Here is a 288,358-nt window from a genome sequence, read left to right as displayed (position 1 = left end):
TCTTCATGATGACACATAAATTAGGAGATATTTCTTCTCAGAAAGAGTAGTCAGGCATTGGAACGGGTTGCCCAAGGAAGTGGTGGAGTCACTGTCCCTGGGGGTGTTCAAGGAAAGGTTGTACCTGGTGCTTAGGGACATGGTTTAGTAGGTGACATTGGTAGGAGGGTGATGGTTGGACCAGATGATCTTGAAGGTCTTTTCCAACCTTAATGATTCTATGTTTCTATGAAATTGCTCACTGATCCTTCTTCAGCCAAATTAATTGTACCACAGTGCTTTGAAGATACCCCATCTGTCCTGAGAGAGGGTTGTTTATAAAATCTATGCTCCAAATTTTGGGTTTCGCACTGTGAATCTGAAGGGAACTACTTGCTATCACAGTGTGATCTTTTCATACAAAGGTACGGCTACTGGATACTTATGTGAAGGAGAACGCACAATAACATCAGCTAAGGATTATCATTTGGGTCAAAATGGGTGGGATTCATTTGACCAAATGTCAGCTAAATATAAGCTAGCTCTATATACCCTAGCTAATAACAAGAAAGAGTTATGTCTAAGACATTACACATCTCATCCTAAAGCAGGAATCTTAGCTATGGGAACCATTGATATGACCAACCAGGGAGGAATATTGGGAAACTGAAATTGCATACATGCTGCACAGAGGCAGGACAGAAGAGAATGTTTCCTTCACAAATTATTAAACACTAAGAGGAAGCCATTTCACACATTTTACGTGTCACAAAAAGGTAGGTCTCCAAAGGAAAATGCTTTTTTAATAAAATATATATAATCAAGGCCTTAAACTTCAAAATGACACTTTTGCACGTGCTTCCCCCCCTCTCCTTCACAGAAGACATGATGACTCATATAAGTACTGAAAGATTTCTCAAGCTACTGTTTCCAGAGGCAAGGAAAAAGGAATGCGCTACATTTCTTTTCAAGCTGATGTTTATTATGGTGAACAGTAAAGTCCTCAGGAGTGTGAGGCATGTGGGCTTGGGCTTTCAGAACAGCTGATCTGCATGGTAATGAATCAATAAAAGACACCACAGTGGATCTCAAGAGAAAGTGCCTCAGCACATTCTGTGCACACTGAACATTGAACTAGCTTTTGAGATGTATGCATACCACAGTCTGAAGTATTTTTTTTTTCTGTAACAATAAAAAAAATGTCAAAATCATAGGTTACTGTGCCAGATCTACCTCATGAATAGATATTCATATTCATTACCTATAAATCGTGACAATTGTTTTTGTGTGGTTAACCAGATCTCTTCCCAGCCTCTACTCAAACAGCAGTGGAGACTCAAACCCTCAAACCTTCTACTTGGAATCCTTACTCTAAGGTCTCCCAGTCCTAAAAGGAGCTAAATGAGTATCACAACTCATAGATCCTGAGGTGGTTTTTTTTTTTTTTTTTTTTTTTTTGTTTTTTTTGAATGGAAAGTACTTGCACATTTTGAAATTGTGGTTACTGTACTTTGGTTAGCTGGTATCAATAACTTAGACCTCCGCTTTCTGCTCTGAACTATGATTTAGTGAGTATGAGCACTGGCTGAACACTGACTTGTGTGAACAGAGATGCAATTCTGATTCTTGTCCCAGCAGTCTGCACAAGAAGAATTATTGGTCGCTGCTTGTAATGCAGAAAATTATTTTCATACTAGCTTGTACTGTAATTTAAATGGACAACCATTCCCTTATATGTTGGCTTCAAAAGAGGCAAAAGAGCAAAAGGAAAGTGAGAGAAGAGATGACAGCAAAGTGTTTAAAGTATTAGGATACCTATTTCAGTGTGTGAGTTGGAACTTTAATGTCAAAAGCTCCTCCCATTTAACGTCTGTAAGTGTATACCTGTCATTTGCACAGGGTGTTGAAAGTAACCAGAGCTGTTGCTAGCTGTGCAGTCAGACACAGAAAGCTGGAGATGGATCAAGATGTATATGGTTCTCCCTCAAAAGAGCCAGGCTGTGTATCCAGAGCCAAATCCTGAATATTGCTGATGCATCCAAATTTGCTACTTTTCAGAATGACCAAGAGTATCATCAGAAGACTTGGGATCCTGAAAACTATGTGTGGCCAAGCAGTATCTATTTCATCTGAATTCAGGACTTTCTGAGGGCTGAGTTTATTCCAGAATGGCACCTGATCCTCTCAGAAATTTAAAAAAGGCTTCCCTGTCTTATCAAGAACTGGCTGTGCTTAAAATATAACAAATTCATGTACATCACAGTACTACCTTCAGACATGCAATTGTCTATTCTGAGTACATGTTGCACTATGCTCTCCTGTCACAGTTTTGTGGAGGGGTGGATGGTAACAGTGATTACTACACAGGTTTGAACAATATTTTCTTGGTTTATTGGTAGCGTTTTGTTGTAGGGCCATCCAAGGTAAATTAACAAAAAATACATGGTGTCAGTAGTGGTTAAAAGGTAACTTAAAGAATTCACAGCAGGAAAAGAAAATGTTGTACACAAACTAGCTTATAAATTTCAGACATTCTTCTTAAAAAGAAGCAGGTGGTAGCGTCCCCATTGTGAATCCAATGATTTCTTATTGGAAATCAATCGTTCTTTCCATGGGAATCCAATAGACCATGTTAATCATAGCAATCTATTGCACTTCACTGATTGATTTTGCAGCAGACTGTGTTTTCCTGGACTTGTATTTACCAACGATTTAGGATGGTTGGCATCTCTAAAAGACATTAATTAGCTGTTCTCCTACTGTGTTTAAATTCTTCCATAAAGACGTTGTATATTAATCATAGTTTGTCTCTGGGATTACAGGGAACAAACTTGGTATGTTTCAAAGCTATCTTGCTTTCATTCTAGAGGACTAAGCACAACATTATTAATAAATAAAAATACAACTGCGAATATAAGGACAGGAAGAATTTATAAAAACAGTGCAGCTTCAGATGATTTTCATAGAAGAATACTGTAGTGTTCTTCCTTTGAGAGGGTTTGCATTGTGTTCCCCATCTCCCATGGTGTTATAATTGTCCTCTTCAGTTCATGCCTCAATGTATGATCTCTCCAAAAAGGGTTCAGGAGAAGAGCAGGCTATAAACCAAGCCTTCAGCTTGGACAGCATGGAGCTCCTTGAAGAACTGAGAAGCAGGAGAAGACAAGGCCTTCTCTGGGTAGAGAAAGCTGATCCTGCTCTATAAGAAGTCTGAGTATGTGCTTTAGTGCAAGGCACGTGTGCCTGCTCTTACACATGAGCTCATCAGGAGTCAGATTATTATTTTCTGATGTGGGGATGGCCTGAAGTGATCTTTCTGCCAAATACAAGGGAAGAAATTTGTGCTGACTGCATTCTGATATTTGTCAATATTTGACATTTAATATTTAGGAAGATATTTACTAAGATTATTTTAAACAGTAAGTGTACAAGCAGAAAGCAGGTATACTTTTGTAAGTACTTAAAAGTTTTTAAGCCAGAGTATTTGGATTTTGAGCATATGGGAGACTTAAATATGCATTTTAATTTAGTGGGAGAAAAGGACATTTTTCCTGTTAGAGTAACAAAAAATAGTTTATTGTGTGATATATTTCTGTATGAGACTGAAATGCTTGTCTGAGCAGTCTAGTTAATTGAGAAGTTTTAGCACCAAAAGACCTTATAAGACATTCCTGCATTTTCTAAGAGGTTAAAAAGGTTAATCTCCAGCAGTACTGTGACTCCAAAAACATTAAACTGTAGATGTATATTTAATAATGTGTAATATTCTTAATCAACAATCATAGTCTATGCATGCTTATTTCAGTTAGGTAGTCTGAGGAAAATAGCGTATTAAAGGAGGGGAACTTTTCCTTGTAGCAAAAACCTGTAACATCTGTCATTTATGTTGTTAGTAGCAGCCAAACAGAAAACTCATGTGTATCATCTTCTCTTTGATAGAAAGCTTATTTGAAGATTTACAATAAACTTTTATATTACTAGTTTACTAGATTAACATAAGTATTTATTATAAGAAAAAATCAATAATTTGGTGTGTTTTAAAAGATCTATTAACTGAAAAAAAAAAGTGTATTTAACTAGTTTATGTCTATCCAACAGCCCAGAAATATGCAGCCATACATCAGGCCCCATTTTACAAGGAAAATGCATGCAGGTATTTGGATTAGAAATAAAAATGCCTTTCCAGTAGTCATGTAATCAGCAAGTTGAGTCTTGTTGACAAAATGCAGTGTATTTTTGGCCTGACTGTACAGCCAAGAAAGGGTTGGAAGATTGAGCACATCCCCATGAAAGGCTCTTAAATCCTACTCAGGATCCACAGCTTGTCTGTTAATGGGAATGTTCTACACCCTTTCATGAGAGTGAGAAAGAGGGAGAGAAAGGGAGAAAGAGAGAGAGAGAGAAGTTCTTAGCCCTTAAAAACACAGTTTTCCTTGCTCAGTCTTTGAATAACAGGGTACTTGCAACAACTGCTCTTAATAGAGAGGAGACTAAAGTTTGGCCTGAGGTGAAATGTCCTACGTGCTAGATCAGGCTGTGGGGAAACAGATTTGGGGACACTGGGGCACTTGCCACCCACCACACCATTGGGGCACTGAGCAGCAGTGATACCAAAGATGAAGGTGAAGGGAAGAGGGAAAGGAGTTGTGAGTGTGGTAATGCTGTGCTGCCTTCTGGTTATTATGTATGGCACTCCCCTGCTCCGGAAATAACTCATACTCTTTAACTAATGGGTATTACACAAACGCAAAATAGAAATAGATATGATGAACAATGGGCAGTGAGCAAGGTACCTGATTGTGTGTGAAGGCAATGACAATTCTGGGAAGTTTCTCCTATAGCATTCCAGTGTTGGCCTCACCTGTGTCTCCTACAGAGATAAACCCTTCTCCCCAAATTCTCTCCCATTATTTGCATACTTGCAGTAACATCATTAGACCCCTCTCATGGCATCATCGTACTGGAAGCTCCTGCTCAGTTGCTCATTCAATGTGATTCTCACAGAGCTCCTGTTCCATATGCAGTATTTAATTTGAGAGGCACAGTCCAGACGCTTTCATCTAGAACTACTTGGCATTTAAAAAGATTATTTGTTTGAGTGTGCCCAGACTGACAAGTTGAATGTCTTTATCATTATTATCTGCTACTCTGGCAATCTTTGTGTCATCCACAAATGCTACCAGCAGTGATATTGGGTATTATTCCAGAGCTTTAATAAAACATTATTGAATTAATCTCTGCAAAGGGATCATCCTGTTAGAATATTCCTCACTGGATGATGACTTGCCATTGACAGCTGCATTTGGGCATCTGCCAGTTAGTGAATTCTTAAACCATTTATTATGTTCTTTACTGGTTTATAAAAGACTAATTTTATAATAGAACTCACATGTGGTACTAAATCCAACACCTTACAAATAGCAAAATTTACCAATTACTTTTGTCAAATGAGTTAGAAATCTCATCAAGGAAAACCATAAGTAGAGTCATCTTGCGGACCGAGTTAGAGAATTTGAAACAAAACATCTTCAAAAGAGAAAAGTAGTTAAATATTTGTTTATGGCTAATTTTTCCAAGGAAATTAAGAACTGGAAGCTAGAAGTGTAACCCAGGTGCAGCCTCCTTTCAACTAAGTTCCCGATCCACCTACATAAGTGAAATAAGTGAAATAATATCAGGTGCAGCATCTTCAGTGGGAAGAAGTGAAGATACCTACTCTTGCTTCTCTCTCAGTGGCAGTTTCCTTTCTGAATATTTTTGCTACTCAACCTATTTACCACAAGTTATGGGAGAGGCTTTAGTACACTGTGCTTTGGACAAAAGTGTTGGGGGACCCGGGGTTGCAGTGCAAGCACTCATTTAAACTAATATTACGTTAAACATATTTTTTCATTTTTAATTTTTCTTCAGCAGTTACTTATAAACTGAGGACAGTAGTCACACTGATCTTATAAATATTAGTAGGTCATAAACAACTCTTAGGATCTTCCATACCAATAGTAATATATTTTAAAATAACAGCATGCAAGGAAAATCATGTAGACTTCTGTCTTTCCAAATCTATGCAGACATCTATATCACAGTGTTAAAATACCAAAATTCCCTTGCATATGGCATCAGTCAGTTTTATGAGCTTCTGGATAATTTAACTGTGCAGATGTTGAAAGATTTAGAGTTACTGTCACTAGCCATTCTTTCAGGTACTCATTGTTACTAGACAAGGTGGGAGGAAAATGATTTAAATATAATAATTTTGACAAATTTTAAACAAAATAAAACAACAAAAACCAAAAACAACCATGTTGCAGACCAATAAGAATAAGAACAAAGACTATACTTGGAAATAAGACGGAAATAAGAGAAGCATGCCAGATGGGAAAATGGCAACAAGGTAGAAGTTCTCAAGAAAAGGATCAAGAGTTGTATTATAAATACAAAAAAGACCACATGAGGTTAGGACTAAGGTCTACCTAGCTTAGCATCTGTTTATGACAATGAACAACATTTTATGCTTAGGAGAAGACTACAAGAAATAAGAGAGGCAGAGTGACATCACCCCTGAGCACTCTTTGCCCTGCTGGCACTCTGCCTTAGGAGTTCCCTGAAGCAGAGTTATATCTCCAACATTTTTTAAAATATACCTTAATGGATCTTCCATGATTTTTTCCAAATCTCTCTGGACATATTTGTATTTATGGTACCCAAATCATCCTGTGGCAAAGTGTTCCATAATTTGAGTACCACATAAATCTTTATTTCCATTTGTTTATGTTAAGCCTATTACTTGCAGTTACTTTGTAAACCCCTTAGCTTATATATCATGAAAAATGGTATATCAGTGTTTTCTACTGACGTTTTTCCATAACATATATAATTTCATAAATTTTGATTATATCTTTCAATATTTTAAAAGAGTTCTACTCTAAGTAATTTGTTCTACAGAGGTCACTATATTATCCTGATTATCCTTGTAACATTTCTTTGTGTCTCTTCTGATTCTTCTTTATCATTTTCTGATATCTGTTGTATGATTTCTGATATGGAGTAGCCAGAACCACACACAGCATTTTAAAACCTAAATTCACAAGGGTTTTATTCAGTGACATTATGTAGCTCTCTTTTCTTTTTCCCTTTCAGCTTCTTTCCTAATCATTCCACATATTCTAGTTGTTTTGTGACTGCTGGTGACCTTCAAGATCTTCAAGTCCAACTGTCAGCCTGACCTACCAAGTCCCTTCACTAAACCATGTGCCTTAGTGCCACATTCATGTCTTAAATACCTTCAGGGATAGGGACTCCACTACTGCCTTGGGCAGCCCATTCCAATGCTTGACAACCTTCTCCATGAATCAATTCTTCCTAATATCCAATCTAAACTCCCCCGGCATAACCTGAGACAATTTCCTCATGTCCTATCATTTGTCACCTGAGAAAAGAGCCTGACACCCTCTTCACTACCATTGCTTTTCAGGTAGCTGAGAGTGATGAGGTCTACCCTTCAGCCTCCTCTTTTTTCAGACTAAACAACCCCAACTCCCTCAATTCCTCCTCATACCTCTTATTTTCTATTCCCTTCACCAGCTTCATTGCTTTTCTCTGCACACATCTGAGGAACTCAACATCCTTTTTGTAGTGAGGGGGCAAAGCTGAACACAGTATTTGAGGTGTGGTCCCACCAGTGCTACATACAAGCAGACAATCACTTCCCTAGTCCTACTGGTCACACTATCTGATAGAAGCCAGGTTGCCATTGGACTTTTTAGTCACCTGGGCACACTGATGGCTCATGCTCAGCCAGCTCTTAACCAGCACCCCTAGGTTCTTTTCCCCTGGACAACTTTTCAGCCACTCCTCAAGCCTGTACCACAGCACGGGGTTGTTATGACCAAAATACATTTACCCTTGTTGAATGTCATGTGATTAGACTTGACCTATTGATCTAGCCTATCCAGACCCCCCTGCAAAGCCTTTCTACCTTCAAGATCTACAGTCCTACCTAACTTGGTATCACCTGCAAGCTTACTGAGGGTGTGTTTGATCCTCTCATCCAGATCGCTGACAAAAATGTTAAATAAATCTGGCCCCAGAACCGAGCCCTGAAGAACACCACTGGTGACTGGCCACCAACCGGATTGAATTCTATTCATGACTTTTTTGAGTCTAGCCATTCAGTATGTTCTTCACTCAGCAAACTGTACTCCTGTCTGAGCCAGTTTCTCCAGGAGAATACAGTGGAAAACAGTATCAAATACTTTACTAGAATTCAGGTAAACAACGTTCACAGCCTTTCCCTTGTCTTCTGACTGCATTGTCTTGTCATAGAAACAGATCATGTTAATCAGGCAGGATCTGCCCTTCATAAACCCATGCTGGCTACATCTGATCACTTGATTGTCCTGCATGTGCTGTGTGATGGCACTTAAGATTATCTGTTCCATAACCTTCACTGGTATGGAAATTGGACTGACAGGCCTGTAAATTTCCTGGATCCTCCTTCCCGTCCACATTTGCTAACCTCCAGTTAACTGTGACCTCCCTGATTAACTAGGACTACTGGTAAATTATTGAAAGTAGCTTGGTGATTACTTCCACCAGCTCCTTCAGTACCCTTCAATGACTCCTGTCTTGCCCCATAGACTTATGAACATTCAAATGAAATGTTCAAACGTCTTTTCATGTTGCATCATTATATCTTTCAGCTACTTTCAGCCACTGTACCTCTGACTAACATCAATGTAGGAGCTAGTACTGCACCCCAAATATTAGCCCACTTCTGATTTAGAAGTGGATCTGTATACTTACATGTGTTTGCTTATATGCACAGCCACTCAAAATGTAAGTATGTGTGTGTGCAGATACCTGATTTGTGATTATCCAGGTAGCATTTATGCACATAGATCAGACATCCATAAACATCTGTGTTTGCCTGTCACAGAAAATCTGGTCCTCAGTGAATTAAATGCCATCCTCGTTAAAAACAGAGCTTCATGCCATAGAAGTGGTATTTGCACATAGTACAATCAATGAGTCCCAAGACTGAAAGAAAACCCAGTCTTACAGTCTGCATGTTAGTGCTGTTGGTGCTGAGTTATTCTCATAAGTTTAATAGATTGCTGTGGAATGGAGTCTGTAAACTGGTTAACGACAGTGTTGCAGCCTGGTAAGGCCTTGTATAATTTTCTGACAAAGCTGAACTGAAAAAAAATATAGCTTATAGCCAATGCTACTGTGTATGCTGCTCGTGGGCTAATGTGATTCCATTTTGTTTGATTTTTAACTATGAAAGAATCATTGTAGAGCCTTCATTCAAAATGATAAAGGTAAGCAGAACATTAGAAAAATAATTTTCAAAATGAGATGTGCCCAATTAGGTGTGAGTTAGCTGAATGCCTGATCGCACATCCAATTTGCACATTAAATTTATCACGTTTGCTCATTCAGTTTGGGTAATTGTGCATGCAAATGAACAGGTAGTCATGTAACCCATCATTTAAGTAAGTAATTGACATATTTACATTTGTAATTACTTTCTTTGTAATCAAAACCTAAATTTTGACTACTTTAAATTTCAAGAACAGGTCCTTTCAACAGGAAATGAAGTTCAATGACCACTGAAAAAGGGAAGTTCACCTCACAAAAAATGAGGTATTATCTTGTCAATCTAAATTATCTTAGAATATTTTCTTGACAACCTAGAGTAAGGGATTCCACCCTGTATCAGCTATTATAGGTAACAAGGTCTTTGTTAGATGTAAACAACAAGGACCTAGAAACAAAAAGATTATTTTTAGTGGCCACTAAATCATTAATATTATTTTCAGGAGGAATAAAAATGGAAAAAACTGTTCAGCACATCAAATATTTCTATACTACGTAGCATAGACACCTCTACATTAACGCAAGAAACCTAGTCTCATCTCTATGGCGATGTAACAAGCATAACAAAGATGCGGTAATTCATATGACTGGAAGATGAACTTAAATTGGTATAGCATAGTATTCTCAAGATGGACGAGCAAGAGAGAAGGGGAAATATGTTACTACGTATATACAAATAACACTCTTGGTGGCTGAAAGTGTAAAGTCTCTGCCAAAATTCTCTGGTTAACAGTTAAAGAGAAGAGGGAAGAAGGACTGCAGGTATGTTGACAGATCTTGACAATTTTGTCTGAAAAAAAAGAAGATGAAACTTAATGGGAACACAGATAGGAATAATTGGCAAAACAAAATGGGATGAAATACCATTTATTTGAGAAAAGATCTAGGATTTATTTTGGACCACAAGCAGAATATGAGTTAGTAAGGTTGTACAGATGTTGACATCATGATTGAGGTGTAGACTCAGAAGAGCAGCTCAGAGGATATTTACTTCTCTCAGACCTGTATGGCTAAACTGTATTGCTGTGGTCATTGCACTTTGACAAAGGTGAAGCAAGTGGAGGGAGTCCAGGAGAACTCTCTAGAAAAGATGTCCTTTCTGGAAATACTGAAAAACAGGACCCGCATAACACACAGAATAGGAAATGACTGGGGAAAGTAACAGACCTTAGGTGTATAAAGGTCTGCTAAAAAAGAATGAGAGGATAAGCTCTTTTCCAAGTCTTTGTTAGACAGAGAAACAGTTATTTTCAGCAAGAAAAGATCAAGTTAGGTATTAGGAAACACTTTCTAATTATAAGGGAAAGTGATAGTATTTGTCAAAAATACAGCTTTGTGCTGTATGAGCAGGCATCTGCAGAGGTTGTAAAAATCTTAATTGCTAGAGATATTAAAAACAGTTTAGCCATGCATCTGTTATGAATGACATAGGAATAATTGATCCTGCCCGGGTAGGGCTAACTGATATTTTCAGGGTTGCTCCAAGATGTTCTTTATATAGTTCCATTATTTTATAGTTACATTTAACATAATGCATTTGCAGTAATTGCTTAGGATTTTACAAAACCAGAACTGAAAAATTTTAATAACTCAACAGTGTATAGTTTCACAGCTACCATCAATTTCTGATCTTCTCCTGGACTCTTTATTTAGTGTTTCTTTCTAGAAAAACAGTGGTTTAGTGGCTTAACGTGCTAGTCCCTAAGGAGGGACCCTAAGGGGAGGCTGGAGGTAGTATCAGTATCCAGGAGAGAAACAATCATGAAGGCTTTATTCCTCAGATTGTTGGCTAATCCAAGCAGTCAGGGCTGTCTGGGTTGAGGATTTGCAAGGTCTCTCAAGAACAAAATGACACTTTCAGTCTATTATTAGTCATTTCCTAACCTGACTTTGTCCTCTAAGTATCTGGAAATGTAGCAAAACCCCCACATTCATATGCTCCACTTCTGAGGGGAGCTCTTTTTGAATCTTTGAGCCATAAACCGAAGAGGTGGAAAAAGGTATTGAGGAGGGAAGACAGGTGGCCACATATGTAGTCAGTCTTCCATCTTTTCTGAAATCTGTATCTATAATAGTCACATATAATAGCTGAGAAAACATGAAAAGTCATAGTTTTAATAAAACAGAGATATCTTAATTTTAATGAAGATTATTGGGTTGAATTATTTTTAACAATTTTGATTATTTTAATGAAGATTTATTAAAGAATGTTAATAGAGATTAATTGTAAAAATTGTGTAGAACTGAAAACATCTAGCAATACATACTAGCTAGTATAAATTTACAGTGGGGATCAAGAGACCTTTATTACCTTCCTCAGTCCTTCCCCACCCTTCCCACACTGGTAGTGGCTGGGCTATGCGGGCTCCGTAGTTGCACTGCTTGGAGCTGTGCTATGCCTGCACCTGGGATGCAGCTTAGACAGGGATGGCACAGTGTGGAAAATCTAAACCGCAATAAAAATGCAAAATGTGAGGCAGTGAGATGAACGTTCATTCCGAATTGAAGCTGGAAGCCAGCTTAACATATCTGGGGAAAAGAGAGAAATCCTTCATAACTTGGTGAAATGCCTTGACTGTCATTATTTCATGAAAGAGGAACATCAGTTTCTCAGGTCAGCATACAGCACAATGGCTTAGTGTGAAATACCCATTACTGTTAAGAATAAAAATTTGTATCACCTGTACTTGCAGTCTTGTAAGTATAATTCTGAATTTGATACCTTCAACTCTGATAAATAAACCTCTGCATTGTGTTGTATCAGGCAATGTAATTAATCTGAGTGAAAGCAGCAAACTGAGAGGGCCTGCTCTGACAGAGGCAGTCAATGAGCCCAGTCAGAACAAGGAGGCAGCTTGGAGTTGCCCACCTCCTGGGGTCTTGCTCAAGGAGCACTCTAGGGAACAGACTGCCAGACATGGGAAGGAGTGGAGAGGGAGGTTTTCTTAGCAGCCACTAAGTCTGCAGCATGACGAGTGCCTAGAAGTCACAACTAGGAGCTCTGCAGGAGTCAGGTAAAAGTGGGTGTCTGTCAGCCTTGGACCTCAGCTGAGCTTCCAGAGCCATAAAACACCAAGGCCAGAGCCTACTGGCCACCGCACTGCAGGAAATGGGCTGCGAGGAGCAAGTTTTGAGGAGGTTATGAGTCAGTGAGAACTCGTGAAGTTATGCAGGGGTTTGCCTTGCCAAAGACTATTGTGAAGACTAGTCAAGCAAGTGTTAGTAGAACTGGTGGTCTCTGAGGGACTGTTGAGCAGTAAAGCCCAGCACAAGCGAGACTCCTGTACAAGGAGCTCTGCTGGGTCTATGACTTCCTGTGTGAGTCAGCAAGACAAATGTATTTGCCATTTGTTTTCGTAATAAGAAAAACACTGATCTTTGCAAATTCAGACTCAAAGTTGTAGCCATGTTATTCTAGCTGCTCTTTTAAACTCTCAAGGATCTCTACACTATTAAATAATAAGGCATGCATTCACACAAGCTCTCTCTTCAAAATATGAAGCAAAACACACTGATGCTGGAAACTCAGTTGCATAATCTCTGTGTGAGAGAATTTTATGTGGTATGTGAATGGTACTTTAAGACTCTTTTACAGCTATCAGGATTCCTCTTAACAAGTGTATGTCTTTCCTGGGCTAAAGTAATTAGATTTAAATGATGGTTTTGTTTTCAGAGTGTTGCAGAAGGAAAAATATTCAGATCTCAGAGCTTTCTCAGTGAATTTTGTCATGGCAGATGCATTTCAGTTCCATTTGCAACATTGTGATTGTTTAAGGAAGATCTACAGAACAAAACTATTCTATAGGTTATGAAAACACAGGCAGATCCTGCTTTTCTTCTAAGATTTTAGTAAGGATTTTATTCCACATTCAAATATTATTGCTATGAATTAAATTTTTGTCATTTTGTCTCAAAATATATGTGTATATGCACATGGCCAAATCTTGGGTGGTATTTCAGCTGAAGAAAACTTCTTGCCAGTCTGGAAGAAGTGGCACAACATAAGAACGCTAAAATTCCTCTGTCGTAGGCAGTGAACAGAACTGGGCTGGGAAGTTATAGGTAGGTCTTTTCTTTAAGGTGTCTCTGAAAGAGCCTTTATGTTTTCTACAGAAAGAGGTCAGCTAGCATCTGTCCAGAATATAAAGCAATAAATATGATGGACTTCAATTTTAAATCTTTTTCATTGAGGGTTCTTCGTGAATCAAAAGTGAATCAAAACAGATCATCCCCTTAAGTAAATATTTTACTTAAGAGTATCTAATAAGAATTTTTGTGCATCATATTTGTATTGTATGTGTAGCTGTAGAAGTAATGGTAAGAGCTTAATGACCATCTCTCTTCTACATTACTTTTGCTGGGCCCTTGTTTCTGTAAAATTTTTCATTGATAGGATGGCTTAGTGTGTTCATTTCCTCCCAGTGTAATCAAAAGTTAGGGTAAATGAATTGTTCCTGTTATTGTGGGTAAAAAACATAGACCTTCTCTTTCTCTAAATTGTTCTTAAAAGGTTTCCTGTTTTTCTCAAGCAGTGCATTAACACTGACAGTGCCAACTAATGGTGCAGTAAGAACAGGAGAACTTCATGTAAAAATAGGGATACTTTGGAACAGAGAATCCTGGAAAGTTTTTGTAGCTTTATCATTGGAGGGTTGTAAAAATATGGTAGGCAAGAATCTGATGGGAATGGTTTAGACATAGGTTATCTAGCATACTAAAGATTTCTCCAAGCACTGTTTTCTATCATTTATTAATTTTTATCACCTCTCTCTCTTTTTTTTTTTTTTTTTTTTTTTTTTTTAATCTCCATCTTCTGGCACTGTGAGAATCTAAACTGTCAATACAAAAAAAAAATGAAGTAAGTTCTTACTGTTCATACCTGCAGAGAAAGGCTGAAATAATTGATTCTAAGGTAGCCTGAGGACACAACACAAGCAGGCTTTAACAATAAAAGCCTGTTCTTAAAACAAATTGCTCTGTGAAGAGCAGAACCAAGGAAGTCTAGTTTCCTGTGGATTCTAGCACTGCATTTCTTGTCTCTCTATCATAATAATCCCAATTCCCTGAAACTACTCCATATCCCCTATCATTAAACCTCAAATTTTCCTTCAAGCCCTCTTCAGTCTGTCAGGACAAGACCTTCAGTTTATTCATAACAGAAAGAGATACTAATCTTTTCCAACAACCTAATTTGCTTTATCTGTCAGCAAAATGCTGCTTGAGCAAGCAACAACATTCAGTGACTGATCCAAAGTTGTGGAAATGTTGACTGGCAGCTCCTGCTGTTGGGCAAGATAAGCAAGAGTGGTGATGTGCCCGTGTCTCCACCAGCAGGCACGCTACTGGTGCACCATCTAACTGACAGTTTGCAATTGCAGAACTTAATATTTTTGAGACCTCAATACCTCTGTCAAATTTGGTTAATATTAACACCCAAAAGTGATTCTGAATGTCTGGCAGACATACAGCATGATCACTGGAGTCTCAATTAAATTAGCTAAAATAAACTTTAAGTATAATGACATTTTTGGGAACCTGGCTCATGGTTTTTGAACTGCTGGCAGTGGAAGGTCTGAACTAAATATTCTTTAAAATAAATAACTCTATAATCTGGTATCTTATAAGTACTCTCACTGGCTGCTTTAAATCAGCTTCTTTCTTTGCCAAGAGTGTAACTCCATTCTTTCATTTTACTCTCAGTGGTGTGAATTGTTCTGAAAAACTAATATTTCTTTCTCTGAAATTTAGTAAACTATCACTGGTTCCAAGTGACTTAAAAGAAAAGATCTAAAAGCTGATAAAGGATGTCCTGCTGGTCTGACTAAGAATAAAAACACTGGAGAGTTGTGCGTTCTGTTATCAGAAGGTGTTTCAGAAATACAGGTGTATTCCTTTACACCACCTGCTCTTGCAAAAGCACAAAACATATTGACACTGGTTCTTGTTACTATTCCTTGTTTCCTTGTTTTGTCAGAGACTATATATTTTCTTAAAAAAAAGTTTAAATTCTTTTCCCATTGATCATAATTATTATAAACCCAAAGATCAATAGAATCTCATAACGTGACAGTAGTTTATTAAATGTTGCAACTTTTAAAAGATTTTGTGTGTAGAATTTTGGTTTTGATAACTAAAAAGGAAAAATATATAACTTGAAATATATATATTGACATTCATATACATGAAATATTAATTTGCAGCAAGATCCAAACTAATATCTATGAAACGATAACTTCGAAGACTCAGAAATAATACTCAGAAAATTATACAAAAGAAATGTTGTTGGAGAACTTTCATTCACATATTTGTTAAAGTTTCCTGCCATGATTTAATATGTCAGGAAAGAGACCCCAGAGACTGTACAGCAGCAGGAGTTTGTGACTTTGTTCTAGTCATCTAACATAAGCCATTTAGAAGGCCAGATCTAGAATTAGTAGTTCTAAGATTTAAAATGAGATGATTTTTATATGTTTACTGGTGATCATTTCAGATTCATTTCAGGTTACAGTTATAAAGCAGGAAATGGACATGGAACAGACCTATTGTCCAAGACCAGCCTGCAAGTCACACCTGAAGACTGTGTGTACTGAAAATAATATTTCTTCTGTGCTATGCTTGTTCTGTAGTTAAAACAGCAGTAAATTATAGTGGATTTGGCTTCTGTACACTTATCCCTTATCTCGTGTTGGCATTGTATTCTCAGTGAGATTTGGTGTTCCTCAAGCCAGAAAAAAAGCTTACATTCTTACACACAGTGAAGTTGGTACTTACTGTCATCACATTCTCTGACATTTCCTTATGGGCTGGAGTAGTAGAGTGAGGAACATATCAGACTGAAGCTTTGGATTTCATAGAATATTTTTCTGAAAGTTGAAATGTGATATAGAATTGCTTCATATGTCTCAAAACCAGTCTTGAGAAAGAAATATCTCTTTCCCCAGACAGTGATAACTACTTTCTGTCCTTATTTTTGATATTTAGACATTGCATTTTGGAAAAAAAAATAATAATTATTTTCCAAAAGACTGTAGATATATATTTTATAATCTGCTTATTCAAACAAGAATTCTCCTTAATGGTTTTTATTTCTTCACCATTAGTTATTTCCCCTACAGTCACATGTTGTGTAGAATAACACTGGTGTACAGGCATCTAAGCAGATGTTCTAGGAAACTAGATGATGTGGAAAGGCAGGGTCAGCTGCTGCTTTGCTTTGTTTCCTTACAGTTCTACATCAGCCAAAACCATATTTCTCCCCCTGGGGCCTTGGCGCCATGGAGCTGGCTGCCCAGGAAGGCCACGCTGGCACTGTACTTGGGGTTTCCAGCCCCAGCCCCGCACAGCCCTGAGCAGCTGGGCCTGGCCTCAGTGCTGGGCCTGCAGCCCTGGGGCTGGGACGGGGATATCCCGAGTGCCCAGCCAGGCACAGCAGTCCTGCAATCCTATTATGTTAGTGATCTTTACCTTCATTTACTGTAGTATTCCCACATTCTTATGATCTCTGATAACACTTCTCTGGGTAAAGATTAATTTAGGGACAAGACTGAATGTGACATTGCTAGAATTGTCTAAATGACATAGGAAAAATCAGTCTGAAACACACAGAGACAATAAATCCAATAGTTGTGTGATTCCAGCTTCTGTTATGTTCCTCTCCATGTAAAAAGCAAAATATCTGTCCTTTCTGCAGTGACCAAATGTAAGTTTTGTTATCAGAAGACAGATGGGATCTGTTTCTTTTCATCAAAAGATTCAGTCACTTGTGTGGGGAAAAATCACTTAGGGTTTTAAATTTAATAAAATCTCTCTGATTTAGGAGATGTGAGAAATTAAGAAACTCCAGATATTTTTCTGGTAATAAAATGACCACTCAGTATTTCAATCAGTGGAAGAGGATGTCTCTGTAGACAGCAGCTCATAGACATTGTCAGTGGACTGTAAAGAGGTTGATTCTGAAAAGGTCATAGAGGCCTTTGCTTGGTGTAGTAGGATGCCTTTTTTCCTCTAAGTTTTAGGCCTTTTTATGACTTCTTTTCATTGTGGACTACTACTCATTCAACCACCTTTCCAGTGTTTTCTTTGCCTTACATAAAAATAAAAACGGTGGGTAATTGGCAGCAAAAATAGCACATTAGATAGCTAACAATCACTTAAATACCTCATCTGGTTTTAAGCAACTGTATGTGAGCTATAGGAAATATACAACTAACATCATTTTCCTCAGGCACCGAACTGAGATGAAAACAATATTCACACAGAAAAGCTTGAATTACAGTACTTACCAGAATTGCTTTTGTACTAGCACTATCAATAGTGGAAGTGCTAGCATGGACATAGCCACACAGAGGGGATGTGTGTCTTGTCTCATCAGTGCAGGCCTGCTCAGCAGACAATGGAGAAAACTACAATTCACCTATTCTTTTTCAGATGCATGTTTTATAAATTGTACCTGTTCTCTCTGACATTGCTGACAAGTTCTCCACTGATGAGGAAGGGTGATTTGCAGTAAAGATTAACATTTAGTTAGGTGAATCCCCGCCTCCACCTTCCTAGTCTAGGAAGTTCGTGGGTGACTATATAGTCTAACCCCCTGCACAGACCACAAGTTATCTTTAAACCCTAACTACTACTGCAGGTGATAGAACTGTTCTCTGAAATATGTTAGCATGCCCTGCCAGTAGTGATTTTCTCCACTGCAGAAAAGCCTGGGCAGATTAAGGAATTTTCTTTCACAAAGAGCCTTCAGAAAAAAATTCTGGCATTTTATTTGTAATGAAATGGGTCAGAGAACACATATATATTTGAAAGAGAGTCGTGTTTTTAGGAACTGCTTGCACATATTGCTATTTGTGCATTCAGTATTTTACATTTGAACTGGCAAAGGGAGAAATGAAATGACAGGCATGGCTAACCTGGTCTAAATGCAGAGTTGTTAATGGCAAGGCTGCTCTGATCTCTTGCCTTATTTTCCTCTGCAGCTATAAAATGATGAGCACGTCTTAACTATTTTTGACATGGGCCTTGTGATTTTTCTTCACAACATCAACATGTCATATAGGAACTATACAAGTGTGTGAATGTTTTGAGGAACATATTTCATTACAGAAGAAGATACTTCTATAAATATGTTTTGTTACTTTTTCATCACAATAACATAGGATTGTTATATCAGATCAAACTACTGGCTTATCATGTCTTAGAGTCTGCCTCCAGTGATAATATCTGACAGTTTAAAAAATAAGGTTAAAAAAAAGTATAATGCACCTGGACTGTTACACAGTACTCTGAATCAGAGCTGCGTATAGACAAGATTTCTTTCTGATCTTTTTTACAAGGTATGTCTGTATGTCAAATATTTGAATATCTTTTGCTTCACACGAATCATTGCTGCAGTTACACAATTCATTCTTAAAATAAGTCCATAATATGAGATGCAATATAAAGGGGTTAAAAAATATCTACAAATCAATGTAAATGTACAAGTGACAATTAAGTACTAATAAGGTAGAACAGGAAGGATGACACTTTACAAACAGAGAAAAACAGAAATACATATATATATATATTGCTCCTTCCTTTCACAAACAACCTATCATTTTTATCCCTGTTTCTTTATTTGGTCAGAGCTTTTTGTCTACTGCTCATATCATTTTGATTTGCTGAACCAAAATAACTGATATGTGCTGAAGGGGATATGAATGAATTATTGTTATGCTGCTAACTTTTGTCAAAAACATAAATATATACCCAAAAACAAAGAAGAACTGGGCAACCTAAGCCTACCGTGGTGCAACTTGAGGATATTTCCTCTTGTCCTGTTGCTTGTTCCTTGAGAGAACTGACAGACACCCACCCTGCTACTACCTGCTTTGAGGTAGTTGTAAAGCATGATAAGGTTCCCCCCGAGCTTCCTTTTCCCTAGGCTAAACAAACCCAGTTCCCTCAACTGGTCCTCACAAGATTTGTTCTCTAGACCCTTCACCAGCTTCACCAGCTTCTTTGCCTCCCCACCCCCGCCTTTTTTTTTTTTTTTGACACTGTCCAGCACCTCCATGTCTTTCTAGAAGTAAGAGGCCCAAAATTCAACACAGTATTTGAGGTGTGGCCTCACCAGAGCCGAGGAAGGGGGAACAATCTCTTCCTTGGTCCTGCTGACCACACTATTTCTGATACAAACCAGGATGCTGTTGGTCTTCCTGGCCACCTGAGCACACTGCTGGCTCATATTTAGCCAGCTGTTGACCAATACCCCCAACAAGGTGGTCTGTTCCATAACCTTCCCTGACACTGAAATCAGATTGACAGGGCTGTAGTTTCCCCCAGGTCCAAGAGGCTTCAATACTAAGCATAGCAGGGTTAGAGATAGAATTTAGGCTGAAGGAATCAGGGCAGTTCTGGTTACTCATCATCAATCTTACAGAGATTCATCATTATTATTGTCATCATTATTATTATTGTTATTATTTTTATTGTTATTATTGTTATTATTATTCCTAGTCGCATTGTTATAACTTAAAATTTTGCTCACTGAGTGTGTGACAGTAAAAACACACCGGGGAAAGAAGGTTTCCCTTTTCATTTAGCAATAAAGAGGATTGATGTCAGTGTTTCAGTAGGCTACCAAACAGAATCCATTCTGGGCAATGTTTGCAGCTGAAATATTGCAATTTTATTGAAGGAAGAGAGGAATTCCGAGTCAGGCTGATGAGGGAATAAATAGTGCCACCTCAGCTGGTGTCAGGGGACACCACCAAGGATGGGCTATGACAGTTCTGGCTGAGAGGACGACAGTGGAGTGCTTAGTATCTGAACAGGAGGTCTAATTAAGGTGACTCTAGATATGAACATTTTGACGTATCTTAAATGCAGCAGGATAATTACTCCACAAGCTATAAGTGGATGCCAAAGATTAATTGTCACAGCCATCTCATTTACTCTTTGCTTGCTGCCCTCCCTCCCAGTAGGTCGGTTATCATTTTGTGCAGCTTACTTGTTGGGCAGTAAACTCCCAGAGGGAGATGATGTTAGCAGGAGTTAGCACATTCAATTTTCCTGAAGCAGGAATGTTGAAACATATACATGCAGTTCATTAAATTTTGTTCTCATTAGAGTTCTATTAAGCATATTTATTTGACTCCTATGGCTATTTATGCTGCCGTCACTGGAGTCATGTATTTACAATAAAGTATTAATGTTATTGATCAAATCCCCAGAAAAATATTGTTAATTTTTCAGTGCTATTCCTACTATATATTTAATTCATTAAAAGGTCTAACCTCAAGAATAAGTCAGACAAATTTAAGAGCAATGACCTGTTCATGTTAAATGAAATTAAATATTTGTTGTAAATGAGGAATTTCAGCACTTAATGTTCAAGTCTTTGAGCATATATCTATTTCTCATAATGGAGAAAGACTATGTTTAGAGAGCACAGTGAAGTAATTTTCCTTTTTGAAAGAAAGAACTCTATAAAACATGTTAGGAATGGGAAGCAGAACATGTAAAAGCACAGCTGCCTGAAGGAAGAGGCAAAAGGAGACAACAGACAACCATTAAGTAATTGGATTAACCTTTATTTGGCCTTTTTCAGCTGAGTGAGATTTATTTTGATAGCATGCTGTTAGTTTTCTTCCAGGTTTGCACACAATACAGGAACCTTTCTCAAAGGCTGAAAAAGAAGTTGAAGTATGCATCTTAGTAAAAGTCCCTGCCTGGGTAATAAAATAGTACATCTTTCAGTATCTTGGAATCTGAAACAAGGTTGTCCTGATAGCCATATTCTGAATAATACACCAGTGGAGATATTGTCTTATATACAGCTTCTTTCCAAATTGCAGCTACAAGGATGACCTACAGGAAGTGGGAATGAAATGAGGGAGAAAACTTGTCTCATTTTACTTGAAAATGGATTTATGGGGGAAAAAATATTAAATTAGAATAAAACAACAAAATCTAAGGCTTTGCAGCACGGAAGTCCAAACTATCTGTGATTCAAACAAAATATTGTTTTCCATTAATTTTTATTTTTCACTGCTTAAATTGGCTATATTTAGCTTAATTTAGAAACCACGTTAATTCAAAGCAGAAAAGTGTAAGATTTTTATTATAAAAGATCAATACTGTTTTGACAATTTTAAAAGTACGGTAAAAACCACATATTTTCTTCTTAGCCTATTATACAGAACCATTATTGAAAAAATCTCTAACAAGCATACATTCTGTAGCACCTGTAGGAGGTGTTTATTTTTCTCAGAACCACCATTTTCATTTACCTAGGCTATGCATATTTTACTTGAGAAGAACTTCAGCAGGGACATATCACATTTTCCATTTATGTGGATGAGTTATATTAAGGTTTTCTTTGTCTGTGCTGGATGTGGATCTGGTGTGAAAGTGGCCAAGCTCATGACCTTGAGCTGTATCCATCCAAAACACCCAAATCAGCCATAGCAACTGCATGTATTATAGAGATGAGGATGGATTTGCAGCCAAGGGCTGGCTGGCTGATGTCTGATTTGAGAGACCAAAGTGCTGGCTATGGGAAACAGCATGAACAGATGGCAAAGATAATATTGCTAGTTTTGACTTAGAAAAGGCAGGTAGGAACAAAGTTAGTTACTGCCAGCATTAAAAAAAAAAAAAAAAAAAAAAAATCAAAGAACTACTATAGAGAAAGGGATCTGGTTTCCCTCCTTAGTTTTCACTTTTTTTTTTTTTTTTTTCCTGTAGGTCATGCATTTGGTTCTATTACTTTCAGCTTAGATTTTGCAATGTATTTTACTCAGGGCTATGCTTTTCAACCATCTGGAGACTGAAAGTGTAGCAGAATTTAAGTCTCTGCTCATTAACAGCATATCTTTCTGGAGCATACACACTAATGTTTTTGTATTTGTACCATCTACTCAGTAGGAACTAAATAGGATTTTGCTTAATTTGCTGGCCTGGGACCAGCTTTGCTGTAGTATCTCCTCTCTCCTCAGGCTAATTTGTTATTGCTGTAGCTGGAAGGAGACACAGTTTAACCCTTGCCTCTGAACAGCCCAGTATCCTGCAGAGGACATTGCAGTAACCTGCCTGCCTGGCAGGGTCCTGCCTTCCAGTGGCAAGTGGGGAGATAACTTAAATGAAGTACAACCCTGCTTGCATGCTGAATCCTTACCCAGTGCACTTTCGTATGCCTCTCAAAACTCCAGAAGGATAGCTACTGCAATCAGAAGCTTTGAAGTACAGTCAAAACAAACAAAGGGGCTGCATGAATACCTTGTGTGAACATTGGAAGGATCAAAATTTAAATGAAACTGGGTCAGAAAAGATCATTACGATTACTGAGTCTTGTATCCCAATACCATGGGGATAACTACAGCATAACATTGTATTCACAGACATATTAAACTCATTTTTTTTTTTTCCTCACAGAATGTCACCTCTGGAAGGGCTGTTTCAGATCCTTATTCTACTGGCAATTTAACTTCTTTCAATTTTGTTTACCTATGTACAGTCGCTACCTGTAGTCCTCCTCAATTGTAGGGCCAGTCCTGTTCAATATTTTTGTCAATGACCTGGATGCAGGAGTTGAATGCATCCTTAACAAGTTTGCTGCTGACACTAAACTGGGAAGTGCTGTTGACTCTGTGGACGGACAAGAGGCCTTGCAGAGGGATCAAAATACATTGGAGAATTGGACAATTTTCAATGGCATGAAATTCAACAAAGGGAAATGGTGGGTGCTGCACCTGGGATGGATGAATACCAGATGAAAACACAGGCTGGGAGAAGTCAGTCGGTTGGACTGGGTGATCTTTGTAGGTCCCTTCCAACTGAACTATTCTATTTCAGTGTCTTCAGAAGTTTGAGTGTTTAACATTGAAAGATTTTTTTTTTTTGCATGTCTTCTTTGAGTCTTTTACAGTCCCATGCTTTTCATTGAGAAAAGGCTCATTTCATTATATAAAATGGTTTGAATCAAACTGGTATATTTTGCTTAGCTAAAAGATTCATGCTTGAGTTGCCTGGAACGGGATATTATTTTGAATCCAAAATATTATAAAATAGCTAGAGGTTCATGCCTCCTTTGTGACCTCACAGATTTAGGTATAACACTGAGCAAAGCTAATGAATCTGCTTATGTTTTATGAATATTTTTCCACTGCATTTTTTCTGATGACACTGTATCACTAGAAAATGTCACACTCCCTGGTTTTATGCTGAAGATTGAGTTCTGGACTAACATCTGAGACTTTGAAGAATACAGAATGTAAATGGTTCCTAGAGAAAAATCACTGCTAGGAGTAGAGTTTAAGATTTACAACTTATTTCCCTCAAATTTTGTGTAGAATTTCAGCTCAGAAGAAACAAGAGAGTAGCAATGTAATTAGAATGTCAGAAACATTATAAATAGAACAATACAGTCTTCTATTGCAAAATCTCTGATAAGCCCAAAGGAAATTGTTTGGAGTTACATGATCTCTTCCTCTTGATAGCAAAGTGAAACAGATTCTGGGCTTATATTGCACAATAATTTCTTTATCCTTGTGATTGTGTTATGAAAAAAAATCAGATGTAACCACCCATGCATACAAAGATAGACACTAAACAACCTGTCCAGTACTGTCCTTATGCTCTTCATGGAAGTTCTTTGATGTAGGGATAACAATGGAGAGACGTCTCTGTGTCTCCCTTGGATTCTTGTCCTGGGTCTGATAGATTAAATATATCCAGTAAATAGCAAAAGGAAATGCAGTTTTAGATAAATGTGATAATGCAGGATTTTACCAGAACCTTTGCCCAAAAGGACCTTAGTAATAAGCACTTTATTTAATTTTCACACAGCAGAACCAGAAATTGGAGGTTCTTGTTTAAAGCTCTGTGTGTCATATATAACCCGGATGGAAATGCTAACATTCCATTCATGTTTTGGTCTAGAGAAGGAATCACTGATGCACAAAGTGGGAGAACTGTCCTCTTGGCAGGAAACAAGCATCATTCTTCTTTTTACTCTCGCCTAGCCTGTGCCTTCATTTTTCTGTTTCAGAATACTGCTACTGACATACATTTATGCTTTTCTCTAGTGCTAAAGATATCTCGTCCACCTAAATACTAAATAGCTTGAAGATGCAGAATAATCTACTATCCTGAGCCTTTTCAGTAGAGGCAATTGGTCATTTCACATACTTTTGCTATAGCTGTGAATAAGGTTGCAGAAAGAGACTTCACGAGAACGTAAGGAGCCGGAGGTTAAGAGCTGATAGTCTGACGTCAGGAAGCAGCACCAAATTATTTGAATGTTGAATGATTTATAAAGAATTTAATGGTTTTCTTGAGGCAAGAGGGAAAAGTTTTCAGGGAACATCATGTGTTTCACATATTTTGGGAGAGAATAAAACAGAGGGAGATCCTTACTAGATCCCTGAGAGGGTCCCAGGGCACTTGACTTGTTTGTTTAATTTTCTTCTCTTATCAGAAAAGAAAAAAGATTCTGTACCTTGTCTCCATTTCTCCATTTTTCTCCACTGTTTGAAGGAGTATTTCTTACAATGTTCTCTCTCTCTCTCTCTCTCTCCTCTCTCTCTCTCTCTCTCTCTCCTCTCTCTCTCTCTCTCTGAATTATTTATTTTTCACCAGAGGACACCAAGACACTGACCCCAGTTTTTCAAATGTGAAAGACTTCACAAGTAACTACTTTGAAAGCTAGCATCGTGCATAGGTGAGATGCCCTAGGTATGTTTAATTATGTAAGTTAACTTTCATCCTCTTTTCTCAGCATATTTAATAATTTTAATGGGCATTATTAAGAGAGATTGTAACAAATATAGTATCTTTTTGTGCTCTCATTAAGGCACTGTGTTTCCTCATTTTGAAAATATTTTGTCCAGTTTTGAGAAGTGGAAAGGGATAGGTTCATTTCTCAGAGAACTTGGATTGGATTTGGATTCTGTTTTAGCTAATAACTGGACACTACATATTAGGAAAGATATTCTGAAAATCCGCTAACAGAAAAATGGCTTGAATGACGGGACCTGAGTGAAATAAAGGCTTTTCTAACAACTTATTTCAATGGTCAGATTGGTCCATTGTAATCACACACACAAATTTGGATGACTTCCTGGCAAACGATAGGTTCTAATAGCACAGACAGTGTGTTATGGGACAAAAATTATGTACTGTCATAATTTTAAATCTGAGGCAAAGAAGTATTCCAGCCAGGTCACTTAATATTTCAGACAAACAACAGATTTTGCAGTTAGGAGAAACAACGGTGTCAAAATATGAATCCAGAGGCTTCACCCTTTTCTTTCCTGAGAGGAGTAGACAAAAATGCATAATATTTGCTTTATAACTTGATATTTCATCTACAGAAAGAGATACAATCTACAATCTCTCTATAGAGATTATCTATGATTTTAGTGTTATTTACAACAGTTGCCCTGTAAATGAATTATTTTATTGCCTTTTTTATCATTATTAATATATATATTTTTTAAATTTTAAGTCCATGAGAGACTGTCTTTTTTATTTCCAGAGGCTGTAGAAAATGGAAAGGCAAAAAGAAACAGAATAATCTTTTAAACATTACAAATTGTTGTAAGTTTCCTACTATAAAGCATATAATCAAAATTGTTCTGATATCATTTCTTTTTTCATTCTTAAGAAAAGAACAGGCTTCTGTTCTAGTGATTTTTGTGTTACAAATAATACCAGTTCTGTTGGCATTGTAGAAAAGTATTGCTTGTTTTGGGCAAATACTATTTCTCTGATGTTGGTTACACGGTGCCAATATATTTCACCATTTGTAGATATTCGATCTGAGTTAACTTTTATATGGAGTAATAAAAGTATTAAGTAACTTGACTAAAGTCAGTGGAATTTTGTTAAACTGAGTAAAAATATTGTATGTTTCAAAAAAATGGTTCTTGTATTAAAAATTAGTTATAGAAACCTTGTTTCTCCAGTTCTTTCAGTGGGGTTATGCCACTTCCATGCTAGCAAAACTCCAACAAGCCAGTCTGCAAGAGTCACGCCTAACATTTGTCTTTATTATAATAATAGGTGATCTTAGTATGGACTTCTGAATCTAGTTTTCATGTGTTCCTATATGAAAGAAGACTTGTGTATTTTTGTAAGAATCAAATTGTACTACTTTTAGGTACTGTATATTGCTTGATTTTTAGTATGATAACTGATATCAAAATGATAATGCCTGTTTCTTGAGTCCAGATCTGCCTATGCTATAATGTAAAATATTGTCATTTCAGAATATTTTTCTCAAATAACTTAACAAATCCTCATATGCTTTCAGTTTAACTTTTCTATTTTGTTGACAGATCCCACAACAGAATCCAAAAACATTTATTTGAACTGGATTTAATTTCCACCTTGGAGTAAATTCAAAATCAAAACTTATGGAAGAAAAAAAGGACATAAAGTCCCTTCTCCGTAGAAGCAATTCAGGTCAGAACTCTGAGCATTAAGGTAAATTAGGAAAGACCATCAGAGTTGTTTCTTCATAAGCCTGGGACACATCTGTCATTAGTATTCTAAAAAAGAAGGAACTGCTCTGTTTATCAGTAAAGTACACACCATCGGTTTCTCTATAGATGCAGTATTTCTTTCTCCACTATTGGTTTTGTCTGTTACAGTCTTAGAATGGCAGACTTTTCAAAATCTAATAGTTCATTGGAGAAAAATCCCCACTAGGCTCTCTGCTTTTATTGAGAAAACATACTATACAGGAAATAAAGACTGTTTCATGTCTCAGGATGAGAGCAGCCCTTTCAGAATGATTCATGAAGCTTCTGAAAATGAAGGTGGCCTCAATTAAATTTTTGGTCTGATTTTTTTTTTTCCAAGTCAGATCAACAGCTATAGTGATATTGTTAACCTCTGCATGTCTCTGCAAACTGCCAGTTTGCCCCTCTCTGCTCTCACTAGGCAGCTGAATAAGGGGAATACGATGTCAAAAATCACCAGTCAGTGGGAATTATCTTAAGAAATTTTCTGAGGTGAAAGGCTTCTTTAAAAACTATCAGAGTTGGCTTTGTTGTCCTGAGTTAGAGGAGGATTGTAATTTATTTGTCATTAATTTATTAAAGAAAGAGAATGTAGAGGTGATATGAATTAATACAATTGGAAAGTGGAAACTTACCAAATGCACCACATAAGTGGCAACACATCAAAGGATAAGACATTTCCACTTCAATAGCACATGGGAAAGTAGAGGTCAGCCTCTTTAAAGAATTAGAAGTTTAAACCATTCTGATAGGAAACATATCCCATGTCACAGCTCAAGCCAAGTCAGATCTGAACTTTATGTACTCATACATTACAGTTTTTGAGAAATTTCTAATCCAAAGAGAGACATTCATAGAAGATGGACTACGTGAATGCAGACATAACAGGAACAATAATATATTATGTCAGCAAAACTTTCCAGTTTGGTGCAGCATCATTACTGAACCAGAGGTCTAAAGTTCTGATAGACAGAGATTAGCAACTTCAAAGCTGTATGTAGAAACAAGCAGAGCCTTGTGAGCACTTTTTGAGACCAGTTTCTTAAAGAAGCTGATCAGACTTTATGTCTATTCATGTCTGTTTTCTTCATCCAGTTGAATTGTTGGGCAAATTTCAACCAAGTTTGGTGGAGAAGATAGTACTTAAATTGACTTTGTTCCAGCAAATGTCATACAAAGAGGTGCCTAGGCAGAGGAGATATGCCCACATTGGTGCCTCCCTCAGTTGAAATGCAGATGAAATCAAAAACAGAGGTAAGCCGTACAAGTGGTGGTGCAAATCAGTATGTTTTCAAGAGGTAGAATCTACACCTGCCTCTTGCTCTGCAGAAAAAATTAAAAGTGTGCCATATAGTCATAAGTGACCAAGGGAAAGTTGATGGCATCATGGGAGTAGGCTATAACGGGTTCAGCAGGATGTCCTGAGACAGAAAGTTACAGGAGTGTGGAAGGGAGGTACTGTTGTGGAGAGATATGGGAGATTCATTAGTTTGACTGCTGCAGAACAATGCTTGGTTTTGTTTCTTTGCTTTATTGGTTCATTCCAATAATTCATTAATGATGTTGTTCTCCTTTATTATCTCAAAGAAATATCTTCACCTTCTTTGTCCTTAGTTTCCCATATGTGCAAAGACATTGATTTTCTTCGCCTATCTTGGAAACTTACAGATAATTTTTAAAAATTGATGTTGTTATTAATCTTCTGGGAAACATCAGTCCAGGTAAGTCTAATTAAATAAATAGGACAGTGTTCAAAGATTATTTGGACAAGAATGTGGCATGAAAATTTTATATAGAGAGAACTAATTAAGTTAATGTGTTGCTGGACTAGTAAAAATGAATGTCTGATGACAAAAGTGTGTTGGAAAGAATCTTCTTGGCAACTGTGGAGAGATCTAAAACTTTCATGTTTGGAAGCAATAATATGCAGTTTGACTTGCTGAAGAATACAGAATAGTATGATTAGCACTTGAATAAATGAATGAACAAATTGCATGGGGTGTATATGAAACATCAAATGTCAATGTGAAAGTTAGAAAGGCATCTAGGTTCAAAACTGTGCAAATAACCACAATGATGAATCATTAACATTATTTTTTGAAAGGACTGGGTTAGGTTTGCCTAGCACTTTTTGGTTGCGATCCCTCTCTACTTCTGTCCTGTAAATCAAAACACAGGTTATACAGGCTAAAAAGAAATCATATGTGTTTCAGACACTTCTTTGCCACAATTGTGTTGATAATTCATTGGGGATGTTTCAGGAACCTAATGGATTAGCTAAATTAGCTAAGTAGCCTGTGTTGGCTACCTCCCTAATCCATAAAGAGGGTTAAACAATTTCAGAAAGTGATTCAGAGCAATCAGAATCAGCTCCTATCTTAACTGGATATGTTAAATAGTTATTCATGAAGGGAGTGGATATAGCCCAGTCTGGGTATGTTTGGTGGGAGGTGACCTCCGTATATCTTTCGTGCTGGTGCACTAGAAAATATCAAGGAAAAAAAATGATGCATCTCTCTTACCACTTCTTAATATATCTGATTCCTTATGGAATAAAGGTGGTCATGTTGTATTCAGGTTAAAAAGGAACAAAAGTATTCCCTTAGAGTAGTATGGGAAAAAATGATGACTCATGACATCATTTCTTCTTCAGATTCTGTTGGACCTTCTCAGCTATATAGCGTCCCATTAGCAAAGCTTGTTGAAATACACAGGTCTTGTTGAGAGGTAAGAGATGGAGAAGACAGTTAATCTCTTCTACAATGCAAGACTCAATACAGGAGCATAATCTACATATTTATATATTCAAGTGATGTATCTTTCTCTGCTTCTTGTGGATCTGTTATCATATGATAAATTTACCATTAGGCAGCTTTCCCTGAGACTAATTTTTAATTCCTACCAGATTTTAAGGGAGAGTCAACAAAAATACTTGATACGAATAAGCACAGCTCAGCACTGGGAGTCAGTTAAAAACTGGGAGCTTTGAAACAAGATTTCCCCAAAGAACTGTTAAATGCAGACAGTCTTAGCACTGCTCCAGGAGACTAAATGTGAAGACATTTTATCTAAGAACATCAAGATGAATCAGAAGCCAAAATCATTGTGCCTTCGAGTCTGTGGTAGAATGACAATGTTATCAGTCTTATAAAGAACACTGTTTATTATTATTATTATTATTAATAATAATTTATTATTTTATTTTATTTTTAAATTTAATTTTTTTTTTTTTCCTGACATGTTTTAGTACCAGGAAGAAAAGCTATTACTGGTGGCATTGCTTTGGTAATTGTATCGTAGAATCATAGAATCATTAAGGTTGGAAAAGACCTCCAAGATCATCGGGTCACTGGATGCATCACATCTGTTGCAAGTACCTAATGAAGACAAATAAATGGCAACAAAGGTGGCCACATTTGCTCTATTTCATGATTGCTTGCATTATGTGGATTACATGCAACAAAACCTCAGCAAAAGTCATTACACAGAATGGGTAAAAGGGAATACACTATAATCATACAAATGTCCTCTCTAGCAGGAAATGTTTTGCTCATAAATATCCTGAGAGAGGTGAAAGTACACACTGATGGATCAGAAATTGCCCTGGCCAAGCCATGATCAAGACCCAGTCAACTTTAAACATTAGGGGAAGATGAAATTGTATGCAGAGCCAGCATCCACAGAAACAACTTGTAATTGCAGGACACCCTCTATTAATAGGATAAATCATTTAATAATAAAACAGATATTAATAGATCAGTCTAAATCCAGATATGTAGCTTTTGAATTAAGTCAGTCCCTAATCTGGCAGTATGCTTTCCAGGGCTGAAAGGGGTGGTCTGCTATATTTGGTCTAACATAGTGCCTGCTCCATGACCCATGGTAGGTATCAAACTGTAAAACGAATGTGTTTATCAGTGAAACAGTGGCGCTGGTGTCATTACTTTCAGGATGTCCACTAGGAGCTAGGAATTTGGTTCTGCATAAGACACTTGCTAGTGGTCTTAGCATATGTGAAAGTCTTACTAGTGGTAATCAACATGGTTATGTCATAGTTATATGCCACAATGATTTCCTTATTCCAGTGTAAATTGTCAGTTTTAGTTTAGACTTAATCCCTTTCTGAGAAGCATGAGTTTATACCAGATAAGAAAGGCTACACTAAGAAAAGGATAGTGAAGACAGTAAAAGAGAAGGGCATAATCTATCAGTGTACTGGATGAATTTTAATTTATTCTGAGGTGTCTCCTGTGTAGATAAAAATGTTTAAGATCATGGTGAAGGAATAGTTATCATAAGAAACAATGGAAAAAAAATCCAAACATATACACACTTATTAGATATTATTAGTAACAAATTATACTTCATGAACATAGCTTTTACAGAATTTTTGTTTTCTTTGAAATATTTCAACAAAATATTATAGCTTTTTTTCCTTTATTTGGGTGGAGGGAAAGTCAAGAATACAATCCACCCTATCTGCCTCTTTAAAAAAGAAATGCTTCCCTGCCTGAGAGAGAAAAAAAAAAAAAAAAAAAGAGAGAGAGAGAGAGAGAGAATAAAGAGAGAAAGTAAAGAGAGAAACTAAATCAATCCTGAATGCTTAAGAACACTGAAGGAATGTGTTAATGTAAAACTGAAGCACAGGTGAAAACCATTTCAGAGCTCATAACCATCACCAAAAGATATAAATGGGTAGCTGTAGAACAAAAGGAGGTTTCCATTGTTAGTGAAAGGATGATAGAACAGAAACGTATTTGTGAGGGTAAGTATGAGAAAATTTTCACAGTGTTTTCATTTTGTTTAGACTTTTGTCTCAGTAAAACTATTATCATTTTCATAGATGAAAGTAAAGAAGAATATGCTGATGCTAGTTTCCCACTGAAGAGCACAGTGATCTCTGAATTCTCTGGATGTATAAAATGTAAGCTATTTGGTTTGCTATTCTGTTCTCACAACTGCTTTTCCAAACGGCATTTATCCCCATGTATGGTGTATTTAGGGGAGGTTTAGATTAGAAATTAGGAGACATTGGTCTTGGGTTGCCCAGGGAGGTGGTGGTGTCACCGTCCCTGGGGTGTTCAAGGAAAGGTTGGACGTGGTGCTTAGGGATGTGGTTTAGTGGGTGACATTTTTAGTAGGGTGGTGGTTGGACCAGATGATCTTGAAGGTCTTTTCCAACCTTAATGATTCTATGATTCTCAAATGCACATTTAATTGCCTTTATTATGATTAAAATGCTTATTTTACAAACAAAATTATAAATTCAAAACTCCTCTGGGAAATTCAATCTTAGATTTAAATGTAAGTTATGAGGGTGGTATTGGCAGTGTGTGGTGTCTGTTAGGTGTGACTGGAGATGCTGCAGAGCTGTTGCAGCACAGGTATTGGTTGACATAGTAAAGCTCTCCCACTGGCTCACCAGAGCAATCCATTCCTTATTTCATTCAGTTAAAGGATTGAGATGGTCTTAATCTACAAGGAGATTGAAACTTCAGGAACTGCTGATGAATGGACCAAGAACAGCCAGCAGTGGCACTGACTTTTTAAAATGTGGGCTTCTTTTTCTTCAGGTGAAGTGATGTGAACTGGTAAAATGGTTAGTTTCATAGGTGGCTGCACTGTCATGTGGAAATAATGCTCAGGCAATAGCAGGTAGGTCTGGCTTGAAACCAGCTGCCCGTACTGAGTCTTGGTATCCCATTACTGTTTCACAGATCTCTACAGCTGTTTGACTATAAAATTTAGTCAACTACAAACATGTTTTCTGAGCATCATAGTGTGAAAAATGAATAGTTAAGTTTTCAATAGTTGTGTGATGACAGGTTATTTTTGCCTGTCTCCTTAGCAGGTGTTGAATTGTTTCATTGTGTGGTTCTGTGCTGCTGTACTCTAAGGTCTTATCTCATGACTCAGACCCAGACTATTTATTTTGACACAGACAGATTTAAAAAATTGATATACTAATGTCAACTGCATCCCATCATTACATATAAATACTTTTAATGACTGATTGTACCTGATTTGCCACATGGACACAACAGCTACTGGGTTCCTCCCTCCTGGCTAAGGGATTTGACCTCTGACTGTAATGTAGCTTCTGTTGACACTGTATGTTGGCTGTACTCCTGCTCCCCTCAGCTTTTCCAGGCCTGATGTACACAGCAAGGCTGCTGGATTCCAGCATAACGGCCTTACTAAAATTAAGCATCCTGGGCACAGCTGAATTCTTGCAAAGAATTCTATTCTTGCACTAGTCAAAGTTTGGAATGGTTAGAAAATGCCTAGTTTATTTTTTTGTGGAACAGAGAAAAGCCCATAAATTTTAACAACATGGAAATACACCATGGACATCACTTCATAGATGCTGCAAGGGAAAACGAATTTATAGTAGTTGAAATGATATTGTTGGCTAGCTTTTTTCCTCCATCACAGAAATTTGAAAATGATGGCTTTCAATTTAATTCTTTAAATTGCCTCTTCTTTTTCTGTTGCCCTTAGAGCAATTATGTATTTGAACATGTCCCTTGAGTCACTGACTAGTTCTAAAAACACACATAAAAAGAAACAATGGAAAGTCAAATAGGAGAGAAAGGACAATGAGAAGTCCTGAACTTCAGCCAAAGATGCAAAAACTTATGATGTCAGCCCTTTCAGTGGTGCTTTGAGTGAATTGAAACAGTTTGCCTTTACCTCTTCACATATAAACTCCACTGAACTCATACACTCCATATGTAAAGTAGGTATTGAAAGCCTTAGCATGACTCTATATTATCACAAGAATGAATAAGTATATTAATGTCTACACATTAAAATTTTGCATAATATTCTTCAATTTATCCTATGATAAATGAAAGACACAAAGTATTCAGAAATTGTCACTTACCTGCTTTTTATTAATCAATGTGTTTCATTGGATTACCTATAGCATAAAAAATGTTGTTTGAATTATTAAAGAGGTCCTATAAAGCTGATTCTATTTATAGACTCTCATTTAAGTGATCACTTCATTCAGTTTATCAAGTTCAAGCACTAAAGATAATAATAGAAATCCTTTAACAGCGTTTTTACACTATAACTTTATTACATCTTAATTAGTTGGAAAAGTTACCTGCAAGAGAAACAGACACATGCATTTATTGTGAATAACTGGAGTTACATTGTTTGTATTCTGTATTTTCATTGTGATCTTTTCCTATGACAAAAATAGTAAACACATGAGATCTTAGTAGAGAATCTGACAGCTGGCTGACTAAGAGTCAGCAATGTGCCCTTGTGGCCAAGAAGGCCAATGGTATCCTGGGGTGCATTCGGAATAGTGTTGCCAACAGGTCAAGGGAGGCGATCCGCCCCCTCTGCTCAGCCCTGGTGAAGCCACACCTGGAGTATTGCGTCCAGTTCTGGGCTCCCCAGTACAAAAGGAACACAAAATTACTGGAGTGAGTCCAGAGGAGGGCTCCTGAGATGGTGAGGGGACTGGAGCACCTGTCATACGACGACAGGCTGAGAGAATTGGGCCTGTTTAGCCTGGAAAAGAGAAGACTGAGAAGAAATCTCATCAATGTGTATAAATATCTGAGGGGAGAGTGTCAAGAGGATGGAGCCAGTCTCTTTTCAGTTGTGCCCAATGACAGGATGAGAGGCAATGGGCACAAACTGAAGCACAGGAGGTTCCAGCTGAATATGAGAGGGCACATCCTTACTGTGAGGGTGACAGAGCACTGGCACAGGTTGCTCAGAGAGGTTGTGGAGTCTCCTTTTCTGGAGACATTCAAACCCCACCTGGATGCCACCCTGCACAATGTGCTCTAGGTGATCCTGCTTGGCAGGGGATTGGACTAGAGGATCTTCAGAGGTCCCTTCCAACCTCGGTGATTCTGTGATAAATTTAGGTTTACCTAAAAAGTGTGAAGGAAAAATCTCTTAAAAAGTAAGATAAAATAAAAATGGAAATGAAGAGGAAAAATAAAACTTTTCTATTTTTATTCTCCTCTTATCTGTTCATCAGTGGGTTTTCAGTCTTTCCTTTGCCACTCTTTCTTCTCAGATGCTTTAAAGTTTGTAACTCATACCAGAAATTATATTTCTCATACCAAAATATTTTTAAAATGAAGATTTTTTTGGAATCTGATAGGATAGCATATTTGAATGACTTTTAAACACAAAATTCAGTAACATACTTAGTATGTAATTGTATTCCACATGAAAAATCATGTAGTTATGGTCTACATGAATTCATACGGGCATGGTTCTGTAATTCTGTGATTCTGTGGTACAGGGTTTTGATGGGGGGTGATTATTCAATTTCATAGCCCCATTTAGAGTACACATACACATAGTAAATGATCTTGCAGATAAAAGTTGCTTCAAGGAAGATGATTCCTTCAGGCCTCATGCAAACATGCTTAAGAGGCTGATGAAAATTGAGAAGTATAACAGCTTATTCAGTACAACAATATAAAACGTTATTACTTTAGTGCAATTTCTTATACATTAAGCATGTTCTCAGTAAGCTGGGTTGGGTCCTGAGAGGACCTTCAGTGCTGCTCTGTCTTCTGTAATTTGATTTAGCCATAGTGAGCACCAGACACCTTGCACAGGTTTTGGCAGTTTCATGCTTTGTCAAAAGTAAACTTGTAGGCATGTGAAGATATCAGATCAAACAGCAAGGTGTTTATTGAAAATATCAGTTACAGTTATATGGACCTAAATTTTTCTTAAACCCTTTTTCATGTATCTAGGTCCTTCTTCGTTGTTCAACAACCAGAATAATTATCTTCAGAGAATGTTGCAGAAAGAAATACATAGTTTCTCTCTTCTGGACACACTTGGTATCAACTGAAATACTTCTGCTTGATCAGGACATTGGTTTTGAAGGACAGTCAGACAGCTGACAAAGACTATATGGAGGTACTGGGACCCAGACTCCAGGCTTCCTTTCCTCTTACAACAGTTTGTCTAGAATCTTGATGCCTGCCTACTTCAAATTGACATATCTATGAAAGCAGGTGTATTTTCTGAAGTTCAAGAGAAGATTTAGACTCTTCTCCAGTGGGCACAGTGCTGGTGAAAAAGTGGAGTTAGACAAAAATATTTTAAAAAAATTACAGTGCTGATGTTGACAATGGTTAATAAACAACAACAAAAACGAACAAGCAACAAAAAATCAACAGACTGATATTTTACTAACTCTAGATGTTACTATAGGCTAAGGTAGGAGTAAAATATGCTCACTTTAATTAAAAATGTAGGAAGCATAACAGAGCCATGCACTCTGAGCTCTAAATCTGTCATGACTGGTACATAGCTGAAATGTCTTACACTGGACAACCAAGGAGTAAGTATAGCGTAGCATGGGATTGCTGTCCCCAGTGTTGTCCTTGAGGAACTCACCACTGAGGGAGAAGATGTTCAGAGAGAAATATTCTGCATCCAAACAGTAGGAGGCACATTGTCTTTTGCATTGCACCTGACTGGCAGCTATGCTTTAAGGACCTGACCTTCCAGCTTCTGAAGAGCGGAAATGTTCCAGCTGAATTCAGTGGTGTAAATTCAGGCTTTGAAGTTGAGAGGAAAGCCTTTGACAAAGATTCATTCCTGAACAAGCTTTGGCTGTCATGGTTTCATCAGTGCCTCTTCAGAGGAACGAATCACTGATTAGGAAATGAGTGATTTACACCTCTGTAAATTTGAAGCAATTTAATAAGTCAATTAAAAAAAAAAAAAACATAAACAAAAACAACACAAAAAACACCACCATCAAAAAAACAAATAAAAAACACCTACATAAACAGTACAAGTAGAAAAGAGAACTGCTTTAGGCATTTGTAATGTGTCCAACAATTGAAACAATTCTTATATTCTGTGTAGTTCTGAGGGAGTGAAAGGAGAGTAGGGGGCTGTTGAGGGGGTACTGTAAAAGTATTTTAAAGTTTGAGCTGATTTATGCAGTGCCAAATTATTCTTGTTCATTTTTCATTCATTAGATATAGATATGTAGATGGTGATAGCCTCTGTGAAACATCACCTCTTCATTTGTTGAGAAAAAAATTCCAGTTAGAAAGTTGAGTGAAAACTTATTCTTGTGACATCTAGATGATATGGTATTAAAAGAGGAGAGGGAAAAATAAGAGAAAAATGACTTTAATGTACCAACTCTAATGTGAATGCTTTTGTTTTTGGCAACTAAAAATTGTCTGAAATGCAGAAAATGCTGCATTGCACCTTTTCCATACATCAAGTTTATGGTCATATACTGAAACATGCCCATTTTTAGCTTTAGTACTAGGCACATAACGTCATAGATGAATCTCATACAGCTTCAATCCCATGAAAACTAGAGAGATCTGCTCTTAGCTGGTTAAAAATACTACAAATGAAGAAAGATGTGTTGCTCTCACAGCTGATTCATATCAGCTCTCAGATATTTATTGCAGAATAGGTGAACTGTCATCAGGGGTTACTAGTCTCCCTTCATTGACCACAGACTTAACATTGACTGAACTACTGACTTAGACTGGACACCTGAAAAACCAGAGATAAGGTTAAGTAAGATAAATCACATCCAAACAAAGTGTCCTTTGAATGATACAGTTTTGTATTCGCTCTGAACTTTAACTGTTCTTTTGTATAGCAGCTCATCTTCACTATGACCTACTGGGAAAGAAGAAATACAGCCTCAGAACTTAAGAAGGTTCACAGTATTTTTAGATTTATTCTCATAATGTCTAGAGTAAAAGAAATCCGTAATACAGTTTTTGTTATTGTTTTTTGCTGGCTTGTTTTTCATTCCTATATAGCTCTAAAAATTAGAATAGCTGCAGGTACAAAAGTTATTCCATTTACAGGAATCTTAAATAAGAGAACTTCACTTCTAGGTGTTGCTGCTGCTCAACGTTCCTGAATGTTGTTTCACCGGGATTCATGAAAGTTTTACTATCAAAGTGAGATCTGGATTATCAAAAGTAAATTTAATGTAGCCCTCCATTTTCGAAGAGATTTGAAAATATGCCATAGTAGTGAATATCAGAATGCAACAGTTTTGACAAAAGCACCTCAAATATGGTTTGAAAGCTGGTTAACTTCAAAGGAACATGTAGTTTCTTGGCATTTCAGAATTTATTGATATACAAAGAAAAATATTAAGGATATACATTAACATGGAACCATAGCACACAGGGAATGAACATTGCCTCAATCAAGATCAGTGACAGTGGTGTTACTCCTGACAGGTGTTTATCTAACATTTCTTTTAAAATTCTGAAAATTCTCTGGAGTCTATTACTTTTGCAATGATTAATTATATTTACAACCACAAAGTTCTTCCTAATGTTAAATCAAAACTCTTAAGTATTCTTATTTTTTTTCCAGTGGTTGGACTGTAGAAAGAGAATCTAATCCAATCTTTAATTCTGCAGTGAGAGGAGTATGTATATTTTCTTCTTTTTAGCCTCTCACATTGGAATTTTAGTCAGCAACCAGAATTACAGTTGTCAAAGTATTATAAAATATAGACCAGAAGAGATGGTGGCTACTTCTCAGGAAAAAAAAAAAAAAAAAGACTCATTCTATATGACTATTTGTTTCATGAGGAGAATACCTAGCATTGTTACATATGAGGTTATGCATTTGTACAACACAAAGGCAAAAGTGTTAATCCCAGGGCTGTGGTTTGCAAGAAAATTTAATGGTAAAAGGATGATGAGCAGTTTTCTATTCTGTCATGAGTGATTGACAGGAGCAGGCAATGGAACGAATGTTTCATACATTCTTACAGCAAGCTAAGGCAGGAGCTGTGGGAATAGAAAAAGTTTTACTGGTGTGATATCAGGCTGCACACATCTCTTCCTATAGCTTAGAAAGAAGCTGCTTCATTGTCTCATGGGATATTAACAATCTTTATTTTTCTTTAACAATGAAAGAACAGAAGTGTTATCTAATATTTGTTCCCGTGGGGGAAAAAAAAAATCATTTTAAACATCTGAAGATGCCTTTGGACATATTAAAGGAGCAGAAAAGAGCAAAATTAATTAACTTTGGTATGAACAGTTGGTTTTCTGCCAGGCACAGTGATGAGATCTGGGGCTTTCTGTTTTCCTTTCTTGTACCTGAGAGAGTATAATAGAAATTATTGTCCATTGAAATTGGACAAGGGTATAGAACTCATTACACTATTTGCGCAATCCCACATCCTTTTTATTTTTTAAATTAAACAATCTTAGCAGTGACAGCTTTGCTTTTGTCAAGTTTCAGTTTAAGACAAGCATTAACACAGTAATATATAGTGGACTTTTGATAGTTAAAGACAAGATGCTTTTTTACATGAATGATAATTGTCATATTATGAGCCCTGAATCAACATATAGCAAATGACGTTTACTAATAAAGATAAGGAATAGAGGACCCAGCCTAGAAGAGCTTGTGAGCACACTGCCTGGGTGCCCTGCTTGTCACAAGCTGTGGGTAGCTATCCTGAGTCTGACAAACTAATGTAGCAAATGACTCCCAGTCTCCATATATATGATGAGCCCTGCCTTTATAATTATTTTAAATCCTTATCTTGCGGGTGATGAATTACTTGCCTGTGAGCAGTTCAGTCCCCAGGAAGAGTCAAGATTTCCAGCACACCACAGAAGCAAGCCTTCCTTGTCCAGTAGTTATCTAGCACTTGATCATAATTTTTCCAAAAAAGCACCAGGAAAAAAAAATCACTCTGCAGAGAGGCAATTTTTGCTTCCCCAGAAGAATTAACAGTCAAAGTGATTGGTGATGACGTTTGTCCATCAACAGAGGATCGTGGAGACAGCTTGATGTATTTGGGTGCTTGCCAGACATGGAGAGGTAAGGAAGAGAGAATGCTAATTTTTCAGAGGGTCAGCAGCTTCAGTTGTATAGCTGTAGGTTAATGATGGCTAGGACAATTGATTTGATCAGGGACTGATAGCCATCAAAGCTATTTAAAAAATATGTATATATAACAAAATGAAATACAGCCTGTTTGTGTTTTTTTAAGGGAAACAAATTGAATACCCTGTTCATAAAACTGAACAGGAACATGGTACATCCAAAGATATTTCCTCAAAAATACTTGCAAAATTGAATGGTACTGTCCCAAGGATGAATAGAAAGTGCTGAAGGTTACCAAAACTTAATTTTGTAGCAGTGGCTTGGAGTCATTTCTTGGGTGATTCCTTGAGTTCCATAACATCCAAGGAGCACAGGGCCTAATGTTCCTCCAGCCTTGTCTTTGCTCTCATCTACTTTCACTGTCCTCTTGCCTTCCATTGCTTCCTAGGGTGGTGTATGCCTTCCCTCATTTCTTCTAGAGTAAGGAGAGATCCCATTAGCTCATTTGCAGTCATGAGTGTGCCATCAAGCTCTCATTTTCATGTATGTGATATTACACCTCACAGTTTATCTCCAGACCTCTTTCTCACAGGTCTAAAATTGGCTTCATAAACAGACATTAGTTTGGATACTTTGGAAGGCTTTCATCAAAAAAAAGTCTGTTTAAAAACTTTAAAATAAGGTAATTCAGCTATTTTAATAGCTGGAGGTGCACATCTATTATCAGCTTAGCTTTTGTCCTAGGTAAACATCACATTACACCAAAATTAAAAGCTTTATAGCTTTCCCATTATTTCCTCTGCTAAAGAACTTCACTGAAGGGGTTTATGCAGATCTGTGCCACTTGCAGGTCTGCCTGGTAGGCAAAATATGATTTTCAGGGTCACATACAACAATAAATGGGCATAGCTTCATTGATATCCACGGGAAAACACTGATGTAAAATAAAACACTAAAATAATGTACTAAAATAATTTTAGTTGTTTTGGAGAAAAGGGGAGACTGAAGACTGGGACCTCCTATAAATACAGACAGCATGGGAGAAAGAGAGCACTTAATCTAGAAATTTCTCTTCAATTTGTCCAAAGTGTTGCACTTTAAACTGTAGTGCTTCATTCCAGCTTGAGTTATTGGACTTGATATAAAAGGCTACAGCATTAAATATAGGGGATTTTTCTGGCTTTACATTCCAAGAATTTACATATGTGTGCTGAGGGAAAGCACTTAGTGTTCTGCATGTGCATGCCAACAGGAATACATGTGCCTTGCTGCATCCACACACACACAGACATTTCTTCTCATCAGTCTTTGCGTGTTATTTTCACAATGGCCATGAAAGTTATGTCCTCAGATTGTACTTTTCAAGTGATTGGTATTTGAGCCATCAAAAGGTTAGATGCCATCCCTAGTGCGTAAAACAATCATTTCTGACATCTCAGAAGACAACATTTATGTTACATGATTCTGGATTTAAGTATCCACTGTTATTATTTACAAACAACCTTGAAATTTTACGGAAATACTGGAGAAGGTCTTCCAGTCTATTACTCAGTGATCTTACTAAAAGTATCAAAGAGCCCCCCAATTTAATTTTAATCATATTTTTAAAATTAAAAGTTTTGGTTAAGATCAGCATATAACAAATAAAAGAAGAAAAAAAATGAACAGAAGTGGCTGATTTAAAATCAAATGCAAAACTTGCTCATAGTGATAGTTCTGTAAGCCTAAAACACTCAGCTCCATTCTATAACTAGGCTTTTGCATCTTAGCCAATGATTTAATTTTTATAGCACATTGGTATTAGAGAATGAATGTTAAATAATGGCTTTAACACTCCAAAAAATATGCATGTACCTAAACAGAAGTAGAGAATAGTACATTCCTGGAAGCAAAAGACTTGTAATGGTTGCACAGTGTATAAACTCTCATAGCATTCTCAATATAAAGGATGAAAGATGTCAAGTGGGGTCATACTCAGACCTTGATAACTGCTCTGTTGTTAAAATTTCTTTTCACAGAATTTATGATGTCAACTAAATTGCAGAAACCCTTTTCAGTGGAGTGTGCCAGTCACTACTGTCCATGATACAGCTATTTACAAACTAATATATTTGTAAAACACCCCTGCGACGAAAGTGAATAGGACTCTCATACTTCATCTGACAATATTTCTGCCTTTGGTTACATTGATTTATAAATCACACTGATTCTAACCCAATGAAACTATACGACATGAACAGCACTGCTATAAACTGAAAGTGGCTAGACATTTTTTTTTCCTTAAATCATTAGGTTACAGGCAAATTATAAGCATGCTGTTGATTTTATTTTTTGGAAGCTGAAGCACCCAGATGTTTCATTTTCATTGTCATTTAGCATTTAATAACCTCACTGTCATTGGTATTAATCTTACAAGTACATTTTCTGCTTTGGGTTAGAAAATGTGAAAGTGTTCTGGTACATCAGGTTTCTCTTCTATTTTTTGGAGAAGTTTCCAAAATGAGTAGTTAAACGACCAGTCAGTTAAAAAAGTGGATTCAGGGTTGGATCCAAATATCCTTAAAGTCTACAGAATTCTAGTAATATCAATAGCCACACTACTTATGCCCAGAGATGATGCATAAGTTGGCAAGGCACTCATGGGAAAACACACTTGACAATTAACTAAAAAGGAAAATTTATCTGATTTAAATAGTTATATAGGATCCTAAAATATTTTTAGAAAAAAACAGGTATTTTTATTAGCTTTTATCTTAATTTCTACTTTTTTTTTTTTGTTATTATATTTCTTTGTGAATTTGAAAAGGTTGGTGGTATTTGACTGACCACTCCAGCTTCCTTGTTCTAGTTTATTAATGATCTGTCAGAGAACATGTTGTCATTTTAACTGAAATATCAGTGGCAGGTATGCAAGGATTGTATATCTAGGTTTTCACTCACATATGCACGTATATTACAGCAGAACACTGTATTGACTTCCACATTCTAAAAAACCTCCAAGCAGTAGTGATTTACACAGGTTTTCGCAAACCAGACTTACACCCATTCACATCAAGGTCAAGGAGAGAACAAAGAGAATCAGTTTTGAGAAAGGGTGGCCGTATCTCTTTGACAGGAAGATACGATACTTAGGCATATGGAACATTCTCATCAAGTTGTCTTCATGTTGCCTTTTTATTCACTGAAATGCTATAGCTAAGCTGTAATTTAACAGCATGATACCGAAGGCTACCTCTTTGCATTGTTCAACTTCTGAAAGAAAGAAAAGCATGGAAAGTGGGTTGCACAATAAATGTGCATTTATATCTTTGTCATTCAGCTGGAAAGTGTGTTGGAATATTAATGTCAGCAGCTTTATGTTTCCATTTCCTTAACAGGGCCAAAAATGAGAAGACATTCATTTTGTAGTTCCCCTCAGTTTATAGAGAAGTTGTTTAAGTGTTTCTGTTTACCCTTTGCAATAATTACATTTTTTCTCTTTGGTGATTTCGTTTCAAAGAATGTTTGCTTTTTCTGCTAGCAGGATCTTAGCATGGGGTAGATGGAAGAATAATTATATTTGTGAGCAAAATTAAGCACAAAAATGAGGAAAGTTAAAATTACAAAAGCAAATATCACAGCTTTTGATCAGGCAAAATAAAATTGTGTTCTACAAATTTTACTCATTTCTGTCATAAAAAGAGACAAGACAATAAAGAAAATTTCTAAGACATATTTACAGCAATAACTAATACAGTCCCTAAGGCATGAGTACTGCAGAACAGATTGTTGTTGTGTGAATTTTTGTATTACAAACAAGGAGCACACACAAAATCCATAAACCAAGAAAATAAGCTCAAATGGTCATGTTCATTCACTGCTTAAATGAAAGGCTAAGACTTCTGCTTTGAGAGGTATACTCTATAGAGTGAGGTTTTACCCCTAGGTGAATATGATTCCTTATCTGTTCTGCAATTTGGGAATTTTGGAGAATTTCACTCAGGATAAATAGACGATATGAAAGCTGGATATCTGTTGACATTTACAGGTGTAAAAAGTCAAATGTACTTCAAATTTTTATTTGCCTTTGTGTTTCTTCTTTCTGGAAAACTGTAAAGCAGCAGAAATATCACTGTCTTCAGCAGATTTTTTTTTTTTTTAAATGCATATTCATAGTCATAGGTAGTTCCTTCCTGGGAACCCTTATATTTCCTCTTTTTTTGTTAGTTATCAACTGTACCATACCATTCTCCTCCCGACAGAGTTCACATTATCCTTTTTTTTTTTTCCTTCCAAAATCTTGAGTCCTTGGTAAGAAGTGCTAGGAGTGGTATGTAACTGTGAACAGTCAGTGGCTGACTCTATCTTAAGTCCAAAGCTGCTTAAGCAACCAGTGCTCCCCCTAAGGGAGTAAGTCTTTTACTTGTTTCTCATTGTACTGAGTGGATTATATAGTGGCATGCTGGAGTGGAAATAAAGCATTAGGTAAAACAGGAAAGGGAAGATACTCAGGTACTATTCTGAGTGCTTATGCCCTGGCAGATAAAGACATCCCGCTGAAACTGGGCTTGCTGCACTTCTGTTCTGTTGTATTAAAGCAAAGTTATTCATATATATATACACTATATATATATTATATATATTATATATATATTACTTTGCTTTAATCCAAAAGATTATTTTATATATATATATATATAATTTATATATATATATATATATTTTTTTTTTTTCCTGCAGGGAATTTTGCATCTAAACTGGGCTACACAAGTAGTAAATGACAGTGCAGAAAAAAAAGCTAGTGGTGTATTTCTAGGGTTTGGGATTGACAGGATAAAACTTTGCAGTGATTTACAAATGTACACTTATGTATGTTCTATCTTACGTTCTAAGCGGAGATCCTGAATGTGGGACAAATAGCAATTTGTTGCCATTCTGCAATGATTAGTAGGAGTACGAGGTGTATAGATCTGTGTAATAACTAGCTGTGGTGGGCCACCCTTGTCTAACAGCCAATCTCATACTCACCTTCACTGTCAACCTCAGAAAGGTGGGTGAAGAAAACTGGAAATATACTGTTCCTTTTTACTTCAGCAGGATTTTTGCATCTCAGAGAAAGGTGCGCATTTTTGACAAGTGCAGATTAGAACTGGGAGAGGAGTTTCATCTCATAAAACATTGATCCACCTATACAACTCTCTTGCTGAGCAATAAACCTACCATTTGTGAAGAATCACCAAACTCCATGGAGCACAGGGCCCTCATACCTGAATACAAAGCTCCGCAATTGCAGCCATGCTCTCTTCAGGCCATAGTCTGGTTCGTGTATCAGCTCATATATCTTAGACAAGCTATAGTTCCTGTAAGGTGTGAAAGAAATCTCGTAATTTTTGCTCTCACAGTTTCTTGTTAGTCAAAATCATCTTGAACACAGATTAGTTATAGGAGAATGCAGTTTTGCTTTCATTGGTTTTATAGTAATATTTGAAGTAAACACCTTGATGAACATATGTGATTTTGGTACACCTGAAGCTCTGTCTTGAATGACTGCAACTAACTTGCCTTTTGTCTGTCAGAGTATAATCCACAAACAAAGTATGTAGAAAGTCTAGCTAATTATTGCAAAAAGCCCATTAGGAATGAATAAAATGCAGAATGATTCATTTTCCAGACTAACTGTAACTACTGCTATCATCATATTCAGAAGATTTGTAAAAACTTAGTAGGAATAAAAAAATTACATATATAAACCCTTACCATCCATATTTGGATTAACAGAAAAACATCCTACAGTCACTGAAACATGGTTTATAGTCTTTATTTTCCAGAACAGATAACAATCATCATATGATTTTGCAATACTCCAGCCTAATTTGAGTAAAGCCATGCAATTCAAGTAATTCTTTTTAAGGTCACGTGAATTTAAATGCTTGCCACTTCAAGAGCAGAACTGTTTTCCCTGTTCTTTAAGGCAGTTAGACTGAGATTAGGAAACAAAAATAATTGTGTAATTTTTTACTACTTATTCAATGATGTTCAATTTATACTTCCAAACCATTCTGATACATAACTGAAACATTACAGGAGTGATAAATGAAACATATTCTTGTCATCTCTCAACTCAAATGAGAAAGAAGGATAAAGCTAACTATAATGCACAGAAATTATTTAGGTAAAAGAAGTTGAAAAGAATAACAGCTTATAGTATATTAAAATCTTGTCTTGATTATTGAAATTGGATAAAGTCCTGAATTAAATTAACTGATTTTCACAAAGTTATAATCTCATTTTAAGACAGCTTTCACTGTAAAAACCTAAGGCAATAACATCCTTAATATATAAAAAATCACAAATTAGGAAGGAAAAAAAGCCACTAGAAATACAAAAAGGCCTACTGAAAGAAAAGATTGACATTTTATCATGAAGTATTCTCTGCTGGCAGCTCTATATCCCTGTACTTGTCTCCAGAACAGATTTCACAGGTGACAGTGGAGGCATTCACCATGAACATTTTTACCTGCAATGTGTTCCAATGTGGGAAAATCTACTCCTAGGGCAAGATCTGTTCCTACCTTTTTCCAGAAGCTGCTTGTTGTAAATACAGATTTTGCAGCAAAGGACCTGTACAATATGAGACTGCATTTCAGTTCACAGAAGGCCATGATCAGGAATCAGAGAGTACCAGCCTGACCGAGCAGTGTAAGAGCACAGCTTTCTGAATTGCATTAGCCTGTCAAGGACTCAATTGTTTGAAACACACGTGAGTCAATTATTTGATTAAGATAAGAATGGGTCAGCAAGGAGAGAGGATGTGGAAAAGCATTGTTTATTGGAACAATGCTAAAACTAAAAGAGCAATATATAGTTACTGTTGTGATCAGAATCTACAAGCAACCAGGTTGTACAAAGAGCATCATGCTGTTTCACCTGGTAACTATGAGACTAAAATCACCACTGTACCTTTCACAGATTAAATGCAAAAGTATAGCAAAGGAATACAAACTAATAACAGCTCTCAAAAATGCACGATTATTTACAGTGCCAGACAACTGAGATGCTAATTTTCAGTTACATGTCATCACGTCTTTAATGTCATCCCATCTCCTTCTTAAGGTAACTAATCCATTATTTCTACAGAAATGAACAAAGGTTGAAGATTGGCATTTCTACTTCCAGTTCTCATCCTTCTAATAGCTCAGAAACCCTTTCTAGGTGGAAGGGTTTCATCTAGTAATATCAGCTACCCACATTATTGCATATGCTTCTGCTTTTATTTATTGTTCTTTTCTCTCACTTATTGGAGAGTGTATCAAATTGGCATGTTTGTTTATTGGAAATTTGGATTGGTTTAGTTTTATGAGTGACACTTCACATCATAGTTTTTCATATGACATTATAAGAGCAAATAGTTGGCTGGTATATTCTCCATTCTAATGGTCTGCTGCAAATCAAAGTCAATCTGATTTACCCGCAGGAAAAAAAAATAGTTACTAAAATTGATTTTTGTTGTTTCATGGGACCTTCGTAAAATGCTGTTTTTCCTTATCTTTGTCATGTTGTTTCACTTTCTTTGCTGAGTTTGGGCTTTAGAAAGTGACCTGCTTGTACTTCACCAGCAGACAGGACAAATACACCATGCTTTTAACTGCTTCAGGTTAAATAGAAATATTCATCATTAATATGACTTGATGAGTCAACTTACTGATAGTATATTGAGCTGCTGAGAGCATGTGTGAGCTTCAGACTACACTGGTCAATGAGACATAAAAATAGCACCAATTGCAGAGCACATTTTCGTGACTTAGTGAGGCTTTTTCCTCTCAGCAATTTGACTGAACATTAAGAAGAAGTGATTTAAGATTGCAGGTAGTCTTGCAATCTTGCTGATATAAGAGCTACATTCAACCTCTCACTCCCTAGATAAGATTAAATGGAAAACAGACTCACTTTAATGCTGAGCAGGTAAAGAAAAACAAGAGCAAAAGAGGCAGGAAATCACACACACACACTTGCTCACACGCAATCAGGCCAACTCATTGCTAGCATTGCAGGCTTTCCACGAGAAACAGGGCACTTTTACATTTCTACCTTTGTCTACACAGCCCATTACTGTTTCTTTTGCCTCTGCCCCATGGAAACTTTTCCAGGTGCATGTATCCAAGTGGATCACATTCATGCAATGACAAGTACCACCCTAAGTACTGTGGACCTCAGCAGAAAAGATAAAGTGCAAATGTGAGTGATCCAGTAACTCAGTCTCTCTACTGTCCTGGTTTTCTCGTCTTTCTCTTGGAAGTCTTTGAGTGAATCTTTTCTTCTTTGTCTGAAGGGGGATTAGTGGGAAACTGCAGTCCAAATCCATTAGGTCCATTTATGAAGACACATTGAAAGTAGCGGACAGGAGCTAAGAACAGAACAAAGAAAAGATGTTTAATATTTATGGCTTCCAGACTAGGACCATGAGTCACTCTTGTGTTCTTCCAGAGAACAACAGTGTAATTTCATTCCCATTAGATGAGTTTACAACAGCACAAATCCATAGTGTATCACAAGGCAGGTTCCACGTGTCAACAAGATTTTAGCTAAAAGGCTCAATGTGACATCTTTGTAGCACAAGATTAGAAGCTGTTGACAATTTAGCACTTAAATACATTATTCCACTCCACAGATATAGGCTTACTTTTCCCAGAATATTTGCATTCTGGGATAGCTGAGTGTAAACACCTGAAAGCCACACATATATCTTCTGATTTTGTATTTCACAGCCTCTTTCAGATACACTGAGGTGTTCCAGTAGTACTCACATGTAATAGTGATAATGACATATTTTATTAGGGTTCAAATGAATAACGTTTTGTTCTGAAAGGGAGGATCATAAGTGGCACTGCCTATTTCCTAGTCGTTCACAATCAGGCAGATTTTATCCGATTTGTAACCTAATTTGTTACAGAAGCTGAGTTCACTCTGAGATTAATGCTGACAAGATTTTAAGAGGTAACTATTAGTCCAGTACATGTTTGAGAAAATGATTGGAGGTATGCTGGCATCTGAAAAAAAGTAGTTGTAATGCAGTTGATTTTCTGATGCCTATTTCTTTCCTCTGTTGTTCATTCCACATAAAATAAATAAATAAAATAAAATAAAAATTAACTGTTCGTTGTGACAGGTCTAATCTGAGATGGACTCCAAGGTTCCTCTGTTTTATGAACTCAGGAGCAGCATTTGTTTGTTGACTGCCAAGTCACAATAAATGGTGGAACATGGAGCAGTGTGTCAGAAATGTTGGTATATTCATATACGGGCAGTTATATTTGCCTCTGTGGTTTTCTTGCCTGACTCGTGCAAAGGTTAAACCCTTGTTATTTAAAAGGCACACTTGAAAATAGTGTTGGAAATCAGATCTTTCTGAAAATGACTTACTGCATTGCTACTAAATCTAAGAATGGAAACAATTTTTTCCCTCAGATTTTCAGTGGTCTTCTGTGAGGTGAATGTGGGGTTTCTCTTAAAAAGAGATGAAACAAATATGAAACAGATCCCATGATTAACGCTCTCAGCCAAAATATAACTACCAAGGTTCAAATGTAAGGTCTGACAAGCCAAGGACCAGGCACTTGGTGTGGATCAGCTACATCCTTTACCTTTGGTCACTTTATGGTATCACTGGGGCAATAGCAGGAAGTTTCTGGGATACATAATAGTTAAAACAAAAGGGTTTATTCCATCCTTGAGCTAAGGTATTTTTCCTAAATAAAATTAATTAAAAACAGTATATTGCCACAAAAAAGCTATGATTAAAACCAATCTTTTCCTACTAAAATGCTCTGCCAGAGATTTCTCAATGAGGTTCATTAAGAAAAAAGAAAAAGCTAGACTAAAATTGACTACCAGGGGGTGCCAATTTGATAAAGAGAAATACCTTATAGGAAGAAAGTTGCCAACTTAAAACTCACCTTTCTCTTTTTAAATGGAAAGTATTTCTGCATATTCCTTTAATGGATATAAAAGTAAAAATAAAAAAATATATACATAAGTCAAAAACCAGTTCTCTCTTTTTTTGTGAAGAAGGCAAGTTGGGCATCATGCACTTGCTAGCCCCATTAAATGCCAATAAATACTTTATTCAAGGACAGTAGAAATAATTTTAAAAATACCTGTATTTTGCATGCAGTCAGAATACAAAACGTTAGCTCTCTTTCCTTCATATATTCATAAAGTCCTGATACATATTAGGTCTCTTACAAGGAGCATTTTAAACATGGTTATACATCTCATAATTATAACATGTCTGGTGCCACAACATATTCTAAAGATGTTATCTGATCATTATTCAAATTTGCCAGTAGTACTGGCTGCTGCAACCATTTCACTTGGAAAACTGGCTTACAGTCTACTGTTAAAAGGTGTTACATTCATGGAGGGAAAGGGCAAATTTTCAGATTTTTGCAACTTGGTCTACAGCCACAGAGTAAATAGGCCATAATACTAAATTTGAAAAATAGGAATAGAAACATACTTTATTTTTTTTGAAAAACAACAAAAAAACCTTTTTCTTTTTTTAAACTTATTTGGAATGTGTAATTCTAAAGATCACCTCTGATTGTGTTATTCCTGAGATACCTGTAGTGTTTGTAAAACAAGCCATTTTGTTTGGTTAAAATATACTCATGTCGAGTGCAACATTTTGAAGTGACATTCAAATGTTAATATAAATGTTTATATAAACCGTTACTTATCACATCTTCAGGAAATATTTCAGGAAATATTAAGATAATATATGCTAAAGGAGAAACTAAAGAGAGATAGGGACAGTAGTCATGCCTTTTATTCTTTGCCTGATACTTCCTTTCATAAAACTATAATTTCATTTACTTAATTTGTTGTCATATTTAAATACCTGTGATGAAATTTTCAGTGTTGAAATTAGTTTCAGACTTTTTTTTTTTTTTTTGGTAGAAAACTCATAAGAACAATTTAGATATCTGAAGGGAAAAAAAAAACTAGGAAAAAAACACAGTTGTTTTCTTTGTAATAAAATTATTTTATTTAAAAAGTATCACTGTCATATGATATTACAGGGGAAAAGTTGACGGCAGAATCATATGATATTACAATTACAGGGGAAAAGTTGATGGCAGAAGACATCTAACTTTTGTGTCAAAATTGACACAACTGAAATGGAAAGCTGTGACTTGTCAAGCAAAAACTTGGCCTGACTGTCATGGTCAGAGACTAACACTAGTCTAGCAAAATGCCTGGGCCAAATCATTCCTGGGCTGACTGGAAGCCAAAATAGAGGATGTATAATATGGCCAAAGAGCATGAGGAGAAAAAATAGACTTAGCTGGATCAAGAGATTCTGGACAAAGGGATGGAAAGCAATAGGGGAAACGTGTGACAAGAAGGGAGGGACGAGCTGGAGATTGTGATAGATGGAAAACAAAACAACAACAACAGTAAGAGTTTGTGGACAAACTGAGACTGGGGAAGCCTGAAGAGAGGAAATAAAACTACATAAGCACTGCAAATTGAACTGGAATTAAAACAAGTGGGCTAGAAAAGGCAGAGTGGTATAAGACTTTTTTTTAGGATAAGGAGGAAGAAAAAAATCACACTTTTTCCAGGAAAAAAGAGAGTAAGGAGTACAAGCTTTTAAAACCTATAAATACTACAGTATACTTCCTTCCAAAACCAGTCTTTTAGACAATAGCTCTGCTGTCAGATAACAGTCAAAACCACTGACAACATACTTTGTCCCTCTTCATGACTGCACATTTTAAGGATGACAATGTTTTAACTTTGAATTTTTTTTTTCCTTTAATGCAAATGACAGGAGCCCTTCGGTTCTGCATAGGCTGTGATACTGGCTTCAACTCTAAGACAGACAGAGTTCTCTTCACTATGGAATGAGCGAAGCAGTGAGAGTAATTAACCTCTAGGAGGTTTCTCTTAGTTTCTAAGGAATAGGCAAGGGTACACCCAATGAGAAATTTAGCTGTAACAACTTTTCACTGGAGAAATTTTTTTTTGATAGAAAGGAGAGATATAGGTTCTTAAGTTCTGGTTTAACAACAAAAACAATTAAAAAATCAAACTCCACAAATGAATTAATTAAAACTCTTTTAAAAACTCGTTTTTGACTGTTTCATTTTGAGGAGGTATATGTCAAAATAAGCAATTTTTTTTTTCATCAGTACTAAGCAGACCATAGAAGAGGATTTAAATATCCAAATATCCAAAAGAAACATTATAAGTAACAAGTGATAGCTGAAACAAAAATTTCAAAACTCTAACTTTTGACTTTAAAAACATTTAAAAGAAACTTTTCTATTTCGTTGTTGTTTTTATGTTTTGTTTTAAATCTACAGGTATTCCTGAAAATTATTGTTTTAATTTTTAGCTGAAATGTCATTGTAATTCATCTGAAATTTATTTCACTCTAAAACGAAAAGCGCTTTTTTTTTTTTTTTTTGTTTCTGAGTTAGACAAACTAAGGCATGATGCTTTATGGATTTATCCTAAGACAATGTTTATACATGAGTAAACGAAGTAGATTGATTTGCTAAAAGAGCTATCTATTTTGCTAAATCATATACTATGTGAGATTTAGGAGATACCAGGAGATACCGTTATGTGAGATTTAGGAGATACCAGGTATTGGAAGAAACATTTTCAGTTTTTGGATGCTAAAAAACTGTTAAGAAAGTCTGTTTTTCAAACTGACTTTATCAGATTGCTTATTGATTCTCCCAGTACAAAACAACTCATTTATAAAAGTAAATTTCATCAGCATGCTTTCTGTATCTTTTAAATTTTACCTAATCAAGCAACAAGTGTTGAAGAAGACATACTGTAAGTGTTGTATTTTTTTTTTTAAGTTTTCTGGTATTTTTTTTTTTTTTGGCTGATGAGGTTCACACTCTGCAAACTGAATAGTCTGTGGCATATTAACATATGTGGCAATTTAGCATATTGTTAAGCATGTAAATCAAAGTCAATCAACTGCATAGTAATCTATACAGGAGGAAATGGTTTCAGAATGATGTTTTTTGCTATGTGATTTTCCACTATTTCTATTTAATGTTTTCCTTCTTAGGCTGCTTTATCATGCCAACCAGAGCTGCAAAACATGCAGATAAAAACTTCATTCAAACAAATACCAACATTTTTGGAACTGTGTCTGTATCAAAATCTGTGACATTGTTATGATACAAACCATAGCCAGGAGAACAAATTGAATTTTGGCATGCAAATAAGACTACAAATGAATCCCATTCTGCTTTTGTAATTCTCACATTCAATGTGAATGCAAAATGTGTCTTTTAAGCTGAAAAGGGTTCTCACTTCTCATATCTTCAGGGCAAATGTTACCAAAAAAAGATGAAGAGTAGGAACAAAACGTGGTTTAACACTAGAAGTCTTTTCTCAGTTTAGTACAGGAAAAAAAAAAAAAAAAAAGTCTTATATATAGCCTTATGTTTTTGTTTAGGATGTAATTTATGAGAATTCATATAATTACTGAAATTTCCTTTATGAGCATTACTGAGGAAATAAAACAAACAAACAAAAAGTAAATGCTGCCTGGAAAAGTCTAGAAATGTTTATTTGACAAATTATAGCTAATTCTGTTATATAAAGACACCTGATACCTAAAAATAATTTGTTTTTGGAAGGTTGGAGAAGTGAGAAGTGTGTATTTTGCTTCTTTGCTTTTACTTTAGTGGAAAGAAAATACTTTTTTTTTTTTTTTTTTTTTCCCTCATGAAAAGAGAGAAAACTTTTAAAATAATTTTTGCCTAGTTGGAAGTCAGTTGGAAATGAGAACAGCCAAGATGAGTTCTAGAAAGCCTAGAAACAACCAAACAAATTAAAAAATGTACCCAGGGTTTGTGTGAAGCTGTTCAGGGCCGGTCAAGAGAAAATGTAAAGTACATCATATAGATATTCAATAAATTATACAAATATTCCATGGAACTTATGTGTGTTCTTACTTTCTAAGTGTCTATATCTCACACTGAAAGATGGTTTCAAGAAATGTGAGGAATCTTGCCATGAGCACTGTCCTGGTGCTTTCAGTTCTTCAGCAAAAAGGGGAAAATGACCTGGGTGTCATGGTCGAGGCCTTTCCTCATTCAAGAGATGCTCCAGTCCTTTTATCATTTCCATGATCCTTTGCTAGACTCTATCCAGTGGAGCCACTTTTCTCTTGTATTGGGGAACCCAGAACTGGGCCCAGCACTCTAGATGTGCCCTTGCTAGCACTGAGTATGGAGGGGAAGGGTCATAGAATCATAGAATCAATAAGGTTGGAAAAGACCTCCAAGATCATCTGGTCTAACTGTCCCCCTAACACCAATATTGCCCACCAAACCATGCCCCTAAGTACCACATCCAACCTCACCTTAGACACTCCCAGGTGATTCCGCCCTGGGCAGCCTGTTCCAATGCCTAACCACTCTTTCTGGGAAGAAATTTCTCCTAATTTCAAACCTGAACCTCCCCTAGCACAACTTGAGGCATTTCCTCTTGTCCTATCACTAGTTACCTGCAAGAAGAGACTGACCCCCAGCTCCCCACATCTTCTTTTCAGGTAGTTGTAGAGAGTAATAAGTCTCCCCTGAGCCTCCTCTTCTCCAGACTAAACAAACCCAGTGTCCTCAGCCGCTTCTCACATGACTTGTGTTCCAGGACATTCACCGGCTTTGTAGCCCTTCTTTGGACATGCTCCAGGGCCTCAATGACTTTTCTGTAGTGAGGGGCCCAAAGCTGAACACAGTACTCGAGGTGCAGCCTCACCAGAGCAGAGTACAGGGAGGCGATCACCCCTGTGGTCCTGCTGGCTATACTATTCCTGATACAGGAATTCTATACGATTCTATACTAATTCTATATTCTATTCTATTCTGTACTATATATACTATTCTATATTCTATTCTATTCTGTACTATTCTATATTAATTCTATACTACTCCTGGGGCACAGTGCTGGCTCATGTTCAGTCAAGCATTGACCAGCACCCCCAGATCCTTTTCCTCTGCACAGCTTTTGAGCCACTCTGCTCCAAGCCTGTAGCGCTGCATAGGGTTGTTGTGGCCAAAGTGCAGCACCCAGCACTTAGCCATATTGAACTTCATCCCTTGGGCCTCTGCCCATCAATCCAACGTGTCCAGGTCCCTTTGCAGGGCCTTCCTACCCTCCAGCAGATCAAAAGTACTCCCCAACTTGGTGTCATCCACAAAGTTACAGAGGGTGCACTCAATTCCCTCATCCAAGTCATCAATAAAGATATAAAAGAGGATAGGCCCCAACTCTGACTCCTGGGGAACACCACTCATGAGATCCCCTCCCTTGAAAAGCTAGCAAGCCCCCCTCCTAATGCAAACCAGGATACCAGGAGCCCTCCTCGCAGCAAAGGCACATTGCTCACCCACGTTCAGCTTTTCTACCAGGACTCCCAGGTCTACTCTGCAAAGCTGCTTTCCAGCCAGGTTGCCCACAGCCAAAACTGGTGCCTTGGGTTATTCCTCCCCAGGTGCAAGACCTTGCACTTTCACTTGTTGAACTTCAAGAGGTTCCTGTCAGTTTATTTCTCAGGTCTGTCAAGGTTCCTCTGGATGACAGCAGGACTCTGGTGTATTCACCACTCCTCCCAGTTTTGTATCATCAAGATTGCTGGCAGTACAATCTGCCCAATCATCAAGATCATTAACGAAGACATTAAATAAGATTGGATCCTGTACTCACCCTCTGACACCTGCATAAAACCCAGAAAATCAGCAGGATTGTGAGGCCCCACCCTCATGGTCAGTATTCATACTAAAAATCAAGATTAATTGATTTTTTTTTGCTTCTGCCCCATGAGAGGTCTCTGTCTTTCCTGAGCTCACCTTAGGACACCTGCATTATGCTTTCACAGGTGTACCACCCCTGTCAAACTGCCCACCTGATGCTGTCCCCTGAGTGGGGTACACTGCTAGCTAGTCTCCAACTGGACTTTGAGCCACTGATCACCACCCCCTGGGCCTGGCCACTGAGCCAGTTTTCATTCCACGTCACTGTTTGCTTATTCAGCCCATACTTCTCTATGAGGATTCTATGGGAAAGAATGCTAAAAGCCTTACTGAAATCAGAGTAGACAATATCTATGGCTCATAGCTCAGCTCTTCTACCAGGCCAGACATTTCATTATAGAAGGTTATCAGTCTGATTAAGCATTACTTTTGCTTTGTGAATCCATGTTGACTATTTCTGATATCGTTCTTGTCCTTCATGTGCCTGGAAATATTTTTCAGGATTAGTTGTTTTCCATCAACTTCCCAGGGATGGAGATGAGGATGACTAGCCTGTAGTTCCCTGGGTTATCCGTGTCCTTTTTGAAGGTAAGAGAAACGTTTGCTTTCTGCAAGTCCTCAGGCACCTCTCCCAAATGCCATGATTGTTCAAAGATTATGAATTTGTCTTTGAGGATTTAGTTTAACAATTAAAGAGCTAGAATGCAAATTACATAATATTTGTTGTTAATTGTTCTAGTTAAGCCAGTTGAATGGAGAATGTAACAGGTAAAAGGCAATTAACTGATACAAGTCCCCATGTCAAAGAGAGCAAAGACTCCCAAAGCCATACAATTGTTGGAATAGTTAAACAGTGATTTTAGAAACTGTTCTATTTTCAACTATTCAGAAAAGGCAAAGAAACCATCAGAGTTGACTTGGCTGAGAACCAGCAGACAGGCATGCAAAAGTCCAAATACATACCAGAATCAGATTTATCTTTCAAAATATACATACCTAACATATCCCCTACAGATACAATTGTGGTGTATTCTTATTCTTTTCTTTCTTTCTTTTTTTTTTTTTTTAATACCTTTACCTTCCAAATAGATTAATTACACTGTATCTTATCTCTGGCAAAGGTAGTGAAGAGTTAAATCCAGTTTTATATGGTGTAAATAATCAAGTTATGTGAATTTATATAGGATATTAGAATCAATGTACGAGAAAGCTTTGCTCTCAAGTTTTAATATTGCTTAACAGGTGGTAACAGTTTTTTAACTTGTATTGGTTAACAGACTTTTATTTACTCTCTAGGCAAAAAAAACATTAAAATTTCAGCCATTTAAATTTCCAAAGCACGAGAAAGCAGACATTGATGAAGTGACAGTAAGATCCAAGATCTTTCTCAGATGAGAGGAGAATTAAGATATTGCTGGGAAAGTGAGGAGTTTTAAATAGATCACCAGAAGGATCTCCTATACAAAGGGAGTAGTGATCCCCAACCTGGGGTCCTCTTCTTTGACAAATCTGGATGGGGAAAGATTTTCATGAGTAGCCCAGTCACCGGTACAAAGTCTATGAAGCATCTGCCAGCTAATTAAATGAGTAGAAAAGATGCAATAAAAAGTTAGTGTTATGTAGGCACTGGCTTACTCCTTTTCATTCTGCATATTTACGCCTTTTTAGATCCTTGTATCCTAAGCAGTCTATTTTGGAATTGTTTTTGTGATGATTTAGCTGAAATAGTTTTTTATGAAAACTGATGAACATGAGGGCAGTCAATCCTTAGATATATGATGGACCTTAAAAGTCAAGGTGCTATGTACAATCTAGTGCAGTCCAATTCGGAACATATTTAAACTACAAGGATGTCCAGGGAGATTATGATAACTTTGATGAAAGCTTCTCCTGAGCTAGCATAAGGACATAGTTCTAATTCAGTATCATGTTAAAGAAAACCACTTAGGCATAGCTTTATATCCACAAAACTACCAAAGTGCCCATTCAAGCAATTAATGGGAGTTTCATGTAAGGAATTATAGTACAATCAAATAAATGAATGTATTATTTACAGTCTTTTTAAAAATTAATCTTAAAAGGAAAAAAGGGAGAAATTCAGAAAGGAATAAAATTTTCTAATCTGAAACTAAACACGAATGTGTTCCTGTTTACATTTTACAATGGTTAAAGTCCCATTTCAACAAGGCTCAAATAGCTGTTTTTAAGGCATGCCACCAAATAAAATATTCATTAAAAAGCAATAGCTTTAAGCAATAGCAGCTTGGTTATTAGCGGAAAATTACAGAGAATGTGTGAGGAAAATTTTTATTACTAGTGTTTTCTAGTTTGAATCAAATTTCTTCACTTAGAGGTTTTCCTAATAGAATTCAACAAATCACAAAATTTCAGGCAATCATAGCATTAAAAGCAACTAATCAACAAGCAATACTAAATAAGAGGAAAGCATTAACAATTGTATTTATTTCTTTCTGATTGTTTCTGAGGAATGCACATACTGTGTGTTGGTTCAGCAATCAAAACTGAACCGTACATGAGCAATAAAAACTTGCTCCAATGACTGGAGAGCTGAACTTTTTTTCACTTAATAAAATGTAAGGAAGAGAAGCTTGTATTTTGCGCCTTGCTCTGCTGTGTTCTCTGACAAACAATTTGGGCTCTTTCCCTCAACATTTCAGTAAAATTGCACTCTGGCAAACTGACCAGAGAAAGCATGGGGGCAGATGAAGAAGGGAAGTGGTGTGGAATCCTTGCTAAATATCACAATTTTTTGCCTTCACACTTTCTAAAACAAGTATGTAAGTCTTTGTGCTTAGCTGCACTGTGTAAATGCCATTTAATTAAATCCCATATTCACATTTCTCTGAATAGCAAAGCTGAATGCTAAGGGCCTATGCAAAAAAGCAAATACTCTTTCTTAAATTGAAAATATGGTTCGTGTTTAGATAGCAGGTGTTCCAAACAACACGGATTACTTCAAAAATTGGACTTGTCTTTTTGGATGAATCTTTTCAACTACTTTCTTATTATAAAGAAATAACTAATTATAATAATTATTAATATTTGTTATTATTAAGAAGGCTTTACAGTCATGCTATTTCTGTTTGCAGAAATTAGAGTGCTTAATGGGAAGGTGGAGAGAGGAAAAAAAAAGAAAAACTTTCTTATGTACCTTATATATCTGCAAGAAATACTAACACTCTAAATCAAATGATATTTTTCTAACATTGTAAAGGGAAAATTGTCCCATGAAGGTAATTCTTTCACATCTTATTTTGTATCTTGAATAACAAAAGAAAATGAATGGTCAGAAAGTAGCTCTCAAAGCTACTTTCAAAAGTGTCTGTCTGAAATATAACGCAAATAATTGCTCATCTTTGCAAACACCAATCAACTATTCTTATCCATTTTAGTAGGTGGTCTGTCAAATAATATGTTATTTAATAAAAATAAATATTAATGGTATCTGAGTAGCAGAGTTAAATGCTAGTAACAACGGTGTTATTACAGCCATGATTACTCAGATTGCATGTTCTCCTCAACAGCTCTTTTTCAAGCATTCTGGGACTGCAGTACCAGCACGGCAGCCCAGTCACACTTCTGTGGAAAGAAATGCCCTGGTCTCTTGGAAACATCCTCATTCAGACAAAATTTGAAAGCAGCAGGGGAGTAATAGACGACAAGTAGAGAAAATTCAGCAAGAAACATTTTACTCATTACTCATTAGCATGAGCGGATAAGAACAAAATGAATTTTAACACTTGCTGATGCTCTAAGTATTTGTGGAACATTACTCTGACTATGGGAGGTGGTTGCATGATTCTCTTGTACTGCAAATAGTATGAGCATACAGAATATGAGCTTAACAGTCATGCCATATACACTTCTTTAAACTACTGTGAACAACATTACAAAAAAAAAAAAAAAAAAGTAGCAATACCCTGAAAGACTAATTAATGAAGGGAAAAGTGAAATACGAAACCCCATTCAACTCTGGAATCTCCATCCATGGCATAACAAGGTAATGTGCTTTGATGGCCAGGGTTTGCTGAGCATCAAGATTGCTAACAAGCAGCTGTTCCATGTTGCTAGTAAATGGAGGAGTTAAAATAGTTATACGCTGAAAGACTAAAGGCACTTCCTCTAAAACTGAGCACTCAACAGTGAGCAAAAAGACACAGAATGTTGTTCCATTCCTTATGAGTCTCTGTGGTCCCAACTCACTCAGGAAAATTGTTAATTACATAAAAGAAAATAGCCTTTATCAATATTTCAGTCAATGGGACAAAAATAATATCAGCACAAAGTCAATAATGTGTCTTTAATACCACTTTCTTGATGTCAAACGTTGTAATTGTATGAAATCAATAGCACTGGAAGGTCACTTCTTGTAATATTTTACTTAATTAGAGGGAAAAAAAAAAAGAAAAAAAGGAAACAGTATGAAATATATAAGATCCTAAGACCAGAGCTGCTTAAAAACTGTTATCATTAGCTCCTTATCAAAGTCACTGCTCTTTTGTAAGCATGATAACAAAGCTCAATGAATTAGGTCTTTATTATATCAAAACTGAGGTCCAGAATAAAAGGTGAAACTTAATATTTGTACTTTGAAGTCGAATATAACAGGTGACAACTGACGTCCATTTAAGGATGCAAAAAATTCTTTATTTTGCCAATTGGCTCTTGCATTGTCTAGTAAGAAGGATTTATGGAGAAATAAGTATCGTGGATTTGGTTGGCACAGAGTTAATTTTCTTTGTAGAGGTTCACATAATGCTGTGTTTTGGAGTTTTGATGAAAATAGTGGTGATAACACACCAGTGTTTTTAGTTGTTGTAGAGCAGTGTTTATACAGAGCCAAGGACTTTTTGCTTCTTGTGCTGCCCAGCCAACAAGAAAGCTGGGGGCACAGCAAAAGCTGGGAGGGGACACAGCCAGAACAGCTGGCCCAGCCTGACCAGAGATATTCCGTATCATATGGTATCATACTCAGCAATAAACAATGGGGTAAAGAAGGAGGAGGGGGCGGATATTCACAAAGATGGCATTTGTCTTCCCAAGAAACTGTTAAATGTGATAAACCCTCCTTTTCTGGAAGTGGCTGAACACTTGCGTTCTGATGAGAAGTAGTGAATAGATTCCTTGTTTTGCTTTGCTTGCACACAAAGCTTTTGCTTGACCTAGTAAACTGTCTTTATCTCAATCCATGAGTTCTCACCTTTTAACCTTTCTGATTCTTTCCTCCATCCCACCTGGGAAGAGTGAGTGAGCAGCCATTTGGGGCTGAGTTGCCTGTTGGGGCTAAGCCATAATAATAAGCTATGTGTTTACAGAAAAGTGGTGTGTTCCATGTTATGGTCACTGCTCACAAACCATGTAGTTCTCACATAAATGGGTGAATATCCCCAAAGTGTGGAATTCCCCCAAAATTTAGTAAAAATTCTTTTTGTTATAATAAACACATGCAAGATGTAAGAGTGCAACATGTTGTAACACAGACTCTTCCAACAAAATGTAGCAATGATCAGATTGCACAGTGAAAATAATGTTCTTTACAATTTTGTTAGCATTAAGCTTTCAAGGGAGTCTGGTACTGCCATTATTTCTTTTATTAGCAAAAGATAGGAGCAGACTAATGAAACCATTCACAGAACGATATTTAAGAATGTCCCAAAATTCATGGAGGCCTGGATCAAAGTCTATTAAAATCGGTTGGATTTTTTCATAGTCTGCTGTGTTGTTTACATAAGACAACAGTAGTATTTGGTAGGCAGCAATATAGGATTGGATTTTATCAGTATCGTTACTGTGGTAACGATAAACTTCCAGCTAATCCCATACTTGTGTGGGACTTGCTGCTCCAGCTGGATGTTTACAAGTCTATAGGACCTGACTGGATTCATCCCAATGTACTCAGAGACTTGGTTGATGTCATTGCAAGACCTCTATCAAAAAATAAAAATAATAATAAATAAATAAATAAAATAAAAAAATGGCTGGCATACATCTAGATAAATGCATAATATAAAGGGTGAACAATTGGCAGATGAGTTGGGCTTGAAGGGTTATAGTAAAAGTGGTTACATCAGGTTGGTGGCCCTACTGGGGTTTCGCAGAGCTCCTTTTTAGGTCCAGTTCTCTTTAAAGTTTTCATAAATGACTTGGATGTAGGACTTGAAGAAATACTAAGTCTGCAACGACACTAAACTGAGAGGAGTGGTTGACTGCCTCAAGGGTAGAGAGGCCCTACAGAGAGATGCAAATTAGAGAGCTGGACAGTCACCAACAATATGAAGTTTAACAAGAGCAAGTGCCAGATTCTGCACCTGGGAAGGGATGAAACTGGATATATATACAAACTAGGGAATGAGAGGCTGGAAAGCAGCCCTGTGAAAAGGGATCTGGGGGTTTTGGTCAACAAAAAGTTCTTATTCATGAGTCAGCAGTGTTCCCTGACAGCCAAAAGGGCCAACTGGACCTCTGCATATCCTGGGGTTCATCAGTCACTGCATTACTAGCCAGTAGAGGGAGGGGATTGTTTCACTCTGCTCTGCACTGTTGCAGCATCACCTCAAGCGCTGTGTGCAGCTTTGGGCACCACAGTATAAGAAGGACATAAAACTATTAAAATGTGTCCAAAGGAGGGCTACAAAGATGGTGAAGGGTATAGAGGGCAAGACACGTGAGGAGTGGCTGAAGTCAATTGGTTTGTTCTGTCTAAAGAGCAGGCTGAGGGGAGGCCTCATGGCAGACTGCGAGCTTCCTCACAAGCGGAGAGGCAGGCACTGAGCTCTGCTCTCTGGGGACAGCGACAGTTCCCGAGGGAACAGCATGGAGCTGGGACAGGGGAGGGTCAGGTTGGGTGTTAGGAAAAGGTTCTTCACCGAGAGGGTGGTTGGGCACTGGGACAGGCTCCCCAGGTAAGTGGTCACAGCACCAAGCCTACTGGAGTTCAAGAAGCATCTGGACAATGCTGTCAGAAATATTGCCTGATTTTTTAGGTGGTCCTGTGCAGAGGCAGGAGTTGGACTCAATGATACTTCTTGGCCCCTTACAACTCAGGATATTCTATGGTTCTGTGATTTTTATGCCACTAAAAATATAGGAAAGAGACAGTGACAAACTGCTACAGACATACAGCCCTGATAGGCCCAACATAAGACACTTGAGGCGCTGTCTTCTGGATTTAGCTCTAGCCACATGAAGTAATGCTAGGAGTCAATTCAGATTTTGGAGGGGTGAGTAACACATTGGAGAAGTTTCCCTCTCATTGACCATGGAACTTGTGTGAATATGCACGTATTTCAGTGCTGCAAGTGAGGATGCATACCTGTGTGCTCCTTATAATGAAAGATGAAGCTATATTAGAATGTCTTCCTCACCATGAATTCACACAGTTCCATGAAAAGGGAAAAAACAGAAAGAAAGAAACTGTATGAGCTCAATAGTCTGGCTTCTTTAAGATATTTCACAGTGTCTGCTGTCAGTTTTGTTCTCACTAATTAAGAATTGCACCAAATAATTATGATTTGTCCACTGGAGTTGACTATACTGATGGTAGCCTGGAAACACAAACTTACACTCAACATCAGGATGCACATTTTTCAGTTAATAATTCAGGAATATTAATTCAAATTAACTTTTAAAATGGATTACTTAGTCTATACAAAAAGTGTTGTGTGGGCACTCATTCAGAATTAAAGCAACCCCAGTGAAATTTTCCTCAATTTGATTTCAAAATAGGTTCAACCAGATTAAATCAAGGTCACCTAAGTTGTTGTAAATGTTGTAAATGACCACTCAATCATTTAGCATTAATAGCTAATTAACCTTATACCTCTTATTACACCGTGTCTCTGGTTAGACAAGCCTGCTGAGAATTAGTCTCCAACCATTTATTTAAAAGTCAGCTTCAGAATTGTGAAATAACTAACACCAGGTTATTGGAAAGCTTGGATATGCAGCCTCGTCCTCATAATCTTAACAAACCTGAAACATTGAGTCATTCATGGCTTGTCTGTGAAAGGTGTATGCCTGCAGCACAGAGACTGTTCTATACAGACTCTTGAAAGCAGCATTAGTGCACAGCTTGTCCTGCTCTCATGTCGTGTGATTACACTGCAGAGTGGTGAGCACCCTGCAAAATTTTATTGCATGAGAGGACATTCATAGACACAGTTCTTGTAAATGAATGAGCACTGAAATTATACAAAAAAAATTTGAAACCCCTCAAGTTGCTGGTCCCTTCTATTATCTTCCAGCCAATGGTACACAATCTTATGTCCAGGAAACATAATATTAATATTAGTGATTTGTGACTGAATTCTGGTAAGAAAAAAAAAAAAAAAAAGATTAATCTGTAATGTCATTTCAAGGATGTTAGTACTGTTTTCATTATTACCCTCAGAGATACAGCTGTTATCGTTAATGGTTCCTTTATTGGTCTATGTTTCTATTTTGAGAGAGAACTTAGTTAATATATTTTCAAAATTTTTGTTCAACTTCTCTGATAAAGTTGTATTCAGATGGTTAACTTCAGGACTCTGAGTTTGTGCAGCTGGAGTTCTGGAAGAAGCTACTGACAGAATACCAGAACCAACGTACCTCTGAGATATACAGACTATCTGGATGACAAGCAGAGTAGAAAATACATTATTTGCAGTTAACCAAAATGATGAGTTTCTCACCTATCTATTGATGAAAGGTACCTATCTTGCAGTGATGAAGTCCTTCCCTTCTCTTTTGATTATTGTGTGTTACGTTAATAGTAGTTCAGTGCTTGTATTCTATAGAACAGGGCCAATATATTTGTGCTTAATGATATTAACAGAGACTGCAACTTCAGAATGGTGAAATAAAATATACTCCAAATACACAAATTCTTCAAATTATTCATAATGAAGGGAAAAAAAAATTAAAGTAGTCTCATTCTCTGTCAAAAAATAATGAGTGAAAAAAAATCTTATATATGGCACAGCTGTTTATTTCCCCTCAACATTGAGGAAACATCCTTGAAGGTCTCATAAATGGCTCTCACATTAAATAGTTCAGATTCTGTTTTTTCAAATTTGCTAATCATCTTTGCATTGGAAAATATATTACAGGGAGACAGAAAGTGCAACTAAATTAAACAATTTTATGGTAACAAACCAATTACCACATGCTAGTACAGACATATAATGACTTCATCCATTGCAGTTGCTGAGGTTTTCATGTGGTGATGATTATGTGCAATCTTTTGCTGATAATGTGATGAAATTATTCCAATTATTCCTTTTTTTTTTTTTTTTTCTTTCTGGAAAACGTGTTGCTCTCTATCACTGCAGAAGCAGAGGATAAATCTAGTCAAGAAATGCTTTCTTCATAGATATGGTAATATAGTATATTCAAATAAAGGATGTTCCGACTCCCTTTAACAATAATTTTACTTTTCAATGAGGTACAACTTCTTTAACTAGAGACTAAGTATAGAAGTTCTCATGTCTAAGAAATTGTAAACCTCTTAACAATTTGACAGTAGATGCATGAATTATCTAAGACTATATATGACACAGGATGCCAGGGAAGTTATCATGACTAATTTGATTTTTATTTACCTTGAAAAGCATCCACACATTTATGTAATTCAACCAGTTTATATGGGATCAGTATCAATCTCATTATTTCTTATTTTTCAAACTCTTCCATCACTGCCTCTCTTATTTTTGCCACACTTGCACATCTGTGGGCTAAGATAACAGCACAGAAAAATGTCAATGTCATTAGCTAACAATATGACAAATGCAAGACACAGTGTTTCCTGAGCTTTCAGCCACAAGGACAGTTGCATGGAATAGCAATAAATGTAATCAACTTTTGGTTACTTAAAATTTTCATACTCTGGTGTGAGCATTTAAAAAAAAGTGGGACTTATTGAAAACTATATAATTGTTCATGTAAAATGTATGGAAGACAACTCTCACCAAAAAGCTGAAATTGGACACTCCTCAAATTTTACTTCCAGAGTCTGCTTGTGAATATATTTGATATAAGGCAGAAGAAAAAAACAAACAAACAAACAAAAAAAAAAACCACTAGTCCTAACAATTCCTGTTTCTTGTGTGCATAAGTTTCTGCCTGAACACAGGTGTCAATTTTGACATTTAGGACAGGAGAAAGAAGGGGAAAGGATTTTAGGTAATTGCTTGCATCTCTACATGGGAGTGAAATTTAGTGTCTACTGAACACACCACCATATACCTGCTTAAAATTCTGTCTAAATGTGGAACTTTCTGAAGTCAAAATAGCTTTTAAAATTGCTTATTTCTCATTATGTGATTGCTTTTTAATACCAGGAAAAGGTTGAAGGATTTGTGATCAAAATCTAAGTCTATGTGAATCTAATCTATTCAGCTTTTGAAAGTCAAAAGAAGATTTACTATTTAAATTCTTAGATTAGCTCAGAATGTGTAAATCCTTTTCTACTTCTATTTATCAACAGAAAGTATTACTATTCACTGCAATGGAATGCACTGACTTCACCTTCAAATAACACAGGAAAAAGAAATCAAGTTCCAACACAAGTGTACATAACCTAGGATTTGGTCTCAACTTGTAAATTTTCAAATTGAGTAGATACCAAAGAATAACATTCACAAGGAAAAATTACTTTGATGTTCTTCTGGAAACTTTTCATCCACTTACAGAAAACTAACTCATTCTATTTAGTGGACAAAGAATAGATTGAAAATACATAAAATTCTGTTTGCAAAGGCTCTGCACAGAGCTGTTTATGATCTAGGAAACATCTAGTCAAGAGTAATTGCACAATGATAATGTGCAATTAAATTAACCAATCACAGCAATTACTGTAAATGAAACACAAACACAGGCAACACAGTTTTTGAATGATACAAGATTTACAGGAGTACAGGAGACAGTACAGGGTGCAGGAGACAGTGCAGTGGCCAACACGTTTTAGTACATTCCTATTTTACATTGAATTTGGAATTTTGCTGTATAAGAAAATTCATTTTTTTAAATATTTTATTTTTCCTCCCGGCAAAATCTTTGCTTCTATTTACTTGTTATTTATTATGAGTAGTAGTATATATCACTCCTCAAGAAGGAAATTTTAAAGGCACAGGAGCAGGCCGTTCCTGTGTCCCGTAAGGTGGGCTGGAGAGGAAGAAGACTGGCATGGATGAACCGGGAACATTTATTGAGACTCCGGGAGAAAAAGAGAGTCTACATCTGCTGGAAGAAAGACAGGCTACTTGGGGCGACTACAAGGAAGTTGCTAAGATATGCAGAGAGGAAGTTAGAAAGGCAAAAGCCCATTTTGGAATCAGATTGGCAACTGCAGTAGAAGAGAACAAGACATCCTTTTACAAATTTATTAACAGCAAGAGAAGAACCAAGGAAATTTTCCATCCTTTACTTGATGCAACAGGAAATGTGATCACTGAGGATAACAATAAGGCTGAGGTTCTCAATGCCTTCTTTGCATCTGTCTTTATTAGTTGGATCAGTTATTGTCAGGGTACTTTACACCCTGACCTGGACATCCCCTATGATTCAGGTAGAGAATCCCACCCTGTGATCCACGAAGAGACAGTTAGAGACCTGCTCCTCTATCTGGAATGTCACATGTCCATGGGAGCAGACGAGCTCCACCCTAGGGTGCTGAGGGAGCTGGCAGAGTAAAGTGCCAAACCACTTTCCACCATCTATCAGCGTTCCTGGTTATCTGGAGAGGTCCCAGAGGACTGGAGGCTTGCCGATGTGATTCCCATCTACAAGAAGGGCTATAAGGAGGACCTGGGGAACTACAGGCCTGTCAGCCTGACCTTGGTTCCAGGGGAAGTTATGGAGCAAATCATCTTGGGTGAGATCACACGGCACTTGTGTGGAACTCAGGGGATCAGGCCCAGCCCACACGGGTTCATGAAAGGCAGGTTGTGCTTGTCCAACCTCATCTCCTTCTATGATCGTGTGACCAGACTGGTAGATTGGGGAATGATGTAGTTTGATGTAGTCTACTTCGACTTCAGCAAAACCTTTGGCACGGTCTCCCACAGTATTCTCCTGGGGAAACTGGCTGCCCGTGGCCTGGACAGGTATACTTTTCTCTGGATAAAGAACTGGCTGTAGGGCCATGCCCAGCGGGTTGTGGTTAATAGAGTTAAGTCCAGCTTGTGTCCCATTACAAGATGTGTTCCCCAGGGGTTGGTACTGGGGCTTATCTTGTTTAATATGTTTATTGATGACCTAGATGAAGCGACTGAGTGTACCCTCAGTATGTTTGCAGATGGTAGGGTGGCCCTTCAGGGGGATCTGGATAGGCTGGACTGCTGGGCTGAGGCGAATGGGATGAGGTTTAATAAGGCCAAGTGCTGGATCCTGCACTTTGGCCACAATAACCCCATGCAACGCTATAGGCTTGGGGCAGAGTGGCTAGAAGACTGTGAAGAGGAAAGGGACCTGGGAGTGTTGATCGATGCTTGGCTGAACATGGGCCGACAGTGTGGCCAGGTGGCCAAGAAGGCCAATGGGATCTTGGCCTGTATTAGAAATAGTGTAGCCAGTGGGAGCAGGGAGATGATCGTCCCTCTGTACTCAGCTTTGGTGAGGCTGCACCTCGAGTACTGTGTTCAGCTTTGGGCCCCTCTCTACAAGAAGAACATCGAGGTCCTGGGGCATGTCCAGAGAAGGGCAACAAAACTGGTAAGGTAGCTGGAACACAAGTCCTGTGAGGAGCGGCTGAGGGAGCTGGGATTGTTTAGTCTGGAGAAGAGGAGGCTCAGGGGAGACCTCAGTGCACTCTACAACTTCCTGAGGGGAGGTTGTGATGAGGAGGGGGTCGGCCTCTTCTCTCAGATAGCTAATGATAGGACTCGAGGAAATGGCCACAAGTTGCACCTGGAGAGATTTAGATTAGATATCAGGAAAAACTTTCTCTCTCAAAGAGTGGTCAGGTGCTAGAACGGACTGCCCAGTGAGGTGGTGGAGTCACCATCCCTCACGGTGTTCAGGAAGCGCCTGGACAAGGTGCTACAAGATATGATTTAGTAGCTTAGTGGGTAGTATTGGTGATAGGAAGATGGTTGGACTAGATGATCTTGTAGGTCCTTTCCAACCTTGTGTTTCTATGATTCTACGATTCTATATTATTAAAATAGCTAAGACTTATGCTAATATAGATTCTACATTTTGTATCTATCTGTTAACCACAGAATTCTTAAAAGGATTTTTTTTTTAAAAAAGGTATATATTATTATTACTAAAGGTATATATTATATACTATTACTCATTTAAAAAAAAAAAAAAAAGCTAAGCCATTCTTGTATATAAATTTAGTGACCCTCAGACAATAAAGTCCCATGAGCTATATGTGCAAGGTACAAGTATTTTCATAAAGTACACATGCTAACTGCTAACATTTGGGTGCTTGATCTTAATATTTCATTCACAATTTCATTTCCTTGATGTCTGATTGTTCTGTACATGGTTTTCATTTAACTACCATTTTTTAATGATTATTTAAATATTTTAAGCTCATGCACTTATACATAAAGTGCAGATATATACATATCTGCATACATAGATACTTATATCTACAGATACATCACATATTTTACATCATGTATATAGGATCCTGAAACATTTTACCTATAATAAACAAGATCAAAAAAACAACACAGCACACAAAAAAAACAACACCCATACAACAAAGCAGTCTGAATGATTTGAGGTAAAATGTTTTCCTCAGTTAAGACAACAAAGTTGTATTTTGTTGTATATATTAATATTTAGTTCATATTTTGTTGGTAAACCAGTTACACCTCACAGGTGAGATTAAAGACTTACATCCTTGTCTAGCATGAATCATACAAGGAATATTAATTTTTTCATAAATTAGGAAAAACATTGAGCTAATGGATAATGCAATGTGGGGAGATGTACTCCTCAGACTCCCTACACTTATTCATCTTTTTCAGAGAGAATGAGGACCTGAGTGAGGTGAGACAATATTTATTTTTGTGAGAGAAAATAAACTGAATATATTCTTCCTTATGTGGTTTTGTTATGGAACAGATTTTCTATGAGGAGCATATGCTTATTTTAAATAATTCACTGTCAGATTAATTATATGCTACTTGGATTATAACATAATGAACTGAGTTTAGGAAGGTGATAAAGCAATACCATCTGAGCACAACATTCTCCACAAGAATAATATTTATGGGTTTGATTTTCTTGGCTTGCCTCACATCATGTCCCCTTGACTTGAATGAGAGATATTAAAGGACTGTAAGAGTGACAACCCTAACAACAACAGCAACAGCAACAGCAACAACAACAATAATAAAATGAAGATATTGGAAAGGAAAACAAAATTCCTTTTGGGAAAAAAAAAAAAAAAAAGGAAAATTGTTTACCTGATGTCAGGTTGTGATGTCGTGGAACTTCTTTTACTGGTGGAACACCTAAAGAACAAAACATTGATAAATTAATCTTCTCTTTCAGAAACTTTATGTCTAGTAACCCCATAGAAGAAAACTGCTTCTAGAGACTAGTTTAGTAAGCGTGAACCAGTCCACAACTGTAGTCCTTTGAAGTTCCAGGACTTCAGTATACAATATTTATATACAAGTGGTATAAGCAAGTGGCATACACAAGTATCAACATTTATAGCATGTAGTTGCTTTTGAGAACTTACTTGTGCAGGTCTGGCTTCAAATCTGCACTTCTGTGAGAAACTCACTGTCTTTAACCAATGTAGAGAGGACATTTTTGTCTTAGACCATTAACATACTAGTCTGATATTACTACTGATTATCTTCAGAGGTGTAGCAGAAACCATTTCTCTGCATATTACTGTACAATCAAGGCAGTGCTTTGTCCAACAGGTTAGTAGGAATATAGGTGACCCTGAAGTATATCCCACATATACAAAGTGTCTCTTATTATCAGTGTAGTTATTCTACAATATGAAGCTCATGATCTAAAGCAACACACAAGCCATGGAAATGAACTTTGTACTGCCTCACCAAGGAGCATTGTGGCAGACCAGGTGGGGACTCGTAACCCATTCAACAGTGGACATTGTGCTGGAGGATCCTGCAGTTGGGCTAACGATGTGCCAGATTTGGGGTCATAGGTGGGGTACCACTGCAGCTAGATTGGATGTGCAGCTGTAATCCTTGACAGCGACACTTGGAGCCATCAGGCATTCAATTACTAGGGATTTATGCACAATTTCACCATTTTGTTGTACTTGTATATATTTAGAAATGCTAACAAAGCCTCTCTTTCCAATCCCATAAAAAGGCTAATGTTTGCAGAGATTTTCATCATTGTATTACCTTTGTGTTTTTCATCTTTCAGATGTTTCTTCTCAGTTGTTTTGTCTATCAAGAAAAAAAAAGCGTAATATGGGTCAAGGTTGGTAAATTGACTGAATTCTTAATAGATTATTACCTAGACTTTTCAAGTAAAATACTTTGAAAATTAACACAGATCTTTTAGGAGTTATTTCACATAGAAATACATATAAAATTGTAATCTGAAACTATTTTTATTGTGATCTTCTACATATATATGTACACACACAGTAACTGCCTACCTTCTTTTTCCTTAGAAGTCTTTGTTTTTTTCAGGGCTAGAAAGATTTGCAAGGAAACAACATTAAGTGACAGTTATCAGAAATATGAGTTTCTGACAATAAGCATATTGCACAAAGCTGATCTTCCTAGTAATTTTCCTGGAATAATAACTGAGCTAAATGTGTCTCATGGCATGTATACAATATATCTTTATTACAATAGTGGCTGCTACCCCAGTGGCAGTAGCAGTTCTGGGCTTTCTGTTCAGTCTTTGGAAATAGATCGAATATTGCTGTTTGTAGAGAAGTTTGGAAACTCCTGATAGAGACTTTGGAATTCTGAAATTCCTTAACTTGTGCAAGAATTGTCAAACTATTCATTGCCAAAATGCATCACAGTAGGATCCCATTGCCTACTGCCTGCTTTTTACTCTATTTCCCTCAGTAAACTCAATTGTCTGAAACAAACAACAGGATGTGGAGGTAGATGGACCAGAACTACTAGATATGACCATTCTGAAGCCCTGCAGAAGTAGATTCTGTTTTGTGTGATTTATTTAATTTTTCTCAAACTGTACATTCACTTAGAACATGTTTTTTTTTTCTTTTTTTTTTTTTTCTTTTTGTCATCCTTATCCTCAGCCCCCAAACACAGATGTTTGGTCTGTGACTCCATTCAACGAGGCAGATTGAAATTAAGTAAGGTGTATTGCTGCAGGTGCCTGAGCCTATTTCAATGTTCCCTGTTGACCATAGCAGAAAACTGGCAGGCTGCCTTCAAAACGTTCATTTTCACTTCATATGATCCAAGCAGTTATAACAATGCTTTGCTCAATGTCTGCTGGTGCCTGTATTATCTGATTAACGCTAGCTTCCTCAGTGCTAATCACTTGTGTCTAGCTCACCAAAAACATGCTACAGAAGATGAACAGTGAAAATAAGATAAAATGATCAGCTGATAAAAGCAGTCTTTGACTGGCAGAGAGCTGAGCAGCTGCAATGCTCTTAGTTTACCTGCTTTGGTTTACATCGGCGTAGTTCATTGCTGATGAATGTTATGTGTTCTTCAGTACTGGTATGTTCATTAAATATTTCCACAAGACATAGCAGAGAATTTTGATATTTACCTGTTATTGGTATATTCATTAAATATTTCCACAAGACATAGCAGAGAATTTTGATATTTACCTGTTATTGGAATTTCACCTGTTGGCTCTTCATGAAAATAATCAAAAATGAAGATGAAGAGGGAAGGAAAAGAATATGAGGATTAGTACCATGATTTTTTTTTTTTTTTTAAAGAAAAGTAACCATTTAAATAGATCTCCTCTTTCATCTGCAACTTTTCTGCAGGATATTAATTTGCACAGAAATATGCCTTAACAATGGGCGTGTACACAAGATTTCACAGTGAAAGCTGAGTCCTACTCTTTGAAGTACTATAATCCAGCATGTGATGGTTCCTGCAAATGCAAACACTTTGCCAATCAAAGCTTTTAGGCAAGTGAATATTTAAATAGAGTTCTTTTTAAACGTGCATTCAAGGTTATAGCTATCTGTACTCTTTTCCAAAAAATATATTTAGTTTAACTGTTACCTTTCTTTTCTTATCATCCACACTTCTCAACCAAAGACTGACACTGACCTTGAATGGATGGCATTCACCTCTATATTACTTTCTCCTGTATCATCAGTCTGCCCTGCCTTTTTAGAGTAAAAGCTCTTAAGAACTGGAAAACATGGATTACACGTTTGCACAGTACCTAGTATAAAAGAAGCATATATTCCTGTGCCATTATAATACCCATAATAATTAATGACAATTGATCAACACAATGGTATAGAAATTCCCTGGGATAAACTATCCTTACTTTTTTTGAAATCAAAGGAATAAATTATACTGTGATATGGAATCCAAGAATTTTTTACCCCTCAGTACTTTGTTAGTCCTAGTTTTATTTTAGAATGTTATAGTAAGGAAATACTGGCCTCACTAGCCAGGCAGAACATACAGCTGGATAATAACTGAATATATTCACAAAATAATTCAGGGTCTCCTTTGATTGAATTATCTTGGTGTTACTTCATTGCTGAGTTTTGGCTTCAGATAAATGTGAGGTTCTACAGCTGATGAGAACCCACACCAAGGCAAAAATCTTTCAGTTAGGGCTTTTTCAACAGAAAGACTGAGCAATTAAGTATAGTTTTCACTAACAAACCCCAGGAAACATTTACTAGGGCTTGGTTCATAAGGAGACTCATAAATGTCAAGTGCTCAAGAAAAGCACCACAGGAATTCAGCAAAGGCTAGTTTTGCTGCTATTAAATGCTAACATGCTTAAGTCCTTCAATATTTACAGTTCTCCTTATGGTCACGCCCACTACTGCTAAAAACTAATACGTTGCAGCATCCTGAGTAGTGGATTAATACCTCTTCTCATTTTCAAAAGAAAAAATATTTTGCCTGAGTCACCAAAACTGAGAAAGGCGTTCATGCTCTGACTCCTTAACTGAGTGGTTGCCTAACTCTGAGGGACCTGGAGAGGCTAAGTTTTCTCGGTATCTTCTAATGCTTATATTCAAATTATTACTGTCTACCTCCTGTAGATCCTATTTTAAGCATTGGTCACTGTCTTTACATGGCCCGGCCATGCATGTATCCTAATTTGGGATTAATGATTCCCTTAGACAGCAAAGTACTAGAGGACTGGTCACCTAAAACGTTAGTTTGACCCTCTGGTGTCAGTATAGAGGACATTTTCTCCTCCCATCACTTACTCTCATGTCTTTGGGAAACATCAGCCCCAATCATGAAACTCGTTACAGAACTAAATACGAACAGAGTTTGGCCAATGCAGAGACTTTTATTAAAATATCAGCTTGCATGGTTTTCCTGTTGATTGCGCTGTGGTATAAAGTTTTGTATTCTTGCATAAGTAAGAAATGCCACCAGTTTTGTCCTCTGATCAAGGTAACCTCTCAGAATTTGAGAGTCTTTAGTGAGTGTACAGGGATTATATTATAAGTTTCATTAAAAATTCAAATCTGATATAGAATCAATTGCTGTCAAAGACTCTCATGTGTGTTAAAACAGAAATAATGGAAATATGATCATTTACTAATTGTTTTTATAATTGCATGATAATTCACAAACTACTATAAAAGTGTATTTGGCATTGATGTGGGGACTATTCAGACTAAACCTTGTATTTCTGTTTATAGCTTTTCTCTCATTTAATGATACAAACTCTACCAATTTAAATCCATTTACTTCTACAATAAGATTTCACGGGGTATAATGAGTGAATAAATTTGGCCCAGGGTGAAAGTATGAATTTATTTTACAGTCCTACTAGACCCAAACTACAAAGTCAGTGAGTATTTTGTGTCCATGACTATAGTTCATGCTGAATTACATAATAACTATCTTTACGTTATTGTAAGCATACTGTACACTTGGCTGAGAAACATATGAAGCAAAGCTAAACAACTTTAGAAATAAAGAAAGCAGTGGTCCAACTCTTCTTTAAGTGGAAAGAAAGTAGTTTAAAATAGATAGCACTGATGCTTTAAATCTTGAACTAGATCTGTTCAAGGATGGTTAGTTCAGAATGGGTGGTATAAGCAGAATTACTTTTGTATATGATTATGGATCTGCTTGAAACCATTTTTTTCTCTTTCTTTCTCTCTCTCTCACTTTATTTTTTTTTTTTTCCTAAGGGATAAAGGGTTTCCTAAGGGATAAAGAGGAAAGATAAAGGGTTAACCTTTATAATCATTTCAAGCATCAGGATATAAGACTGTGGTACAAATATCCCTCTGCAAAGGTCAGGAGAAAATATCTTGGCTGTCCCTTATATTGACAATATGTCAGGGCTCTTGATATAAAATAGCTCTTGATATAAAAACATTGTAGACAGTGATTTTGGGTAAAATGACTCTTATTGCAAAAAGAATGAGGTATTAGCCACTTAAATCTTTGAAGATTCTCTAATAGAAAAGAGGGCCATCAGGGGGTTTCTCAGATAAAGCAGTGCAGAAGACATAATGTCAGTGAACAGATCCAGTGAACAAAAGACTGAACAAATATTAATAATGGAATCAAATAGAGGAAAAAATTACCTAACATATTGGCAAAAATGAAAACAAAACAAAACAAAACCCACAACACCAGTAGCTTCATGGGAAATAATAGTTTTGCAATGATGACTTGAAAACTCAACACTACAGTTCAGGATTGCAGAAGATCCTTCAGTGGAGGCACATTTCAGATGCTTCATGTTCTCCCTTTCCTCTTGGAGCTGGGATTCAGAACAGCACTGTGTCTTCTGACAGGTGTTTAAGAGCAGGTATTCATCTTGTCTAACCTACAGCACCTAACCTGGGAGATTAATTTAGGAAGCTTAATGGAAGTAGCTTGCCTTGCCATGCTGTCAGCTTCTGACATGAAGCAGGAAGAGGTTTGTGCCTCATGGGGCTTGATCTTAGTTTTGGGTACTCTGCAGCAGGATAACACATGATTTGGTCTTGATGTGCCAGGCACAAATCAGGAAATAAATCAAAGTTCCTCTCCTAAAGAGACTCCAACTAATTGATCTATGAAGATCTATACTTCAAAATGTTAACAAATCAGAGTTCAGTGTAAACACTGCCCTTCTGATTGTTGTCTGATCATAATTACTTGCTAAAATAAACATTGATCTTGGTCTTTAGCCATTCAGAAGTCTTACTGATCTTTACAAGGACATTATCCAATGACTTTATTATGCAAGAAATTCCTCCGAATACTCCTTTCTCCTCTTTCATTTTTAAAAATTAAATACAAAGTGTATTAAAACAAGGCCAAAAAAAAAAATCATTAAATAAGTCATTTCCAAATAGTAAAATAAGTCCTGAAAAGGTTGTCTAATTCAGTTCCACTGCATGCCATTCTGATATTTTTTAATAAATGAAATATTTATATAAAGATAAATGATATGTCTACACTCATCTAAAATCAACAGAGCATAAATTATGCTACTAGCAGAATTTCCTTTACTTTTATAAATAGTAAATTTTTCAGAATTTGAGTTGCAGTTTCACAGCACTAAATTACAAATGTGCTTAGCTTTGATGTGTTCAGCTGTTATTTAGCAGACTGAGTACAATATAAGAGTACCTGTAGTATAAGCAAGGAAATACCATTATCTAACATGACGAAATTACAAAAATGTGAATTGAGACGACATACATATGAAAAGCAGGTTTATGTTCCATAGGAAACAAGATATGACACATACTTGCAGTTGTTTTCAGTTTGACTGGGAAGTAAAAAGAGGAAAGAAAAATAGTAAGAACAGTGTAATATAGCTGAATGCTTCTATGGTGAAGAATGGCTTTATTTGTTTATTTGGCTTTATTTGTTTATTTACCATATATCAAAACATTTTTAGTAATCTTAATGTAATTAATAACAATCTAATGACATAATAACAGTAGGGATGTTTTTCTCAACACATAATAATGGCTGTACTAGAGTTAAGGATGAATAATAACAATAAGAATTTTAATTCTTTACTTATTTTCTTTCACTGAGAAGAGTGGAGATTTGTTAAACCCATGGTAACTGATTCACAGTGAAACTGAACTGTGCTTCTTCCTATAACTGCAGCAATTTTGCTCTATCTTATACAAGAGACACTGCGTAGGAATTATGACATGCAGAGACATTTATCATAAACTGTAGCTATTGCTGGGTCATGATCTGAATAGAGTATCATATAACACCTTGCTATGGAGGAGAATTAAACTGCTGCTGATCCTGAGAAATTGACTCATGCGGGAAGGTTGTGAAGTCCATGTAAATACAGATACCAACAAAAAAATCGGAAAATGATACCATTTAAAATAAACACCTTACGATAATAGTTCCGATTCTTTGCTGGCATAATTTATTTAATGTCAGTGGAATTACAGGAACAGAAACTTAACCTTTGATATATATATATATTCAGAAAATGACAAAGGGCATTGTAAATATGCACTGTGCTACCTTAGCTATGGTATGACACGTCAAGGCAGTTTGATTCTGCAAAATACCTCACAAGACCATGATTTTGTTCATTCTGACATTTGTCATATGCAATAGAATTTTACTGTTTGTTTAAATAACACTTTCAAAAGTAATGAATGCATAAAATGCAGGAGTGCCTACCTGGTTTTGTAGTTGGAACATCTTTTTCATGCCTGATTGCTTCATGCTCTAGACAAAGGAAACATCATAACAAAATTACCATGTTTCTAAGCTTTGTTTTGCATGTCTCTCTCTCTCTCTCTCTCTCTCTCTCTCTCTCTCTTCTTTTTTTTTTTTTTTTTTTAACTAAGAAGGATTGCATGTATATTTTTCAGGAATAAACATTAATTTTCTATTGCTTCATGCTGTTATTTCAAAAAAAAAAAAAAGGACAAATGTTTAGTTACTAACAGATTATCCTCTAAGGGATCTGCATCAAAACTATGAAGCTCAGTAGTATTGCACAAAGCTTTACATATATGGCTGCAATTAATGCTAGTAAGAGTTATATGCATATATTAAAGAAGTCAGTTAATAGAGATTCCCCTCAATTTCTGAAATGTAATTTATAACCACTCTCCATTTATGTTATTGGAAAGGAGAGTACAGAGCAAACTGAGCAACCATTCATTTGACCTTTATGTTGAGTCAGACATACTTGAGCTGAATTCCCAAAGCCTTGAAGACATCCTATTCTGTATGGATAAATTTTATCTCACTGTGGAAAATAAGAGAACTAGCACAGCTTTGCAGGCCATGCACTACTCCCTCCTCCTGACCCCCTCCCATGCTTTTCAATTTCTTAATTATTACAGGAAATTATGAGACTTTATTTCAGGTTATTGGGGTTATTGGAAATAGAAAGGATGAAAATCTTTGTTAAAAAAAAAAAAAGAAAAATAAAAAGGTCTATCTAGCACTAGCACTATATAATTTATACCAAAGACACACTTACTTAAAAGGAATTGAAAATAATAATACATTAAGCAAACAAACAAACAACAACAAAAAAATCATCAGAACAGCAAGTAGCAGCTATGCCAAATGCATGCAAATAGGGACCACAATACATTTTTAGAGCTGAACAATCAGTGGACAGCTATGCCAGCCTTGTTTACAGGCGATGTCCCCCACAGCTAAAAGTCTGTGTATCAGTTATTTTTTGAGCAATGAGAAAGATGCAAAGGGAGTTGTAACATGGAAAATGTTTAACATGTAAGTAGCCTCTGAAAAAAGGGCAATATGCCTCAACCCTTCTGCCATTTGATGAATAATTGAACATCTAGCAACAGCGATTTCAGGTGAAGATATATTCCAAGTAATGCTGAGATGAAGACATGACGGTGAATTTCAAATAAGAAACAGTTTTATGAGGTGTGAATTAAAACTTACATCTTCAGAGAGTCATATTTTTTCCCACATCTGTTTTTTTCTTGGGGGTGGAACTATATGGGGACTTAACTGAGTTGTTTTTTTTTATTATTATTATTGTTATTTTTCAGTTTATCTTTGTATGCTGAAGGTAGGAAAGATACATAAAATTAACATGCAGACTGCATGGTATTTTAATGTACGGACTCTTCAGTTCTTCTTGACTGAGAAAAATGCTAGATGCAGCTACATTAAAAATATTAATATGATTAGGAAAACATAGATTTTTTTTTTTTAAACTCAGCTTGAGTATTCATTCAACACAACTAATTCTTAACAGTGATATTTTGAAAGCTTGTTACTCCTGTATTAAAACTTTGTTGAATCTTGTGATAGGGGAACTGTAGAGTAAGTTGACCCCTGTACTGAAGCAATTGGTTATGTTAAATAGGCTATTAAACAGCAATGACAAGACAGTATGTTAAATAAAAATAATGTAAGGCATGGGGATACATACACCATAGTTTTAAGCAAATATATTAAGTTCATAATTAAGTTCATATTAAGTCCATATATTAAGTTCAAAAAAAGCCACACAGTTATATTACAGGAATTTTTCTGATCAAGGTAGGTACCACATACTTGCTGGTTTTGCCTGGGCTACAGAAGACAAAGGAAGGTAAATTATAATATTTAGATACAACGAGGATTTTTTTTCATATTAAAATATTTTATTTTAGTTCAGTTCTTATTTGTTCTTAGCTTTCATCACTCATATAAACATGTACAACATTCAGGACCCCCAAAGCAGATATTTTTTAACATGTTTAGATCTTTGCATGTCCTCCTAATTATCTGTTCCTGCTGAAATAATGTAGTATCCTGGCATTTAACGTAGTTACGCATTTGTGTGCTCCAGAACCATTTCTCTCAAAAACTAAAAGTAAAACCTAGCTGGCCCTAAAAATAATTGTGAATGTAGGTGTGAAAATCTAATAGATTCAAAGATGCCATTTCATTATTCTCCCAACTTGTTTGCCTATCACTAATTTCTAACTTGTTAAAAACTCAAAAAATAATTTTACAGCAATTTCTCTGACTCTATTAACAGAAACATAACTTACATGGTTTTGAACAAGTCACAGTAGTTTATGATTAGAAAAAAACTGTCAAAACTATTTTTACTGGTTAAACAGTGCTGTAAAACATTACTTTATAGTAAAATGATAGATTATCATGTGAGTATCATGTGCTTATAGAAAGCAGTATAACCAACAAATTATATAAATATTCACAATTAGAGACAGAATCATACTATTCTGTACAACATCTATTCTGATACTGAAGAGAAGGAAAACAGGAAAATCACATACCAAATAAGAATGGAAATGAGACAGCAAATGGCTCTATTCAGTTTAATACAAAACTGCATTTTATTTTATTTTATTGAAAATATTCATAATCACCACCACCACCACCACCATCATCATATCAAATAAAAATCTGTTGATTTGGCATAATTGTCTAAGATTTGGCAATCTTTCATTCTTTGTTTGGATAAATGCTACTCCAAGTAGAAATCAAGAGGCTGATATCTAGAAAAAGCCTTCAAAAAAGCTTTGTGCAACCTGTTGGTGATGATGAGACTGTTCTAATTCCTTGATGACTCTTCAGGGCTTTTATAACAGTCAACATTATTTGAACCATTATTATCACAAAATGTACAAGGTCCCAAAGACCTTGGGTTAGTTCCAAAAACACTTTCCCCATGAGAAAGCCAGTTTAAGACCCATCCAAGTCCCTAATCAAACTGGTGCTTCATCCTCCTCCACCACTCCCTACTTGTGCATTGTTCTCTGTGTTGTAAATTCAGTCACTGGAAAGTTCTGAGCTTAAACAAAACAAAACAAAATAACCAACCAAACAAAACCCAGCAATGCCTTATACTGGGGATCATTTCAGATATCTGAGTTACAGCTCCACTCCATTTCATTGCCCCACCTCTGGCACAGAGGCTGGAACAAGCAGCCCAGGGCTCAAACACCTTGACCTGGCTTTGTCATTGGAAAGACTGTTCTTAAAACTGCATCTGCAGTTGCCAGTCTGCTGGATTTTCTCTAAGAACGTGTTCTCAGTCACATATTTCAGAATACCATAACAACTGATTGTAATGCAAATACACTACATTAGAAAAATTCTGAACAGTGTTTAACACCCCCTCCCCCCACCATAAATCACGAAAGAATGACTTGTTCCTACCTGACTTCTCAGTGGGAGCTGTCTTTGGTTGTTTAATTTTCTCCTCTGTATTGTGAAAGCCGCATTAAAATTAGAAATTCATGCTGTGTTAGAATAGGTAGATATAACTGGAAAAATATTTCTAAACATGATATTGTACATATGATTCATAGTGACAAAATAAATGCACGCCATTAGCATCACTACTCCATTGTAGCACTGTAAAACAGCATGTATACATTATGAGTTCTGGCTGCATGGTGAGATCATACACCATGGAAAAATAAATTACTGTGCCTAATGTCTCAGCTACCCGAAAACAGCCACATACCTGGTTGTGTCTTTCAGATAGGCACTCAGGTGGAAACTGTATTTCTGATAATACAAGTATTATAACTTTGTGGACCTCACCCTGCTAATGTGTCTAAATTCAACAATTTAGTATTATATGACCCTGAAAGCTCAGATATTGCCTAGCTACAAATATCTATGAATTTATACATTTATACAGTCTGAACACAAGAAAGGTATGGAGACCGCCCCCCCCCCCCCCCCCCCCCCCCAAGCACATGCTGACTTGCACAGGCACATCCACACAGGGCAGCATCAGTTTAAATGCCAGACCATGACACATGCTACTGGGCTATCTTACCTAGATAGACCCAGCTGGATATCTGTCACAAAACCTTAGAGAAGCCTTGAGCTTCTGCTAATATCATGAGAAAGGCTGTCCACGTCCACATGCTGGTGAGCTGCCCCTGGCTGTGCTCAGCACAGTTCACATGGTCCAGAGGACATGGACCATGTCAGCCTCAGCTACCAGACCTGAGCTGCCTCTCCTCCAGGGATCTCCAGCCGGGGGGATGAAACTTCACACAGAGGCACAGGCAGGGCTGCACTACCTGATGAGGCAGGGCCTTGTCTAAAGCCCAATAGCCCAGTCAGATGGGAATTGCAACATTTTTTTTTTTTTTTTTTTTTCGGATCTCTACTCTGCCAGTTCGGTTGACTTGAACTTTCCCCTTTTCCCAATCTTTTCATAGCTCTGCTCCCATTTTCTCTTTTCCCATACCTGAATTCAAACTTATCTCCTAACCCCTACCTTTCCACATTCACATATATCACTGCTTTTCATTTTAAATACTGTTCATACATATTCAGAATGTGTTTCCTTTTCCTCGCACTGATGGAAACAGTTTACAGCCACATGCCTCTGACACATTCCTTTCCCTCAAGACCTCTGCCAGGCATCAGATGACACAAACTGAGTGACGGTCAGGTTTGGTAGGGATATCTTGTCCCTTGAAGCCATTCAACTAATCTGAGTGCTAGCTGACTAGAAATACTCCTGGGTAATCTGCCTGTGCATGCACAGAACTACTTGGCTACTGAAGAGGAGCTATGTTTCCAGCCTGTCAGCCAGATGTTCTTAAATGAGATAACAGAGGGGAGACACAGGGGAGGGGATGGTGGTTGGAAATATGTTGAGTGGTCTCAACATACATGACATTTCCTTTGAATTTAGCATGTAACTTCCAGAGATTTTTTTTTTTTTCCCCTGAGGGCAGAGAGTAGGTTCATCTCTTTGTCTGCGCCCATTTCTTTTTAACTTAGCTCTCAGATTCCCAGAGGTATACACTTGCCAAACAGAATAAAAAGACATTTATCATGAGGCAATAGACAGAGAAACAGTCTTGCTGCACGGTCTGTGTTTTTCATCCATAACATTGCAGCATGAAGCAAAGCAACAGTGCACATGTGAACTGGAAAACATACAGCAATAGTTTTATTTATTTATATATTTATTTATTTGCTTTGTTTCTGGTAGGAAATCAGTACTGATGGGGGAAAAATGCAGGGAGGGATAAAGCTCCATTTATATCGATCTTTTCTATTCTTTGGAAACAAAATATAGCTCTGCATTGCTATGCTTTACAGTTGTCATCTGGTAGGTGGTGATTTAATTTCTCTTCACTCATATTAAGTTAAGGGCTTTTTTTCTCCTTACTCAGCTATCGTTATTGTCAACTTCTTATGAAAACAGTGAATTAAAAAATCTCATCTCCGTTTCATGGCTGTCTGTGAAAGTAGAAATGTTGTTATAGCACAACCAGCAGCTTGAAAATGCAACTTGTTGAGATAAAGTATTCTCTTTCTGCTCTTAGATGAGCTTTAACATATTAGCAATGCATTTCACTAATTTAGATTGGGATATTAAGATTTCCATATACCAATAAACAACAACAACAACAAACTCCCAAGGACTGCTGACTTAAACATAGGCCCTGTAATATCTGCTGGATTAATGACAAGTAAAACTCAACAAGTTCGTGTCTTCTCTTTCTTTGGGTATTATTCCTGCTCTTTTCAACACCAAATAGGATATTCTTGCTTTTTCTAATTCTGGTGAGAATTTACATCAATGCTTACCCTGTACCTCTAGGAATCAACCAAACAAGTCATTGAGTGGATGGTAAGTCTGATCCATTTAAAAGTAAGAGAGGGAGTTTCTTTTCAAAACAAATTCATTTCTGAAAACAGAGTATCTTGAACAGACCTGAGGACTTGCATTCATCTGGAAATAAACACAATAATTCTTCAGTATTCTCTCACCTACCTATTCTGCAACTTAACTGTACAGTAACCATTGATCTACTGATTCCCCTGGAGAACACCCTGAAGGCTGCAGCTTGTCTTCTCCTGGCAGATCTACAGGAGGTGACTGTATAGCTTTTTGTCTGAGTGCCTAGCAATTAGTTGTAACCAGAAGAAAGACTGAAGGATCACATCAGCAAAACTTAAGAACACTCTACAAGGGAACACACTTCAAGAAATCAGGAGGTTTCACAGAATCATTTCAGTTCACTGAAATTTCTGTATGGAGAAAAGCAGTGAAAACAACAACAACAACAAAACATCTGATGTGAATGATACATAGCATTTTGACAAGAAAAGAAGAAATACTTCATGTTTTCATTTTATAATATGGTTTTACATCTCTTACTTTTTATATTTAATATATTATGAGGAATACAGCAAATAAATAAACAAATAAATAAACTGATGACCTCATAAAGCTACAGAAAATCCTCTATCTTTTTTTGTGAATATTTCTGAAAAATTCAGATTTTGTTCTGATTTTAAATATGACCAAAGTTCACAGCCCTGAAATATTTCGTTGGAGAGAATTTCTTTCTTCTGCAGAGCTCTAGTTTTGCAGCACTACTGGCATTAATATTCATTTTTGTTTTGATGTATCTAATTTAAATAGAAAAATTATAAAGCTGTAAACATTTCTCTGTGTATTTCAGGCAGTTTCAGAAGAATTACAGCAGGAAAGAATCCTCCTGCTTTACTTGCTCCCCTCCACCTCCAAATCCCTTTTTAATTTCCCTACAGGATCAATATATTTTCTGAGATTCTTAGTTTCTCAGTCACATGATACTCCTAAATCTGATGGCAGGATGCATAGAAATGAAAGTTTGAAGCTGCTTTGATTCAAGGTGAAAAAGAAGGCCACTGCTTTGTGCGGAATGAGGCTTTTGTAATTCAGTCTGCTAACTCAAGAGCACTCATTGGCACACAGCAGGCAGAAGCATTATTACCACCTGTGCCTGCAGATTAATACTTCCAGTCATCAAACTCAAAACAGCCACTGCTCCCCAAAGCAACCGTTAATCACCTGAGAAGAGATCTTTTACACTAAAGGAAATTTAGCAAATTTTTTTTAATTATATTTTTATTTTTATTTTTTTCTTCAAGCATTTAAATTCCAAGGGCTTTAATCTGGAATATACTGTACTAGAGCAAACTCCTAATCAGCCTGAGGTACAGGCTTTGGGACAAGATGCTCTGATGTTTGCAAGTGCCTTGCAATGGAAATTTATTTTCATGCTAGTATCTGGATCAAAACAGGCTAATTGTGCAGCTAGACGTGGTTTCATTGTGCTGGGAGGGTGAGTAGTCATGCCACCTGCCTAGGTGACCCACAGATAGGCTGTTGCTGACCCCTGTCATCATGCACAGAGCTGGACAGGGTGGCTTCCTCAGTTGGGCATTCCTGCCTCAGCCAGACCCCCTTGCACCTACCTCCTGGCTGAAGCACTCTGCTAGATCTAAATATATATAAAGCTGAGGAATATTGCTTTTTTTTTTTTTTTTTTTTTTTTTTCGCGTTGACTCCCAAACAGCAATACAACTTCACAAAATCAGCTTTTCAAGGCTTTCAGGAAACCTCAAATTGTCTATGAAATATTTAACTTGCAAGTAGTTTGTTTTCATGTTATAATAACAAATGAGAAAAACGGTAAATGTGTAGAAGAAATTGATATTAAAAAAAAAAAATCAGGAAAAAGGAATGATGCAAAACGATTCTGTCTGCTTAACATTGAACATTGCTGTCAGTGCTGACAGCATTCAGTAAGACTGCTCAGGAGCCGTGTAAGCAGAGCATCAATAGATGAGGATTTCTATGAGGATATCCTCTTAGCCTTGTTTCTTTAAACCAGACCAAACTTCAGATCCCCTTCTTCCTCCTCAAGAAGTATGAAGAGTCACAAAGCCCTGGTTTGAAGGGGGACCCCGTCCATATCACTGCGGCCAATTATAGTTGGTTATTTACAGTTACCTGAATGCATACTCAACCCAAGATTTTTTGAATTGTCCAGCTCTTGTTCTTCTGAGACCCATAATCTAGAGGCTGCCTTTGATCTGGCTATCATATACCCTTGGGGGATAGTAGTTCCAACTTTATGATGAGACTCACTTCATGTTACATCTAGTTTACAGAAAAAGTTGAGATGGGATAATTTCAAATAATCTTCTTGATGTACTAAAAGGCAGCACTGACCCCCCTTTCCAAGCACTGAAAAATGGGAGAATTGTTTCTGACAATGTTTTATAAGTCATACTGCACTAATGAGAGAGAGTCACAGAAGCTATGAAAAACTGTCAAAGTCTAATCCTTTTACATAAATTTCACACTTATTTTTGTTCCTTTCCCAATCCAATTTTGAAAAAGCCAACGACACAAAGCACAAAGCTCAAGGAAGTCTCCCAGTTTTGCACACCACACAAATCCTTTTTGAATGGAGCCAGGAATAACTGGAAATTATATTACCAAACATACCTGGCTTCATCTGAGAGATAGGTTTTTCATGTGTGATATGTGCAGGTTCTGCAAATGAGAAGAACCACCATGTTAGAGGGCTTCTTAATTCTTAGATTTTAAAAATAATAATAATAAAAAATCTTTATGCTTTTAAAAGATGACTTTGCATTCTGTATTAACATTAGACTTGATTTTTGATAAATACATTTCTTGGGAAAAGGTTTTAGTTTTTTAAGAAAATCTTTCTCAAAATGAAAGTAATGCCAAATAAAAAGTGATTTTTGACTTTTTGTGTTGCCTAAGAAATTGAAAAATTCCTTTTTAAAAAATGAATAAAATATAAATTTAAAAAAATTGAAATGCTGCTACTACTAGTTTTGATTGATACCACCTCTCTACTATATAAAACATTTCTCCTTAATGCTTAATACAGGAATTATGGAAGCATTATTATTATTATTATTATTATTATTATTATTTAGAAGTGTGGTAGTCTCATATAGAATGGAAAACAAAAATTTAGTATATTGTTTAAATAAAAAATAGCTTTTCATATTCCTCTGTTAGCCTGGAACCAATTTTTCTGGATTCCATTGATATGTTGTAAAGCAATAAAAATTATAAATATTATATTGTATTACAATATAAACTGCATGTAATTTTGTGCTATCTAAAAATAGTGATATCCAAAAAACAAAACAAAACAAAACAAAACAAAAAAAAACCAACATTATGGCATAGACAAGCTCTGGAATTTCGGAGGAAATATTAAAAACACATTTCATGATGTTTCATTCTGATTTACAGCAGCTACGTGTAAATTGTGTAGCAGGTCAGAGCGGCAGCAGACCAAGAGGTAAATTCCTCCATTGTATGGATCAGAGCCCAGGCCAAGGAATAGCACAGGCCCTTCCTGCTCCGTGTCCCCCACAATTTTTTTCCAGTGAGATGCTTTCATGGAGGCAGAAGGCACAGGTTGGTCTTACCCAAACCTGAACTGGAAAGGGGTTTCCGCACACTTTGGGACCTGTGAAACACACGTAGTCCTGCATTACAGTCACTGAAAGCCAGTTTCACAGATCAAAATCTCATCTTCAGCTGCTAAAACGATGAAAATGTAAAAAAGTACCTTCCTCCTAAATGTTGAAGTAACAGTATTCTTAAATAACTTTTACTTACTGTGTTCATGAGTTTTCTCTGAAGTGCCTAGAAACAAATGAAAAAAGAGTACTTTAATACTTGCATGACTAAAACGTAAGATTTAATGCATTTATTCATTACATTTGTAGAGAGATTAAAAAAAAAAAAACCTTCAGTGAACTCTGTATTAAAATCTTTAACAGTTAACATATTCTTGTTTATACTACCCACCCCAGCCACTTAACAGGACACTTCAGGAACACAAACACCTCAAATTCCTCATTGAGCTGGCATTTGATACAACTACTTCTGACAAACCTCTACGTCTCCTCGGTGACCTGAGTTGCCGTCCCTAAATGGTGACCTAGTATATACCTGACCTTGGGCAATGATACTGCTAAGTGAGGTGCCTGTTATGAGATGGTGCAAGTTCAGATGAATGAAGAAGTAACACCTAAGTTAAACTAAACCAGACCTCATAAGAGGCCCTGACAAGTGCGCTTGCCCCAGTAAGGTCATTGAGCTTCAGATAGATAAGTTACATTCTAAGGAGCAGAAAGAAATATCTGAAAACATTATTAGGGAACATCTGAACAAAAAGAATCAGCACCTCAGAACTATAGTTTTAAACTTTGTGTAATTTCATATATATTTTTGTTTTCCATGGACTATAAGAGAACATTTGTCAGTTAAAGAGAGAGCTCAGGGAGCCATGCCCAGTGCTATTACTGGTGCTCCAGAAGGAAACCCAATGCCCAGGCCCAGTTCACCAGCTGGATTTTTCTTTTTAACTTTTGCAAGGAAGGTATTTTTCAGGACATGAAGACTCTGACACCCATATATAACAGCCTGCCATGTGTGTAAGAGCAGTCCCCCAGGAGATGCAGCAGTGCAGGGGATGAGCTACCTTTGCAGGCCCAGACACGAGAGCCACACGTCTGCACTGAGCTGCTGGGCAGCGATGCACTGAGCTCCTCAGCTCCCACGCAGGACAGAAAGTAAAGAGCTGCTGTGCAGATGGCTTTATGTTTTGTTTGCTTCTCCCGCAGGGGAAAGCTGCTCTTATTTTATATGCAGTCTCTGTTTAATCCCAGTTGTCACTGTGACGTAAGGAGACAATAGCTGGGGATGGCATGCAGAACAAAGTAAAAATAATGGAACAGTTTTTGGGGTAGTAGAGAATAAAGATACAAATTAGCTGGATATGCTGGCTCATAAGCTTAGATAAATTCTGTTGTAGCGGAGCATCTGTGAAATATCTCTGAAATTTGGAGAGGTGATTCTCTGTATCATGTCAAAAGACTTTGTGAGATATGCTCACCTAGCTACAGGTTCCAATTTACTAAAAGAAATTCATAGCAAATATATATATAAAAAATAAAATAAATCTGAACTTCAGGAACTGGTATAATGACTTATATCACAGTATCATGTTACACTTTCAAAAACTACCTACAATGACAGAGGTAAGCCAGAGGTAGGCCCAGCCTTCTTTTCCTGGTATAACAGCAAATACAGATAAAAACAAATCAGAGAATTTTCTACTACATGTTTTGATGAAAAATTATGATCTAGAATTAAAAGTTTTTGCAGGATAAGCCAGCTATGCTAAAACATAGCATATGTATAAACATTTGTTTTGCTAAATATGCTATGATTTCAGTCAGTTCAACATGAATCCTATCCTTCTGCCGTGTCATATTATCTCATCAAAGATGTCATTTAAACAACTTATGAAGGAAACAAAAACCCCAAAATGGAATCCCAAGAACCTTAGCTCCTTTTTTTTGCAGTATCACAATTGTCTGTAACACAGATACTCTGATTATTAACTGACAATGAAAATGGGAAGAAGATAAATGCTAAATGTCAATGACCTAGTCAGATTTCTAGAATGTTTATTTACATTTTATGTGGTATTTAACTTAAAGAATGAGAAATGAAAGGCTGTGTTCTGCTGCTCTCACTCATCTCATGTATTATCTTGCACTGAAAGTGAAGCAGTTCTATTCAAATGTTGTGCTTAAATGTTTCTTTATACAGTGCCTAGATAAGCTGTGAAATGCCATGCTACAAAATGTGCGGATGTTGAAAATTTCCATAATTTCAGAAAGTGAATATGCAAATTGAAGAAACAACTACCAAGCACTGTTAAACATGAAGATGCCATTTCTGGCTTAGGAAGTGTCTGAGCTGAGATCATGGGAGGTCATGAGGCTCTGCTATGTGACTGTTTTTGTCCTGTACTCTTCCCTAGGTGTTCAGTGTTTTGGGTTTTGGATTAGATGAACTCTTGTTATCACTTCAAATAATTGTTTTGATGTCACTACTTGTTGCCTTGATAACTCCTTGGTTTTCATAATGTTAGAAAAATCGGTCCTAAGTAAGTACTGTATCTTCATTTGTTTAACACTTAAGCCATATTAGAGGAGGAAAATATTCAGATATGAACCTAATGAAAACAGATGAAGTTTTGATGAAATACTTGAAGCTCTATGAGATCTGAACTTGATCAATGGAATTATCAGAAAACTCAGAAAAACATTTCTGAAATTCCTCTTGTGTCATTCTAAATTAATCGTGGTGACTTGGGCTCGGTGGTTATCTTGCTGTTTTTCACATTTGCTTCAAGTTTTCTTTGACTCTTGCCTGCTATTCTGAATGCCAGAAGGGTATTAATTATGTACGGCATGTTTTTGTAAATTAGCTTCAGATATGGGTTCAGAATAGAAATCCTCTGTTTTATTGAACCACAAATCAGTGAGGCTAAAGGCAGAAGATGCTTTTTGGTTTTTGGTTATAACTTGTCTATTTTCCATCTGGATAACAGTCATTTGATGTTTAGACAACAAATATATTTATAAGTGTGCATGGTCTGTAAGGAAAGAATATGTTGTGCAGGAAGTGAAAGCAACATCAGAACTATTTCTTTTAGTGAAAAATAACAAAATAATAATACATTATGTAGCTGACGAAATTATATTTTATCATGTAGTTATACTATAAATAAGAAATTTATTCTCCATTAGACTAAATTAGAGCTTGGTTCCCCAAAGATGGAAGAGAGCACAAGGACACTTCAATGGGATACGTACTGGGTGTTAGATGAATACAGATGTGATATTAATCTATAAAAAAATTACAGGCCAAATGAGCAATCAAGATCAACACGAGTCTTTCAATGGAATTCTCAAGATTTGTGCCTATATCTTCACTGTTATACATTGTGACAAAGATGAGATTTTGGTTCTCTTACACAGGCTAGATAAAACTATTCTTCCTTAAAATCAGCTATAGACAACATAACAAATGGGCTCTTAGACAATCTAACAGATATTCTTCTTTCAAAGTTCATTGGGAATGCTGTGGTCTTCAAGAACTTAAGATGCTACCTCATTCTGCCAATCACGAATGCACTTTTAATTTGAGGTTGAAGGAAATAGTTTTATTCTAGTCAAGTGCAAGGATTTTCAGACTGTGGAACAACTGTATTATCAAAATGACAAGCAGAATAAAATATATTCTTTACATTTGGCAAGTTCAGAAGGTCTCAGATGATAAAAATTTTGGAAAACAATAAAAATATCATGCAAAGGGATTCATCAGGGCATATCACCATTCAAGAGCAGTAGGGGCCTTTGTAAAGTACTTGCCTCCCTACTCTTTGTCACTTATGGGAGCAATCTAAAGTTCACGCAAGATTTCTAGATCAGCAGGCCTGATCCGCCATATCTCCACACGTCTCCTTCTCAAGTCCTGCTGGTTGGTTAAGCAGCTGGCATACTGTGCGGAAAAAATAGCCCAATGAATATATGTTTAAAAAAATGACTCTTCACAGAACAGGTTAGTTGCAGTAAGGTTCCTGTAAAGAACCTTGTGCTAGATTAGGACATTGCCTTGACAGTGTACGGCCAATAGTTACCTTAAGGAAGGGTCAAAGTAAAGAAAGTATGAAGTGCCTTTTTAGTGATGGTGGTGGCATAAACAGAGGGAGCTGGTGTGTGATTATTCTAAACTGAAAGCTATGTAAGCCACAAGGCTTACAGAATCTCTTAATTTCATACCGAGTCCATTTGACATTTTTGCTTTATTTTAAACCTAGCATTCTCCAGGGTATCCGTCCAAGTTTCTACACATTATGGAACTACCATCCCACATTAACAAGAGTTACGAAATATTAAGTGATTCGTTAATTTTATCTGTAAGTATTGCAAGAAAGCAGAGAAATTGGACTTCCAGCAAGTGCTCTGTACTAGTGGGAGTGTTTGTCTTGGTCTGTGCAGCACCACAGACTTCCTTGGACCACTGTTTCAGCATGACTTATGAGGATAGTGGTGACAATAAGGTAAATGGTTAAGGTACGCCCTCCTAAAATGCCATGGTTTGCCAGTATAATTAATAATTAACCCCTACTATTAGAGCTTGTAGGGTATTCATCTGAAACAGACTGGTTTTTTTTTTTTTTTTTTTTTTTTTTTATTGCTGCCTTCCACCAAAAGCTGGCAGTCTGTTCTCCCAGTCCCTTCTGCCTTATTTCTTTTACCAGAGTAGTCTGTTGCAGGATATATGCCTTCATGCAGTTGGCATGTTTGTGTCCTCACTGTTTGATTTGTCATTGACCTTGGGGCTGCATAGTGAAGAATGAGCTGACTCTTGGTTTTGGGGGATTTTGCTGCTGTTGTCTAGAACAACTTGTTTTGTTTTGTTTTTAAGATTTATTTTTAACTGGCAATTCAAGACTACTTTATATAACTGCGAAAAACAAAAAGTAGTTCACAGAGAGGAAAACTTTAGCATGGGGTAAATATAATAGAAGTAGCAAAGAAATACAGACATTTGCAACATTTTAAAATGATTTTTAATGAGAGGAATTGCTTCAACTTGAATCTGAGATGCATGCCTATAGGGAGCATCACTAATGATCCCAATCTTTCTCTGTTTCCCAGTTTGTCAGTTAAACAATAGAAATGCACTGGGAAATGTAAGTCTTGTTGAAACAGCAATCTCGTTTGATAGCACTAAAAGTTAATGCCTTTAAAGTACTATAAGTCTTAAAATCCCAGGAGGTCAAATCTTCCATCGACGGAGCTGGAAAGAATAAAATTTCAGTCAAATGTAGATGAGGTACATATGCTGTATTAATGCATTTCATCTTTAGGCACGTGGGGTGAAAGGCCTGAAGAGCTTCCTCTCAATATCATCCTCAGCTTCTGACGTTTTCATGTGCTCTTCCCTGAAATTATGGGATGGGAACATACAGATCAGGGAGAATATGCTTAACAAGCCTTTATTCTTAGTAATATCTGTTTCATGTTTGCATATAGTTAAGGCAAAACATAGCAAAGCTCAGGCCATACAAGTTATTCCAACACAAATTATTGGCATATAAATGGTAATTGAATGAAATCGGGCAGATTGAAGTATGTAGGATGTTAGAATGATGTCATTTTTTTTTCTCAATATTAACACTAATTTGTGCAAAAATAGTGTTGTTCACCATTCTAGATAAACAACTGGAGCCAAAAAAAACCACCTCTTGATATTATTAATACTAATTAATATTTGAATATCTGTTTCATAATGGCTGTTATTTGTGAAAGGAGCCAAGCTAATTCCCTGGGTCTAGACTCCATGCAAATATCTTGAATATGATCTTATTTGTTAAGCTTCTTAACAATGATTGTAAAAGTATCTATGTAAAGTATAAGAATGGCTGACCATTCTTATATATGAATTCATATATGTTATTAAATAAATGTATAATAATGTTCATGAAGACAACAATAAAATGGCCTCATTGAAATCTAGAAAAGAAGGATATTGGAGAAGAGATTAATTGATATTAGAAGTAGAAAATAATAAAAAAGCAATTAGCTTTTGAAAAGATGGACTTTTTCTGGTGTGTTATACATATTAATATGGTGATTAAAGCAGAGGACTAATGGCTAGCTTCTACAGGCAGAATATCCTGAGCCATCTTCTTTTCTTGTGAAATGCTGCTGATCACTGTTTTTCTTTAATTACAACTTTGCAAGAGCAAAATACCTCTAAGTATTCATTTGCAGCTATCTTTGCACAGGGCAATAAAGGAGTATTTTATCCTGTGGAGAAATCTGTAGCCAATTAACCATGTGTTATATGGATATCCAGGTGTTTCAGCATATTATGCTGATCAACAAATGAAAGAGTTGCTGACGATGCCAATATCCATGTTACACCTAACTTATAGTAACAACACAGGTCACCCATTACACAGAGCACTCTTTCTTCAGAAATCACAGCTGTTGCATAATCATTAAAATACTATTTTAAGTATCTCCACTTATTGGAAGCAGGGGCTGAATAAATTACTCTTGTACTTTAACACAAGTTACAATCATAACTGTAATTGAAATGCTATGCAAGATCTATCAATGTGAATTGTTTTGCGGGTTTGCCATTAAATAAGACACACACAAAAAAAGTGTAATCTCAATTTTACCTTGAAGGGATTACAAAGGTGTAACCAATGGCAGGGTTTAGATTAAATTCTGCTGTATTTTTGTGGGTATTTTAAATATAAATAAATAAATGTAAGTTAGCATCATTAATTTTATGTGCTTTATCTTAATAATGAATACAATAAAAATGAAGTGTTAGGATGCTAACCATGGATTTTGCAGCTTAATGCTAAATATAATTATTTGCATTAAGCCTTTGTCTAAGTACAATAACCGTAGATATTCAATCTACTATTAAGACCAATAAATGACTGCCTTCTTTTGCTCACCTTTCTTCTCTTTTGATGTTAGGTTCTTAAAAAAGAAAAATTAAAGTTTTGAAGAAGGTTGTTGAAGTCACAAACAACAAACTATAACAAACTATCATGATGTTTATTGCAGTATGTTTTTTTATTTTTATTTTTTATTTTTTTTACTAGACCTAAACTCTATGCTTTGTTTTGGCCAAGTCAGAAATATGGGTATCTCCAAGGGGCAATTCTTTGCATCCTGACAGACATCTAAGACAGACAGATGAATGACTCTCTGAAGATGCTTACTTTTCTCCTATAACTTTAAAATGAGAGTTAATAGCTTCAACTTATATGACTAACTTTAGATATCTAAATTTGTATGAGGTAAAACCTCTTAATTGTTACCTCATCTGAGGATCTAAAAAGTGCTTTAAATTTATGAATTCAGGGAAAATGCAGCATATGGATTGGTCTTGAGCCCAGTGCACTCATCATTCTTTTGACTACTTCCTACTTTCATTGAATGGGTACTCCGAAAAGTGTGTCCTAGTCATGTTTTATTCTAACTGAAATATCTGCAACATGGAAAGTACAGGAACCCAATCCATTAAGATTTGGCCATCACTTAACAGAAGTTGTGTATTTGAGCATTAAGTCTCACATAACCATGCAAAAATGTACATTACTTATTTATATCCTCTAACATAGCTGAGGCAAGGTAAACAGAGGTCAACCAAATTTCAGCTAATTGATGTAGATTTTCCAGACCATTTTCTATATTTCATGAATATTCCACATTCATTAATATTCCTTGAAAATGCCTAGGTTTTGCTGTTTCAGCAGGGGAAGTCAAAGCCTACGAATGTATAACCATGGTTGTTTAATAAATAAAAAATATCTTTAGGCAGGAGTGGATTTACAATTAAGAGTACATTGCCTGTAGCTTAAGGATCCTGTAAAGTGTTCTTCAATATAATAAAGACACTGCTATTTTGTTCATGATTCCAGAGGGCAATGCTAACTACTGGCTCACAGGTCCTTTGGGCTCCATCTCGTGGCTAATTCAATGACTGTTAACTTTTGAGGGAGATTCCTACCTCGAAGGAGTCAAAATAGCACTGAGAAGTTAAACAACATAGTTGTTTGTTTTATCTTCCCATATATAATAACTTCTATTTTTTTTCCTCTGTTTAGGAATATACTGTTAGGGGTCTGTGTAATACATTTTGCAGTTATAGAATTAGGTAGTCTAATTTCTTACCATTGAGGCACTGTAGAAAACTACATACTGTAGATGTGGTTCGTATTGCACTAGTGGCATTTGCAGCTGGACAGAAATCCCAAGCTGCCATGGAGATTTGTTTTGTTAATAAGGAGGCTACCTTTTTTTTTTTTTTTCTTTTTTTTTTCTTTTCTGGTCATAACCAAAGCTAAGCAATTCTGAAAGACAGTACTGCTCAGTTCTTTTTCAGTTTGACAAACATTTTGATTTTTCTGTATATTGCAAAGAGATACTTATGTGCCTTGGTCAGTTTATAGCACACTGTATAGAGGGCAGCAGTTTCCAAGTGATGGATAGTGTCCCATTACTAGGAGTAATTGAAAGAAGTTGTCCTTTACTGGATTGGCAAAAATCTGTAGTTTGGAGCTAAAATGTATATGCTTTACCTTTTTTCTAGATTTGTTTGGTATTAGCTGCACTTAGACTATATGTATTTTTTTACATCATGATGTGTTTATTGGGAAAAAGTCAAAATGTGATCATGCATACTTTCTTGTCAATTTTCTGTTGATGAATATTGTCAACTGAATGTAGGTTTGGCTTTCTAAAAGCTGTTAAATGAATTTAAGAGCAAGCTGCCAGAGCAATAATGTTGAAAATCAGAACTGGAGTCATGGTATTGTCTACTGGCAAATAGCTTCAGCATCTCACTAACTTACAAGTGCTCATAACATCTAACTAGACAGTCTGTAGGAAATGAGACTCCCAGCAGACAACTAGCCTAACTGCCTCAGAAGCAATATGGAACTCTTTCATTCATTAGCTGTAGGGATCCTATGGAAATGGACTTCCTGGCAGCTCATGTTCCTGATCCATGTTATACAGTGACATGGCTCTTACATTTATGCATGTGGATGTGTAATCCACTGGAATTATGTGATGGTTAAATCCTGTTTGGCTTCTCCAGACATTTTTCACTAGAATCACAGAAGTAATGAATCTTCAGGCAAGCTTTCCTAACTTTCCAGACTGACCCAGAGAGAGAATTTACTACACTTGTTAAGGTTGCTTGCTTGACATCCCCATCTCAGTCCATGAACTCTTCAGTCAGAAATCAATAAGGTATGGGAACTATGAACTGAAATGAGAAAGTCCATTTCAAGAAGAATTAGGAAACCTTAAAATTGACTTTAAATTGGCTCCATTTTTCACAAAGCACTTTTGGAACACTGTAATTAGGAAACATTTTTTGAAATATAAAAGTTCTGTTTTGGTTTACTATATTAACATATATATATATATTTTTTTCCATAAAAAGGGCACTTAAAACTGAAAACTGATGAAATATTTTGGTTTGAAAGTTCTGTTTATCATTTTCTTGAGGTGTTCTGGAGCTGATGGGCTTTATATCACCTCGCTGGTATCTGCTTCTATTCTAATTCATTTGAATCCTGGCTTGTAGTTGTGTCTGTCTGTGTGTGTCTGTGTGTGTGTGTGTACTAGCAGCAAAATTTGCTCTTGGGGATTTTAGGAAATGCTTTCCTCACACAAAGGGTTGCTGCCTCTTGCCCTTTAGAAACTGACAACTCTTTACACATTCCTATGACAGTTCCTGTATCCCACACATGTTTAAATAAAGCATAACATGACGCTGGGAGCTGAAGCTGACTGTTTTCTAGGACTTCAGTCTCAAAGTCTTAGAAACCTAACCTTTCTAATAGAAGTGATTAATACATAAGTTTCATGCATAAATTGTGCCTCACTGTTCCTTGTTAGAATCACTCACATTTGGAGAAATCAATGAAATATGTAAGCTTTCTCCATCTTAATTCTGTTCTTTTCTGTTGCTATCAAACCCCTTTATGTCTGATTTATGCTATATGCAGAATGTACCGTTGATAGAAAGTGTCATTCCATCTTCATCTCTTCTCTTTTTATGATGGCTTGTCACTCTGTATTGCTCATTAGTCTTGCTTTGCTAGATAAGGGGTGTGGATTTGAATAAGATGGAATAATTGGAGAAAGCTTCATAGACAGTACAGTGTCTGTGTGCTGCATGATTCACATAAGAAATGAAAAAGTGGTATTTGAACTGTGCGTGCTACTAGAACAACGTATTTTGGATAATGAGCCAGTCAATTTAGAGCACTGCCTGGCTACTTCTATTATTTTTTTGCAGCTGGGCAAAAAATATTGTATCCTTAAGCAAAACCAGCAAACTTTGCCTCCTTTTATTGCAAGTCAGAGGAATACACATGCAACATGGAGCAATTTTTGATAACAGAAAAAGCAAAAATAAATAAAAACTGACAATATTGGGAGTTATGCAATATTTTCTGTGTGGGGGCCACAGAGGGTGTGAAGCTACTTGTAAAAGTCAAAGCACAGTATGTTTACTTTTGGGAAGAGGCCTGGTTACTTCTCTCCCTTTGTCCAGTTTAGAACCTATCTATTGAAAACAGGAACCTTAATGAATGGACAGTTTTCCTTAGTTACTAGAAAATATCGGACTGGCATGTTTTCCACTAAAATCACAATCTTCCTTGCTGAAAATGTTGGTCTTGGAAAACCGGTGGGAGGTTTAACCAAAATAAAATAAAAATAAAATAAAATAAAATAAAATAAAATAAAATAAAATAAAATAAAATAAAATAAAATAAAATAAAATAAAATAAAACAAAATAAAATATTAATAAATTATTAAATTATGGTATGATTAGAAGAATGACCAAAGCTGACTTTTTATTCCCTTCACACCTCTATGTTTCTGTGAAGAAGGTTCATGGTAACTAGCAGTGCTTGAAAGTATCCTACTGTACTTGCTGGCAAAATCCTCTCAACAAATTAAGAAATTAGAAGAAGTATTTAATTTTTTTTTTTTTAGTGGAAAATTTATTTAAAAAAATGGAAAAATTCATCCAAATTCAAAGAATATTCATTAGAAATGTAATTTTAAATCTTTTTTTGGGGGGGGAGTTTATGATTAAGGAGGAAAAAAGTCTTAACCAAGAGCAAGCAGTAGGTATTTCAAACAAATCCTCTTCATGTTCTTCTAAGTCAGTGGTCAAGTCTAACCAGTGATAAGGCTCACTGACATAGCACCCTTCCACAGTTAGTAGTTTCCTCACTACTTTCTTTTCATTAAGGATGTAACAGTCCATGTACTAAGTTCAAGACTGTGAACACAGAAAGCATTTTGATGTCTGAAAACCAATGACTGTTAAGTGTAGCTGCCAGTTTTCTGATTCTTTTTGCTTCGTGAGCTACCTTTCATGCCTCAGTTGCTACAAATTAATCTTTGGACAAGATATACTGCTTGATATCTGTTAAGCACAGTTGTTTTTGATAACCAAAATGAATTTTATTACTCTGTTAAACACATGAGGTGAAATTTTGGCTCCAATGGAGTGGATGGGAATTTTGCCGCTAACATCAACACAGCCAAGATTTCACTCATGAGCTGTTAAAAGAGTTGAGACTATTTTTTTTTTCCAGTTCAGTTAATGACTCTGTATAGAAATAAAAGAAAAAAAAAAAAAAAAAAGGATTTAAAATGTCTTTATGAATAGACAGCTAATCTTGGCCTCATTGTTGAACTCTGTGAGTCACAAGATTTTCAAGCCCTTTTGAAACGACAAAAGAACCCAAAATAAAAAAAAAATCAAAAAAAAAAATCAGGAAACTTCAGAAATACTCAATGCTAAATCCCAAATAATTATCTGAAATCTATGGAGAAGTTCTGGGATTGTTGCCAGTTTAATGTGCAACACGAAGCTCATTAAACAAATAATCAATAAAGTCAAATATTAAAGAAAATATCACCTTAATGCTAGTATTTCATTATTTTTTTCAATTGAAATTAAATAAATTGTAAAAAATGTTTCAACTTAGTCAATCTTATTCTGAAAGACAATGCTATAAAAATTGATATTTACGGTCCGATAAATACAGTATATTTATCTTTACACATTTTAATTACTGTTCTAGGTTCTGTTTCAGGATTAAATTTTCTAACACTCTGCTAAAATACCAAAGAGTGACTTCAGCAAAGCTTACATTCATGTTACATGCATATCTGAAAAGAGGAAATTAAATGCAGTAAAGAAAGCACATTCTGCAAAGAGCAAGTTGTCAGGTCAGCATGCATGGTGCACTGGAAGTTTTGTTCTCTTTCACAAATCTTAACATCATAACAAAAGCCTTTCATTTTCTTCCCAATCAGAACGATGAAGTGTTTGATACTGGGCTGTGTTGGCCTGTGGTAAAAAGGAGCTAACAATACTGGAAATGACAACTGTGTTATCACAGTCGGAGTAGATAAAGCTGGCTGATGGTAGCACATGAGGTGGTGTATGTCATTGCAATTGTATCACTGAATGAAAGAAACATTTCTCACAGCAGTCAGAGCCTGAAAGACACTTCAGACAAGGGAAAATAATTGATTTACCTTTCTTCTCCCCTTCCTTTTTCACCGCAGCTGAAATGGAAACAAAAATACTATATTTTCACAACTGAAGTTAATAACATGTAGTATTGGTAAAAATAAATACCTATGTATGAGACTTGCTTGTAGGTATCTTAAAACCTACATATATTATGAAATATAGGAATAGATTTCTTTGGCAGATGAATAAACTGATGATTAGAAATTTGAAGTGTTTCCTCACAGACACACAGCACTGTTATTAATGAGAGCAAAATCTAGCTTTCTAGATTCTCACACTTAAGTCACAAAATCATTGACCCTTCCAGACACTAATAATGGGACATAAGAGGCACAGCACAAATAAACAAGAAGGATAGTCTGGGCTGGGAAGGCATGAATTGGTAAGGGGAGACTAGAAGAAAGTTATGAAGCATCTGTTTTAAAGAATATTATTATTATTATTTTAAATTAAAGCTTGTTGTTGCAAACAAATACATAAAATAAGTAAAACCAAACCAAACCAAACCAAACAACAACAACAAACACCTGAAGTCATGTTTGTTTTTCTAAGTTTCTGCCTAAGATGAGGAATTACAAGATCTGGGAAGGAAGATTGGACACAGACTGGAAGCAAACTGCTGCATACCTCCCAGGATAAGCAACTGGGAATCAGTTCCCCAGAGCAAGCTGTGCTGTGTGAGCACTATTCAATTTCTAGGCACAAAATCAAAGTCCCCCAAAATCTCAACATGGGATTCCAATTGTGCATGGCATGTGTCTGCAGGGGATATTGTAAAAATGTATCATTTTATTAACAGGACTGAGATGCCTGAAATGGGAGACAGTTACTTGCGTTTGCAGATGATTGCTGCAATCCTGTTGGAACCAAGCCAAGCTCATATCTAAGTCTTCTTGAAATCCATGTATTACCCATTCCCCAGTCTACACTTATAGGACTGAACCTTCTAAAAATGTAGCTACAGATGTCAATTTATTTTGAAATTTATGTGCTAGGAGTAATGGTAATGAACCTCTGCCTTAGGCTAGCATTTGCTGACTAAAGAAGACAGAGGAATTCAAATTTAGAGCTCTTAACCCCCTGAAAAGAGTACCCAGGACTGGTCTGTCAGTATGAATGGACCTGCTGTGGCACTCAAGCTGGAAAGCAAATGAGCAGAAGCAGAACTCTACCTTTCCTTTGGAGAACATGTCTAAGAAACCAAAGATCTTGAGGTCAAAGTAGGGAGTAGGTACACTCTTAGGGGTTAGGATTTTGTGTTTGGGTACGCAAAAGAAAAGAAAAGGCTAAACCTGAAATTACTGCAATGCTAATTTTACCTGAGGCAAAAATAAGGTAGATTTAAAAGATTTTTTCTAGGTCTCTCCCTCTGAGTCTCCTTCGAGGATAAAATTAATTTTTGCTATCTCAAGAATGTGCCCAGCAGTGGCAGAAAAAAAGGTTTCATGTCTAGAATGAGTAAAAACAGGCACAAGGTTTCCAGGATCTGGTCGTCTTTGTAATCAAAGCATAGGATAACAACAACCTTAATTCACAGTGAATCCAGTTAGTCACTTTCTCAAACCTATTCAATTTGAATCATATATTTCCAGTTAATATAGATATCATACAAAAAAATATGTTTATCAGTGGTAAACATCTCATTTTCAGGGATCATGAATTCATAATAACAGATATCCCAGAAACGAAAAATCATTTCATGTTCAGGATGGATGTATTGCATTTAACTTGCATGAGAAATGTGAATCCGAATCACCAGCAGTCCTTTAATCTCACAGACACTGATGATTCAGAGGGGCTTTTTTCTGAGCTGTTCAGCAAAGAGAAACACTTTTTGAACTCTTGAAAACACCATTTCCTACTAAACAGTAGTCTGGTCCTTGTACCTTGATAACCCAGCAGTAGCCAGGAACAGATATTTAGCCTGAACACTGTCAAGTAAGTGATTTCTTAAATTCTCCTGTAATTTTCTATTGAAAGAAATTGGTTTCCATCCTGAGGCATGAAATTTAACTCCCATTCTAAATTTACAATAATTAATTATGAAAAACTAAGCTATGAAAACTACATTTCCATATAACTATCTAGTTCCTCTGAGGTGTTTTTGAAGAGCCCTTGACTTAGATTTGTGATTTACAGTCTTCTTATCATGATCATACTAATTAATCTTGAAGGTACTCTGAATCTTCCCTATTTCTCTTTCTATGAGACTTTTGTTTCTTTTTCTTAGCTCACTCCAGTGTCACATTATCATGTCAGAGTTTTGCATATGACACTCCAGACAAGATACATCTTTTATGTTTTATAACTAAATTTCCTAATTCCTCTGCATATGGAGGAATGTTCTTCGCTGATTTGTCTGCAGTAAAACTTAGGGTCTTTTCCAGAATTAAAAGTGTCCTGGTTTTGGCTAGAATAAAGTTAATTTTCCTCATAGTAACTGGTATGGTGCTGTGTTTTGGATGAGAATAATGTTGATAACACACTTATTTAATTGTTGCAGAGCAGTGCTTACACTAAATTAAGGACTTTTCAGTTTATCATACTAACCACCCTGCCAGTGAGGAGGCTGGGGGTGCACAAGAAGCTGAGAGGGGACAGAACCAGCACAGCTGACCCAAGCTGGCCAAAGGGATGTCCCACACCATGTGGTATCATGCTGAACATTTAATACAGGGTGGCTGGCTGGCTGGGATGGGGGGCAGGGACCACTGATCAGGGATGGGTTGGGCACCGGTCAGCAGGCGGTGAGCAATTACATTGTGCATCACTTGTTTTGTACACATTATTATTATTACTATTATCATTATTATTATTATTTCTCTTCCTTTTCTGTCCTATTAAACTGTTTTTTTTTTCTCAACCCACAAGTGTTTACTTTTTTTTCCTCCCTGATTCTCTCCCCCATGCCACTGGAGGTGAGGAGTGATGTGTGAACAAACAGCTGTGTGGTGCTGAGCTGCCTGCTGGGTTAAACCACAACACATAGTTAATCTGGAGACATACTCTTCTTTATTGTTTTCCTTCTAGTCTATATTACATATTATTAGTGACACTATTTCCCCTCCCCCCCATCACACTGTCCATTCACCTGCTAAATTCAATGTATCACAGCCCCTTCTGATCATGAACTCTTTAGCTAATCTTATGCTATCTGAAAATTTCACTACATTATTATTTCTATCTTCTCCTGTTAATTAAGTAATATAACGTGTCCAGGCATGTGATCATATGCAATTATTTTACAAATAGGCTGTAAGATGAAAATGAATCAATTGCTTTCTGTTTCTTAATCAGATATTGATTTTTTTTTTTCCAGTAATGTCCTGGTTAGGCAGCAACTATTAAGTTTCTGCAATAATTCCTATACTGGCACTTTCCAAAGGCTTATTTAAACCACCCAATAAAGGCCGTGCTTATTACTTTATTAGGGTGTTTGAAACATTTACTGCTAAGACATCATTCACTTTGCAGAAACCATGCAGTAGAATCTGTGACATGATTTTCCTGATATTTATTTTTGTTCTAACTTTAATTATGATTTCACCATTTTTCTAACTGATTTTTATATCTCTGAATAACCCTAGAGTACTTCAAAATATCTTATTTAGCTCGATCCACCTTGAGACAGTACTTGATTTATCTGAAACTGGCAGAAGTTCTGACTAAGTTCTTACTTTTTTTGGTTATAGACACATGAGACAGCGTAGACGGTAAGACAAGATAAAATGCAGATTCATTCCCTGTGTCAGTTACTCTGCGATAACTGTTCATTGCATGCTGTTATGCTGAAGTGAAAACACCCTCACGTAGGCAGCTTCTGCAAAGCAGCTTGCATTCACTAGTTGATATTGTCTTTGCCCATCTCACCATAAATTGTCCATCTGGTCATAGCTTGAGAAGAAAGTACTGTTTTAAAATATTTAAGAACCACATAAAGCAATCTTTCTCTCTCAGGTCTTCCTAACAGATATTTTATCTCTCTCTGCCTGTCTTTCTGAGTTCAGAATTGCTTTTATTCGTGTCAAGAGAAATTTTATTCATGTTAAGAAACCATAGTTAAAAGAACCAGTATAATGAGTGACGAAAAGGACAATTTAGCCTTTAAATTGTCCGGAGCATCTGTGTTTAGAATGATAACACCTTTCCTGCCCTTTTCCTCCTCTGGTCTAGGTTTTTTATGAACAGGTTTGGTGAAATAACTTATTTAATGTATCTTCATACATTTTATTACTAGTGGGCAAGGAAGATGTTGTGGTTGAAGTCCCCTGCGTAACCTGATTATCCCTTTTGTCCTGATTTGCAAAACCTTGCTGTCAGACCTAAAAAGAAAAAATTCATTCACTAAATAACCTCCAAAAAAAGTTAACGGTATTTTTTTCTTCATTATCCGCAATACCTTAATGACAATATACAAGCACATTGCCTAGACTGAAAGCAACACAAGTGTGCAAGTTCTGCTTCAGCTTGGACCACTTTTCTCCAAAAATTGTTCTTATTCCAGGGAGCTGGCACATCAGTGTAAAATGAACAGATCTCATGGACATTTTTAGTTTTGGATCACTTGGATCTTGTTGCTTTGGGGCTTACAGTGGACAGCTTTAGTGGTCTACAGAGCATTTAGAGGTCTCATGAGCATTTGTGGCAGTGTTTGTGCCCCAGGCAGGGAGGGGCACAGGCAATAGCAGGGGTTAAGCCCCATCTCAGGATTCATTTTGAGCATAGAGAAACTGCATGGCAGTGATAGAGGTCTTGGTGGTGCAATTTTGTCATTGGGAAAAGCCTGGGCTACCCAGCTACCCATGAGAATTCTTCAGCCTTAGGGCTCATAGGTTCTTTGGTTAAAACTCATTCCACCTTGGGGGGAAACATGGAGTTTTTTTTTAACGTGTAGAAAATATTGCTCAAAAGGTAAAACCACCCTGGTTAGTGATTCAGAGTATTTTTATGGACTATCAGCACTCTTCCTCCCTCTCCCCCCTGTTGAGTCACTGGGTAGAAGCAGTAAAAGTGACTGCATTCCTAAGTGAGTCCCTTGGACTGTATGTGGAGTCTGGTCCCACCTCTCATTGACAGCTAACAAAAGGAAAATACCAACTACCAGCAGGAGCTTGGCTTCTTGCATGCCTGTCTGGGTCTATGACGCTTGATACCTTTTAGGTTCAAGCACGCTTCACAAATCTCCCTTCAGAAGCATAGTAAAAGGGCAAGGAGTGGGGGATCTTGTCTTCCTGCAGCATAAGGGGATGCAAATTTCTTGCTTCTTTTCTCACCTTTCAGAGGGAGCACCTGGAGTAAAAAGCATTTTTGGAGAGGGGCAGTTTTTCTCTGGATCGGTGCAGAAAAGAACACAATGCTTTTGGGCCCAGAGATGGGCAGAAGGATCCTGACTCTGTAACCTGTTGAGAAGTATACAGTTCTGGGCAGAGAGAATCCTCATTTTTTTATTTCAAATGTTATGTGTAATTAATAATGTTACGCAACAAGAATTGTGTTTTATTGTATAACCATGTATGAATAAAAAGTTATACATATGCATTCAAAGGACTTTTAAGAGTATTATGGAGAATTGTGTGTTCCAGTGTGTCAAAATCTCTATCTCCAGGAAATACCCTAAGTATCAGTAGGCACATTTTCATTTATGAAGCTGTTTTGACTACTATACTATACATATATATACATGAAAAGTATATTTCTGCACATCCTACTTCTTTTTCAGTTTGAATATTTGCCTATAAACAAACAAAAAAAAAGTATCAAACCATAGTGAGAAAGTTACATTAATAGTTTTTAATAAAACTTGCCTCATCTTTAATTTACATGAACTGGTTTTGGAATTAAAATTTTAGCTCCTTCTTTTTACAAAATGGCATATATTCATATAATGCCATTAAATTGATGTTCTTTTTCTCTTTTATAATGTCTATTGAAGATATTTTTTTTTTTTTCAGAAAAGTGCTAACTCACAATAAGAATTTTCAACCTCCGAGCATGTCTCAGCCTTGGTATTTATAAATCTGTTGTTATCTTAGTGTCTGATGTTTTCTTAAGAATTTCTAATCAGCAATGCTCAGCAATGAGGCCCCGTAATGGATGGGCCACTTGAGCAGGCTCTTATTTCAATTTTTGTACACCTAATATATATACCTTATATTTAGGTTTTCTATTATTCAGGATTTTCTACTCTAATTCTATCTTCAGTTTGTGTGAATTCAGGTTTCACTTTTCAGTAATGTATTTATCTTAACAAGGAGGGTAATGCTGTGGCCACTGCTGCTAACGTAGTTTGCACTGGGTTTAACAGCTCGCTGTAAGTGGGAAGTCCTATGCAACCATTGCTGCTTCTCAAGGTGTGTTTTGGTTGGCGAGTTTAAACTGAGATGTCCATTGAAGAAGCTTCTTGTGTACTCTCAGATGTCTAAAAAACCTACTGGTGCTCATAAAGGTGACTTGTTTGAACTTCTTTACAGTGCAATGGACACACATTTTCTGGAGCATTTTTCCCTGCAAAGGCTTTCCTCAAACTGTCTGTCTGATCTATGTGACATGTCACTTAGCATTGTTAAGAAAGAGAGATTTAATGAGTCACAGCACCCCATATGGATGCTTAAAGCCACTTTGTGCATTGGGGTTACACTCTTCTGACAAAATGTCAATATATTGTCATACATATTCAGTGTCACTGAGTTGGTTGTATTTGCTTTTGGAAGTGCTGCACTCATGTGAATCCCAGAAGCTAAGAAAAGGCTTGTGAAGATCTGTCACATGTAACAGAAAAGACAGAAGCAGCTTTTAAGAACCTGGAGCCACTGAGCTGAACACTCTTCAAACTGAGTGTGTATAAGATTTGCTGTGTCATGAATTTTGGTGACTGGAAAATGACAGAATCCTATTATAGACAGCAAGGTTGCTTCACTATACACATGTATACAACCTGAGTTTCTCCCAGTCAGGTTAAATTTTTCTGTGGAACTCTTGCTCTGAGGGACTGAAGGGTCTGCACTCCTGCTCAGATCAGCCACTTTACAGACCTGACACACAAGACTTAAAAAGAGGGCAGTTGTCCTGATGTGTCTGGCAGTATCTAATTCAAATATGTTATGTTCTTACAGAGCAAGTTAAAGTCAAAGGGGAATTCAGACTGCTGTGAGATATCAGTTATTCTCAGTGAGCTGTGCAAGGCATCAAGGACACCTGCATGCAAGGACCCATGCTAGCTGATAGAGAAAACTAAAGCCTGTAGTGCTCATCTCACTTGAGAAGCTGACAAAGTCTGTGTAGAATCAATGCTTTTAATCCACACTGAACTGAACTGGCTTCACTCATATAAATATTCTGCTGCTATTTTATATACATATATATATATATATAAAAGACTTCTATTTCAGACTTAATCTAAACCATTGTTCTTTATCAGAATAACCACAGGTGTCTCTAATGTGACTTTGTACTGCAGTGGAATTCAAATCAGAGTATTCTGCACAAAACATTTATATCTTGGCTATTCTGTCTAGACATGTAGTAAACTATAAGACTCTAAGATGACATTACCATGTGAGATTTTTTTTTTAAATGTCCTTTACAGTGTTTCAATCTAATAAAAATAAAAATAAATAAATAAAAAAGTTAACCCACATGGAAAAATCCTGTTTGATATGCAAGTTCACTGGAAATGTTACTCCTATTTTCTACTGTTACTGTACAAAGAAAATTTTCTGTGTCCTATGAACTACTATGTGAAGAGGAGTTATATTAAAAAAAAAAAGGTAATGGAGTTAATCAATTCTTGGTAATGAGTTTCATTCTCAAAGATACTGAGCATAAACCACTTCAAATGCAGTCAGTGAAGTTCAACGATGTTTGAATAAACATTCTCTTTCTTGAAAGAACTCAGTTTTGGAACTTTGAAAGAGCTGTTACTCACCAGTTGTTTTAATGGCTGATCAAACTGAGTTAATTAGGTCCTTTTTGAATGCTTTTTTTTTTTTTTTGTACAGTTGGGTGGGTTTTTGGCACTTCACTGAAGCTAATTTGTTAGCAGCACAGCTAGAAAACTCTTACAGATATGCATTACTTCTTTATATTACTAGTTCTTTTTAAATAAATAATATTTTACTTTTCTTATCACTTATCCAGTCTTTAAACTGGAAATATTTTTGGAGAGTTGGAGACAAAAATTAGATGAGAAACTCAATAAGAAGCTCAGTATTCAAACACTTTAGGGTCTAATCAAAGTTTAACTCTTCATTAACCTACCTATGTTTCCCAGATATGTTTGCAAGAACGTAATAGGAAGCCTACAGGCCTTGCTTTCCTGAAGCTCAAAATATAAAAGCCAAGCTGTATTAAAACAATAATACACCAAATAAAAACATGCTTCAGTACTCACTGTTGAATATAGTAAGCTAAAGGAAATGGTAAAATAATACATCCTTATTTTAATTTGACCTTGGACTGACAATCCAGGTTCATCCACTTTGTGTGCTTCAAAGAGTTCCAGAATATTTAAGCACTTTTGTAGCACTTAAGCCTTTATGTTGCTTTAGAATGATAATACTGCACAAAGTAATAGCTGATTTCTGCTGTGCTGCTATATATTACCTACGTGCACAATGTGAAATAGCTGTACTTGCAAGTGATGTCTTTCATAACTTTCATAACTTTTTCAGAGAAAATATTGCCTCATATATATTTCTAGTGATTGTTAGGTAAAATCTAAAGATAGGAAATAATATTAAATTAACTGAAGTAGCTTTCAAAACCAAATGAATGTTTTTTAAGACTGACTTTTATTCCTATGGTTCAATTGGGTGTTATTAGTTAGCACATTATTACATGCTCTTATCCATGTTAAACTATTTTCACATTTAAACTGGAAAACTGCTTTTTAATAAGCAAGTGATATTTAATCAATATTCAAATAGTGTAAAGTAAAACTAGATCTGGTTTGAATTTAGTTGATATGAATAAATAAACCTGAAAATATTTGTTTAATTGTAATTACATTTTTATCACTGTCTAAAAATGCCTAGTACTTAGGTCACATACTTTATATTGTAATTGATCTTTATTTGATGGCTAGTGCTGATATTTCAGTGTAAGAGAGAGCAAACCACAATAAAATAATGTGTTGTAGAAGAAAAGTGAAATACAGTCTGAAACGATAAATTCAAATAAAAAGAATAAGGGAAAAAAGTAAGAAAGAGGAAAATAAGCCCATATAACATTGGGGGCCTAACAGTACTGTTGTTAGGACTTACATAGCCTTGAACGTATCTCTCATTTATCACACTAATAAAAAAAAATCACAGTAGCAAATGATGCCATTTAAAAATCATTTTAGAATGACATAGATAAATGAAAAAAAAAAAACAAACACCAAAAAACAACTACAAGATTTCATTTGGGAATATTTGCACAATTTTGTCAAATAAGTCTTATGCTAAGGCCCAGCTCAACTTGTGATTGTTACCTTTCTCCTTAGTTGTAGTTGAAAGCTTCATTTCTTTTCCCTTTGAGGAGTCTGAAAAAGATATCAAACACAAAAATTGAAGCAGAAAGTTAGTATTAGGAATATACACTATGCCCATCTATACTATAACAAACATGCAAAACACCTCATCAAGCAAAAAGTGTGAAAGAGATAGATGTTAGGAACTGGAACTTGTTTACTTCAATAAAAGACTCAAATTAAGATTTGAAAGCAAACCTGAAATAATTCCCACAGAATTAGCGGCAAAGACTGCATTTCAAACCATTCCTGTGAAGCCTATCATTTAAGTCTATCATGAATTTAATGAACAGCTCTGTTACTAATTCACTCAGAATAGACTAGAATTCCTGTCGCAATATTGGCTATGCATGTCAGACAATAGTTAAAGAACACAATAGTAAATGGTATTATTTTATTTCTGAATTGTGTAAGACGCTGCTCATTTTGATATGTGATTTACTAAATGTGAGCAAGATAGGTTTAGTTCCTTTTCACCAAAAACCTGTAATTCAAAATATACTGAAACTGCGAAATATATTAATATCAACAGACTCCTTCATGAACACAACTGGTTAGTTCTTAACCATATAATGATAAGAAGTTACCCTTTTCCTTTAAGACTGCCGGAGGCCTCACATCTTTTCTTTTACCAGTCTCTAGAAAGAAGCATTTAACATTTATCACAAGTCAGGTTAGAGAAATAAGATGACACTTGAAAAGAAAGCAAGTCAGACAATTTGATATGTAGAAAGTAAAAAAGATGAGATAATTAAATGGATTTAACAGCATGGAAATAAAGAACAGGACAAAACAACAAGGTCATTCATTCATGCTTGTAGACTTGGATATGTAAAATAATAAGCCTTCAATATGTCATTAGTTTATTTGCATTTGGAGGAAACTATTTAGCTGTCTTTTAAGTAGGCAATGAAGAATAGTTAACTTACAAAGCGGAAAGAAATTCTATAGGGCAGTTGGCATCAATGGATTTTTCTTTTGCTGAACTCAAAAATTCAATCTACAATGATATAATTAAAATATTAGGAATGCTGGACTTGAATGCCAGAGGCTGCTGATAAAGGTAAGTGGGAGCTTTCTTTATTCAGGAATGACAAAAGGACCAGTTACTCATTCAGAACTCTGTTATTCTTTTAATATAAAAGAGGCCATAATGGGTACTGTTTGTGAACAGAATTTCAGTTCCTGCATATATATAGCCTTTTACGATCACAGGCAAGCTGGGTGTAAAATAAGAGCAGTGCGTGTCCTCAGAATGTACAGTCACATATATCACAATGCATAGTCCAAGAACTTAACTGTATTTTTAGTTCTTTTCTGCAGCATATGCCAAAGGATTAAAGGAGATGAGAAAAATATTGAAATTCTCATTCTCATTTTCCTGCATGTGACAAGGGAAAACCAAGGACAAAAGAAAATCCAGTAGTTGGCTAAACAACAAATAAAGAAAAAACTATGTTCTTTGTGTGGTGTCCAGGTGAGACCCAGGGACTGACAAGTGTGACACAGAGGAGAATTCCTTAATCTCCACATGGTGCCTTGACTTCGTTACACTGAAGAATTCAGAAGAAATACTAAATTCTTCCCAGATGTGCATTATTTTGTGTATCTCTATTCAATACTACACACTTTGCCAGACATTAACTGCATGGAATACGTCCAACTTCCAAGAAAATGGATCTTTGACACTATCTGAACCTCTGCTAGGTTTTGCTGCTTGCTTGAAATGTTTGAGCTGTTTATGTACTCTCCAGAAAGTAGACAGTGCCCACAAATCCTAGAACTGTTTTTTTAGTGTTCAATACATGTCACTATGCAACAATTACGGTTTTCTCCAAACAGACACTGTCAAACAGTGTCAAACAGTGTCAAACAATCTGTGAACTCTGTGTACACAGCTAGAAAGCCAACCTCCTGCATCTGGAAAGATTAGAGATGTAGGTGTCTGTTTTGTTATTAAGTGAGGTTGCCAATAAATTCCCCAGGAAGCAAATTCAAATATGTCAATTTAAAAGAAGCCCAGGTAGTTACTATCAACCTGATTGGGGGTTTATACAGCACAAATGTCAAAAACAATAACAAGGATAAAGCAAGTCAAACATGAACCTGAACCTGAATGGGTCTGGTGTTCCATCTTTGCATATCCTTGCTACTTAAGACCTTTTTCGAGCATTGAATAGCCATTCCGATATTCAGTTCTGAAATTCTTAACTTCACTTACCTTTTTCCTTTGACCCCTCTGGATTCTTGGGATTTTTTCCTTTCAGAGACTCTGTAGGGAAGTAATTAAGTTTTTGAGATTTAGAAGATAGGACTGGAGGAAAAAAAGAAAAGAAAAGAAAAAAAGTTACAAGTATTTAAAAATTAAGACTATAATTGTGAACATAAATAGGTTCAAACTTTACTTTCCTTACATTCTCTCTGGTGACCACCTTATATTTTTTAAGGTGCAATAGTTATTACTAGCAAATACAATAATATAAAGAATATATATCACTCTCTCTGTGGAGACCTCACAGAAGAGAGAAACCAGGAGGAATAAAGGAAAATGCAAGCAGTGCCACAGGATTAGAAATTCTTAGGGCCTTATCCAACACTTCATGAAGACAAAAGTTTTTTTCTGTTTTCTCTGATGGGCCTAATATTTTGCTTCAGTCCTCTATGAAACATGCTTTTAAGATCAGCAAGTACAGGAAAAACATAGATTATGATGTATAAACCATTTATATTATATATATAATTTTTTCTTTCTTCTTATTCTTTATTTTATTTATTTATTTATTTATTTTGAAAACAACAGCCTCTTGAGTTCTGTTTATGTATTAGAGAATATTAGAAGTATTTAAATTTTTTTTTTTCCAAAGTAAGAAAGAACATTAGAGCCTTCAGGATGCTGAGTAGACCCAATTACACTACATCTGACAAGATATAACACCTAAGGATCTATGAAAACAACAACAACAACAAAAAAAACAACCAACCAAAAAACCTCATGCCATTTATTCCAAATGAAAACTAACCAAATTTTCTTTGAAAATAGATATCGCTAAAAGAAGACCTTTCCCAAAATAAGTTTAAAAGTGATCATCTTCCTGGCTGCCATGGTATCAGGATGTGATCCCACTTATCCATCTGGTTTTAAGTGTGAGTTGTTACAGAAAACACTGACTTCCAGTGTGGCAGAAGCCTTTGGAGAAATAACACCATTCAGGGATAAGTACTTAAATTAGGAGTTTGGTCTTCACAGCAGCAGGTGGTCTCCTTCAGGGGACTGAAAAAAAAAACACCTTCAGCATGAAGACTTTGAAATCTTTTGAAGGAGCTATAAAAGGGAGCCTTGAGGCAACAGCTCCCCAGCTGGACCATTTTACCTTGTGTGAACACCTGCAATCTCAAACATCAGCTGTCACTATTACAGCCACAGGCATAAACAATTTGCCTTTGGCCTGGTGGCTTTGGTGGCACCAAATACTTTTTTTTTTTGTTTGTCTTGTTGTCATGCATGTAGCCCACCTACCCGAGCTTTCCTACAATCTGTAGAGCCTAAAACAGGTTTGGCACTTTTGACTCTTACAACTTTTGGATGCAGCCATCAGTGCAGGACACTTTCCACAGTGCATCAGATACCCCAACCTATGAGCCAAGGCTACTGAGATCAGTGGTCCTGCTTCCCTTCCAGGGAGCAGGACTTCATCTTCAGGGGTTTAAACAGGGACTCCCTAAAGGTTGCTCAAACATCTCCTTTCTACTGACCGCTTCACTGCTGGTCCCGGAAGGGGAAAAACAAAGTTATCTTAAAGCCAACACTCACCCTGCTGCTTTCTCCATGCATACTGCTTTAGGGGTGAAGCTGGGAAGCTAGGAAAATCATATCGGAAGATGCAGCAGCAGTATGTGAACTACAGGATAAAGTTGTAGTTTTCATGCAAGCAACAGCAACAAATATATTGATGTAAACAGGGGGAAATATTAACTGAACCAACATTGTGTTTCAGTGCTTTCTGCTTAAGATCTGTGTGGGATTTCATTTCTAGATAGGCAAGTCCCACAAAATAACTTTCAATGTTTAAAGAGAAATATGTGTTGTACGTGTTATAAGTTAAGATAAAAAAAAGTGCAACGGGCAAGATGTTATTTCACTGTACTTTTATTTTAAAAGAAGCACATGAATTGCTTTGGCAAAAGCAAATCAGAACATTTGTTTCTTTAGTGACAATGTGTTATTATGTATATGGCAAGAAGGAAATAGACACTATTGACTTATTTCCCCTACTGCTCTGTACATAAAAATAAATAGACTTATTATCCACATACAACTTACATAAGAAAAGATGCAAAGATATCCTAAAGCATGGCAAAAGCAAACATGAGGGCAAAAAAAAAAAAAAAGGAGCATTTGTTTGGAAAACATATAATGCAACACAGAGTATGAGTGAAATTACATTACACAGAGAGCACAAATACTGTCACCTTAATAATTCAATATAGTGCATTTCTAGTGAATTTCTTAGAAAAATTCAGTGAGGAGTTATGTATGATATATCATAAGCTTTTAGTGCTATTCTCAGAGACTCTAGATGAAGGAGCTTCTACTCTGATTAGCTGGACAAGATATCTAACAGAAAAAAATGAATGGTAAATTATAGCCTAGGGTTTTCTTGGCCTCATGTTATTTAAATATACTCATGTCAACAGCAAATAAACTTTTATATTAATTATTCTAAGTGGTCTTTACTTCAGCTGAAAAGCTAGTTATAAATTCAAAAGTACTCCTGAGATGTCTTTTATCACAAGAAAAGGGAAATATATTCTTTCAGTGTTCTCCTTTCTTACTGTCAATAAAACTAGACTTTAAGATTCAAGATAATTTACTGACCTCATAAAATAGTTAGGGTAATACTGTGAGGTTATGAACTGTAGAGTATCCTAGAGAGCTCTCCAAATTCAGGGATTTATTTTTCCAGTCTCTTCTTTAAATACAAACACTCTACATCAGTTTAAGAAAAACAGCCTGCTTTATGGTAAGGTTTTTGGTTTGGGCATCATCCTTATTCATCAATACTTATGTCATCCTTCAAACAGAATGAGGTATGGGGTATGCCTCTTGTACTGCAAAAGGTACCAGGCAAACATTAATCACAAGTATTTAACAGTTCATTTAAAAATGTTCCTTTATTTGGCCATACAGGAATAGTAACAAACTCCCAAGATACATTATTAGGATGTGTGTACAATCTTAAAGTCCTTACTTTCCTGTGTCCCTCAGTATACATATATATATATTTTTTGCCAGTAACAGTGAAAAAAGGCCCCAATAAGCTGGTCAGCCTTTATAGAGGCCACTGAGGAGACCTGAAGAGAGGAGAGACAGGGAGAAGGATGGCATAAGTGACAGATATGGCCTTGATTACTTTACAAATTATAGACTGGGTGAATATGGGGTGAAAGATGAGTGGTTAATATATGTTAATATATTATATGTTTTATTAATATATAATTTATTGTTATTATCCTTAATTATTAATTATAATTAATAATATTATATTAACATATAATATATGTTAATATATTAAATATATGCTGAGCAATCCAAAATGCAATAGGAAAAGCACATAGTTTAGAAAGGCACTTTTTTTTTTTTTTTTTCTGTACAGCTATGTAAGTTCTTCCTATAGGGTCTTTGCTGCCAACATATTCTGAACTGAGCTAGTCAGCTAGCTAATCAACACCCACATTTTTAGACACAAAGACTGAAAGTTTCATGCCTATTATAGGAAACAGTGATGGCTGCATCAGCAGGCACTCTCAGGACCTCAGGGTTCAGGCTTGGCTGGGCTGGACATCAGCATTGCTGCAGCCACTCAGAAGCCTGCAGACTGTATACAGCTGTACTCAGCAGTAAGTAGTAGGCCAAGGACTTGCTGTCAGCAGCGGTAATGCATTGGGACATACATGACTGTATTATATGATGTAAAGAAAGTGGTATGAAGCTCAGTCTGGTAATATGTTGGAATTCTTACAGAGATTTTTGTCTTATTGTCCTAAAATGTAGAAATCTGATATAATACAACCTGTGTTTAACACGTCATGACTGCCCCTTTATGAAGACCAATTGGAGAAGGTCTAGACTCCTTGGTCGTATTAGAAGGACCTGTTCAAATAGTGATTGAAGTCACTCACACCTTGACTGTGAATTACTAAAACTACTGCCAAAGGAGCAGTCAGTGAAGAATGCACTATAGAAGCTCATTCAGGGCTGGCAAACTCATTTCCATTGATTCCAAGGAAACTCTTGCTACAAAGGAAGTGTTTTGGGACTCTTCTCAAAATGTTGAGCCTTTTTTCTCCATGCAGGTCACAAATGGCCATTCAAGTGTCCATTTGAATTTTCCAGCACAATCACATCAGCGAATAACAGTGATGGGCAGCACGTGGAGACACCCACAGGGCTCCAGGAGGGTTTTGATACACAATTCTGGTCCATATAACCAAGCTCATGTAAATTTGGCCTGTGTACATTAGGAGTAGAATGCATATACACTAAAATTTATTTTTCATCCTTCCTGTGGTGCTTGAACTAGACTCTTCATTCAGTTCTGTGTTAGAAATAGTATGTAATGACTAAAATTTAGAATAAACATTAATATGCCTATCTATACAGTAGATCTTTTTATCCTGAAGAACCTAAAGAACATCTCAGAACATAAATCACTTTTCCTTTCAAATGCACCTATCTCTGGAAAGGAGGAAAGTGATAAAAATCAATAAAAAGCACCCAACAAAATAATGGATGTAAAGAAATTCAGCAGAGCTAACCATCTACTCTGACCAAATTAAAAAAAAAAAAAAAAAAAGGAAGGAAGATTCAGACAAACTCACATATCTCAGGTGGTTGACTGGATGAAGCTATGAGTTTTTGCAGAGTCCAGAAAGCCTGTTATCCAATTACACGCTCATGGATTTATTCTTACAGCACCCACAGATTTATGCAAGCATTCAGTACAAACTTCACTAACTGGTTCCTGTTAAACACTTCGTATCATTCAGAAAAGAAAAGGTTCTTAAGAAGGATCTTAACTATAACTCAGAGTGGTTTTGATATTTATTTAATTATTTTTGAGACTTTTGAATATTAATTGATTTTCAATATTCTCTTTATGTCTTTGTTTGTTTGTTTTTATTATAAAACCTGTATACATTTTTAGCCAATTAAATATTGTTTGGTAAGATTTCTAATGGGCAAGATCTCTAATGACTATTTTTAAGTTAATATCTTCATTCTTCTTTGTGTGTCTACTTGTTTTAAAACAAGTATTACATTCTTTTGTGTATCCTTACCTTTATCTTTTAAAGCTATAGGATTCTTTCCTTCCTTTTCTTTAGTGTGTTCTGTAAAAAAAAAAAAAAAAAAAAAAAAAGGAAGATTCGGACAAACTCACATATCTCAGGTGGTTGACTGGATGAAGCTATGAGTTTTTGCAGAGTCCAGAAAGCCTGTTATCCAATTACATGCTCATGGATTTATTCTTACAGCACCCACAGATTTATGCAAGCATTCAGTACAAACTTCACTAACTGGTTCCTGTTAAACACTTCGTATCATTCAGAAATGAAAAGGTTCTTAAGAAGGATCTTAACTATAACTCAGAGTGGTTTTGATATTTATTTAATTATTTTTGAGACTTTTGAATATTAATTGATTTTCAATATTCTCTTTATGTCTTTGTTTGTTTTTTTATTATAAAACTTATATACATTTTTAGCCAATTAAATATTGTTTGGTAAGATTTCTAATGGGCAAGATCTCTAATGATTATTTTTAAGTTAATATCTTCATTCTTCTTTGTGTGTCTACTTGTTTTAAAACGAGTATTACATTCTTTTGTGTATCCTTACCTTTATCTTTTAAAGCTATAGGATTCTTTCCTTCCTTTTCTTTAGTGTGTTCTGTAAAAAAAAAAAAAAAAAACAACAAAAAAAAGAATCTCAAGCTAGAGTGATAAAAGGTTAACCCCTGGGTTAAGAATTGATTGAAAAACTGTTAGTTTCTCAGTGAGCTATGATACCAACTAAATGTGTAGTACAAAACACTGTCTGCACTTTGTGCATGCTAATTTCACAAAGTGAAATTATGAACATTTCTTAACTGTGATGAAAGAACAAAGATTACTCAAAACTCATTTCACTTTGCAGCATTTAACAGCAAATGTTCATAGTGTTCCTAAATACTGAGTTTGGAATTCTAAGAGCTTTTAGAAATATTTCCTATTAGCAAAGAACTGTTTGCACTTCTTATAATGCTAACAAAGTTTTACCACAAATTTACTGAACTAGTATCACAGTCATAATTTGCTAACTAAGCTATATCTTAAGAACAAAAGCCCAATGGACTGCAAGATTTTTTTCTTGATGCAAATATCTTTGGGTGTTATACAGTTTTGTCCTTCAGTGTTACCTTTATCTTTTGTAGCAGCTGGAGATTTCAATTCTTTGTCTTTTCCAGGATCTGTAAAAGAAGTATTCACACCGACAAAGCGAGAGTTAGAAAGAATAACTGAAATAAACAATGAGATTTAATCTTAAGAGAATGAAGCATCTAGATCATGCGAGAGACTACATCTGTAAATCAGAATGAACAGTGAAAAGCAGTGATTGAAAAAGTTGTACAAAAATCACCTATTTCAGTTCTGAATGACTGTAGGTCACAAAATGTGTTTTATTGACTTAATTATGAAGTCTATAAAATTTAAAAGCTGCATCTTAATATGTGATAAGGATATTTTAAATTTCTTAACCCGAAAGTGCAAAACAAAACCCCACTTTTTGCCAGTTTTGATTTATTATATGTGGCTGTAGGTACTTCCCTCATCTGGGACTGTTCATTCTTGCTAAGCAAGTCCAAGGATCTCTCTATTGAAGCTATTCTTTTATAAGGATCAGATGCATGTCAAATTGAGAGCAACACAATAGTGACAAATAGGAAGACAAAGTTATTTTTAATCTGCCTACTGACAAGTAGTGGAGATGGCTAGGCCACACCATCCTTAACGGGCACTGGATGATGAGGGATAGTCCCTTTGAAAAGGCATAAGAAATAATCTGGTCCAGACAGAAAGCAAGAATATTGTTTCAGACAAAAGATGAGACTGTGGTTCTGGGCTAATTAAACCAAAGATTCCCTCACCCTTCTCCAAAATTAAGACGACAAATTAGGCTGTCCAAAAATAGAAAGAACAGACTTGGACTTTGAATTCTGCATGTTAGGTACAGACTACTGGTTACAGTGGTTTATATATATTATCTGAGAAGCAGTAATTAACTGGCATTTTCTGGAAAAGAAATACAATATTCTTCAGCAGATATGAAGCAAAATAAATAAATAAATAAATCTTTCTATTGGGAAACTCAGAAGCAATTCAGTGCCAGAAATGCTTAAAGATCAGTTACAAGATCCCCTTTGTTTCTGCACATGGGATAAAAGTTCAAGACTCCTAGTGAGTAGGAAGTTGTATTGTGTTTAGCAGATAGATCTGAAACTTCCAGAGCTACAGTGGTTACCTGCAGTGATAATTGTTTAATTCCGAGAATCACACACAATTTACAAAGTCACTTTTGTTATGAAAACATGGAATGTGTCCAACAGCAATTTATCATCATTATCAATAAAGCTTCTTGTTCATGATTTATTATTGGACTCTGTCTAAGAAAAAATAAGTTTACAGGGAACCTACATTGAAGGAATTCAGACATGATAAAATTTTATTTATATCAGAAGTAACCATCAGGTGAAAAAACTTCATTTACTGTTGACACTGAAAGCTGTCTTTTTCCATCCTCACCATATCCCAGACATCTGCTTCAGAAGCTGCCTCTGCTCTCCTGCTTCTACCTTCAGGTATTGTGCTGAGGATTTTATTATTCAGTCACTAATCTTCAAAGTGAGAAAACAAAAAATTCATTGCAAATATCCATGAAAAATATAGGGAGGAGCTATGTATTTCTAATAGTCCTAATGAAAACTGAAGTAACACTAATATTTAAATATTAAGTTAATGACAGTGGCCAGTGCTAACAGAAAAAAAAAAATCAGTGAGAAGGCTGAAAGCTATGTCCTTCTGTGCTCATGAATTAATGAAAATTTCCAAGAGGAATTCCATGATCTGTACAATGCTCTCTACAAAATAGGGAGTATGGAAGACACAGACATTTCCTCTCTTCTCTCTCTCGCTCTTTCTCATTTATGATATGAAAAAAAGAATTTGTGATTAAACCAAGTAACACAGATAAATAGTACACTATTTTGCCATTAAAAAACAAAACAAAACAAAACAAAGCAAAAAACAACAACAACAACAACAAAAAACATTTAGTGCACAATATAAACCTGTCATGTTTAGGAGCCTGTCCATAATAACTTACAGTTTTTGTGCAAAATTAAGAATATAGTTATCTAAACTGTTGTAAAAAATGTTATTTCAATAATACATTTTTATTTAAAAAAAAAAAAAGAACATTAATCAATTCTTAACTACAGGTTTAAGTCAATACTGACAAAACATCTGGTTTATCAGGAAATATCTGGTGCTTTGGAGACTTTTGTCATCTCCAGGAGGAAAAATTGCTTTTAGGATGGTGACACAGGTGATGCAGAAGAATTTGAAGAGTGGTCCAGGGCTGACCTGTAAATGTTAACTTAAACAATAAATAAACACTAGCTGTGTTGTAGGACTGAACTTGCTGAGGTCTATTAGATAGTCTGGCATAACTTGCTAAAATGACAACCTGCAGCACAAATCCAATAGAAGAGGCTTTTGCTACTTGCTCTGTATTGATTTGCAATGTTAAGCTTATATTGAGATCAGACAACATAACTGAGACTTGTAGTGAGCCTAACAGATTTGTAGAAAAGAACTGTGTGTGAAATAATAAATATAAACTTCGTAAATAGATTTACCATGCTTGTACAGTACAAGTGTCTTCCTTTTGACAAGGAAGAATATACAGTAATGGGACAAAGCTTCTTTGGATTAAATAGACTAACATTTCTCCACATACCCATTGTTCTTATTATCAGCTTTGTTGTATCAGTTCTATTCTGTTTAATCAACTACAATCTACAATGCCCAGTAGCAGCAGGAACTTTAATATTTTTTTTTTTTTCCCATCTTTAGATCTTACATTGATTTAACGAGTTAGGGAGAAGTAGTATCTAAATATTTAGCTTACTTGCTTGTTTCATCTTTGGTTTATCTGAAGAAAGAAAAGAGAAGGGAAGCAGAGGTAAAAAGAGAAAAGAAAAAAAAGAAATATTGTAATACATGTTCGCACAGGAAAAGACTTTTTAATACAAACAGATATTGAAAATATGTTTAAAGAAATGTTGTCCCTCACTGCTTAAATACAGCTTGAAAATGATTTCCAATCCATTGTTGCTTGACAGTTAATGTGAAAAATGTTCATGGTTCTCACCTAGTCCCTTGCAGACAAGCAACCAAACATAAAAATGTCAATTTCATATAACCTTATTTAGATGATGCTAGCTAACTCCTTTCTTAATAATATTGGATATTACAAGACAATATATTTGCTGTTTCCTTATTTCTTTTAAGTACTCACATTTGCCTTAATGACAAGCACTAACTCCCTGACAACATCCTGACATTTGAGCATGTCATTCGTCAAACAAATATGGTAAAGAGATAAAGCACTGACTTTTTTCAGACACTTCTGGCAGTTCTCTGCTTTCTTGATTTCCTTTTAACAATCAGAAATGTTACATGTAGTTTTGCTTTACTACTAATGAGAGATCAGTGAACTGGAACGTTGCTACAACCTTCTAGCCCTTTTCCAGTCAGTAGGGATTTGAGGTGAAAGCTACAACAGCATGTTAAACAACTAAAACCATTGTTGAGGTTTGAAACAATGAAGCTACACCCTAATTACTAAGCAAATAGAACTGCTGACACTCCAGATTTTACTGCAAGTCTCCATATTCTTCATTTTTTCTTAAATCGCAAATTCTAATTTTGATCAGGTCAGACTCCCTCTACTTGTTGACATGTACAAAAAGGTGTACAAAAGATAGAAGAATGCATTTTCATTTATCAATCCAAAAAATAGTTAAAAAAAAAAAAAAAACACTTCTTCATGCATTCATACTTTTGCTGTTAAGAAAAAGAGTCCTCACTTTTACTCAGATCTTCCAGATACCTGGGATCAGTGAATTCAGTACAGTTTTCTCTTCAGTCAAAACATAACCCAGAGCTTTCTATCACTTTTTTTTTTTTAATGGTTCCATCAGAAATAGAAATGTGTGATAATATTCAAAAAAACTTTCTGAAAATGTTTTTTTTGCTCATTTGTCTTTGAAAGTCCAATGTGTTGGCAGCACATACAGGGCACAGAAATGAGAAGCAGTTGCAATTTCTTAATTAAAATATTCATGTTCATTTATGTGCTGTAGAGGACCTGAGCTGCTGCCAGCATTTGGAAGGAGCTGTAGAGGTAACTGAGATAGACATTGCATGTTGTTTTTATCTCTTTGACTTGCAGAAACTAGATGGTTGTGGATATGGGGAGACAGAGCTGCTGCTGCTGACTGTTGTTAGGGGAAATACATTGTCCCCTGTTTGGGCAACTTGGGGATCAAAATCAGCTGGGATCCCAGAACTCGCAGCTTGATGCTATCCATGTGAAACTGCAGTTTGTACTGCCCCATCTATGCTCATTATGGCACAGTTAAAATATTTTGCAAATAACATCCCATGTAATGGTGGCACATTGTAGAAGAGACAAATCTTACAGCAAACACCACCTCACTGATTTATAAGGAGGTCAAATAGTGCAGGTGGCTGCAGAGCACTTGTACAGCAATGGAAAATAGTATGGAAATACCCAGACTAACAATGAATGAAATCTAGGCCAAAGCCTACCTAATTATAACATTTTCCATGATAACTAACAAGCAGCTGACAGCTGCTGCAGGGTGACTATGCTGGCTTGAGTAATGCTGAGTAAAGCTGAAGCTGAGAAACTAGAGAAAAGAGAGAAATAATAGCTCAGCTGACCAAAACTACACTTGTAATTATTCCTTATACTTTACTCTGAAGGTTACTTGCAAATTTGGAAAAACTCCATTATGAAAAGGCTGAAAATGCCAAATTCATCATCAGGGCTATAATTGGTAATATGAGCATGAGTAAATATATAAATCACCTTGGTAAGCAGTTAGTAATACAACAGAATAGAAGTGTATATATATTGTATAAAGGGAGCCAGTGCTGACAAGCTTTAGGTCTTTATGCTAATGTTTTACTACTTTGCTCCTTGCCATACTATCTTAAAATACAGAGATATTTATTTATTTATTTATTTATTTATTTATTTATTTATTTATTTATTAACAAGTGTGTGAGAAGCTAGTTTGCAGGATATAATGCTGAAAGGTAAAATAATAAATAAATATAAATGTATGTAATGGAGAAAGTCACGATAGGAGACCTGATAGGAGGGGAAAGGAGAATTTCCTTCACTTGGAAGCTCACTCTCATTTGCACATCCTCAATCCCAAGTAGAGTGTGTCCAAGCATTCTGTCCAGCACTTAGGCAGTGAGATGTGTGTATCCAGTTAATCTGTCCAGAAGACCTTGCAGTGGCACAGGGCACAAGCACTGCCAGCCACCAAGTGCCCAACATACCATGTTTTTCCTAGTTTGGCAGCCATGTATTGCTGTCCTTTGTGTCTTCTTGTGCACTTCAAGAGTGGACAGTGATTATGATCTTTTCCCTTTTCATGTTATTTGACGTCTGGAATTTTATTCACTGTCCTTTGTTTCTTCACCTAGATTATTATTATTTTTTTAAGTCTCCAAACCTATATAATTTTTTAATATTCTCACCATCATCTTTGTGGTCATGGCTTGAGTTTTGTTTTAGCCTGAATGTAGACTGACCCTTGTTTTTTCTGCTCTGACTAACTTTAAATTGTATGTAGGCTTTGTGGCTTGCTGAACAATGTGCCATCAACACATGTAGTTCTTGTACCCCTTCTTCTTCTGGCGTTCCTACTCCTAGACCTTCCTGTTCATACCTCACACATAACAATCCTAACTGTTTTGCTACAAACATCTATAAGTTCTGCTCTCAAAAACCTTTTGAGTTTTCTCAAGCTACAGTGGATCTTCACGGCTCTTCATAGGGCTAATGTTTCATCTGGGATAAGAAAGGCAGCTCTTCTGACTGCAGGTAGTCTGTGCCCCTATACCTCATTGCAAGTCTGTCTCCAAGATTGAGGAATAAAGGCTGATCCCTGCCTAGGCTGCTGGGGTAGGAAGCCTCTCACAGGACCTGTGGAACATGAAAGGCCCAGTGCAGGACTTTTAAGATGAAGTGAGGGGCTTGCTCACTTTCAGCTTTTGTAGGGGTGGTGGTTTTCTGGAAGTGGGACAAAGCCAGGTTCCTGGTGGAAGTTCCCTCTTACTCTGATAAACAGAGCAGAGCTCTTGCAAATAACAGTCAGAGCAAAGAGTTTAAATGTTGCTGTCATCTAGCTGTCTGAATCTGAGGTTTTTGTTTCTGTGCTGTTGTCTTTTGAAGAGAGATAATGCCAACATTCTTTGTTTTCTTTTTACCTTGCTCTCCTGCCTTCATTGCTTTTTCTTCCTTCTTTTCAGGTGCTGCTGCAAGAAAAGATAAGATTTTAAGTGACATTTCTGGTCAGAAGTGTTGCTTTTCTTAAATACTTACAGATTACTTTAAAGCAGATGATTTCAAAGATTTTCAACCATGAGATTGCTTTTTTCCTGATACAAGACCACATAATAAGCATTTTTGACCTATCTCAAAAAAAAAAAAAAAATCAAACAGGAACTTATTTCAAAAAAAAAAAAAGGAATAGCAGCATCTTTTTTTCTTGATCTTAGGTGGAACAGAGGCTAAACTGCAGTGCATATCACATAGCTGAGGAGAGAGCTAAGCAAGACTTGCTGAGCCACGTGAGGGTTCCCAACATAAGTATGTTTTTCTCTTTGCAACAGCAGAAACCTCCACTGTGCATCCCTGAAACAGCAAACCATTTCCATATATGTTTAAGCATGTATTTAGTCTTACTGAGGATAAAAGGCTCCAGTCAGACTGTGTATCACAGACACCTAATTTAGTTCTTGTGAGTACCGCAATTTCTGAGTGTGAGAGGAGAGAATCCGATCACTTGTAACAGCAGGGCTGCTAGATCTTTACTGATGCCAGAGGGAAGCAGCAATAAAACTCAGGTCAGGATGTCTGAACACATCTCACTGAGTATCCCCAAGCTTTAGCTTGCACACTTCCCAAATCAATTTGCACAGCCTCAGAGACAAGGTACAGAGACTATTCATTCGCAGCTCCATGCTAAGGATTAAATGATCTAAGAGGAGGAGGTGGAAGAAGGAAACTCTTCAGACTTTACTCTCCTAGGAAGCTTACACAAATAGGGGTATCTTACATAATTTATAACAATTTATATAGCAGGTTTGGCAATGCATAAGATTTCCTGTAGATTTCTGAACATATTGAGAACAAAATATATTTTGGATCATATAATTAAATTATTCAGCTACAAGTCTGGCAAATATGTAAACATGTTTGTTCAGCTGTAAATGGCACTGCCCTCACTTCACTTTCATAAAGCCAAGCTTTTGTAGTTGCAATTTATAGCCACTATGCTGAAAGAGCATAGCCGCTTCTAATTTAAAAAGGTGTCCTCCTACAGTATTTGAGACAAAAAAAAGGTAGCATTAAGAAAATATGCTTCACTGTCATTGTCTAGTTTAAAAGAAGTGAAAAGAATAAAAAATCAGCATAAATTTGCAACTGGAAGATGAAAATTACTTCAAATGACCTATATCTTAAGTATAGAAATGTCTTTACAGCTATAGAGTTATCAGCACATAACATCCACTCAGCTTGTTATATCAGCCTGACAAGCACAGAAATATTTTCAACTCAGTTTTTTATTACAGAAAATCACAGTGGTAGTAAATTAAAAACTTGTATTTTAAAGCCAAAGTAAATACTGAGGGTCACATTCCATTACCGTTATTTCTTCACTGAGAAATTATGTGAATTCAAAGAACTCACAAAGTGCCTCCAAGTGTGCTTGCTGTTCTTGCAGGTCCTGGTGGCCACCCTGAGACTAAGCTTGCAGCCCAGGCAGCAGGGAAGCCTTGTGAAGCTGCTGGACATGTTGGCCTAAGCAGGCCAGCTCAGTTTGTATGCTACGAGCTGTCTGCAGAGTCTGCAAGTGGGCTTGAGGCCAGAAGAAGGATATTCTGTTCTCATCAGGAACTCTTTCCTAAGATTCACTGAAATGTCAGGTATGGACAGATGAATTGCTTAATGTTGAGTGGGATGGACCAACTCTCACACATCAGTCATTCCCCTGCCACTTGCTCTTGTTTATCCCAGAATGCTGTGGGTTGGGAGTGTGTTTGTGAGCAAGCTCCATGTAAACAGTGAAATATTGCACCTCAGTTACTTCACTGTAAAACTGAAACCAGGACACTCAGGTAACTTATTTTATAGAAAGTAATCTTCAGTTTGCCTGAAAGTCAAGTCTGAATAGAAAGGATGACTGACTGGATCCATAGAAAAAAATGTGAGTACTCCTTTTCTATTCCAGTACCTAGCATTGTGTCAGTCATTAGACATACAGAAAAGCAAAGAGGAACAAAGTTAGTTAATATTTATTGTAAATCTATTAACATCTAGGTTACTTAGGCCCAGATTAGCAAGGCTACTTAAATCAGAAATAAATTAGATACCTACATGCTTAGGTGAATCTGGGCTTTGAGCCCTGCCACTGTGAGCACAGGGCTTTTAATAATCTTGCTGAAATTGTCAAATATTAAAGAATAAGCTTATTTTAATATGAAAAAAAAAGATATGAAAAGGGGCACTAGGAACAAGACCCATATGCACTCCAAAATGTATTTTCAGCAGCAGTGATAAGAATAAAATGAATTCTTGAGAACAGTTGTTTTCTCCAAAGTATGTTAGTCATTTTAGCTAAAAGAAAGCAGTTTTGGTTTGTTCAATTTCTGAAAACCAGAAGACTGATGGAAGAAAAACTGAAAATATTTTCTAGACACTGAATATCAACCTAGAAGAACAATACAAATTTCTGAGATGAACAGGTATTTAGAGTCATCAAAATTGTGTGGAGGTGGCATACAAAGAGTGCAGTTATGATGAAGGAACCAGCCATTCTTGAGCAACCTTGTAGCTAATATTTAAAAATAACAACTAGCACTATTAATAGTATTATGTCAATCAGTGCATTCAGTAATGCTGTAATGCTTCTGGAAGTGTTTGTAAATAAATTGCTGAGATAGATTAGCACTTTAGTTGCTGTTGGGAACTGGCAAGTAGCATCATCTGGACATGGAATAGTAATACTTGGAAGAAGAATAAGAACATTGCTTTATTCACTCAGCTTTTTGAGAACAGAGGTGTGAGCTGCTTTGGTGATGCTGAGAGGTCTTTTATTATCAAGGTAATCGGTGTCACTTTAACAGTCCTTTTAAATACACATAGTATCAGTTTTGGAATAAGACTCCAATGAAGGTTTTGTCTCATTTCTATTAGAACATGGACAAGTTTTCTAAGTAGCTAAAGATTTTGTCCCTTTTACTAAGCATTTTCAAAGTTATGACATCTCTGAGTAGAATCCTGAAAGACAATCTCTGCAAAAGTCTGTCCCTTTGCAGGCAATCCCTACATGAAAAGCTGATCCTTTAGCTGTATCACTTAAGTAACATGGAAGTAGAATAATCTTCTCCTCAGAAGGAGAACATCAGGCATAAAATAAATAATTAACTACTTGAAATAATAATAATAAAAAAAGGATGCATGTAAAAGCAAAAGTAAAAATTTGACAGGAATCCATCTATTCACCAAGTTATAGTTAAAGAAATAGATGAATTACATGGTGTCTGGACTCCCTTTATATTTTGTCATTTCACAACAAAATCCTTAGTAACTTGGCATAATGTGCATCAACTTGGTTTGTATGATAATTGTTCCTCTGATTCCATCATAAGCTCTTTGGAAACAAAAAAGAAAGAACTTAGCAAATATTATTTTGTTGTGAAAGCATCCAGGAGAGCAATCCAGCAGTGAAATATTTCTGCATCTTTAATAGTTGTAGGCTACAATCAAGTCTGTAAGAATATCTTTATCCCAAAACAGGGAGTTTTCATAACTAGGACCTATATCAGAAATATTTATTCCAAAGAGTCACTGATTTTAAAGCTGTTTTGAGATGTTTGCTCAATGTGAAGGAAAACTAAAAGAAAACATTGATTGGAGACAAAACTCACTGAACCATGACATCAGAGGCAAGAGCTCCTCGTCATGACTTCACAAACATCAAGCAATCATGAACCTAGAAAGTGTCTATTATGATTTAGGAACTGTTCTGTTGCATGGAGAAAAGAAAAAAATTCCTACCATAAAGACATTACAAAGCCTTTTGTGAGAGAATGCAACAAAATTGCCTATAAGCTTGATAGTTTGTCAGAAATACAAGCTAGTGGGAATGGCCAAGACCTTCTTCCATGCCAGCATATTATTATTCTTAATTTCATCACATAAGAAGAGAATTATATCAAAAACTTCACTTGTTTTCAGGCAAGGATGGTTCTCCTTCCATGAATATGCTTAAAAATTTCAATATTAGCCAACAGCTACTGAATATTCAAAACCACACTGCAGCTACAGAGCTGCTGAGTCTAAATGCATTAATATTAGGAGAAAAAAAAAAAAAGGAAAACAAGTCAGTAAAGAGCAGCAATAAATAACAAGTGAATAGAGACTGAAAAACAATGGTCTTGTTCAGACTTAGTGAAAGGTATAGCTACTAAAGAATGCTAGAATTTCTGTCATTGTAAAAAATTAAATTTAGTTGAAAACAACAGCATCCCCATGTGATTCTTACTAAGAGGTAAAAAGAACAGCTGTAACATTTCAATAAAAACATCATTTTTCCCTTGAATTACAGGCTATGTTTGAGTTTCAAAATCAGCAACAAAAAGTTAAATTTAAATGACTTATTAATAAGTAATTTTTTTCAGAAATAATTATTCCAGAGCTAACATCAGCAGTTTCTGTTTAATGGGGTTTGGTGACTAATTAAAACTAAATTGTTATTAACTGAAATACAGGAGAAGAATTTCAGGTTCAACATTAATCTGATCCTATGATAAAACTAAGATGGTTAAGATCAACATTTTCAGTTGTGAAACCACTCACTTGACAGCAGAAAAAAATGGAACGATTCTTGTCTGATATAATAGAAACATACAATTTCCATTTGTTTTTAGTGAACTGTGAATTTTTTATACTTTGAAGTACCCCTTAATTCAAGTCTTATAAGGCAGGGTTCTCTTCTATTCTTCAAAATACTGGTTACACAATGAAGACAAATTGCATTTACAAATGTTTGCTTCTCATCTAAAAAAGTATGAAATGTGCTATTCAGTGGAAAAACTTGAGACCACTCACTGCAACAAAACATATGGATAAAGTCTCTGTTGTTTCAAAGATGCTGTTAATTATAATTCACTGAAGACCTAAAGAAAATAGCTCTTCGTAAAAGGGTAAATATAGTTAGCGAGAATAACATTTTCTAAAGGCCAATGACAACATTTCCCAACAGTGGCCAAGGAAAACTTCAAGTTTGCAGAAATGGACTTAATTCTGCAAGAAACAAACATTTCACTTTTTTTTTTTTTTTTTTTTTTTTTTTTTGAGACCCTGATAGATACAGGTTTGGCAGAAATGGGTTCATAGTTGTTGAAATGCTGACACTGAATGAACAGTACACTGTTACAGAAGAAATAATAATGTTTCAAAAAAGATTTGCTCAGAAGCTTCAAGCAATTGGTGAAAGCACTATTCAGTCACACATAGCAGCAAGACTACCTTTATTTTCAGATTTTGCAGTCTAGAATTTGCTGAAAGTGAAAAAGATGCACACAAAATACTCTCCCCCCCCCCCCCCCCCCCCCTTTAGTTTTCCCTTTTATCTGGTGGGAGTACAAAGAAAACAAATGTCTAAATTAGTTTTGTTTCTGTTTTGCTCAATACAATTAGCTGCACGGCAATGACAGCATTATGAATTTAGCCCATGAAGCAGGGAGCTTAAAAACATCCAATAAAGGGAATGCTGCATCAACTTTGATTTCCTTACATTAATCTCCAAGACTGCGATTCTATAACCCTTACTCATACTGCAGAACACTATATTGCTTTCCAATGAGTTCTTTGGAAATGAACTCTAAAGTAAAAGAGGATGATTGAGTGACAGCAGTGTGTTAAAAACTAATAATTCTCATTTCTCTGCCTTTGACTTTTGGCAGACGGATTTGGAAACTGTTCACAAGTCTGAGCAGTTGATAAAAGTAGTGCTATTGTTTCAATAGGAATGTTTGCAAAGCAAGGTGGTCTTTGATGTGAATAAATACAGTTGTGTATGGACTCCGAGTGAAGTGCTTTCACAGTTTATAATGTGCCATCCCATTTTCCACTTGTTTCTAAGATACGACTGGTACGTGTAATGTTCTGGAAGATTCAGAGTTAATATCTTACACTGTGTATATGTAAAAATTCAGACACTAACATGAACAATCTAAATTTGCTCAGATGGAATTTAAGACCTTGAGGTTTCTGAGCAGTCCCAGTGCCCTGTGCCTTCAGGGAAGGAACAGATGGTGAAGAAAGTTCTGCCCCCGTATCTTCCACCTTCCCCCATTATGAAAGCAAAGCAAAAGCTGAACCTCTCCATAAAAATTCCTAGACTCAGTAAAGAAAACTGCTTCAGTCACTGGTTTTGTGTGGCAGCTGGACTGGCAAAAAGAGAAATATTACTTTGTGTCAGGTCTCTATAAAAGATCAATTACTTGTCTTTTCTGCCTTTCAGAAAACAAACAAACAAAAAACCAAACCAAACCAAAAAAAAAAAACACTTATGGCTTGAATTAAGGTTAGAAAACGAATTCGGTAAAGTTGGAGAATTATAGCTTGTCAGTCCATGGATAACTTGATTTTTTTTTTTTAAAGGGGCCTTTCAGGTCCTGCAAGAAAGGACCCATTAGTATTTAAAAGGTCCATTTTATTCTACATAAGTCATACCTGCTAGCAGCTTTGTCACAAGAAACTTTTTCATTAAGAACAGAGTAAACACCAGCATTCTTCCAATTTAATTTTAAAAACAAAAAAAGTTACCCACCTTTTGACTTCAGAGTTTCCACAGATGCTGTAAAATACAAGAAAATATTCCAGGAAATAACTTTTGCAAATGTATAAAAGTCCTGTTAGAATCGATTTTATAGAATAGGACAGAATATCCCAACATATTCATCCCTTGGTCAATGTGCTAGCTATTTCCACAGAGTAGGCTGAACTACTGTTGAACTACTGTTCATTCATTAGTTTTTATGCAGAGGAAAACTGAGGCACATATATGTTGCTTGCATATATAGTCTGATGGCAGATGACTAATAAACCTGTAGCTTAAAAGCAATGGAAAACAAGGTCAGTAGGTAAAGTACACATACAGTTTCACTGGCTTTGCTATTTTCAGGTGATAAGAGAAGAAGGAAAAACAGGTTGCAAAGTAAAACATTGGTGGAGGATATGCAACAGAAATCTCCTTTTGTTAATTTCAGTTATCCTGGGAAGTTAAGAGTATTTTCTTTGAGCCTGTTGAAAACTCAAAGCATAACTTAGGAAAAAGAACCATTCTTGTATTGGTACAGGGGAAGATCCATTTTCAGAAGTATTGCTTGAACATGTATCTTTCAGTTTCATTTGTTTATTATTCTTCATAATTGGATTGAAATGAATTAAGCTACCACATTTCTGTTTCTCATTATTGATACCCTCATTTTGAAGCATTGTGTCAGGTTTTTATGCTATAGAAGAGGAAGGATTCTTTATTTTTTTCTCTTTTTTTTTTCTTTTTCGTTTTTTTCTTTTATATAGATTGACTGTCTACTGTATTTTTTGCTCAGAATCTGTATCTGAGAAAATAGTCATCAGATGAGTGAGTCATCAAGCTTGGCTGTAAAAGGAGTTGAAAATCTTTATGCTCTTCCAAATTTGGTTAAACTTGAGAAGTAGATTCCTGTCAGGAATAAAAGCACTTAGCTACAGGAATAAAATATGTGGGCATAGGTATTTGAAATAAAACCAAACCAGAACAACCTACTTCTTTACTCCCTTCCAAATACTTAAGTTCCTATTTTGTGTTTTGCTCTCTATCCGTTTACTGTGATCTCCAAGCAAGGCCCCTTCCTCCCTGAAAAGACAAACCTTTAAAAGCTGAAATAAAACAATCTCACCATCATTGTTCTTCTCACATACATTTGATAAGATCACTGTTCCAGAAGGCAAAATAGCTGCATGGCTGCTCCACAATCAGTCATTTGCTCAAGTAAATTTGATTAAACCAACAAATCTTTATCCCTGGCTTAACTTCTCTTCTCCCTTTAACTATTCCTGTCTTAACTTAAAATGAAAACAGATAAATGAGAAATTACTGTTCTTTACAGGTCTTACCATGTACTTTTGCTTCTTTCTTTGCTGTTTTGGCTGTAAAAACAAGCAAACAAAACCCAAATATTTACTTATAACAGGGATTATTTTAAAACATTGGGAGAGTTGAAAAATAAGATAAAAAAGGGATAATATTTACCAGTATCCACCATTTTTTCTTTCCTATGTGTTTCTGAAAAAGAAAAAAAAAAAGTCAAGTACACTTTCCTCTTATAATGTCTTCTTTCCTTGAGCTAGACAATCACTTTCATGTTAGAATCATAGAATCACAGAATATCCAAGTTGTAAGAAACCCTCAAGGATCACTGAGTGCAACTGCTGGGTCCCCAGAGGACCACCCAGAAAGTCAGACCATGTGTCTGAGTGTTGTCCAAACACTTCTTGAACTCCAGCATGCTCAGTGCCACGACCCCTTCCCTGGGGAGCCTGTTCCAGTGCCTGACCTCCCTGTCAGTGAAGAACCTTCTCCTGATATCGTCTGAAACTTCCCTGTTGCAGCTTCAAGCCATTCCCTCAGGTCCTATGGCTGGTCACCAGAGAGAAGAGCTCAGTGCCAGTCCCTCCACTTCCCCTCATGAGGAAGCTGCAGGCTGCCATGAGGCCTCCCCTCAGTCTCCTCCAGGCTGAACAAACCAAGTGACTTCAGCTGCTCCTCATATATCTTGCCCTCTAGAACGTTTACCCTCTTTGTTGCCCTCCTTTGGACTCTCTCTAACAGCTTTATGTCTTTCTTATACTGTGGCACCCAAAACTACATACAGTACTCAAGGTGAGGATGCACCAGCCCAGAGCAGAGTGGGACAATCTCTTCCCTTGACCATCTGGCAGTGCCGTGCCTGATGCACCCCAGGATACAGTTGGCCCTCCTGGCCACCAAGGCACACTGCTGGTTCATGTTCAGCTTGCTGTTGATCAAAATCCCCAAATCCCTTTCTGCAGGGCTGCTCTCCAATGTCTCATCGCCCAGTTTGTACGTATAACCAGGGTTGCCCCTTCCCAGGTGCAGAATCTGGCACTTGCTCTTGTTAAACTTCGTATTGTCAATGGTTGCCCCGCTTTCTAGTTTGTCCAGATTCCTTTGCAAGACCTCACCCACCCTCAAAGGAGTCAACAGCTCCACCCAATTTGGTATCATCCGTGAATTTCCTCAAAAAAACTTCAAAAACCTTTTACTAGTGGATTCTGGATGTGGCACATTGCTTTGGAGTGTTAGTTCAGGTGAGCCTTTCTCTGCCTTCCTGCACATCAAAATAAAACCTTTACAGTTATCATAAGTCACTTTATCCCAAGTGGTTTTCACAGTGTGGAAACAGGATCAGGTTAACTGCTAATATCGGACACCAAAAGATTTAACCCATATCATAAGGTGCTAAAGGGAACTCTAGTAGTAATGCAGGTTAAAATATCTGCAGTTTTACTTCATGGCAGACTAAATGGAGGTCTGTGAACCAGCCATATGTATCTCTGCAGACATCCGTGACATGCTCCTTGCCTTTTGTCATAGAGACTGGAGAATAAGCAGAACATCTCATACAACTGCCGCAGCTTTACAGCCATGGTATAAGGGGAGGGGGTACGGACTCTTTTACATGAATACACAATGTGAAGGGAGCTGTGGCCAACAGAAGCTGATTACTAAAGGGTCTGGGGCCCGAAACTGAAAAGCTTCGCCCACCTAAGCCCTGTACCCCTCTGGTATATCATGACTGGGATTTACAAATTTTTAATAGCAATTCCTGTAAGAGCTCTTTCTATCTTGCCAGGATTTGTTTCAGAACCCTTTTAGAGGAGTAGGCGGCCATCCAAAGGGAAGAGGGAAATGTTGAGCTTGTCTCTCAGAAACTCAACAACATCTACCAGGCATGGGCAATGTTCATAATATCAAAAATAATAGATCAGCTTTTGAAATCTGAAGATGATATCTGCACATGCTTTTAAACAGTATGTGTAAAAGCTCCAGTGTGCCAGTTTGATGTACACAGGGACATTACCTAAATTTAAGAACATTTGAGCCGACAGATAAAAAGATTAACAGCAGCTTCTATTAAATACACACATTCTTGCATGCTCATCACTTACTTCTATATGATGACTATATTTTCTCCATGTTTATTATGAAAAATAGTTGTATAAATGCTCTAGTATAAAGTTGAGGAATATTAGTACCTTAACAGCTTGAAGTCTACAATCAAGATATAAAGTTCCATATTCAAAGTGATTCTGTATGCTGTACCCTCACTAAAATCAAACCTGTCCTTAAATTTGATTTATTCTTGAACTGAGTAAGCAAAAAGGGATAAATTTTCTCAGTAGAAAATGAAATATGTTGACCAATAACATATTAATATGAATAGTATCCACATTCAATATTATTTTATAAGCAGTATTAATACAAAATGCAGTGTATATCTAAAAGAAATACTACACAGATCTATGAAAATAATTGATATTTGAAAAAGCATGATGACCCAAAATATGAAAAAACTACAGCTGCTAAGTTTTTAAACAAAATTTGTCATTACTCCATACTCCTACTCCTAGTAAGTTTGTATCAAGCAAACCATGTAGTTCTCTCTGGAATGAAATATTCATTTATTTTCTGTTTTAAAATCTATCCGAAGAGACAGCTTATATATATATTAAAGCACAATGTAGCTTCTGAATAGTTTTGTTTTGAGCTCTGTAAAACAAACAAACAAACAAACGACAAAGGATTTTCATTTTTACCATTTAACCAAAAATGTTGATGGAATTTCATGACAATTTCGTAAGCAATTTTGTCTGCACTTTAAAGCACAAAGGTTAGTTTTCTGAAATCAGGGACCCAGCTTTAGCATAGTTATATAAAGAACATTTTAATGTGTTTAGTATATAATGTACATAATATAGACTATCATTGATGATTTACAATCACACTGTATATATGACATGAGATTCAGTGGAGATGGTCATGCAGCAGGTTGATGTGGTCCAAGCAATGAGCCAGAAATGTGATTCTCCCAGCAATAAGGGTAAGTGGTAGAGATAAAGAGTGGGTTGGCTTTAAATAGTTTATTACCTAGATAAATCTTATATTTTTTATGATGGCATCCTAGCTTGGGTGGCAATCCTATTATAGGCCAAGGAAACAGGAAAAAGTGAGAGGACAGAATTTTGGGACTCAGGGGGTTGTCTGACTCAAAGAGCTTAATCATAACAACAGCTGCAGCTTTGGTTTTGTGTAGTGCAAGTGCTCTTCAGAGTATCCAATTTCATACAGATATTTTAGGACTCATCCTGTGAAATGAAGGTTTTGATTGGTTTCGTGGGGTTTTCTGTTTTGCTTTTGCTCAGGACTGCTTCCTGGAAACTAAAGGAAATGTAATTAGACTTTAGTGATTCTGAGGCAATTATTTTTCCCTCTCATTCTAAGATCTGTCAGCTCTCATGAGATCAGGGAACAGTATGACATTAACAACATTCAGCAAGCATTTTTGCAAAGTATAACATTTTTTATTTATTTAGCTTTGTTTCCTGTTTTTTAAACTGCAAACGTTAAGGACATTCCATAGAGCTTCTTTTGTATGAGTTTTACTTCCAGAAGCAATTTGAAATAGCATCCTTTCACATGGGGAAAAAAAAAAATAGTAACTAATAGAACTTGACATCAAGAACTTCAGTGGAAATCTGAGATGATAAAAAATTTCAGGTTATGCCTCCTGTGGTATTTTAATAGAATGAACTGAAATCTTTCATTGCATGAGCCATAAACTTCAGGACAGTTCAGGTCTAGATCTTTTCTTTGTCTTTCCTTCTTGCCTCACATTATCATTGCTTGATTTAAATGTCTTTTTATTATTTATTTATTTGCTAACAAGTAGTTAGTATGACACATGAAAGGATATTGCCAACTGTAGGCACATTAGATATTTGCCAAGACATTTGTTGTGCTTATCTATAAAGATGTGTGTGTGTGTGGGTGCATGTGTGAGAGAGGGAGAGAGAAAGAGAGGGACTTTACATGTTTTCATTCAGGAAAGTTCTGTAAAAAATTATATTTGTGCCATGCGTGGAATTGAGATTGGATTTACTTTGATATTTCACCATCAAATAAGCTCTGATGCTTTCAAGAATTTTTTTTTCTGTTTTATGAAAAATGGTGTATAACTTGCTCTTAAAGCCATATACATGTGTTTTTGGTGACACACCCCTAGATACTGCTGGAGCAGGTGGAAGAGAGAAGAGAACCTGAACTTGCTTTTGCTCATCTTTTCCCCAAGCCACACTCTTCCCTAGAGTACCAACAGTGCTGAAAAGCATGTAGGTTGGCATGTTTGCTGTGGTACACTTTAATCTTCAGTACCACGATGGACAGTCACAAACTGTGACCTTCTGCCATCTGTCAAGAGAGAACTATTGACATCCCATTCTAATCTGTGTATCTGTGTGCACAAGTATTGTGTGCGTGTGTGTGCGTGCACTTGTGTTATGTTCTAATTCACATATATCCAAGAAGTGTTCAGAAAAATAAAAACTGAATTTGGAAATACACCGATTGGGAAAATATTTAAATAAATGGCATTTCAAATGGATTTGTTGTTCTGTGGTATATGCCACGTCAGATAACCAATACAGTTTTGATTGCACTCAGTAGCCGCAGAAAAAGGCATTTTCTGTGCTTTTGTTTAATTTTGCCACAATTATTTTGATGAATCTAGTTAAAGACTGCTGTTGTCATATTCTAGGCAGTGTCTTGAATACCTAAATCCTTAGAGAGTAGGAAGATAGCCTTGTCTTACAGTCTTGTAATCTTGGTTTTATAGGTTATGTGCCTGTCATTTCCCCTCTTAGATTTTTATAATGTTGGTTAATTAAAACCAACTGAGTTGGAGTGCTAAAGCTCTCCAAGATATTCTTTCTTAGAATATTGAGAACATAAGCAGCCAGACACAGAAAAGGTCCCTTTAGTCTCCTCTGTTGAAGGGAAAGGTTGCAACATGAGCTGGGTCATGTTATTCGACCTGAGATAATCCACATGAGAAAGTTTTGTATTGAACCAGATTTTTCAAGTTGCTCCCCAGAAATACTCATTTTCCTGAATTTGACTGCTGCTTCTCTGACTTCATCACTGTCAAATCCACTGCCACCATACATTTTGTTTGATAAAGATAGTGAACTGACTGAAGCTCAGTGAGGAAGCTAGTATTAGGATAGACATCATCAGGTTGACCAAAGTCCTTAAATTTGGGCTGATTTGGTCAGTCCTCATCAAAAGCAAGTTAGATGCTTTCAAGATCCTTCCACATCACCATACAACAGTTTTGCTGTCAAAGTTGTCATGGAGAAGAGGCTCAGCTGGTTATACCTTGGTGTTTTAGGCAAAACCCCTCTATGTTCTAAAGTAGTCAACAAACTGCGTTTTTCTAGAAAGGTGTATACAAACAAACAAACAAAAAATCTTGAAGTTAGAATAACAGTAGTAGTATAGGATCCTCTGTGTTATGTGGTCATATTTGAATAAAGATGGCTAGAAACATTCATTCAAGTCTCAAGAACCTTTTCTTATTCATCAGCAAGCTAGATGAAAAAAAAAAAGAAAAAAGAAAAGGAAAAAAAGATGATCAAAATGCACTGAGTACTGCCCCTAGGATTCTTAGGAGATGGGGTCATTCAGAAGGTGGATCATTCTCAGTTTTCAGATCCTTCTTTGAAACTGAGGAGATCTGTCCTCCCACGCTTAAGTCAGAAGAGAGCCTATCATTCTATTCTTTTAGAATATCCAGTTTATTAATCCAGAAAAAAACAAACAAAGCAAAACAAAACAAAACAAAAACATTTTAATTCCACAAGGCTTCAGTACTGAAGCCTAAAGATGAAGATGTCTCTCAGAAGGGAGATGGATACTTTACCTCTTCAGAGTCTAAAATGCTTTGTTAGTTTCTGCAAAAGTTAGGATAATCAAGAGGAATCCACATCATAAGAAAGATGTGGAAAGAATGCAGATTTCCGATGTCTGTCCTGACAACCTGGCAAATCTCTCAGTTGAAGGAAAAACATTCCCTGGGGATGGAAATCACATGCAAAGAAATTGGTTGCTTAAGTCAGCACATTTGAAGTGCACACTTATGTAAATGTAGAATATATTTGATCACTCCTAGGAAAACACGCATCATTTTTGTCATGTGGCAAGGGGAAGGTGTGGGTCTTGTAGTTTCCTGCCAGAATTAGCATAACTAGTACACAGTCTGGATGTATTCATAGACCACAGTGCCTAATTTCCCATTGGAATAAAACTCTTTCTGATTCACAATCCTTAAAAAGAAAATTAGGCTAATCCTACAATTCTGACTAGGAAACTGCCTATGTTCAGAACTGGTGTGTCACCCAAAAATAGCACTCATTTTCTGGAATGCTTGTATGTTATGAACAGAGCCCCTGTGAAGAGATCAGTTCTAAATGCCCATCAGTAGCACTACTTGATTTAGGAACAAATTAACTTCACTAGTCTCAAGAGTTCTGGCATGGGCACCCAGGCAAAAAAGTAAATTAAAAACATGATGTGATTCTTTAAGCACAGACATAGAGTTAGTGTCTGCCAGAGGATCTTATGATAAACCTTGAACTGTATTTCATTTAAATAGAGATCTGAGGGATACTTTGAACCTTTTGAGGACTAAGATGACTAAGCTGCTCAGACATAAATATTTCCAGTCAATTCTGAATAACTAGAGGGAAACTGTATTGGATTTAGAGAAATCCTGTGTTGAACTACATCTGTTTGAACCAGGAGCGCTTCTAGGGAGGCATCTCTATTGTTATTCTAGGTGGAACTTCTCAAAGGGGAGCAACAGGCAACACAAAAAGTTACAGAGTATTGGATCAGCTGCAGCAGGTGTACCCATGCTCTCAGACTACATCAAGATGGAACTAATTCAGTTTTTCCCAATCTTCTCTCATTTTGAGGTTAAAAAAAAAAAAGTCAAATGACTGTAATTGATTTATGACAAAACTATACCCAGGGATGGTGGTCATAACTCATACTGCATCTTCTTGTGACAAGGGAATAAGGGAATTACTTCTGCTTCAAGCTCTGTAACCCACTGAAAATATGAGAATATTTCAGAAGAGAAAAAAAAACCTTTGAAGGAAATTCTAGTTTAAGATTTTGCATGTCATTAGGCAAACAATATGTAGATTAGATTAGTTAATTCATTAACGAAACAGGTAGATCCTAAAAATTAACACATCAAAATCCTAAAGGAATAAATGTAATTCAGAGTTAATGAATTTTGAACAGGAGCTGTAACAGTAGTGCCTGACTCAGAGCTGGAGACTGATGTCAACTGTCTCAAAAGAAAAGGGTAGAAGGAAGCAGTGAGCAAAAGCTTTGGTGTATTTGCTCTCAAAGTATGAGTCAAAGGTCATGCATGTGGCTAAATATTTTTGTAACTAGGACATGCAACTTCTAAAGAAGATATCTAAAGAGACAGTGTCATTGATGATCCTTGTGGGTCCCTTCCAACTCAGGATATTCTATGTAGGAGGACATCAACAGAAGGTGTTAGGAGAAGTGTGTAGATCTGACAGTTGATAAAACTCTGAGATCAGTCTAGCACACACATGAAATAAAATCAGCAACCACTATTTTTGAAATATGTAAATCTCCAAACTTGTGCACTCCAATCAGCTGTTAAACGAGAGAAAACATCAGATTATTTGTGTCACTCTGCAGAATAAAGCAGTACTGCAGATTGATAGTAGATTGCTTTGTACTTTTGATACTAGGTGGCAACTTTTTAATACAGAAACATTCAAGTCTGTAGTTGATGCAGACCTGTATGACATGAGAAAAATCATACCTAAGAAACATCACAGTGGAGTATATTGTGTTTCTACTTTCTGTCTACTTGTATCACTAGAAACACAGCACTATTACATTCAAGAATATTTTAAAATCTATATGTAATACAATCACATATGGTACAGAAAACTTGAGTCCACATCACCTCTTTTGACTTCACTCCTGCTCCTTTGTAAAGTAAGTAATTTTCATAATGGCCCCAGTGGGCAAGATGAGGCCCATTTATTCCCTTCCTAGCAAAGCAAAGGTGGTACCACTTCCTAAAGACAAACGTCTGAGAAGGTAATCATATACAGTGTATGCGACAGTCTGGATTCAACACAGCTTTAGCATGTACTTAAATGCTTTGTTGACTCAGAAGAGATTGAAAGACATACTAGATGCTTTGAAATTGGGCCCAATTCTTGCTGAGAGAGCAATTAATCATGAAACAACTTCAGGGCTATTAAATCTTGCCAGCCACAGAACAAAACACCTTAAAATGCTCTTTTCCATAAACAGTGGTCACTTAATCCTTTTACCTCTCAATTGTTTTTAAATGGCATTTTATTTTGACTCTTCTAACCATTGTTAACTTTCGTGTATTAAAGAACCAAGCCACTTCTTGTTTTGTAGTTAACTTGCTCCCCCTGCCTTGCTCTTAAAGTAATGCCATTTTAGTTTTAGTAATACAACAGTACCTTGAAGCATTGCAAAAACTAGACTGTAACATTTAATATCTGGTAATAGCGAAAGAAACAAGTTTATTATTATTATTATTATTATTATAGTACACACGTATTCATTGTTAACTCTCGTGTGAACAGAAGTATAGGAAATTATTTTAACACTATATGATAATGAATGCAGTATATTGTAAGGAATGTACAAATGCAACAGCCAGGCTATGAGATTGGGCATCTCATCATTCTAGCAAAACTAGCAAAAATATCCTGTTTTCTAGATCAAGAAGTTTTTAAAAACTAGAGGATAAAAACTGGATTTCAGATTAGAAAGCTTAGTGTAAGATAAGCTATTTCATGCTCCACTTAAATAAACCCTGTATATGAAGAATACAAAGTATTAAAGTGAAATCTTTTAACACTGGAAAATTCTTCCCTTATTGCGGCATATGTCAAGAATTCACTTTTCCATTCCCATTAAGAGTTGGATAATGATCCAGCTTACACGATCCAGAGGGCAATATAAGACCTTTTAGTCTGCAATAGCTTCTTAGGCTTGAGTTGGGATGAAAATGTTAGTAGGCTAAAATGATTTAAGTTATTTATCTACATCCACCTAACAGATTTCTGTGGATATTGAGAAAATGTTGAGTGACGGACCACAATAACAGCAAGGTATTAGCTGCTGGGGGTATAATGAATTCCTGGCAGACCAGGAGAAGAGTCAGCTGCTGGGCTTCGCTAATGCCACTGGAGACTCATTGGGACAAATAGGTGAGGATCAAGCCCCAATTTCTGCAGGTTACTGAGGACTGGGGAGAAGATAATTTCTACCTCATGTGAAAAGACACCCAAGCCTGTAACTCTACCTTTAAAACCAGATAGAAACCGAATAACTGAGAGAAGATATAATATTTAAATACCCCAAAAGTTAAGGTGGGAGAGAGGAAGAATTATGCTAACCTGGACCAAAAAGAAAACTCTTCTGGAATTCACAAGGAATCCTATATATATATTTTTTTTTCCTAACTCCTTCTTACCAGTGAAAAAAAAAAAAATAAGAGACATAATAAAATAATAATAATTCTAGTACAACTGACAAAGTAGGTTTGAGAGATTGGATGCAGCTGACATCTGAGCAGTTGAAATAGACCTTTCATCTGTCATACTTATTTTATTCTGAGTCCAAAATACATTTCATTGATTTTCAGGTGGAAGTGATGGTCAAAAAGTGTTTCTATTATGAACCCAAAGGGAGTAATTAATGAATTTTTTTTTTTTTTTAATTTATTGTGTGTGGAGAGGAAGATGGGAAAAATTAGGCACTAAAAATCAGCAATTAGACAGTTAAGTGACACTACAAAATCTGTTAATTATACTATAACATTAAATTAAAAATTGCAAGACCGTTCCAGGGAAATTCTGAGCTGCAATTAGGATTTAATTTTTTACAGTGTTGAAAAGAATTGAGTGTGATTTTTAAATCAAGAAAATCATGAGGGAAAAGCACTGTCACCAGTGCTTAGAGAACGCACATGAAGTTGAGTAACATTTGGTGGTTCCAGTGAAGGCACTCACAGATGAGCTGATCCTAGCCCTCACCCTAGCTAAGGGAGTATGTGGGGCTTGGTGGCTTTGATGCTCCATGCCTGCTGGGGAACCCAAACACCTCTCATACCAAAAAAGCTTCCTGCATGGTCTGAGCCTGTTTCACACACTCTGTTCCCTGCTTGGCACTTTCCTGTACTTGCTTTCCTCTTGGTGCCAAAGCAGATCCATCAGGCTGCCATGCACCTGTGAGCCACTGCTGACACCTGGACCATTCACCTGGCCATGTGTTAGTGACAACTGCAGGGGGGAGACATGCAGCACAGTGTGGGAGCTCTTTCCACTTTCACCAGAGGATCAAAACTGCCCACCAGTGGGATGTGGCAGGTGCTCAGCACTTACATGTCAGACTCTGAGAAGCTTGGGAGCTGCCTGGCCTTCAGAGATCGGCCCAGTGCACATGGGATGGTCTAAGAAATCCTGGGAAAGAAACCTGTGCCCTTCCTCAAGGGAGGAATGCTAGACAGGTGTTTTGTAAGGTGGGGTCACTCTCAGACTTGTCCCGCCAGCACAGCTGGGGAGGTGACAAACCATGGTGAGAGCAAAGAGCAGCAGGGGGTTTGGATAGGGATATCAAAAGATAGTAACTGGAGAAGGCTGGCATCATGAAAAATCTTCAACACCTCTTCAACACGTCTTTCTCCCTTCAGAACTTGCATATAGCTGTGAAACTATTACACTTCTCTTTAAAGACAAATGCTTTGGTCTTCATCTTCAGACGGGCATCAGAGAGGAAATTTTTCCAGTTAGACAAAAGTACATCTGAAAATATGCACTTTGAAAATCTGGTAATAGATATTCATTAAGGTTGGTTTCCTATAGCAGCCACCAGTTTCCAGACTCAGAAGCTTTCATAGACTACAAAATTCTACAGTAATTTTCTCTGCTTTCTCCATATAACCATATGGAGATAAAAATAGTTCATTATGTATTAGGCAGGGATTTCTTTACCAGTGACTTTAAGACCAAGAACATATGTGGCGTAGAAGCAGTGGAAGATGACCAGCTGTGCTCTCAGTCTGTTCAGTCTGTTAATAGGAATAAACCTTCAGCTTTAGGCATTCTAGGGTACAGGTTGCGATGTAATAAGATATGTGGAAGAAAATGAAATATGAAATTGGATAATGTATTTAATTTACTGTACTAATAGGCAGCAGTCTAGCTATGTTGTTGCCAAACAAGCATATTTAATATTTCGCTATGGTGAGTTATTCTGGAGGTAAATTAATTTTCAGAGAACAGTGGTATTTGATGAGGGGACGCATAAACTAGAAGTCAATAATCTACTGCTCTTTACCATTTTTAAGGCAAACTAGATATTTAGAAATGTGTTGGAACAGACAAACCCATTTTATTTTTCCATAAAAGCCATACCAGTTTTTCTTCTTTCTTTATCTTAAGTACATTACTGTCATCGCCGTTCTTGCCAACAAACAGACTCATTGGAATATTTTTCAAAAATGAACACAAACATTGGAGGCAAGCAGGTGGAATAAATTAATTATGAGCATATGGTTCTAACATAATGATTTCTGCAGTGTAGTGTCAGGATATCTAAGGGTCTAGCTATACAACACACTTTGGCAACAAAAATGTTTTAAGAAATTATCATGTACACGGATATAAAAGTTTGTTAATCCAAATTTAGTGAAGTGATGCAGACTGAACACCCTGCCACACACACACATTTCTAGGATATTTTTTAATTCCAGCCCACAGCAATGGTGTGGTTTACACTATTCTCCCAGTTGTGTTAGCACAACTGAACACGGTGTCAAACAAACACAGAAAGCAGACACTGGGAGCATCTGTGGGGAAATGGCACTTCTTAGGTCAGCTTCACAGTTAACTGCTGTATATTATGCCCTATGCTTACCTATATCGACTGCAATTCAAGGCTGCAAGTCCCTTTGTGGTAGAGGCAATTTAAGATGTTACTGGCTGGCATTGACCCTTGGCCAGTTCCCAGTCTCTCCTGCTGATGCAAGTTGTTATTCCCTTATTCAGTGGAAGTGATCTGTGAGGTAGATCACTGAAAAAGGTCTGAACCAGAGAAAGACAGCTAGAGAATAGTCAAAAAAAAAAAAAAAAAAAAAAAAAGAAGACACCACATATCCACATAGATTTATATAGCCACATGCAATGGAAGCAGCTGGAGGCAAGAAACAGGGAGAGTGGGCTGTCCATGGGGACAGTGCCCATACAGTGCACTTCTGTGATGCCAATACCAGGAACAGCTCAGCAACACAGAACTTGTTGTAACATTGGCTGAACCTGTTGCAACGTCAGCTGTCCTACTTTAGGTTAAAAGAATATTACGGTTTTATAGCTATCACATTTTCACTTATGAATCCTTTCTGCTTTTTAATAGTTAATTTTAAACCTGGTAAAACAATGAAAGTTCTGAATATGTAGATTGTTATTCATTAGACTCAGTATCATTAAATTTAGCAGATCTACTATGTGAATTTTTTTAAGATGACTGTGAAGCAGAACAGAACAGAAATCCATAAAAGGTGGTACTTTTTACAATCCATTTTGAATTTGATATGAATTTGTGCTATTACTTTGTTTAAAAATATTTGCCTGTCTTTTCAGTGCATATTTAAGCTCATTTTCTTAGAATTCCAGTTTTGTAAAACCTGCTGTGGGACCAGCACTCTGAAGAACCCGAATTTTCAGAATGACCCAAAATGCCACCTTACAGCTGCTATGAGAGGACAAGAAGCAGCGATAATTTTAGAGATTATCAAAATTCTGCAAAATTCAATTGTTCTTAGCAAATAATTGACCTACAGATTATCACAAACAAAGGCAAAAACAAACAAAACAAACAAACAAAAAATCACCACCACTAAACACCCTTCAAACAGTGGCTTTTGTATAATCCAGCAGATGGTGCTATGATGCAATAAACTGGTTCAAGAATACAAGAAATACCCTGAAAGTGAACATTTTACTCCTTTACCTGGTGTTACTGCTTTTTTGGTGGATGGATTAGCTGCAGGGTCTTTTGCTGGCTCTGAAAAACAAACAAACAAACAAACAAACAAGCCAAACCAAACCAATTACTATAGTGTTACATCTTAAAAACCAGAAATATAAGGGAAGTCTTCCATTGAGGTAAATCAGCCTGTAGCTTTTTTTTTTTTTTTTTTTTTTTTTTTTACTGAAGAGCCAGACAAAGAGATTATCCAAAGAGAAAGGAGCTGAACTGCTTTCAATTAACTCAAACACATCAACAAAATTGCCAACCACAGGACTAGTATAGATTTGCCATAAGAAACCGAATCCCTTATTTTAGCTTGTTCCACTTAGTTCTTCCATACCCATTGTCAAAGCAGAGCGAAGCAGGTATTGAGGGGTTTGGGCATGGCCTCCCCACATAGGCAGCAGCTGTGGGCCGGGAGCCTTCACATCTGATCTTGCAGCTGTGAGAACAGAAAGTCCTGAACCAGCCTATGGCAGCTGGCGAGTATCTGTCATTTCTGCAGTGGCATCTCTTGGGTTGCCACAGCTACTCAGAGTGGTATCCTTTCCCCCCAGTCTGAATCTCTCCATGATGAAAAAAGTGAGAATTGGGCTACTTCTGGAAAGTACCTCCACACAGACATGGCTATACCGCGAATCTCTCTCCGTTCTGAGGAATGGGGGAACATGAGGGGAACAAATCCATGTTTGGTTCTGCACTTGGAAGAATAACTGCTTGGTTCTCCTAGTAGAGAAACATGGCCTCTCTGGCTTCATAGATGTAGCTTTTCTTTTCTTTTTATGAAACATTTGCACTATTGTCTCTTTATTGAGGTAGAATATTTCCTGGTGGAATGAAGTTTCAAATGAAGAGCATACGCATCCCCTGAGCAGACTTGGAGAATCTTAGCCCTGGGTAGAAGAACCTAACTAGCCTTCAGGATTTATTTACTCTTTACTAGTGTTTAGCTAATCCTTTTTATCTGTGAGGGCTGCTAATACAGGCTGTGCTTAAACCAGGATAATCTAACAACTTTACATAAGCTAAACACCAGTGACTTTCATAATGGATTTTTATATCAACTAAAAGGTCCTCTAACTTATAACTCATATTTCCATACTGTGAGAGGAAATAATTAATCATTTTAATCACAACCTGAATTACAGAATGCCAAAAAAAAGTTAGTTAATCCTTCACATCTGTCACTGTGTTATTAGAAAGAAAAAGAATATGGCTATATCAGGAATGTAATTTTAAGTTCTTACCCTCCAGTCTTTTGAAATGTTCATAAAAGATGCATCAGATTGTCTTGTGAAACATAATGAAAATAAAATATAGTTTCGCATGTGTGGGATTGTTTTGTTTCCATCCATTTAAAAGTCTGTAGCAGATAATTATACCCTAACTTAGTTATTATCACAGCATTGTAATTACTTGGGGTGCTCACCCCTCCTTCAGGGAAGTATGTAGAAGACTTTGAAGAAGACTCCTTAGCATTACTTTCCTGAGTGCTTGTTCCCGTAAAAGCAGTAGGATATACAACACACATATTTTACAAATGGCAAGATAGACTTCATACAGAAATGCAGGAATCCTGCATGTATTCCCTTCTGAGCTCTCAGATAGAACTTGCTGGCCAACAAGACTATATTTTTATTTTCATAACATCTGTGAAATAAATTAGACAAGGATTCTTTTTTATGGTAGCATCCTTTTTAATTATTTTAATTTGAATGTTTCATTTTTGAGCAAGTAAAATAATTTTGATTAAAAAATACATATATATTTTACTAAAAAGTTCTGTATACTATTTATGTAACTTCTCAGTAACATTGAAACAAATGTACTGAATGTATTAAACTTTTTTTTTTTTAAGTGTATGCTATTTAGTTAATTATAGAATCATAGAATCATAGAAACATAGAATCACAGAATGGTTTGGGTTCAAAGGGACCTTAAAGATCATCTAATTCCAACCCACTGCCATGGGCAGGGACACCTCCCACTAGACGAGGTTGCTCAAAGCCCCATCCAACCTGGCCTTGAACACTTCCAGGGATGGGGAATCCACAGTTCCTCTGGGCAACCTGTGCCAATGCCTCACTACCCTCATGGGCACAACCTAAATCTCCCCCTTTTTAGTTTAAAGCCATTACTCCTTGTCCTATCACTACACTCCCTAACAAAGAGTCCCTACCCAGCTTTCCTGTACGTCCCCTTTAGGTACTGGAAGGCTATAAGGTCTCCCTGGAGCCTTTTCTCCTCCAAGCTAAACAACCCCAAATCCCTCACCTGTCTTCCTAGGAGGTATGCTCCAGCCCTTTGATCATTTTCGTGGCCCTCCTCTGGACTCATTCCAATATGTCCATAGTTCATTATTCACAAAGTATTTCAGTGCTAATGACTCTACATCTTTATGTGAATAAGTTTCAGCTGAAAATGAGGATGGCAGGGGATTCTTCTGCCGTACAGGCTGGGAAAGATCATATGTGGTGTCTGGAGTCAGTGTATTCTTTAATCATAAATTTGAATGAGATTACAAAGCCCCATAGTTTTCTGAACATTTTTGTATATTGTACTTTAACTACAGAGATCTGAGCAAAGGAAATCTTGCCAGTGTAATTATGTCAAATTATTATTACTATGTTGAGGCATTGATGCTTACAATTTGAAGGAGAAAAAGGTGTAACAATACTCTCAATATGCTTGTCAATAGCAAAATACACTCAAAGCTTTTTTTTTTTTTTTTTTTTTTTTTGAGGAGTTTATTTATGCAGAACAGCCCAGCTCCTACCTCTCTTCTGCCTCAGAAGTCTTCCTGTCTCTGTCTGCATCTGTGGTAACTAGATAGGCAAGGCCATGCTTTTGCAATTTGCAAAAACAAATTTGATGGTCCTCTGGCACATTGGACTTTCAGTCCATTTACCCAACTTTCTGCCACTGAGAGCACGTTCTGCTCAGACCTCATTTGACATTTCCTTCCCTATGAAACCTTTGTTTTTGAAGACAGTGATAGAAAACAAGGAAGGGAAAACTGTCAGTCACTAAGAGGAGTGTAGAATTAGAAGTAGCATAAGAATGGATTTAGAATGTAGGAGGCAGCTGAAGTCTAAACATGTCATTTTTCAATTATAAATTGTGTAGCTACTTTATTCTTTGTGTTTTCAACAATTCAATAACTATTGTTGTGGATTACTGAACCATGCTGTTTGAAACTACATGACATGTAAAAGAGATCATAACCTATTGCACAGTAACATCTTACTTTTGAGTTCTTTGAACACAGCAGCTTCTTTTTTATCTGTAAGGTAAAAAGAAAAAAAAATGCATAAAAACATATATAGGTAGACAGTATATACTACATAGGTAGACAGAGAACTGCAGTACGTATTTTATTGTTGCAAAGTGCATTTGAATGATGCGGTGAATCATTTATTTTCTGTTTCATGATGAAATTGCACCAATTTGCATGTAAGTGTAAATGCAACAAAACCTGTATGAATGTAGACGTTTATGTTTAGTTTCAATATAGTTATCTGTCAGAGTCAACATATGGTTGAGTTACCATGGCTTACATGTACTAGCTGAACCATGGTTGCTCACCATGTATACATTCTCAGGTTGCAGAAATGTAAGGCAAGATGCCCTAGAAACCTAAGGATAAAGTCAAGCAATAAAAAGCACTATCCAGTCTGGTCTCTCTACAATTGTTGACCATACAATTGACACATAGTTTGGACAGCTCCACACAACACCTACCCAAAACTCTAGCTGCCATATATTTCCTAAATGCCATAACAAATGTCATCTTTACGTTTAAAGAGAAGAGAGAGAAAGAATCTGAGATATCTCTCCAGTCCAGCCTAGAGGAAAGATCCCTGCTACTTCAAAATTTTCCCAGTTAAAATTCAAGCTAACACATTTCTCTTACATTACATTACATGTGAAAAAGAGAACACGTATGACTGTTACCAAAACTGAGCAAACATGAAATAACTTATGAACCTGAAGTAACTCAGTTCTATGTGTGGACCATGTAAGAATAGGCAACATCTGTCCCTGTTTGTTTTAAAAAAAAGTTAAAATAACTCAGCTATAGCAAAATGCAACATGGCTAAACAGAGCTATTAAATGAGCTATTCGGTCCCATCTTCAGTGAAAGTGGCACTGCTGTTCTTTTGTAGAACTTTTTTTCTGATGGCTGAGAGAAGATTTGGAATCCTTAACAAGTAGGTGCAAGTGGGCAGAAATATTCAGTGATAACTCTCCATTCTAGTGGTTGGTGCTATTCTACCTCAGGGATTTTATCTGGATACGAAAGTGTGCTACTTTTATAACCATACTAAAGACCTTACATATTCTTTCACTAGTCTTATTTGTACAGCTAAAACACTGCTCGTCGAGGTCCTATAGGACAGGAAGCAGAGATGCATAGAATAATGGTAGAAGTTACCCCCTTAGGAACCCATGAAGAAATGAACATCCTCTCTAATAATCTACAGGGTGCCTAGAATATAGGCAGGATAATGGTTATACCCACAACTTATGAATGATAAATTAACTGTGCTTTTAATCACTAATACAAGAAATACTTTAAGGCAGAAGCTGCCAAAATAAGTAGCTTTCAAAACCAAGACTATCCCATTATCAATAATAATACAAAGTTGCTTCAGACAGCTCTCTAAATTGCTGTGAAAAAGTTGATATGAGATAAGGTAATGCAAATGACTGCCAAGTAGTCTAATAGAGAGTATGGAAAACTTCAGGGGAAAACACAATTCTATTTGGGTGATATGCTGCTCTGAACTGAAATGTTTCTAGGTTAATCCTTGGCTTCCACTAACTCTCTATGAAAGCATGTTTTGCAGGCATTACTTCAAAGTATGATAATTACTACATTTAGATGAAATTAATCATGAAGCAGCTTTCAGCCATGTTATCTGACTAAGGAGCCTATTGAAGCCTTCAAGAAGTGCCTATTAGTAGCCAGATGTGGAAATTTTAAAAGGTGTATATTGCAGTGATATGAATCATTTATCACAATAATCTTCTATTGCTGGAGGTTATAAAAAAATAAATAAATTGGCAGTATCATTTATAATAACAAGTGGGATCTAAATAAAGCCCTCAAGCTCCTTTTTTTTTTTTTTTTAATATAAGCCATAGTTTATTAGGACAGCATACTTTAATATATTTTATAGCCATAATTTATGTTAAAAGAATCTGTGTGTTTTTCCATCATCTGAAATATACAACATGTAGTAAATTCTCTGAAATACACAACATCAACATACAGTAAATTCTCAGTAAATATCTGGACAAACTTTCAAGTAAGAAAATCTTTTTAAAGAGCTGAAAATTTTGAAAAATTATCAATAGATGATCACAATAACATTTGATTATATGAAAAAGTGAATATTTCTATTCTTAAGCTATTTTTTTTTTAAGGCAAAGTGCCTAAAGTTAGATTTCTAGAGCCATACTTATGCAAGTAAGATGGAATGTAGAGGATGTTTAGTAAGACCTTAAACCAACTGGATTCTTCCAAAGGTATATAACACTTACATCTAGGCACCTCAAGCTTGAATGAAATAAAAGAATTAATTAAAGAGAATTAAATTGAATTAATTGGTAGATCTCACAGGAGACAAAACTGATCGCGACTTCCGAAGTCCCGAAATGCAGTTGCTTACTATAAGTCACAAACAATAGGTAACTAAACAACTCAAAGGAAAATAATACTGAGAAAATAGTTGAATGATGAGTTATATTAGTGCAATTAAAGTTTAAGAGCATTTTACCTTATTCGATTTTACTTTGCACAGGTCTTGGTTTTAACTTTTAAATTATAATAGTGTGTAAGTTGTTGGGGAAAAAAGCTTATATTACAACAGGTTTCCATAGTCATGATAACTTTTTCTTAAAATCAGTAGCAACAGCAAAATCTTTCTGGCCTTTTTGCTAGCCAATCTGTGGTTCTGTTTTCCAGGTTAATTAAGAGGAATTTCCAGAAAAAAAGTTAACTTTTGTTAGACACCACTCCTAGGCATCATATAAACATTACCCTAAACACATCTTTGCCAATCATCCTAGGAAGTATAACTGCCAGAGCTTTAGGCTGTTTTCTTTTTAAAACTTTACATTGAATGTCTTGCAACCGCAAAGGCAAATGTGTGATATAAGAATGATGTATACAAGTCTTGGAAGCTATGCAACATCATTAAGACCAATATAACACATGAACAGCAGTCTGGGTACTCTAGCAGCCTTGACCAGCAGTGCAGGTAAAGGCACTGTAGCTTCCTTGGTATCGGTGACAGAACTGTTTGATATCCAAAAGAAGGGATTCTTTTTTTCTTCTCTAAAATAGCCCCACTTCTTCAGCAATGTAAATCAATAAAATACTTTTAATAGACTATTGGGACTTACTATAGCAGATGAGACTTCAAAATCTGACCCTTCTGATATTTTGGTTCCCAAATTCAAAGCACACAATTTTTCAGGAGTTGCTGAGAACCTGTTTGGTATTCAAGTCTTCTTAAAAGGCTTATATGGATCACCCAGATACTGAGAGATCCAAAAGCTAACCACAAGCTTTTTTTGAAAGCACCTGTAACAGGTTTTAATGTTATAGCTAACAAAATCATTTGTAAGACTATGAAACACCCCTTTCCTTTTTGCAGCTATTCTCAGGAATTATTTGAAGACAGTTATATTTTGGTACATATTCTCAAAAAGCAAAAATGATTGGTGACTCTTAGGTGACTGAGCAGATTTTTCTTTTACTGGATCTTGAAAAAGGATAAAAAACAGTAAAATATTTAAAATTATTATTATTAATAATAAAAAACACAAATATTAATCAAATATGATTTGACTGTTCTTATCTGTACAGGTTAAAAGGATCAATTTTGAATTCAAACTAGGAATAAGCATCTGGCAGCCAGCAAAGCAGTACTTTATTCTTTCACCTCTTTTTAGCACATAGCTCGATCTTTTCCTCGGGCCTTGATCAGCATTCTTTTGAAGTAAACCATCAGTACACAGTAGCTGCAAATGACATCTAAACTACACACGGGGCAAGAAAAAAAAATCCCTCTAAGCTCATATACCGTCTTTCATGCCATTGAGTCCCTAGGAGGTTCGTAATAAGCCATTAGACAAGGGTGCCCCAGTGCTCTGCTACAGAATGTGGTGGTTGGAGTTTAAACAAATTTCCAAAATGGAGTGTTTCAGACATTGCTCTGATGTGAATTATAGAACTAGGTTTCATTTTTATTTTATTTTATTTTATTTTTTTTAGCAATAGATTTGTAATACAATGTCCATTCTACATTTAGGAATAGAAGATCTTCAACGGCTACACACAGCCTATAATTTCTATATATAAACATTAGTTCTGGGAAATAAATGGGTCTCAAATTGTATTCTCTTAAAAGACTTTTCTGCTTTTTCTTCCTAGAAAACTTTCACTCATATAAAAATCCTAAATTAAAGGTGTTATTCAGATAAATGAATATTCCAGAGACAATCTTCTGATAGCTCTGCTAATGCTGCACTGTTTAAAAAAGCATCTAGAACCCCTAATTGCAAGCATTATTTTTTTCTTATATATAAACCAACTTTTCTCTTCAGTAATATCACATTTACAAACAGAAACTAATTTCAGCATCTGTTAGCAACCACGGTGTCTGAATTAAATAGTACATGATATCCTAATCAAACATTGTGTAATCCAGCAGGTAAGGTTCAGGATGCAAGGATTCCTAGTCTGATCTGGGCTAAGCACCAAAACTTGGGAATTACTAGATACCTCTAAAAAACATGTTTCACTGAATGAAAAACTAAAGAGAAATTTAAAATGTTAAGCAGTTACTGAAGGAGGAATTCTCCTCCTAAACCTCAGTTGGCACTGACCATCTATCTTCTCTCTTTTAGGTGATGATCACATCCTTCAGTGTACTTATTCAAACCACATTTGTTGGCTAATGGTCTACAAAGACCCACAGAAAATGAGTTTTGCAATGAAAATACCTCACACAAAGTGACGAGCTGACTCAAAGAATGTTTCTAATAAAACTTACAGAAATTTGTCCTTGTTGGTTTCTTAACATTTATTTTGACTTAGGTATTCAACTAGTTTTGTAATTAAAAGTAGGAGAACAAAAAGAGCAGAAAAATGATCTGAAACTCAAAGAATCAGAAAATTCTATTGAAAATTGAGCAGATATTTTCCAATGTTTTGAAGACAAAATTGTGCTGTGTCTCAACAATAAACGGCTTCTGGTGTTATTGACCAAAGAGCAACTGAGAGCATACTCTGGGAGCTTGGTTCTTGCTTTGCAAATGCAATACAACAGCAGAGCTTTTAAGATGATGCACCTTCCAAATACAACAGCTAATGCTCTTTTTCCTTTCTTGAGCAAGGATTCAAGAGAGGAAATAGAAATAATAGCAGGTGTCATTCAATTGCTGAGAATTTCTGTAATGTGAATGTAAGGAAGCCTCTTGGAGACCAGTCTTAGTACAGTCCGCTCTCAAACTAGCAGATGCACCAGGATTTAAAACCAATTTATTAAGTAGCAAAATTTGTGGTTAATATGATTTAAGAGTAAAATACCTAGATAGCTGAGCATTATGAAATTAAGAATGAACTGCTATTGAATATACAGTAATTAAAAAACATTCTCAAGCCTTCAAATATATTGAACTATACTATGGTCTAGCATTTTTTGCTTTCATTTACTTGAAATTCTTAAAACTTTTCCCACAAAATAGTATCAATTCAACTAATATTCTTAAACACTTAAACACATAAACACCGAAAAGTCTCATAGAATCATAGAATGGCTCAGGTTGGAAGGAACCTTAAATATCATCTAGTTCTAACCCCACTGCCACAGACAGGCACACCACCCACTAGACTAGGTTGCCCGGGCTTCATCTAACCTGATCTTGAACACCACCAGGGATGGAGCATCCACTTCTCTGGGCAACATGTTCCGGTGCCTCATCACCCTCTGAGTGAAGAATTTCCTCCTAATCTCTAATCTAAATCTCCCCTCTTTTAGTTTAAAAATATTCCCGCTTGTCCTTTCATTATTTGATTGAGCAAAGAGTCACTCTCCATCTTTTTTATGCCCCCTTTAAGTACTGAGAGGCCGCAGTGAAGTAACCCTAGAGCCTTCTCTTCTGCAGGCTGAACAGCCCCAGCTCTCTCTGCCTTTCTTCATAAAAGAAGTGCTTCAGCCCTCTGATCAACTCTGTGGCCCTGGACTTGCTCTAACAGATCCACATCCTTCTTGTGTTGGGGGCTCTAGACCTGGGCACAGTACTCCAAGTGGGGCCTCACAAGGGCAGATTAGAAGGGGACAATCACCTCCCTTGACTTGCTGGCCACTCATCTGTTGATGCAGCCCAGGATGCAGTTGGCCTTCTGGGCCAGCTGGCCAGCTGGGCCAGCGTTGCAAGCATGCGCTGCAAGCACCCGCTGCCAGATCATGTCAAACTTTTCTTCCACCAGAACCCCTAAGTCATTCTCTGCAGGGCTGCTCTCAATGAGTTCTTCTCCCAGCCTGTACTCATGTCTGAGATTGCCCTAACCCAGGTGCAGCGCCTTGCTCTTAGACTTGTTGAACCTCATTACGTTCACATTCTCAATTCTCAAGCTTGTCCAGGTCCCTTTGGATGGCATCCCTTCCTTCTGTTGCATCAACCACACCACTCAGCTTGGTGTCATCTGCAAACTTGCTGAGGGTGCACTTGATCACGTTGTCTATGTCATTGATAAAGATATTAAACAGTACTGGTCCCAGGACAGACCCCTGAGGTACTCCTCTCATCACTGGCTTCCACTTGAACATAGAGCCATTGACCACTACTCTCTGGGTGCGACCTTCAAGCCAACTCCTTATCCACAACATCCTTGTCCACCCATATATCCATATCTCTCCAATTTGGAGACCAGGATGTCATGTGGGACCGTGTCAAAGGCCTTACAGAAGTCCAGGTAGATGACCTCAGTCTGTCTTCCCTTGTCAAGTGATGCAGTCACTCCTTCATAGAAAGCCACCAGATTGGTCAGGCAAAGTATTTAATTCTAAACTTTCTTTTAAAATTTGTTACTCAGTTGCTTTCAAATTTATGTATAAATATATATTGATAGTTCTACGCTAATTGTATGGCATTAACAAAGTCAGTCATCTTTCCATATCTCATAGTTTTGGGGGGCTTTTTTTTCTTTTTAATTATTTTGATTTCAGTCACGTCTGAAATAGTACATACCCATATATAGAAACAATTTATCAGAGTCCCTGCACTTTCTATTGTAATGTCACCATTTTATGATTAAGACTTTCAAAATTTCATATCACAGGTAATTAAAACAAAGTTTTCAGTGGCTTTAATAGCTAGGAATGCACTATCTAAACTGTACTTAATAAAGAAAGATTCCTTAGTTAAGATACTTTTCTAAACCCCTAAAATTTGATAGTAACATAAAATAAATAAATAAATAATTTCATAAATACCAATATTTCTCCCACATGAAAAATTCTGCCTTTGGACCAGCACTTGTTTTTTTTCCCTGACTTAGTCGCTGAGCACTATACCACCATATGCTCTGTGACAATTACTGACAAAACCTCCCCTTGACTCTCCAAAAGATCATTTCTTGGTAAGCATGAGAAATTCTAGGACATAAGTAGTCTTCTTGGCTGCTCTGTAAATAAAAAAGTATCCAAGTAAGAGTAGTGATAGATCTAATATCTACACCTTCTACAGAGTAAATATTTGGGAAAATTTACTGGGAGAGGTCAGTAAGTGTTGAGTTCCAGGCAACAGGTTTTGTGTTTAAATTTCTCCAGAGTCTGGGATAAGAAGTGAGGGAAAAGTGCAGAAGACATTATTACTTGGTAAAACTGGGAGGAAGTGTAGTCTTCTGCAAGGTAAAATCAAGTTATCTCAAGTAACGTTTGACTAGATTATAAGAAAAAAATATAATCAAAAGGTACTTAAAAAAAAAGTGGGACAAAAAAGGGTTTGAAGAGCTTAGGACTATGAAAAGGTATCTCATGAACATTTTTCTGTTGTTGATTACAACATAAAATTGATAAAATTGGTGATAACATTTCTCTAAAATTCTGACAGATCATTTAAAATTCAGTTTGGTAGATTGTTGTGGCAGGGAACATTTTTACTGTATATTTTCTCTGGCATTTTAGCATAGAAAAAATAATCATTTAACTTAAAATCAATTTACTTCAGACACGTATCAAGGAAAATATTTTGCCTTCTTTTCTCTGTAAGAGCAACGCATTTCTTTGAGATGAGAATGTCAAGGCATTATCCACTGTCTCTATACCAAATAAAGCCACTGGAAAAAACGGGAATGTGTGAGATACCATATAAGAGAATGGATAGACTGTTTATAAAGACAAATTCCATCTTCAACTTTTATCATTACCAGCTCATCATCTAAACAGCAATTAAGTAAAATAAAGAAATTTTTAAATATAGTTCAGGGTAAATTGGTACCCAAGAGCAGTGAAAACTTTTTTGAAGCAGGAAAAATATTCAAGTCTTTCCTTCCACCCTTTGTGGAGCATGCCCTCTCTCCTCACCATCATCCTTCTTTACTCCTCATTTGCAGTAACAGACTTTTTGATCATTCTTTAATTTCTTTGGTGTCTTTAAGTCCCTTCCAATGTCCATCTGTTGAGTTTGTTGCTTCCTCACTGCAACATCTTTGTACCACCACGTCTATCACCACTGACAAAGAAGTCCTAATATGAAATTTACCTCAAACAGATTTCCCAAAATCATTTTTTAACGTTCATTCAAAAGACTCAAAAATAAAACAAATAAAGAGAGATGTGAGCAAACAAGTGATTCAGTTACACTTGTAGTAAGAAACAGCCTGCCCTTTGGGAACAGCCAATTTCAACTGTACCAGTGACTCATGGTTCCACTAATTACTGATTTCTCCTTTCTACTTTGTAATTGCTGAATTGCATTCAGTCTCCCCCACTGCAGAACAGGTGGAAACATGTTCCATTGCCTTCTGAATTAATCAGGAATGGTTTAAAAAAGCAAGACTCCAGAGCACAATGTGAGATCACAGTCATCCGTACACAGGAAGCTGTAAATGTAGTTAATTGCACAAGCTGCAGTAATTTAGGGAAAAAGGTAATGCTTTTTGTGTAACATATGCAGGTAATAATATTAATTCCTAAAATTTAAGAATCAGATCTTTTCCTGGAATAAACTGTCATTTGAACTATAGAAATATAACAGCTGAAATTTTTCTTCAATAATTTTACCTTTTCTTGAAACAACATGGGGAATATACCCTCTTTAAAATATCCTTAAGAAAGCTCAACACCAATACTTTTTGAATTATTCACAAGAAGATTATTATTACCATTTTTTATGGTCATAATAGGCTTTATTAAGGCTATGCATTCTTCTGATATATCTCTCTAATTTTCAAAATATTTCAATTTCTTCCTTTTTGTTGGATAGATAGATGTATGCATCTGTAGACATTATCTCTAGGATAAGGATTTATTTATTTATTTATTTTTACTTCTGAACATGGATACAGTCAGCATTCTCACTGTGTGATAAGGGAAATCCTAAATAATGTAATGTCCATCTGTTCTTTTTTATATGTGCCACACTACTCTAATTACACTCTCATAAGCAAAGCAAAATCTATGAGGAAGCAACCTCATGCAGAATCTATTGCAATCAAGCTAAAAATCAATGCACTTATAACCACAGCTATGTGTGGCTCTTCCACTTAAGAGCATCTGCCCATTCTATTATCCTAATCATTTGATGATACTTCATCTGACAGTCTTTCAGAGTTACGTATAGCAAAAGCCACAAAGTTGGCTTTACTTCTTAAGAAAACAGATCAAGAGAACAAGCAGGACCATTGGGAACATTTGTTGAAAGTTTAAACAATCTTAATGAGGAGTAAAGTGCAAAGGATGCACTATCATAAGTCGAGAATGCTGTTGGTCTATGAACGTTCCTAGAAGAAAGGATGAATTAAATTTTGGAAAATGACATGAAAGGCTAACAAATATGCATTCATTAAAACTTAGTAATTTTTTTAAAAAACTTCATTTCATGCTCAAAAGAAAAACTTTTTTTTTTTTTTATTTTAAAATAAATGTAAAAGAAAGGGAAAAAAAAAAAAAGCCTAACCTAAAACTGTGGAGATTTCTATTGACTTTATTTACCTCTGGGTCAAGCCTTCAACCTGTCCACTGAGTGACAGCAGAAATAATTAAGATAGCACTATGTAGGTATGTCGTCACAAACAGACTGATTATGCATGGATGTTTTGATGTTTCACATAGAAAGATCTTACACATCAGGCCTTCTGACTCAGATGTACATCTTGTTTTGAGGGAACAGATCTGTTTTTCTTCATTAAAAAGATTAACTTTGTGTTGTTTGAGGCATAGGCATATTCTAATCCTGTTATTTCTGGATGTGACTGGAAAAATAAACATTACATTATTCCCCAGACCAACGTAAACAGGGTTGATACAGTAAATTAAATTCTTTAATTAAAGCTATGCCACCCAGCTGCTTGCATAGCACAGGTATATTGTTGTACGTATGTGAAAGTCCAAAGGCAAAATGATTGTTTGGTTACCTGTGCAGTCTTTAGACTGAATAAGTATCACCTTCAAACTTGATACTTATTCTAGTATCTAAATCCTAGTACCTCCTTTCCCAAAAAGATTCTTTACAGGACTGACACTGCAAAAGATATTGCCTGTCAGACACTGAAATGACTCCTCTGCTTTACTCAAGGAAGATTTTCTTGCCAACTCATCAAAAAGTGAGTCTGTAGTACAAGCTCAAGCCTCCTCCCTTTTCTATTTATTAAAGGACTGACATTCATAATTTTTTTTTTTTTTTTTTTGCCAACGAGATCTTACCACCATCACTCACCATTTTCCTTTCTCACTACCTTCCCTGTTGCAGTGAAAGATGAAAAAGAACAAACACAATGTAACCAGTCTGAGCTGAGCAATATTCAGCATAGCCTTGGAAGCACTCAACTCACAGAAGTTAGCAAAAGCTGAGGCGCTGAAAAGTGCTTAAAATTTATTCATCTGCCATCTGCTGCTAATATTTCATGGACAGAGCAGGCACCTCAGACAGTAAGTATTCACCTTCTCTTTTAGAGGTTTTTTGCACAACATGTGGAGGCGGGTGAGGACGGGAATGGAGACAGTTTCCTCTAAAACCAATTTCATACTATATGAAAGAAGAGCTCAGTCCTCTGCTTCAGAGTCACCCACAGTCAATCTCAATCATATGTTGAACCAGTTATTACTGGAATGTGAAGGAGAGATGAGGGAAAGACAGGAAAAAGCATGTTTCTAACTCTGTCTCTGCATTTCACTTCACTTCTAGCTCAAGTACTGAACCCTGAAAGGCAAAGTAGTTGGTCTTGAAATAAATAACATAACCATTACCATTTCTACCCTTTCAATTGGCAATAAGGGATAATATTTTCAGAACCACCACAGTGACCTTGCAGCCTCTGTACTTTTTTCAAAAGTGGCAGAAGTTTTTAGGAGCTCAGTTCTCACAGAAAATCAATGGGAGTTATGTGCCTGGCCTACTTTGACGTGTTTGCAAATCCCACCAGGTGCCACACTGCATCTTCAGGCACCTAAATATCTTTGAAATCATGTTGTCAATCATTGCTGAAGATGGAGTTCAGAATTCAAAGTCCACTGAGTGCTTTGAAACTTTCAGTGTAGGATGTACAAGACATCTTTTGAGCTGCCTTTTGTCTTGTTTCAGGAACATAATCCCTTAGCATCCAGTCACACAGAGACAACGAAAATTACTTTCCTGCTGTGCTTGCATCTCTACTCTGTTGATATATAGATATATAGACAGATGATAGATAGATAGATAGATAGATAGATAGATAATTTGCATTGCCTCTCACTGTGATCCTATTTCTGATTTTATCTGTCTGGAGAGATACAATTTGATATTTACTACATAGTTATATCTGTCTCTTGATAATTTCTTTAAATATCAGTTCGAAAAGTGGGTTATTTTATTTTTCATGGAAGACTGAATACTTAGAGGATGACTACGAGTCATGTGTTCAGCTCGCAATGGCATATAAAAATAAAGAAGGGAATTCCCACTCTTCCAATGAACTTGCAAAACAGTTGTCTCCAGTTGCATTCCTACAGTGGCTCTCCTCTGCATTCTCTCAGCTTATCACATGTATTTGTGAGGTTGTACATCTATAACTTTCAGGGCTAGAACACACTAGATCATCTAGTCTGACCCTTTCTTGCAGAGACTCCTATATTTCAACTAGTGACCTTTCAGCTGATGTGTATCTTCCATTAGGTAAACAGATTAGGTGTCCTCTTCTGCAGACATCAAGGAAAACACTTCAATGGTAGTTTATCACTCTTAGCGTTACCAACATGTACCTCATATTCAGTCTGGATTCACTTATCTTCAGCTCGCAGTTATTCATCCTTGTTAAACTTTTCCTACTACATTAAAGGAGCTGCGGTAGGCAGAATCTCTTTTCTCTGAAGGTACTTAGTATCCACAATAAAAAAGTCAATTCCTTTTAAAGAGAAGAATACTTTATCTCTCTTGATGAATGATATCCTTAATTTGTAAATCACTTCAGTGACTTTTTTCTGTTCCTTCTCCACTTTGGACATCATATCAACATGCATGTTCCAGTCGCTTCACTGCCTTGTACAAAGGTGACATGTAGCCATGACCTACATTCCCTGTTGCAAAATTTATAATTTCACAGCTGCAGCAAAAAAAAAAAAATAAAATATCAACCTCAACTTGCGATTCACCCTGTCAGTTTTCAAGCTATTTTGCAGGTGTAAATGTAGATGGCAATATAACACAAAAGGCATTAGGGAATTGAGCCCTGAGGTTAAAGAGACTATATTTTGGCATCACAAGAGAATATAGCTCAGAGTAATGGGATAAAATTAAGCAAGGGAAAATTTACGCAGACTGAAATGAAACACTTCTTAACTGAGATCTATTAGGTTGTAGAATAATCTTCCATGGGAATTGATGGAAGCCTAGTTACTTCAAACATTTAAAACTAAACTGGAAAAAAAAAACAAAACAAACACTTGAAGATGTTCTGTAAGGAATTATCCTGCATAGCCAGAGGGAAGGATTAGATGACCTAGTAGGTCATTTCCATCTGTACTTTCTGTGATTTCATTGTGCAAATCCCCACAAACAGGAAATTGTTAGCAAAGTCAAGAGATGCCACTAAACCCTGTCTGTGTCAGAGAAAAAAGAGTGAATAACATCACCTGCTGGTTAACTGTGCAGGAAACCTAATCCAGCATTTCTGCAGGTTAGAAAATATGACCAGTGCTGAAGGCTGTATGCTTAGCTTGTGTCTGAAAGGAAAAGACTACTAATGCAAAAATGTCAGGAAACAGCAGGTGAGCTATGAATACGAACCAGGAGAGGAGGAGGAAAGAAAAAATCAGGATGGGCTTGAGATGCATAATAGTATCATGAGCAAGTTGTTAGTCAGGAATGAATCAGTGAGTAGTTAAGAGATGAAACCTGAAGCTCCAGTAAACCAGCAGGGAAAATTATATATTTTTATAGGCTTTGGCATATGGGCATTGACAATAATACCATATCATATCTAAGATGAGACCAAAGCCCGAGTCTTTGCTGAGCTTTGTACAAATATAAAATAAGACAAGCCATGGCCCCAGCAGAAACACACAAGTGTATGAGCAGTCTAAGAGAGAAAGCTGTCAAGAGAGCATCAGTAAAATCCTAAAGAAATATCACAAAATTCTAGGGTCCATAACTTTATCTTTGTGTATGCGTAATGCAACAGGATTTGTTCCTAAATTTGCACTCAACTCATAATGTATTGTGCCCCCTTAATTTTTGCAGCTACAGATTCATTTAAAAGTGTTGATAAAAACAGTGTAAAGCAGTGTTGATAGTAGTATACCCATGTACTAAAACAGTGTTGACAGTACACGCATGTTTTGTCTATTGCTGAGCAAAGTTTGCACAGCATCAAAGCTTTTTCTGCTGAAATGCTGGCTATTTTTCCCTTATTGCCTCTCCCCATCGAGTTGGGAAAAATCTAGGAGGGACACAGCTGGGACAGCTGACCCAAATTTGCTGAAGGGATATTCCATACCATATAATGCCATGCTCAGCAAGAAAACCTGGGGTAAAGGAATAAAGGGCATGGAGTTTTTTTTGCCAAGTGTCCATTGGTCAGAGACTGGCTGGGCATTGGTCTGTTTGCAGGAGGTGGTGAGTGACTGCTGTGGCATCACTCATTTTATTTGTCTCTTTCCTTCACTTATTAAACTGTCTTTATCTTGACCCATGCATTTTCTCACTTCAGCTTTTCCAATTTTCTCCTCTGTCCCATTGTGGGACTAAGGAGTGAGCAAGCAACTGTATGGGAGCTTAGCTGCTGGCCAGGTCAACGCACCTTTTATTAGTTATTACCTTTTATTGGGAAGGGAAGGGAAGGGAAGGGAAGGGAAGGGAAGGGAAGGGAAGGGAAGGGAAGGGAAGGGAAGGGAAGGGAAGGGAAGGGAAGGGAAGGGAAGGGAAGGGAAGGGAAGGGAAGGGAAGGGAAGGGAAGGGAAGGGAAGGGAAGAACTGAGTCAAACAGGGTTCTATCCTTCAAAACACTACCTTCTACATCTTATAACAGCTGCTCCAAAAAATAGGCCCAGACAATCCAAGTAACACATAGACGTGCACCCCATTTCCTCTCCACTGCATTTTTTACATTTTCCACATACTTTCATAATAAACCAGAATACAAGTTGTCTATAACCTCCCCCCCCCCCCTTTTTTTTTTTTCTTTTCTCTGTACATGACCACTTTCCAAATATCTTGGGCTCTCTTGGCCTGACTTCACACCTCCATTTTGCCATTGTAAGCATCCTAAATTGAGACAATTGAGACAACCTTTACATCCCACTGGCCCTTGCACAGCTGACACTGGGGTTCCTCTGAAAGCACACACCACCCTCCCATCTGCTGACATCTATTGTGTGACATCTTTCACACTGGGGAACATGAGACACATGGCAGAGCCCATGCTGGGAACAGCATGCTGAAAGCTGTCAGCACTTCAGTTGAATATACTACTGGGAGTGAGCAGTGCGGAGTGGAGTTTCAAACCCTGCTCTTGAGGCACAGCAGTCTTCCTACAAATGTGTATGCCAGCACAGCAAATATGGGATCAGTGTTTGGATCCCTAATGAAAGCAGTCAATCCACTGCAGACGGATTCACCCAAAGTATTTCAGGCAGTCTGCTGTGCATCCACTCCTCTCAATCGGTGTGCATGGCAGGTATAAAATTGTCATAAGGTATATTTTAATTGATCTTTACTTTTCTGGGAGTGTTGAAAGTAGTGTTGCTCCAAAATGTTTCTTCTGAAAATAGCGTCACATTTGGATAACACTATAATACCTTTCTAGCCATGTCAGCAATAAGATAAGGAGTTAGATGAAATAAATACATCATCATACAACAAACTATTTAATTAGCCACATTTGAAAGCAAACAATAAAAAACGTGCAGACAGAACAAAACAAAAAGATAATTAGCCACCAGGTGTCACTAGCTGTTCTCTTACAACGGAGGGATTACTAACAAGTCTGCAAGGATAAAGTTGAGCCAAGAAAGTCACAAAATGAAATGCTTTCTTCCCCTCCCTCCCCCTCCCACCCCCCCACCCCCACCTTGTTCAGAATGATCAGAGGAATTTGTCTTCCTGTCTGGATAGTGCGTAATAATAAAGAACACACAGTTGGCATATAAAATCGTTCTATACTGTTCCTACTAAAACATTGCTACCCCCCCCCCCCCCCCCCCCCCCGAGTTAAAAAGACTAGCTTTTGAAACAAGGAAAGTACAGTTGATAACAATGCGTCTGTGGTCAACCTATGCAAAAAATCCCTGAGAGCCCCGAAAGTCATATTTGCTCCTGCCTGCCTATCTCCATTCTCTTCTGCCTATGTAGTATCACAAAATCCTTCCTCAAAACTGTGATTAAACACAGACTTTCCTCCCTCCTCTTCCTGAGACATGATCTCACTGGATGACAAGATAGCAGGAATAATCTCATTAGCCTGGTTCTGTGGCAGTCACAAGATAATGTTTTCAATTTTTACATCTGAGATCAAGTTTTACTTTCTTTTTTTCATGATTGTAATGTGAGTTTGCATGGTTGTTATTGTGACATCATTACAATGTACCTCAAGGTTTGTAACTTTAACCCCACTGAGAATTCTCCTATTCAGGAGGCAAAGATTTAATCTGGTAGCTAGCAAGGCATCATCTCTTCCCTCCTCTGCTAACATTGCCTGTCAAGAAACATGTGACACCATATCATTTGTCACAGATGCATCTACACCACTGGATGTGCACCCACCATAACCTAGCTCACCGATTTAGATAGAGATTGCAATGGTCCTTAATAAGGGCTCAGACGAAAATCTTTGCTCTATTGCAAGCATACCTGCACAATAAAATACAAGTCAGATCATGCTTTTTGGTCTGGGGTGAAAGGGTCTGCACATCAAGACCTTGACTTGTTTTACCTTTGCTAAGGAGAACAGATCAAGGAGGTACATACCTGGATTTGACACTCATAAAGCATCTGTAAAAGAGGGGCAGAGCCTTGGATTTCTTGAACACGTGTCCAGCTGATCAGGCCTTACATTGTTAAAAAAAACATATTCTTCCTAACTGTCATTTGCATTTTTTGGTGCCCTTGTTTTTCATTAGGGAAATAATGAATTTGTCTGACAGTTTGGGATCTTTAATCCAGCTAGCACTGTTTTGGTGTTCAAAAGGCATGTATAATAGGCTGTGTGGGAAACTGGCCTGGGTGAGATACATCTGTATCTGAATTTCCCTATGTGTAAGGTGGGGGAAAAGACACTGACTACCCTTGCAAAGGGGTTCTAGGATATACTATCAAAAATGCAGCACAAGGCCCTTTTTTTTTAAAAAAAACATTATTATTTGAATTAACGCAGCAATAACTAGAAGGCAAGAACATCAATGACAGCTAAGCAGAGTTTTAGTTAGGATATGGTGTGAAGATCCAGGCTGACATTTTCTGTGCTTTATAAGCTCATTTATTACCTATGCTATTTCTTGTGAGAACCAAAGCAAAGTGGGAAAGGAGTTTGCAGCAATCAAACTTGAAGAAAAAGACTGCTCATGAACATCATGAAATTTTAAGAATGTTGATACAAGAAGAAGCAGTGAAGCTCCAGACTGTTGGGACTGTGAGAAAGGGATCATTAGAAGACAGTCTACAAACAAACTGTGAGTAGATGAAAACATCAAGTTCTGCATAATATAGTTTTATTTCCACTAAAAAATAAACTCAGATCTGACCATAATATCAGAATTACATTTTATAAGCTCACATTGTAAGCAAAGCATAAGACTGAAAGAGGGAGATGTCTTCTTTCACTCATTTTCTCTCTGCAATTTATGAATTGAGTTTTTGAGACACTATTATCACCTCAATAATAATACTGTGACATTTGAGGCTTTCACAAAAATTTAGAGGTCTTGTTTACTTCCACACCGGGATAACAAACTTTCTAAAAGCCTCAATTTCTCCTTGAGGCTGGGCATGAAAACTTTAAAAGAGAGGGTCCTGTTTCTCTCTCAGTATGCAGGCTAGAACCCTCTGATCTGATATATCCCATCCACGGGGAGCATTGGGAGAGTCTGGTGAAAGCTTCTTGATGCCTGTGCTCAGCATGATCCTTCATGGGGATTTGGAGACATATCTTCCTCTCTAGCCTGAATAGCTCTGGACAGATTTTCATAAAATGGTTTGAAGTGTGACTGTGCCAGACCTTTGTGTCTAACAATTATGTTTGTTTAAGCAAGACCTCAGAGTTTGTGACAATGGAATTATCTATTTTTCAGGACAATTAACACAATGTTTTTGTACTAGCTGAAGGTCAGAGGATTAATGTGGTTTTATCTACAGTGCATTTTTAAAAGGTAATTAAGAATTGTTCAGTGCATTCTGTACTAAAGACTGAGAACATTTCATATTAAATGACTCTTGCTCCTCTGCAGCAGCAGAAAGAGATGGAGAGAGAGGAATGGAGGAAGAAAGGCACTGAGAAAAGTGAGCTGGCATGCAAATAAACAAATACATCACGCAGATGCAGCTAATGGAGAGCAATAAAAAAATCCACTCTGGTAACACTAGAAAGAAAATCATCTCCTGGACAAAAGGGCTAATCTAAAACACTAATCAGCAAAAATATTCAGCATTTACAGGGGAGTGATGGAGCATTCCTTGTTACAGGAAGAGAGATGGAGAGGAATAGACGGAAGTGCTGCTCTGAGAGAATTATTTTGGAGATGTTTGTACCACTCACTGCTTATGGAGCATGTCCTCCTTTCTCTCATTTGCACCTGACAATCTGTACACGCCACCATAGGGAAAGCCTTCCTAATGGGCCCCCAGTCAGAAGTGAGTCTTCTGAGAGGCTGTGCATGAAGGTGAGAAGCCGAAGTGGGACTGGGCACCAGGAGGGCAGCTCCTGGCAGCAGGAACTGCCTGCTAGTACAAGGGACAAGTATGGTGGTGGCGAGGAGGCAGCATCCTCCTCAGCTTAGGGGATTTCAGTGACTGAGGGGAGCAAAACAAGACACAAAACCAGAGACATTCAGAGCTAATACAAGGATCTGAAAACCAGGGCAAGGAGTTTATTTTTAATGCAGTAGCCAATGCATAGCCCTTTAATGGGAAACAGTAAGAATATGGAAAGCTGTTCCTATACTCTTGCTTTTGGATGCTTATCTATGCTGCTGATTAAATGCTCCGAGGTTCATTTTTTGTGTCTGCCCAAAGCGCATAAATACTATCAGACGCTGAGGCACCTCCTTTCAAAACTGGGCCATGCACTACTATTCTGTTGATCAAATGTGGCAATTATTTCAGGCTTAAAACCTTTTAGGGATAACAATAGGTGCTGCCAATCAAAGCTAGAAAGTACACGCATTCAAAGAGCAAGCTGAATGAGGAATAACAGCAACATGTGTAGCAAGAATATATTATGGATTACAATCCTCTTACACAAAGGCTAGTAAACTCTTCAAAATGCAGCAACCTACGGGGCTAATAAAAGGGACAGAAATGTGTGGATGTCTCGGTTTGTCTAATTTGTGTCTTTCTAGCATTGGTAGGATGACTCACTGGATTTAGCAACAGCTTGTGAAGATGAACATATTAATAACTTTATGCTGCAGCTCTGGCATAAAATGTAATCTTTTAAAATTCCATATTCTCAAAAGAAATACAAGCTTAGAACCAGAATAAAGTTAGAAAACATATTTGAATTGTCATCTTATTTTCTTTTTAAATCTGTGTTATACACTTAAATATGCAACTTGGGAAAGACTATTCCCTTCCATTGTTATCCCTCCCCAGTGTGCCACTCCCTACCATTGAAGCATACTTAAATATGTGGCTGCCAATACAGTGCCCCAAAGTATTCTGTGTCATTCTGTGTATTTTGATATTGTATCAAGCATAAATTAACATTTTTTCTTCTCATCCTGTAAACACTTAAACAGGGAAGCTTATGTAGACCATGTATTATTAAATGGCAAAGAAAGCAGATGCATATTCATATTTGCATATGTAATCCACAGTGTTAGTAAACAATAGGTTATATATCATTTTGGCTTTTGATAGAATTTGATAAAATTTGACAGATTTGAATAATTAGATAACAGAGCACAAGGCTTACCTTGAGAACATAGTAAGTGTAGCCCTGAATCTTTCAATTCTAATTTAAACCTTACTTCAGGGCTTTAGGCATTACTCTAGCCTACAGAAAGGCTTATTTGAGTACTTGATGACCTGCAGAAGATTATACAGAAAGTCTCTGACAAAGCAGCAAGTAGAACCAGTGTATTTAGGTATTAAAATGATGACCTAAACCACTAGACTGACCCTTTTGTTTCTCCTTGATTTTAATGAGACTTGATTTTAATGAGACAGTTTCACAGGCTGTGACACTTACAGGAGATGTTTGCATTTGTACATTAGACCTACTTGTAAATTTATTGAAATATCAGGAAAGAAAATTTACAACAATCTTAATGTAGACAAGAACATGCTAAAAAAAAAAAAAATGTTAAATAGCATGCAAAGAGTGTTTATGTACTAAGGGATTTAATATGTAGATGTTATTTATTACTATGTTACATGCAGTCTTCCATGTATGCACTCTTTGAAACTGCTTATGCTTTTAATTGAATTTTTATTTGCATGACAGAAAGCAGTTTGCAATGTTTTTTGTAAGAATCCTAAGCTCATAGAACTGATAATAATGTGTATTGTTTATATATACATATATAGAATATGCATAAAATACAGTATATATTATATATAATGTAAATACAGTTTATATGTATTTAAAACAGACTGTGATATAAATGTATATATCTCCAGCTTGAATTCTTAATTGATAATGAATTTTATGCACCCCTATCTCAAATGCTTAAAGCCTGAAAGTGCTTACACTAAACAGTCAGATATCTATTGCAGAGAAAGGCAGACTTCATTTTCTTACCTGCTTTTTTAATTTCAGGGACAGCTGTCTTCTCATGAGCTTTCTCTTTTTTTCCTTCTTTTTCTGAGATTTAATTAAAGAAAGTCATTTGATATGCTATAACTCTGAATCATACACTCAAATATGCATTCAGCCAAGCCCTGATGGGCACATGTTGAAAAAAGTGACTTATTTGGGAGTTTAGTTCAGATTATTCCCTTATAGCACTCGCACCCAACTAGCCACAGAGCAATCAGCTGAAAATGAAAATTAATCAGCATGCATCAACTATGAATGATTTGGACCCTAAATAATTCATCAAAAGCTAGGCAAAAATCATCAGTGCATGAACATGGTACCTTTTAGCTTTAGCTCTAGTAGCAATGAAATCATTAATAAATAATAAATGACACAAATATTTTCCCATGAAAGCAAACCCTTAGTGGATTTTTGATGCTTCATGGGAATGAATGGTCCAAAATGTTACTTAGATGCATATCAAAGCTTTGCAGTTTGATCACTGTAAGTTTTGGGTATGATTCTTAAAAAAAAAAAAAAAAGCATCAAAAAAACGACCCTTAGAAAGTGGCACACAGTGAACCAAGTGATACGTTGCTATGCCCGTGAGTTTTGTGTTTGGTAATATCACCATGTTCTGCTATTTATAGGGACCTCGCTAAATTGTCTGACAAGCAGATAGCTGGCCACCAGACAGTATTGTGTTACTAGTCAGAAAAATTGTTCAGAAAATATCAGCCACTAAACACATCAGACATCAGGTACAGAAGAAACAGTAACATGCAAATTATGATTAAGGAACTAAGAGAAGGACAATATAGAGACAGAAGCATGGGACTACAAACAAACAAACAAAACCAAACAAAACCAAACAAACAACAATAGGCTTTGAGTCAAAAATTGGAATAAGACCAATAAGAAATGTTCCCAAACCATACCTTTCTTCTTAGTTTCAGTAACAGACCTCCTTATATCAGTCCTTTTCTTTTCATCCTTTCTTTCTAAAGAAGGAAAGAGAAGTTCAACTATTTTCACGTATATGTACGCATGTCTGTATATATATATAAATAATATATTATTAATAATAAATTAATATAATATATTAATATATAATATACATTAATATTAATATATAATATTAATTATTAATAATATATAATAATATATTAAAAAATTCTCATCAACAAAAAGGCAAATTTGTCATCTTCAGATTGTGCTGCATGGCTTTGGGTGTTGACAAAGGTAATGTAACTATAAGAGTATGTTTTTTTTTTTTTTGGTGATGCTTTATTATGGATTTATGTGGATAAAAACAAACAACAACAACGACAAAAAAAACAGGTTTTATTACTGTACAAAATGTCACAAACACGGGAGCACAAGCCTTCAAGCAAAAATCTTTTCTTTGCTTGAAAATTATTTTGGGTATAGGAGTGTTTCCAGAAGCCAGCAGATCCTAGAAGTAATTATGCTATTATCGCTTGCATATACTAACATGAAGATAAAAGAAAAGTGAAGAAACTTACTTTTCACTTCCTTAGTTACCACAATAGACTTCTCTTCTGCATGAAAAAATATATACAGAGAATTAAAAAAAAAAAAAGTACTGCACAACATACTTCCTAAACCAAAACAAAAGATATGTATGCTTGATGTAAAAAATCATATTTTTATAGAGTACATGAATTCCACAGTCTGTCCATGATGGTTTCATAAAAAAGTTATTTTGCTTTTGGCTTCAGGCTCCATATTCCTTCCTTCCATGAACATGCTTTGTGATATGCAAGTTTCTTAACCACACGTAGTGTCAGAAGATTCTTGTGTATATATTAAAAGTGTATCTTAATATTCTTGTTGTTTAGCTCTTGGGTTCCCTAGTGAGAGTCTCTCTCTCTCTCTCTCTCTCTCTCTCTCTCTTTTTGAGAAGCTGTTCATAAACTCTTGCTAGAGAACATGGCCATCTCCTCAAGATTGAAGACTCTTCAACATTAGATTACACATAAACTGTTTCACAGCTCCATTTTCCTGTGCTACCTATGACTTTTATGACTTTTCAGTGTTTCATTTCTACATGTAATCAACATACTTCCATCTTTCCACTAACTTCTACTCCTAATAGCTAGACTGAAGTGCTGCTAGTATTTCTGTGATCTCTCTTTTTTATCTATCTATCTATCTATCTATCTATCTATCTATCTATCTATCTATCTATCTATCTATCTATATTTATTTTGAGAGCCTCTGTTCTGGTAAAGCTGTTGACTACTCCATTCTTCCAGTTAGATTAATTGCTTTCGCTTCCATACATTTCTGGTGCCAGGTGATGCACAGGATGCCCAAGGTCCTTACAAACAAAAAGATTCTTTTTAATCAGAAACTATTTTGGCCTTTGTGCACCATGTCACAAGCTTCTGGTGCCCAGCTTTGCCACATAAAATATGCTCCAAATATCACAGCAAGGTTCAGAGACATATCTGTCCTGAGAGCCGTGAACTGAGACATGGTGCTTTGAGTAGTGGAGCTTTGCATGGAGGACATATGGAAGGTAGCAGGAATTTTTACTGCAATTAACTTAAAGTACAAAGATAATATATCCCTGGCTGCAGAGGTTTTATTGCTAAGTCTGTCCACCAATTAATTCCACTGACATAATTTTCTAACATCAGAGTCTTGAGTTGAAATATTTAGTTCCCAGGGGGCCTAGAGACATCTGTATTTGTTATGAAATTTCTAGAGGATGATTACAGAGAAATATAAAAGGACTGTGGCCCCTATTTGCTGTTAGTGCTGCCCAATCCGATGTATGCAATCTTGGTCAAGTCTCAGGAAAAACAGTCACAAGGCTTCCATCCAAATCTCAGTTGCATCTAGCCCCATTTGATGCACCTACTGTACAGAAGTACACCTACTACTGAAAGAAGTTTATGTAAATGAGATGATAAACTTGATAAATGGGTATTATGGGAAGAGTCATTTGTGATTTAAGGAAGCAGTTCCATTTCTTGAATAAATTTATTTCCTGTAACCTGAGTAGTTCACATTTAGATTGTGGCATATTTAAGTGTATATTTAACACCAGAAAAATTGTCATTTCTGAAACAGTAAATGCAGTGGTTTTCCTTCCGATATGTACATAGCTAAATTAAGAGGTAGAGCAAATAAATAAATAGGAGATTAGACAGGTCTTTTGCATTGTAAAACTATGAACCCCATCTGTTAATTGAAGGTACTTTATTTTTTTTTTTTTTTTTTTTAACTAGGAGCAGTAGCAGGACTATAAATCTCCATGGATCAGCTGCATAAAGAGGGATCATAATATGCATGAACAGTAGGTTACACAAGGAAACACAAGGTGTTTTTGATGATTCAGGGATAGCTACAAGATGGAATTCAAATGCCATTGACTATTGAAAAAAATATTGTTGTAGTTGTTGTTACTTTTAGTTGATAATGCAAGTAATGATGTATACTTTTTTTTTTCTTTTCTTTTTTTTTTCTTTTTCCCCACCAGGAACTCTAGTCTAAAACCATGTCTTAATGCACAGGGTATAAGGGATATACAAATAAAAAGACTTCACCTTCAAAAACCTGTAATACCTTTACAAGAATGAAATAGGGATATTAGCAGATGGTGGAGTATAAAGTAACAGACTCAGTCAGTAAGTCAAGCAATAGATGTTGCATTTAGTCAACTTATTTTGTAGACTGTCAAAAGTGTTTTGTTTAGATCAAGGAGGAAACTAAGGACTATGAAAAGGTTAAGTTAAAGCAGTGATGTGCTACAAAATGTGAAATTCTTTTTTTTTATTTGTTTGTTTTTGTTTTGTTTTTTTGACTGGGAAAAGAGTAAAACAAACAAATGCATATAGTTTTCCTAAGAAATGACTGGAGAAAAGTGACCAGCCCTAAAGCAAAGAAGCATGTGAGATAGAATTATTTATTTCTCAGTAAGTGATGAGGGCCTGAGGACATTGGTTAAAATCCAAGTGAGATTCAAAAGAGCCCAGGAAAGAGGTGTTTCAAACCAAATTACCTTTAACAGTTTTGTCAATGTCTTTTGCCTCGTGGGACGTCAACTAATGCTTAGCCAACAGTGGGAGGGGAGATAACAAAAACACGCTAACAACGCACCACTTGAAAGCAGACATGGCAAGACCAGTGTCTTACTGTGGCAGCACTGAGGGGAATCTAAATTTAGGGATACATGTGAGTTGCTAGGCATAGTGTCATGGGAATGCTGCCCAGGGAGTTGAAGATGGTGGTGCTGTGAGATTTTCCTCTCCATATCATTCCAGATGCTCCATGTACTTACGGGGACACTGACTCTGGAAGTACTTGTCAGCGCATCCCACCCGCTCTCAGAAGAAGAGGTAAGGAGGGTAGTAAAATGCAGCCACAGATACCTTCTTGTGGAGAGCTTTGGGAATAACAAAAACTAACTAGTGGGGCTGTATGCCAGACATTTGGAGATGTTTTTGTTCAAATAAGCCTTCTAAAGTTCAGACATGTATACAAGGTTTATCTGTATTTATCTAAAACCTTGTTGTCAGGAAATCTTGGGAGAAAAGCTCTTGTGAGAAGCTTTTGATATTGCCTGGCTTTGTGAAATACTACAACAGTTTTTCTTGACTGCTAATTCTGGTCCTGGCAGAAACAAGGAATAGCAGTGGTATGTGTGTACTCACACACATATAAAACAGATCAAAGTGAGTTGATTTACCTTCTTCAGTGATACTGTGTTTCAGACTGGTTGCAACAGGTAAAACTTCATTCAATTTTTCTGCAAACATTAAGTTGTCATAATTTCAAATCACCGTTCAAAAAAAAAAAAGCTATATTTTTATTTCCTATTAGTTTTCAGGAGATTAAAGTTGTTCTTCCTTTGTTTTAATTGGTGACTGTCTCTGCTGAACTCAGTGAAAGCTTTATTCTTGATTTCATTACATTTACACTTTTGATGAGATTTCTTTCCCCTCTGCATTTTGCTTTGGGCGGAGAATATCAATGACTGGTCATTGACTTTTGATATTAGTGTCACTCGTTTTCACACAGGACCCTTTTATTAACCATAATACTTAAAAGAAGAATGCAAGGAAATATTTCTGCTTGGTTCAGGATGTCAAAGAAACTAAAAAATATTTCAACTACATCTAAATTTCTAGTCAAAATTGACTTCAGATATTTCTGAAAAATCCCTTACTTGAGTAAGAGTGTCCTTGTTGGCCCAATTATTTTCTCTGTGAGAAACAATTTTGTCTTGTCTCATCCGTACTACTGAAAAGTCAATAAAGAGCAAAGAATCTTAAATCATATTAATCTAGCTGTCTTAGAATTAATTCTTCTCACACGCAAACTCACATACATACACACACTTGCACATTCTTCCTAAATTATAGGTGTGTACTTAGGTCAAAATTATGTAAATTTTCAGCAAAGTTCTGTTTTAAACTTTGCATTTCAGCAGATTAACACAATACAATTTATTGTCTTACTGAGCAAATGAAAGACTAATTGGACACACAGGTCATTGGAGATATAGCACACCATGATGTCCTAGGCAGTCTCTAAAGCCTGATTTTGCTTATTGAAACCATTTCACTGTTTTTAAAACCTAATCTGAAATAGTATTTGGCAGCTTAGAAGATTCCTTCATGGAGATATTTTCAAGTTCTGCAGAAAGTATGCAACAGCAATATCATGCTTGAGATTCATGGTGCTTTCATGTGACCTTCATAAGTATTTCTCATTTCTTTCTGGAATGATTACAGGCTCCATTTTCATAGCTCTGTTGAATTAAGCACCAAAACTGTTTGCTAATAGCAGGGGTCCGTATGTTGCCCTCGCTAAACAACACAGTAGGGAGCAAAGGAGTACAAATACCAGGGAAACGAAGCCAGAAAATGCATGCTAATGGAAAAAAGAGTTGGCATGCCAACCTCCATGACATGACCAGCAGTAGGAAATCCATTGCATAACAGCTAATGGCAAATATGATGCAAATATGATTGTGATGAAGAATTAAATTCCCAGGGGAACACTGACACCTTATGGTACTACCTTCCTTTGCAAGATCCAAACTAATGGAGGTAAGGCAGCAGGGTTAGCCTTCTCTGTACTTGTTAACATTCTTACTAGGCAACATGAATCGACAGCAGCACCAATTGTGTCACCTGTGCTGGGAAGGGTTTTGATCATGCCTTTTATGGTTCATGCTTTTGAGCAGGAATGTCTGAGGTTTAGGAAGAAGAGGTGACCAGGCAATATATGACCTCTTCTTCAGGGATTTGCCTCATGGAATTTCAGCATTTGAAAGAGCAGAGAATCTTAATCCATGTAAGTATTCTCCGTTTGCAGGTTCATCATATGCAAAAGGTTATTGCTTACCTGTAGTACGTAATAAAAATAAAAACAAACAAACAAAAAAACTCAAACTTAAATTATATTCAAAGTTATTTGTTTTTGTTTTATTGGGAAGATTTTGGTAAATGCTTATTTTAAACTTCATAAAACAATATAGTAAATTGGATAAATAATAATAAAAATGAGAGAGTATAGTAATATATCTATTCTAAATATATGTAGCTTTATACTTTAATTCACTTTCAACATTCTGCTAAGCACTTTTTAGTTACTGTTTAATTTTTCTGTCTTATGCTAGAATAAAAGAGCCTCATGTTATTAAGTAAAATGTCAAGCACTTTCTGAAACAGTGTGGAGTTAGGCTTTTTTCATCATAGCTAAATCATTAGAGTTTACTTCTTAAATGTCTAATCTAAATCATTAAATAAATCACTTTGAAATCTTGCGTAGATGATTTCATAGCTTTTACTGTATTCAGTACAGACTCATGGAAATGTCTGGCCCACATTTCTCCAAATAAACAAAAAAACAAATCAACCAAACCAACCAACCAACCAACCAAAACCCAACCAAACTTGCTTTCATGCTATGTACAGAGTACCCTGTTAAAGATATCCTAATGGTTTGTTTGTTTGTTTGTTTTCTTAGCAGGTTAGTTTAAAAACTAGCCCCCTGTATTATATTTCTCACATAAACATTTTTCTTATTTATTTACCTTTGGATTAAAATTTATCAGACAATGAATTTTCATCCACAAATAATGTCAGCATTATTAAAAATGCTCTAGACAGGAGAAAAATTCAAAATTCTACATATTTTCAAGGTTTCTAGTGTATCTTTCATTTATTTTTTTTTAAAGGGTAATTGATTTTATAACATAAAAACCCAGACATTTTATAGAACAATCTGTGTACAGAAGAGAAGGTCATTGACAGACGGTACAGAGGCAGATTGATTTGTACAAGATTTATACACTTCTATACATCAAGGAAGCTTTGACAAAATGTGTATTGGCTTTAGTAATTTAGATACTCTTGGTTATATCCCCTAATGTTATATTCATGAACTGAGATATAGACTAGAATTTCTTCCTAAGATAGTCAGATAGTGTACATTCTACACAGCATCAAAGTTAGATGCAGATTTATGTTTCAATGAGAATTTAGCCTCCACAGGAATTGCGGAGGAAGTTAAAGATACGTATCCCACAGTAATTCAATTTACTGCATTCTGCAAAACTGTAATTGGAGAATTCAAACAGTGATCTTTTTTTTTTTTTCCATCACAAAACCTCCACAGATGTTTCAGATATGTTTCCCTTTTTTTCTTCATTTAATATCAGAAATAATAGCAATATGGAAAAGAACAGGCAGTCAAAGGAGGGAGATATTTCAAAAGCCATCATGATCCATTAGCAGATCAGAACAATTATGTTGATCACTATTCTGTAATAAATGTTCTCCCACTCAAAGATACAAGCACAGATTTTTAGCACAATACAACCTGGAAGATCATAGTCAGATACGATGCTGTTTATTTACTTTTTATTTATTTATTTACTCATTTACTTATTTATTTAGCTTTTTTTGGTGGTACACAATGCTCTTCAACGTACTTTTGTGTAACAAAACATGCTGTCTGAGTTCATAGGTAACATGCATTAAGATGCCTCCCACTGAGAGAAGGATTTAGATACAGGCTTCTCACAAAGATACTCTGATCTCATGGAAAAGCAACGGAATGCTATTATGTAACAATTAATATGATGTTTTACCAATAACTAACTACATTTCTGAGCTTAGTTTTTACATTTCTAGTCTAACTGCAGCATCTTCTTTAGAGATTGCCCAGCCATGCCTGAGAACACAGCAGGGGAGGACTGTCAGAAAGGGAAATTATTTCTCAGGCAAATGGGGAAATGGAGGAAGCTAAAACCTGTGTGAATTGAGAAAAAAAGTCAAGACCTGAGAGAGCAGACACACAGAAAACCAATGTTTTCTGCAGAGCCGCACTAGGATGTCAGTGGGTAACAAAACACAAGAAAGCAAGAGTTAAAAGAATTAAAAGAAGACAACAATCAAGGAAGATGCCTATTGCAGACAAAAATTCACAGAGCCATGGAAAACAGGCAAAATCAAATTACAGCAAGCACCAGCATCCTACCTAGATGGCAGTGTCACAGTGTCAGCCAATATGAGAGTCCTACTTCCAGAAGATATAATAAAGGATGTAAAATGAGTTATTTTACTTCATGGTTGGGCAAACAAGGTTTTGCTTGGAACACAAGTAGAAGTAAGAATCAGTGTCTTCCTCTTCACAAATTTCCTTTCCTTATTTCCCTTGATTGTTGTTACTGGATCTTTTTGTTGTGGTTGTTTTGGTTTGATTTATTTTGGTTAGATTTGTTTGGGTTTGGTTTGGTTATTCTTTTCTGTTTGTAGCCTAAAGCTTCAAACTCTTCATTGAACTTTGAGTGTAAGATCTGAAGACAGCAAGTTTTTTTTTTTTTTTTTTTTTTTGAAAAGGGCCAAACCACCATGAAATGGAACAGAAATGATTTTTTCCCCTTTTCCCTTCTGATTAAATGAGCACAAAGCATGTTGACTTCCTACCAGGAGAAATCTGAGAAGTTCAGTTCATATGCATGCGTTTCAATGCACTTTATTGCATACTACACAAAACAGAATACAGGTTAAGATTATCTTACGTAGTCACTGTCTACAAAAGACTTACAATGGAGGCAAAGGAAGAGAGAATGACAGTGACAAGCAGAGAAAGGTTGATATTTAAAACATAACAACAATGTGCTGATTTTCTAAGACCTTATGAATTCAGCAGAGAATGATTTCTACTGGGTATTGGATACTATCCAGGAAAAGCTTTCTATCTGAAAGTATAAAACACTTAAAATTATTAGACATATGCTACTGCCACTACTTTCACATTATCAGAAAACAAAAACGGTCCAAGATTACCTAAGAAGTCAGTGGCAAAACAGGGCAGTAGTTAAAAAAAAAATAAAGTATTTTCAGCTTTTACCATCTGCATGGTTTTGTATCTAATCTCTGAATGCCACTGAGTTGGAATGCCTAAGGTCTAAATAGATTGGTTTCATGATTTTTCTCTGTGACAACCATTCTGTTACTTCCTAAAGTTTTACTTTTTATTCAGGGTTGGTTACTTTTATCGAAGGCCAGGCCACTTTCTTCCATAAAGTACATTTCTCAATCAATGAATGCTTGTACCTGTTCACTGTCCTTAGAATTTATAATACTATCTTTGTATTTACAATAAAACCAGTATTTTGTTTCAACCTGTCCCTTCTCCTGCTCAGTAATAGCAATGTACTACTCATAAAGGTATGCAAACATTATGAAGACACAGATAGATGTCTCTTCAGCTATTCCAGGGATTTAAATTTCTCTGACTACTTCTCTTTCTCCCTTCTGATATTATGCCAGCTAGTCTCATAATTAATTATTTTCCCAAGGGCTGAAATAAAGCTCCAGAGTTTAAGTTTCCTAAAGCCTTTATATATGTAAATATATATATGCTTGCTTTTCGTATTTGGAAACCACACAATAGTGCAATATAACAGCTTTTCACAACAGCAGTTCACAGTAATTCTTCCTTCTTCCTTTCCTTCAAAACTCTTGCATGAGTGGTGTTGCATCCTAGTGACTGGTCTTGAGCCTTAAAAAGTATTTAGTTGTATGTTTCTGAGTGCATAATCTGTCCCACAATTTGTTTGCCAAATGGGTGTTTGCCTAATTTACATTCACAATTACCTCAATTGCATGCATAAATGAGCTAATGAAACCCACAAATGTGTAACTGGTCATAAATAGTCATTTCTGTGTGCAATTGCAGTAATTGCATGCACCTCATGATTTTGAAAATCAAGAACTTAATGTTAATTTGATTCTAGTTCATGTTGTATAACAGTTATATTTAAAGATTAAGTTTATCACTCAACAAATGCAGACGTCTTTTTCCATTATGCCTTTTTTTCGTTATGGCTAATTGGTGGATAACAATGTTTAACATTTCAGGGACTTCTTTTTGCTGATAAGCCGGGTTCAAACATTTGCCTTAAACAAGCAGGATGGCAAATCTATTTATATATTATGTTGTGTCAAAGTAAATACAGATTTGTACTCCTTCCAAGAATGTATCCATCAAGAAATATTTATTTGAGGTAAAAGGGGAAGAGAGATAGTAAGTCACTTACCTGTTTTTATCTAAACATTCTGATTGAAAATAAACACATTATAGAAATCAAATTAATTTAAATGTTTGTTTCAGTCACAGGTTCTGCCAAAATCTCTCATTTTCCATTTTCAAATGCAGGCAAACCTTGTAGCATTTGCTAGTTATGCTTCTGCCACTCCATCTGCTTTTATTTTAGATCACAACTGCTTTCTGAATAACATAGAACTAAGACCTCTACAAGTAAGTGCTGTGGTGTGACTAAACAAATTTACTATATGAAATCTGATAAATGATTACATAAAAAGACTCATGTATTTTATAATATTAAATATTTTAGTATAGAGACCAAGAATGTGTTGCAGTAATGGTTTTAAGTCATCAGGTATAGTCCATTTTAAAAGTGAAACGCATATTTCAACCAGTTTATTGATATGATTAGACTGTAAACAATATAATTTGATTGCAGAGTTATGTTTTAATCTTCTGAATGTAAGCTCTGACTTCTCATTTTTTCTTTCAGTGGTTTTTGCAAAAGAGATAAATATACAGCCAGAAATATTATCTTCATTATTGTAGATAATATACAGAAAAAAAAACCACATCTGAATTACAATAGCTGAAATAGTAATCCAAAGTAAATTAAGAGGATAATGCTGATTATGCTTTACAGTTAGATGGCAACTTATAGCTAAGTTACTATATAAGCTACACCATCCAAAGAATTTTAGAGATTGGGTTTTAGTCCTGCAATCTATTTCATGCAGGAAATCCACTGAACCATCTGTGGGACTACTGAAAGGAAGATTTGTAACGCAAATATGATTGCACCATTCATAAAACTAGCCCTAGTCATTTCATCTGTTTTGTAATACAGGTTATATTTATAAACAAAATCCATTAAACAGAGAGTCAAGTTAATAAGTAGAAGACAATAAAGGAGGAAAAGACTCAAACTTGCCTTCAATAGCTGCTGTTTTCTTTCTTGGACTATGTTCTAGAAGAAGACGAGGTGATGCCATTTCCTTATGTCCTGCACGAGTACACAGGTTAAGAAACATGGATTTAATGCATTTAATAACAGGCTGTGCACATTCAGTAGAAGGATGAGCTCCCTTCAGAATTTTTTGTGTTTAAAATCTAACATTGTGCATAAAAGCTATTATCTTCTAGACATCATAGGAAGAAAATGTATTTCTCAAAAAATATCATAATTATTTTAAAGAGATACATTTTAAATCTATAAAGACCAAGTGACTCAAGCATGTGCTGAAATGCTTACAGATCTATTTTTCTTCATTAGACTAAAAACCTCAGAAGAATACTATTGTAATAATAAAGTTACATATTCATGATGCCTCTTCTACAGTAAAAGCATATTTTCTTCTGTCAAGCAAATGATCTTTAGTTGTTCCCTCAAGTCCACTTATTATGAACTTCTTGAAAGACTGGTAAAAAACATTTGTTTCTTATCCTCAACGATTATTCTTAATTTACCAGTACCAAGAAGGTCATGCACTGTAAACACTGACTAGCTTCTGATTCCAGCTGCTGAGTGAAATACCTCAACTCTCTTGGAGTGTTGAACTGTACTTTCTCACAAAATTGAACTAGGACTTCCTCTGCTAAGTACATGTCCAGATACAATGCTTTATGAAAAATATTTTCACTTATTTTCCTCAAGTATTCACAAACAGATGTATTATACTTTTATATTACTTAGGGGTTTTTTTGTTTGTTTTTTAATGCCTATTTGCAGTCTCCTTATTTCCTTCTAATTTCTTTCTCTGCTATTTATGCTTATTAGCTATCCTGTCATGGTCACTTGGAAAGTACAGTTTCTTGGGTATCCTGTGAAATAAAATTAATTTGTGAAATATAATAAAAATATAGTCATATGCACTAGCACATACTCACTGCAACTGAGCCCACATGCAATGAAGTTGTTAGGTTTCAGCTCCAGATCTACAACAAAAACTGAAAGCCATGCCTCATGACTGGTGATAGACTCAGAAGAGAAATAAATATCTTAATGATCCTTTGAAATTGCACTATCATACTTACCCCTCTCATTTTACAAAGGTATGTATACTCATGGGGAATGCGTAAGAAAATCATCATCTTGAAGACAGCAGTGGGATTTGAGCGCTATGGTCTCAATGTTATTTCATCTCATCAGCATGTGTATGATTGCAGGCAAATAATTTGCAAGCACACAATTTAGTTCACCTGTTAATTGTAAAAAAATTCACACATAGAATTGCTCAAACTGACTCACATGTCTGAGCCACTGGAAAAATGTTGAGACACTGACAAAATAAGTGTACTGAAGGCACTGTGCAACAAATGAAAAAAAATCTCAGGTTTTACACCTATTTACTGTTTTGGTGGTAACCACAAAAGGATATTTACCAATCTCACCACAGAATGACTGTAGCCTCATGTGACTGAAATGAACTATAGGAAAACTTCAGAAATCCAGATATCTAGCCATATTTTTCCAAACATTTTGTGTTTCAAATGAACATCTTGCAATTCTAAACTAAGCTAACAAGATGCTGAATACCACTTGTTTCCGTCAAGAATCTAAAAGTTACACTCATAAGTTCTGTCAACAATGAGAAGCTTCATTAATTGAATCCCTATTTCACAAAGAAAACCAAAACAATGTAACATGTAATGAAGAATGGGTAAATAATCTTATTCTTTCTCCTCGTTTTGATTAAAGTTAAAAAAAAAACACCTAAATATTTAATTTTTTTTTCTTGTTTTCTTTGCCTTTACCTAAACTAGATCACCTATCCCTAGATGGAAAAAGTGTTAAATTTTACAATTTGGAACAATTGTTTTGTGTTAAAGGTAGTAAAGGACTGTGGCTCAGAATGTTGAGTAGATAAAGAAGGACAGAGAATAATTTAGCTTGCAGTGTGATGTCTGCTGTGTGGGACAATGATCTAGCACCTTCAGGTCAAAGTACAAGATGGCCCCATTATTTTCCTGTTCTTTGTTGTAGTAGCATTTTTCTAATGATTGCACCAGTGTTAGTTAGTATAATGCCAGTGCGATACCACTTATTGCTAATGACTTGTCAAGTTCTATTTTATAGTTTTACAAGTTTTAAGCAAATCATTTATTTCATGCAAATTGACCACATGATCTAATATGAGAGTGTTTTAAGCACCAAAAGCTTAAGCTTCACAGATCAAAAACTTTCCCTTAGGCTAGAATGTTTGTTCTGAGCAGGTTCCAATCCACTCTGATAAAAAGCTTCTTTAATGTTTCCATGTGTTATTAAATGTCTTTCTATTCACTTTGATGGGAATGCAAAGGACAGTAGCTAAATAAATATTTTATCCATTCTTTTGATGAAATATGTTAAAGGGGATATCCTAAGTCAAATTTCTTTTTTTTTCTACCTTTTTCTTTCCTCTGTAAGTTATAAAGTGTAAGTGGCTTTCTGCAATGTAGAGAATTCACAAATAGAAGTAAGGAATTGGCCTCAGTAGATCAGACCATTAGTGTTAATGGTGTCTACTATCTTGATTTCAGCAGTGGCCAGTTGGACACATATCCACAATGTAAATGAAAGGAAGTCAGGATATTTCCAATGATCTTGGTGGACAACCAGTATAGTCCATGAATCATGAGAAGTCATTATCCAGATTGCTACTGTTATTACTGGACATACAACTTCTCTGCTTAAAAAATGCAGCCACATCACAGCTTTGGAATTTAATGACTGCATATTTATTACTTCTCATTTCACATGTACTGTACTACTGATTTCACATGTAGTCTTTATTTTTCCACTATGTGATAAGCTAAAAAGAATGATTTGTCTTTTAGATTTCTATGTATAATTAGTTCATGCAGTTGTGCTACAGATACCTCCTTCATGTGTGATATTGTTTATAGCTATCTGACAACATATTACAACTCATGGAAACTGATGCAGAATGGAAAGTTTTAACTTTAAGCTCATTAGAATGTGCTCACCACACAGAAAAAAAAAAAAAAAAAGGTCATGTTAAGATGTGAGTAGCTTCCTCCACTGCCTGAAAGGAAAAAAAAAATGCTGCAAAGCTGACTAGGAGCTATAAGGCACTAGATACTAAATGAATACTTCATTGAAACTAAGCTACAGTCCTCAAGCTCTGTGAAAAATCTGTCATTGGTGTTTATTAAATTGTTTGAGATGTGATGAAGAAAATCCTTCTGATTTGTTTGATGAATATTTTAGATTATATATTGCATGATAAGGAATACAAGGCGAACTTTAATTACCTTTCTTTTCTTATGATAGCGTCTCTTATTATAGTGTCAAGCATATCATGTCCAAGTACTGAGGATAAATTTATTTCTTAGGATAATAGCAAAGCATATGGATTTTCTTTCTTCCCTGATCAGTCCAGTTTGACTAGTGCAGTGACCTTAATTGATATAGTCTTTAAATTTACCTTTCTAAATCAAAAGTTCAGGGAATTAAAGAAAATATTTCTAAAATTATTATTATTCTATAATAACAAAAATCATTGTAGATGGCAGAATATTACAATTGGATATGGGGGGAGAAATAATGTCACCACAGAAAGCAATATGTGGAAACACCTTTCCTCATATCTCCCTCACATCCAAGTTTTAGTTATCTGAACAGCAGGAATCCTACAGGCCAACAGAACCAATGCTTTGGTGTATTACCTCTCAAATAGCCTGGAAAAATATCTTCAAATAAATCTTGATTTGCCCAGGTGTGCCTTTTTTCTTAATAATAGTAGAAATAATTGAAATCAGGTAAGCAAGCTCTTTGCAGAGTCATTTGTCATGAAACATAGATTCAGATCAAATGCTTCATGAAGCTTGGAACAAGGACTAGAAGAATGAGGTAAGTGCTAAAAATGCTTTTAGAGGATTGAAATCTTAATGGAATCCCACTGTTCTGTCTAGTCTTCCAGTTTTGACATATAAGTTACCTGAAGTTAAAGATGAGCCTCCCTTGTTATTAGGTGTTACTCTTCAGACATTAGGCTGTCATTGCTATGGGGAAGGGTTTCCTGACTTGGTATTAGTGTATGAAAAAATATGAAGAAATTTTTTGCATTAAGACAGAATAGCTGACAATCAAGAGGTGAACTTGTGTAACTATTCTGAACAATGTAAATACTTGTTTTGGGAAAGGAACTTAAATGAAAATGCCCTAAATAGGTGATCTTTCTGAGTAATGTCTGATAGCATGATGGTTTTATGCAGACTAGTAAATTAAATGGTGCCTTGGAATGGTACTCGGCTCTGGAATTCAGGCATATGTAATCTACAATATTTTTTGAATGGCCTCTGATAATTTTGACCTATACCAAGTAGCACTGTCTTAAACAATTCATTGGCTCATTTCTGGAGTTAGCAAGGGTCAGGCTCCAGTCCGAATAGATATCTGGGATAGAGGCAGCCACTTTGACCAAGTGTAATGGATTTGATTTACTAATCTTTATGTAGTCCACAGGCTTTAAAAGTGATAAAAAATATGTAAAATCTGAAAAAAAAACAGGATATTAATTACCCATAAGGAACTCAATTTTTAACAGTGACAGATAGAATTAATTATTAATAGAAGGAGACATTTAGAGATGTTTATCCCGGTAGACAATATGCATTTCTGTTTTTCAATTACATTGAGGATGTGGCCATTTATAAATGGACGATTATCCAATATGCAATGAAACTCTCATTTTGCATGAGGTTGATAGCACCTAGGAAAAACACTGTTACAGTATATCCAGCAATTACTAATTACAATACAATAATTTATAATATTCTCTTATACTGGTTATCTGCCAGTTACTATTATGATGTATAAGAAAATGACAAATCTATCTATATGTTCCACTTGGGTTTAAAATGCATTAAAAATAGCACAGATGCTATTGGAACCCTACATAGTATCTAACATATGCATAAAACATGTTATTGAGAGATTCCCCTCCCTCAACACAGAGATAAAAAATTCAAGCTTATTATAAATAATCTAATGCCCCTGGGAGGTCATCCACCTATTAAGTTAAAAGCAAGGACCACTAGGTTAACAGTGAAAGTGTAGGAAGGATGGTTGCAAACTGATAATCTAAATGCTCTTCAGAATATAGTAGGGGAAGGATTAAATTTCCCTTCTCAAGAAGCCAAGCAAAAGGCAGCAGCAACTTGATAGTCCTCTGTTTTTAATACAATTATATGTTTACATCTATATAACATATACTAGATATATGTGCAGCCATGAACACGTGTGTATATATACATGCACGTATATATGCAAATCCATATAAATTTTAAATGATTTTTCTGAACAGAAAATGCTTTTTCTAACTCAATTTGATTTGGTAATTGAACAGGCATGAGTTTTTATTGGCTCAGATTCCTGGAGTTTTGTGAACATTAGTTAGTACATTTTCATGCAGCCACCAAACCCGATTAAAGTCACTTGGAATTTGCTTGATATTTTTTTGTTTTCCTGTGGGTTTGTATCTCACTCGGTACAAATGTACGTAGCAAGTACAAGCAAGAGAGGCATGGGCAGACTTAGGGGAGTGGTATTTGCTGGTTTCAACTACTCCAGCTTTATTGATCCCAGACAGAAATCTATGCAGTATATCTTGGTTGCACCACGGAGCTGTGCAGTTAAATCTACTTGCAACAATTTATTTGTTGAGAATTCTTTTCCAGAGGTTTTTTCACACTGAGGCTCCAAATCCCTCTTTACCTCAATCTGTATCTTGTAAAAGCTGTTCTAATGCTTATGTTCAGAAGATTGAAGTTGTTAAGGAGTAAAGTTTTAAGAGATTTTTCACTATACATTAAGTCACACAGCCTTTCCTGACTTTAAAAGAAAATTGAATTGAAGTGTCAAATTTATAGTGTTGCAACATCCCACTTCATTATGTCACCAGTAATTGCTGGAGGCAAGTCTTTGCTCCATACTTGAACTGTACATTGCAAAGCAAATTTTACTCAGCATGGCCATGGGTTAATGAGTGGGAAGTTTATTAATACCAACTTATGTAAGTTTGTTTCTGTATTGTGTCATCATCACATGTTACTCAGCTCCCTCTGTTGTCTCCACTTCCTTGTGCTACTTATCACCTGCATTTAGCAGGTAAAGATAATCCTACATGTTATGTTTAGAAATATTTAAAGCTAGATCTCAAAGAGCTGAGTCCATGGGCAGTGAAAATGATGGATTATTGTATGAAAATAATAGGTTGTTATTGTTGCATACTGGAGTGCAAAAAGACTGGAAAAAGAGATTATAAAATGAAAAGACATATTCAGCTTCTCTCTCTCTCCCTAAATAACCGTAATAAAGTGGTTTCGTATACAGTGATCCCTAGCATGATTAACGTGAATGTCTGAAGTTGGTATAGATGCATACTTTTCACAATATGAAGTATCCACAGGAAAATAATTAAAACAGTGAAAAGAAAACTGTGTAATTAAATACTTGCTGCTAATAATTAAACAAAATGGAAGGGACTGATAAGCTGTTATGTTGAAAGGCAATAGACACTGCTGTGCAATGGGATCACTGCTCAGTAATTTATGAGTTATTTGAATCTGGTTTATCTGTAAAATAGCATCAGTCCAACTACATCTCAGAAACATCCAGTGCTGAAGTCAGAAAGCTATCTAGACATTACTTCAGGACTGCTAAAACTTTATGTTGTCTTCAAGAAAGAGTGCATACATCAAGCCTTGCTAAATGACAGCCTGGCATTAATAAAATCAAATTACAGATGCTATAAACCCTCACTACAATTAGAGAAGTTTGATGAAATGAATTTAGTACAGAAAGCACTGGAAGTCCAACTGAGCCCACATGGATGTGATCAAAAGCCAAGAAATTTTTAACTTCTCAAACAGAATGAGGAAGAAAAAGTAAATGACTCTTACTTTTCTTGTCTATAGCTAAGCATCACCTCAGAGAGTGAATCTATAACAATTTTTCTGAAATTAGTATTTCAATAACACAATTCAAAGTTAGAGGGAAAAAAGCTGAAAGATTTTATTAGATCAAATATCAGGAGTAGGGCTTAATTGTGCAGAGGTGTTGGGTACTAGCTCCTGTTCCTCACTCCCACTGAAATCAACGAGAGCTAAGTGTTAGGTAGGCGTTAAGTACCTTATACCTTTGAAGGTTAGGCTCTGTTTTATTGATAAACTCAGTGAACTTTCTCTTTCTTCTAAAAGTGCCTTGTCTGTAATATTTTGGAGAATCACAAGAAGATGACATATTGATAATACAGAACTTTGAAATTCGAGACTGAAAGCTACATCCTTCATAACGTGATGGTGCTAGGTTTGATGCAAAACTTCTCATGAAATGTAGTTTCTACAGAAAAACAGTATACATGTCTTGAACTGTTGCAGGTTGAAACAATTTCAAGTAAAGCTGCTTTCATGTAAATGATAGGAAAGATGGTGAAATACACTGGAGCAGAAAAACTCTAATACTAGAAATAATCATCACTTTGTCCAACCCCATTTTGCTAATTTCTGATTCTTCTGCTCCATTTCCTTTTCCCAGGAAATATTCTCTTTCCTGTAGAGGAAAAATATTCCTGGAAAATAGTCCTGGGATTAGTTTTCATAAGTTCCAACCCTTGTGCTGCAGGCCTCTTCTATGATTTTTGGGAAACTATGTTTTTTTTTGTGTGTGTGTATGGGGAAAGGAACGTTGCAAGGAACTTTTGTTTGGTACATTCGGAATGTGAATGGTCTCCATATTCTTCCAAGAAATTATTTTCCTCTTCCTTTTACCCTTCTGTCTTTCAGAAAATGCTGTTATCCTTTCTTCAACTTTTCATACTTTTCAGGGTGGCACTGATGGTTTCTTGGCTAAACCAACAGCTACTTCTAATAATGCCATTTGAAATCTTATATGAAAACACATCTTTTTATGTCTTCATTTAAATTAAACCTTTTCTTGAAAGTTTTTAGTATACTTCTTGAATGTTTGTAGGCTCTTTCTCAACTAGCTTTAGACATTTAAAAGTTAACTTTCAGACAGTTAAATTTAGATAAGTCACCCAAGGGATCCATTTATAGTCAATGGATAAAAATTTGTACCTTTAAAGGGTGATTCATCTTTTATATCTTAGGCATCTCTGTTGGGATGAAATTGTACTCTGGAGGCCTCCATTTCATACTATTGGCTATAAAAACAGCTAAAGGTTAGAGTTTGGCAATTAACTTCTGGATATCGAAGTGAGGTGCAATGAATTGCAAACATTTCATTTTGCAGTTCTACATAAAGATGACACTATATGCCACCAAAATATTCCAGGACTAAAATCACACGCCATGTATGGTTTTTCACAAAATAACTGCTGCCTAGAAACACAGTGCTCCCCAACCTCCAGCAATTATATGAGTGAATATCACATGCAAAGAAAGGACTCTGTTGTCAAGCTTAACTGAAAAAGATAAAAGCATTGTTTAGGCTTAATGCTGTGTGTGGGCACTGAATGTCTTTTGAACTCTGTATGTAATTTACTCTGTCACCTATTACTGAGTGTATTGAAGGACAAAATGAAACAAAAGGAAGGAAACTGAAGTACTGAAAGGAAGAATAGCATTTCTTGATGAAGAAAAAAAAAAATCAGTCTTGACTCATTCCAGGTGTATGTTAGGAAGGTGCATGTTTGCCTTTTTTTTTTTTTTTTTTTGACAAGATGTGCACAGAAAGAAAATGTAAAGCAAAAGTAAGAAGTACCCAAACAGAGGAAGGTGAAAGGAATGGACCTGCCACACCCAATTGCCGCTATGGCTGTGGAATATCTGCAGAAGGAGGTGGCAAGTGAGGGAGAGCATAAACTGCTTAGGAGACAGAGGAACAGTCTTCTGTCCTCTGCATTGCATGTTTTTCGGTCCTCTGCATTGCATGTTTTCAGAACAGAAAAGGTGAGGAATTATTGCTAATCTGGAAGTGCTCCAAGAGAATATATCTTGTTGAAGTGTAATACTGCCTGTGCTCTTATCTGTGAGGTATGATGACCAGGTACCATCCCTGTTAAAATTGAGCTTCATCCTTTGACACAAGAGACAACAGAGAGTCTATAGCTGGCTGAAGAGAGTAACTTCTCTCAGTCCCATAACAGAACTAAAGGTTTTGCCATTAACAAAAAATTCAAAAGGGAACTGGAAGCACTTCACTGTACACATTTCCTTCTTTCTTATGTTTCAGTGTATTCAGCTTCAAAAAGTGTTTAAGGGCACACTGCATAGATTTCAGCTGTCTTCCATTCTATTAAAGTTGAAAGATACTTGCCTAGAAGTTAACTTCCCTAAGACAGTTTCAGAAGTATATTCTAAAGGTAGTTGATTCTTTAGGTTTAGAAATATACATCCTGGTGAGTGAAAATACAGATTTTGTCGCGCTCGATATCACAAACACAAAATCATTTCGTAGTTCTAGCTTGCTCTCTAGGAAACGGCAGAACCAAGAGGTACATATATATGGATCTGATAGATAATCCTAAACTCCTTTTGACTATACTAATTGCTGAGTAGATGTTGCTGAGCAGGCATTCCAAACTGTGAAACACTTAAGCCTTCTAGTGAGTCCCACTTTTAGTTAGTCTAAGAATACACAAAACATTTGAAAGGGAAGGGCTGAAGGAGGCATTTTTAAATGGCCAACAAAAAATATCTTTCTAAGTTTCAGAAATGTCTAAAAAAATTTGCCTAAACTAATAATTTTTGCTAAAAGAATAATCTGTCATGGTAAATTCTGAACCCTACCAACAGAAGTTTGTCAGTTATATGCACCTGACTTCAGAGACAGCTTTTTCTTCCAGCCTTACTAATAACACAGTCTCAGCTCTGTTGAAAATGGTATCCCATTCCTATAAATAACTAATCCTATGTGTGCTCCAAATACAGATACTATCAGCAAAATCCTCAATAGACATAATAGTGTTTTTTTTTTTTTTCCATTATACTGTTTTTTAAAAGCTAATCAATACAGGCTTGAAAAAGAGGCTCTTTCTTTCAGGAATTGTACATTTTCTCATACTTTAAGCCATCCAAGCTCTAAGAAGCAAACATATGGTCTTACAGGCTTATACTGTTTTTTAGGCTTCTGAGTTGTTTCCTTGCCAGCTTTGCTCCAAAATTATGGATAAAGCTACTTTTGGCTTAAATTGCTAGTCTGTGGCTATTTTTCATATTGAATTCACTTCTGAAAATTATAATGAGTCCTGAAAAAGGGTTTGTAACTCTACAATGCTTCCATTTTATAACCTGCTTGAAATACCATCATCAGTATTTATAGTAATATTTCTAACAGGAAACCAATGATGACAATGAATCATTAAATGTAATAACTAATTCACAATATTTGTTAGTTTGTTTATTATTATTATTATTTTTTTTTTGCGGGGGGGCACATTTTTGCCTTTACTTTCTGAATACTTTACTTTCTAACATAAAGTTGCTGAGTCTTTTGATGATTCTCCAAAATACAACCAGCTTTTTCAGATACTGTTAGTATTTTTTTTAAATGACCTTTGATTTTGAAATTCTGAATGGATTCTGAACTATATGAAATAAGAATGATAATAAAAAACAATAATAAAAGTGTGAGACTACTTTTGCTAGTCTAGTGTCTTTGCCATCCCATATTAGAATGGTTTATTTCTATTAAAATCAAGGATCTAGCCTCATTTAAATCACATAAGACTGACTCTTCAGAGTGGCTTGCAGTGAGCTATTAAAGAAACAAATCAATCCTCCTCTACAGAATAAGAATGCCAAGCATTCCCTGGGTAGCTGCTTCTGAGACAGTGAAAGTCGTTTGAAATTTTTTTGGCAAAGTTACAATAAAGTGCCATAACAGTGTTGACAGATGCTGCTTCATGTGCCAGCATCTGGCTTTGATTCACAGTGGGATGATATAAACAGGGAATAATGGATAGCTGTTTTGCCTCTGTGGGATGGTGTCAGGATTGTGTGCTGATAACGTCCCCATTAAAAGATCAATGTCATTTCAGAGTTTACCCAAATAGACACAGCTATTGGGGTGAGAGGTGAGTCATAGACAAGAACCTAATTAAAATGACACCAGTGGACATCTCATAGTTTTGCATAACGGAATAGAAATGTAAAGAAGCAATATTTAGACTGTAAATGACAGCTAAAAGTATTACAAAACTTGCTCATTAATAAATTAGACATATTTCAATAATTAAAACAATGTTAAACTTCTCATACATATATTTAAAATTACTCTTTATTACTTCTTTCCTTTCAGACTATTTGAAAAGTAATCAGAACTCTCCCAGAAGATCATGAGTGGAATAAATGCTTCTGTCATTATATCATCTTCATTTATGTCATTAGTGGAGACAAAAGTGTTGACAAGTGTTTCATCATACAAACTTTTTTTTTTTTTCATGAACAAATATGGACAATTAACCATCAGCTCTGAAAACGAAGTCACAGCTCCAAAACTCTCATTCTAGCATTTCACTAATGAAAATATTTTTTATTTTTTTTTTAATCTGGGGAGAGGGCTATTGAGTAGGGAACATCAGAAAGCATCTCTAGAAAAAAAAAATAAAAAAAATCTTGTGTTCTCTGTGAAACATGTAAGCCTATAACTCTTTCCACAGTTTCTCATGCAGAATTTCTCTGAACAAGAAGCAGATATCATGTTATTTTCTTATTTACTATGACTGATTTTTCAACTGCAGTGCATCAAATACATCCCCAGAGGAACTACTCTCATACCAAATTTACCCCCAAGTAAATCTGATGTAACAAGGTGAAAAGTTAGACCTTGTCATTGATATATCCACAACACATCCTAGTCTTTAATCAAGCAGGAGTGACACTTAAAAATAGTTCAAGAGCTTAAAGAGTTTAGCTATCAGTACAGCAGAGGGCAAGTATTTAACTCCAGTGCTACAGCCCACCCACAGTAAATGCAGACAATTTTACTTTCAAAATTAGGTATTCAATGCTCTAAGATCTTATACAGAAATATTATTTCCATGATCTTATAATATTGATGTATTTTTATAACAGTATCTATATAAATCATTTTAGGTGGCAAGTATCATACAAGCACTGACTTGTAATTCTCTTACCACATTTGTGTTATAGAAATAATCCCTGCTCTTTGACTGAATAGCTCTTGACAATGGAAAAGAAGAGTCAAGTCTTGTAAGAAAATTATGCACATGGAGGTCATTCAATATGTTACTTTTTTCCAAGACCAAACAGGCTGTAGGATTCCTCATGGACTCTGGCCACAATTTACCTGAATTTATTAACAGTATTTTTTGTTTTATGTTTTATTAACTTAATTTAATTTAATTTTAATTTCACTTAATTTTAATTTTAAAATTTAATTTAATTTAATTTTTAAATTATTTTATTATTATACATATATATACTTTTTTCCCATAAACATATGTGCCTAGGGGGAGAAATGTATGAGATGGTGGGATCACTGTTTTACACTATCGGTATACACTCTCACAGTGCCAGAAAACTTGAGTTTCTTCAGTGCAAATATTTTATCAACAGTATAAGATTAACAAGATTGTCTACATTACTTTGGCTTTTATCCCCTGGCATGGATATAAACAATAAACATACGAGGGTAAATTGATGAAAGGAAATGTTATGGACACATTCATTTGCATCCCACCTATTATTGGAGATGGTCACTGGATACTTCAGTGCAAAGATTTTAGATATGCTAATATCTAAATAACATCACAGCTGTGCTTTCTGATTTTCCATGATCTTTGTTGTCAATGAGGTAACTGTAAAAAGCATCAATTAGTGAGTCCGGGGTAATGTGAAATGTAAGTTTTTAAACCAAAACTGAAACAAAATAAAACTAATTACTTAAAATAAATTTCCAAGTGATTAAAAAATAAAAAATCCAAACATAAATATACAATATACCTGTGCAAAACAAGGGTGCCGCATTAGGACAAAATAACCAAGAGATGTTTATTGCTTAATTCAGCAGTATGCAACATGCACAATCACGTGCTTAGGTGGGCATGCAAAAAGAGAGATACACACAAGAATTCACTTCTTTAGGTAGCTGCAAAGAAAAGGCACTTGTTCATTGGAACAACTTCTTGATCTGCCAGAGTAGTTCAAGAAATATTTCTACTATTCTGTATAAAGGAAGGTGGTAAATACTGCAGGGAAAACAGGTGAGCAGAGTGGTAAAAAGGAGTTTTGGACTTCTCACCTAGTGAAACCTACCTGAGCTTATGGCTAAAACTCCACTCATTTTTATTCTAAAAGGCTGAGACCCTCAGATACTCTCTTTTACATACAGTAAAATTGAAGTCTTGGAAGTTAGTTGGTATTGATATAATTATTGGGAGTTACAGGAAGATTTGCATGAAAATACTCAAAGTCAGGGACAAATACAGGCCAGAGAAATAAGAAAGTGGATGTGGATGCTCCATGAATCAGCCTAGCAAAAATTCTCCCTTCTATAGTTTCCAATGAATCCACTGTGTACAGTGTACCTATACTTCATTCATTTTTTAAAGCTAAGTCTACAGTAACAAAACAAAGCTTAGAGTAAATGAACAACATTTCAGCCTCACTTCTTAAAATCAAAGCAAGAGTGTAAACTGACCTCCAATTCAGGTTATTGTCAAAATGTATTAATATCTTTTAAAATGTGTACATAATTAATGAAATGCAAGAATCTAAGTGTTGCTCTTAATTATATGGTAACTATAAAATGCTATGTTAAATGGTCTACTTTTCTTTATACTCTTGTATAAAATTTACATAAACCTAAAATCAGATAATATTGCCAGTAAATAAAATGATCTTTTCACTAATACAGAAATTCCAAAAATACCATCAAAGAATATATACTGAATGGCATTGTTATTATTGACATATAAATCCATGTATTGTGCCTAAAGAAAGTAATGAGCAGGATACTCTTCTTATGAAAGTCACTAAGATAGAAATTCATATAGGGTGTAAATATTTAAAATATTCTACATAATAGGCAATACACCTATATAAAGGAATTTTCTATTTTTATATATATTATATATATATTTTTTTCTCTTTCACAAATGGTAATAGTGGGGCTGACAGAAATGATTCCTAGTTTGAAAGTATTGTGGTGTCAGGGTGACTGTAATTAAATTCCTTAGCTGAATTTGCCTTAGATCTCTTTGTTTGGACAATGTAGTTTAACATAAAATATATAAACTGACAAAAGGATAAAATATATCAGATTGTAAAGCTAATTGGATATTATGGCTATTAAAGGGACTTGGTGTTCTGTTGTTTTCCCCACTTTTATCTATTCAAGAAAATGAATTATCATGTTTCATTTCACAAAGGCCAGTGTGAAATGAGCATGTTGCCTGAGAAAGGCAGTAACAAACACTAACTGAGGTGTGGTTAGGTGGCACACTCCTCAGCAATTTCTATAGAGAGCACAAAGCTGGGCATACCTGGCCTTTATCTTGCTTCTCAGAGACATGGTCTGGATGTTTCAGCATAGTTTTTCACAGACTGTGAATTGACTAAAGCCTGTTTTGAAGGCTTTGTTTTATTTTACTTCTTACAAATATATATCATGCTCTGTCACGAAAACCATTCACAGCATTTAACTTCATATGTAGACAAATGATTTATGTCAAAAAGCAGTTGTTTTACAAGTATAGGCACTGTTGGACTTTTGGAGATCCTAAGTTAAGGAGCTACCCTTTTCCTTTCCACCTATATTTAAGCATTTTTGTGAGTTGTTTCCACTTTCTGGGGTCTTGAATTGTCTCTCTATTTGTCTACCCACAAGGCTAACTGACACTCAATGTCCATTGAATATTTGTTCAGCTGTTTACCCTGTGATTTCTCAGAAAAGCTCTGTCATAGCACAGTGAAGTGACACAACGCAAACATCAGAAAGCAAGAGCAGATGGTTGTGTCTTTCATCTTCTGAAATTCCACTCACTACAGAGTCCCTGCTCCCCTTCATGGTCTTCACAGTTTCCTTGTGGCTGGAGAGGTCAAAAATGAAAAGCCATCTTCTCCAAAACTCCCTTCCAACAGCAGGTCTGCTCTGCCTTTGGAGAGTACCAAACAGCCCAGGGAGTTGTCTGGAGAAAGCGCTCTGACACGTGTCAAAGCTTCTTGCAGATGTCAGGAGAACTCTGAGGGTGATCTTGAAGAGCTCCATGCAACTCTTCATGTTGTGATTTATTAATCATACAGATGTGTGAATCACATCTGCTACAGGGAGTTTTTTTCTTTCTTTCTTTTTAAATCAAAGCATAACTGAAGGTCTCTGGAAGGTTTTGTTTTTGTTTTTGTTTTTGTTTTTGTTTTTGTTTTTGTTTTTAATGCTTCTCTGCTTCTCTCACTCTGAGACTAGATGAAGACCAGTCCACCCATTTATAACTGGCTATCTTTAAAAATCATCCTAGAAGTGATATAATATTTCTCTCTCCTTTAATTCAATCACCACTCTCCATTTCATTCTTTGAGAACAAGCCAAACAAACCATCTCCTTGCAAAATCTCAAGGTTATTCATTTTCCATCCATAAAAATCTGTGTCCTCACTCTCCCTCTTTTGAGAGTCTGTGCTTCTCAACTACATCCTTAGGGCTTCCTAACTTTGGCTGTGCCTAGACACGTCAAGAGAAGACCAAAGCTACAAGGTAGAGATAAGGAAACACAGCCAGTTCAGGTGAGTGTCAGTGGAGAGCTTCTTGAGCAAATAATGACTAAATGAAGCTTGCAAACTTGTTGCTTAGGGTGTGCCTTAATATTCTATCCTTGACTCTTCATAAATATCATTACTTATCATTCCTAGGATTCTGTCTTCTCTATCATATGTTCTCTTGTACCGGAGGACGATTTCCATTATAATTTCAGAAGGAAGAATGACAATTAAATAAGGTCAGGGTGAACTGAATTGATGTGATGTTATGAGACAATTCTCAGTCATTATCAGTAGCTCTAGCTTCATTTTTTGTTTGTTTGCTTGTTAAGAATTGTTTGTATTAGAACAGATGAACATGGAGATATGGGAAGAGGGAAGATAAAACACAGAGGTGATGGTTCAGCTAAGATATTTTATACACTGAGAACAACAATGGTTCTCTATTCTTGAAGCATTCTGGGGTTAATGTTTACTATTTGTTAAGAAAAAAACACAATAAGATATTAATGATAAGCTCCTTCCTCTTGCATCACAGCCAAAAAAAAAAAAAAAGCAAAAAAAAAAGCATGGAATATTTTAGCAATTTATATAGACTTAATTTGACTCTACTTTTAACATAACCTTAATTTTAATTCATGCATGGTAGACTAAATTAAAAGCTTTAACAAGACAGCCATTAGCTCTTATGCTTTATTAAGCCTATTTGCACACTCTTTGTTGCACTTGTGAGACCTTCAACAATACAAAACACACTTTTAATGCATAAAGGAACAGAAACTCTCAGGAGAACAGAAGAATATTAGAACAGAGTTCAATGATGTAGGAAAGTACCTGGATAAAAATCCCCTTGCGCAAACATGTCAATCACATAGCGACAGAATGCATATTGATCTAACAGAGCAAAGAGGAAAAAAAAGTAATGAAGAAAGCAAATATAAAAGTTTGTTTCTATTTAACAGTGAAAATAAAGCTTAGCAATGCAAAGTCATATTTTGGGGATATTTTCTCTCCCTGGCCTTGAAGTAACTCATATTCTCAGAAAGAGACCGTTTATAGTCTAGATCTAATTCAAGTCTCCCAGCTCCAGAGCTACTAGTGCCCCAGTTACCAACCTCTGGCCTGCAGTGTGTGGAACAGGTCAGCAATGTGCAGCCTTGCTCTCCACACAGGCACTGTGCAAACAGTTGCATGGCCCAAAGACTTTTTCATATCCTTGAGAATCCATTTTAAGTAGCCTCTGTCAGACAATACAAAATTCAATAAATGTTTTAATCACAGTATTTTGTTAATACTGCTTTAACTATGTAATCAATATGTAAATTTATTGAATGAGAGTATAAACTGTATACTTACACTTCCGTAGCAATGAGATTTTTCCAGATAATTTTATCATTTCACCACACAATTTTCCAAACACTATTATTTAAATATATATATATATATAATGCATATATTATATCCAAATATTAAAATTATGCTATTCAGAAATTTAGACTTTGGTATCTAAATGAAACTCTGATTTCAGAAATGTTGATTGTCTATTGATTTCTTCTCTATATAGGCAGAGTTGAAGACCTTGATCAAAATTGCGAACATTAAGAATGGTGAAGAAAATTACCAATTGTAACCGAGTGCAAAAGAATTGCAATATTACTGCTGTACTCTCCGATTTGCCAGAAAATAGAACATTGTCCCAGTGGACTCCAAGGGACATTATCTTCGAAAGTTAATGTTGGTGACTAAATGTCAGCTCTGGTTAGCTATGCTAGTTTACAATAGCCCTTGGATAAAGCACATTCATGCATATGTCCTAGACTGTTGCCCCATACTTCCTAAGCTACACAAGTTGCATCTCTCTCTCCATCTCCAGTTGCACCTCCTTCCTAGTCACCTACAAATCCACTTACCAACCAAAAAGTATTTGCCAACTTCAAAACAAAGTTATGCAGACTTTGAAATACTTAAAAAAATAAATACCATAACTGTTGGTTTAAATACAAAATTATATTTTTAAGTATATAAAATTGCGCTATTTGTTTTCTTACATAATTCACTAGAGCATCAGTATTAGTTGATGCTGAAGCATTTATGTGGTTGTTATTCTGGTATGATTTCCTGTGCAGCTGTAGAAATTAGGAGGGTTTATATACTATCCATTTTCTTTCTACTAGCCCACAGGAGCCTATGCAACTGTTTCCTGTTACTAAGGTGACTTCTAGTCAGCATTGTAGATCTTCAGGTGAACTTGCCAGAACATAAACAGTGCCATGACTATAAACACTGTTTTTAAAGCTTTTAATGACTATTCATAATGGTTTCTACTTTTGTATTTAGGAATTCAAATTTATCATTCTGTCTGGCACCAGTCTTGGATTCCATCCTTAAGGAATCTAAAGAATTTGGCTGCAATATCTGCCCTTTCTGAAAGGGGGTGGGGGAAAAAAGTTGAAGAGTGTATGTAAGAAAACAAGTATGTGTAAATCTGTATTCTCAGTAAGCCCATCTAAATTCAGCAAAGTGATTGCACTGACTTCAACACACTTGGAAATAGAGCCTCAATGAGTCAGATAATCAGGTTACGTCTGTGTAAATAAATAAAATTGTTTAGCCAAGAGAGCAAATGACAAGGCATAGCTCATGCCCACAAACTGGAATTTTTCTTGCCCTTCTTTTGCTAAAAGGAGTTGTCTTCACCCATACTGCCAACTGGGAAGAAACTCTGGATTGTTCCAGGCATTGTATAAGAAACTGCTAAATGGCAATAGGGCAAAACTGTGTGGGGACATAAGCTGCATGGGGACAGTCACAGTACAGACCACAAGCCTGTTCTGGATCTATTTAAGATATGATACAGACATAGCCTGAGGGACTAGCAGTTCATACCATTTCATTGATATTAAAATAATCTGGTCTTTAATCACAGTAATATAAACAAGGATTAAAATAGACGACTTTTTTTTTTTTCCTCCCATGGAAATGTAATTTGAATAAACTTAAGAAAGATTACATATTAATCTTCTCATTGTAATATCTATTTAGTAACTCAGCCCCTGAAAACTGGGATTTATTAAAAAAAAATAAAAGACAGAACATTAAACTGAATAATAAAAATAGCATTTTACTGTATATGAAATAATGAGGTTCACAGCAACTTTCCATGAAAGTCCAATTCTGCCAATCAGCAAAGACTGAAATATAAGGAATGTTAAATGGGGATGATTTTCCAAATATCACTTCATGGCTAAAAATTCATTTTAATTTAAACTCTCTTGTTTAAAAGAGAATTTCACACTATAGTTTTCACTTCATAAGTCTATAATAGTGGCACAGATATTCACCTGAGCATTAATAATTCACCTCAATATTCAGGACAAAATTCTTATTGATAAAAACAGTCATAGATCTTTGTCATTCGACCTCACCTGATTTACCATGGGAGACAAGCTATCTTTTTAAATTTTAATTTGCTTAAGGAATGATGTAACAGTAAGGACATCATAACAATACTTCTGTGATTACAGTTATATTTTTTAAATTAATGCAGAAAAGCTGGAAGAACTACTCCCTTGAACAAGGAAAAATAAGGACTGCAGGATCAGGAAATTTTGGCAAGCCTATATTAACTTAAAAAATATTATCTCTTTGGGTCACAGGGGGACTCGAATATAGAACTGAATTCTCCGAGAGTATCCAGTTGGACAGCAGCGGCTTGTGGTGGAAAAAGGAAGGACAAAAGCAAAAAAGGCAGCTTTCACTGAACGTAACTGAACGTGTAATCTGAACTGAACATGTAAACTGAACATGTATCCCTGGTGTTAAAGAACAGTTTAAGAAGCTCCTTCCTTCCTGCACTGCGGCTGCTCATTCCCTCTTCCACCTACTACATTTCAGTGTACAGTCCTTGGTATCACACTCTAAAGCAGATTTACAAAGTGATCTGTTAATATTTGATGGATCATTTTGCTAATATTTATCACTTAAAGGAAAAACAAACCAAAACAAACCAAAACAAAACACCCTCTCTCTATTGCTCTCTGTAATCTTTGACCCCAACTTACTTAAAAACATTTTGTTGTCGGGGAGTAAAGTGCCTCATATGCACATTGTTGCTTTTTGAGAACCTTAACCTGAACAGTATGGAGTGGGTCCAACTGTGCACTGAAACTCTTGTCACAACAAACAAAAAACAAGAACTCGACAGTTTGTGGAACTTTCCTCTTGGTCAGAACAATTAGCATGAAAGATGCTGCTTCAATTTTATGCCTCAAAGGCTCCAGTATTTCAAGTGAAAACCAAAATTAACTAAAATACAAATAAATGTTAAGAAATACTAGCTCAGCACACTATGCATGTCAGAACGGAGCCTATCTCTAACTCTCCTTTCAGCTTTCTGGAAATGTATAATTTAGACAACTCCTAAGGGGTCCAGAGCAGATAGCTATGAAATTCTGAGAGGATCTGCCCAGGCAGATTCAGATATCCAGGCAGAGATGACTGCTTTGATGTTCAGGCATAATGATTTACCTGTGGTTATCAGTTGAAAGGATCAGATAGGTGTGCCACACAACGCTGAGCTGATTCTATTAATGTCAGAATAATCCTGTGTCTTCAGTATGACAGTTACAGAAAGGCAGGTCTCGCTGCCTTCATTCATACAAAATTGTACCTAACTCCATGGAATAGCCACAGGAAAATCAAGGGACCATTCAGTGCAATTTGGGAGTGGAAGATCCCAGGCTGATTCTGACAAAGAGGAGCACACAGCTAACACCTGCATTTTGTGTTGATGCAGGTTGATTCCTTGTTTTATCACTTAATTTCTTCCTCTCACCAGGTTCACCAGGTTAATGGAATTTCTTTCCTTTTTAGGGGAAATTTGCAACCTCATCACATCAAATTACATCAGTCAGGCATATCACTATGTCATACACTACATGACAATGCCTCACACGCTCTGATGTAATACAAATGATTACATTCCCTTTCATTTGTGGCTACTTTCATTATTGTAAATGAGGACATATTCAGATGTAGAAACAAAACATAATTTCCAACAGGTTTTTGGACAGTTGGCATTTTCCAAAGTAACTTGACTTGCAATAGACACTGCATAAGATTCTTCTGAGAAAATCCATGAAGACTCCAGCCTATCTGAAGAGACACTGGTCCTTGGTAAAGTAGGATGCAAACTGAATAATGTAAAATGAATCTTTAGCCATTACAGTTAGAACATTCCAGTTATTTAGATTAAACTTAGTTTATTCCTTATAGTTTCCATCTAGAAATCTGAGATTCATCTAGAATTTATTTGTACTGATCTTTTCTTTGTCATGGGTGGACTTTGGTCCTTGTTAGGTCTAACTTCATCCTCTTTCCTTCTTTCCTACTACCTTTTTAAGATCTTCATCTGCTTCCTCCTGGTTTTGTTTACCTTTCTTTTCTGATTTAGTTACAGTCTGAAGTGCTTTCTCCTCCTTAACTTTCGGTTTGGCCTTTATTAACCCAACTTCTGTTGTTTTAGTCTCTGTCTGCTTGACCTTCTCAGGCATCTTTGCTTCTCCTTTTCCATCCTTCACTTCCTTTTTAACTTTTGCTTCCACTTTGGTGCTCTTTACTTTCTTCTCCTCTGCAGGTAATCAAGAAAAAAAACTTTCAGTGTCATTCATTTCCCTCAAAATAATATTTAATATAATTTATTTTATATTACAGAATCGAATCACAGAATCGTCTAGATTGGAAGAGACCTCCAAGATCACCTAGCCCAACCTCTGACCTAACACTAACAATATTGTGCAATTACTAAGGAGCATTCCTTCATCATCAACACCTTGCTTAGATCTGACGAAAACTATAATTCCTCCAAGCCAAACAGACATGGACAGAAATATTAGATGCAAGCATGTTTTGTCTTCAGTCCTGTACCAAGTTTTTGGCTGATACTAGGTAATACGCTATGATAAATAACACTAATCTAATGACAACATGCTAACTTTTATGGCATAAACTAGGGGAACAAATATTGGTCATAAGGCAAGCATATTAAAACCTGACTACTAAATCTGAACAACTTTAAAATTCAGAGCAAAACTGTTGTAAGCTGTAAGTGTAGTTGATTTAAAGCACAGTCGTTTGTAAGGGTCACTTTTATGTATTAACTCCAGGCCTTTGACCAAGGAGTCTTGTGTTCTTGAGTCTCTCTCCACACCAATTCCCCAATTTGAAAGATTAGTCTGAGACAGGACAATAAATGATGTGCCCTGCATAAGAGCGAGTTTTCCAAGCAGAATTACCAAATTGTATAATGTCAGTGGCTGACACTACACAGAGGTTGGTGAGACATAAACTTTTCCTTCCACCTTTATAGATCAGTTGCTTTTTCTCATCTGAGACATGGATGCTGACATTATGTGTTTCTAGTTCACTTCAGTGGAAAATCCAACAGTAGATAAAAACAACTTAATATGTTTTAAACAAAACACTTTAGTGTCATGTTCACAAATCTATTTTCTTCATAGCTTTAAATGTCTCCAGCCTTGATGGAAAACTCTAGTGCTACAAAATCCACATCTTCTGTAAGCCTCTGGACTTGTATTTTTATTAAGCCACTAGGCTGACCAGACTGATTTTAGCAATATGTAAGCTGAGTAGCTCTACCAATTCTGATAAACATACAGAAAACAGATATAATGGACAGGTATAATTCCTACTTTCAAACAAAGCTATATGACCAAATATACTGCTGGACAATGAAGAAAGAAGTTCCTTAACTAGTTATAGAGAAAATGTGTATGTCATATCACTTACAAATAGGTCTATTTCTTTTTCAGGGTAATGGAAGTTCATATCTTTACTTTAATTCCAGTCTTTGAAATTTCAACAGGTTTAAAAGGGATTATGCATAGAACTAATCCCTGGATGTTCTAAAGAGATTTTGATTATTTCAAATTATAGTGTCATGTAGAAGATTTTTCATACACATTATATTCTCTGCTCCAATAAAATAAAATTTATGAACTTTGATATAAATTTCAGTTAAAAAAAAGAAGGAAAGAAGGAAAGAAGGAAGGAAGGAAGGAAGGAAGGAAGGAAGGAAGGAAGGAAGGAAGGAAGAAAGAAAGAAAGAAAGAAAGAAAAGAAAAAGAAAGAAAAAGAAAGAAAAAGAAAGAAAGGAAGGAAGAAAGGAAGAAAGGAAGAAAGGAAGAAGGTAGTAGAAATAGATAAATACCTTTGGGAGGAGTTTTCTTTTCAGCTTTTTCATGTCTTTCAGGTTTGTCTTTTTGAATTCCTAGAAATGAGTACAATTGTATATTAGGAAAAAAAAAAAAAGAGAAAATATTGCTAAAACACCGCAACGTCTCTGGAAGTTTACAATTCAGGATTCCTTTTATTCTGCCGCACCCCCCCCCCCCCCCCCCCCCCCCCCCGTAAATTTCTTAGTTTTTTTTCTCAGGTTCACAAGGGTCAAAAGCTTCAAAATATCTGTTGAGAATAACTTAATCAGAAGCCAAGTCAGTCGCACAGTTCTGGCGATATTTAGGGAATGTTTACACTATATATTCCAGATCACACAAACGTGCTCTGCTCAAGCTCTGAGCAGACAAAGGCTTGTTCTTCCTCTGCTCAAGCCAACAGGAAGCTGAGTGACTACACTAGTCTCACAGAAAGGGGCTTAGCTTGGGCTCACTAGCCACAAATCTGGTGCTCACTTCACAGTCGAGCCTGAGTGAATTCATGTCTGCACAGGATACACTGTGTAAACACACACTGCTATGTCCCAGAAAGGCTGTCAAAACTTTACGTGGTGACTTCTAGTTTTCCTCTCATGGCTGGTTTGGACCCATTGCTGGAGCAAAACATTGCTGGAGCCTTGACAGTTAATTACACTTCTTTCAAGTGATAACTGCATAAAAGCAACATCCCCTCTAACTGAATCCCAGCTTGGAATTGCTACCTATATGGACTGATAATTAAGTTTGGTTTTGTTTTTATAAAATAGATGTTTCTTAGATGATGTCTTTAAAAAGCATTCATATCACTGAAGTTTTCTGGAGCCTTTAGCAGGGACTGAATAAGTCTTTTTTTATTGAGCATAGAAGAAAAAAATCTCCTGATTATGGGGGAAGCAGCTGACAGTAGCAGACGGTATGTCTGTTCCCTTGAATTGGCCTGGACTAGAAAATCCGCATTTCCTAGGGGACTCGAAAAGGTTGAAATGGCTGCCCTACACTCCTAGTAGCTTATACAGTTTGGGGCAGAACCCAGACAAGATGGAGGTTAACCTGGGAAATGGATAGATCATCACATTATGGGCATAAATGCGCCTTAAAAACCAGCAAAAGCAGTGATTGTTGTAGAGCACTGGTTACCTACAGGGATTCATATTGCTTAGGAACTACTCAACACAGGGTAGCAAGCCTAGATGTCATAGATTGCAGCAGTAATCTCCCTAGCTGTAATACTGGCCAAAGGAGCAAGAAGACTAATTTTTCACAAAAATTTCCGGCTAGTGACCAGATTCATGACTACTATTAAATACATTAAAGCTCTGAGCGATTATTTGGTTAGCTAGCAGAAGATTAATGGATAAACAGACTGGCTGTTTGTTAGGAGTATCTCAGTGATTCTCAGAAGTTATTTGCTTTTCAAAAGTACTCTGACACTGTGGGAATTTATTTTCTCAAGTTTACTTCAGTGTGATTTCATTTATATAAAAAAAAAAATAAAATAAAAAAATCCTACACTTTCAGGTTATACACTGAAAGCAGAAGAATCTTCCAAATATTAATTTTAAAGACAAACCGGATGATGGCTACCCCTCAGGTTATTTTAAGTCTTTAAGACTAGCCTTTGTTCCACTTTCTCTCTTTCTTCTCTTCTGCTTACTGTTTTCACATTTCTACTTAGAGTATGATAAAATCCAATAAAGCCCGATTTGTACAATTGAATCTATATTGTCTGAACGGATTCAAATCAAACCTAATTAATTCATGTGCCCCATCATCATCAATTTGAATGCCATAAAAGACTGATATTAGATACACTGCATAGTATTTTTTTCATGATTTAACTGAATAAAAATATGAGACAAAGACTAGAACCTAACTTCATTATGGAAATATCTGGTTTCCAAAAAGAATCACAGAGTCACAGAATCACAGAATCGTCTAGGTTGGAAGAGACCTCCAAGATCACCTAGTCCAACCTCTGACCTAACACTAACAAGTCCTCCACTAAACCATATCACTAAGTTCAACATCTAAACGTCTCTTAAAGACCTCCAGGGATGGTAACTCAACCACTTCCCTGGGCAGCCCATTCCAATGCCTAACAACCCTTTCAGTAAAGAAGTTCTTCCTAAGATCCAACCTAAACCTCCCCTGGTGCAACTTTAGCCCATTCCCCCTCAAGAGATGCAAAGAGATGCATGTAAAAAAAAAAAAGAAAACAAAAAAAACTCCAGAGGGAACAACCAACCAACCAACCAAAACCAAAAAATATCAAGCAATAATAAATGTTAGTCTTAAAAAAATGGCACAACAAGTCAAGATGAATGGATTTTTAAATCTCCCTGTCCAAATCATGGCTAAAGATGGAATTATCAGTCAGAACACTGGGAATGACCTCTTGTACGTGATAATGCTTCAGAATATATGTAATAATTAGTAGATGTACCAAAGCCACTTCAGCTGTGGAAGATAATACAAATCATGTACTGGAATGAAAATACTGCAAAAAATAAAGGCCAGAGAATGAAGATCTATTTTGGGGTATGGTGGAAGACAGACTGAGAGACAATATACAGTCTTGCACTCCATTAACACTAGACTGAAAACTGCTACACATGACAAAGCCTTCTCTGTAGGCAAATTACTGAATCTTATTGTTGAGGAAAATACATCAAAGACTGCAAATATAACAGTCATGGGTTTATTTCTGTAGCTGCATGAGAATGATTCATAATTAACTCTGTGCATCAAAACAAGAGAACAGAAGAAGTAATAAAAGCTGTTCAAGACTTCACTCAGAGGCTGATTAAGACCTGCTCAAGCAAAAGTGAGGGCACCCAATAACTATACAGTGGGGACTAGAAGAGTTTTAAACTTTAAATTCTCATCTCCACACTCTTCCAAAGTATATAAGTGATAAAAATCTAAAATTGTACAAAATCCAATAATAATCAGCATTACCTTTAGAAGGTGCTTTCTTTTCATGTTTTTCTGGCTTTTCGGATTTCTCTTTGTGAATAGCTAGAAATAAGCAACAACAATATTAATGGTTATTAAAAATGATAAATGTTGCAGCTTTGTAAGAAAAAGGAGAAGAGACATAAGAATAATCTAGTCACCATGGCTAGCCATGGAAAGAAACAGTAAGACTGAATCAGCTGCCACTATCTGCTGCTGATGTCAAAACACACGACCAGAACTTTCAAAGGCTCATGTACCATTGCTGAGGTCTGTCATCAGTTGAGGGAGGAATGGCCTTTCTGACAAAACTGTGATACCATGAAAGAATGTAGTCAAGAAAGAAAAAGTCATGGGTATTTATGTTGTTTACTATTTTTTTTAATGGTTCACTTTGGTTCATTATTGAGTTTTCTTATTTATTACTTTGGTTTATTTCTGAAGGACTTTCTGAACCCTACATAATAACTAACATTTTTTTCCAGCTACGAATGATTAAACACTATAATTAATTACAAATGTAATTGCAATGGCATTATAACTAATGCTCTTTGGGGCTTTTTGTTTGCTTTTAATTTCCACTTTACAAATTGAAATAAAGTACACTATAGAGACTAGAGTTCTGGCTCAGGTTTTAGAATACACTTGATTTGTGCAATAGTCACTGAGTCATGTGTAGTCTGAAATATTTTCCAATGTGGGCTCTGATCTTCTAATTTTTTGCAGGTTAATGTTTACACAGTAACCTGTCCACAGGTGTGAAGAACTGACATTTGTACAAGCTCATATGCATTGAGATACCCTACCGGGACCAGGCATGTAAAAACATTCATCTGCCTATTTGACTCCGGCATATGAGTTTACACTAAGAACACAAAAGTGTATGCATGAGCATTTCTACGTACTCTCCAGGCTTGTAATGATGTTTCAAAAGAAAGTTTGAATTGTTAAAGATAAAGCTGTGCTAGATACCTATTTATTGCAACTACTTAGAGAATATTTAACTACTTAAAGGATTAGTCCTGCCCGTTGTTCCATAATTCATAGTTCCATATCTATGGAACAGTCCTGATCAGTATTGTACTTAAAATGTATTTATTTATTTATTATTATTATTAATAATAATTGACTTTTATTTTTATAACATGGCTTGCTTCATTACATTTTCTCTTTTCATGTTAGGTGTTTTTCCTGGGTGACTATATTTTCTTAGAAATCATACCTACTGTGAATGTTGGAAATACTCAGAAATTACTGGGAGATTATACTCATCCAGAGTAAAAAATATATTATCTATCATCTCTCTCTCTCAAAACAAAACAAAACCGCACACACACACAAAAGACAAAAACAAACAACACAACCCAACAACAACAAACCAATCCAACCAAACAAAAAATCCAGAAGGTCTACAAAATACTAGTCAGTCTGTATGTTTAAAACCCTTTCCTCTACATCATGATTTTTACTAATAAAGTTCTAGTCATTTTTCCAGTCAAGAGGAGACATTTTTCCAGTCAAGAGGATACATAAATGGAAGTGAAGAAGACATTTAGTCCTGAGATACCCCAAAATATAACATAAATCCTGACATGAAATCTATACCTGTATGCTTCTCCTTTTTTTCAGGTTTTTCTTGCCTTTCCGTTTTGTCTTTATGTGTCACTAGGAAAGAAGAAATGCATTCATACATCTAAAAAAAAACCACCACCATTGTACAACAAACTTAAGAATCAGAAACAATTATACCAAGTTAAATCATAGGAGATGAAATGACAAGCTGTGTTATTCTTGAGCTATCCCATGCACTTCTGTACAGCATGCATCATACATGGTTATTAGCAGGCAACTGTGGCTAACAAGTTACTGCTTATCTTTCAAGCCATGGTACCATTCCCCAGCTGTTTACTACAGTAAGAACATCCCTTGCAATTGCCTGTTCCTGAAGGCAGTTTTTCAGAAAACTGTCAAGGACAAAGGCAGAGCTCATAGCAAATGCTGCTGCCTATACTAGAAGTAGGACATCACCTGGATCACCCCATTTTCTATGAGGCAGAGGCTTGTTAGAACTGGAATCAGTCCTGGAGTATAAGAGTGTCACATGCACAAATGATGTCTCTGTCACTTGCCAGCTGGCTTGAGGTGGATAACTAGCAATGGATATGGATAGCTAGTAATGGATGTGGATAGCTAGTAACAGACACTGGCTGAGATCAGTTCCTGGCAAACGATGATCCCAAAGCCATAATTAGCTTCAAAGTAAAAACTAACATTCTGACAATGAAAACTGCATTATGCTATCCATTCATTCATATAATATTTTCCACTCACCTTTCTTAGGATTTTTGACAATAATTTTCAAGACAATGGAAAATAAGCATGAGGCTTTAACAGCACTTCAGAAAAATCAGCCATGAAACTACAGGATAGCTTTAACTCTATCTCCTGTGGGGATTTCATTCCAGTTTAGTAAAACTCCTTTGTCAAACAGGATCAAATAAGGAAGATTTTTCACAGTACCATGAATTCCATGTCTGACTAGAAACAAAAGTAGAAGAGCAAGGAGCATTCAAGCTCTCACTATTTTATATTATTATTATTATTATTATTATTATTATTATTATTATTTTATTATTATTATTTTACCAATACGGTAATGAAACACCTCAGAGTGAGATCCTGACATATCTGACTGAGTCATTTCTAAGGGTACTTTCTCTGTGTCATTAGATAACTTTCCTAAACTTCATCACAGAAGTTGATTAGAAGTTAGAATAGGATGTTACTTAATCTATATGCCAAACCTGAAAAATAAATGTTTCAAAAGTAGAAAATAAACATTTAAAATACAGGGACTCATAAAAAATTTTGGGTTTCTCAGGCACACCACAATGAAATGGGCCTTAGAAAGACATACCCACAACCACAATTTTAAAATATATTATATAGTCTGAAAATAATCTTAGTACAGTGATTACAGGGAAACTCTACCTGCAGTAGCGTTTTAGCAGTAATTGTAGCAACAGTTCACTAAAAAAACCTAATACATTCATCTTGAGATAGCATCTAGACACAAGTAACGTCAGGTACACAGATGGCATTATTAAGATTTATAATTATTATTCTTCATTTGCTTGGGATATGTTTTTTCTTGTTCTTTGAAACATTTAAAAACATTAAAATTTCTTCTCATGTCAAAGCAAATCAAAGATTTTCCCAAGTTTTCCACTAAAAAAAGTCTTAATGACACTTTCATGTTATAATATGGGACATTATAATCTCTGCTCTGTCATTTTGCCAAATCTCAGAATAATAGTCCCTTGTTAAAACCACTCCATTTTTTAGTAATAAATTTTCAGTCAAATAGAGACCTGAACTTACGTGTCTCTCATTAACCTCTAGAGTCAGTCTTGTTATTTTAAATTATTTATATAAATGCAAAAGCTCCAATCAGAGACAACTAAAAAAGCCTAGTCAATCACAGATTTAAGAAGGTGTACATTCACTTCAGTTACGAGACTTGGTCTGAAATGAATCAACTGTGGTTGAATATTGGATCTTTCCTTCTTTTGGTTGATTTGTTATGGGCATTGGTCTTGTTGTTCTTCCTGAATTGGTTTCTTCCTCCAGTCTGAGACTTATTAATCAAACTTTTATGTAACGGAAATGTTCATTAGAATCTTGAAGTGTTTTGACAAGTAGGTATGTTTCAACAAAATACCATTTTTGCCTAAAAATGCCTCACAAGAGGCAAACTAAATGGTGGCTCTAAGTACCATTTTCATGAGTTGTGGGTGGAAAGGAAGTTGACTCCTACAATAGATAGCCTGTAATTTGTTGTTGGAATACACCAACAGAAAATTATCAAATCCTCTCTAACACTCTCCCTCAGCACGTCTGAGTCTGGGAGAAATGTGTTTTTAAAGTCAGGTCTCTGAAGTAGAACACCTCAAGTGGCCATGCCCTGTATGATATAATTTAGTCATTACATTTTGTTCTGAAATGTGCCCAAAGATAAATATTATTCTTAGATTTATTTAAGAAGAATAAAAAGACACCTATTTATGCTCTAGGCATCTCTTTTATTAAAAGTTAATAATCAAGTACAAACTTATTCATTAATTTATGAATATAATGTTAGCCTTTCTGCAGAGTGACGAATCTAAAGTGCTTTTAAAATCCTCATTCCCCTTCTGGCTAGCTTTCATAACACCTCCTCCATCCATAATTGGGATTTCCAAATGGGTCTAAGAGTCAATAGATCAGACTGTTTTAATCCACTGGTAAAACAAACAAACAAACAAAAGTATCAAATGCTAAATACATACCTTTCATGGGTTCCTTCTTTTCAATTTTTTCTTGTTTTTCAGGTTTGTCTCTGTGAATTACTAGAAAAAAAAAAGTAAATAAAACAGTAAATCTGTAATCTCCAGGTATTATGTATTGCACTTATTATTCCACCAAAACAATTAAAGAAAATTTCTGTAAAATTTTGGCTCGGAGTAACAGACACTAGATCTTGTATAGAGCTTCTCAATGTCAATATTTAATTCCAGATCCAGGAGAAATATTATTTACTGCAAAAAGTCTTAAAATGTTGGACCATATTTTGGCAACATAAGAGATTATTCAGCAACTTTAATCTGTGCAATCTGGTTTGGTCCCATTACACAGGCACCCTGGATCTAAGGCTTCTGATGGATTAAATTATTTTCAGTCCTTGAGAACATTGCTTTCTATTCTTAACAAAATAAATAAATAAATAAATGGTTAGCATATTGCTTTCCATGCTCTTTTTTTTTTTTTTCTTATTTTATTTTATTTTTAGATGTTGCTTCAGCCATGGGATGGATTTATAGGACTACATTTCTTTTATTAAAAGAGTAACTTAAGAAAGAACAGCTGTTTCAAGGAGAGTCAACTACGTGTCCTGCTGAAAGCAGGCAAATTTGAATCCTTGTGGACTCTGCTGTCCACTCAACTTTTAGACCATATTTATGGACATGGTTATATTACATATCCCAGTTATTTAGATAGATAAACACTTTCCTTGTCAACCTCCACTTCTAAAAGACCAGCATTTTTTGTTAATTTCAGGGAGAAAATATTTTCTTTGCAATGTTCAAGTTTCTGTCAACAAGTAAACCACAGAAAACACAACCCTGATTAGAAGACAACTGCAAGTTTTATATACAAATACAGTAAAATTTTTGTATACATTAATTTCATCAGCTTTGCAGCAAATGTAACTTCATAGATGTGCAAGCATATTTTTTGTTGGCTAAATATCTCTTCATTAAAAAATAGATCTATGTCTTTAAGAAAAAATCATTATAAACATTCCATAATTTCATTATGTCATTACATGTGTTTGCATTACTCAAATACATTTCCAGTCATAACAGGCAAATAATTGTTGATAACAATTAGCAAAACATAAGAAAGAGATTGCAAGGAGATTTTTCAAAGCTTTTAAGGAATCTGGACAGCTAATTTACACTTAAAAAAAAAAAAAAGAGGCTGTGAAGAACACACAAGCAATAACATTGAATGAATATTATTGCATGAATGACAGACTTTAAGTCAACCACTTGCTTTAGGACATCTAGTAGCATACCAAGAAAAAACACTCTGCTCTCTCACTATATTCTGTAGAATTTATACTGTGAATTGTATGAGAAACTGTAACGTGCTCTTAACATGCTCTTATTTGTTTGCATCTGTATTAGCAAGTGCAAGCATCGTGCAACATATTTCAAATCAGTGCATTGTCAATTTTGGATGGGACAGCAGCAGATTTTTGCAAATAGCTCTGTGATGATTAATGGTAGTTAAACAAGAACTTATGTATATTGGACAGAAGTCCTTATAGTCACTATGTCAAAAAATATAGCTGAAATGTGTAGCAAGAGACTGGCATAAGGAAACTGTCTTTTAGCCATTGAACATCAAACTTCTGTAAGGGAGGCAAACTATCCTTGAAAAAGTTTTTGTTGTTGTTTTTGTTTTTTCTGTTTTTTTTTTTTTGGGGGGATGGGGGGGGGGGGATATGTGTGTGTGTTCCTCGCCCCCCTCCCCCCCCCAAGTCTGCATAACATCTCCCTGTTTCAAGCTTTGGAAGAAACCAAAGCAAGCATTGAAAGACACTAACTAAACTGAATCTCAGCAGACATTAAAGTGGACAATTTAAGGTTCCTTGAAGTGATCAAAAACTTATAGAGGGCACAAATGCAAAGAAATATTAATATTTGTGTGGACTCCAAGGTAAAAACACAAAGAGATCAGTTGGCTCCTTCTTGAGAAATAAAACAAGCTTGACATAGCTGTGCAAGAAGCCTGGAATGTGGATAAGCAGAGACTAGGCTGGCAAAAGCATAAACTATTTGTCTCTTTCCCATGATAGGCTGAAGGCTATCTCTGGCTAATCCAAGAGCCCTATCCTGGGTGTTGATATCCCCAAAGCTTCAGAGTTTGCTAATCTCAGACTATAATATTTACCATTACCTCATATGGATACTGTCCAGAGCTATGGCTTTGGGGTAGAACCTTATCTGGAAAGGGCAGGTGTTGCCAAAAATTAAAGGATTCATGTTTCACAGCTGTAATGACTGGCCATTTTTACGTCTTCAATCAAAGCACCCCAGGGACACCAAAGTCCATTGAAGCTTTTGATCTGACAAACTTTAATATGATTTTTCTTTTCTACATTAACTCTGTATTCTCCCCTTCAAATGCTTTCATGTTCAACTTTATATGTCATTCTGAAAACTCTCTCATGTAAATTACTTCACTGTCTACAGATCTTTTCCAGATTTAGTCACCTGGATATCTATTCTGTTGTAAAGGGCTTAATGCATGCACTTTTTAAAGTTCCCAGAGCTTAGATGAAAGAATTAAGTTGGAATTAGAAATAAGGCAGGCTGGCCATACAGCCATGTTTTTGGGAAACAACCTAGGATTAATACAAATATTTTTGCATATATAAAAAATAAGAGAAAGCGCATAAAAATATTTCTAAGGCTGCTAAGTCAAGCACTCTTCAGCTGAAAAATGCCAAAGCTAAAACTGCTCATCCAACTTTAATTCAACCATTTTATTTGCTTTACGACATATTAAGTTATTAAAAGATCATCTCTCTTTTTTTTTTTTTTTTTTTTTTTTAAATAGCATATTGGGTTCATCCAGAGAAAAATAACAACACATTTGCTTTCATAACAATTGCCTAAGTTAAAATTTTCTCACAACTTAAAGAAATTTGCTTGGACTTGCTTGCAAATACCAATAAAAAGCATAAGTTCAGAATGAACTGTTTTTAGCATTGGAAAAAATATAATACCCCAACCTAATTTTCACTAACCTAGATTTTGGAAATTGACGAAACATTTTTATATGACTTTGAATGAAAATTCAGCCAGAGGCAAAAAGCCAAGCATGAAAAGATTCATCCTTCATGACTGGAGTGTGTTAAATTTATAAATAATCTAAAATAGGAGTTAATAATGGAATTTTTTAAGGTAATTTAACAAGGTATTCTGAGTTTAATCAAATATTTCTGTTTACTTCACATAAAATAAAAAAAGAAAAGAAGCATAATGTATATGTGATATTTTCCAAATTTTAATCATCTAATGCGATATTTGATTTGCATCGAATGGAAGACAGTGATTGCGGATGAAATTTACTTTTTTTTAAATAAAGTGTTTGAGATGGAGTGTTTGATAACATTTCCAACCCTACCGCCCCCCCCCCCCCCCCCCAAAAAAAAAAAAAAGCAACTTCAAAGGGATGTAATAAGGAGGAACTAATTCCACATCTAAGCTAAGTAAAAAGTTTCCAGCTGAGTAAGTTCATTGCTTAGCATAAAGGTAGGTGATGGGTGCAAAATGCATGCAGTAGAGATTGCTTGCTCCAACTAACTGACTAAGTGCCTGTCCACAGAGCAGCACTCACAAAAGTTAAGATAAATGAACTAATACAATGAAGTTAGAGTGCATTAGTCAGACAACATTAAATCTCTGTGTAGATACTGCTATTCAGAAGCCAAGTAACCTTAGATGGCTATAACTTAATCGTTCTTGAAGGAACCCCCTGTAAATAAATAAATAAATAAATAAATAAATAATTGATCTGCAGAGGGGCACAAACTTCCAAGTCCTAAACAATATTCTAAGGAAATCCCAGAAATTTGGGAACTGTGAAGGCACCTGCATTCATTACAAACCACCTCAATTACCTGTAAAGAGGGAAGAAGCTTGCCTGGAACTTGGCCACACCTGCCCCAAATGGTATCACTGGCACCAGGCATGCATGTGCTCTGCAGCACCAAACTGTAAGATTGATGTAGCCCTTCAACACTAAGTTTAAATGCCTATATAAGAGCAAGACAATTTCTCGTGCATTACAATACAATTTAAAGTTAGATTTAACTGCAGCAGTCAGAGGGCATTTCACCCATCTGAACTGATGTTCAAGTTTGCCAGCTACTGGTGGTGGTGAAGTTACTTACCAGCAAGCATTGGCTTTACCTTGGGCTGCTCTCAGCCCATGTGGCTGAACTGATACTTGACAGCTGTGCCTGAGACACTGCAGCTGTATTGCTACCAGGACCCGTGTAACCTAGTTTATAGTGACCTCAGATGTATCTATAGTCATAAGTCTAGAAATCAAGATACACATCCCCTGCATCAAACCTAAACATGCTATTTAACTTGCTAATCTTGTCAATTTATTTTGGGTTTCTGGTACAGTGTGGATCTGTATGGTCCAACTCATTTTACCTATTTATCTGTCTCAAATACAGAAATTTACTGCTATTTACAGAAAATTAAATTGTGTGGACACGTTATATTTGTCTTCATGATCACATAATTTATCCATATGCTAAAACACAGCCAGCTTTATTCTGCGATGTTTAATATTTGCATTACTTGTACAGCCCTACTGTGATTAGGGTAGGAGGGACAGATATGTGCTATGCATAGTAAGTGAAATAGTTTGGAAGGGACTGAAATCTATTTCTGAAATCAGGTCAAATTCAGAGATACTTTCTGCCAAAAACAGAGAGGATAGTACCAATTTCAGAGGCACATGAGTGTCTTTGCTGAAATCACTGTTTTTTTTTTTTTTTTTTTAAATGTATGACTGTCAGAGGTAGCATTTCATCACCACATTGTCTTCTTCCTCACTCCAACAGCAGTGTATTAGTGAAGTATATACAGGAAAAGCCACAGTACCTTTTTCAGTGTTATGATGATGTTATGTTGATTTTAGTGTGGGGAATTCTTTTTGTTGGTGTAAGTGAAGTTTATGAAGATTGTTTGATGAATGTATATTTTAATGCAGTTCTGAACCTTTTCCCATGACTTCTCAAAATCTGTGTTAATGAGCTATTTTTATTCCAGTGGTACAGGCTATTTCATTGTATTGCTAATATCTATTTTCCATAAGAATTAGAAATTCTTTTATCAGTCTATTTGGGTTATCATTAGGTTCTCTCTTTGACAGAAATTACACACACATATATTTTTATCTCAATATATTCCGTTACTGTTCCCTGTTGCTGAAATATTGGATAGTTACCTCTTATTCATTGGCAACAACAGTGATAAAAGCTATAGCACCTATGTCTTAGTGCCTTCATCTGTAGCTCTCAAAGTCTTGCAAAAGCAGTATATATTATTATATTGCAGGAATTGTGGGACAGCTGTGGCTGGCTGGGCACTGGGGATGCCCCTATCCTAGCCCTGGGGCAGCAGGCTCAGCGCTGAGGACAGGCCAGGCTGTGTAGGGCTGAGGCTGGAAACCCCAAGGACTGTTCCAGAGTGGCCTTCCTGGGCAGCCTGTGCCATGGGGAGAAAGTTTCTCCCTGTATCCCACCTGAACCTCCCTTAGTACAGCTGAGCCACCTTGTGTCTTTGGCTCCCTCCTCTCCACCACCTCCTGCAGGTACTGGGGTGCTGTCACCCCTGGAGCCGCCTGCCCCAGGCCAGGCCAGCCCCGGTCCCCAGCCTCTCATTTCAGGACAACTGCTCCAATCCCCATCATGTCAGGGACTCCACAGTGAGCTCATCCCATTTTATCCATGTCTTTGCTATACTGGGAGGCCCAAAACCTTTGCTATACTGGGAGGCCATGGTATCTAGAAGTGGTCTCGTGAATGCTGCATGGTGGGAGATAATCACCTGCTTCCATGGGCAGGCCACGCTCCTACTCACATAGCTCAGGGTGCTGTTGGGCCTTGTGTAAACACTAATACATCCAATACCAAATTGTAAAGACCCTATTTTGTAGTGAATTTATGCTTAACATATACATGTTATCACAAAATGTAATAACAAAACTTCACTGCCCTTAAGCATGAAAATATGTTTTGTTGAATCAGTTCTCAGTGTATTTCTGCTTTTCAGAGTTGACTAAGTGCAATCATGAAAATACACTTCATTATTAGTAGTTTATCAAAATATTTAATTAAAGGCAAAGATTAGGGTACAAATCCGCCTGGCTTTTAATACTCTAAGAAACTTTCTTATAATTTTATCCAGTTCTATCTGGAAATTCCATTCATTGTACCTGTTGCTGATATTTCAGTACAATCTTTTCAAAATGAGGCTTATGGATGCAGCTTCCCTATTGGGACTTCAGTTCAGGGGGTTTGACTACTCAAAAATATGTCTAAAATTATTTTTATAACTCCAGCATCCCCATATTTGTGGTTGGAGGACTCAAATTTGTTTGGGATGTTTGTTTCTATTAAAAAATGCATTAATTTCTAGATTTTTCCTATCAAAAAAAAAAAAAAAATAAAAGATTATATTTACCCATGCTTACTGGAGGTACGTTAGAAGGTAAGAGCAAATCTCCCTACAGATTCATGCCTTCATCATATTTTAGCTTGAGGTCAGACAGAATGTTTTCTTGTAATTGTTCCTACTGCATGCAAAGTGCATTTTGAGGACTAAATATACATAAATATATGCATAAATATATATAATATGTTCAAGGCCAGGCTGGATGGTGGTTTGGGCAACCTGGTCTAGTGGAAGTTGTCCTGGCCTATGACAGGGGGGTTGCAAGTAGATGGTCTTTAAGGTCTCTTCCAACCCAAACCATTCTGTGATTCTATGATTCTATGAAATATGAGACCCTCCCCCCACCCCCCGAAAAAAAAAAAACCACCACAAAACACACACACACACAAAACAACAAAAAACCACAACCAAACACCAAAAAAATATATTTGTCTTGCACTTCTGCAATTGATTGTGTAATTAAAGACTGCATTATAAGGCATACTCATAAAGGGACTTAACTAACGACACCTGAGTGCTTTTTTTCCTAGCATCTTATAATATCTTTGTGATCATCTTTGCCACATTAATGTTTTTCTATGTAAAGCAAAGTATTTCTGTACAGATGGAATGGTACACAGGAGGCTGCTTTGGTCAAGGCTGCAACTTCATTTGTGTTTTTAGAATACCGTGCTTGAAAACTCCCTATCTGGGATACTTTGCTAATGGATTTGAGTTCATTATTGACCAGCTAGCCCACTGATACCCTAAAAAATTCATTTCCATGGTACATGATTTATTAAATAGTTGGGAAACAATTCTGGGTACTTCAGATGACCCTGATTAGCACAGAACTGGAAACCTAGCACTAGAGCTGTAAAATACTAGAAAGAAATATACATATAAAATGAATATAATTTTATGAGAGAGGGTGTATGTATATACACATTATTTTTAATAAGCTTACTTCTTGCTTCCTCCTATGATTACTAAGCACGACACTGGTGCATCATTGAGATGCTCATCAGATTTTGTGTATCCTAACCTTTCCAGAGAAGGTTTTATTAGACAAAAATAAATAAATAAATAAATAAATTTAAAAAATCTGCAAATAACTCAGGAAGCTTTGTTTACCTGACCTCTGAAAACCAGTCCAAACCAGTTCCTCTGTTAATTTTGGGAAGTGCCAGTTAGAGGAGATTAAACACTCTGAAAGAGAGTAGGTTCTTATAATGGAGGTTTTCTTATCTTTGATACACACCTGGCTCACTCTTAACTAGTGCTTCCTAACTTTGATGGCACCCACTGGCCTATAAATTTGTTTTCTTCCTTGCCCAACACACTTCATGTGTTTTGCACTAGAGGATGTTCATCAACACTCTACCTTCTTGCACCTTTGCTACAAAAAGACTCCTGGATAAGTATGGACAAGATAATCTTATTATGAATGTGCATTTATAATATAGCCCAACAAATATAAAATGACATTATTTGTTAATGTTAAGGCATACATGAAATTTTAATTATTTACAGACTGTGCCAACCACAGTGCTTCTGAGTGCTTCTATAATAGAACAGTGGTAAAATATGTGGTTGGCGAATACAGTGTATATTATATGCATACATGTAAGTAAACAGACAAAAAAATAATGTTACCTTTTGGTGTTCGTTTTTCATGTCTCTCTGGTTTCCCTTTATGGATTTCTGAAAACAATGTAGAGTTTATTTATCCATATTAAAATAATTTTAACACAGGAAAATATCAGATGCATTCTTTTAATAAAATTAGATAAGTGCTTCAAAAATTATAGCATAGCCATGACTTTATCATCTTCATATTCATAATTATATACAATAAAGTTAAATTATCAGTTATATCTATATATACATACATACAGAATACACGTGGACAAAAATCATAACAGTCAATGACTTTAATAATTATTCTGATTTAAATTAAGCAATATAACTGCTTTTAAAGTCAAGAACAGGTTTTGCTGACCTGTAACTGCTATATGGTAACATATGTTGACTACGAATCAGAAAAAAAAAAAAAAAAACAAAACACAAAACATGCTTTTACTAAGCATTTTTCTGTCTGTCTACTTGTTTGCCAGGATTAGTTTTTTATGTTCTCAGAATTACCTTTGGAAGGTAAATATTCTTTTTACTACATTTTCTAACTTTTTAAAGCTCAAATGCTCAATTGGTAGCTCCAACACACAATAAAAATAGACTTATATAGTTGGATAAAAATTACAAACAGAGATAAAAGTTCCCAAGTTAGGGATCAGAGTCTCCAAGAATGACTGACTCATTTTAATCATGCTGTATACCAAAGCACATTTAATAAATCCCGTAGCTAAGAACTGCTTTGTTAGAAGAGAAAGTGGTACAGTATAGTATTTACATGTCCTTGCTATGCCATCTCTTCTAAAAAAAAAAAAAATCCTCACCTGTGACATAGATATTATATTATATATATTATATTATATTATATTATATATTATATATATAATAATAATATATTATATATTATATATTATATTATATATTTCTACTGTCCTAATTGTGTCAAAACCAGGATAATATAAAACAAAAAACCACCACCAACAAAAACAGAATTAAATCAAGCTTGCATAGCACTGTTTGCTTACAGTGGTAGAAATATACAGGCCATTTATGAGAGGTGCCCAGTAAAGCCATTAAGGCTCAACAGAGCCTCTGGTTGATTAGGCAATATGCATATTTTCCTGCAGTGGAAAACTGGCATAAAATACTGGATCAAATAAACCTTTGACAACAACACATAAAATCTGACCAGAGTCGGAGGTGCTACCCTGTATTTTAGGATCTTGGTCTGCAGAATCTAAATAACAAGAACTCTGGCACCAAAATTAATCCAAGGGAGAAAAAAAAAAGTGTATATTACATCTCAACTCAAAGGAGCTACTATAATGCCTTTTGAAGACAACTGAAATCTTCCATTTATCCCATTAGTTATCGGCTCCGGCTGTAACAGAATGTACATTGCCGAAGAGATATAATGGAAAATGGTATTTTCTCTTTCCAAGACTCTGATTTGTGCATAGTTCATTTTAAATAAATACAAGATGTTTTTATCGGATAGTATTAGCCATCTGAATCATAGCTGAAGTAATGATTTTGCCTGGTTCACAAGAAACAACTATGCTGTAACATCAGCCTATGTAGCCTTGAGAGAGGACATTACTTCATGGAGATAAAGGAAAACAAAGACGAAAATATGTATTACTGTTAGCTGTCTATGTATGGCAGCATAACTAAGCAAATTATATGATGTCAATGAACCAAAAGGACTTTTGTTCTATTTTCACCTTGTATTTTGCAGCCTGGCTATGTAGTTCATTTATTGTTCTATAAACCTCAAAGGTTATGATTAGGAAGAAATCATGCTGTATTGATTTACTGTATTTCAGCTGAGCTTGGATTTTTTTATTTTTATTTTTATTTTTTTCAACTGTATGAGGATATTTTTTCCATCTACCAAGACAATCCAGTAACTGAATTTTCAAACACTTCCCTCTTGTTCTGCTTAAAAGGATACACAAACTAGTTTTCTAACAATCAGTAGGAATGGTTCAAGACCAGGCTACTTAAAGCCCCATCCAACCTGGCCTTGATCCTGGCCTATCTCCTAATAGGGGGCATACACAACCTCTCTGGGCAACCTGTTCCAGTGCCTCACCACCTTAATTGTAAAAAATGTCTTCCTTACAATCTAAATCTACTGTCTTTCAGTTTAAAACTTCTGCCCCTTGTCCTCTCCTCCTCTCCTTGCTTGACTTAAGGTTACTCAACTCCACTGTGTTCCAACCACCTATTATGTGTCTCACTACAAAAAATAGGCATCTTTTTCTTGTAAAAAAAATAAATAAATATATAAATACTTGTTATTTAAAAAAAAAAAGTGTTAAAACTTCTGTGATTTTAGTGAATTTTTTATTGCTTCTTCAACTGCCAAATATATATGGAACAATGACTGTAGAACTGGCCATCTAAATTAGCCTAACATGGTATCAGTGATGGCACTTATTGACACAAACACTTCAGTAATGCACATAAAATGATATTTTCTAGACAGCAGCATTGAGAATGTCATCTAATTTTCTGCTGCAATTAGGATACCATACATTGCACAAAACCCTACAAAAATTCCTTGAAGTGAAATACAACTTCATAAGTGTGTGTATATGTATTTTTATATATTGCAAAGTATGCCATCATTAGGATCTCTCCACAAACTCTGCATTATAGTTAGAACCATCATGAAATATTGCAGCCTGGAAGACATCAATTCTGATGCATTATAACCTAAATTTTCCCAGCACAAATAAATCTAGTTTCAATATACGCTGATCTTGATCAATTTACAAGACAGAAAACAGTGACTGTTAGCTAACTCCAAAAATATTTAAAATAAAGAAACACATTAGATTACTCTATTGAGACTTTTTCTGTTCTGAGAGTTTTGATACTGCCTCATCCTTTATGACAAATAGCTTTAATTTTCTAGTAATCACATCATATCTTATTGCTGAGTTGACAAAGCGGCTATAATATCATAGAAGACATACATGGCCAGTTTAAAGCATGTAATTTATCTCTATCAATGTGACACATTGTTAATAAATCCTAAATATTATGAATTCATGTTTAGAAAACTGACAGAATCAAGCAGCAGCAAGGATAATCTTCGTTACCATGGCAACCATCCCGATTCTTTATGAGATGACAGCACAGTTTATTAAATTATTGCAAGGTAGTATGTATTTTAAAAGTTGTATACATTTTTTTCCCCACTTATCAAACAGACGTGAAAAATTATCTTTCCCCTTTTGTTTCTTGGGCTTTGAATAGATAAGTAATTTATTTCCATAAATATGGATACTGCTTGACACCAATTTCTCTAGACCTTGGGTGTTGTGTGGATATACAGAACATGCAGAGTGATTATTTTAAACAACTCTAGGAAGGGAAGTTAGTGGGCTTCTCACTGACCATTTCAAGATGCTAAAAGGAGATAGTGCCAATATATTCTTAGCAGGCAATCTGTGTGCTTTTGACCCAGAACAGGCCCACATGGTTCACTAAGGATCAGTGTTGCAGGCAGCTTTACTGAAAATCCCTGCTAAACATGCAGTTTGGATGCTAGCTTCCCCTACCCCTCACCAAGATAATTCCCATTATCAGCATTTTGTGATGTTGAACAACAGCCTGGCACTGACTATGCACTATGAAGCCCCAGCTCTGGGAAGATCAAGGTTGGAGAAAGAGAAAAAGAATGCAATCCCCTGACCTAGCATAGCTCAGCTCTGTGCAGATTTACCTGAGCATGACTGAAGAGACAACGCCTCTCCCCTGTGGAACAGGGCAAGGAAACCTCTGTTGTCATCAACAGAGTTCACTTCTTCCTCTGCTTTTGTCTGTTCTGTTGATTTTTTGTTATCTCCTCTTTTTATAGTTGAACTGATCAAGTTTCATTTGAAATAATAATACATTATGTTTTTTTTCCCTAAGCAATTTTTACCACTTGATCTTCTTTTCATATTCTCTTACAGGTAACACACTGATATACACCTTTAGTGCTTTGACATTCTTTCATAAACGTCTAAGTGTGAAAAGGAAAATGAGTCCTACTCACAGTCCTGTTGTACTAGAGGTTGATAATTTGCTTTTGAGCAGTCAAAACCCTTACAGCTATTCCAAGAAATTTAATAGGACTATATCCTTGCTAGTTTATCAAGACTAATTGGTAGCAGGCAGCTGATTATCCTGAAGAGATGGTGGAAATAGATACTGAGGGCAAGGCAGGAGTGAGTGGTGTTAAGAGCTTTGGAAGATAAGAGGAATGACATTTCTAATATGTTTCTAGATGCTGTCTGTATGAAGAATTGTAGTCAACTCTCCTGCTGCTGGTATCCTCAGGAGAAATTTGCAATTGCACAGCTGATGTCTATTTTTAATCTAGATAGTACCAGCTGGTGAGGGTGACAGTTATCCTTATGGGGCTGGGAGGAGAATAAAAGAATTCATGCATTAGAGCAACTTCCAGCTAACAACTAATACATCATGTAGCTTGAGTCTAGAGGAAAAAAAAAAAAAAAAAAAAAGCAACAGAAATAATGGGGAAAAAGAAGAGGTAATATTTAATTAGGGAATTAAAATGGTGTATTGTGCATATATCTAGGAATCAAAGACAGTGTGATGTTACAGGAGAGTTTAGGTAGTAACGTTCACTGCTAGAAAGTCCGAGTGGCGCATATGACCAATTTAAGTGACTTCCTTAAAGCTTGCTAGTAGCGTAGTTTTATCCCATGTTTTCATAGATCAGTATTTTCCTCTGTTCTGAAGACTCATAGCAACAGGTTGGGGTACAGAGCAACTTTTCCTGAGGTTGTGAAAATGTGACAGGAGGTGATTTGTCTCTTATCAATGAAAACGCTGAAGGGTTTGTGTGCTTATCCAATGCATGGTTGAGCACCCAATGAACTATCGGGCCACAGTGCTTCTTAAGTACAGTTTCAAAACTGTTTATCCATCTGTTTAGAATTCACAACTACAATTTGGAGTGAAAATGAAGATCCTTTTGTTTTGTCTTGCCTTGTCTTTTCCATATTTTGCTGTGTCTCTTTCATGTGCTGCATAAGACTACTTTTGACAGAGGTCACAGAAGACCATTTCTCCTTCTTGGTGCAAACCCTTTGTTCTGGTCTATATTTACCCAAAATAGCATGTTGTCCTAAACTGTGAAGGTTGCTGTGAAGTGGCTTTGAGTGCTCCTAAACCTATTCAGCAAAGCTCGACTACTTCACTGCAATTGTCTTTATTCCCTCCTCTTGGTAGTTTGTTTGGCATCACTGAACAGCTATCAGAGACAAAGAGAACATGACCCTCAAATGTTTTTGAATAATTTACCCATCTTTGGTAGCATACAGTAAACAAGTAGGTTTTAATGTTCTCCTAAGAATACAGAGATGTTATTGGTCTTTCTGCTATATAAACCTTTTTATAATGCCAAAGTGGGACAAAAATAAACAGATTAGATTCTAGTTCAAGAGATATTCAGTTGTTTCCACACTATTGTACTTTCACCAGTATATAATATAAATGCATCATAGATGACCTGCTGACATATTCCTCATCTTGCTGAGGAGTGCTTTGATTCTGGGCTGATGTTTTATTTTATCTTATTTTTACAAGAGTATACATAAAACAAGATGTGTTGGGAAGAAAGGGTTTTTCAGAATAGTGTGTGTGCTGTTTTCATAACAGCAAAACACCCCAGCCCATGTAAAGATTTTATTATAACCCGCTCTTCCATAATCTCCAATGTTCTGGAGTGAACTTATTCCACTCCTCCTTTTAACAGAATATTCAAGACAATTAATTTTGTACATATTTTTCCACATTGCTATGTTTGAAATATCATTCATTTTGCTATAGTTTTTGCAATTAGCACTGAGTAGAAGTGTATCACTACATTGCTGTGGCCTTATTAAAACATTATTTTATTTTATTTTATTTTATTTTATTTTATTTTGGGTAGGGGGACAAAATCACTGATTAGCGTCATTGATCTCTCCACTTGTTTTTTTATAAGTTTGGACATTTTCTTATATCTACTAGGGGTGTTAAAAAAACCTTAATCCAGCAAAAGGAAAATGTTTCAATATAAAATTGTCTCTTAGCAGAATAGGAAAATATTTATTTTTCCTGAAAAACTGAGATGAGATTGAAAGTTTGATAAAAGATTCCAGGGCTGAAGAATTAGCCGTAAACATGGGATAAATCCTAATGTTGAGGTACATCCTCCACCAAAACAACGACAAAAAGAAAGAAAAAAAGAAAAGGAAATGATCATGGTCCTCAGAGACAAAGTCCATCGTGAAGCCTCAGTTTACCAAGGCACTTGGAACTTTACATGGTGCATAAACTCTTTTATTTTAGAGGCTGTTTTTTATGTTGTGGGTTTTCTTTTCCCTCTCATAAAGTTTCCATTTAGAGTGGAAAAACTATTTTTTAACAGAAAGCTTTTAAGGGGAGAGGGTACCACTAATTATCTTTGACTAATTATCCTGCAAGCAGCACTGGCATGCTTCAAGAAGACCATAAGCATACTGTTTTGTATGAAGAGATTTTAGTAACTAGGCTTTGGAAAGAATTAAAAGTGGAAAATAGCAGATCTTCACACTAAACATTTTTTACATAAAAGTCATTTTTTATTCCAAGTATATTAATATGTTGACTGTTTTGTTGTTGTTATTGTTGTTTAAATTATTATTTTTTTTTTATCGCTGGTGTTGTATTTTTGTTCCCTGACTGCAGTTCTGTACCTTGATTCTGAAATGAAAAAGGAATGCCTTGATATGTTTCTCTTTATGGATTTCAACCAACAGAAAAAAAAAAAATTGGACAAGTTTTAGATGATGTTTTTCATAATCAGTTTTATCATAGTCTGCACTTAATTGAATATAATTTTATGCAGACAAAATACAGACAAAAATTGTAGACCCCTGAGTAGAGTAAAATGATATATACAGAAAAATCTCTAATCTTTAGCATTAAAGATGTCTTTTTCTACATAAATCTATTCAATATATATTTTTCATGTGTGCTGAAAAAAAAAACAAACAGAAAAAAAGAAAGCACAAGACTAATCACAGTTCCTACGCTCGACATTAAAAAATGGCAACTCTGCAGATTCTACCTTATTGTGTTAGACTGTCAATGTATATTCCTATAAATTGAATAATTTCTAGATGTGCTAAGGGAGGCTTCTTTTTTAGGGGCCTGGCATGCAGAAGAGAGATACTATTTCTATGGGTCACAAGCATAGGGCCCCACTTACTATATCCTCTCCTTGGGACAGCAGCAGCTGTGAGAGGATTTGAGTTCACTCCGAAATATACAGGACCCCAGATTTTGGTACTGTAAGTTTATCTGAGTTTTGGCGGAACCTTTAACCTTATTACATTTTTGTGGTCTTGCCAGACAAATTCTCACTGAACATAGGCCACAGAGGTAGAATTAGCTAGCAATGAGAAGAGGAGAAACCAAATGGGAGAAACCTTTTTCCATGTGGAAAATTTAAATAAATTTTATTCTGTTTTCTTTTCTTTGTATTTTATACATATACATTAACACATATTTATGTCCTTTATTAGCTCTTACTTGCTAGGTCAGGAATTTGCTCTGTCTCTGGTACAGTAAACTCCCAGCCAGGGGGGCATCTGCCTAATACTCCGCTCTTCTTTTTGAGTAAGATCATCCCCAATGCCACATTGCTGAGGCACAAATGAAGAATTCCACTATGCAATTCCACCATGATAACATGGGTTATCTTAAGTTTTGCTTACGGGTTTCCCTGATTTAAGAGGATAGCTTAAACTTCTGAAAACCTCTGTGTTGTTACACTTCTGCCCAGAATTCTTACTAGCCTTGTGGTTCAAAGTTCTCCGTGTACTTTTTTTTTTCTACAGATAGCAATTTTGGATTAAAATTGAAACTCAATCACTGTTCTTCAATAGGGAAAAGAACTATAATGAACATCCCTGTTCCCTAGAGGTAAGTAGTTTTGTTTCATCTTGATAATATGGTAAATATTTTCCTTACATTATAAAATGCTATTTTATAGTGGAAATGCTATTACTATATTGATGAGAGTATGTAAAAGAAGATGAGATTGTTAAAAGAACATTAATAACAGAAATGGATGCCACAAAATGCAAAATGCAAAAAAATACGTCTGGAAAAGCAGTTTAACATCCGAGAATTGAATCAATCAATGATTTTCATCTTTTAACAAAGGGTATACTTTACACAAAGATATGCCAAACGCTTTGTAGTAAAGTGCAGCCTAGGGAGACAGTGAAAGCCTTTTACAGGGATCTATAATAGCAACTCATACACAGAAAAGTGAACATTACCATATGGCAACATAAAAGAAACTGAATTCAGAAGGCATTACCAGTACAAATAGATAGATACTTTAGGGATGAATGGAACTGAATAATTATTTTCTAAGACACACATATAACTACCACACCAGCAACTCAATTTTCAGGCTGCATAAATGGTAGTCTGAATTTCTTTTCTCTAGTCCATTCCAACTTTTTGGTTGGAAAATGTTTATTTCTTTGTATAAATATTTTTTGAACATGAATATTATCTCCAGAAAAATAAAAAGTAAAAATTGTTTTCTTATTCTTTCCAGGCTTGTTACTGTATAACAAGAAGACTTCTAAATGGTAGGAGCTGATGTTCTAATTTCTGTATTCTTCCCAGGAAGAAAAGATAGTTGCCATGTTATCTAGCAATGCATTTTTTTTTCCAGTTATTCTTCAGATATAAATTATAGTAACAGCAAATTATTATATTTATTTATCTTTTTATAAGAAATTATGGTTCTTTTAAAAATTTTAGTAAACCCTATTTGTAGAGTGTTTAAAATGCAAGAGTTTTAAACACCTGGCATTTTTTTTAAAAAGGTACTGTAGGTATTCTGGTCTTCACCAGCTGGTCCATAAGGGTGTACTTCTCCACTAGGTCCTGTGTAACTTCTGCATGTCCCTGCTACAACTGAGATACAGTATGTTATCTAAAGTGGCACTAGTCAGCTATATTTATTGATATATAGATAGATTTATTATGCTATTTGTAAGAATTTATGTATTCATATATTATTTACATAGAGTTATATATAGAATTATATATATATATTTATATATTCTAGTATGGGAAAATATTGTTTCTTTGTGACACCAAGTTAAAAGTAAAAAATACAAATTCTAATGCATACAGAATTTTTTTAAGGATAACAGATTAAGGTGACTATTTGTTATTTAACTAATCATGTGAAAATTTGGAAAAGGAAAATGTCTTCTTCAAAGTTTTATTATGAAACCAAACTGGTTCCAACAACTTATTACCACCATAGTTTTGTTCCCAGTGTACATATTGTCTATGGCCTTGAATTCACTGTGAGTAGATAGATGGATTACAACCACCCTGTTGAATTCAGTGACAGCATGGTTCAGGTAGTCCCTGACTTGGGCAAATGTATGGAGTATGGAAAATAGTTCTGGGATGTTATTGCTATGTTTTTAACAGTTCTTGTTCCCTTAGGCATTTGCATAGATCACTCTTGGACAGCAGTAGGGACTTCTGGCCCATTCACTGGCTGAACTGGACTTTTAGCCTGATCATATCATTCTTATTTACTTAATAGATAAAAACAATCTGACGTAGTTAAATGCTAGGACTAAAATCTTAATTTGTCAGTAAGTCTTTCCCTACTCTTTTTGAATACACTGTAACAGTTCTCTCTAGGCTTATAAGGGGCATAATATCAAACAAAAACAAACAGCAAAATAAATAAATAAATCAAATCAAATCACCAAATCCCCTACTAGTCTTCTCTAAGCAGCTTATTTCTACCTGGGAAAGGGGTTTCCCAAGCCAAGCTGGCATAGATATTTGTTTGATCACTCTCAAAGGGAGATGTAGGAAATAATGTGGTTGAGAAACTTTCCTTCCAGGAGCATTTTGTTTGTGGTTGTTAGCTCAGATTCATACCCACATCTGAAAAACAAATAGTCATGCTAAATAAATTCTGGCTTGGATGGTGGGTTTAATGGGAGTGAGTGTCCAGAGACAAGTATGGGGTAACTGCACCTTGACCAGAACTGCTGAGAATAAATTAGCAGAAACTACTGCACCCTTGGAAGTTGCCATGTCTTTTCAGAAGAGTATGATATGTGTATCTTGAACATATTAATTACCAGTCTAATCCTCAGGGATATATATTCGCATCTGAACTGAAGACAGGGTGGAAAGAAGAATAAGGTATTTTCCTAAAAAATTTATTTGTAATTAATAAAGTTTCTTGCAAATTGTAACAGAAATTTCTGTTGTATGTGCCTTCTTGTTTTAATCTGTGATTTAACTGCATTTTTAAAGATTTTTTTAATACCAAAAAAGAAAATAGAATCATTTCATATAAGTATTTTATACATCTTTCTAACTCATACAGACACCCTAGCTCACAGAAATTTAGAGGTCTGTCTCTACTTCAGAGAAATCAAGTTTGTTTTGATTGCTGATATAAAATAATCTTATGCTAATGAAAACCTATTTGTTAATATAGAGATGGTAACAATACCACGGTGGTGCTACATTTCTTGCTCAGTGCTTTCTAAGTTCCTTATATTTATTGAAATGAGAATTGCTTACAAAGGGACATACTTTTGAAAGAGTGGAGGTGGAGCAGGGATTTCATCTAAGCCCAAATATTAAATCAAGAATAATATCCGAGAAAAACAATTTACTAAGCTTCAGAGTGTAAAGTTAAAAACAAACAACTCTGATGTTAGAATATTTTGAATAGTTTTGAACAACTTCTTCCTAAGTCCAAGCACAAGATTCATGCTTCCTAGCCAGAAATTATTGCCTGTTTTGCAGTGGAAGATGTTACTTTAATATACAAAACTGACTGCTATATGTGCACAGTTTGGCAGCTGTACCCTGGCAAACTAAACTAGGAACCCATATTTAGATTTAAATTTTCAATTACTAATATATAAACACAAATGAATTTCCAAGACAGTTTAATAATCACGTTTTTAGCCAGGGATGACAATGTTAAAGTGTCTGCACCTGCCTTTATTTTAGAGGTACTCATTTTCAATTTTGTGCACTGTGTTTCTCAGCTCTTTACCAACTTCAGAGCTGATGCTAGGTACAACAGATGTGCACAAAAAGATAATAAATATTTCTCTCTCTTTCTGTAACAATTAATTCTAGTAAAAGGACCAAAATATGAGAAAACATACAGATGTCAAATAATTGGATTTGTCTCTAAAGGTTAAACTAACCTTTAGAAAATGAACAGCATTATCCTTCAAAACCATTGTTCTAGAAGGAAATGAAGCCAAAAATGTATTAAGCCTGCAAGAAACTGTTATTAGGCTTCTGAGCATCTTTTGTGAAAAAGCACTGCATTTTTAGCATGTTGAGAGTACACACTGTTAAAGACTGTAAAAAAGACTGTAAAAATTCACTACATCTGGTGAAGGCTACATTATTTTTGTTAGACAATATCAAATGTTCACACTTTTCCAATTATTAAAGATAAATATTAGTGATAAGACTTAGGCTGGCAAAAATAATTGCAATAAAAAAGACACTTGAGAAGCATTTTCATTCTTTCTAAAGGATTCTGAAACTGATATTAGTTCTGTTCTGTGTACCAGACCATAATCATTGCTAATATTCTTATTATCTTTGCTTTCAATTTACATCTCTAGGAAGGTGATCTTTGCTTTCTTTGGGCTCATAATTATCATTGCACTTTTATTTATTTATTTGTTTTTCTTTCATCACTGCAGTGTCCTCACCACCACCCTTGAAGTTTATTCAATATGCGATTTTATTGTAGTACCAGTAATCTTATTTTTTCAGTTACTATATTTACATTATAAAGTAATTTTTGTGCTAACATTTTAGCATTCATTACAACTGCCAGTCAAAAAAGAAAAAAAAATAAAAATAAAAATATGAAGGCTTGTCCATACAGCCAAAGTAGGTATGGAGACTTAAAAAAAAAAAAAAAAAAACAACCCTTATCTACCTATTCATGAAAGCTCTTATCAAAATAACAAATACTTAAAAGTCAGGCATAGCAATATTAGATCTCATATGCACATTTCCAGAACGAAATTTGAGAGAAACTTCTAACTTTTAAGTATGTGGAAAACAAACTCTGTTCCTCTTCCGGTATGCACTATATGGTCTAACTGTTGGTCTTTGTTTAGGATGTTCAAATGCTCCAAGTATAAGAAAAGACATCTAAAGATGTATAATACACAAAGCTATGGATGCAGCACTGAGTATATGGGACTATGATGTAGAAATGGTTCTTTAAATGAAAGTGGAGAACACTCCAAAGCCAAAAAGTTTGGTGCTGATTTTGTGGATCTAGCTGCTAATATTTTGATATCCAAAAATTGCAGGTCCTTCTTAGGGTCTGGCCCTAATAGCAGTCATACAAAACAAACAAACAAACAAACAAACAAACAAAAACACACATGGCTTCAGGCCGTACATCTTGTATTTTTGTAGCCCAGAAAAAAAGGTGACAAGATCAAGTATAATCAAGTACACTCAAGTATAATCAAGGCCAGATCCTGTTTGTCAGGATGAAATGGAGACCTTCAGTCATCTGGAGATGGTAAAAAGTTATTTGTGGATGTTGCTATGTGAAAGTTAATGGGTATATCCAGAGAGATCACTTCCTTCGTCAGTTCTAGTCAAGAAACACCATGTTACTGGGAGGCAAGGATGAAACTCCTTATCCTCTGAAACATGGAGAGAAACATCTTGAGCAAACATACAGGAAGTGGAAAAGCCCACTCAAAATATCTTTAAAAGTGCAGGCTGATGAAGCATGTTTGAATTTGGGCCCACACATCTGTGTGACTGAGCTGTCCTGTAAGGTACCAGCTCCTGAGGAATCACCAGCCTCTCCTTCATTTTCTTCACACCAAGCACAGGCAGTGTGCTCAGGCATTTATCTGTGAGGGAGGGGCTGAGAACTTTGAATCCTGAAGAAAACATCTCAAGCTGGCAGTTAGGTATTCAGCTCCTTGGAAGAGATGAATACCAGGTCCTAACAATCATCTCAGCACTTCCAACTGACTAATTTATGCAGCCTCCAATTTTTTTTGATGGTTTTTCTGAATTATATTTCTACAACCTAACGTGTCCCAACACAAAGTGTAAGGAGCTTGCCTTTAGTAGACAAGAGGATATCACGGACTTCTAAATCAGCAGGTATTGCAGTGCTGAAAATGGCATTGTCTGTAATGTTTCCATGGATTAAGTCTTACCAAGCAGTGAAATACCTCTATAACAGTTCCAAGCCAGCCAGCTACACTGGCCCATGGTGAGTAGGAACCTTCCAACCATGTACTTGGGTGCTCTGACAGCAATGCATGACAGCTTTAGACTCTGCACCTGCTGTCAAATTAGCAATGCATTTCTCTCTGGGAGAAGAGACAGGGCAATGTTGAGCCCTTTTGAAAATGTTACAGATGGAGTAAGCTGGAATGTTTTCCTACACTGTATATCAGTTTTCTTCAGTCCTAAAATGAAGAATCGTCCAATGAAAGATGAATGTCCCTGGTCTTCAAGCTTATTCAGTCCTTGGATATCCTTTTGAGACTGACAGAATGTGTCATTAAATACAAGCTTGATCCAGTTCCAATTAACTTCAGAGAAAACTGGATTGTAATCTCAGCACCAACTTGGGTGATAGATTCTTCAATATGTGCATTTACCTTTTGATTTACCATTTGATGGATACCAAATTCAAATCAAACAGGCCTGGTAACACAACTTGTTATTATTAACTTGTGCTCAGTTTGTAGCAAAAAAAAAGCCTTCGTTTTGAAAACCTTTACATCCTATCACCAATATCCCAAGCCTTCTAATACATTTTGATTTAATAGAAGTTGAATTTAAGTTTTATGTTGCTGCATGACAATCTTCATCTGGAAAGATTTATAAGTCCTACTTGTTTCATTCCTGTCTGTTGCAAAAATTCAATGTTAACTCAGTATTTTTTTTTTTTTCCAGAAGATTCAGAGGTAGTCCTTATTTTAGGGTTCAGTATTGGCACAATGTAAAATGCTTTTACAACACCTTGTCATTATTTCTCGATAAATATTCTTTCTGTGTTATTATTTCTAAATACTATTTCTATGCAGGCATATGTGTAACTCATACTAGCATTAATAAGAGTCCCATATACAGGGCAATGTTACAAATAATATTATTTCAGTAATTCTTTCAGCTTGTTATAAACATTTTTTCAGCTTTTTGCATAATAATAAAATGAATTATTGCAGAAAGCAAACATTTCAGCAAGTATTATAGTTTGAGTTTCTTATTTATGAAATCTTTTAAAGCACAATATACTTGGTTAGTAGACTGACATGAATAATGACATAACCTATAGAACAGACTATAGTTTATTCATAAAATATATTATAAAAATATTTTTTGCTCTATATAATAAAGCAACTGACCAACCTTTTTTCAGGGAAGGTTCCACTTCACCTAAACCATGAGAAAAAAAACAAAACAAAAACAAAAAACAGATAAAAGATAAAACAATATGCTATTTCTCATGCTGGTTCATTTTATTTTATTTTATTTTATTTTATTTTATTTTATTTTATTTTATTTTATTTTATTTTATTTTATTTATTTTATTTTATTTTATTTTATTTTATTTTATTTTATTTATTTTATTTTATTTTTTAATGCATTTTATTATTTATATGCTGAAAAGCAAGCACCCTATTCTGAGATTTTCAGAAATCCTCTTTTACCATAGAGGATTTCTAGGACAAATAAATTCAATGCAAAGGAGAGACCAAGGAAACACCCAAATCTGTATTTTTTGCTTCTGAATAAAAACTTGTGATAATGCATTTGCAATTTGCTTGGATTTATGCGCATATCCTTGTTTTAAGAAAAAGCCCAGTGATTCATTTTTAACTCCAAATTATAAAATGAATATGCTGGTTAGCAAGATTGTACTAGCAACACTTTCGGTGAAATTCAAGGCAAAAGAGACTCAGTTTCAGTGGAACTATGAGCCCTTGATTTGAATTTCAAGGATTTAGTCTGGACAATAGTGGTGAGTGTGCAGCCTCTGTTACATTGGCTACAGTGCACAATAGGCAGGGAGTTCATATGCACCTACTTTTTATGATATAATGCAGTACATTACTTATAGCCATTTCACACTCCTGGTAGATATCAGTGAAATGCCACCTGGCTAGCAGGATTAAGGTTTCCAAATACTCCTTAGTGAGCATTCAGATCTTGAGATTTTGTATGCCAGGTGTTTTATGACCTTTTCTGCTTGCATTAACACTTAACCACTCAAGTACTTGAATGCTTGCAGATTCTTCAAGAGTTACAAAATGATAAAAATGAATACTTTTGAAATTTTAGCAAGCTTTCCAGATTTCACATTTTTTTGTTTCTCAACCATATGAGAGAGTGGCTTTCTATTGTTTGTAAATCATATCTCAGAGTAGAATGCCCAGTTCACAAATTTACATGTAGCATAAACATGTATTCACGTGTATCTCTATTAGAATTCATATATGGAAAAGTTCATGCACCCATGTAAAGGTAGAAAATAGATACTATCTCAAGCTTATGAACAAATAGGTAGAAGTTAGTTTTAGTGCACATTGTTTTTTAATTATATTCTGGTGTAACCAAATAGAATGTAAAATAAACTACTGGGGAATGAAGATGTCAGTCCTACACTCATCGCTTGTCAGAATGAACAATATGATGTGACATGAAGATACACTACTGGTCTGCTCATACCAGGGAACTACTTTTTTTTCTGTAACAGAAGGATTGTTATGTCCAAACTTGAAATACTAGCAGTTTACTTTCATTTATCAGATAAAGTCAGATGAAGAATTTTACTGTACTGGCAAAACCGTAATTTTTAGTAAACTTCATTATTTGTAATTTGCCATCCAAACTCCCCTTAGTCCAGCCAAAATAGTAATTTTTGTCATATTTTTCTTGTGTCAATATATTGTTCTGTCATCAGTACATAAAATAAAAAATAAAACTAAATATCTAGGTTTCTAGGTCTACCTTGTATATTTCCTGATATTCTTGAGATTCTTACTGATTAAAAGAAAATAGCTATTGCCATTCTCTGAAGCAATATCCTGATGCATATTTTGGTTTTGGCCTTGAAGTCATACAAATTAGCTCTTTTTTTTAATATGTACTAATGGTAATATTTAATTCTGACAGCTTTTCTGTAATGGTACATTAAACATGAGATGAAAGCTAACAAAGAGACCAATTTACTGATTGGAATAGCCAGTAGATGCTTTATTAGCAACAACATTTACTTTTCTTTTTGTTTGACCTTCTTGACTGTGAGGTTAAAAGCTGAGTAAGCCAACATAATGAATGTAAGACAACAGTTAGAGCAGTTACAGAAGTCTTTACATTACGAATACCTTCATCAGTGTCATCATCATCACTCCATATGATGTCAGACAGTAAAGAAATAAAGCCATAAAGCCAATCAGTGGATTCTTCCAGTGTCTCATGAATGATTCTCAGTGGTTCTGTGCTGAGCTTGTTAACAGATCTTCCTGAGTGCAGAGTTTAAAAGAAAAAAAGATTTGAAAAGAGTACTCATTTGGTGATTAAAGCTAATCTTCATTTTACACAGGACTAATTATATTACCTCCTTTAATACAAACAAACATTGTGAATATTAATGTTTATTATTCAAGGGTTTGAAGATAGCTCTCCTTTCTGTGCAAGACTGGTGTAAACTGTATTCCTACTGCCCTTAGCAGAGTGATTCATGACCCAGTGGACAATTTGATCTGATACTGCATTTCAAGTTCTGTCTCTTCTTTTGAGGCTTGGTTAGGACAAAGATAAATATAGATTTGATTTCACATAATATTTATTCTTTTAGGTAATCTCTTCTTTTCAACCCAGTTTACATCGCTGGCCCATGTCCCTTGCATCCAATGTTTATTTAGTATTCACAGATGTGGGTGTCCCACACCTCATATCACATCTCTCCTCAAGACCTCTGTTTTACACTAGTCCTGGACTAGGAAATTACTGAGGCCTGCTTCAACTGCATAGACACATCACATCATTCCCATGGAGAACATGTAAAGGAAGGGAAGAAGAAAGCTATGTACATTTGGGCCAAAACAAACCCGAGTCCAGAATGAAAGGGGTTGTGAAACACAAATTATGGCACACAGCCAACTATACTCAAAAACATACACACGTTTATGCTTCTTCTTTTAGAACTATTTTAGAGCTTAATTCACATACACTTGTACACATCTGTATATCTTACTAGTTGTTTTATTGCTCCTGTAGGCAAGTAGGTTGGCAAACAAGAAAGTTGCGCAATTCCATGTGCTCCATCTTCCTAATGTCAACAATTTCTTGCTGAGACCTGCAATGGAAGCAAGGCCCCTGCTCCCTACATATCCACACTTCAGAGAAAGCAACCACTAGTGATTAATAAAAGGATTCTCTTAAAAGCATCTCCAGTTGTAATTTCACCAAAATTTCTTCCTACCCTGTTTATGTTGACATAGTATTTCAGATGAAATCTCTAGTCTCTGACAGGATATTTTGTCCACCCTTTCCATCCACCAAGCTTTTTTTTTTTTTTTTTTAGAAATCTGTAGCAAATATTGTTTAGGAGGAGAGGTAACTGTCAATCAGTCTATGTCACTGTCCACTGTAATTGAAATTTCAGACTGAACAATTGCCCTATGTATGTGAAGTTCTCCCACAAATTTAGACAATCAAAGGTAGATCACAAATCTTATTTGCCATTGGCCTACTCACTTCTAGTAGTTTCAATAGAAATATATACACTGAATTTAACAGGATCAAGATAGAAACTATTTCTCTGTTTACCACTATCTTCCTGTGCAAATATTTTAATAAGAAATTAAATGCATGTCTCTTCAAAACTACATCTGGCTGCAGAGTTCTGACTCACAAGCCAAATCTTAGCAGAGATCAGAAGTAGTCTCACATGAACTTGCAGGTTACAAAGACAGGCAAAGTACAGGCTTGAAGCAACTTCTTTGATGGCAACAGCATGAACAGTTATTTTCTAAAGAAGTGCTGTAATAAAAATGTTCAACTTTAACTTCATTTGAAATATAAATATATCACTAAATATTTCCTTTTATTTGTAATTAACTAATTTGAAACATAAAAGACCAGACTGAATTTTATTTTGGATCTGTTTGTTAACAAAGTAGATTGAATAGTTAGGTTAATATATTTTTTTCCTCCTGAAAATTATATTATATATATATATATATATATGTATATATGTTACTGAACAATCAGGCACATCAAATAAGTTAATCATGCACAATGATGGAATGACAACATTGTAAGGAAATATTTGTGAACTCTTCATTTAATGTACTGTTGTGTGCTACTGTGTTTGTAACAGGCTAAAAAAATCTGAAAGTTTTTGAGTAGCGTACCAAAGAGTATTGACTTTGCTTATCAGAAGACATTTATTTGCATTGGCCTCACACACTGAGATCCAGAGATTTTATTTTTTTTAGTTGTTTTGCCACAAATGACCTTATCCATTGTTTACCAGGAGAACTAATACCTATATCAGGCAATAAAAGTAAATCTACAACCCAACACCTGATGTAATTTGCACTTACTCTAATCTAGAGATGCTAAGAAGTGTATGCAAAATCACAGAATTTGCATGGCCAGTGGGGCTTAGGATAAAACTGAGGTTTTGATTCACAAGTAGGGAAGGTTTAACTTTGGACAGCTGCCCTAGTTCCTACTCATTATCTACCCACCCTGTGGCCATTGGCTGCTTAGGGATGGCTCAGTTGCTTTTACAGCCATGGGCTTTTACAGCTGCAGGGACTACAGCTGTAAAATAAACAAAAATGTCAGTGTATTTTAATATTTGGGGCTATAAATTAGCAGTTCACAAACTGCTTCACAGGTAGGAGAATTGTCCCTCCAGGCAGGCATGGAAACTGCTTGGGGAAGAGCGAGATCAAGAGCAGAGGAAATTACTGTAACCACCCCAAGGCAAGCCATCTTTGCTGATGAACCAGAGCCCTCAGCATCATATTCCAGTCTTTAATTCATAACATCTTCATAGAAAACTGTGAAAAGGGATTAGAAATTGTAAATGTCCAAAGGCAATATTCTCCAGGAACACCTACACTAACAGGTCCAAGTTGCAAATCCTGTTTAAAATAGAAAGTTCAAAAAAATCGGCTTGGGGCTGTGTAGATGACACTTCAGTGGTATTTGCAAAATTAAATTTTGTATACAAACAGATACCATGAGATCCATTTGCAGTGTGCTTCAAGTGACACAGACCTGGAAAGATGTCAACTTGTGCACAGATTTCTTTTTAACTTTTGTTAAATATTTTCTTTTTTTAAAAAGAAAAAAGAAATTTTTTTCTTTTTTTTTTTCTTCTTTTAAAAAAAAACAATGCTAACGGTAATAATTCATCCTAAAGTGCTTAATAGCACTACACCAGATAATCCTGAAGTGGAAAGAATTACTGATCAAATCCATGTTTCTAGCTCTCCCTGCAAGTTTGACAATAGCACAATGTTTTTTACCTAGACAAAACACACACTAAAAAAAGGAAATAAAGCAATTCAGGGGGAAACAAGCAGAGAGAAAAATGCCACTTGTCTTACAAACATGCAAAGAAAGATGCATTTTTCCATTTTCAGAGGATTTTCATATTCTTGTTAATGTAACTGGTAGAATACAAATTTTCATTACAAAGTTTGAGCTTGATATTTTTATGTAATATTTATTTATTTATTTATTTATTATTTATTATTTGCAGATGTCCAGTAAGGGTATAATGTGATGATTTTTTTATTAAACTAGTTTTGTATTCAGCATATTCAAATTGGATTAACTGTCTTTTCATATCTCTGTCGGGCTTTTCATTTCTTGTCAGACCTTAGAATACAGATTATTTATAAACTAAACTGAAAATGCACTTTTTTGCTAGCATACATTATATAATATATAATGCATAATATATAATTTGTAATTATAGCTATAGTCTGTAATTATAGTCTATAATAAATATGTCATGTATTGTGTATTTTGTGTCATATCTGTTGTGCCAGGAGTGCTGGCAACAGCAGGTGCAGGATCCTGAATACAAAGTGTAAAGAGGCCATGTGAAGACACAGTGGTTCTCAGTCCTGAAGTACTTCTCAGTACCTCACAGGATGTGAAGTTCTACCTTTTGCTGAACTGGTAAGCAGGGATTCTTTGGTAATGTAGTAGAAAAATACTAAATATTGATTGTGAATGGAGGAAGGAGAGGAAGGGAAGCAAATGGCTACTCAACGGATTATGCTAGGGGATGAAACGTAATTAATACTGAATGCCTTTTGTTGGCAGTATGTTGTTTCATTTAATCACAGCTTAAATTCAGATCATCGTATTGAAATCCAGGTGTTGAATCCCTGGTGATTTCTAGACTCCCTCAAAAGCCAATGCAGAAAGCCTTTTTTAGGGTGATATGAATTAATTTCCAAAGTTATCCATCTGTATCCATTGACTAAAAAGGAAGACTGAAAAATTACCATGGACACGAGACCATATTTTTAGATAGTAAAGTATATGACATGGATCCTCTCAGTGTTTCTTGTTTCACATTTAAATCCTTCTTTTCACTGTACACTGATATCTGTAATTTTACATTCATAATTAATTCCAGGTCAATATAAGTATTTATCTCAATAAATTACTTGCATTCCAAAAAAGCAAAATTCCAAAAATGGGTACCACCAACAATGATTTGCTATAACATTTTATTTTGTTATGCCTTTTATTACGTGATGCAATATAAAGGATGTTTTTCAGTTCGGTAAATGTTCAGCTGTACTTGTGCTGGGATTTTTACTTCAATTAGAATAATAATATATATATATTTTTTCTTTCCCAGTGGGACCTTCAGAATTTAAAATTGCCAGAACTTTCCGATGAGTTCTTAAACTTGGAAGAATTAATAATGGAGTATGAATCACAGTCAAATGGAAGGATTTTATATATTACCTTTTATCATAGGAAAACACAAATGAAATTTCCAGAATGTTGTCAACTGTTTTATATATCTGCAAGAAAAATTGGAATATTGTTTGGATTTTCTTTACTAAGCATACATAGATATGGTTAAAATAACTTAAAAATCCTTTTGGATCTGCTGTAAGTATTAAATACTTCTGAAAACTCCCCATGTATTTTCAAACTGGCTTTCATGCTTGTTCCATCAAAATTGCTATAATCCTTTGTAGTTCTGCAGCGTTACTGGTACAAAAACACTAATTTGTTTCAAAATATGAGTACAAGAATTCCAGCCATCTAATTTCTCCCATTCTGAATTTTTGACTCACAATTTCTACTCCAGTTTATTTGGAAATAGATTTTTGTACCTTTAAAGTTGAGAGATATCTCACCTCAATTCTTTGAAATCAATCAACAACAGACTTCCAAAGTCCTTCCGTCAACATTAGGTACATTTTTTGGACAGGAAATGATTTTCATAAAGTGACAAAGTAATTTCAACGTGAGTAAATTTTTTTTTTTTCTATTTAAGGAAAACTTTATTTGTTTATTTATTTACTTATTTGTTAAATTGAGACTGATAATAAGCCCTGTAACTGTGGCTTTTCAAAACAGGAATTGATTAATCACATTATGATTTGTTGTAACACCTCAAGCAAATCTGGTTATGTTTCATGGTCTGTGTCATTTATTCTTATGAAGTGTGCAAAAAAAAAAAAAGTGGCTAATTGATTTATCTGTGCAAATCACTTCAGTCGTCATTTCAGTCTTAATAATTCTGCCAGGAATGTGGTCTCCCATCAATCTTTTTTGCTTGTCAAATAGTTAAATGTATAGTCAGAGTTCAATCTATTTTAAAGTTTTTTTTTCTTTTTTAATTAATTTCAGTGACTGACTTAATAACTGTTGGATTTCCATCAATTACATATTTTGACTCCAATGAATTGACTGCAATTAAATTACAAATGATGGTAATTATCTGGTGTAAGGATTGATCTATGAGATATAATTTAATTTATTGATACTGACAAGGTACAGCTGATGAAGATAGAGAATTTCCGTCATTTTTGATAAAATGCAAAAGCCTAACACTAATTCTTCATAATAAAACATATCCCATTGTACTACAACAGAGAGAACTTTATTTAAAATTGAAAGTTTATAAATTTTTAAGGTTTTTGATTGTTATTATTAGCCGTCTACTCTGTGGTCATCTGAAGAGAGGTATCTAACATATAAAACTACATACAAACAGAAACTCTTTCATTATTAATATTCCAATTTATTCAGCATAGGTGTCCCTATGTCCTATTTCATAGACTATCTCTTTTGTCATGCTTGCAGCATGATAGACGCTGGTGGGTATCATTGAATTGCACCAGTATAAAAACAATTCCAAAGAAAACTCAACCTCAGTATTTCCCAGCAAATTCTATTTTATAGGTACTTAAAGTGTAAATATGAAGACTACATTCTGTAGTATATTTTTTTTTCTCTGGCTCTTTCTAACATCAGTCCTAGCGAATTACATTGAGGTCAGGTCCATAGAGAAAACTTCACCTGAAACTGGACAAATGAATTTTACCTCAAATGTGAGCAAAGAAGTTATAAGTAGAATATACTTATATAGAATATGAATGCAAAAATATATAGACTATAAGTAGAATTTCCAAAATTTAGGAAGCAATTCACAATGTTTCATAAAGTATCAAGACATTACAGGTACTTTTGGTATAGACATACAGGCATATATGTACAGGGACATCGTTTTAGCATAAGTTTTTTATGTAATTTATGTGACGTGGTTTGATATCAGCTGAAAGGCTTCTGATTTGATGGATCAAACCCTAATGAGGTGGTGGTTCTTGAAACAGCCAGACATTTCATCTAAAATAATTTAAAGAATTATTTCTGGCTCATTCTAAGGTTTCAATTCCCTAACTGAGAATACAGATCTTAACTTCAGATTTAAAAGGCAGTGCTGTTAAATAATTGTCCGATGGTATTTAAAAAGACATTTATCGGAATGAAATTAATATATCTGTTTATCACTAATTCCTGGGAATATAGGGAATCTACTGATGGCAGGCCTCTCCTAGCTGACAGACCTGTCTCAACCAGGATGTGAAAGTAAAGGGGTTGCTATTGAAATGAAGATTGCAGATCTGGGGGTTAGCAGAGAAGCAGTGCTACCATATCCTAGCACTCTGCTCATGCCCATGCATTGTTAGCTCTGGCAAGCAGAGCGCACATGCACACACGTATTCAGAACACTGCAGGCAGAGTGTCTTTACCAGGTGGTAAACAGGGATCATCGCAATGTTGTGAATAGGTGGCTATAGCGGTTGACAACAGGATGAACCCAAGGAAGGCCAATAAAAAAAGGAAGAAACACCATTAGCAATCATGAACATTCTCAGCCGTCACCCAACTAAAGGTATCAGTTATGAAGGGTCATGGAGTAATTTTATCTATGAGGATCTGCTGTTATGAAGCAGAAACTGGAGTTCATTAGAAAGATAAACAATACTCTACAGATGTGAGATAATACTGTATGAATCAGAGCAATATAAAAATAGTTAAAAAAGGCACAGGTATTTTCAAAAGTTACATATTCTATTGCTGAAATGAGTATATAGTACATATAATTTGTTCTAGTTGAGGATATGTATTTCTTCAACAGCAAATGACCAAAAAGTTACATTACCACAATTGTCAATGAAAGAATTACTCTTTTGTTTGTTTGTTTAAAATTAGAAATTTCACCAGTAAGACTCCAGACTAGAAATTTGGTTTGTATTTTGTATTCCATGGAACGCTTGTAAGCATGCAAGCCTTATTTCTGTTCTTAGATCCTTCCCTATTCATCAAGTAAGTTTCTGAAGTTAAGTATTTTCAACTTGCATAGGCTAGACTGTTTGGGATGAATGTAGTACTTGTAGAACTGTAGAATTCCATAGGATGTCAATCTTTCCAGTAAAAATTCATTTTATAGCTTTTATTATTATTATTATTATATTAATAGTATTATAATATTATAATAATATTGTAATAATAACAATAACAATAATAATGATAATTTTTAACTCAGCTGTAAGATTTTCTGCAAGGTCATAAATGAGAAATAGGTTGTCATCTGGGCAGCCCTTCTTCTGGGATTCAGTTTAAAGCCCTTTAAGTGTTACAGTTTTAGAAGACAGTTAAAAATGTTTTGTCTGTTTTAGGTAGGTACATTTGCAGAAATCCCTTATAATTCAATTAAGAATGTCATTAAGAACTTTTCAATGCATAAGATGTTTACTCATGCTCTGGACTGAGACCTGTAAATACAGTAAAAATTGTATTTCAAAAGACTATATCATTATTTTGGTCAGTTCCAAGGTGAGCACAGCAGAGACCAACAACTTTATTTTTTCCTTTAACACCCCACTCCTATATTCTTTGTGAGACTTGTACGGGGTTTTGCAAATATAGAAGTGTTTTTACCAATTATTTTAATTTGGTAAGACTGTGAAACACCTCTTACACCAAGAGACAAAATGATTTATTGTGTTAATTTGCTGCTGGTTTAAATGTTTTATATTAAGTAAGTGTAAAGGTATTATCAGTTTCAAAATTGCTGGATATGTTGATATAAAATACAGGAGTAAATATAAGTACTCTCTTCTTTCCTCTCTCTCTCTCTCTCTCTCCCCCCCCCCTCTTTTTTTTTTTTTCCCACCAGTTTTTGGAAGTTACCAGTGAACATAAGTCCAACAGGATGACTACAGCGGGATAAAATTACAGAAGAAAAATGGATGTATGTAGTCCTGGTAACATTTATCTCAATAATATAATATAAAAAAATAATAGTAGGATATCTGTAATTTACTGAATTTAATGTGGCTTAAACAGGATTTGCAGCTTACATTTTTATCATGCAGGAGACTGGGAAAATAAATGTTTGTGTGCCAATTACACAGTACAGGTTGCTTACAGTCTTGTTCAATATTTTCTTCAGTCTTTTTTTTTTATCCAAAATACAGATGTTAATGTGAAAAGCAGGTTCTTAATTTTTTGTTCATTTGTTTTCCTCTACTGGAAAAAAAAAAAAACCCACATAAGTAGGTGTATCATTCTGGCTACCCAAGGCCATCCAAAAGCTTTCTGTGGGTCAGTAACAGAAGGAGCCATAAGCTGAGACAGGGAAATGATGACTTCAGACTGTGTTAGTCAGATGCTGATGCAGGAAAGCTCATAACAATTTGTTCAGATATTTTGCTATTAATTTAAAAAGAGAGGGAAGGGAAGGGAAGGGAAGGGAAGGGAAGGGAAGGGAAGGGAAGGGAAGGGAAGGGAAGGGAAGGGAAGGGAAGGGAAGGGAAGGGGGAAGGGAAGGGGGAAGGGAAGGGAAGGGGGAAGGGAAGGGAAGGGAAGGGAAGGGAAGGGAAGGGAAGGGAAGGGAAGGGAAGGGAAGGGAAGGGAAGGGAAGGGAAGGGAAGGGAAGGGAAGGGAAGGGAAGGGAAGGGAAGGGAAGGGAAGGGAAGGGAAGGGAAGGGAAGGGAAGGGAAGGGAAGGGAAGGGAAGGGAAGGGAAGGGAAGGGAAGGGAAGGGAAGGGAAGGGAAGGGAAGGGAAGGGAAGGGAAGGGAAGGGAAGGGAAGGGAGAACAATAAGAACATTAATAAGAACATCTTACTAGAATTCCTGCACCTTACTGTGGAGCTGGGAGCTCCATGCCTCCATTCCCATCATTGGCATGCTTTACCTCCACAAAGATCTGCCTGTGCTGTGGGTCTCTAAAAAGCCTCTCTATGGTTGAGCACAATGAATTATCCACCACAAAGAGCCTGATCTTTTTTCTTTTATGAAAATAGCCACAAGAAGAGGGCAAGCTGGCTACATTTTATATGTGTTCTGTGTTTTCACTTAGATAATTTTCTGGATAGTTTGGACTTTCATAGATTTGGTGAGATTTCATTTGGTTTGATTTACTCTGGCTTTTAGGTGACTGGTAAACTCACTACCAATTTACCCTGAATATTGAACACTCTGAAGCTGAAATTAGTGTGGTGTTAATTAGCTGTAATTGGTCACAGAGATGGTAGGGAATTCTGAACACTTTATTAGCCCATTAGCAAATGTGGATTCCTGGGCAATCAATTTTTAGGACTAAAATAATCTTAAATTATTTAGTTATGTGTACAAATTAAAATATATAATCCAGTTATGTGTATAAGAAATGCGTGAAATACATTCATGAATTATGAAGCCAATTAACCAAGTGCATTTTTTTTAGCACTCAGGATGGCAGTAATAACAAATTGTTGCAAAGCACATATCAAACCAGAATTAATCTTTTTGCTTTTATGGAAATACTGAGATTGTATAAAAGATCTTCCAATGTTGTATGCTACTTATTGCATATTCACACACATCATATACTGCATAAGATTCATAGTGTCTTATCTCAGGTTTTTGTAATACAAGTCACCTTCATACTGTATTAGAAATATTTCAGCTATGTTTATAGTTGTAACATGATAGGAATACAAACTTTAATTTTCTCCTCAAAGGAATGAATACAACACACCAAAGTGAAACACTGAAAATTTATTTTCCCTCTTCTGGGCAGATAGAATAGAGGCAAATCTTTCAACACTGATATAATTCTTGGCTCATGCTTCCCTCAAATTTCACTGCCAAACTTGATTTGCAAATTCTCAGACGTTCTAACATCTGAACAAACTTTCTTACCCATAGCTACCAATGATGTACAGTTTTGCATGTACATTCCATAATGCAAGATCCTCCTGCAATATTTTGTATCATATCCTGTACCTCCTGAATGCTACAGAATATTATAGAATTTATGACAATTAGGTTCTCAATGTATAAAATTACGCAAAATATATCTTATGATCTTTCTGTAAGTGGAGCTTCATGTCACATAAGTTCAGCTATCTAGAAGATGTGTTACTCTTCCTCACTTTTAAAGACTCCTTTTCAGACAGTGAATAGAGAGGGCCTCCCAAAAAGTGATTTACCACATCTAACTTAGAATGAAAGCAAGCAAGTAATTTTCATTTTGTTACATAGGGGACAAAACAAATTTTGTTTAAATTGTCAAAATTCCCAAACTCAATAGTTTACTTTTAAAAGAATATGAAAGCAAAGCAAAATCTGTGTATTGGCACTCTCTAATCATAGAGTCAATATGAAGCTTATGCTGATAAATTAAAAGGACACATAACAGCTACAATACATATGCTAATACTATATGTATTTTGGAACTATTGTCCATTGAGATAATGAGAGCAAAAATGTTAATTATTCAAATAAGAAAACAATGCTTGAGTTAAAATTTAAAATACATCCTTCTCTGCTGAGGTCAATTTTGTGTGATTTTACTTAGCTCCACGAATAACAACATGTAATCTCAGGGTAAATCTGGGTAAAATCATAATTTAGTGGGTTACAGATCCTTTATCTGCCAGAGGCTAGCAGCTCTGTAGGAGAATCAGGAGGAACAATTCTATGTATATGCCTCAGCCACATGGTTTCTAGCCTGTTTTACTATGTTTAGCCACTACTGTTTTCTGCTACAGTCAGATCTTGTGCAGTATAGTCATTACTAGTGACTTTACTAGAGAGATGGCATTTCTGGAACAGAAACATAACGACAATCTCCGGTGGGAGTCAGTAGGTCAGAGTCAGCCCCAGTGTGTAGGTGTGTGACAATTTACCCAGCTCTCCCACAGCTCTCCTAGCTTAGGTCCTTGCTTCTTCCAAACCTGGCAAAAGGCTGGCTCTGCAGATGTGCACAGTATGCTTTTAAGTCATCCCACTACAAATTACTGTGAAACATATATGCTAAAATCCACAGGATAAATTATATGAATGAGTGAGTGAAATCTTGACTACAAAGCTCGACAGATTCATTCCCACATGTGAGGATAGAAGAATCTGCTCCATCTATGTGTGTCCACAAATCTCTGGCTAGGTGCCTTCTAAATATCTTTCTCAATTCTAACAGAGGTTTTCACAAAAACGTGCAAAACTTGCAGTGACATAGACGTTGATCAGAGGCACCTCTGAAGCTCCTCTGGTGCAGTCACTCTCAGCAAGGGACTGTTGCCAACTCTGGATCCAGCCATATATATGACTGCCCATATATATATGGCCATATATTCAAGTTTTGAAGACTTCCAGGTATGGAGAATGTGCAGTCTCTCTGGGCAATCTGTTTCAGTGTTGCACCGCCCTCCCAGACATTTTTTTTCCCCAGCGTTCAACATGAAACTCCCAGGCAGCAACTTCAGGCCATTGGCCCTTGATATATCACCTGATGCTACAAGAAAATAACCTTCGTAACTTTTTGTCACCTGCTGTCTTTGCAACTACCTTTTGAAAATCTTCAGGCTGTTCTTAGGACACTTCTCAGTTTCTTCTTTAGACTAACCAAGTTCTCATCTCTTAGCTTTCTTAATTCATATGCTATGCATAATTTCTAAAGTTGAACTTCATGGAACTTCAAGTAAAGAAATAGGAAAGAAATTGGATGCACTGACTTAAGAAAGGCAAGTGTTATTTCAGGAAAAAAATACACTGAATATACCTGTTTTATAGATTAAAAATTATACAGTTGAATACAATTTATTTGGAATTTTGCATTTACAGTTAAAAACTGTAAAACACTGTAAACACTGTCAAACCCAAGAAAAACTACCACTAGGTTTTAGATTTAAGAAGTCACTTTAAAATATGCTCCAAATTCTCCTCTGTACAGCATAGCTTCACTGGAGGCAAGACCAAACTTTCGGTGGGTGAAAATCATTTTAATATCAATAATCCCAGCCAGGAGCTCCTATGTGAAATGTTCAGCTATTTCCATAGGGTTTTTTATGAATCAGCAGGTTTCACCCGGAAAAACTGGACTGAGCAGGAAGTCAGGAACTGAAACCCAGGGGCCATGATAAGAGTTATGTAGCCACTGTTATATTGCTGGAAATACTGAAAGCAGTGTAATAATTCTAGGTTGGAAGTATCACAGTAGTTCCTTCTCTTAACATTTTACCACTAAGAGCTGATTTAAATGCTGGCTTAATTAATCACTTAGGAACAGAAATATCTTTGGGAAGAAAAAGAAATGAGCCCATGAAAATACTGAAGTATCATCTTTCAGTTATCTCCACAAAATATGAACTCTGCAGATTAAACTCTACATTATTTTATTTCTATAGCCTGATCTGAAAATGTCAGTTTCCATCAATACCTTTGGGATTTAAGGTCATTTAACCATTACAACATGACCATCAGATTTCCATCTGCTTAGAAAGTTTCTTTCAGTTTTCAATAAGAATACAGATTCTCATTGCTTAATATTACCCTGAGTAGTATACGGAGCATGCATGAGCTGACAGACAATCTACGAATTACTTAGTTTAGGAGTTTTGTCTGAATTATACCCTGGTTCCTGACTGCTTACTGAAAAAAACATATTGAGAATATGATTGATTGATTGATAGTTAATATGGAAAATTGTGAACAGAATATGGTGGCTTCTCTCTCTTTGTTTACATCTACTTTGTTGCGTTATATATGGTGCCCATATTAAAATCTGATGCCTGTTTTGGAAGGATGGCTCAAGAGGAATTTTCTGTTTTGCTGGGATTCAAATGACTTCCTTCTGAAAACAAAGGCAGATGAGAAGTATAAAATAAATAAATGAAAAGAGGGTTTCCATATACTTTGTCTATTTTTCAAGCTTCTGTGTCATCTATTGATCCAAGATTGGTAGGCTTCTTTCAAGCTTTCTGCCTCAAAAGCTTTTTCAGTAAATCTTGAGGTCAGTATTGATATATAGCAGGACAAAAATCTATGGATTTATCAGTAAATTCCAGGAAATCAACTTTGAAACATCAATTTAATTTGTTTTGAATTAAAAGTCTGAAGTATAAATTTCAATTCCTAGTTAATTATAGTGACAGATGGGATAACTTTAAGTCTGTTCTTTAAGAAAGAAAAGGACCCTAATCATTTATTTCCTGTTTTGCTTACACCTTTCCCAGTCGGTTCAGCACTCTTACCTCACTAAATTTTTGCTTCCAAAGTGGCTTGCTGAATACTATGCCCCCTTTAAAACACACAGGTAGTTTTTTCTCTATTACATATTATTGCCAGCTACAAGGAATAAAAATCAACTAGTGATGAGATCACTTTTATTCACCATTCTTTTCTTCCCCATTCTCAACTGGAATCACAGTCCTTGTACCACACATGTATGCCTTGCCCTCAAAAAACAATATATACACCAAAACTTGAGCTTGTATATTGATTTTGATCAGTTTAAACTGGACTGAATTATTACCTTACTGAAGATATGGATGTGACTTAGCTAATGTTAAGGATCTGGTCCTTTGTACTTTTGTTTTTTGAGGACAAATTTAGGGTTAACATGTTTATAAATGATCTTTTGCATATTGTTTGTGATTGAATGGTGTAAGCAGGTATCAGGATACTCACGGAAACTATGAGAGATTTTAAAATATATTTCAGAAAATATAAATTAATAATTCATTTTATTAGTTTTGAAATAATTTTATATAGAAATTGCAAAACAGAAATCTGACCATGCATGCTCACGTACATATCGTATTGCTGTTGACATATGCATTTTCCAGGATAAGGATGGGCTGCAAAATGGAGAGATTTAAATTATAAAGATGTATGAAGTATAAACTAATATGTTCCGACATTTCTCACAATATCTCCTCTCTTGGTAAACTCGGCAGAGACACTGTGCTGACTCCAAGAAGGCAAGAGACATGCATATTTACATAATACACACTCCTTAATAAATTTTTAAATTTTAATATACAAGATGTCAAACAGAATATGCTGAGTTTTACCTGCAAAGGCTTTGTAATCCACCAAGTCAAACATTACAATAGCTACTGCTGACCAGGTAACAATCAGAGCGACAACAAGAAGCCATGCTGCTGGTGAGCTGAATGTTGTCACTAGGTCTTCCGTAACTGATTTCTTGCCCGCTTTCATGGATGATGAGGGAACAGATCCGTTCTTACCATCTATTATTGTCGTGGTCGTAGACATACGTCCTAGGCAAACAGTGAAATCAGAGGAAATAAAATGTAAAATTTGGAGCCCAAAAATCAAGAATATGACTGATATATTGAAATCCATCTGTACTCAGAACATTTAAAATAAATGTAAATATTGCATTATTAAAGAGAGGCTCTTGTGCTTTCTGAAAGGAAATTTTCCTAAAGCAGGGCCACAATTAGTAAAGTTAATTTGGGAGCAAATTCTGTGGAACAGCCTTGACTGGCCTTTCTGATTATTATGAGACATTTTTTAGTCTGCCACAAATAACAACAGACCTAGGAGAATGATTGATGAAAGTATAAAATATCATTACTCTCCAAAGGATTGTCTTGTTATGGGCTGTAGGCCAGATTCTTAGGTGATGTGATTAAGTGTACTTTCATGGACTGTAATGGAGTTAATGTATTTATGCAACCCAAGGTTTGGCTGGAATTCTGCTGTCAAGGACATATATTGATGGCAATGAGAATGTTTATACCCCATTTCATCCAACAGAAACACAAGTGATTTGTATGTACAGTATCATTATGCTTTGTAAAGAGGCTTATAGCTGATTTTAAATATCTTTCTACATAACATTTTTCACTTAATTAAATATTCTCCATAGAAGCAACAGTTACAAAGCCAAAGAAGACTTAATTCCAGAAAACATAGGTTTGGACCTAGAAAGGTGGTAGGAGGGTGAGTACTAACATTAGCTAAGTAAACTGTTGATACACTTTAACTGTTTAAAGGACAGTTAACAGCAGTGACTTAATCTACTTCTTCTTGAGGTATTAAGAAAAGTAATTTCTGCACACAAACCATAATTATGGTTACTGGAACCTGCCAACATTTGAAATGTTTTCATATCACACCTCCTCATAAAAGAAAATGGTACGCTAAAAAATCTTGGTTGGTACTTCTTTTCCAGCATATGCAACAACAATAGTAAAAAAATATACATAACTCCACAGTTAACAAAAGTCAAAGACCATGACATCTCCACCAGCTTAGTTTACAAATCTGCTTGTAACCTACTGTTAAAATATTCAAAGGTATGCTACATATATTCCTGGTCTAGTTGAGTTAATTTGTTACTAACTCTCATTAATGAGTATCAGTGATTTCAGGGACACTTGCACACACAAAGATCTAAACTTTCAAGGAATCAGGTGACGCCTGGTTTTCTCATAACTTTGCTTCTTACCTTGACATCACGTATCTTTGGTCACAATTGATACAACCTGTAAAGCTGATAATTTTCTGGGATGATGAAGGTAAGGAAAGTGACAGAGCTGCACTATAGAAAGATAAATAAACTTAGCCTTTCACATAGAAAATGGCAAATAATCATTTAGAAACTACCACTAGAGCTAAGGTATAAAGCTGAAGACTTTCAGATGGTTGCCATCACAAGATGTACGTAGCCTCTATTTCAGAATCATTATATTGATATTCTTGAAGAAATAAAGGACACATTTATTCTTATATACATATGCACGTATACTTATCCCCTTCAAAAATATTTTGTCTATTATGTAGTACATTGCATTTTTGTTTATTTCCCTTATCTCTATCTTTTAAGCCTGCTTCTGCTCAAGCATCCTGACACTAATCAGTGCCTTGCTTCAAGCCTTGGAAAGCTGCTCTGCTAAACAGCAATGCCGTATAAGCAAAACAAGATTCTCTAAATTTAATCTTATTTATAGAATGTTTATTCTGCTTGTAAATAATGTCTATCTACTAGGATGCAATTTGTACATTTTTTTTTTTTAAATATAGCTTAAAATGATCACTGCTTCCATTTCTCCAAAGACAAATTTTGGATCAAACATTTCACAGCAGGAGAGAAAATATGCCAAGTGACAACTAGAAATAAAGATCAGCTTACTAAAGTCTAATTCCAAATCAATAGCCTTTTGTTATTCTACTGCATACAAAATGTAAGTAATTTGTGCATACAGCAGGTCATAAATGACACATCATGCCTTTTTTCCCTTGGGGATATCAGTCAGGGTTTATAATGTATGAGAGGGAATAGAAAGGTACTGTCTCATCTTGACAAATCTGATTAGTACAGCATATCTCAAATGACATACAATGACAGATATTTGCAAGTTATAATAAAAGCAATTAAAACTCTCTGTGTAAATATAGACATATACATACAGATATTTACCATTGAAAGGATCATATTCCTAGGACTGTTGCAAAGTAAAAATAGTTCCTTCTTATTTAGTACCTAACTTTTCAAATTAAGGGTCCTGTATGGTTTCCCTGGTGAAGAAAAATGTTTCTTACAAATTTTCAATCTAAGCAATGATGCAGAGACAAAGCTGAAGTATGATGGAAGGTTATCTCTTGCACATTTTTGGCTGTCTGTGTAGCTGAGTCATATTTCCCCTTGAAAACACAGTATGCTATACAAGAAAATCAGTTATGGTCATTGAAGTGAGAGTGAAACACTAATCACCCAAATTTGCCTGCAAGTCAAGCGAAAACCATATTATTGTACTGCTAGATGTTCCCAACGCAGATTCTTGCTGTATGAGTCAGGGATTTAAGAAAGGTCTCCAGTGTTATAGGTGCTTTAGGGTATCAGAGACACCCTCACTGGACTGGGAGGCATCATCTACAAGACAGTAACTTCTGAACTGCTTAGAGGGCAGGCCTAAACCACTGAAAACAGGAAACAGAGTTTCATGTATTATGATACTCCTTTGCGTCTATTTACTAATGTACACAAAATTGGCTGGAGGAGGTTATTTCAGGACTCCTAGGAGGGACATTGTTTGGTGCTACATATTCGCATGAGGTGTGAAATTGACACTGCTGTAATTTCTTAACTCCAAAAAGGAAACGCAATAACACCAAGATGATTGGCCTCCCCACTATAACCAATCTACTCTGTTATTGCAGTGCCCATGGGTACAATCCTGATGCTTTTCTCTGCCTTGTCTTTGCTTTGCAGTGCCCAGACATTGTGTGCTTTGTTGTCCATCTCTTACTAATGTTAACCTCTTTCCTAAGCCTGCAGTGATGTTATTTACACATTTAGACCACTAGAGGACGCAGGGACCTACATATGGCCAATGTTCTTCACCAGTCCAACTAGCAAGAATTCTCCTCTTTCTCTGAAAAGTAACAAAGTTGAGCAGAGCTCCTCCCCAGAGGGAGAGTGTCAGAGGGACTTCAGCTACCCATTAAGGGAAAGAGAAAGATGGGTGTATTTGCTGCCTTGGCTGTTTTGAAATCACCTGATGGAGCCTATCACTTGAGAGTGGTCATTCAGCAACAGGTTAAGATAAGATTCCAGATATCCTTTCCACCCATTTAATACATATTTTCTCTCCCAAAACAGATTTCACTGTCTGCATTACAGCCAACCAGAATCCAAGTCAGTTTAGTATACTTAGGTGAATGTTGCAGTGGATCAGGAGATTCATGAGCACTTTGGGTTGTGATTGCTATTGATTTTCAATGATGTTAGGAACTTTAAAAAGTTGTATATAAATTTCAATAAAAAGATTACTCTAGGGATATACACCTCTGACTCCACATCACAATTTCTCATGCACATAGAACTACCCAATCAGGTCACAAATGTCACCTTTATCCACATATAAAATTTTATCAACAGATCATCATCAACAGATTATCAACATCAACAGATTAATTTGCTAAATTCCAAACAGCTAAAATTCAGACATTCTTACTATCACTCTGGTTTCAGAGTTGTCAATTAGGATACAATCTGAAGACTCATAAGATTTCATAGGTATAAATAAACTTTGAAAACTGGTGAAAATATTGAGGAGAATACTGTGAAACTTTCAAAGTTTGGAGTAAGCTTGTAGTTCTGTCAGCTTAGATAAAATACCCTTTGTATTAGTGCATTGATGTCTCCTTAAGGTATAGTAGGCATGGGAGTACATACATGGTCAATGATGGGCACTTGATTTTGCAATTCAATAGCTAGACTTCCCACTACCCTAGCAGAAAAAAAAAAAAAAAAGAAAAAAAAGAAAAAAAAAGCACCCCTGTTCTATATAGACTCATTCAAATGTAAAATAGTCATGTTCTGTATTTATGTTATTTCCTAGTTGTTTTATGTACTACAGCCTTTATCCTGCCAACAGTAGATTAAAAAAAAAAAAAAAAAAAGTCAAAATACTTAATGTGAAATGCTGTTTTAAGGATGGGTGTATTAAAAGCAGAGGGCTAGTCAAGCTGCTAGGGAAAAAGAGATTGTTCCCCTTTAAATAATAATTTTGTTGCTAGGACAATTCAGATGGGATGAGAGAAGCCTTAGTGCAATCTGCTCTAAATGAGAGAAATGGTAGATTTTGACTTGTCTGTTCTACTTCCCAGATGAACACTCCAATAAATAGGCTATAGAGTATTCTGGATTCAGGTCATTGATGGCTCCTGTTCGACCTATTCCACTTTACTGGGAATATTTAAATAGTAATTAAGAGAGCAGAGTAGAGAAAGAATGACTGTATGTTAAGCACCATCTTGAGCCTTGGGCTTTAACCTGATGACCTTATCAATTCACCACTCTTGTGATCAGGAAGGCAGCAGTCTCAGTCTATGGAAAGGGAGGTGCTGCTGGGACAAGAAGACAAGGGATTAGGACTCTTCAGTGAAGGACTGTGCAATGGATATACAATAATCTTCTTCATTTTTCAGGCCCAGCATAACACCTTTACTGAGTCCACAGACCTCTGCAGTTCTCACAGTAATCACTCTTTTCCAATGCAGGGAAAACGCTTTTCACCACACACACACACACACACACACAAAAAACAAAACAAAACAAAAAAAAACAAACAAACAAAAAAAAACAAAAATAAACCAACAAACCAGCAACATTTTGTCTGTCTCTTGTTCAGGTGATACTTATGCATGACCATGGATTTCTCTTTCCATTTCTCTGCTGTGGTCTCAGCACCTTTGGTTTATACAAGTGGAAAGGAAAAAGCAGAATTTCTGCTTTGGTTAATCATTAGAAGCTTAAAAAAAAAAAAGAAAAAAAAAAAAAAAGGTAACAATATTCTTCCCTGAAGCAGTCTGTTAACTTTTGCCCAGAAATCTTTTGTCCCATCATACGTATATAGTCACTTTGCCAGCACTTTCATAGGCAAGAGGAGCTGGAAACTCTACATTGGACTCATAACTTTTGCATCCTTTATACATTCATTTGGGAACAAAATGCTGAGCAGAAGGAAGAGAGACCCTCAGAACCCATCATGAACACCTCAGCAGAGAGCCTTCACCTCATTATTTGCACAAAAATCTACAACACTAGCACCAAAGGCCAAGAGACGCAGATACTGGATGATGAGTAACAGTACAGAACAGCTAAGAGAAAGAGCAAGAGGAGACCAGCTGGGCAAAGCACTGCCCCACTGTCCTGCTCCATACTGCCACTGCCCTGTTCCATGCCGTCCCCTCCCCGAGCAGCCATGCTGTCCCAGATGGAGCACACCATGGAGACCCTGATTTCACCTTCTGCAATTATGCAGGGGACAAGAACCACCTGAGCAAGGAGGACCTGTGGGTGTTGAGAGAGAAGGAGTTCTGGCGCTGGACAAGATCATGAAGGACCTGGACTAGTGCCACAACAGCAAAGTTGGCTTCCAGAGATTGATCTTGCTAGTGGCCAGGCTCACCATTACCTGCAATGGCTACTTGGTGGTGCACAAGAAGCAGAAAGGCAGGAAGTGAGAGCACCTGGGTGGTGCCCTGATCCCTCGCTCCTGCCAGACCCCAGTAAAGCAGTTTTATACTATATAATATGGTTTTATTATTTATTCATTCATTTATTTATTTATTTATTTTTATTTATTTATTTGCTTTCAGAAATAGTATGGCCAGCAGGACTAGGGAAGCTGGGGTTGTTTAGATTGGAGAAAAGAAGGCTCAGGGGAGATCTTATTGTACTTTACAATTACCTTAAAGGAGGTCGTAGCGAGGTGGGGATCGGCCTCTTCTCCCAAGCACCAAGCAATAAGACCAGGGGAAATGGCCTCAAGTTGCACCAGGGGAGGTTTAGGTTGCATATTTGGAGAAATTTCTTTACTGAAAGGGTTGTGTGGCATTGGAATAAGGTGCCCAAGGAAGTGGTTGAATCACCATCCCTGGAGGTCTTCAGTAAATGTGTAGATGAAGAACATAGTATGGTTTAGTGGTGGACTTTAGTACTAGGTTAAAGGTTGGACTGGATGATCTTGGTGGTCTTTTCCAGCCTGAATGATTCTGTGATTTTGCTCTCCTCCAAATGCAACATTTTGTTAGCCTCCACTTATCTAATACCTTAGCTGGTAAAGCAGGTGATTACAATGGATTTAAGACCACTTACTGTGTTGTATCTGCAGTCCTGGTATCCTTGAATGTGAAGGAGCTTTTGCAAGCCAATGAACAGAAATGTGACAAATGTAGGAAAAAAAATATATAGAAAGAGCTGCAGTATAAACCTCTTGAGAATCTGACTTTCAATTATACCTTTTTTTCTGTTTCATATTGTATCCTAGTGTGTGAATGAAAGAATACAACTGGAATAACTGGAAGGAAACAACATACAGGAGTATCACAACAAAACCTCTGGAAAACTACTCAAACTTAAAAGGTAGTGTCTTTCCAGCCACTACAAGGCGTAGAAAGCTGTAACTGGACTGCCTGTGAGGGAGCATTTGCAGATTTATTGGTGACCGATGGCTATAAAAATGTAATATTCTTTATGAAATGCGGAAAATAGGGTTGGAGGTTATGCAGCAACCAATTCTACATGACAAAAGAAATAGAATAGAGATTATGGAATAGAGACAGGATGGAGCATGAAAATTAACTGCACAACTGAATTCAGAAAAAATACTTACAATTACATATGATGCTGTGTACTCTTTTAATTTCCTTTTCTGTTATTATATCTGTATTGATTTTATTTTTGATCAATAGAGAGCATATAATAATCTAAAGAAGTACATTCTGTTAATCTTTTCCATTCATTCTCCAAGAAATTATGTACACAAATATTTTGATCACACCAATTTCAATAAGATGTTTGTAGAATAAAAGATACATCCTATCAAGTAATTTCATTATCTAGTTCAAAGAAAATGTGTGCTATATACAGTATAAGTAAATAATGCTACTATTAATAATATTAATTGTGTATTTTATACGGTATAAGTAAATAATATTACTATTAATAATATTAATTATAAATAATCTCAGGCAAAAATTAGAGGTTATTAAATTATATTCTAAGTTGTGATATATATATTGGTATTGAATTAATGACTCTTTCTTAGGATACAGTACACTAGCACATCCTATATGGAAAAAGCAAAAACGAAAACAAAGTAAAGATTCTCTGAAGAAATTAGTTGTTTAACTAGTAATAGACAAAACATCTATAACTGTATGAACAGAAGATACCTTTCCAATGGCATATGGCCACATTATGATAGGGACTGGGCAAAGGCATGGTGAAAAAGACAGAAACAAACAAACAAACAACAACAACCAAACAACCAAAGAAACAAACCAAAGCAAAACAAAACAAAACAAAAAAAAACAAACAAACAAAACTCTTTTATAAAGATCATTGCTGTAAGCAAGGAGGGCAGCCTGGGCATCACCTCTACAAGAGCCCTCCACACCAGGGGGAGAAATCCAAGTGGTAGCTATTAAATTTTGTTTGACTGGGAAAAAAGAGTATGGAATGGGACAGTAGGGAAATCTTCTACAATCAGAAAATGCAACTTGCTACAACTGTAACAGGAAAAAAAAAATCTTCAGAAAACTGTGGTAAGGAATAATATATAACTGAAAAAAGTGCTTTTTGCCCCATACATTGACTCTGCAGGGAAGATCCAACCAAAGTCTTACCAAAGAGCACCCCTTATAACTTCGCAAGAGGAGATGTTTATGAACAGCTGTGATAGGTAGTATCTGTATTTTATGGGACGGACCATTGAATCTCATTGAAGCAATAATAATATTAGCTGTTGCTTTTTCTGGAATAGGCTGAGGTATGAAGCACAGTATGTACAGTACAAATTAGACATGGAGAAGAGGAATTTTACCTATTTGTGCGGACTTCTTGAAGCAATTTGAGAGCTCCAGGGAGAGGAAGTGGAAACCAGTGTTAATCAGCCCCCACTACATTGTACTTTAAAATACAGTCAACAGTAAAATAAGTTAACTTTCTCTTAGCTGATGTAATTCTGACCTTTGTCTTCAGAGAGCCCAGCTGGATCAGCAGATATCTTTACAGGATTTAGGAGCTCACATCCCATGGAAAATACATATTGAAATGACTCCTAAATCACTTGAAAAAGTGAACCTCAGTGGTTTTGGATCCAAACTTTCATCTTTCTTTGCACGTATGAATTTCATAATGCAGCAGAGCACTGGTTGATACTTCAAATTAAGTGGAGGAAATTTTATTTCATATACCTTTTCAATGAACTGTAAAAAATACTTTCACTTCATTCTGAAATTGCTTATAAAGAACATTATGCTGATATGACCTTTAACCTTCGATCTCTATTTTTTTTTCCTGTGTGAATATGTATTTCAAAGAGCTTTTACATTATTCTGGTTATTATTCAGGTATAAAAAACACAGAAGGGATTAGCAGTTAGTTAGCAGTTGAAAGATCTTCTCTGTTTTTGAGCCTGCAGAAATAGTCCTATATAACTGACTAATGTGAGCCTTTCTACAACATTCACACCTGAAATGACTTTAGAAAGAAAAGGAAAGGAAGGAAAGCCCTAAGGTCCAGATTTAAAATACATCAGGTTTTATTGGGAAATTTTATAGATCATTTTACTTACAGCTATATCAGTTTGTGTAGTGATTTCTTGAGAACTTAGAAGTCCACTGGGGTTAACAATAATCAACACAGAATAAATTACTCCTATAAAATCAAGACTGCAGGAAGTACAGTTGATCATACTGAATAAGAAAAGCTCCATTTACTGCAAGTTAAACCAGCGGCCATCCATGGCAAAAGGACATCAAGCTGCTCCCTTTCCAAAAGGCAGCAGACCATGATTTGTGAGTTGGACATTTACATCTTTCTATTTGAAATGTCTCATCAGTTTGACCTGTCTTTTACATTTGCTTTTAGAAATGCAGAGATTTGTTCAAAAATAATGTTTCATTTCCACCTCTTCATTATGCAGATAAGACAAGAGTATAACTGAATTGTGAACAAGTGATACTACGCTATCAGTGCCTATCCACGTCTGACTTTTTTTTATTATTATTATTGATCCGTAGTAATACCTTCCCTTCTTTGGAAACAAATTGTTGCTGTAAAACTGTGAAAAGAATTTTTACTTTCCTGTTCATCTTAGGCGTCTGACATTTCTGAAAGAGATGCCAAAGGGATATTCAGACATACTCGTGAGTTGATATAAGCTGAGAGGTACATCTTATCTTTTAAAATGTCAAAACGAAGGTTGAAGGAAAATGGTTGCCATTTATCTTTAAATAGCATGAAACCTTCTGAAGCCAGAGCGCTGTATGCGTTTCCTTTGTTATTTGTTTTTGGAAACACAACTCTATACAGCCCTGAAGCCTCCATAAGGGACTAGAGAAAAACATGGATGTTTTTTTTCTTATGGAAAAAAAAATTAAATCCTTTCCCATCTGTAAATAATGATGGTCATAATAAATATTTAAAGTCACTAGGATAAATAGAAGGTTACAAATACCTTTGTCTTCACTTCCAGCAATTATATGGATATAAAGAAACTCTGTAAAGAAAATTCCAGATCTGTGCTTCCCCTGGTGAAACTACCATTATCTCTCAAATATGTGTGTCTAGGAATTATTAGTAAAATGATTTGCTTGATTTCCTTTATTCTAAGCTAACCTGATACTGGAGTTAGAACTGGCTCTATATATCTTAACAGACTGGTATCTACAGCTTCTGAAAATGAAAATAGTTCTAGCAGTAATTCCACATACTCTCCACAACTTATACGTAGAGGTGATTCTCTTCCTATATTTAAGGTGCAACCTTAAGTACTGCATGCAGTTCTGGGCTTCGCAATATAAAAAGGATGTGATGGTCCTTGAAAGCATCCAAAGGAGGGCAAAAAAGCTGGTAACAGGGCTGGAAGGCATGTCCCCTGAGGAGAGGCTGAGGGCACTTGGGTTGTCTGCTCTGGAGAAGAGGAGGCCAAGAGGCAACCTCGTTGCTCTGTGCAACTCCCTGAGCAAGGGAAGTGGGGAAGGAGGTGCCAACCTCTGTTCCCTGGTCACCGATGGCAGGACATGAGGGAACGGCACAAAGCTGCACCAGGGGAGGGTCAGAGTGGGCATTAGGGAAAATTTCAGTAACATGAGGTTGGTCAAATTGCTGCAACAAGCTTCCTGGAGAGGTGGTTGATGCCCCATGCCTGTCAGTGTTCAAGAGGCATTTGGATACTGCCCTCGGTGCTTTAACTTTTGGTTAGCCCTGAAATGATTACGCAGTTGGACTCGATGATGGTCATTTCCAACTGAACTAAATTATATATTCTATAGCGCAAGCAGTGTTTCACATTGTACATCCTTCAAATCTTCCATATGGAGCTATCCAATCATTACAGCACTCAAATATGGAGAACACTGCATAGATATAGTTTGAATGTAGTTATGCATATTATATTCAAGAGACCTGATTCTAGCTCTCTTACCAGATGGAGAAGAAAAAGGCATTTTTGGCCAACAAGAATACAGAAATTTCTATACTAAGAGATATGTAATAAAATATATACATATATATGGGGAAAGTTCTGCTAAAAAGCGCAGAGACAAAATTCCACATCTGACAAAAAGTGAAAACCAGAATCAGTGCTAGTAGCAAGTCAATTGTCTATGTCACTGATATATCACATCTGTAACTGGCAATTTACTAGAAAACTGTATTTCGGGTTGTGCTCTCCGGGAGAGAGAAAAATGAAAGAGAGCTACTGAAGAAAACTATAAGGTGGCTTGCAAAATAGTACAAGTAATTTCATGAGAGACATAGTAAACAGTAGTTAGTTATAGTCCATATTAAACAGGAACTGTTGAACCAAGGTCCACTTTTTGTCAAAGAGCTATTTTCTAAGACATATGACAATTCTCCATCTCTGTACTTATAAAATAGCCAAGATAAGTCCACTACATAAGCACTGAAATTACAAGGAAAACAAAGTTTTCTGAATCTGTCTTTGAAACTCATGGGCCTGTCAAAATACACCACAAACTGCTTTTTGATACATATTTGCGTTTAGCGTGTGTTTCCATACGAAAAGTGTTCTAGGAATCAACAGCAGTCATAATCAAAATAACTCCTCTGAAGATTTTTCCCCTCTTTTTTGGTCTGGAGGAATCCTTTGGAAAGTATCCTTTCAGTTTTAGGGCAAGAAAAGGCTTTTGAATTGACAAGTAAGGATAGAATTCTGTGTTTAGGCAAAAGTTAATGGGTGTTTTATCATTTCCTTTTTGCAATACTGATTCCAAAAATGGTAATCTGAAGTTGAAGTTTAACCTTGATAGATTAAATGAATATTATTGTTCATCTCTGATATTTATTTGGTAGTAAGTGTAACCTCTATGGTCAGTTGAGACACAGAGGATATGCTGTCACAGTGAGTACAGTTGATCTTTACTGAGGGTGTATATTCACAATACATCTGTCATCCAGAATGTGTTCTGAGATTCTCAACAGCTGGAAAACCTTTACACTACCTTACAAAGGTCATTTTAAAGGCAGCTAATGCCAAATAGTCATAACTTTGTTTTGAATAAGTATTAAGTAATCTGGAGAAAAATGGGCTTTGTTTTTGGGAATATTGAGATCAATTTTAAGTAGCAAAATCTTTGCCCAAGTAGGAAAAAGTCACTGTGCCACCCTCCTCTACTCATAGTCATTCATTAGACAGCTGCCATCAATTAGCCATGTCTTAATCTGTTTTATTCTGGATTATACTATGGCCAGATTTTTTTAACATGTGAAACACTTGACAATTAAAGTTTGATGAGAAAAGATCACTGCATAGTACTGATGTAGAGTTATCTTAGGTATCTTGTTTTCTTTTCTTCCTATGCAGCTATTTTTATGGCATCTCAGCTACACAGTGAAAATAAGGAAAAACAAGAACAGTTAGGATTCCTTGAAGGTTACTTGAGGAAAAAAAAAAACACAAAGTCTCTGCAGTAATCATATCCATTCTGTGTATCCTTCCTCCTGCCAGCTTAAATATCAAAATCTGTCAGCTAAGCAAGGTTGTGAACAGATTTTAGAAATTGTTAGAGACACCTGACTTTTATCCTCAAGTAGATTAACAACAAATGAGACTATTAGAGAGTCTGTCCTGTAACTATACCCTAAGGACTTCTAATATTGCTAATTTTCACACAACTACATTCTGAACTCAGCCCAGAAGGGTTGCTCAACAGCACAATGAATAGCCTGAAACAGTTTTAGGGACTCCCACTTCTGTGACGTGGAAACTAGGACCCAAACCTTTGTCATCTGATTTTATCTTTTATGAGGAACAAGAGATTGAAGTACAATTTAAATATTTCACCTATTCAGATCACAACCTATTCAGATCTTTGCAAAGCAAATGAGATAAAATAATAAAGACCTTGCCTGACCAAACAGATATGAGAGTCTGAGTGGTTTCTAATTTATCCCAGTGATAAATGTTAAGTAGTGGTTACCTGAACACATTATTCAGTTCCAGAAATAGAGTCATTCTCTATAATAATTCATAGAAATATTCCTCACCAGACAGTGATATATCCATGTGACATATGAAATTTGAAATGTTCCCTATGTCCCAGATGTGTTAGACTGTGCCTAGTGACAGTGAGACTGTTCTGTCCTTATATATGGGCAAGTCTGGATTAAGAGGCAGGCACAGGGGGCTATATTTCCATACCTCTCCACTGCTGTCTGTCTGAAGAAGGTATGGAATATAAATTCAGTGTTTTAGGGACAGCTATGACTTTTTCTTGAGGAAAAAAAAAAAAAAAAGGTAGTGTTGTATCAAAAAAGCTATTGATTTTATTCCCAAATTATAACTTAAATTCTCATTTTTACATCAACTCTGACTTGAAATGTCATTGTAAATTGTGTTAGAGCCATGGAAATATGCATGGAATACACCAAGAAGTGCAAGGTTAGTAATTAATTAATTTTATTTATTTATTTATTTATGGCTGATATTAGAGTTATAACATGGACAGCACATTTTCTTTGCTTAGTGTTTTCTGGTGCATATCAATGACATCATACAACCATTTTGAATTACAGAGAGACAAATGACAGAATTATCAACTGATGAATGTAGCTCAAGAGTTTTTTCTTTCCTACAGTAGATACTAACTTATTTTCCCAACTGACAGAGTAAATCAAAATCCCAAACGAATGCTTTTTTTCTAAGTATATATGTCACAGTACTCTGTCTTAATGGTTTCCATGTAAAGCATTAATGGCATTATTTTTAAATCAACATAAAAAAAAACATTTTAAAGCATAAAATTGTCAGTGCTTGTACACATGTTCCAAATGTTGTGATCTATTTCTCCATTATTAACTTGCTGAATTATGAAAAGTAAACATGGCTTTTTCCCTGCCTTCTTGAAAATATAAATATTTTAATATATCCATATAAATATTTATATATATAAAAATATATAAATATATAAAATATATAAAATATATAAAATATATAAATATAAAATATATAAAAATATAAAATATATAAAATATTTTTATATCCTTATAAAAGCTATAATACAAGAGGAGGATGTTCTAAGTATAGGATTCAGGTGTTAGATAGGAAAAAAAAAAAGAATTTTGATCCATGGCTTAATTGTTAAGTGACTCAGAGTAGGGACATCTTTACCTTGAAAATGACTCATATGAAAGATTTACTAGTAGGTTAAAAGTACTTTTAACTTCTTTGGTGACAGACAAGATAAAAATCTTATCTGAATTCAAAGATATATAAAACAGAAGATTATTTATTTTTAATAGCTATCTATATAAGGTATGTCTAAAATATCTCTTTTTCTTACTTACTTTATGCTCCTAAATATATAACCCAAAATGGGGAGAATGCATTAATAACAAACCTGTGTGTCTGTAATATGTATGAAATAAAAATATCTACTGAGAGAAATATTTGTGAAATTATATTAACAATATAAGATTCCAAATTTTGTAAAACAAATTCAAATTACACATGCTTATGCAAAACATAGAATGTTGCAAAATGATCTTTAATTTTAATTAATGTCCATCACATTTGTCTAATTAGTACTACCACAGAGATGGAAGAGAAGTTTTGAAACACCTCTGAGATGCCTTTTCTGGGCACCTCTCTGCTCTGTTCACGGATGGGGATTCCATTTACTTACATTTTTGGAATATTAATCTTGCTCAAGATCATAGCTTCTCTCAGGTCCTGTGTCTGCATTAAAACATTAGACACTGAGACAAAATTGAGTTCCCCCTTATTTGGTCATGTAAGTCTGATTAACATCTAAGAAGGCTTCAGCAGATCAGTCCTCAAATCTCAGTGACGTATCTTCGAGGTGAGGTAAACCTTTCATCGTTTTTAATGGCATGATCAGTCCAAAAAGCATACATGAAGTCTCATCTCAAAGCAGTTTAAAAGACTGTATTCAAAAAAATAAAATAAAAATCTCAAGGTGATTTCTCTACGTTGTTTTTGCTAAATGGAAGAGAAAAAGAGATGCAGTAGGGAAAATTTTTGACTTAGTTGGAATGATAGTTTCCTTATTTCCTTTCACGGATTCTAAATCAAATAATCTTTAGCATTTGCTGTAAACTTGCATGAAGTCATCACAAAGCCATTCTGCTGTCTTCCACAAGCTGTAACACCTCCCTACCTTCTCTGTAATAACAGATGCATACAGTAGGAGATCTAATATTTGTAGCCCATGGTAACAGTAGGATCTGCAAAGCTTCCTCCCATCTTTGGTGCTTTGCACGTACATTAGACACTTGCAGGACCTCTACAAACTTCTGGCATCTTGCGTCAATCTTAGCTTAACAATCTTAGTTTTTTGTGTTTCACTCCCTAACTCTCATGGCAATAGGAAAAGAGACAGACAAATTTGCAAACCTATACCTGAAGTTCAACTATGATGACTGAAAATGATATTTATGCCTATTTGTCTCAATTTCATCCCACTTTCCTTCACTATTTTCTTCCTTGATTAACCATGGGCCATATCAGGGAAACAAAAATGGCACCTGAAAGGATATTTTTCAGCCTGACATTACTTCCCAAACTGCCTGTGCTGTATTCACAAATCTGGTGATGCTCAAATTTGTCCCATGGAAGCAGAATGTTTTCCTGTTTATGAAACTTTCACATTGTCCCAGATCACATACAAAATCCACAATTCTGTTCTGGGTGTTTTTATTTGTCACTAGTCTTCTAACATTTATCTTCCCTTCAGCTCACACTGTGAGGTAAGGGCATACTATTTTCATTTGAAGGAAAAGAAGTGATGGAAAAATTAAGTGAACGCCATACTGGAAGTTTAGCAGGAGACAGAACTGAACCTATGTCTCTTCTAACTTCTGGCTCATTGCACTTTTCTATTGCGTAAAGTTTAAGCACAATATATCACAGACTTTCTCTGAGTGCCATTGTTTTTCTTCTTTGCCTGTCCTTTCAAGACTTTTATACACATTCAGCATGTATATAAAGCCTCTTTTTTTTTTTTTTTTTTTTTTTTTTAATCTCAGATTTTAAGAATATCAAAGCTACTGTTACTTTCGTATTTCAGGAAACTTTCAAACAGTTCTCTGAAGTTTCTTTAATATTAATACAGCAGCCTCAACTCATATCTTTGCCAGTATAATGAAAAGAGATAGAGATGTAGAAGTTGATAGCCCTTTCTAAATTTTTAAGAAATCTTTTGAGAGCGACTTAGTTATTCTGTATACATCTTTGCAAGACTTTGCAGGCTGTTATATTCTGGTTAAAGGCCTATTCATCACCTAACCTTTCTTTATTAATTTCCTTTTCTATTATATCAATAGAGTGCAGCTTCAGCTGTAATTAGATGTGTTAATAAATAAAAAATGTATACTTTCACATTTATTGAGGATGAGCATTTACATTATAGTCGATGTTTCAGCCTGACGGTGTACGTTGACGATATTCTCATAGTCACAAAACTGATAATCTTTCACAATTCATCCCCCCAAAAGTGCAGTCAGAATGCTATTAAAGTACTATGGTAGAATTCAAGAATAGACGTATAGATAAAATAATTGAATGACTAATGATGAACAATATTCACACTGTGGAATACTGAAATAGAAGTAGGCCATAAGACATTGTATTTTGCTTGCTATAACTTAACCCTGTTGTGGCTAGAATGAAAGTAAAAATACAAACAATAGTACAGAGTGAAAAATCTATAGTAAGTTATATATACATATATATATATCAAATGTGGCGGTGAGTTAAATGAGGCTTCTCTCTATTTTCGTCATCTTCTGTTTATAACACAAATTGACAGAGCAAGGAAGAAAGGGAAGAATACAGAACATTCTGTAAATTATCTTTTTTTTGGTGTATTAAGGTAGTCCTTAGGCCAGGTGCCACACAGAAGTGTGAAAGAAATTGTGTAGGATGAAATTCCTAAAGAACTCTACCCACACACTGCATACTGCATATCCACTATGCACTCCCCAGAACCCACACAGGCAGACTGCTTTTGCCGGAGCAGTGGAGAAATACTAAAAATACCTTTAGGGTTCTTCCGCTGTTGGGAACTATAACAAAAGGTTCACACCACCTAAGCAGGCAAATAAAACTTTAATAAGACATTGGTCTTATTTACAACTGAGCCTGTTTCCAAGTCCAGACCAACAGTTACCTCCCACTCATCCTGGTGATTAGGGCAAGAGTGGTATTATTATCTTTTAATAGACATTCATGAGTCATCTGGTGGGGTAGAGCTGGAGCATTTTCTTTGCTCCAAGTAGGTGGGATAAATTTTTCTCCCCCCTCCATTTCCAGAAATACTCAGTCCTTGTGGACTACAACCTGACAGAGTCCTTTGGTATTCAGTCCTCGGTGGATGCTGTTCCCTAGCACACTAATGGAAGACCATTAAACGTCTTGAGCTCGTTAATGTCTTTATTCCTTAGATCAAGTGCTGCAAATGTCTTTATTAGGTCTATAAGTGTAAGGAAAGTATAAGGTCTACCTGTCATGGAAAAAGATTGTCAGGATTTGTGTTATGCACAGTATATTTCTGTCCCAGCTGACACCTCAATTCACAGGGTCCTGCAAGTAGTATCACTTTTAGACAAGTGCTATTTTTCTGCAGAAAGAAACATAGGATAAAAAGAGCTAGAATGCTAAAGAACTTATAGACTTGTGTCATAGAAAGTTGGGGAAGATAACTTTTATACAGAATGTATTCAGGTAATACATGTGGAAGGGCAGGGAGGAAGAACACAAGCCATGACAATTATATATGTGCAAGAGATCCCCTGAAAACTATTAGTCTGTATTCTGGGAAGTTCATATTATTCATATCTATGCCCAAAAAAGTGTGGATGAAATGCTGGTTATAGAGCCAGAGAAGACTGCAATAATTTATGGTTCTCTTATCTTCTCACTTCATTGCCATAGCATGTAAGCAAGCTGGAAACATAAATATATTTCTGTAACCAAAAATCAGTCAGAAACTCACTGACTGGTAATAAAAATATATACTCTTTCACATAAAACATGCTCTTCTTTTTCAGCTGATGAGACACTGATGTCTGTAGTTCCAGTTTTATTTAAAACTATTGGAAATATTCTCTCCAATCACTGAATAAAATGATAATAATAAAAGAATAAAAGGGAATATTTCTGCATTTAAAGTAGCACAAAAGTTTGATTCTTTCAGTTAAAAGACTGAAAGGCATAAAATAACAGGAAAGATTGAAAGCAAACTAGATATAAAGTCCTGACTGTAGCTGAAAACAAGGGAATCTTTTCCAAAATAAGATTCATAGATTTAGCAACCTTCATGTAGGCAACTTAAATGAAAGATCTAAGTAAGTGCTTCTAACTTTTGAAGAATTCAAATTATTAAATTAGACAAAGTGAAATAATTTAAAAAACAGACAAACAAAACCCCAAAAAACCTTAAAGATAACAAGGACTGTGTTAGTAAAAGCAACAATAGCGATTTCAAAGGTATTAACTTGACATAATCATTGAGTCCAAAAATGTAAAAGTGTTTACAGTAAATGGTATAAGTAGAATAAAAATAGAACTGATATAGAAAAAAAAAATAATGGAATTATTTGTTTAAGAATGAGTGCAGAGCATGAATCCTGTAAAAGTAAGAACTCTAGCTGAGTTTTCATTGACACTAACTTGAATTAGTGATATGTGGGAAGGTTGTTTTCATTTGTACATTGCTCAAGGACAGCTGACAAAAGCTGTTTTAGTGAGGAAATTAGACAAAAATGTTTTAGTGAGGAAACTAGACAAAAGTTGTTTAAATGGGGAAAATAATAAGATGACTATTATCATGAAACATGCTTTCAAAAGTATGTTGAAGCTACTGTAGGTTTTACAACACGATTCAGCAAAATCACAGACTTTCAGACAGGGTGTAATTCTTGACGTACACTAAGCCTGAAGATTTTAACACCCCCACTTCTCTATTTGAAGAATACACAAAATGTTCTGTTTAAAAATACATTAATGTTATGTCTCATGCTTAACTGATATTTACTTAAATAAACCAGAATGCACATACCTTTAGTGTTGCTTATGTTAAAAAAGATGAGAACTGAGAAGAGAAAGAGGAACACAATGTACAGCTAGGAACTCACAGGCTTTTGTAAACATTCCATTTTTATAGTACACATTAAGCATTTTTGTTCTAGCTTGATATTTGATACCTATAGTTAGGCAAAAAAGATTTTTTTATTATTATTTCTGCCCCCCCCCCCCTCCCCACCCCCAGTTTAATGATTGATGTCTGTATTATACAATGCCACAGGCTATTCAGGTATCCGAGAAAATAAGTAGTGCTGGGTAGGAAGCAGATCTAGGGAATTTTCTAAGGATTTACTAATACAAGTTTTATTTCACTGTCCTTTTCTTATTCTTATTACAGGGACCTAATATTAATCATAGCCATTTGTTATGTCCTTTGTACCTACATGGCCAGGAGTTCAGACTTCTGCACAAATTTTTGCAGACCTCCTACAGAACAAGAGGACAGGTCTCACTTCTGCTTATTCACATAATCACAGAAAGACAGAGAAAGGTGAAACTGGCTAAAAATGAGGTTTCCGGACTAAAAAACAGACACCTAATAGCACTATAAAGTGTTTTTTGTTGCTGGTTAAATAAGTTCCCCTGGAAAACAACTGCTTCCTCCAGTGGAATATGTTTAACTCTGGAATTGCTCCAATGCAACCGATGTACATCTGTTTTTAGAAGAAGATGCTATCCATATTATCTGTCTACCTGGAAATTTTCAGGAGAAGAAGGAACATCTGTAAGCTAAAATTGTGTTCACATTTGAAAAATGCCAAGAAAATGTAAACATCTGAATGAAAAAAATAAAGAGGGAAGTGTCTGAGCCTAAAGATAATAATGGTTACAAACCAATGACATTTGTAAATAACCATTATGTTACATTCAACATCTCTTAGAGTGTCTTGGAGACACAGAGAGAAAAATGGATGTGGGCTAACTGAAAATTTCCACAATATTTGCAATATTTAAGGAAAGGACGTTATGAAAGCATGCAAAGCATGCAAAGATATATGTTTATTTCCAAGTGCCTCACTATTAAAATTAATTCAAGATTACCATACGTTTAAAGACCAATTTGTGCAAAGGTGAAACATTCTTTCAAAACATGACTGATCATAGTGACGGTGAATAGTGACTGTCAGTACAAGACCTGAGAAGTTCCTTCCTCTCCTGCTCAGAGTAGCAGCCTCAGGCGCCTCATTTCATCACTGGAGATGTGAAAGGCACCTCCAGGATTTCAGAATCCACTGCAAATGGCTTTGACAGAGGAACCACAAGGAAGCTCTTCGGTCCTGAATTCCACTAGATCTGGCTGTCTCCAACAGAGTTGCCATCTTTTTCCCTCTTGTCTGAATTACCCACATAAAAGCACCCGGTCAGAAAGCAGGAACATAACGTGACTTCTATGCCTAAACAGCGTTTCTGTTAGACTGTTACACTAGAAAAGCTCTCAAGAATTTACATGTTCACTTCTGGAGAGTAAAATAATTTATTTTTTTGCTTTAATAAAACACTAAATCTTAAAATTAGTACCTGGAAAAGAAACCTGTTTTCTACAGTACTAAGGAAAGCAAAGAACCTTTACAAGTTAAAATTATTGTAAGATTCAAATGTAGAGTCTGCTTTATTTGATATATGATGTGATAAGTCCAACACAATCCTGACCTCTAGGCACAACCACAGTAAATAATTAAAAAATAAACAAAATCAATCCAATGCCACTTTATAATTCTGGCAGCCTCTGCAGATTCAACATTATTTCTGCTTTCCAGTGCTTAGCATGACATAAAGAAGACTGGATAGAAACCATGTTGTAAAACTGCCTTGGTCATTTGTGAAAATGCTTTAGCATACTTCTCAGTGTTAAATGCATTAACCTATACTAGATGACAAATGGAACAATGGCAAACAAATTTTAAAAGAAACTCTGTACTAACTAGTTTATAAGATAAAAACCTAGCCCTCATCATAGTTTTGCCTGCATGCTTGAAATCACCTTACTTCACTAATTCAGGTAACATTGCATATTACTCCCCTCACACACTAATACATGCACGTACACATTTAATTCACTTTTAAGTGTGTGCTTAGTGTGAAGGAAAAGGGAAGGGAAGGGAAGGGAAGGGAAGGGAAGGGAAGGGAAGGGAAGGGAAGGGAAGGGAAGGGAAGGGAAGGGAAGGGAAGGGGGAAGGGAAGGGAAGGGAAGGGAAGGGAAGGGAAGGGAAGGGAAGGGAAGGGAAGGGAAGGGAAGGGAAGGGAAGGGAAGGGAAGGGAAGGGAAGGGAAGGGGGAAGGGAAGGGAAGGGAAGGGAAGGGAAGGGAAGGGAAGGGAAGGGAAGGGAAGGGAAGGGAAGGGAAGGGAAGGGAAGGGAAGGGAAGGGAAGGGAAGGGGGAAGGGAAGGGAAGGGAAGGGAAGGGAAGGGAAGGGAAGGGAAGGGAAGGGAAGGGAAGGGAAGGGAAGGGAAGGGAAGGGAAGGGAAGGGAAGGGAAGGGAAGGGAAGGGAAGGGAAACTTTTTGAGCTTTGTCAAACTACTCCTTTCTGAGGCAGGAGAAATCTTTGTATCTTCAGAATACACTGTCTACTACCAAAATAACATCTTCACTGACTTTACATGCTCTGACACAAATTAGAAGTGTTAGAATTGTATATAGTGGTTCTCCTTCAGGTGACACAATGTAGTCAGACATCCAGTCACATAGGTGTGTCATGCAAACAGGGGTCACATTCAATGTCTATCAGGGACCTTTTGTTATGATTAGTGTTATAATAATATTTCTAATGCATAATAATAATAATAATAATAATAATAAATCATTAAATGTTTAAAGGGGTGAGTCTAAATTTGGATATCTCCATGTGAAATGATCACTTTTTTTATTCCTGTCCATGAATGATGATACAACAAAATCTCTAGGAAGAGGAAGATTTGAAGTTTTCCATTTAAAAGAAAGAAATAAAGGAAAAGAAAAGAAAGAAAAGGAAGGAAGGAAGGAAGGAAGGAAGGAAGGAAGGAAGGAAGGAAGGAAGGAAGGAAGGAAGGAAGGAAGGAAGGAAGGAAGGAAGGAAGGAAGGAAGGAAGGAAGGAAGGAAGGAAGGGAAAAGAAAGAAAGAAAGAAAGAAAGAAAGAAAGAAAGAAAGAAAGAAAGAAAGAAAGAAAGAAAGAAAGAAAGAGAAAGAAAGAGAAAGAAAGAAAGAGAAAGAAAGAGAAAGAAAGAAAGAAAGAAAGAAAGAAAGAAAGAAAGAAAGAAAGAAAGAAAGAAAGAAAGAAAGAAAGAAAAAGAAAGAAATTGAAATTATGCTAATTTCAAGTTACAGTTTAAATATTGAAGTTAGAAAACTGTGAAAAGTATATAGACTGAACTCTTATCATACATGTGATGTTGCCTTTTAGGGAAGTTAAGTTGTAATATATGTGCTCATGAACCTCTTCAGTTAACTTTGGTAGGAATTACACTGATAAACCTAAAGCCAAAACTAAGGTCCTACCTGACATAGGAGGAAGAGGTCAAAGCATAATGAGAATCTGAACATTTGAATAATGTGTGAAATTATGTCTTTAAAAACAGTAAAATAGTTACCAGAAAACTGTATTTATGGTAATTGTATCAATTGTGAATAACCTCTTAGCAGAGATTGAAACAAGATTTAGCCTTCCTGACATGCACAGAGCACCACAACTTAAATCTACATAGTGGAATATAGGAAAAAATGAGTTAATTTACATACCAAAAGAGGCTACAAAGGTTTAAATTCATTGTGCCTTTGACAATTTGACTCCAGGCAAAGGTACAGAGATACTTTTGAAGTTGTGAGAACATAAGCATGTACAGGGAGTAGCAGGTCTTTACTCATTACATATTTGTAAAGGATTTTTTAAAACTGTCTTTGAAGATAGAAAGAGGATACTTCTCCAGTGAGAAAGTTTTTCAATCCTTGGCATTTTATATCATCCTTTCTTATGGAAAATGCCTTTGCATGGCACTGAGCAGAAGTTTCAGGCCGGAGACAAACTCATACTGTGCTGTAAGACTGATACTAAAAAAAGCCCAAATCAGCCACAAGGACTCAAGTGGGGCTTATTCAGGACTTAAAACCACAGCTTTTTCATTCTGATTTTTTAGAGCAAAACTGACCATGATCTGAGCAACTGAATTGATTTGACTGAAATGCATAGGAGACAGTTTTGAAATAAAAATAAATAAATAAATAAATAAAAAGGAAACAAGAAAAAGAAAACAAACAAAACAACAGAAAAAAAAAAAAGGAGGCTTTTTAACCTCCTCTACCTCTCTACCTTACATAGTAAAGTAGAGGGAGCTATATGGTGACTGTTTTGTTAGCTCAGCTCTTTTCCTCAAAATCTAATGAGTCTGAAGAATAATGTAGTTGCTTACTGTATGCTTTACTATGCTCTTCCGATTACAGAAGGGACCAGATTTACATCACCTGCATATTGCCTGAAGTATTATATACTGGATTGTTGTGGTTTAACCCGGCTGGCAGCTAAACACCACACAGCCGTTCGCTCACCCTCCCCCCTCCCTCTCTGGGATGGGGGAGAGAAACGGGAAAGTGAAGCTTGTGAGTTGAGATAAAGACAGTTTATTAAGACAGGAATATAATAATAACAATAATAACAATAGTGATAATGATAATAGTATTAATAATAATAATGTGTAAGAAACAAGTGATGCACAATGCAATTGCTCACCACCCGCTGACCGATGCCCAGCCTATCCCCGAGCAGCCGGCCCCCCCACCCCGGCCAGCCACCCCTATATATTGTTTAGCATGACGTCAGATGGTATGGACCTTTGGCCAGTTTGGGTCAGCTGTCCTGGGTCTGTCCCCTCCCAGCTCCTGCTGCACCCCTAGCCTGCTCGCTGGCAGGACAGAGCGAGAAGCTGAAAAGTCCTTGGCCTGGTGTAAACACTGCTCTGCAACAATTAAAACATCAGCATGTTATCAGCGCTCTTCTCATCCTAATCCAAAACATAGCACCCTACCAGCTACTAGGAGGAAAAATTAACTCTGTCCTAACTGGAACCAGGACATGGATCTTAGAAAAGGTAGGAGATAAGAAAGAGAAAAATTAAAACTCTATTACAGAGAAGAAAAAAAAAAAAAAAAGAAAAGAAAAAGAAAAAGGTATTAGAGGCTATGAAGAAAGGAATGGAATATGGGACAAGACATTCTGGCAGTGTCATTTAGTGTCATTCTCCCTCTAATATTAGTCAAATATCTTGTATCCAAGTACATGTTGCATAATTCCTGAAGCAGACTTATTTACATAAAGCAACTGCACTGTAGGCACTTATTAGGAATAAATCTAGATCCTAAATCTTACTGCTCCCTTTTGACCACCTGCTGCTTAAACAAAATCCCACTTAAGGATCTAAAGTCTGAACAGTCACGTCTCAATGCACCAAAGTAAGATTTATATAAAGACACAGAGCTAAGACTAAAATATGAAATAATAATAATTTCAAATGAAAATGTTTAAAGCTGCCAAAAGAACATGACAGTAGGATCAAATGGATTGGAAGTGTAGCCAGCTGTCCATAGCTTTAAGTCTTTAGGTGTGTTGACTTTACAGTTTAGATCCCATTATCTACATCGTGTTCCCGTATATCAGTCTGATCTTAGAATATGGAACCATTGTTTGCTGTTTTACACCTATCTGTTCATCTGCAACTACTGAAGACATTTCAGTATTCATTTGCAATAGTTCCTCTTTACAAGCCCTACTCAAATGAATCTGAACTCTGAGAAGGAAGGAAATATAAGTGTTAGTTCTTTCTGAATCACAAACTGAAGTTTTCCTTAAATATTTTTAAAAATAAAATATGAAATTAAGAAAACCTGTGGTAAGGGATACACTTTTATAGTACTTTCTAATGATAACATTTTAGTTAAATGCAAAGCTATGATCAAACCTGTGATCAAAGCTGTGAATAAAGTTAAATACATCACTGAGCTGTCGTAAATCACTAGCTAAGCAGACCAGAGCCAAATAAAGCTACCCTCTTTTTTTTTTTTTTTTGAGAGTATAACCTGTTTGTAAATACAAAGAATTTTTCTTCATTTCAGTTTATTTTACTGTTTAAACTCAATTATTATCTTATTCTAAGTAAAAAAAAAAAAAAAAAAAAAAAAAAAGAAGTAACTGGTAGTTAAAAGAAAGTTTTCTTTCTCTAACCTTTGAATAAATATTGTGTGAAAGAAAATGAGCTCTATCATACATTCTTGTAGGATGCAGTGGCTGGAAACTACATTACAAGTAGTACCATATTTGTTTAATAAAACATTTAGCTTATCAAAACATGTTCAATTTAAAATTAACTTCTCATATATAGGGAATATATTTATAGTACGCAAATAAATAGTTTTAAAATTCTAGGTTTGTACCATTTTAATTGAATTCCAACTTCCATTGTAATGAAGCATGATGGATATCACAAGTAAAAATAAAATCGTTATTTAGTAAGAAAGAAATTCAACATTTTCTATCATTAAAACAAACAAACAAACATGTAAAGATTAAGAATATGGTTAAATGGCTCAAGTATCGAATTTATTAATAGATACATATTTATGTTCTCTTTCTCTCTAAGAGTAAAAGGCACAGAGTTGTGAGAAAAGCTGTATACAGTCAGCAGTACTAGTAATCTGCCAGTAGGAATCAGTCTCTCTTTTCCATTCTTTATTCCTGGACAACATATGAAAAAATAAGATTAAAATTGCTGTTTTCAAATCCAGGTTTCTTTTTTGCTGATTTAAATCATGATTAAAATTGGTGATTTAAAAGGTTTTTCAATCATTTTGACTTAAAACAATCCACCCTCTATTGCTTTAAATATCATTTAAGCCAGTAAAATGAGCACTAGTTCAATCTGCTTAAACAGAGCAGAAACCAGCCAATGCTAGCATCAAAACAAAAAGGAAAGCTTCTCCATTCCCACAAGCAGCTGACCTTCCTCAAAGGGGGCAAATCTGGTTTCTCTGTCCTCTGCGTCCTGGACTGACGCCAGACTTGCACTATGAAATGTGTTTTAACCTAAACTAACCTCTGCTTTCCAGAACAAAGCTCAGATTTTGAAGGCTTAATTTTGGCAGAAAAAGCAGCATGAATCTTACTCGGTGTTTACATCGTAGGCAATGGGCAAAAGTACTCAACACATTTAAAGACTAGATTTTTTTTTTTTTTCTAGGATTAGCTAATGATTGGCACTTTTGAGAATCTGACTGGTTGCATAAGTTTCATTTTGGAATCAGCGTAAGGTACCTAAGATAAAGATAAATTAGAGTTTCTCTGTACCAAGTAAGCACACATAGATACTGTGCCAGCTGTGAGTAACAATACGCACAAATTATTAAACCCAAGATTTAGGTTAGTAAATTTGGTCACATTTGTGTTTGACTCAGCAGACTACAAGTGGGTACCCTGCCTGCCAGCCAAACCAACCAGCTCAGGTGTCCATTACATAGGCAGGGAGAAATCTAAGTTTTGTAGAATTTCAGCGAGAATTTATAACTTCTGTTACCACAGAAGGTTTACTTTTTTAACAGGCTTTCCCGGGTTTTATGACTTTTTGTTTCCAGATAACTAGGCAGTTGTGTTTACCTGGTACTTTTGAGAGAGAGCAGACTGACTCCTTCAAAAAAATCATTGTCAAAATCGTCCATTTTTCCTTCACCGCCAGCAAAAGGTGTGCTATCTGCTTCCTTGTCAACACTTGAAGCCAGAAAAAGATACCTTTTCATACTGCAAATTCTCTTGTTGCAAATAAATTCTATAGAAATCTCCTAACACAATGTTTAACTAACAGTCTAACCAAAGACTAGGAAAAACCTCACATGACTTTAGCCATTAAAATGAATAATCTAGCCTATTTTATTCATGTAGGCTCCTTTTGTAGTCAGCAGTAATTCTTGAATTACCGTGAGAAGCACCTATCTCCCTCTTGCTGGTACTGTGACTTTGCTAAACTTTTTGCCTACTGAAGACTGCTGTTAGCTTCTGGCCATTGCACTCATGAAGTCTTTATGATTTTACCCTCTGGCTCTTGTGTGTTATTTCTCATACATTATCAGGTTTCATGTATATTAATCGTCAAGCATACAGATCATATTAAATCTGCCTTTTGAAACATTTTAAATCTTAAATCTTTCCATAGCTATCAAACAGCTGGAGAAAAGAACTGAATTCCAGAAGCTAATTTGGAGTTTGTCACTGATGAGCTGCATGTAGCCTCAGGGCTTGCCTGTCTCCTCACAGCCTGCTCCAAGAAAGAGGAAATGCGTAGTTGCATAGCTCTCAGCAACAAAATAAGGACCAAACTGTGACTCATTGTCACATTTCTGTTCAATGCGTACTTCTCTGTTGCTCCACTGGGGAAATAAATTGTGGCAGACAAACAGCTGGCAGAGAAACCTTGTCTTTATGCTCTCCTCACCTCCCTGGATTAGATCAGTGCACAGTCTCCGGTACATTGCATCAGGCAGCGGTGCTGCATGCTTCTAAGTCTCTGCTCATTCTTCCGTGCGTGGGAGGATAAAATGCCAGGGGACAGCCATCAGCCTTGCTCTGTGACCTGCTGTAGATTGGGCTAGAAAGGACTAACTATAAGGCAGCTGCTGCAGCTATTGTGCACATACAGATTAAGCTGTACATTGGTAGAAGCCATTTCTCAGAGATGCCAGGTTTTTGTATTCATATTTCAGTGGTGGCAGGTCCAACTGCATGTGCCACTGAGTCCAGTCCAATCCTCATGTTCATAAACACAGCCGAGTAGCAGAGTTAAGATACATGTGGCTTTCTAGGCAAGCTCTTAAGTGGTTATGGCAAAGTTCCTGACATTTACAGAATTCTCAGTAGCAGCCAAAATAATAATAATAAATAAATTTCCTGAGAGTGTTGCAAAGACAAAGTACTTACTAACACTACTGAGCTTCCTTCTGTATACTGTTTTAAGGACTTCCACATTTTAATAGTGCAATTCTGTGGTTGCAGTTACATGTAATATGAGGATGCTGAAGATAATCCTTTGGAATCTTCTCTTAAATATTTACCAGCAGGAGACCTAGGTCCTGCCAGCTTTCTCAGGACATTTATAAACTGCTGTCCTCACAGATCTCCTTTTGCCAGTGTACTTCAACAGTATATCTGATCTTTGTGCAATTTGTATTTGTGGCAATGAATAGGCAGCACATGCAACTTGCAATTCAAATAGTCATTGCTTGGTGGCTACATTTTTAAACTCTTTTGTGTTATTGTCATTATAGTGATGTTGACCTGAAAGAGCACCCCATCAGATCCATGCATCTGCCTGCCACAGTATTGTTGTGGGCTGTCAGAAAAAGATCCCTGAGATGTGTAGCAATAGTATCGGTCTACCATGGCTGGACCATCCCCCTAAACCAGCAACCATGTTGGCCACAGGGCTGAGCCATGTCGCTGCCATGTCATGCTGTTCTCATGTCAGCATCTTGGTGTGGTACCCTGGGGGGCAAAGAGCCTGCCACTCTAGCTGAGATGTGGCTGACAACATAAAACAGAAATAAGAATACAGACCACATGGAACGAGCAGTTTAAACCTAGTAAAGTCATTAAGATCTAAGTCTTATAGACTGGAATGTAGCATGAAAATAAATAACTAAATAAATAGATAAATAAATAAATAAGGCATCATATGAAGCAAGATGCATTTTTTTTTATTATTATTTTTTTTGTCCAAACTATAAGTTGCTGAAGTTTAGATCTGAACTTTCAGACTGCCTTGTGACTGCCAGCAGTAGCCCCAGAGGAAAATAAACTGCAGTGAAACATTAGCCCCAGGCTGAATTCTTAGTTTTCTGCCATGAGTAAAATTTCCATCTCATGGATCAAGTTTAAAAATCATCCAGTCAAAATAAGTCTGTTCCAAATATAAAAAAGAACAAAAACTGTTCTTTGGTTAATTTACCTGTCCTGCTGAAGGTCAGGTACTGTGGAACTGACTGATGCCCCTTGTCACCTGAAGTCTACTTCTTTACACAGACAAAAACAAAACGGACACACACTGCAATAGCTAAGAAACACCTGTAAGCACTGCAAAAACATTTTCAGACCCTATATTTTATCTTTATTTTAGGGGTCTTTTATCTTCTTTCTTTGATTAACTAAAAGATTGAAAAGTCACTTACAGGCTGAAAAGTCTTTTATGTTTCCTATTAATTTCAAACAAAGAATATTGATATTTTTTGATTTGTTTCACCTGGAGAACCTCATAAGTATTTCCATACCACTCCTCTAACACTGATGTTGTTAATGAACACATTTTAGAAAACAAATATTATTTCACAGATATCCTGTTAACACCTACAAAATATCCAATGTTTCCAACATATATTTTTAAGGTTATCCAAATAAACTAGTGCTAGCATTCAGATTAGGGCTGTCATGCTGAGCCACCTGTTTTGGCAGTGTTTGCAGCCAGAAACAGTTTATAGATCCATCCAATTGGTGACCATAAAAACATCCCCGCATTGTCTCCTTGCTGTGGTTAACCAGATATCAGGCAAGGATTGTGCAGTTTGACATAGTCTAAACATGAATCATTTAGAAGACAATTTGGTTCACTCTCTAATATTGCTTAATGCAGATCCTCTTACAAATATTAATAATGAAAAATGGAAGATGAAAAGTACAACATTCATACACCAAAATGCACATAACCTTGACAAGTAGAATAAAAATAACTCTCAGAAGACTGTTTTAAAATCCTTCAGATTTTGTTTGCTTGTTTTTTGTAATGTTATTATTAAATTTGGATAAACAGTAGAGTAATCTACACTGGGGAAAAAGAAAAAAAAAAAGAATGAAATTCAACTAAAAAAAATCAGTATTAAAGAAGGTTACATTTTAAATATAGACCCTGTCTCATTGTGGTTGATAAAATATTGTTATGAATCTAAAATGTTATTTAAATATGAATGGTCAGGAAATATTAAAGTACATGAAATATTCATATTTTAGGATACGCATTTACTGGTTAATACAATTGACTTTCATTCTTTCATGCCTAGCTCAAGCATACTTATTTCAACACAACTTTCACTAACTCTTTTAGAAGTTTACCTGAATAAGGGTAGGGTGGAAGCACCTGGCATCCAGGCTTTCCCCCTTCTTGTACAACTCCAATGGAGCTGCTCTGCGTATGAGACTAATGCTATTTTTAGAGGTGCACAGAGATTTTGCTTCTGTAACTGGTAAAAACTTTTAGTACAGGAGTGAAAAAGGGAAAAAAAGAAAAAGGAAAAAAAAAAAGACAGGAAAGAAAATAAAACAACCCAATAAACAGATTAAATGATCCCAAAGTGAAAGTGTTGTATTCTAATAACAATAAATCATATTGACACACCAGCTCAATTGAACTGTCAAAGTACGTATCATTTTTGGTTAATTATATTCAAAAACAGCTACTGTACCTTCTGCTGCAATCTCGGCCATGATGATGATGATGATGGTAAGAGTTACTCTGTTAAAAAGGTCAATATGTACTCTGGCAGATTAGATAATACTTCTTGGTTGCTGGCTTTTACAGGAGCTGCAGAATGAGCAGGAGGGAGGTCCTCTGCTTTTTCTAATTTTGTTCCTTCTTCTTTTGTGCCCCTATGAACTTTCTCTTTCCTCTGGAGACTCCTGCCCTCCCCAAGCAACCTCAGGCCTTCCAGAGGCAATACTTAAAGCTCAGTCTAAAGTATCAGCTTCTAATAAAAATAGCCATGCCTCACAGTGAGTCTTCAGCATGTTTTCTCTAATATCCTAAGAACCATGCACATGACAAATAAAAAATAAAAAAAACATCTCTAAAGAGGACAGGAAAGCATAGAAGGGCAGCAAAAAGCAAAAGAACTGGGAAAGAGCTGTTTAAAGCTCCTGCAGCCTTGCTAACATAATTACAGTTCTTTGGGGGGTATGTCAGGAAACATGAAATATAGAGTTCAAAGAAACCTTATCCACCCTAGCTCAACTTTATTCTTAGCTCACTCAGTGCTTAGCACATTCTTCTTGGCCTTATTTGGTTTGGGGAAGGTCCTATGAAGCTTACCGCTGCCTAAGGGGGAGGGTAAATTTAGGTGATTTTCTCCACTTTGATTCTTAGTCACAGTCACAGAGCCAATAAAGACATGACTTTAAACTTATGAAATTGGTAACCTTTCTGATTTTCATTTTTTGGACCTCTCTTGATTTGCTGTCATTGTTATGTGCATACCTGTGAAGTTCATCTAAGTATCACAGAACAACATTGAGAGTATAAATAGTTTATATGCTGCAAATTCATTAAGGTAATATGCAAAAGTATTAAACAGGATAGATTTTTCAGAGGTCTGATTAATGGAAAATATTATTTAAAATAATTAAATATTTTTTAAAATATTATTGAAATAATTTTAATTTTTAATTAATTTAAATAAGAATAGTTTAAAAAAAGAGCAATATATTCATTGCATTGCTTACAATTTCACAGCTGTGAAATTATGTATGTGGGCAAGAGCTTGAAAGTGAAATTAGCAGAAAAATGACCTCAAGCCAGTATGCCTCTACATAAATGTCATCATCACATGAAATCAGAAACCATCTTAAACAGTTCTTACTAGGGAACCTATAGTCAGCTCTTCTTTGCTACACAGGCTGGCATTTGCACTTCTCATCTTCCCACAAGGAGATATAAGCACCTGGCTCTGTGGCAAAATATAAGGAAAGGAATCTGTTTATCCAGTGCACAAGATGCAGAAGTGAAGGCTCACTGAACAGAGGTTTACAGTCATCATTGGGATTTTTCTCTTTCTTTTGCTCTGAAATGCTTCAAAGTTGTCAAATGTCTGAAAAATTTTAGTCATTTGCTAGGCAAAGTTTAGAGTCACTGCTCCATGCTCTTTCTTCTTCAGCTCTCCTGACCACATTTTTTTACACGAAGCTTTGATTACTTGGTGCCCGGTATTCAGTGCTTTTCTGATCATCCTCCTGGTCCTCCCTTACCACGCAGATGGTCCTTCAGAAAATCCTCCTCACTAAGGCTGATGAAAAGATTCTAGACAATAACATATTCCTTCAAAAAGTGCTTTTTTTATGAACACCTAAATGTTCTGTGGAATCACATTCACATCACCAGAACAGCAACCCACAATAGTTCAGTGGTTAGTAAAGCGTGCTAGGATGCATTGTATAGGAGCAAAGACCTTGTCCTTCTTAATTACTTCTCTTTCTTCTGCTGGAACAGTTCCATTTTACATGAACAATTAAATATTTTGGGTCACTTATATTTTGACAGCTACACTACTTGCCTGAGATGTGAAGAATATTTCCTCAGCTGAATACACCAAGCACAGAGCTAATTGATTATTCAATTGATTATGATTGAGAAGCTAATGTGAATTCAGGATTGCTTCCACTTGTATTACCTTTCAAATGAAATAAAATAATAAAGGCTCAGTTAGGGTATGCAAGAAGAGAGAACTGGGGAAAATGTTCATACTGAATTTTGTCTTTGTTTTATGTAACAAGATCCTGAGAATGTGGACTATATCCAGGTGTTGTACACATTGTACAACTGTATATGTTATCTGTCCCTCACTGATTCCATTTCAGCTCCTACCACCTGCCCTCTCGCCTCCATGCCTTACTTCCTTTGCTGCTATTTTTTGCTCACCCCTCAATCATGAGCTGATATTCTGAAACCAAAATATAAGAGCAGAGGAAGTGAGAGAATCCAGCTGGAAATCAATTTTACACAACATCAGCCCAGTGGCAAGAAGGAGAACTGCTTGGATGCAAAACATTCACTCTGGAAGCAGGCTAAAGCTGTCATACGCACAAAAGTATAGTTCTAGGCAACAGCATTGGAAGTTATACAATTGCTGCCTCTAAGGGGATCAAAGTCAAGGGAGCTGGGTGTCATATTTATTGGAGATAATGACTGCATAAATAATCTCCAATAAATATAACACTGCCTGAAAAACAAACAAACAGACAAAAAAAAAAAGAAAAGAAAAAAAGAAAAAAACACAGAACGAATGTAAATAAAGTTCTGGTTTTGTGTGTGTTCGTGAACCATGAACATCACCATCTGAAAATTATGGAGAAATAAAAAATTATGGGAAATATTAATATATTTCCTCTTTAGGAAGCTGAACAAGAGAAATCCTCAAAATTAAGCGTAGGATTTGTTAAAAATTTTGTTAAGATTTGAAGTTTAGCTCAAGTTTAGGAGTTTCTTCTATGCTAATTTGTGACATCCACATTGTGCAGAAGCCCAGCGAAAAGTCTGTATAGCTCTTCATCCCACAAAGAAAAGATTAATTCCCTGATGTAGCTTATATATTGAACCTGATCTAAACCTGCTTAACTCGATATGACATCTCCTTTTTTAAAATGTCCTTTCTCCCTCCTTGTTCATATTTTAAACCATTTTTAAACAAAAATGGAAAATGTAAAACTAATTTGTTTCTTAAAGGCATTATCTAAACCTGGAACCACAAAATTTCTCCTCATTTTCTTCCTTTCGTGTCTCAGGCACAAGAAGAAAATGCTCTTGGCTCAAGTTATCCATCCATAGGTACTCTCTCACAGAGACTACATGGTAAAAGAACTGTCCCAGCGTCAGGTCTTAGGATCAGTGGTGATGGAGGGATGTTATAACAGCGGGTTAATCCTCACACAAGATTAGTGCAAAACCCAGGTCTGTGTTAGAGAAAAATAAAAGGAAGCTTCTGTTTATAGCTGCCTGGGCAGAGAAAAAATAACACTTATGAACAGGGGAGAAGTAAGAGAAGTATGTTGCTACAGATGTCTGCTATGTGCCTTGATCTCAGATAACATGTATTTCAGTGAGAGTCCTAACTAAAAAATCAAAGAAAATAAATTATTTGAATTTTTTATTTTAGGAATAGTCTGAGGTTTACTACTTCACAGATTCTACTACAAAATCCTTCTTTTAGATGAATTACAGAATCACAAAAATACAGAATAGCCTAGGTTGGAAAAAGTTGTGTTGTTCATATAATGAAAGTAGTAGATGATTCCTGGGTTGCCACACTGATATTATTAAAAAGGGAATAAAGGAAGACAATATATCACATTGAATGAAGGAGTGATGAGAGGAGACTTTCATACTGATTCAGGGAAGCATTTGAGAAACTGAGTTAGCCTCAACAAGAAAATGCAGAACAATATTTGAGTTTGTCTTCTAACACACTACTGAGGAATTCTCAGAGTTCAGTCCTAAAAAAAAAAAAAAGTATGATATCTGATATAGATTAAATTTGGCCACATGTTTAAATATTCTCATAAATCATAAAATTTAAACATTCTGATAAATCAGTTTGCATCATTTTTCAATGAGAAAGTTGTGTACATAGTACCTTTAAACAATTATTTCTTTAATGTGTAGGAGACAATTACTTGAACTCCATGGTAGATCTGTCCTACATTTAATTTGAACTACTGACAGACAAATGCAGAACACAGTTAAGAAGCCCTGTCTCTGTAGGCAGACTGGTCTGGATTCAAATCATTCTTTGGTGAGGGACAGCTGACAAGCACCCTGGAGTCACATCACCTTGGCACTCCAAGCTCATTAAGGAACATTTCATAGGTTAGGTTTCACAGAAAGAAACTTCTCGAAAGCTACATGGTAGAAAGTCAGCAGGTACAGACTGAAACATCTACGATGCAGAATATTCTACTTCAACATAGAAAAGATTCCCAGTTAGACATTATACTACAAAATCACTGATGCCTACAAAAAACTTTAGCCTGGGTGTGTGATTGAATGATGAACCATTTCTAATATCCAAAAAGGCTCACCAATTATAAAACTGCTTGAATCCCAGGAAACAAGAATATTACAAGATATTGATCTAAGAAGAGAGACGGTGGAGGGAAATTAGGCTAAAGCAGCTATCCTTGTTTAGGAGTGCGTTTTCAGTTTTCTTTGCTCTGACTGTACCAAGTGTTACTACGAGCTAAGTTCAGGGAGGGCATCTATTCAGCATGTCAATGTAGATGCATTTGGATGAATATTAGCACTTTGTCTTTTCCTTTAATCTACTTTAATCTTTCTATTTTTAATGAGTATGATGTTATTATAATAGTTGTGGCTTTACTTTTACATCTTGGAAATTTTCTTAGAAAAAAACTTCATGATATTTAAGAAGGCATATCTGGAATTGACCCTTTTCAAGATGCTAAAACAAAAAGTCACTTTAAAGGTATTTTTCTTCAGGAAATCTACATCCAAGGTTAATGGTGTTAAGAACACAATAGTAGCCAACGGGTTAGCAGAGATGTGGGTTGGCTCTGTCATAAAACGAATTACTTCAGTCAGAACTGTTGAGTGAGAACTGTTCTAATATTCTAATGAGCTTGGTGTACTGCCTGGTCAAAAATACTCTTTTAGAGAAAGATGACTACATGACTACTGATTTTATTTATTTATTTTATTTTATTTTATTTTATTTTATTTTATTTTATTATTTTATTTTATTTTATTTTATTTTATTTTATTTTATTATTTTTTGCTTGCATATAGGGAACTTTAATTTTTAAATAACTGCTTTTTCAAATATTTGTTTAAAAGCAAGTTCCAATGCTAAAAGCATGACTCAAAAATAAGTAGCAAAAAAAGTGATTTTTTTTTTTCTGTGCTTCAGATTTCAGACCCAGCTCCAAATTTCCACTGACACCTTTCAAGTTTGTCTCAGACCTTACTTAACAAACAAGCAAATAAAATTAAAAAAATGTATAGAAATCTACAGTGTTTTATCTGTTTGTTTCCAGATATGCTCACAATTGAGCATACTGCCAATAACAGAAAAAAAAAAAAAAAAAAAGTGGTTTTGGACAAAAGCTTGACTGCACCTATCTGACAAGACAAAGGCAAATATATGTTGTCATGAAAAGTATTTTGGAAAAGATATGAGGTAAAACTAGCGCTCCAAATATCTTCATTAGTATGAGCCTTATCAGGGTTGCTCAAAACTATTTGCTCAGTCTGACCTCCACAACCAATGGGCAATATCATCTTATTTTCATGTAGTGACTTACTCTTCTGCTTGTGTTATGTTTGCTGTGTTATGTTATGTGGTTATGTTATGTTGTTATGTTATGTACCGCACATTCTTAGACAAATAGGCTTGAGTGGATTTCCCTCAGCCACATTAGCAAAGGATTCCCCTCATAAATAACTCCAGTCAAAATCTCAGGACCATCTGGATTTTAGTTCGTTCCTATCTCTTCTGAGAGGATACACTGAGGATCCGACTGAAGTGAATAAGAACAAACTTCCACGTTAAACACTGAAATACAACAGCAGTGTGGTAATGGGCCCAGACAATAGTTTATGTGTCTTAGTACCCTCCTGCAAAGAAGGACTTCTTCTCCAGGATGTCTCCCCTATGTCTGAGACAGATTGTATGTCTAAGAGTGGTCCTGCTGACAGTATGTGTCTCCTGTGCTTTTATTTACAGGATTTTTTTCTGCTATTCCAAAGTCATTGTTTTCCTTGGGATAGCAGAACCTGGTTGAGCTGTGCATTTCCCACAGACAGGATAGATATACACTACTGGCAGTGGATTGACAATTACGTCCAACTGAAAATAATTATTTGACTCCTGAAATATGAAAGGCTGCTGCTGGGTTTAAGTCTTTGTGTGCCTCAAAGTCAGTCCCCCCACCCAGCAGTACAGAAACCTGTGATGCAAAATACTCAAGGAATACTGGCATCTGTTATTTGTCACAAGTATGCAGAGAGATGGATAAAGAAGAAAGGAGAACAAAATATAAAGCAAAATTTTTGGCAATTATCAGCCATAGGAAAGAAATTGCCTGACATCAACCAGATTTATGACAATGATGTATTTTAAAGGAAAAATATCTTCGTTTCAACAGTAGCTATAATTTATTTTGTGTTTCTTCTTTCTTTCTCCCTCATTCAAGCTACAGTATCGGTCAGATCAAAGTCAGAATTGCAGATGAAGAACCCATTTTATTATTATTGTTATTTAAAAAGAAAATCAAAACAGGGAGCTTTTCCATTAGGCAATTTAGCCTCTTTACAGAATATGAGTAGAAGATATGAATTAGTAAATTCAACCTTGTCAGTGCTGTCAGCTGCAACTGCATTGAAAAAAAAATGTCTAAAAATAAAGGTCTTTTAAAAGGAGAAATAAACTTAAGCAATAATGTTTTTACCCCTCATCATAGCAGATACATACTAATTTTTCTTGAATGGTATGTCACCATTTGTCATTGTCAATCACAAGAGATTCCTGTCCAAGCTCCAACATATGTCCAAAGTCAACTTTCTAATGCGATTTGTAAAGAATACTTGTTTGTAAAGCAGATACCAAAAAGAATTGCTGCATCTCCCTTGCTCCTCCCCCTGCCTCCCTGAAATAGTAGAAAAGGACATACTGAAAACAGAGGAATGCAATGATCCTAAAGGGACAATCAAACCATTTCTCTTTCCAAATTCACAGTTTAAATGAAAATAAAAGTATTACCCCAGAGACACAGAGCAGAAGGTCCTCAGCTGCGTCCCCAGGGCTCAGACAGCAAGGCAAGGACACTGGGGACTTTTGGAAGCTCCCGACCGCATTCCCAGGGCCTGAGGAAATTGTGGGCTGCCCTGGTACAGCTGGCACAGGCTGCAGCTGCCAAGGAGCTGCTGGCAGCTGGTCCCTGCAGGGTGAAGTGCCACCCTAAAACAGCCCAGACAGGGATAGTTTCTCCATAAAGGGGATTTGGCCTCCAGTATATAGGTTTGCGCTTCAGATCGTTTTATGGCTCTTGGAAATAATTATATACATACTTGTGCACTTTAAATTCATAGACATCATTTGAAGTAAGCATTTGGCCATAAAATCCCATTCTGCATCCCTGGTGTCCTAAAGATTTTTCCCTCTGACCATTTGCTGTTCTTTCGACTTCCTCGGTTACCAGGACATGTGCTCTCCTCTGTGCCTGATGAAAGGTTTTGTGAAATAACCATAGCCTGAATATTTGAATTCCACTCCATCTCACAATGCTGCCTGATGATGAACAAGGAGAGGCTGTGTTTCTTGTTACTTAGGTAACAGACAATGCAGAGGGGAGGCATTTTTTTGTTTGTTTCAGAGAGTGAAGGTAACTAGGGTTTTACTTACTTTCTGCAGAAGGCAGATGTAGCAGTACTCTTATTTACTACATTGAAGAGCAACAACAAAAAATATTTTCTCTTCTACACCCAAGAAACACAGCATGACGGGTGAGGAAAGCAACCCTCTGCTTCAGCTGCAGTAGCAACAACAGCAACACAACATCGAAAGCACAAAAGCAGGACCAGAAGAACAACTAACCAGCACGTGCACTTCTCACACATCACCAAACTCAAGCTGAGGTTCACAATCCCATTTATGTCCGCCATAATGCAAAGAGCTGCCCATTTGAAATTTGTGTGCTGTGCAGTCCTGGGGGAAGTAATGCAGAGAGGCAGAAGACATCAGGCAGTGGGAGGTGCATGATACAAGCAGGGATGCAGTCCCATTCCCCCTCCTTGGCTGCCTGACTTACAGACCTGCTCTGAAAAGGGCATGACTTTACTCTCTTAACAGCATTTGCCAAATGGGTCCTTCCGACCCCACTCCCCCCATCAGTACATTTGTTTTCTTAGTGTTGTGGTTTCACCTGGCAAGCAACTAAACACCACACAGCTCTTTACAAACCCCACCCAAGTGGGATGGGGGGAGAGATATGAGAAAAAAAAGAAAGGATTTGGGGGTTGCTCATGGATTGAAATAAAAATATTTTAATAGGACAGAAAAGGAAGGGATTATTATTGTTAATTAAAATTATTAACAATTCCTATTATAATTATTAACAATAAATAAATATACAAAGCAAGGGATTCAAAATGCAATTGCTCAACACCTGCTGACCAACGCCTAGCCAGACCCCAAGCAATGTCCCCTCCACCCTGGCCAGCCATATTAACTGTTCAGCACAACGCCACGTGGTGTGGGACATCCCTTTGGGCAGCCTGGCCCAGCTGTCCTGGCCATGTCCTGTCTCAGCTCCTGGGGCACCCCCAGCCTCCTTGCTGGCTGGGCATCAACAGGAGCAGGAAAGGCCTTGGCTCTGCAAGCACTGCTCAGCAGCGACTGAAACATCCCTCTG

General features: G+C 36.0%; 2 protein-coding genes and 2 long non-coding RNA genes across 19 annotated transcripts; 3 read left to right on the top strand and 1 right to left on the bottom strand.

Annotated features, from left to right (window-relative positions):
* Positions 1–31,418: 31,418 nt before the first annotated feature.
* On the top strand, positions 31,419–36,310 carry LOC106032432 (uncharacterized). 2 transcript variants are annotated; one of them, XR_001204846.3, is made up of 4 exons: positions 31,419–31,629; positions 31,708–31,788; positions 32,438–32,519; positions 35,606–36,310. It is a non-coding gene; the product is annotated as an uncharacterized lncRNA (long non-coding RNA). The 2 variants fall into 2 exon arrangements; XR_001204847.3 differs by lacking the exon at positions 32,438–32,519.
* A 9,181-nt stretch (positions 36,311–45,491) lies between these two features.
* TRDN (triadin) lies at positions 45,492–286,848 on the bottom strand. Of its 15 annotated transcripts, none has more exons than XM_066994338.1 (41): positions 286,708–286,848; positions 249,135–249,344; positions 241,541–241,582; positions 234,611–234,748; positions 232,632–232,658; positions 218,157–218,204; positions 210,042–210,101; positions 207,319–207,378; positions 205,717–205,776; positions 202,755–202,814; positions 200,961–201,155; positions 196,361–196,420; positions 179,776–179,847; positions 169,772–169,807; positions 169,184–169,246; positions 168,249–168,311; positions 147,831–147,866; positions 144,563–144,616; positions 131,624–131,656; positions 131,488–131,520; positions 130,157–130,183; positions 123,522–123,569; positions 120,118–120,141; positions 117,347–117,397; positions 116,788–116,838; positions 116,230–116,280; positions 111,113–111,205; positions 109,479–109,529; positions 108,853–108,903; positions 99,383–99,412; positions 87,020–87,046; positions 85,859–85,906; positions 80,752–80,796; positions 79,135–79,152; positions 77,263–77,310; positions 76,349–76,369; positions 72,258–72,284; positions 71,091–71,126; positions 70,831–70,875; positions 69,904–69,951; positions 45,492–48,093 (listed from the first exon to the last, which is right to left on the bottom strand). In XM_066994338.1, the coding sequence occupies exons 2-41, from the start codon at positions 249,337–249,339 to the stop codon at positions 47,951–47,953; spliced, it is 2,328 nt and encodes a 775-aa protein (XP_066850439.1). In that variant the 5' UTR covers positions 249,340–249,344; positions 286,708–286,848; the 3' UTR covers positions 45,492–47,950. The 15 variants fall into 15 exon arrangements, with proteins under 15 accessions (XP_066850439.1, XP_066850436.1, XP_066850435.1 ...); XM_066994335.1 differs by lacking the exon at positions 286,708–286,848 and adding an exon at positions 279,631–280,115 and having other exon boundaries at positions 123,522–123,566; XM_066994334.1 differs by lacking the exon at positions 286,708–286,848 and adding an exon at positions 279,631–280,114.
* On the top strand, positions 183,616–191,615 carry LOC125182960 (uncharacterized). Its single transcript, XR_007163855.2, has 3 exons — positions 183,616–183,696; positions 188,531–188,651; positions 191,110–191,615. It is a non-coding gene; the product is annotated as an uncharacterized lncRNA (long non-coding RNA).
* On the top strand, positions 254,802–255,063 carry LOC125182959 (protein S100-A10). The gene is given in 3 exon segments (XM_066993188.1): positions 254,802–254,835; positions 254,838–254,915; positions 254,918–255,063. Coding segments are annotated over 3 exon segments (258 nt in total).
* Positions 286,849–288,358: the final 1,510 nt, after the last annotated feature.

Source organism: Anser cygnoides, chromosome 3 (assembly GCF_040182565.1).
Source record: "Anser cygnoides isolate HZ-2024a breed goose chromosome 3, Taihu_goose_T2T_genome, whole genome shotgun sequence".
Taxonomy (NCBI): domain Eukaryota; kingdom Metazoa; phylum Chordata; class Aves; order Anseriformes; family Anatidae; genus Anser; species Anser cygnoides.
This window is presented reverse-complemented; position numbering and strand designations above follow the sequence as displayed.

Excerpts from the sequence above, each read along its gene's own strand:
- TRDN (XM_066994334.1), bottom strand. The coding sequence starts at position 279,652 with ATGGCCGAGATTGCAGCAGAAG. Across the intron at positions 179,848-196,360 it reads GCAAGGGGATTTTTATCCAG|GACATAAGGAAATGGCATCA; the intron begins GTACTTTCCTAC and ends GTACTCGTGCAG. Across the intron at positions 99,413-108,852 it reads AACTACAACTAAGGAGAAAG|CTGCGGTGAAAAAGGAAGGG; the intron begins GTAACAATCACA and ends TTTCCATTTCAG.